Below are 268,930 nucleotides of genomic sequence, written 5' to 3'. Positions count from 1 at the left end.
ACGAAGCGTGCACAGATTTCACAGCAACTGCTTACAACAGGCTCAGCAAGTCGTATCATAAGTGGGAATATGTTACGTGCAGAACGGATGTTGTGGTCTTTCTGAATAACACCATCGTCCTAATGACAGGTCTGCGGAATAAGTTGTCAGCAAACTTGGAAAATGACAGTCATAAAACGGGTAGAGAAACAAGGGCGCGCAACGAAAACAAGAATAGGGATGTCGACAGGTCTACTATCGATGAAGCATGAATTAGCATTAATGATGACATGTTGAAACTCAGCACCATCATTATGTCGACGGTAATAGACTCCCTCGGCAAACTCGGGTCTCCCAGCTCAGGGTCCTTGAATGCAACAGCGGTTCCCAAAAACTCTGTAGGTGGTTGCACCCAAGTTAACAGAGCTAAAAAGAACCAGCCGTCACCATCTAAGCTGAACATCCCAAGCGTTGTACGGAAAACATCTGGTGATTTGATCACACAATCTACGCCCAAGAATGTCCGTCCGGTCGCCAAAGAGCCTAGGATTCAGAAATGTGCTTCGGCCTCCAAACAACAAGGTGCTGAACCTAAACGCACCGGAAAAACCGGGAAAACAACAGTGGTTCGTGATGACTCTCTCATAATCATGAACCTCATAGACAACCCTGACCTTCCTCTCAGTTTGCAGGACAAAAATGACAGGATGATCTAGGGTGAATTGAACAAGAAGCTTGAACTTCCTATAATGGAGCCTTTGACGGTCACATGGCTCACGCGGGGAGAGAAATCTAAGCATCAGAATCACCCGAGGCTACTTCGTGTAACACTTAAGAATGCTACCGACGTAGAGGATGTCCTGCTAGCTAGTCATTTACTGAAATCCGGTGTGAACGTAAGAATACTACCCGACATACCGTATTCTGAGCGCAATCTCATCCGGAACATCCCTAGAGAATCTCGCGAGGAATTTTTCGCGGAAGAAATTTAATTGTGCAAGGTGTACCGGAGAACACGGATCCTAGTCAAGCAAACTCTGATATTAGGGAATAGAAATTCATCAAACAGTTCTTGAGGCTCAAAAACATACTGGCTCAACATGTGACGATACTAGCCAAGAAGGACGGTGATTCTAGACCCCGGCTAATGAGGATAACTTCCCCATCCTCCAATATGGCGGCTACAACTCTGGGAGCATTTCGTGCCAACAGACGTCGGTTGCCAACTGGAATCCACATGCACCCGGACAGGCCATATGAAGCCAGGACCAAGCACAAAGGCAAGTCGGAACTGATCATTCCACTCGTGGACTGTCTTGATGACAAAAAAGTGTAAAGGACAGGGCCTACCAAATCGGCAAACTTTATGTAGGTAAGCTAAATGTCCATTCACGTAAGGCTCATACAAACAAACAGGAAGAAGCTCACGCGTTTCAAATTGAAAGCATAAACTGCTTATACATGAACGCCGCGAGTCTACCAAACAAAATGGATGAGCTATGTGAACTTAGCAATGCGGATAAGGTTCATCTGGTAGGAATATCTGAATCTTGAATATCTTCTCAGTTCTCGGACCAGGAGCTAGCAATACCTGGGATGTCTTTGTTTCTCAACGACAGAAAAACAGGAATTGGGGGTGGAGTAGCCGTATACATACGATCTTGCTTGGAGGTACACCAAGTTCACAACCTCGCGGTTAACAATCTTGAGGAATTCACAAGGTGTTCTTTAAGATTGTCTACTACTTCGAGGTGCCTAGTCGGAGTCATATATAGGAAGCCCACTGCTGACATCGAGTATGACAGTCGTATGCTGGAAGAACTATCCCGCTCTATGCGTTTCGGTTTCACTCATATCCTGATTCTTGGGGACTTCAATCTCCCTAGAGTCAATTTCGCGGAACATACGTATATTGGAGGTGAAACATCAACTGAAGCTCGGTTCTTCAACCTCATTGAGGATTTGGGATTATACGAAAATGTGAAGTCGGCAACTCTTTGGAAAAACAGTCAGACTCCGTCGCGCTTAGACTGTGTATTTACAAACGAAGAATTTCTAGTTGACAACCTCTCAATCCTGGCTCCCTGGGGAAAAGCGATCACGCCGTTACAGCTCTCAAATGTGTCAGCAAAACGGAGCTAGGATATCCCACCAACAAAATACACTGGAATTTCAAACGGTTGAATGTGTTAGCTCTACAGGACTATCTACAACAGGTGGATTGGGATGTTCACCCTCAACTCGATGTGGATACTCATTGGGACTTCTTACTGCACACGCTCATATGTGCTACAAATCATTCAGTTCCTCAAACGGTCCCCAAAAGCTACAAGCAACCTACAATCATCAAGAACCGCGCTCTTCGCCTGCTAAGCCGCAAAAGGCACTGTTGGGCAGAATACAAACGAACTGACAACAGTGGAGAGTACAGGCAATACAAATATATAACGAACATATGCACGAAGGCAAGGCCGCTTAGCGTGATATTCTCACACTCGCTAAGCAAGGCAAACTACCGGAAAATTGGAAGCTGGCTTACATCACACCAATTTTCAAAGGAGGTCGACGCAGCGAATCTTCAAGTTACCGACCGATGGCTCTTCTCTCTATACCTTCAAAAATCATGGAGTCCCTGATATGCGATGGTATATATGACTATTTACTGACCTTAAACTTCTTCTCACTCCAACAGCATAGTTTCAGGAAAGGTGTATAACCAACCTGCTGACTGCGGTGGACAGATGGACAAGCATCCTCGATCGCAAGAAGAAGGTTGATATCATTTTCCTTGATTTCTCAAAAGCTTTTGATATGGTTAACCATATATTTCTTATCAGTAAGCTCAAACGATTGGGTATCAGACCACCTCGAATTGATTGGCTCATTCCATATCTGAAAAATTGACATTTTAAGATCATGGTTAACTTAACTTTATCTCAGGCTATGGAATGTCCTAGTGGGGTCGCCAGGGCTCAGTACTAGAATTTGATTTATATAAATGATCTTCCTCAACAGGTATTCTCAGACTCGTTACTTTTTGCCAATGACGTGAAACTTTGGAGAGAGATACGCAACCAAGACGATATACAGGCACTTCAGGAGGATCTGACTCGACTTCAAAGTTGGGCAGACGATAACAGACTTACCTTTAACACTTCAAAGTGTAAAGTAGTTCATCTGAGACGTGTCTCAGACTATAGTTACAACTTAGGAAACTCCTCTCTATTAGTATTCCGAGTCGAAAAAGATTTAGGAGGCCTGGTGCCCTACGATTTAGAGTCTTACGCTAACCGTGACGAAAATGCCTTTCGAGCAAACCTTACACTGGTAACATTGAAGCGCATTTATGGCCAGTATGACGGGAGAATTTTCCATATAACCTCCAACGGTTTTATTCGTCCCCATTTAGAGTACGGAAACACGGTATTTCCCCCTCACTCCAAAAGGATAAGGACACTCTGGAGCGCATCCAACGGCAAGCCACGAAGTCAGTCCGGGGACTCAAATTTAAACCTAATGGAGAGCGCCTCCAATCACTTAACCTTTACCTATTAGAGTATAGGCGTCTTAGAGGTGACCTTTTAGTGGCCGACAGTATCCTTAACACTTCTGGACATCCTCTTAAACGCCTAATTAAGCTTGGTCCCACTACCAACCTAAGGGGTAACAACCAGAAATCGGAGACACAACATAGCAAAACGGACTGCAGGTACAACTTCTACTCCTTAAGAAATGTCAAATGCTGGAATTCGCTGCCGGCAGAGCTAGTCCAAGCGACTTCCCAGGAGTTCTTTATGAGGCAACTTGATCTATTCTTAAGGTCTAAGGATAGTATCATACCATGATTTACCAATTTCTTTTTCTCTCTTATTGTTAACATACCTAGGTTCCTGCCTTGAGACATTCGTGATCCCCTGCTGCTAGACACGGAAGCCCGATGAGCGAAAGGATCTTCTATTCCGTCCACAATCATTAGGACCATTTGTATGGCTTGTTGGCCACGCAGGCGTGGTCCCTGCTGAATGTTACCTTATATCTTTTATTTATATTGAATATATTGTTCTATCTCTAGCCTAAGTTTGTTCTCTATCATGCATTGGTAATTGTTACGATGATGTGACTTCCACGTAAGATCTTATAGATTAGGCAGTTATATCATGACAACCCTGCACTTATAGGATAAGGTCTATTATTAAGGCAGTAATAATATCATAGTAGACCATAATTCTACAGACGAATGGTTAAGCTCATGTTATACACTGTAAAACTCGGCGTATCTTGTATACCTTTACGCTTATATGTATAAGCTTTTCCACATGATACCATATTCATTTTATATTTTGCCAGTATTTTGTATAAGCTCACGGACGAGCTTGAAGCCAGATACACAGTAAATGTTAATAGACACATCATTTTCATTCCAATGATGTATAAGCAGATACCTTCAAACGGTTGTAATTACTCCATTCAGTCTTCTGTTCTTAGTGCAACACAGATATTTCAAACATATCTTTGTTGGAGGTGTGGATTTATTATGGCAACTATACTACAACCAATTTCGATTAACGTTAATTTTGCTTGAGCTTTTTATTAACTTGCTTAACTGACCACGTTATTCGAATAGTAACAATTCGCATATTTCTTTGTACCATTATGATCATGACCATATCTGTATAAACGTGTACGCTTGATCACATGACAGACTCTAGCGATAATCCCAATAGCTTGAATATCGCTCGATGATCCATCCTCTTCCCCATGTATGCATATACGCGAATGCTATTATTAGGCTCTGTCTCGCCTTGCTGTGCTTTGATTCGATTTGACTATAAATTTGCCTCTGTATTCGCTCGCACACACACGTTCGCCTCCCTGCTTCAATTCCGCTCGATGTGCTTATTGCTCTGATATCCATGCTATCCGCTGATAATCTGTAGTTGCCGCTTCTCATTGCCTTATGATTTCAAACATTGTTGGAATGTGTATGATAACGGTTACAAAGGTGATGGATTAACGAGGCAAATCTACCACAGTATGATCACAGATGAACAAACCGAATCACAATCAACCGAATATTTTCATTTCTCTGGACTTGGTATTCAGTTACCTTGATAATCAACTCTCAATTACTGATGAAGTTTGAATTGTTCATATCTTCTTTGTGTATTGTACGTTGCTGTGATCTTAGTACTTAATCGTTGTCCAGTGGTTTCGTTACATTTCTGCCGAGTACTTGCATTCAAACGACCCGTGTTAGTCTTTTGCACTTACTGGCTCATAGACTGAACATATGATGTGACTCATCTCGTCAGTAGTCGTCTATATTTCGTTGTTGTGCTATATTTTTTTGTTACGAGCGAGATTTCAATCTTATCATTACGTTTTTGCTATATCTCGGCAATTCTGACCTTTGGACTTTCACTTGCAATGGCAGTGTTTACAAAGCTTTTCGTTATTTCATTTTAAATTTTGATCTTTTTTTCGTTCGATACTTTAATTTATCACTAGTTTAGATGAATGATATCAAACTGTAACTATCCTGCGTCACTGGTCCTAGAAATAAGTTTGTTCATCGGTGGGTTTTTAATCTAGTTGTAAACTTTTCAAGAAACATTTTTATGCTAATATTAACAATATGACTATTTGTAATATTCATGAGTATTTGAATTATGGTATGAACTAAGAATCCCAGTAATAACGTAATCGGATCAAGAAGTACTAAATAACGACAAACGAACGTACTGTATTTAGAATTCGAAATCAAGCATTCAACAAGTACAAAGGTATCATTAGTTCATTCAAAGACCACACTATTCCTTACTATCAGTACGTTTACTGTCATCTTATGCAGTACACACTTGTAACCTCCAAATTAATCGCCAACATTGTTGACCTGCAAACTCAACACATAATTTGTTAGGGTGTAGTGATCTTTCACTAGACCTAGTATTGTTCTTAAATCACCACTTCTCAAATGCAGGGTCGAATTAACCCTTGAAAACTTGTAAGTCATGACATGATATTAGGTACATTACTCAGTGCATCAGCTGCTACTGGGTTTTACTTGTTTTGTAAACGAAGTGGCATTTTGTAGTGCTTTGAGAATATGTATGGATAAATGATGTAAAAATTTCGTTTACTGACCGAGGTTTACTCCATTTAAACTGAAATGATGTGACCACCTAGCTTATGTCGACGTCACGCGGAATTAATATCGAAAGTATATTACCCTTTCGTGATCTCCCAGTCCTGTAGCTATTTTGACGGAAATGTAGAACGAATATGGTCACAATAAAGAAAAGGATTGTAAGAAAACGTCACTGCCGCATGCGCCAGTTCATGGTGTCAAGTTAGTTAATTCACGCTAATCATCGTTCACCGTCACGACGTCCAACAAACTGTCCAACTCCAAGTGATCTGTTGTGTAACTTAGGAGAGGTTCAGCTTCATGACTAATTAGGCTGGGGTTCAGTGACATTTCATTGGACCTACGTGTAATTTACATTTTAAACCTCATCTATATGTGACCTAAAGTAGGATTCCCCGGGACCGTCCAATTCGCAGACCAGTTGTCACAAATAGATCATTATTTGAACTAAAGAGAGAGCGCTGGCCATACTTGAGGGAATCGTGATGTTAATTCCAATCATATACGAAATGACGTGTAATGAAATTCTTAATTAGCACAAACACTACGCTTGTTCTATAATGATGGATACAGACAGCTACTACATGTCTTAATAAGGATACCAACACAGTCAGAAGTATTCAATGCGTAGACCTGAGGTTAATGAAAGATCCGTTTGCAAGAAGCAAATAAGATACCCCAATGATTTCTCTTTATCTGTTCGTAGAACGCAAGATAACCTTATATTCGTGTTGCAGCTGACCAAATATATCGTAACCAAAATAGTGAAATTGTTATCTGTAATAATAGTTCGAGTGCTATCATTAGCCATTGTTTTCTTCTCTCTGAAGCTGATCAACTCCAATGCCATCAGAAGCCCTGATTTAATAATCGCAAAGTGTAATTCTATTTTACGTATTAATTGGTGAAAGACGGAATGTTTCCTGTGAAAAATTGTTCTACAGTTTCAAAAGAACACAGGACCTTCACATTATCACTTGCAGAGGAGAAAAACGCCGGTCAGTCGATCCACTGTCGTAAATACCGAGGATTTCATCAGATCATTTTCCGGTCAAATGTTCAACCTTGAATGGACTCAAGATTGGCCCGCGCATTCAACACTCTATTGGGAGGCTCACATCGATCTTGTGTGGATTCACTATGAGGTGTCTCTCAAAACTTCTGGTTCCAATTGGGATTGAAGTTATAAAGATAGTTGTTTATGCTTATGAGTATCTAACGTGGCCACTGTACTACTTATTCAGCAAAACATTGAGATATATGCCGCTGCCCAACTCTCCTGTTGACAGCGACTGGACATATAATGAAGAAGAAAGTCGGACTTTGGCACTTCCTGTACGTGAAGGTGATCCCGGTTCGCCATGGAGAGCAGTTGAAGCCCTCGATGGTCTGACGAGTTCACTTCCTGGATGTAAAGATTTGGTTGATGTTTGGCTCCGCACAGTTAAGCTGTGGCCTGATTTGCCTGCGTTTGGAACAAGAGCTGTCCTACGCACGGACTACCGAGTGAGTTTCATACAGGACGTTTTGACCACACTATTTAAGTAACTTCTCCAGATGAAGTAATGAAGCCCATATGAGTGTTGATATACGTAGTGGACGATTTTTGTTTACATGATTCTTTGGTCGGTTATTCAGTCGAAGAAGTAACTGAAAAAAACTTCTCCTTCATTCCTACTGGAATGAGCTTCGAATTGCTGGATGATGGATTATACTAGTAATTTCAGACTACCAACACCAAGAATACCAAGTGTCATCAGAACGGAAGACATAACTGCGTAACTTGTCACTCGATAAACTGGTTCGTTACATTATTATCCACTGAAGTTGGTTCCGGAGACAGTATGATCTGTTAATTCTAAGTAACATTTGTAAAGGCCGAAAATAGTTATTGAAGCATGGACACATTCACTGTGTGTCCCCGACGATTTTGAGTTACAGCATTATTTGATACGTTTTATACTACTATTTCATTCCCTTTAGGACCCTACCATCCATTTTTAGACTACCATCATTTGTACTATGGCTTACAATTCTTTCCTATTCAAGTTTTACCTTCATTTTGCCATGTTGAAGTTGTGTGGGAGATCAGATTACCAGCCTGCTATTAACGTTACCCGTGAAAGTTTCCAGCGACTTGATCACTCAGAATCAGTCACTCATCAATGTACAGGTCCTCACCAGTCACACCTCACTAAACTTTATGTGTTTGGTGAAATTGCACAGCAACATCCACATTATTCTCACCGTTCCAAGCTAGTTTTATATTTTTCTGTCTAATTAAATTGTTTTTGGAATGTCCCCACATATTCAGTGAAATAACAGTTTACACCTGTTGACGAATATCTTGATATGAACCTTCTCAAGTACGTGCCACGAACGTTTGTCTGATTATTCCTTTCATTGGTTTAAAAGCTGGATGTTCTATGTGTACTTCCAGTCATCCATGGTTGTATAAATGAAATAAAATGCCTGGTACTTGCTAGAATTGTATATTCCATCTAATGGAAAGGTCATGAAGTGATATTGTTGCGAAACTATCATCTCGTTCCCATATTAATGTAAACCAAGCAATTCATATGGTGTTCAGGGAATATGGATTCCTTAAACGCTTCTGTGTCAAGTAATTCTCACTTCTAAGTCTTAGTGTGTTTTCGTTTTTTTGGTGAGTATAGTGGTAAGTAGGTACTTCCCCATAAGAAACGATTCATGTATTGTGTTTATTATATATTCTAATTTCGTGTGATTTTGTTCTACACTAGCTGAGTCCTGACGGACGACAAATGATTGAGCTCACTTTGGGTGAGTACTCTTGGGAGACATTTTGGGACGCTGAACGTCGAGTATCTCATCTAGCAGCTGGTTTGTATTCAATGTTGGGGTCCGTTAAGGAACATAATCAGCCCATTGCCCTATTTAGTGAAACAAGAGCTGAGTGGATGTTTGCTGCTCAGGCCTGCTTTCGTCTCAACCGACCTGTTGCTACTTTGTACGCTACTCTCGGTGACGATGCATTGGTACATGGATTTAATGAAACTGAAGTCAGTAAATTGTTACACTTGTCAAATACATTTTTCACTGATTGCATTCATTTTACCTAGTTTATTGGCTCGTCTGACAATGTTTACATATCTCTGAGTTTACTTAATATTTTTGTCCACATTTTTAAAGATTAGTCTAAATTTACTATCAGATCCAACTATAGAGTATTCTCTTTGAAATGACGTAAATCAAGTTGTTCAATCCATCATCTAGATTGAGCTTCAGTGGTTGGTGTTGAATCCTGGCTCAGAAAATGTCAGGTGTATCTTTTGAATGTAGCTTTTAGCTATTTGATAGTTCGATAATGTGTCACTTAGTTAACTATGACACGTTAGTAGTTCAAGGTGCTTTAGACTAGATATAAGCTGGTAATAACCAAGCTTAGTTAATTGTAATATAAGCAAGAACTGTTAAAAAATCACTTACATTTTCATTTATTAACTTTGGTTTTTAACGTCAGGTTCTGGAGAATATATCCGGTGGGTTACGGTGAAAGTAACCAGTAAATATGACCAACCAAAGCTGTGGTTAGGAAAAACCGGTTAAATAATTGTTAATAGCTAGTGGCGGCAATCGACACAGTTTGATTGTAATAGCTAATAAATCTAAGGTGTTCTTATTAGTTGAATGTTGACTACTCAGCTACTGTTTTACGGTCCATGTAATTATCAAGGGAAGGGGAGTTGGATGTCTTGGTAATATAACTACAAAATTCTTAATCAGTACGTTCATCCCTGTAAATGTTGTTTTTGTCTCTAATATATTTTACACATTTAACGCTCCATTATGGAGTTATTTCTTCAGTACACTTATCTTGATCTTCGAACTATATATATGTAGTTTAATGTAGCACATTTTCCGATGCATCATTGTTCCAAGTGTTTCGTCAAGCTATATGTCCAAAACATTTGTTGATTACGACGAGAAGTAACAAATGGAGTTCCAAATGATCCAAAGGAGTAACATGGTACAAAAGGTCTTTCGTCACAGTTACTATGTGACATAAAACATACTAAGGTTACGTGAGAATGTTCGTTAGCAATTTAAGCTCTTTTGGTGCTGTCTTAGTCCGACCTGTTGGTTACTTTCTCACTTACTCATAGCTTCGTGAACTGCAAGTAGTTTCTGTTCTAATTTAGTTTCACTCACAATATAAGTTGATGTATCCTCTTTCTACGTGACAATAGTTGAATGGTCAAGTTTGGAGGCAACACATGATGGAAGTACGGTAAATAGGAGAATCGTTGTTTACGGGATTCAGCGAGTGGGTTGCTGGTTTGGAACCCACTATACTTCAGCTTTACAACCTAACAGTGTCACTAACGTTCACATTGTCAATGTGAAGTACTTTAACTTGTCTGTACTTCATAAATAAGTAACCTAATTGTATCAGCTCTCTGAGCAGGCTAAGAGAGTGTAGCTGGAACCATCGTGTAATGCGTTACATTAGCTGGAATTGTCTAACAACGATAATATTTCAGCTCAGCTGTTCAATGATTATCATTGCGTTCTTACCTAATAACTTGACGATCGTTTTTATTGCTTGTTAGTGATTCTAATCAACCATCATCTATTTTTTGCTTGTAACTTCAGTTTGTTTAAACATGTTTTTGCATATTCAATAAGAAACTTTATGTGTGGACTTTATTTTAATCTCAGGCTGTGGTCGTGTTTACAAGCGATGAGCTCTTATCAAAAGTAATTAAAATTGTTCAACGATGTCCTTCAATTCAACGTATTATCTACTTCACAAATGGAGTTTTTAATCGAGAACTTTATACAGAAGTTGACAACCTCGCTGTTCCTTCTGAAAGTGCTACCGCTAGTGTTGCAGAAGCTCTGACAAAATGTCCGTCAAATTTACATCTACACAATATAGTCGAAGTCGAACGTTTGGGAGCTGCAGTAATCATGAAAGATAGAGAAAAGCGGAAAATGGGTGGTTCCACACCAATTACAGGGAATAATAATCACTCATCGAACGGTTATGAGGGTTTATGGATGCCTCCTGCATCAGAACGTGCCAGTCCCTCGGATTTAGCTGTGATTATGTACACAAGTGGATCAACAGGTATAATTTGTACACTGTTTCTTGGCGATTTCAGTGTTTTTACTTATCCATCGATTTTAATGAACTATTATAATTTTCTTTATAGCTTATTTGTACCTATCGAATTCTTCAGTTTATTATTTTTTGACTATGCATATAAATATATGGACCTTGGAAATGTACCAACAAGCTGTTTACCTGTATTCTAAAAGTTGAATTGTACGTAGAAAAGTGATTTATTCCCTGTACCTGAAAAGTATTAGTGACAAATGTTACTCTGATATTAATCCTGAAAGTTGCATATATAAGAACCAATTATCTTATTATGTTCTGTGCATTTATCATGTATATGATGACATTTTATACAACAAGCTTAGGTAATTACTTTGTTTAGAAGACTATATTTCAGTATTTTGAACAATTAAATCTCTATCACCCGAATCATTTATTAGACACATTCCCACATATTTAAACGTTAAACTATGTGGATCGGAAGTTTTGATTAATATATACCCAATTGCTCTTCAATATTTGAAGACCCCCGACCAGCCTTTGTTACATAAAATGTGTAGTTTCGAGTTTAGCTAAGACTTTTACTTGGCAGCAAGCCAAGTGTCTTAGACTGGTAGTATATATCAAGCAACCTATCATCACAATAATGCTTATTTCTCTGTTTACGTAATTTTCTGAATTTCCTTATTCACCGTATCGTTCATGTGTTACTACCTAAAGTAGTCTCTACGTCGTCTGTTTCTTGTAAATTACTATACTACTCATCTGTCAACACAAAACGAAACTATTTCTTTCATGGTACTAACTTTTCAACACATTTATTTTTTTACATTTCTGCTCTCAATGGCACTATTAGTTAATTGGTGATAAAACTTCTGAAATAACTGTGAATGTGTGACCAAAATTGTATTTTATGTATTTATTTGTGATATAACCACCTAAAAAGTTTCGTGCTACCTTTTTGAAACATAACAAGAACTATAGTAGGCTTGTCACTGCCCTGTATTCTGACCGAAATTGAATAATGTTTCAAGCTAATTAGTCGCTTAATCTCCAGAACCGCACCCACGAGGTTGTGACAGCCCAACATATTTTAGTTCTATATAGGCTCTTTGTACCCACTAGACCAGTTGAAAAATTGAACACCCCTCGGTTCTTTTTATGATTCTATCCTACCTATTTTTGTAATCTACACTGTGATATAATTTGTTACTTGTCAGATAACTGACAAAAATAGCAAACATTCCAATTAATTTACCACTCCTTATTTTTCGGATATTACTCCCTATTTCTGCATCATTTCCTCGTTTTGAATGAACAAAACCTATTATAGTAAGATTATTACTGTTCATCAATTCAAGTTTGTATAAACACTGGTAAAAGTGAAGTATAAAAATTAGTTTCACAGTTTTATCAGCAATGAATTTATTGATTTCATTTTGTTTAAGCGAATAAGCGATCAAACGTTCATACAACAATGAAAAATGTTACCAATATTCGTATTGTTAAGTATGTATATATGATTGATTTAGTGTAAGTAGTAAACTTTCTCTTATTTCCCACAATGAGGAGAATGCAAAATCTTGAGTATAGTTGTGCTACATACTGGATTACTATAGTAAAATTAAACCTCCGATTTATGTCTTTTAGGATCAGATGTTAGGACGTTAAGTAAATTTATTCATGAATCAAGTGGTCATGCTTGTTCAATAAGTTATTATCTGAGTCTAATGAAAGCCATACTAAAAGATACTTCATTTTTCGTGGGCATGTTTTTTTAGATTGTGTGTGTTCATCTCAATATGTGACTCATGTGAATGTATTTTATTTCGCTGTGCAAGTATATTCATTTGTTTGTGGCTGCACTGTAGTTGTTTTTGATCGACTTAGAGTTTGTAGTGAACTTATCATAATCGATTTCATCAGAAAGGGGGTTTTGTGGAGATTGTGGTAATTTAATATTTGAATTCATGAGTCTAGACCACTACGGAAAACCTAGAAACTTCAAGAGGTATTTCTTGGAGTTCTAGTGAGAAGCCGTGACCAGTGGAGTTCAACTGTGTCTATTGTGAGGCAGTAACTCACTGAAGATAATAGTGGACGGTGGCTCAATTTCGTAGATCGGTTGATGTTAGACATTAACACCATTGGTTGCCGGAACAGTGGTCTAGGGATTGGGCGTTCGCACACGAGACCGAAGGCCCTGGGTTCAAATTCCACGAGCGGGATCGTGGATTTACTACACTGCTGAGGAGTTCCATATTAGGATGAAATGGCCGTTCAGTGATTCTAAGTTTTCCATGATGATCTAGCTTCAATCGACTCATGAATTCAACTATAATCGATATCATCAAGTGATGTTTGTTAGGGTTGTCCGCTTTCCTTATTTTCGTTTAATTTATTCGTATATATTCCTTTGGAGATAAAGTTTTCTTCTAATCTTTCACAAGTTGATGCGTCAGGCGATCCACTTTCGAAGTTAAAATACGCAGATGATGAAAATACCAGTGGAATTTAGTCTTCTAATCGCCTTGAGCGGCAACACTTACTCGTTTAAGATATGATTCTCCCCATCTAAATGCAAAATATTGCTTCAGGACTGGTATGCGTCAACGCTTAGACTAATAATAAAAAGTGATGTAATTAGGCGTGTCGACCATTTGCAAGTCTTATTAGCCTTGGTAGGTTTCTGAATAATGAAATGTTGATTATCTTTTGCGTCACTTGCGGCTTAGACAAGTGGTCCGTCTACCAACCAAAGGGCATCTATACTGCACAAAAGTCCGTTCTGTTATACTTTATTTCTGTGAAATGTGACTTCTAGATATGGAGATATGTATGTTACTGGTTTTCGATCATAAATCCCCTCGAATTATTCAGTCAGTCAGTCAGTCACATTGTAGAACTTTGTACGTTCGTACATCAGTTCTGGTTGCCATACCATATTAGCACAGAGATGCAGTTGTCGATTCAAATCGCATAGTGGTAGAGGTAGTAAAAGTATAAGCAGTGATCAGAAAAACTAGGGTTTGAAGATGTTATTCAAGGAGTATAATCCAGTGAAATAAATTCGGAAATAGAAAAAAAGGAGACAAGGAGAAGTCAGATTAGAATTTGGGAGAACACAAAGAGTGGATGCACCTGCACCATTGCAAACGATTTTGAGCCATGTCATTCAAGGTCTCTAACCATCGGTTGCTATCACCTCGCGGTACCCAAACAGGTGGTCTACACCTACCAACATGGCTCAGTCCACTTGTCAATGACTTCGTGGATTTGTGCCATGTTTTGGTCTGGCCGCCCCTAGCTCTCTTCCGACCTACTCCTACACCACAAAACATCGAGGTAGTCGGTGGTTGGGCGTACGTAACACGTGTCCCAGCCATCTCGACTGATGGAGTTCGATTACGTCATCAATTGATTTGCCATCCTTACCTAGTGCCTGTTTTCTAACAACTGCATTACTTACTCGATGGTCCCAGGATATACGAGCAATCCTTCGAAGACACCTATGATCAAATGCTAGTAACCTGCGAATTATTGCTCGTGTATGTTGGGATCACCGAGTGTAGAATGTTCAAATTAAGCTTACGATGTTATGTTAAGATGGAAAATCAGCTGATTATGCAGTCCATTTTCGTCAACTGGCATAGTCAGTCAGCTACAACGTAGGACCAGGCACATTTATGCATCGGTCCAAGTTGCCATACCTCATTAAAACAACAAGATGGACACCGGATTCATAAAAGTAGTTAATTCAGAGGTGGTAATATATAAAAGAAAGATTGCATATAAGGATATAGTACAGGAAGAAAGATTTACTACGAAGAAAGAAAGATATGAAGCGATTTTAATCTCTTAGTTCAAGGGAAGACAGAGAGTGTATACACCGACGCCATTGTGATCGATTCTGAGCCATGTCACCAAGAGTCTCCAACCATTGGTTACGACAGTCACGCGGACTCCAACCAAGTAGTCTGCATCTACCAACACGGCTCAGACTACAAGTTAGTGACTTCAAGCACTGATGCCACGTTTTGGTTTGGCCGCCCCTAATTCTCTTCCAACCATCTCCAATACCGGTTAGCATTGCACGTCGTGGTAATCGGTGTTCGGGCATACGTAACACGTGGCCTAACCATCTCAGTCGATGAAAATTCACAACCTCATCGACTGATTTACCATCCTTCCCTAATACCCTGCGTCTAACCTCACTATTACTTATCCGGTGATCCCAGCAGACGCCAGCAATATTTCTGAGGCATCTGTGGTCAAATACTGGCATAAGATATTACGCATCCCCAACCACCATTACGCCGATAGGTGATGTTGGGCGGCATAGGAGTAGGTTGAGTAAAATGTATGAGTGACCAAACCAATGCGTAACATCAGTCCTTAAAATCATTGACTGGGGACCAGCCATGTAGGTAGGTTCAGACTGCTCTAACCCTAGCAAGTTCGCACCATTCTCTCAACTAGTGTTTGGAAACGTCGGTTGATACGGCTCAGGGACCCAGACATATTCACTCATTTTCTACCACTAGATCCTGTGTCCAAGTCTTTATTTTTCTATACTTGACTTTTACTACTAATACTACTACTGTTATTGTTACTACTCTGCTATTTGCCTTGATAGTTTCATATCGCTGTGTTAATACGGTGTGGGAACTTGAGCCTAGATTGTACGTTACATATGACTGACTGTCTGGGATATATCCATGCTTTTTTTCACCCTTAACGGCTCTATCTATAGTCTGTTTTTTTTAATACGCCAATTTACTTAAAATATTTGTATGCAAAAGTTGTGTACCGGTTATCTGTTGGATCTAAAAAATCTTTTGGCGGTTACCCTCTACCTTCAGATTAGTTGAATCTGGAAGAAAAAATGAAGATTGTCTTTCATTGATCTATAGCAGTCAATATTTGGCAGTAATTCATTTAGTATCAGTTGTTTGACATAGGATCAATAAAAGACATCGGATTTTTTTACATATAAATATAGAACTGAACAAACGGTGCAACTGACAAGATTTACTATTCATCATGGAGTTTATCAGATCAATCGTGTTGTTAATTGCTGTCTTCTTGTTCTTCCTTTCTTTGATCCTGTCTAGTAGTTCTATAGAGATCTATTCCTTATGATGATGCTTCTTGAGGCCCAGAACCTCTTGACACGTTGGAGTTAATGCTTCTTTGATACCTTTCCAGTTGTCCTCCATAGTAGTTTCTTCTTCCTTCAGTAGATCGTGTAAGGCTTGGAACCTGTTGTTGAGAGCTATCTTGAATTCATTGAGTTTGTCAGTATCTCGAAGGAAGTCTGTATTGAACCTTTGTAGTTCTGTTTGTCCAGTTCTTCTTTAACTTCAGATTTAAATTGGCCACAACTAGGTGGTGATCTGAAGCTATGTCAACTCCTCTCCTAGTTATCACATCTTCCATTGTCCTTCGGAACTTTTTAGTGATGCAAATATGATCTATCTGGTTCTCTGTGGTGTGGTCCGGTGAGGTCCATGTAGCTTTGTGTATACGTTTGTGTGGAAATATTGTGCCTCCTATGACCAATTTGTAGAATGCACACAGATTTGCAAATCTTTCCCCATCTTCGTTTCTCTCTCCCAGTCAGTCCATTTCGTCCCATGATATCTTCATATCCGGTGTTGTCTATTCCGATTTTGGCGTTTAGATCTCCCATCAGAATGGTGAGGTCGTTTCTTGGGCATTTCTCTATGATTGACTGCAGCCGCTCGTAGAATTGATCTTTAATATCGTCGTTGCTATCACTGGTTGGTGCATAACACTGGATAACATTCATTGTCATTTCCTCCTTTGTTTTGATTGGTGCTTTGATGGTTCTGGATCCGTGAGACTCCTATCCCACAAGTGCATTTCGTGCTACTTTGGACAGCATTAGAGCAACTCCCTGAGTGTGTGGAGTAGTTTCCTCTTCGTGACCGGAGTATAGCAGTATCTCTCCCGTATTGAGCCTTTGTTGTCCAGCTAGGGTCCAATGGGTTTCGCTGATTCCCAGTACTGCCAAGTTGTATCTCCTGATTTCCGTTTCTATTTGACTGGTCTTCCCGGTCTCCCACATTGTTCGGACGTTCCATGTACCTATAAAGGTTGTTGCTATGGTTGTTAGAAGGGGCATCGGCCTCGTGGCTTCCGAAGGAACTCGGCTTTCACCATGAGGCGTCACAGTTCTTCACGCGGGCTTGGGACCGGCAGTAACTCTAGAAGAGCTACAGGCGGAGTTAAATTTTACTTCATACAAACTAAAAATTGTTTACTCTACGCATTAGTTTATAAACGAACAGCATATATACTAGATGTGAACATGTATTTTGTGCATTGGGTGTGGTCGTCATAACAACATTATTGTTCACCTAAAATTTATTGTTGAAATAATACATATACAGATTAGTCACGATTGTATACATGATTCACTGTTATATTAGTATACTAGAGTAAAGCCTGATGAGGATCTAATCGAAAGCAATATTATTCGTTTATATATATTGTTCTATATTAGTTAGCTTCGACAATAATATCTAACAAAGATTGGAAATTCTCTTATAATTTTTCAGTTCGGGAAATGTTGTTGACATTAAAACAACCAAAAATAACAATTTTATATTTCAACTGAGTTACTCTTAACTTTCATTGCAATTTTTATTCTGATTAATTAGTCAAAATATTTTTAAAGTTATTTATGGAATTTATATTTTCGTTAATTCCTAAAGCATATTACAAACTTTTCAGTGTTGTGTCGTTTTCATTAATTTTATGGTCACAAAATGGTTTAGTGCATTTTTGGCGATAGCTATATAAAAATGACTAAATCTAATTTCTGGTAGTTTATTTACTATACATTTTCTAACTCCACTTCAGGTAACCCAGTTTTGCCACTAGCAACTCATGTGAAAGTTTGAACTGAACACATAGAACAGTATTTGATTATAAAGTTACGTTAATCCTGTTACTAATTAGTTTGGTCATAAGTGGCTAGTATTTTCTTTTTCTTCACCTATTCTTATTGAGTTGGAACACAAAAAAGCTTGGTACATTGATGTACCAAAATCACCTACCGTACATTGATTTCCTTTATTTGGAATAAACGAACAACTTTCAACCACCTTAATCTCAACTTATTTGATAGTTTGTTATTGTTGCTTTTGTAAGTTTTGACCCGGTTAAACACATGTTCCTTGGACTAAATGTGTATTTTGTTCTAACGTATCAGCTTGATAATGAAAATATATTTAATTCAAATTTCAAGTTGTGTTCATTTTTTATGTTGTATAGGTCAACCTAAAGGCGTTGAAATGACCCATGAAAATTTAGTAAGTGCCATAGCTGGTCATTTACAACGTTTACCGAAACTTCGTAGTAATTACGACATATATGTCGGATATCTACCACTAGCTCATGTTTTAGAGCTTACCTGTGAATTATCCTGTGTCATTATGGGTGTACGAGTAAGTTTCATGACAACTTTCTTCATACTTTTTTTGTTACAATATTCTTGTTTAAAATAGTCAGTTTAAATTACAGTAAAGAGAAACAATTGTACTTGCTTACGCCTGTTGCCTCTCGTGGAGGAGCAAAGGCCACCTATCAGCGTTCTCCATCGAACTCTGTCATGGGCAATCCTTTTCAGTTGCTATTCATCCTTTACATGTCTGTTTCTAATTCCCGGTGTAGTGTGTTCTTCTACCTTCCTTTTTCCGTTTCTTTTTAGGATTCCAAGTTAGTGCTTACCTCGTGATGTATTTTGGTGGTTTCCGTAATGTATGTCCTATTCGTATACAACGCCTTTTCCTAATTTCCTCTTCAAATAGAAGCCGATTCTTTTCTCTCCCACAGTAGGCTGTTGCTAATGGTATCCGATCAACGGACGTTGAGTATCTTGTGTGGACAATTGTTTATAAGTACCTGTACCTTTTTGATTATGGTTGTAGTAGTTCTCTAAGTTTCAGCTCTGCTCAGTAGAACTGTCTTGACGTTCGTATTTAAGATTCTGACTTTGTTGGTTGACAGTTGTTTTGAGTTCTATATGTCCTTCAACGGTAGGAATACCGCCCTTGCTTTAGCAATCCTTGCCGTCACATCTGCATCGAATCCTCCATATTCATCAATGGTGCTGTCCAGGTTTGTGAAGGTTTCCACCTCTCACAGTGCTCCTCCATCAAATGTGATTGGGTTGGTATTCTCCGTGTTGTATTTGAGGATCTTGCTTTTTCCTTTGTATATGTTGAGGCCTACTGATGCTGATGCGGCATCTGTTGCTACATTGGTTTTCACATGCATTTGTTGGTGTGTATGGGATAGAAGGACCAGGTCATCTGAAAAGTTCAAATCGTCTAGTTGTGCGTCCAAGCTGTCCATTGTGTCCGGTGCATCCCCTGAGATGTGGACTTCATAATTCAGTCAACCATCAAAAGAAAGAGAAAGAGCAAGTGTAAACAGCCTTGTCTGACTCCGATTCTCCCTTGAAATGCATCTATCAGCTGTCCTCCATGCACCACTTTGCAGTGTAGTCCATCATATGAATTCCGTATGATGTTGACGATTGAATTGACTGTCCAACAATGATCCATATTATCGCGATTCGGTCTGTACACGACCGATCCTTACGGAATCCAGCCTGTTGATCTCGAAGCTGGTCATTCAGTGAATCTTTCATTCGGTTCGGCAACACTGTTGGAAACTTTTCGTGGTACCGACAGTGTGACGCCTCTTTAGTTCTCACACTTACTGAAATCTTTTTTTGATATCCAGATAAGGTACCCTTCTTTCCAGTATGTTGGCACTTGTTCTTTCCCCAAATCTTCATTAATATAGTGTGGAGCATGTTTGCAGTTACTCCTATGCCTGACTTCGGTGCTACAGGTGGTATGTTGCTTTCTCACTCTTGATTTGTATGATGCCCGTGGTGATTTCTTCCATCATTCGTAAAGTGACAGCTATAGAAAGGACTGTGTGTGCTGTTTCTTTGTCTGGTAGGTTCAGTGGAGCTGGTCTATCCAAGAGTTCTTCAAAGTGCTCTACTTAACTGTTCCGCTGTTCGTGAATTTCAGTGATTGGCTTGCTTTATCTATCCTTGACTTATCGCTTTGGTTCACTGTATTTTCTTGCTAGTTTCTTCGTTGTTTTATATAGTTGTTCCATATTTCCTTCTCTTGCAGCTTCTTCCGCTGCCGCTGTTAAGTCTTCTACGTATTTCTGCTTGTTAGCTCTAATGCTCTTCTTCACTTGCTTGTTCGCTTCTGTATATTCGGCCTGTGCCTTAACTTTCTCTGTTCTTGTCCGACTGTTGTTAACTGCTATCTTTTTTTGAATCCTGTTTTCGATAGAGATCCATGCCTCCTGCGGTCCAGCACTTCCCGACATGCTGAAGTTAATGCTTCTTTGATCCCTTCCCAATTGTCCTCCATAGTAGTTTCCTCTTCTCTGAGTAGATCTTGTAAGGCTTGAAAGCTATCTTGAATTCGTTGATTTTATCAGTATCTCGAAGAAAGGCTGCACTAAACCCTTATAATGCTGTTTCTCCAGTTGTTCATAGCTTCTTTAGCTTCAGTTTCATCTTGGAAACCATCAGGTTGTGATCTGAAGCTATGTCAGCTCCTCTCCCTGTTCTCACGTCTTCCATTGACCTTCTAAATTTTTTAGTGATGCAAATATGATATATCTGGTTCTGCGTAGTGTGATTCGGTGAAACCCATGTAACTAGTGTATGCGTTTGTGGGGGAATATTGTACCACCTATAACTATTTTGTTGAATGCACATAGATTTGCAAATTTGTCACTATCCTCGTTTCTTTCTCCCAGTTCATGTCGTACCATGCTATCTTCATACTCGGTGTTGTCCATTCCGACTTCGGCATTTAGGTCTCCGATCAGGATGGTCAGATTCTTTCCTGGACACTTCTCTATGATCGATTTCGATCTCGTAAAACTAATCTTTATCGTCGTCGTTGCTATCACTGGTAGGTGCATATCACTGGATAACATCCATTGTGATCCCCTTGTTCTTTGTACTCTTTGATGATTCTTGATCCATGAGATTCGCATTCTATAAGTGTATGTCGTGCTTCTTTGGACAACATCAGGGTAACTCCCTGAATATGTGGAGCATTTTCTTCTTCGTGGCCAAAGTACAACAGTATCTCCCGAATCTAACCGTTTCTGTCCAGCTTGAATTCAGTGCGTTCCACTGATTCCGAGCACTGCCAATTTGTATCTCATTTCGTGGCTATTTGATTAGTCCCTCTGGTCTCATACATTGCCTGGACATTCCATGTACCCTCATTAATTGTCACTCTGGTTGTTAGAAGGGGTATATCGTCCTCGTGAATTCTGAATAATATCGGCTTTCACTAGGAATCGTCATGATTCTCCTAGATGAAGATCCTCCAACTCCCAGGGCAAAGTTTAAATGGTATAAAGGTTTTTTTCTGGTTAGCGTTTCTTAACAAGGTTGTTTTGTACGGGAAGTGGTTGTTGAGCCCATACCCAACCCCCCTCCTTTATCCAGGATTAAAATCGACAATAACCGTAGAAGTTCTACATGCGGAGTGATATGAATTTCTTTTATTTCATAAATTCTTTCCAGTTGCTTACAATTTAGAAACTAGTTTTAATTATTAAAATCAAAATAAGTCTTGGTTAATGTTAATATTGATATGGATGTAGAATAGTATTCAAAAGACAATTATTATAAAAGGATTAAATGGTTTGTATACAGTTGTTGACTGGAAAAAAGAGTTCAGGAAATAGTTGGTTGGAGAATCCTGGCCTATGCTCCACAAGGGGTAATAGGCGTAAGTAAGTATAAGATGAATATACGGATATCTTAGCAGAGTAAACTGAGAAAAGCATGAAAACAGGATTCTAGTAATAGAAGATCAATTTCAGAGGTTATATGATACTAAATGCCACGGAGTTAACTGAGTCAAGTTTAGCTTAGGAAACGAAAAGAAAAGGAAAAGAATTAAGGGTGTGAGAAAATCAGTGTCACGTAGCCAATTCTTAAAACTATGGTCATCAAGGCAAAGAACAATCGACAACGTTGTTCTTCTAAGCTCAAATTTGGTTTAAATCTTTGTATATTAACGGCTTTGCTAAAGCATAAACTTCAGATAAAAGTTTATACTTTATGTCTTATAATACAGATGTCAATCAGTCAGTCACAACATGGAACCTGGTACATATGTACATCGGTTCAAGGTGCCATACTCCATTAGCACAAAGCAACGAAGTTCTCAGGTCAAACCCTAGAATAGTAGAGGTAGTAACTATCAGTGGTAATAGAAGAGATTAGATACGATTCAAGGAGAAAACATAAATTAGTGGAATTAAGACCAAAAAAATTTGAGGAATTCAGGAGCTACCTATGCCTTTTTACATGGCTAAGAAAATTGTCAGTGGTTCCATAGACTGATACCATGTTTTTAGTTTGGCCTCCCCTATTTTTCTTCCAGCCTACTTCACCAGAAAACACCACCCATCGAGCTAGGGGGTGGTTGGACATACGTAACGCATGTCCCAACCACCTCATTTGATGAAGATTTACTAACTCGTCAATCGATTTCTTGTTCTTACCCAGTATCCTACTCATAATCCTGGCATTGCTTACTCCGTGATCCCAAAATATATAAGCGATGCTTTGTAGACATATTTAATCAAATACCAGTAACTTACAGATATCTTCTACTCTCGATGACCATGCTTCACATCCATCCTTTGTGCAGTAAACTCGTTCTTTAGTTGGAAGACATCATGATTTTGTCGTTATGTACAGTCAAAGTGAACTTGATGCACATCTATATATGATTGCTAAGCTTTATTATATTGTCATAAATTTTTCACAGATTGGTTACTCGAATCCACAGACATTAACAGACACTTCATCCCGTATTAAACGAGATCACTGCTTGGGTGATGTCAGTCTTCTTCGACCAACTCTTTTTGCCAGTGTGCCTACTGTATTAGAACGTATTTCTAAGGCTGTTTGGGAAAAAGTAAACGCTGGCGGTGAATTTCTTCAAGCTGTAAGTTTGCATCAAAATGTTTCTAATTGATATACTCTACGTTAAAGATTCTGATTTCATTATTAAGTCTTTCTAGCGTCACCATCGTTAATAAGTAATGTAATAAGCTTTCGTTTATTGTTTCATTTATTATAGATAAAAAGTAGTGATATTCATCTCTGTGGTAAACAGTAGTTAACTTATTGTATTGATTGATCTTTATGAAATTCCTTACATATTACGGGTTGGAAGTGTATACCACGATCAACCTCACAGTTATCCGGTTATTGGTATTCTGGAAAAGTACTGAGTATCTTTTTGTTAGGGCTTGACAAGAGGTATTTTTATTTATCAGTAAGCTCATTCTTTATGCAAGAATTTAATTTACATCTGTCAATACTGAAATTAAAAACACTAATCTCAAACTTTTTGAACGGCGACTGGTAGTTTTGTAGCATAATGTGCATTTGTTCACTTTAGTTGTTAACCTTCGTGATCTAGTTCTCAATATTTTTAAACTTTATGAAATAGCGTTGTTGAGTGTAGTTGATTTCTTACTGGGTAATGTCCTTTCTTCCACAATGTCTAAAACAGAGTATGATGCACTGTGATGACGTATCATATGGCGAATCTTTTTCCACGGAATTCAAAAAGTACCATGGTCTAGAATTTGTTCATCATTTAAATGTCTAAATAATAAGCTTTTCGTCCAAAGATGTCGTTTTGTTGTGAACGAGAAAACAGGTGGGGATAACCAGTTGTATTTGAATATCAAATCTCTTGATAAAATATAAGAATCATACATCGAGTACTTCATTTGCAAAATTCCATCATTTGTCCTTCAGATTATATATGATTCTTCTAAGTCACAATTACTTTCTATTTCCCTTTCTGTATTCTTCAACTTGATCTTCTCAGTCTCCTGCTGCCTGGTTTTCCACTTCTGATTAGTGCTACATACTGTTTATGTCTGTCGACATAAGTAGCATGCACCACAGTTTGAATAACGTAACGTAAAATTGCATATAATATTTAATTTGCGTAGCACTATTCGAAGCACCAGTACCATTATCATCAGATCATATATAAACATGGTTCGTACAAATATATGCACATTAATCGCTCACGTCACAATCACTTATCGTCCCAATATATAAGAGAGGGTTAAAATCATCCTGTGACAACCATAGAGGGATTAGTTTAACTAATATAGTATCTAAAATACTAGCCTCGATAATTATCAGATGCCTAACTAAGACTCGTGAACTGCAAACACGAGAGAATCAAGCTGGCTTCAGACCTGGTCGTGGCTGCATCGACCACATATTCACCATTCGTCAGGTTCTAGAACACAGACATACTTATCGGCGTCCAAGAATGGCGGTCTTTCTTGACTTAAAAGTAGCATTTGACTCCGTAGACCGCGGGATTCTGTGGCAGTGTCTGTCATTGAAAGGCGTACCTCAGAAGTACATAAACCTTGTGAAGACTTTACTTGAACACTACCAGTCGAGTCAGAGCTTATGGCGAACTGTCATCTGCTTTTGCAACCTAACCTCAAGTGGTGTCCGTCAAGGCTGTCCACTTTCTCCATTTTTGTCTAACTTCATCATAGACCTACTGATGGGAATAACATTCTCGTCGACTGAATTCTCGGGTATTGATCTCCTTCCAGGAGGTCCACTTATCGACATAGAATACGCTGATGACTGTACTATATCGTTATACACAATCTTTCTTTCATATATTACCACCTCTGAATTAACTACTTTTATGAATCCGGTGTCCATCTTGTTGTGTTAATGAGGTATGGCAACTTGGACCGATGCATATATGTGTCTGGTCCTACGTTGTAGCTGACTGACTAATCGCTCACTGACACATAGCTATTTACTTTTTGGTGCCGTTAAATTCTGTCTAACAAGTGTCCAATGTGACCACTATTATTAGCAACTGGATATCGCAATGCTCTGCATTTGATTTATAATTTTTAGAGGTATTCTATCGAAAACCATGAATACGCGTTGCTGTAATCGACCGGTAACACACAATTTATGTTGAACTATCGCGGTGATTTTCGGATTATTGTTAACGCTCAGTTAAATTCAGAAAATTATGTGCTTATAAGTTAAGTCAGTCGACCTCTAAGCATTGGATCTCAGTTTGAAACCTTACTGCCAGCATCCATTTTGGCTTGGCTGCATGGGTAGTGTCATACAGATCATGGATTATCGGTTTACATCAAACCTGATTAATGAATGAGTCATGTGTGGATGAGTTATCATCCATTTTAAGATTTCCGCTACAGACATTACTTTCATTTGTGAAACCACCTTATATATCTTATGTCAATATAATGTTTACTGTCAATTGTGTGGCAAATTGTGGAATGTTTTCGTTTACCTCAAGAATCTAAACAGTTAACTGGTTTATGTCTCACTAGAATAAATAACTAAGCACATATTATTAATAGAAAAGGTCATCATAAACAGTGATTTTTACTACATTGAATCACTTCTCAAAATCTGATTTTATTAAAATCTAAATAGAAACTTTATATTGAGATTCTTGTATTTTATAGTTCACATTAATAAATTGATTAACTGTAAATAACGTTGATATAACCCAGTTGTTGTGAAATGTTGACAGCTTTACTGTTTAACGAATAAAAATTAGAGGTAGTAATTTAGCATAAGGTCATGTTTACTTTATAGTAAATAAAACACTGTTATTATCATTAACTATACACGTGTGTCATCGTGGCTGATTTTGTATTGAAGTTCATCTACATCATTTTGTGTCCTCCAGTCTTATCTACAATTAATCTGCATGCATTGATAACTATTGATTGACTTAATCAATTGTATTAAATTATACCCGTTTTAAACATGTTACCAAGTTGACTCATTATTTTTCTTTCTTTTTTTTTAATTGTTACATAATCGCAATTAATATGTTCAATCTTATATTTATAACCAAAGATTATGATGATAATCATTGACCTATTAGCTCATATTGTCTTTGTTGTAGCATTTTGTTTAAAAAAAAATGGTTATCTTATTGATAGAAATATCAAATCATATCAACTTTTATGAATTATTTTTATGGTGGTCATTCAGTAATAATGAGAATATTGTAATATGAAATGCTAATTGAAAAATGAGCAGTAATATAATTTTGTACCTGTGTGTATTTGCAATTGTCTGGATAAAAAAACTTGACGTAAATCTTTGTAAAACATCGTAATTTTATGACACTTATTTTTCAGTTCAATCTATATCTATACCAAGCTAGCCCTACTTTGATATGATGTAAACTGGAATGGCTAACGGTTGACTGTAAAAGATGTCAATAAAAAAAAGCTAGACTGAAAATTTTTGAGTTTTTTAAACATGCAAGATATAAAAAATTACTTTAAAAATCATGCTAAATCATTTTGACAATCTTAAAAATGTGTATAACAGTGAATTGAAAATAGCTCATATAAATTATCATTTCTGTTCATTCGAATTCATTCTCAGCTTAGCTAGCCTAAAAGCTTTAAAAAATATAGAAAACTAGCAAAGGTTTTATCAAATGGTTTTAATGACTTTTGATGCTAGCTAGTGCATAATGAATCGTAGTACACGTCTTACAAGTATAATTGATGTTCTGGATTCCTCTGCTACCACCCCGTCAATGATATTCGTGTGTATATTTTGTAGGTATATTATCCGACTGTGTTGTGTAATATATTTTTATGTATTATAGACTTCTCAGATTCAGTAGATTGCTAAGTCTCTCCAGTGAATTGACAAACACAGTCTCGTTTGAAATTATCTTTTCAGATATAATATCGTTAACAGTAAAAATGGATAATCCTAGAATAACAAATAATTTGAACTAGTTTTGATATTTAAATAAAGTAACACTGTTTGCCATTTCTTTTCTTTTTCTTACCATAAAAATGTTTGTTAGTATTACCTTGTTCATGTTATCTTTTTTCATATAGCTCTTCAAATTTGCATATGCCTACAAATGTCGACGAATTCACGGTGGTTTTCCAAGTTTCCTTGTGGATCGATTGGTTTTCCGTAAGGTTAGATCGCTCATGGGTGGGCGAATTCGTTATATTGTTTGTGGTGGCGCACCGTTATCAGAAGATTCACAATTATTCACAAATATATGCATCGCACCTATTATACAAGGGTAAGGATTCTATTCCGCGACTATACAGGGAGATAAATTTATCGACTAAAAATGTACTCCGTGAAGGTTTTTCTAACATATCTTATGGCAAACAGACTAAATATGATGTCACATGTCAATATCACTATTTCATCAGGTTCTCACTAAGCAGGGAAGTCAAAGGTCATTGGTTTGAGCACTTCACATTTAGCATATATCCAGACCTCACTCCATTTGTTTTTCTTGAATAATAAAATTAGTTTCTTCACACTTGCACGATAACATATGGCTTAACCTACACTTACTAAGTTTCTTTCTTCATTATTTTGTAGTGAGCGAGAACACAAGCGGGGACAACCAGATGTATTTTAATACAACACTACAGACTATCGTGGTCAGATCTGAGAGCCATGCAGTGATACTTCATTTACAAAATATCCATCAATTGTCTCAGATTTTGTTGTTCCTTTGTTTCCGTACCAATCACCCTCTTCTCGTTCTCTTCTGTTTTCTCTACCTCCTGCCTCCAGGCATTCCACTTTCTGTCAATATCAGTAGCATACACCACAATTTAACTAACTACTAGTCACTAATTAACATGGTTTTCAATCAAGGTTTTATTTAAGACAGCAACTATCGATCCAAAGTACTCTAAACATTAGAATTATTTATCTCTTTTCTACAATAACAATTTATCAATGATTGTGGAAGGGTTAATTTAATTCTTCTCAGTTTCTGTCGGTTTAATCATGATGTCATGTGCACTGTATTTTATTAAACAACACATTCAATTTAGTTCAACAAATATATTTAACTACAGACCTCAGCGTTCTGGTAGGGTTTTGCTGTGTGTAGAAATCGCTATTTATCAATTTCATCGAATGATGTGTATATTCGAATATGCATTACTTGGGAACAGTTGAACTTTCCTCAGATGTCAATTCATAATCAAAGGTTTCTGAGTATATTAGTTCCATGTATTTTTTTAAAAAAATTGTATCTAATAAAAGATGAACAATAGTTTCTAATTAACTACGACGATATTTTACTTACACCTGTTTCCCCTTGTGAAGCATAAGCTGCCGACCAGGGATCTCTAAATAAATGTTTCAGGCTTTCCTTCCCAATTGTTGTCAACTTCTGTTCATAATTTTGCTATCTGCTCTAATTCTCTATCCCATATGTTCTTTGGTCTGTGATGCGGTTTAATGGATTCTTCAGACTGTGTCCTACCTATCTCCAACGTCGTTCCTTAATTTCCTCTTCAGCTGTAAGCTGGTTTAATCTCTACCACAGTAGGCTTTTGCTGATGGTGTCCGGCCTACGGGTCTTGAGTATAGTACACAGACAATATGCAGCAGTTTGGAAGACTCTACCGGTCTCACATTGTACGAGCATTCCATGTACTTAAGTAAATGGTTGCTCTGGTTGTTAGAAGGGGCATCGACCTCGTGGCTTCCGAAAGAACTCGGCTTTTACCATGAGGCGTCATAGTTCTTCTAAATGAAGACCTTCTAACTCCCAGGGCAGAGTTTGAATGGTTTGAATTATTTTTTCTGGTTAGCGTCTTTTATAGTGACTTAGTTTTCTATGGGATGGGGTCGCCAACCTTTCTCCTTTATCCGGCTTGGGACCGGCAGTAGCCCCAGAGGGGCTCCAGACGAAGTTATGGTACACAGATAGTTGTTTATAAATAATTGATACTTTTTGATGATGGTTGCAGTAGTTCTCTGTTTTTGACTTCGTACATTAGAACCGTCTCGGCATTTGTAAATATATTACTTCCTCGTAATAAACACTAATCATATGTTTTATGCCGAGTACTTAGCTATTTTTCATATCGTTGTTATTCATGTAATGGAGTCTCTCTCTAGTTAATTTGTCAAATGAGAATTTTCAGTTTTTGTATGTTTTGTCTCCTAGAATTGTTTATCGAGAGTTATACAGTAGTGATGAACTTTAGTTCATAAATATTTTTACCAATAGTTTCATTTAATATCGTATTATTTCAGTCATACATTGTTAGTTTTTAATATATATATATATATATATATATATATATATATATATATATATATATAAGAGAGAGAGAGAGAGAGAGAGATTTGATATAATTCCGTGCACTTTTCATAGATGTGATTGCAATAGTTACTAAACTTTACTTTTTTCATTTCAGTAGTTTTTTGTAAAAAGTTGACTATAACACACATTTAGTTTGCTTGGGCAATTAAGTTTAATTAGGAGGCCTGTTAACATGTATCAGGATATGGTTTACAGTGTCTTTCATGGGCTCAGATTTTGTTTTGTGGGGTTAGCTTAAAGGGTAGGACAGTGGTATTTAGTGTTACATATCATTAGTACATAAAAGCGTGTTTATTCTTAGAATTATTTTACTTAATCGTTAAAAGCATTAAAGTAACTTGATGAACGATGTCTCGAACTAAATATAAAATTTCAACTGCTTTACTGGCAAATTTCTTTTACAGTTATGGTCTTACTGAGTCATGTTCTACTGGCACTTTGATGGAATGTGGGGATCTGCGATGTAATCATTCTGGAGCACCTGCTTCTACTCTACAAATTCGTCTACGAGCATGGCCTGAAGGTGGGTATTCTCCCTATGATACACCGTCTCCACGTGGGGAGATTCTTTTATCTGGTAAACCGGTTTCTCGAGGCTATTACAAACAGCCTGAATTGACAGCTAGAGATTTCATAACCGATCAAGACGGCACACGTTGGTTTTGTACTGGTACGTTTCGCTTAGTTAACTGTTCCTATCATGTTGATAAGTAAAGTTTGTTTTGCTATGTTTTGACTTGAGATTATTTCAAATACGCAAGATATTTCTTGACAGTTATCATCAATCACTTGATGGTAATGATGTTAGCATGTATGTAATAAATGGGACTTCTGCGATTTGAGCCTTCCTTCCAAGTGCACGCTCTACGAGCAGATTTAATTCCTCTGTCAACCTACCGTTTTAGATTGTTGTGATTTTCAAAAGTCAATATTATGTTCTGTTTTCCCTGTGTACGCGAAAGGGACGCTAATTTGCCTTAGACGAATATCTATACTACATACCCTCTCAGTGTATATTCTATAGGACTTCAACACAACTCGGATCAAGAACACGTGACTAGAATGTAAGTATATTTCCACATCAAAAACCGACAACAATCACAATAATAATAAGGGTAAGAGAATATATAATTCATCCAGTATCTGTCAGACTATCTACTAGTCTGACTAAACAAGCAACCAATCATCTTCCTTGCCCACATGTCACATGGACAATTTTATGAATTATTTCAAAACTTATATGAGGATATCCTGATATGGAATTAACTTCGGTTTCATCGCTCATTTATATCTTCATATTCAATACATTCTGTAAATTATAGTGTTAATTAGTTTTTATACACAAATGTTTTTGTATGTTACATTTTATTCTTATTAATCTATTTTTCAGGGGATATTGGTCTGATGCATACAGATGGAAGTCTATCAATTATTGACCGTAAAAAAGATCTTGTTAAACTACAAGCTGGGGAATATGTTTCCCTTAGCAAAGTTGAAATGGCTCTTGGTCAATCAGTCTATGTTGAACAAATTTGTGTTTATGTGGACCCGATGCAAAATTATCCAATCTGTTTCGTGTCGCCGAAATTAAAATCGCTTACTGACTTAGCAGAATCTTTGAACTTAGTTCACTTACTTCATGAAGCTCGTTCAAAGCTTCCTATAGAATCAATGAAAGATCCCATTGCTATCGAACATGTAGAACGGGCTGTTCTCTGTAAACATCCTCAAGTGAGTCTTATTCATTTAGAAAAAATATGGTTGTAATAAGCAATTGAATTCGGCCATAATATGTCATCTTATGATATAATGTTTCTATATTTACTTCGTGTTAAGGCCATTGTCTGTTTACCTTATGATCTTTTAATTCAAGGTCAGTTCATTTCGCCCTATTACTACATTTAGGCTGGTTATAAAAGTCACACCATATGGCGTGATATGAATGTCCTTTTTAAGGTCTCTCACATCTCTGCTAATCTTATTGGCCAATAAGCGTGTGTCAGGTATAAGTAAAGACACACCTGCAATTGATTCACTTTTATATAACATTATGTAATTGATGGATTAATGTCATGATAAAATTGTTTACTAACTGTTTGTCTAAAGTTGTATAACCAAGTACCTTTCGGATCTAATCTATTTCTCTATTAATTTTATAGTCTTGTGTATTGTATTACTGGATAAAATAAACTTTCATTTCCTTGCCTGACTACTACTAAATCTCCCCAATTACCATTGTAAAACGGGGTGAATTTAAATTCATTTGTATTGGTTGCTTGATGTTATGGGCTGCATGCAGTTGATCCATCTCTTTTGGCTTTATATTGCCATTGAGTCACAAGCCAGTGTCTATCTGAACTCAGCAGCTAAATGAATGACACGGTGGGTGTTTGAGGTAAAAGTCACTCGGTTCGGGTCCCGGTGCGAGTATCAGCACGGATGTACGTACATCCTCCTGATGAGTTCTAAATGTGACGAAACGCTTGACCTGGATTCCACGGTTAACCACCATCTATTTCTGCTTAGGATACTTGTGACTTACTGGGAATACCAAAGGGATCCTCAAAAGTTGCACATATCCCTAAAAGAGACTGATCAATCTCATGCGGTCTATAACATCATCAGGAAGATTCAAAAAACTAATAGAAATGAGGAAATAATTATCTGTTTTTGTGATGTATGGCACCAATTAATATTTGATTAGGTTAATAATAAAATACCTCATTGATATTATTGTCTAATTAGCTGATGTAAAAGTAAAGTGACTACACGTAATCTGATGTATATTATAATCTAGCTATCGTAACTAAAAGTTGTCTGTGTGATCATTTCAAACGAAATTTTAGTTTTGTTTAACTGTCGTTTCAACGTTTGTTTTTTTTTAAAATTTGACCATCTATTTTAATCATACAAACTTGTGATACAACCATAGTTAAAATAAGCACTACACACTATTTGTCAAGCGGGTGGTGATTACGATCGACAACTTTGAAGCGTTCCAATTTCAGTGAGAATGAGTTCAGTCACTTTTATCTATGACTAAATTCTATCAGGAGATTTTTTCACAACATTCATTTGTAGTCTTATTCTTTTGTCTCAATGTTGTTATAAGTGTTCTATTTTCAGATGGTGATTAATTCAATATACTATATGCCCAGTGTAGTACCTATCGTTAATAAATTTACCATTCCTATTTTTGTGATTTGAGATGTCTGTTATCCTCAGCTAATGGGCTTGTTTGTGACTTAAAATCATTCGGAGACTTAATTCATTGGTCTGGTCTGGTAAGCAGGCATCACTCGATCACAATTTGTATCACTATTTATCATCTATTGACCAGCATTCTTCACGTTCGTTTTAACAATCGAACATTTCGTTTACCATTGTCTCATTATTCTAAATTATTTTATTGAAAATAAATTTTGCAGATAAAATTATAAAATCATATAACTTTAGAATAATGTCACACTAACATGTGATTTTTATCAACCTTTACCCAGTTCTGATATGTATTAGTTAATTGTCAAATGTCTTAGTGGTATATATTTACTTATAAATCACTTGTTCAACTCATCCTTTTATATTTAAATTTAAATTAAAATGCTTCTCTGTATTTTTTCTCTTCATTATTCTAGATTATACAAGCTGTATTAAAAGATTTACAACGAGTTGCTAGAGAAAAACGTTTAAGTACATTTGAAATACCACAAAAAGTTGCTTTAGATACTATAGCTTGGACACCAGACACTGGTCTTGTAACGGATGCATTAAAATTAAAACGTTTCAACTTACAAACTCGTTTTCAACATGAAATTGAAGAACTTTATCAGAAGGATACACGAGCGTAATTATTAAATTAATAATAAATATCCTTCACCAAATGAAATATTGAAATGTATGCAGTACATTCCGTCTTCATCATTAGTATTTAATATATATGTGAATGGGTATAATATCAACAGCTTATTTGTATTAAACCTTTGAAATAGACTCAAACAGTTATCAATTAAATCATATAAACCAACAATATATATATATATATATATATATATATATATATATATATATATATATATATATATATATATATAATATAATGATTCATTTATGTTTAGTTTTACCAGTCAGTTGTATACAAGTCATTGAACATATTCATTATGGTCGTCAAAAAACGTTGTATGCATATGATATATACATACATGATAAATGGTACTTGAATGGTTTACGTTTTTCTTCTCTGTCTTCATATCAACCACATTCGTTTGTGACTTCCTTAAATTTCTCTGTGGTATACTTCTCTCGCTCATTCTGATTTGTCAGCTTTCGTAGAGTTGTATCTGTCATCAATTCATATGTCTTCTTCCTGTTTATCTTGGTAACAGTAGTAATATTAATACCAATGATAATTATCGTACCATTGACGATCATACTAGTGTATTTAAAATGGTTATCTCCAGAGGTACACGTCTTTTTCATTCTGTTTTGTTCGATCTTTATTTTCACTCGTTAATATGATTAATACTATACATGTTTCATATATATTATTTACTTGCTTTTATTCTGTTTCTTGTCTAAATATTTACCGTCTCACCTATTGATTTTTTCTTTGTAGTTTAATGTATTTCTATTTGTCTTGAAGACATTTGTGTATGTTTTATAATCTTAGTTCGATGTTCAATTATTTTATTGTTTTTTTTTTTGGTATTAAATGTAACAAATGGTGTAACTCATTCATCTCATAAGTTTATTATTGACACTTCGTTATCAATTTAATTTATTGGATTATTCGATGTAGTTTATGTGTATCTGCATCTATATTTACAAACATCTAAGAAAGATTATGGAAAAAAATTAGTATCTTCAGTACATTCACCTTATTTCCACGTATACACATTTACTCTTTCATTCATTTTTCACCAATCTTTGGAAAATACACATCGTTGCTTTATATACAGGCAACATTAGTTGATAACGTGTCTTTGTGTCTGTATTGATTTCACTTACTATTTACTTCATCTTTTTGTAAATTTTCATAATTGTTTCCTATAAAGTAAAAATTATTCGCGGAATGTTTTTCTTAGCATTCCCCTCCTTAATTACCAAGAGTTTTGCATTACTAAGTCTAGCCAACTGTTGTTACCTTTCCCATACTATTTGGTTGAGAGAAATTAATTCAGTCGGTAACAACGTAGAACTTCGTACGTACGTACATCAGTCCGAGTTGCCACACCACATTAGCACAGAGATACAGTGGTCGATTCAAATCCCGTAGCGCTAGATGTAGTAAAATTATAAGCTGTAATCAGAAAAATTAGGGTTTGAAGATGTTATTCAAGGAGTATAATCCAGTGAAATAAATTTGGAAGAAAAGATAAGGGACACGAAGAATTCAGAAGATTAGAATTTGGGAGAACACAAAGAGTGGATGCACCTGCACCATTGCAAACGATTTTGAGCCATGTCATTCAAGGTCTCTAACCATCGGTTGCTATCACCTCGTGGTACCCAAACAGGTGGTCTACACCTACCAACATGGCTCAGTCCACTTGTCAATGACTTCGTGGATTTGTGCCATGTTTTGGTCTGGCCGCCCCTAGCTCTCTTCCGACCTACTCCTACACCACAAAACATCGCACATCGAGGTAGTCGGTGGTTGGGCGTACGTAACACGTGTCCCAGCCATCTCGACTGATGGAGTTCGATTACTTCATCAACTGACTTGCCATCCTTACCTAGTACCCGTTTCCCAACAACTGCATTACTTACTCGATGGTCCCAGGATATACGAGCAATATTTCGAAGACACATATGATCGAATACTAGTAACCTACGGATATCCTATACTCTTACCGGCCGTGTTTCACAGCCATAAAGTAGGACGGAACGAACTGTTGCGCAGTAAACACTTCCTTCGGTTGATAGACGGATATCTCGCCTTCTCTAATTTTATTTCATATTCCCAAAGTGTTTTCCTTATTTCATTTCTCTACCTTCAAGACACTCATGGACTTGGAGTATACGAACAACGGTTCCGTTTTCTGATTTTTGATAAATTTCTAGGGTGCTTCAGGACAGGTTTGTCTTCACCCTCAATTATTCACTGAGGAGTCAGGGAATTGACTGTTTCAGTTATCATTGGAGTCTTGCACTCACTAGGTCGGTGTCTGACAAAATATGCTTTCTCCTATCAATCACTTTATCTTTGCCACAGGCGAGATGTACGTCTGTCTACTAATAAACGAATTTCCTCTGTTTTACTGATTTTTAAAAATAGAAAGCGTGTGCAAACCGTAAATATTTGCAACAATGATTACTATGAAATACGCGAAGATTGTAAACGTGTGTACGTCGAAAATTTCTTATGGTATTTATTATTTATTTATTTGAACACATAAATACTCGTACAAGGGGGAACCAAATACATATGCGCCACACAAATCTCATTTCATTTGTGTGAGGGCTGTAATACTGCCCGGGTGCCCAAACCAAAGCAGGTGGTTTTCTTAGGGAGCCACACCCGGAGCCTTCGACCTAAAGGTCTGGTCCACAAGGCAGTGGAGCATTGTAAGGAGATGCAGTCCCATGGTGGCCAGTGACCAACAATTGGTTCATACGCCATTTGTTCTGTCAGGATACTGGAGCCCATGGGCACCATTGGTTTGGAATCAGGGTATTCCAACTTCCCTAGGTGGACTCTCCGTGTCCACCAACCCGGTTAATGCTCCGGAATTCTCTTTTCGTCCTCTCAATTTCGTAAACAACACCCACGCCGCGAGAAGGCAGTGAGTAGGACTTCCCTGGCAGAGGCTATATACGTGTAGCAATGTGAGTGCATTTCGAGAGGGAGAGCGTACTCTCCCCACTGTCGGCCGTACCAGGGCATTTGGGGGCTCATGGTAGTTCGTCTCAAAAGATAAAAGTTATGTTGGGAAGGGTTTCCACGCATTTCTACTTCACAGTGCTTTGTCTGATCTGATCTTGTATTTTGTCGTAGGTTATATTTCGGTATTCCTATGCAATTCGCCATTGGACCTTGGAAGTGTAACAAATAGTGTACTAGCTTGAAGTTTAGTGTAAGATTGAAATTATTGAGCCTTTTCTAGAAAGAGGCCAAGCCTAAAGTAATTCTAACTACAATCCACTCCCGAATTTTTTTCCCGTAAGTATCGCTTTGTTCCTTTGACTTTAAGTTCGTCGCATGCGTAACTTCTGTGTATGAGCAAGCATTATTTAACGAATGAGATGATACAGACTACGTGCCTTCGAATCAACGGACGTATCTCCAGAGTATGTTGCGTCATTAGAGTATCTTTAGTCAAGGTCTAAGATTGATTGTTCATATTTAAGGGAACTGGTAAGAGAGGGAGTTTGATTTGTGCGTAGTATTCGGTGGCTGGAGGTAGTCGACAGGAAACCCTGGACCCGGGTTTCGTGTTACCATCTAATCTCAACATAGTGCACGGAGTGTCGAGTCACCTAGACTGGTGACCACATTGCAACATGATCGATAGCATTCGATCTGCACTAGTAAGGAATTGACACACATGACATTGATCACCACCCCGTGATCAATCAATTGTGATTACATCTCAGTCCTACAGCAGGTCGGTCGCTGCCCAGACAGCTCAGTGGTAACGTCTCTGACTGAAGGTGGGTGACACGGGGTCGAATCCGTCAGGGAGCACCAGTTCCCTCAAGATTACAGGTACACCTTGTTGACAAGTGCCAAGTAGCACGAAACCCTGGTCCAGTGTTTCCTGTCGACTACCTCCAACCACCGTCTAACTTTTTTTATTTATTTCTGACTACTGCTCACGTGATGCGCTACAGTAACTGGCGTAGATGTTAGCTGAGTAAGGGTTTGTGACTAAACAATGGCTTTGTGCCTGCGTGTATCATTTTTTGGGTTAGTTTTGTCTAAAGGAGGTGACGTGTATGATAGTATTAATCAATGGTTTGGGGATTTGAGTTATGTATGTGTAAATTGGTTACAATATTGGACGTAGTGTTGTTCCACACTCCCACCCCTAGTTTCTCTTCACTGTTGCATTTTACTTCTGTGCTCTTACTGTTCTAATTTTAAGCGTAGTCACTTAGGTTTAGATTTGCACCAAGCCCTGTGTTTATTATATATGCCTGTTTGTGAAATTGTTCATTATCTTCTCTAGCCCAATTTGACTTGAAATTCATGATCCAACCGTCCGGAACCACACTACACTTTTACTATTAGTAAATAAAAATAGAAGTGTTAAATCATATTTGATTTGATATTGATTCCATTTAACAATGGTTTTTATTTTAAACATCTGTACTGAGAATAAAACAAACAAGCGAATATGTAATCATTTGTACTAAGCTGGGTTACATACTTTCCACCTATCAATAAAACTTGAAAATACCTTAGATCTTTTAGATTTTTCTTTAGACATAAGACATTCTATATAAGTTCCTATTTCTTGGGGTCTAAACGCTTTTAAGGATTTCATCTAATAGTTAATCTTGGATCCAAGCTTTCAGGTAATCTTTCGACCTGTGGTTCTTTTATTTTTTTTTACAAACTAAATATAAGTTATAAACATTGATTTTAATCAACTATTACATATTTTAATCTACTGAAAGGTAATCTGTTCATATATGTTAGTCTTATTTTTATTATATCATAAGTTTGTTTTTAATATTGTCAAAATAAAAAGTACCAAAATTAGCTCCAAAAAATTAAAAAAAAAACATTTTAATTTGAATTACTTCTTATTTTACTCTGTGTACTTTGGCTTTATAGTTTTACTATTCAGTAATCAACTAATCTTGATCATCTGATACTATAACATTCTATACTGTATTCACTAAATTTGACTAGTTAATTGATAGAAGCAAAATATCATTCATAAATTTAGTTTAGTACTTTTCTTATATGGTGCATATAACTTTTAATGAAACTATAATTAATATAGTGGAAACAATGTCGAAATTTTAATTCTGTTTGCTGCTTTTATGAAAAATTAAAAAAAATTATTATATTGCTTAGTTACTAGTAATTTTTATTTTATTTTAAGAAGAAACCTAACTTAAGTGGATGTGTGATATGACCTTAAAAAAAATGAAATCAATAAACATAAATTATTTTCCAGAACTGTTTGACGTTATGAATAACTTCAGTGTTCGATATCCAGCATTTTTAAGCTTTTTGTCGGTTGGTTTTTTTTTTAAAGTGCTGCACATAAGAGTGTAATTTTCACTGGAGATTTCAAGTTATCTATCTTTGCTATGAGCATATCAGTGTAGCTTATCCCAGAATGAAAAACAAAAATAATAGGGAGTTAGGACTTGAACTGAAATTGCCAGTGGAGAATCGACATTCATCTATCAAATTAATGGAAAGATGTTGAATACCTCTCACCTGCTGAATACTCCCTTTCCAGAACTCAAATGGTATTTTTAATAGTATATAATAATTCATGTGAACAGTTAACGTCTAATCCGACATCAAACATCAGTTCCTTCAAGGTCACAAGCATACCTTGCTGACAGGCGCTAAATAGCTCGAAACCTAGGTCCACAATATCCTGTCGACTACCTTCAATCACCACTTTACATTTTAACATGGTACACGGCACGTCGACTCACTTAGACTAGTATCCACATTTCAACTTTCTCAATAGAACCCAATTAATTATAAACACCCCAGTTCTATAAACGTTGTCAGTCGCGGTCCGAATAGCTTAGTGACAAGGACTCAGATTGTGAAGCTAAGTGACACTGAGTCAGATCTGTAAGGCAGCACCAGTTTACTCAAGACTACAGGTACGTTGTAATGACGTGTCAACTAGCACAGAATCTAGGTCAACCAGAGTCATCTGATAACTACCTTCAACAGGAAAGATATTTTTCTCAAATAAAGGTACAAGTTAATTGAATTTTTCGTTAGAATGCAACAAAAAGTTTAAGTGTCTTCATTTATCGGCTTATGTAGAAAGATGTCATTGAAAAAAATATGCAATTCGACATTTTTCTCTATCATGTCGATTCCATATGAAAAATACCAAACAGATATGTACAAAAAATGTATTAAGACAAAAATTTATGTTCTCCGATTAATTTTCATCATTAAACATGATATGATTTGAGTTGATATATAAATTGCCCCAATAGTATCTTACATATGTTTCATATTTTAACTGGAATTCTTGGATTTATCTTGAAACAATTTACCAGAGCGTAGAAGAAATTAACTTATAAAGCATTTTTGGTTAGTAGATTTTATGGAATCTCGTATAAAATTCTCTGTAGACACCCAACCACAGTTGTTATTTAGTGAATGTTGTAATATTCGGTACATTTTATCCGGAATAAAACCTATGAATTAAATAGATAACTACATCCTAAATAGTGGATATATTAATACTTTTTATTAATATTTGGATTTATCACTGATATAGCTTTGTTTTGTAGGTATCATTATTATTTTCATCTTCTAGCACAAATGTTACTTTGACATTCAATCAACCTACTACATTCTGTTCAAATTTTGATAAAATTGCTTGTGTTAGTCCTATTTTCCGATTCTATGCCGGTTTATTTATTATAGCTTATGTTTTTAAAGTTTAATTATTGCTGGTAAATCAATCCATTAACTTTTCGTTGTTTATTTTTTACAATACTCTCTACTGCTATGTGAATTTAAGAAATCTTAAACCGATGACTTATTTTTGCTCTATTCTGTCTCGAATACACTAAAGATGATATTTCATACAACTCCATATGATAATTTGTATCCAGTGAATATTATTTCAATGAATGTTAAGCAGAGATAGATGATGGATAGCAGTGAAATGTAGGGCGCTCCTTTCGTCCTATTTGAAATTCGTCTGGTGAATGCACCTGCAACTTAGAGGTGATGTTCTTTTCAAACAACCAATATATGTGAATTAAAGTTAGTATGCACCTCATTGTATAAACTAGATGTTATGTGGACTCGGTAGCTAATTAATGACGTGGTGGGTGTTGAATGTGAATACTGTCATAGGCAGGGGCCTAATCAACTAATATCAACCATAAAAGCTATTGGATTCCAGGTAGCCTTGAATGAATGAAAAAGGACTTATATAAACCGGGTAGTTCGTTTTTCAGATACGTTAGGGGTATTCAACACTACTGATAGTTCTTAGACTGGGACGAAGTAAGTTTCAAGTCATCTCTTCTCTAGATGAATCGGAATTGTTGCAACACCCATGCGCCTTAAAGCTTATTACGATGAGACTATAATTTATGGATGATCTTTTAGCGATATAAAAGTTACCGCGAGAAACTTAAATTATTAGGTTCAGAATAGTGTCATGAGTTAGTATGAGGAATTAGGATTAAGAGTTAGGATTGTCATCACGACATCATCTCTAATGACAGGATGGTATTTAGCCATATGGATGATTGAGTTTCGTCAAAATCCAATAGCCTTTATTTGAAATCTGCTTAAAGTGAAAGGTACTTGGTTCACGTCTCACTGTGAGCATCAAAACCGAAATGCACGAGTCCTGAAAGGGATGAAGCCTTCGTTCTGAATTCCCTTACTAGTCACTAATCAGTTTCAATAAAAAATTCCAATAACATTCTGTTTGAAAATCAAACAAGACCTATTATTTACGCTTCTGTACAACGATGTTTTTCGATTTTCCCGACTACAGTTTTATCTTGGTTATTTCACTATTTCATTCTTCATATGCACCATTCTTTCTTATCCTTGAATATATATATATATATATATATATATATATATAACAGTGAGTAGTTATTTTATCTTAAAGATTGCTTAGTAGCGTGCACACAAGACCTTACAAATGACTGAACTCAAAATCTGGTAGTTGTCATTTAAAAGATATTCAAGTGCTGTCATATCAGTTTAGTGTTAATTAATCGTTAATAATTTTTATATTTTCCAAATCAACATAGTGATGTTTCAATCTTTTTCTCAAAACGTGCATCACCACTTCACAAATAAAAATTAATCAATAAAACAACGATGTTATCATAGATGACCTGAAGCAATTAACACATTATACACTTGATAGCTTAAAGAAGAATTCACAGGTCTTTAACTCATAGCTTAATCGTACATTGGTTAATTATACTGACCACCTTTTATAGTTTGATCCTCAAACATCAGATATTAACAAGGGCAACAAATACATCTATCTGTTAGATATGTGGTTTTTGAGCAATAAAAATGTGAAAATCACTGTTTGAGAAGGTATGTTGAAACTTTATATAAAGTTATTTCTCTATGCCCTCAGTAAAGTGCAATTTAATAGAATTCATCTTTGTCAAGATGATAGATGGATGCTAGATCGGAATTCATAGGAATGTGTATCAAAACCATGAATGTTATTCCTTTGCTTATTACAATAATTCATGGATGCATAAACTGACCAAATCAGATTTCGATATCGTAAATCCTCTACTGGTTTCGGGCACCACTGAGTACAACGTCATAGATCTTGTATACTTCATTTCACAAGCAACTAATTTCATAAGATGATTTTAACAAAGCGTTTTCAAAGTCTAACCTTCCAAATAAATGGTTTGTACACTCTATTACTTTAACTATAGTTGACTGACAAACTAAAAAGTCTGATAATTTCACCTGGTACAGAATGAACGTATCGAATGAATGAAGATAATGATTCAGTTTATTTTTCTTTGCATCCTGTGATCAACTTAACTCTGTCTAATCATTTCTTACATGTTGTTGGTTTAGATAGGACTTACAAAACTAGTAATCATAATCGTTTCCTGTATCAAATAATAATCTTAGATTTCAATTTTATGATAACACCAATTTGTTTCAATTACATCAAGCAAGAAGCTTCGGAATTAATAACTGAATTTCGGCAGTTTTTCAACCAGTACTTTCTTGTCAATAAACCACTCAAATATAAACATATTTTTAGTGAAATTTTTCCTAATTTGGTCGACGAAAATTCTAGTTCTACCATTTTATATAGGATGATCTTAATTTGCCCTTAAACTTACTGATAATTAATCTACACAACAAGATTTAGACACAAAAAAAAGACTTTAAAGGCAAACACAAAACTTGTCTTTGTCGTTTTTTTCGTGTGAGTGAAATCTTATCCCATTCAATCCTTGCTTAAAAACTACCAATCAGAATAAGCTGGTGTAATAAAACATTAGTCCTTTTGTGCAACAAAATCCTAACCTAAAGTTGAAATTTTCACTGTTTTGTTTCATGATACTTACTAACTATCTTCTTTATTTTTTTTGGAATTATTATGTTACAAGCTCATTAGGCAATATTTTGAAACTATCAGTCATTTTACCTATGTGAAAATAAACAGTAAAAACTGTGGACTTTCTAACTAGTTATTACAATTAAATTTCGTTCTTTTTTGTTTATTTTTTTTGGATTGATAATTGGGTATGTTTTTGATTATACTTTCCAGCTTTAACTTTTTTTACTTACTTACACCTGTTACTCCTCGTGAAGGAGCATAGGTCGCTCACCAGCATTCTCCATCCAACCCTGTCCTGGGCAATCCTTTCCAGCTCCTTCCAGTTGTAATTCATCCTTTTCATATCTGCTTCTATTATCCGACGTAACGTGTTCTTTGGCCTTCCTCTTTTCCGCTTCCCTTCAGGATTCCAAGTTAGAGCTTGCCTCGTGATGCAGTTTGACGATTTGCGTAATGTATGTCCTATCCATTTCCATCGTCTTTTCCTAATTTCCTCTTCAGCTGGAAGTTGGTTTGTTCTCTCCCACAGAAGGCTATTGCTGATGGTATCCGGCCAATGGATGTTGAGTATCTTGCGTAGACAGCTATTTATAAATACTTGTACTTTCTTGATTGTGGTTGTTGTAGTTCTCCAAGTTTCAGCTCCATACAGTAGAATTGCCTTGACGTTCGTATTGAAGATTCTCACTTTGATATTGGTTGAAAGTTGTTTTGAGTTCCATATGTTCTTCAATTGTAGGAATGCGGCCCTTGCTTTGCCAATCCTCGCCTTTACGTCTGCATCTGAACCTCCATGTCTATCGACGATGCTTCCCAGATATGTGAAGGATTCTACATCTTCCAGAGTTTCGCCATCAAGGGTGATTGGATTGCTGTTCTCCGCTTTGAATTTGAGGACCTTGGTTTTCCCTTTGTGTATACTGAGGCCTACTGATGCAGAGGCCTCAGTATGTATGTAACTATTTTAGGTTAGTCCCCAAAATAAAACTTCAACATGTAATCATCTCATAGTTAAAATACACCTGTAAGCTGATACAAATCTCTCTTGTAAATTTTGAACTGATGATTATGTTTAATTGCTTTATGAAATATTGTTCTTTATCAAAAAGTAACATTGATTAATAACTTCAGAATTTTTTTTAATGTCTTGGTACTAAGATAAGAATCAAGAGTGTAGTTCCATATTCCAAGGAAATAAATAACAGTAAAGTATATGTCTGTCTTGTAAGAGATTTTGATTGGTGGGAACTAACTAGTGTGAATGAAACAGATATCACTAACATTATTAGATTATGGTTGATTAATATAGAATTTAGAAAATATAGACCAGAGAATTCTGAGTAATTGATTTAGAAGAAATCCTCTTACCACAAGACCTGAAGATTTCTAGTCCCGGGTAGTGTCACAGGTGTTCACTTTTGGTGAGTTGCAAGCTAAAACTAAAGCGATATTCAGTCAAAGCTCGTTACCATTGGTTGTCAAGATAAAGTTAGTTGGTAACATAAAATACCCTCAAATATCGATTTGTTGTAAAACATTACCACATTATGATATAATATACAGAAGAGGAGGATCATTGATTGTTTTGTGGTATTCATTTTAAATTTGATTATTAACTTATCTGATAAATCCCGAAATCTCGGTTGAATATTTCATATTTGAATAGTAATATATTCAACCAGTTGACCAGCGGCTATTTCTTTCGGAATTGGTTCTATATAGATTTCATGACGTACTCCACATGATTATCCTCCATCCCGTCATTATCATTATGTAATTATATTTCACCCCATCCCTATAAATACCATTTTAACATTCGGAAGGTATATATATAATGGTTACCAAGGTTCTTAATAGTGCCATTATATATACAACTGTTTCAATATTTATTGAGTAGAAGAAATTTTCAAATGTTGAAAGTAGTTATAAGTCAACCAAAACAAACATCTGAAAATGATTCTCATAAAAAAACAGTAAAAACTAAACTGTAAACGAAACAAATAAAAAAAATGTAAATCATATACCAAATGTATCAGATACTTTATAAAGATTAGATAACTTCATCTATTTTATACTAAACATACTATTCATTTCATTTATATAATTGATTCCCTTCATTGTATTCCTTTAAGGTTCCCTTCACTGAAATAAAAGCTAACCTGTTTAATTACTTCCAACTGACAATATAATATTGAAAAACCGAATTGTTAATCAATATAATTAGTAAGTTTTGTGTAGTGTAAAAGAAGTTAAGGATTCAATTGTAAAAAAGCGGGTCTTTTTATAACTGCTCAAGATAATAGTTCTAGATTGTTAATATAAATTTATTAATTAATATAACAAAATGTTTTTGGAAGTTTAAAAAAGAAATAGTGGTTGTGAAAAGGTCAACTCACTCAAAGTTATATTAAAGTAGTTAAAGGTTAACTAATGAATCATTCTATTTACAAAGGTCATGTTTAAGCCTTCTAATTGTTATAGCTTCTATGAATTTTAATAATGTGAAATTCGATTATTTATGATAACTTTGAATGAATTTATTTCACTTATGTTTTACCCTGTGTTTCATAGGTGGCGTCCTCTTGAACTATGTAAACTATTTTTTCCTCGAGAGTATTGTCGTGTATACAATGATCAATTTCATATTAGGGAATGGGGTTTTTAAAGCTTTTGGTGGAGTTTTGTTCTCTGAGCTGGATGGTTTGATCGTGGAGCTTTCATCGTTATTCTGAACGACGTCATCAGCACAAATTTCTAGTAGAGGTGAAGTGTTCGAATTTCTCCACATATGACTTATAGCTTGTCCTGTAGCTCCACGACCAAACCATCCAGCTCAGAGAACAAAACTGCACTAGAATAATCAACCTAAGCTACAAATCTTATCCGCCATCTCAGGTTTTTAAAGCTTTTTTTAATATTTAAATAATTATACTCATTATCTGATTACCTTTAGACGATAAGTGAATAAAAACATTCGGCGAGACTATAATTTATGGACGAGCTAATCGGAAGCGTTTGAGGGATTTCAGGGTCGCGACGCCAATCTCAATACCTAGTGCTCACTTACGATCGGTTTACAACGAATTTTAGAGAAAACGTGATAACTGAGGGGGCACAACAAATGGGATTACTAAGAAGTCCTTTTATTTGTGACTGCTGTACCGTGTGCAGACTACCATTATGAGATTGTCTTTCGATGTTATTTGTGGTGGAGGAAAAAGTCTGTTCGAACAGGAACTTTCTTCGCTTCAGCTGTTCAGTGGTATGAGTATTGTAGAGCTATATGTGCAATAAAAATCATAAGTTTACACGAGTCGTTTGGAGGAGTTGAGAGAATCGTTCAAGTAGACGAAACAGTAGTCAGGAAGAGAATATTTAGCAGAGGACGTAGTATTAAGGAAGATTGGGTAAGTAGCACTTCCATAAATATACCTCATAGGTCCTTAGAAGTTACAACAGGTCAACCTAAAAGGGACACTTTTAAGGAGTCAAAGATCTACAGGCAACGACAATAATACGAATTATACAGGAATATGTGCAACCAGGAACTACAATATATATAGATGATTGGAGAGCGTACAGATGCCTGCATAGGCTTTAATTCTTTGGTTTCGTATAACATATTTTTACTTTATACCAACTGTCTTCTGATTGGCTAATATTTCTCAGGGTCATTTAAGATTAGTTCAAAGGTCGTCCATAAATTATAGTCTCGCCATTCTTCTTTTTAGGTCTGTATTCATCCATATTCGATATTCATCACTACATTTATTTATAATTCGATGAGGGCATCCATCTTCTCGAAGTTTTCTGGCGAACATAAATTTCTGGCTCTTTGGGACAGCATTCTTACCAACCCATATTTATAATCTGACACACATGACATATTTATATCACCGAGATCATGAGCCGATCAATGTTGCATCACCATTGAAAACCTGGAAGCACTGGATGGGAGTTTCCTCTTAGTATGAGACTCCTCAACGGTGCATGTCCACGGTTCCTCTTGCAAGACTCAAACCCAGGACTTCTCTCTCTCTCTCTCTCTCTATATATATATATATATATATATACAACTTACCATGTGATCAAACAAGCGCACAGAAAAATTGTTCTGACTTTTTTATACCATTTCGGAATAAATATAATGAGGATCGATGATCGTGGTACAAAAATCACCATTTTAACCACAATTATAATTAACTTTAACGATAAAGTTTCTTGCTTATTTGTATCCGTCTGTTTATTAGTAGTCTGGAGGGTAATGTCAAGGTCCATCTTGCGAGTGAGATGCCATTAGATGATCGACAGTTCCACCTCAGTCACATCATATATTCCACTGTTATAATTTTATAACCTAAGTTCATGAGTAGCCCTAAAGGCTTGAGAATTAGTATACAGCTCTTTGATCTGAAACCGAAATTAAGACATAAGGTTAATATTTTTTTTAACATTAAAATATGAGGAATGCTATTATGGGTTTACAGTTACGATGCAATATAATCTGCGTACGTTTACAAAGTAAAAATGATTCCTGAAAGTGTTTATTACAATATGAAGTGGTATTTGCATAGGAAATGTATAAATAATGAGAATAAACAACAAATCGGTGTATGTTTCAAAATTTTCATGAGGCACTTAATAGACGGTGTAAAATTTAAATTGTTTACAGTCATAGTATATTTTAAGCATATTTGCTAAAACATTTATATCATTCAAAGTAAATAAACAAATTCTCAGAATACTTTTGATTTTCCAGTCAATTTTAGCAATTGACTTATGTGACTAAATGAACAGCAGTTTTATATCGATAATTATTGTTTTTTTAGCTGTTAGGATCGACTGAATTTAGACATAAACGCCGTTGGACGGCGGCTCAGTGGTCTAGAGTTTAAGTGGTCACACTCAAGACTGAAGGTTTTGGGTTTGAGTCCCCTGTGAGAGATCGTGGATGCGCACCGCTAGGGAGTCTTGTACTAGGACGAAACGGCCGTACAGTGCTTCCAGAATTTCAACGGTCATCTAACTTAGGTCGACTCATGAATTCAACTATTTAAATTATTACAATCTCCACAAATCCCTGTTCTGAAAATTGTTATTGTGAATTCCGATATAAGTCGAATCCTACTACCTATAAGGCAACCTTTGAGCTTAGCGATTTTATCTCTAAGAGACTTGATTAAGTGAAAAGCAAATGATAAAATCCAAGTATCCATGCTATTTAGTATATCGAATAAGTGAGATTTGCGTGTTTATCTCATGCTTTAACTAGCAGTCATAGAATAAACTTTGATTAACATATAGATTTGTGATTAAAATTTTTTTATTGTTACATCATTTCATTTCTGTATTTCTCAACTTATTTTGATCGTATAAGTTTCCTTGAATATCTAACTTCACCACAAAGCATTACTTTGAATACATTTCTCAATCTGACTTAGACAAATCAGTAGGTTGTTTATTATTATTGGTTTGGTTAAGTAATTAACTTAAACATAATTTACCTTAATCGTTTAAAATGTTAAAAATTCCCATATTATGAATCAGAATAACATATATAAGCGAACAATATTTTTTCGATTGAATCCTCATTAGGTTTTACTCTAAGATACAGTAATATTTATATGCATATCACGAAATCAAGGCAATTTATGAGTTGGCGATAACAGTGGAATAGATTACATAAATAAACATAATATAAGTAGGGAGTACAAATTGATGGTGTGATGACAGATGTACTAATTGTGATGTGAACAATAAAGGATTGAATCCATGTTCCATAATGGGAAATAGGTCAATGGTTTGAAAAAAATATAGATGTTGAAATAACATTCATAAAAACCATAAGATTATGTAATAAGCAGTGTTCAGAAAATTAGACAATGAAGCGTATAATTGGAAAAAGGTAGGTGGAAGGGGGTGAAGAAAAGTAAACGAAACAAAGAGTATGGAAAATAATAATAGATAAATAAAATCATTTATTAAAGCTCAAGGGAGAGATAAAAATCTTACAAATTTCTTGTGAATACAAAGACTTGAATTGTTAACTCGAATTCCTATAGCTTCTGTTATGTGTATGAGACGAGATCGAACACCACAAGGAAAACTAGTAAGAATACAATAAATCACTTTAAACGACCTATTTCTGTCAACTACATGATCAAAATAGATTAAGTGTGATAGAACAGAGCTGTGTATTGTTTTGACGGTACCCTTCCCTAACCACAAAGAGAGGTGTTCACTAACTCATTGGCTCAGTTTTCTGGTAGTGCGCCCAACATAACTTTCTCTACAGAAGCATCTGAATTCGTAGATACACATAGATGTGGCAGAACCAGGCAACTTATCCTTTAGTTGCGGAGTCACCATAATCGTTTAAGTAACTTTGTTTTTTTATTTATTCTGTTTACTACCAATTAAATGTGTTATGAAACAATAAATATAAAATAAAATTATTTATGTCATTTGATCCTTTATATTATTTAATTTTCACTGTAAATAAACAACGAAGTTTTAAAGTTGAATACAAAGTTTATATTATTTGCCAATTATATTCTCTATGATATACAATTATAAAGTGATTGAAAAATATTCACATGTATAGCTAATGAACAATCATAATTATACCCTAATGGTTTGTAATCATTGTTAAAGGATAAGTGTATATGTGGTAGACGTTCTGAAGGTGATTAGCAGAAAAGCATAAACTATGGTTTGTATTTTATAAATGATTAGTAATACACTATTAAGAGTTTGTAATTTCCCGTTGTTGGTATTTATCATTTTTATTAATTCCTCTTAGAGTATGCTCATTGGCGTTGCCTGCTAACTATATTTGAATTGTGGTTAGTAGTGAAATCAAGGATGAAAGTTTTATCCTATTTAAGACTTGTCATCTATATGTATGTACCTGAATCCCGGTGAGAAATTCAAAGAATCTTACAAAACATTTGAGGCTGGAACATAAATGATATAGTTAATTTGTACAATTAACACACAGATTAAAAATAAATAACATTCATTATAAGCAGAGACGGACGAAACGTGAGTTATAAGTTCCATCGTTTAGAATGCCTGTGACTTAAGGCAATATCAAAGTAATAGGCACAGGATGCACATATGACAATAAGGGACTGATTAATTGCAGTCCTAAAGATCATTGGGAAGGTCCAAACAACCAATACAAGATGAATTAAATAACTCTCATTTTAGCAATTTCTATGCATAATGTACTGGTTAGTGTTATGTTTTGAATTTGACCTAATCACTGGTATTCATGTGAACGTAAACAGATTAAAACATTTTGTTTTTTTATTTTATAGTCACCTGAACTATCCACTAAATCAATGGATTTCACAACCCATAAAGTACCAAAGGTCATAAAACGTGACGAAGACCTTGAACTAATACAATTTAAATTGATCAATACGATAATCACAAAAATATCTCAGTTGAGAATGAATATTGTTTCCTGTCCGTTTATATTATGGCTTATATGGTCACGCGATCGTAGAATAATTTGTTTTAGAAGCTTATAATGGTATCTTTGCTTTTCTCCTATTTACATTATCCGATCTCTGCGTTAGTAGGGTTCGCTAAATCCTATCAGGTTTTGTTTCAAACTATACGAATCCTGATTTAATATATATTTCCTTTAACCATCTGCCTTTAATGCTTTACCTTATAACAGTAGGACTATTTTATTATCTACTTGTTGTTATATTTGTAGGATTTTAAACTGGATCAGAAAGTATTGGACATAATATATAGAGAATAACACACTCACTATTATCAGTGTTTCAAACTGGTTTTTTTAAACAATCACTCCACAATTAACGAACTGACAGCTTTTTCACTAATACAGTCTGTGTGTGTTAGCCTACCAAAGAATTCTAGAAGAAAAAATATTGATAATTTTCATTGTAGAAAGTACATGATATTTATTTTAGGTATTCTTAGTCAACATTTTTTATGATACCAAATGTAAAGCTGGAAGTAAAAAGAGATCAATAAGTTACTTTTATTGACTTAATTATATGTGTTTACTGACTCAGCTATTAGTGCACTCTGGCGTAATGTTCACAGTTTTATTAACTAACTAAAACTATGAATGGCAACCATTTAGGTCATTACAAACTGAGGTGATCAACTATCTTTCATAAGGATATACTTTTAATTTGTCCATTAACTTACTATTTACAGGAAGTTGGAAACTATGATAATAGGTTCGAGTACCAATTATGTGCTATTTATTTGTTGTTAAAAGTTCCTGAATGATATAGATCTTCTAAAGCCATTAATTAGTTAGTTCTTTTAGTGACTATTAATCTTTAAACTTCATCATGAACAAATGTTAGAACTAAAATTCCACTCTAAATCACATAGAACTCATTAATAAAATCAATAGTAACATTTATTCTCATGTCGATCTTCGATTATTGTACAATTATTTATTGATGAACTGGTAAAATTCTATTAGTAACGCATTAGTATCTATCCTCAAAGTTTTGGATAGCTCAAATGATATAAGAATCAGAATTACATGATAGTATCTTTATCATTTTCTTTTTCTACCTAATATTTTGATACGAAGAAGGAATTTCAACGAAATATCATCATATCTAGTCGATCGGCATACAGTGTTTACATTTGAATCCTAACTAATCCGACTACATCGAGTACAAAAAATATTGTTGGGTAATATCATAATTTCCTAACAATAATAATAATAATAATCAAATCTGTTAACCCAGCACATATAATGAAGAAATATTTCATCATAATTTATTCATCAATATAATTTATCTCGCTTTCACCTCATACTCTATTTTCATAATCTTTTTTAAGTTAACTGAAACGTATATAAGCTCTTAACAACTTCAATAATTATCACATAATTCAGTTAATCAACTTCCGGACTTCATTTAATTACTGGCTCACCTCATTCTAATTCTTCACGTCATCAATGTAGATTGCTTCAAATTACATTACCTCTCAATGTTACATTTCAATACATATATGGTTTTCAGGAGTTGATGAGAAACCACGAGATATAATTAAGTCATATTATTCTGCTTCAGTGACTTTATTCTAGAATGATTAGACTTCATAGTTGTTATAGTTATTTCATATAATTTATTCAGTCATTATACGTGTATTACAAATGTCATGTTTCTTACAAAACTCTTTAACACCTGTCGCCTTGATTTAGAGTTTGATTTGTTTCTGCCCTTTGACTGATGATTTTGTGAACTTTGAAGACCAATTTATTGTGCATGTTAAACGATAAATGTAGGTTTGCGTGAAATTATTATAACGGTGACACAATATAAAACTTTAGAAGATATCAGTTTTTAAATACTGATTTATGGTTAGAGGGATTGTTCATTCCTAATTCCTAAGATACGAATATGTTACATGATAATCTCAACTAATCTTAAGAGAATATTTTTTCTCACTTTACTACACCATTACAGCCTTCTCGCTGTGGTGTTATATAACAAATTGGGAGGACGAAAAGCGAATGTCCGGCGCCTTAACCGGGTTAGTGGGTACGGAAGATCCATCTAGGGGAGTTGAAAAATTCCGATTCCAAGCTAATGATACACATTGGCTACAGGATCCTGAGGGAACAAATGATGTATGAACCCATTGTTGGTTATCGACTACCATGGGACCGCATCTCGTAAGGTTGCTCCACTGCCTTGTGGATTAGACCTCTAGATCAAAGGCTAGGGGAGTGGCTTCCTAGGAGAACCACCTGCTTCGGTTCGGGCACCCGGACGGTGTTCCAGACCAGCTCACACATATCGAATGACGAAGTATGGTGAGAATATATTTGGTGTCTGCTTGTGCCAATGTTTATGTGTTTAAATAAATAAATAAGATACACTATCATTAGTGATCTATTGTAGCAGCAATTTCTGTTACTATGCCAAATTATCTGGATTGTATTCTAAATGTTTACTTGATAAAACTAATTAATTCAATATAGATTTCTAGGTGAACACACTACAAGCATTTCACAAGAAAAATATCATTAGAATAACAGTTGAGAACCGATTCCCATAAATACTATCTAATAACAGCTAATGTAATATCAGAAAATTGTTTCATTCTATACTGAGACATTCAATAGTGAACATTCTCAATTTCTACTAAATTAAATGTATATATCAGTTTAGGGGTTGTGGAGATTGTTAAGTTTTTTATTGAGATCATGAACCGATTGATGTCAGACCACCACCGAAAACCTGGAAGCACTGGACGACTGTTTCGTCCTATTGTGGGACTACTCAGAAGTACGCATTCACGATCCCGCTCACGGGATTCCAACCAAAAGCCTTCAGTCTCGCGCGCGAATGCCTAACCAACTAGACCACTGAACCGGCATCCAATGGTGTTAATGTCTAACATCAACCAATCCACAAAATTGCGCGACCATCTTCCATTGTATTTAGGTAGACATCTGTCTCTACCCGACACGGATTAGCTCCACTGGTCATGGCTTCTCACTAGAACTCCGAGAATTTTCTCACGAAGCTAGTCCCCAATGAGCATCATCAATCGGTTCATGATCTCAATCAAATACTTAATAATCTCCACAACCCCTATACTGATAATTAACATGTGCTCACTGGTGACTAGCTTTGTGAGGGAATTCTCGGAGTTCTAGTGAGAAGCCATGACCAGTGGAACTAATCCATGTCGGGTTTATAGACTATCAAATTTAGTATTACATTTACAATTGTCAAACTATTTGAAATTTCAAGAGATTCAGTATATTGGTATTCTCATTTTTCAAACTTATGAATAAAAATAAAATTATAAAGTATATTATCAATATGAGTGAGCACTTGGTAATTATCAGTTTAGGGGTTGTGGAGATTGTTAAATTTTTGATTGAGATCATGAACGCAATAGGACGAAACAGCCGTCCAGTTCTTCCAGGTTTTCAACGGTGGTCTAACATCAATCGATTCAAGATCTCAATCATAATTGTATATAATTAAAATTTCATGGTATGTACCTATTTACTTTAAAATAAAATGTAAATTCTATTTCCTTTCCATTTTATTACATCCTTTCAAATCAGAAAAGAATATTAATCTAATCTAAATGAATATTTCTTAAACTCAATATATTATAATTGTGCTGTTATCGATGTCTATCTTGTTTTTTCATTCACAGTTCTTTCTTCATCTCTTTTATTATCATCACTTCTATTATTATTATTATTATTATTACTGTTATTATTATTATTATTATTATTATTAATATTATTATTATGATGATTTCATGGTGTAAACCAGACGTCTAAAATAAAAAAGTGGAGTGAATACATTACAGGAATAAGTACATTAACGCAATTTAAAGTGATATAATTTTTTTTATTGTAAGTGCAAAATATATTTGTTGTTGTTGTTGATTTATTGGTTTATTTTTACAGAATTATAAATCAAACCATTTTAATATATTCAGTCATTAACATTAAAGAGATGAAATTTCTGTAATATAATTTATTAATATCAGATGGATTTTGTGGAGATTGTAGTAATTTCAATGATTAAGATCACGAGTCAGTTGAAGCTAGACCACCATGGAAAACCTGGAAGCATTGGACGGGCGTTCGTTCTAGTATAAGGGATTCCTCGGCAGTGCACATCTGCGACCCAGTACTTGAGAATCATTCCCAGGAACTTCTGTACCATGCGCAAACACTCAACCTCCAGACTACTGAGCTAGCATCCTGCGTCCGAGATTGTGGATACGGAATGTCGATGAGTTGTATACTAGGACAAAACAGCCGTTCAGGGATTCCAGGTTTTCAATGGTAGTCTAATTTAGATTGTTTCATAACTTCAATGAAATCTAACAATCACTACAATGCTATATTGAACATGTACCTTCAGCTAGATTCTGGTGCATCATTCTGAAGAATTTCATTTATGAATAGTGATGTCTCTTGGTTTTCACTTTTTTCTAATTGTTAAGTATACCTAAATGTAACTCAAAACAGTTTTCCGTATGAAACTAAAACTACATTTTGATCACCTAGTACTGACCAATAAAGTTTGATTAGGACTAAGGACAATACAACTATGAAATTAGTTCGAATATCAAGTAGAAAACTTAACAAGTATTCTGTAGTCCATCAGTTTAAATGAATAAAGTTTATAAATTGAATAGTTCTCCTGATTGATTACAAAACTTACATTTCAATTATAATAATACCAATGAATAAGAAAAATTGCTGTTAAATTATCAAAGTTTTTTAAATTTGTTTTTATATGTGGTGCACACTATTTATGTCTGTCGATATAAGTAGTGTGAAAAACCAATCGGAAGTGAAAAACCTGACAGCAGAAGGCTATGAAAATTGACTCGAAGAAAACAAAATCGGAATTAGAAAGGAATTGTGAATAGGAAGAATCATACAGAAGGTGAAAGATAAATGATGGAAATTTACAAATGAAGTATTCAATGTACGGTCCTCCTATTTTACTAAGTTTGTATTGGAAATGCATTGGTTGTCCCCACATGAGTCTCTGTTCAACATTATATATATATATATATATATATATATATATATATATATATATATATATATATATACTTCATGTCAACATAACTATAGCTTATCATATTTGATTTTCTTCGACTTTCAAATCTTTCCGGTATTATTACACTTAATCCGCTTAATATTATATTTTCTTAGTGGACATAAGAAAAAAAACATTTATTTTAATTAATTTATATTATTCACCTTATTATAAATATTGTCAGGAATTTGTTTTATAATGTTTAATTATATTTGCTTTCATTAAAATTCTTAATTATAAATGTGCACTTCATTTGTATACTTGTTATTTATAGATAATGGTTGCATTTATATTGATTACTTATTAGTTACAACTACAGATCAAATGTTATTTTCTAATATTTTTATAGTTCAGTGAGATATTCATAAAAGGCGGCCTGCTTGAGTATCTGGGATACCTGTTCCTGCCATCTAGATATTTAAACAAGTTATCTATTTTTGTTTGTTTTAATATATCATTATGTTTATTAATCGCATGACTTATTCTGCTACGTTTCTGTAAAGTGTACAACCTTTCGTTGTCAAAGTTACAAAAAACTCAATAAGAGACAATGTGGTTGCTGGCAATATAGAACGAAAAGAATGCACATTATTCAGATGTTCATTTACTGAACTGCTAATATCTAACTGGCGATCACTCGATATTTATCTCCAGGACCGACCAAGAAAGAAACGGAAACTTGTTGAAATACTTTACGCTGAGAATTCTATATTGTACCAAAAATATAATATTGAATAAAGCTGATGATAATAATAATATTTGATACATTTGAGTGATACAATATACCTCTCTTGTTATATAGTATACAAGTTCATTTGGTAACTTTGATATAGATTCCATTCATTTAAAGTCAATCATCGGAATTGTTACATTTAAAAAAAAGTTCGTAAGAGCCAAGTTCTAGTTAATGAGTATCATTCACATGCAGGCATAAAGCATAAGTATACTTTGTAGAATAAAATATCTACATTCTTCACACCATTATCCCATCTCTGATCTGTTTGTTTATTTACTTAAGCCCTTGACATTTATAGGGCTGAGGGCCACTAACCAGGGATCTTCAATCAACTCTATCCTGGGATATCCTTTCCAGTTATTCGCAAATTCTATTCATCTTTTTTTAACTCGATTTCGATTTCCCGGCCAAATGTTTTTTTTGGTCTACCTCTCCTTTTGCCTTAATAATTCCAGGTCAGGGATTTTTTTGTGATCCAGTTTAACAGTTCCTATAAAATTTATTCTATCCACCTCCAGCGTCTTTTCTTGATTCCCATCTCAACTACTGAAAAAACTATTGGATCTTCTTAGTTTGGTATCATTTACTTGTGCATTTAATCACCTAGTCGGCATTTGTTTTAGTATTTCAGTCTTTGTTTTACAATTATATGAAGCGTTAATCAGAAGTAGCCTGATGAAAAGGTCAATCAATAGCAATCAGAAGTGATATAAAGGTCAAGTGCATTTGATTGAGGTCCAAATGGGTCAACGACCTAAGGACAGACTGTTATATATTTGGATGAGTATTTGTGTATTTTATTCGATAGTCCAATACACTTTCTCGCTCACTCTTGTGTTCTCTCAAGCAGTCAACTGGGGGGGGGTTAGCGCATAGCACACCATGTTTTTGTATCAGATTTCGGACACCGCACATCACAACAGTTAACTTGAATATAAACTATTTTTATTGAAAAGAAAAAAATCTTTAAACTCTCTTCATTTTTAAGCTGTTAATTTACCATAGTTGAAATATTTATGCAATGAAATTTCGATATTTGCATGTCAGCGCTTTTATACATAACAGGCAGAGAAGATGTACTTTTTGATGGACTTTTGTTCTCTGAGTTGGAGAGAACAAAACTCCATCAAAATCATCCACCTGAGCTACAAATCTTCTCCACCATCTCAGAGAAAATACACTTCATTTTAAATTGTTATCACTTCGAAAATTATAGTGGTAATAACAGAGAAATAAAATGAGAATAATAGTAATACGTTTTACAGTTAATCTCAGTGTAGTATTTAGTATATATTTCTTTTTATAGAAGCACTGGTTAAGAAATGTGAACCTCCGTATGTACATGTTTATGGCTTTAACGAATTCAAAAATAATTCTTTACACACAGAGTGTGAAGTTGAAAGAAACAAACGAAAAATATTTCTCGATTAGTTTATTTTTTCCAGGAAAACGTATAGATCTATGTATTCAATCGTTTATGCACAAACAGGTCAATACAATAATCTGATCGACTAATAATTATACAATAGAAAATTAAACAAAAATTCCCTTTTAGGTTGAAGGGGGAATAAGGAAAAAAATCTTGGAGATGGACAGGTTATACATTGTGGAAATCATCAAATTGCATCACGAGATACTTGCCAACTTGGAATCTTGGATGAAAAAGAAAAAGGGAAAAATCAAAGAATATATTGTCATGGAAATTGGAAAGAGATATGAAAAGAATGAATAGTAACTGGAAAGTATTGCCCAAGAGAGAGAGAGAGAGAGAGAGAGTGAGTGAGAGTTCGATGGAGAATGCTGATGGGTGGCCTATGCTCCTCTACAAGGAGTAACAGGCGTAACTAACTAAAGTAAGAAAGTCTCTTTTAAATTAATTCTGAAAGTTGAACTATTTGCAAACTCGTTCCGATATAATAGGTTTCATTAAAACAATCTTAAAATGTATTATTTCAGTTGAAAATGACAAACTTCTAATCGTACTCAATGATAAATAAGTGCTTTTAACGAAGATTTCAGTTCCACTGGTTGAAACCATGAGACAATTGAAGCTAGACCACCATGGAAAATCTGGAAGCACTGGACGGCCGTTTCGTCCTAGTACGGGACTTCTCGGCAGTGCGCATTCACGATCCCGCCCACTGCGAGATTCGAACCCAGGACCTATCAGTCTCGTGCCAGGCGCTTAACCGACTAGACCACTGAGCCGGCATCCAACGAGTTCGAATCTCGCGAGGGGCGGGATCGTGGATGCGCACCGCTGAGAAGTCCCATACTAGGATGAAACGGCCGTCCAGTGCTTCCAGATTTTCCATGGTGGTCTAGCTTCAATTGTCTCATGATTTCAACCAGTGAAATTTCTAAAATTCTCCACAAAACCCATTCTGAAGATTTGAGTGTTTAACTTAAATCGTAGATTATTTTTAATTTATCTAAACTTCCAATTTTGTATTTAAAACTTTGTGCTTACAAATTAAAATATCCTGTTAGTAAAATTACTATATATCCATCATATATTGTGATATACTTAAATTGATTTACATCATTCTGTATTCCTTAACTAAATTTCTTGATTACAGATTATCAGAATATATGGCCTGATTAATCAAGTGACAGAGTATACCAACCACATGATTTTCATTAGGTATAGCATAATTAAATTATCATATGTATAATAAACATTTAGTGAATATGTATATCAATTTATAGTGCAGTTTAGCTGTGAACTTAATACGACAATTCGAAAACATCTTAAATACTTGAAAACAAAAATAGTATATACAGTTAACTTGCATTTAAATACCGTAATCTTACGACTTTAAAATAAATCGCGTAAAACTATTTGGAGAGATATATAATATGACCGCCATTATAACTATTTATGATATCATGGAAAGTAGAATATATTGACGATTCATCAATTTCTATAGACTGCTACAAATGGGTAATGAATGGAGGGTAGTATGAATTATTTATAAAAGGTTTTGCATTGATTTCGTACAATTTGAAGTTAATCGTTATCAAGCATTGACATCTGCCAGAAAACCATAGAAATTTCGTTTGTAATTCAGGGCCCTTTTTTGAACATTTAGATTATTCATCAATACGCACCAATAAGTTCATACACGATCATACCTAGAAACTTCACCTTTCGCTGTAAAAGAATTTTAAAATGACCAAATTGGATTATGATCATTTGTATGTTTTGCTTCAGTCAGTTTATGATTTAGAGCAATCTTTATCTACAATCGTTAATGAGTCATTGTTCCTACTACAGGGGAATTTATACAGGACGTTAGATTACTGTAGTTCACACCACCAACTGATCTTAGATAACCGCTAAAAAACTATGAAGTACTCAACATATATTCCCTCCTTGCATCGAACTCTTTTCAAGAGTGCATAACCAAGACCCTACGAAGACTCAAGACCTTTATGTATCGTGACCAGGGCCTCATCTTTAAACATTGAGTCAGTATCCAATGGTTTACATATCCTTCTCCTGGGATGGGTGATTATAGAGGTCAAAATCTCAGCATATGACTTTGTAAAATTTATCACAAAGCTAGGCATTAAAAGTTGGGATATAAGTTCATGAATTTGTAACGCATTCATTTTCCAATGTTCGATATGTGTGGGGTATCAAAATTTTCGTACATTTCCCGTTCATTTATTTAGTGAATACTGCATAAAAGAGCATAATTCTTATTCCGACTTTCATTTGAAGCTCCAAATTTCACCATATTTCCTTTCTCATTTGATAATCTGAGATGCGTTACAGTACTGCGTTCTTAAAAGACATTCATAGACAGCTTTAGATTACTGATATGAAATCCCTAGTGAGAATTACACCCTTATACGTAACATTCGCCTACTAATTGATCAGAAAAATGATTGAAAATGTTAGATATTGCTTGCTCACTGAAAAATGAAGAAAGGATGACTAAACCTAAAAGTCGCTGGAGAGTATAGGATTATTATTACTTTGTTAAACAGCTTTGTAGATTCTCGTAAATATAAACGTGTCAAGAAAATATAGTTCTTTCATGAATGGTAAAACTAAACGAAAACGATTAGAAAATAGTTATTACTTGAAATTTTAGGCTATCTGGAAAATAATTTAAAGTCATAGCCTACTAAATCCAATTGTTTCCCCACCAATTCATGTCTATGATGCTATACTGGATCGAACACAAAACCTTTTGATTTTAATTATAAAGTGGACGAGATTTAGTTAGATTCTAAACATACGGTCTTCATAGTCTAATTTCAGTCAACTAGTAAGATAACACTGACTAGGACAAAATAGATGTCTTATTTGAAGGTTACACAGTTGATATTCCTCATACAGACTGGTTTCAATCTCAGCAGAAATATTAATCCGACAACTGTTCTGAATGTTTTTTGATGCAAAGACAAAGTGGCGAAAATCTATTGAATAAAGAGGAAGTCATAGTTTACATATCATTTAGATGAGAGGTTAAATAAGTTGTGATTTATACGTTTCGTTAACGGCTTTGACAATTATTCTTCCATAATAACTTGTAAGTATTCTGAATTACTAAGAAGCAGTATCTACTATTAAAATCAAGATTACAGTTTGCCTTTTATTTTGTTCTAAAGAAATGAGTAATCATACCAAATTTCTCTACATCAGAATGGGAAAGAAATGCGCGCGGTTTATACACCATTTTTAGTGTGTTTATATTTCAACCGGTAATAATACAAAATATTATTTTCATGTTGAGAACAGTAGAAAACCACAGAGTACGGGACAAAGGTTAATCTTCGTCTAGGTAGGACTTTCCAGAGGTATGAATCCATGAACGATAAAAAATAAATCTCCACTTCTCGATGCAACAGTTAACAAGATCATACATATCATAATTTACGACGGGATTTATTGATTTCTATGCGAACTTCGAAATACACAAATTATTTACCCACATTCTTAAAATAAATTCCATGAAATTTGTGACTAGAAAAAAAGATATGGTTAGTCACTAACTTGTTAGATAAAAAAACATCTTTAACTTACCGAAAATGTTTTATAGCTTGACGAATAATTTACATGAATAAAGTAGTTGTAGTCAGGTAGTTCAGATTCAAGTTTTACATCCAGAATTACAGCATTAATTAAATCCTCTCGCTCAACTGTTTCGAGTTTTATTAACATATTTAAACAATTTAAGGTCTTTTTTCTGTTTGGATTCACTGTCATTTCTTTTTATTTAGTTAGTTAGAACTCTGTTCGCCTTAGTTCGACGGCTAGTATGGTTCTTTTATTTTGTTTTGTGATATCAATTTGTCATTTTTATCGAAAACCTATTCAGTCATTTTATAAAATAGATCATCATCGTCATCATGTTAAGAATTTTGTATGTTTTAAATTAATTCTATCAATTCTTAAGACATGCTGTAGGAAAGTTTATTCTTGGTCACTTTATGGACATGCATAAATATTTACTTACGCCTGTTACTCCTTGTAGAGGAGCATAGGCCACCCATCAGCATTCTCCATCGAACTCTCACTCACTCACTCTCTCTCTCTCTTGGGCAATACTTTCCAGTTACTATTCATTCTTTTCATATCTCTTTCCAATTTCCATGACAATATATTCTTTGATTTTTCTCTTTTCCTTTTCCATTCAAGATTCCAAGTTGGCAAGTATCTCGTGATGCAATTTGATGATTTCCACAATGTATAACCTATCCACTTCCATCATCTTTATCTGGAAGTTGGTTTGTGCATTTATGCATACATAAATATATGACATATGTATATTGATAATAAAAATGGATTTATATTATTATAAGCAAAAATCTAAAACCTTTGTTTATCTCAACTATATCCGTCATAAATAATATAAACATACTATTGTCTTTAATGTAGAAATTGTTTCATAATTTCAAATAAATATACACTTAAACATATATAAACACATCATCGTATGATAGTTATACTTATCGAAAATGGTTTAATATTAATAATCGTAATAAGGATTTCAATGAGTTATATCAACTATTTATACAGTTTATAATTGAAAGTCATGAAATAATTCATTAATGAATTATGAAGAAAATACTAAACTAGCATTATACTTTAAATGAAATGAGAATTCATTTTAACGAAAAATTGTTATTAATAATTTTGATTGATGGAAATGTTAACATGAATGTATGTTCAATGTCTTGTTGAATTCATATATTTAAAAAAAAATCAAATGAAAAGTAGTTACTATCGATAATTTAATATGAATGGAGGTAGTCGACAGGAAACCATGGACCCGGGTTTCGTGTTACCATCTAATCTCAACATAGTGCACGGAGTGTCGAGTCACCTAGACTGGTGACCACATTGCAACATGATCGATAGCATTCGATCTGCACTAATAAGGAATTGACACACATGACATTGATCACCACCCCGTGATCAATCAATTGTGATTACATCTCAGTCCTACAGCAGGTCGGTCGCTGCCCAGACAGCTCAGTGGTAACGTCTCTGACTGAAGGTGGGTGACACGGGATCGAATCCGTCAGGCAGCACCAGTTCCCTCAAGATTGCAGGTAAACTTTGCTGGCGAGTGTCAAGTAGCATGAAACCCTGGTCCAGTGTTTCCTGTCGACTACCTCCAATCACCATCTAATACCGTATTTACGTTTTACGTCATAAATATCATTTAATTAGTAATATGGAACGTACTTTAGTTATTTCTTAGTAATTTCTATACTGTAACAAGTGATAGGATTTAGTGTCTTTTTAGAAATAAACAATGTCCATCATCATATTTAGCTATTTATTAAGATGTTTTTGTTTCTAATGGTTTTTCATTTTATTTCGTATACTACTTGAAACTTTGTTATTCCTGGACAATATTTATCTTCTTAAAAATATAGACATATTTAATTTCCGTTAACTACTAATATTAGTACTTGGTACATCTGTGTATATTATTTTCATCTTGATAATATACTTTATAATTTTATTTTTATTCATAAGTTTGAAAAATGAGAATACCAATATACTGAATCTCTTGAAATTTCAAATAGTTTGACAATTGTAAATGTAATACTAAATTTGATAGTCTATAAACCCGACATGGATTAGTTCCACTGGTCATGGCTTCTCACTAGAACTCCGAGAATTCCCTCACAAAGCTAGTCACCAGTGAGCACATGTTAATTATCAGTATAGGGGTTGTGGAGATTATTAAGTATTTGATTGAGATCATGAACCGATTGATGATGCTCATTGGGGACTAGCTTCGTGAGAAAATTCTCGGAGTTCTAGTGAGAAGCCATGACCAGTGGAGCTAATCCGTGTCGGGTAGAGACAGATGTCTACCTAAATACAATGGAAGATGGTCGCGCAATTTTGTGGATTGGTTGATGTTAGACATTAACACCATTGGATGCCGGTTCAGTGGTCTAGTTGGTTAGGCATTCGCGCGCGAGACTGAAGGCTTTTGGTTGGAATCCCGTGAGCGGGATCGTGAATGCGTACTTCTGAGTAGTCCCACAATAGGACGAAACAGTCGTCCAGTGCTTCCAGGTTTTCGGTGGTGGTCTGACATCAATCGGTTCATGATCTCAATCAAAAACTTAATGATTTTCACAACACTTATACTGACTCTATAAACCACCTGTACTACTAATATTAATGTGCTCACTAATGACTGTTTTTTAGAGGTTATTTTGAGAGTTTTAATAAAAACCATAACTAGTGGAGTTCGACCATGTTGGATAACAGGCAGTCGTATAATGCGGATAATGGAAGACTGTTGCGCAGTATCGTAGGTTAATTAAAGGGAGAAATGTACAACATTTAATACTAGCACAGTGGTCTAGATGTTAAGCATTCGCCATAGGGATGGGGGACCCGGTTTTGACCCATAGTGTGGTGATGAACGTGCACTGTTACGTCTCAAACTAGGAGGAAACAGTTATCTAGTGCTTCTTGGTTTTCAATGGTTATTTAAATATGATCAGTTGGTAATGTAAATTGCAAAAGTACTATAATTTAAGACAAATTATTGATTGTGATGTAGAATTTTCTTTAGTGAACTAAATTGTTATTACAGATTCAGTAGTACTTGGTTCATGGAAAAGTGTTTCAGGTTTTGAAATACATAATAAGTCTGAGGAAAAAAAATAGTAATAGCTATTGTAAACATATATATTCAACTTGAAAATTATTGTTATTTCCCACTTTAGGTGGACTCTTCACGTACATTTTCAATGACCTTTTCTAAATATTACAAAAATAATAATAAAGACAGAAATGTTGTTTTTTTAAAATAACAACTCATTCTTAGGTCGAAACTAGATTGATGATTATCAGTCATTAAATGAAATACAAAATGGTATAGAATTACAAAATAGAACATTATTCAGTTCATCTATAGCTTTTAGGAACAAACTTCAAATTCAGAAAGCTTGATGGTAATGTCGAATGAAATTAAACAAGATTGTCAGTCATGTTTTAGATATTATTCTAAACATAATTAAAATATCATTAATACGTCTAGTAGCAGTAGTTCCATAAGTAAATAACTGGAAATCATTTATTCTAAGATTCTTTGGATTCTGTTCAACAAATTGTAAGAATGTTGCTCTGTCTGAATTACTCTTACTGTGACAAATTTATCTGTAGATAATATGTGGTAGGTAATTGTATATAACTGATTAAAATACCTCACACATATTGTAACTTAGTGGTGTCAGTTTATAAAAAAAACCCATTACATTGTGTTCACGTACTCTTCACAATTATGTTTCTTCCATTACTCTAGTTTCGAACCATTAATTTCTTCAAAAAATTCATGCTTGAACAGTAAATCATGTTTCTTTCTTTGCTACGAGAGTTGGAATTCACTGTGATGACATTGGTTGGATATTAACTTACAAATAGACTAAAACCCTTACATAGGACGATGGTTTACTCAAAATATAAGCAATTTTCACAAGACTGGTTGCCGATTCAAATCGCTAAGTAATTAAGCTTATACCTTATTTATTAGTTAAAAGATACGTCCTATGCCAGTCTACATTTTTTATTTGGAAGGAAAACGGGAACTGTCAGTGTCTATCCAACATATACTTCTTTAAGATCTGAATTATTTCTGTAATGCTAAGAATCATTTCGCATGACGACCATCTAAGCTTATATGTTACACAACAAGAAGTTGGACATTCATATAAGTCAATTGTAGTTTTCAATAATTACTTCCAGAAACTAACATGAACAAATCACTGGAATTTCCCTATTCTATAAATGTAACATACTACGTTTTTCCAGTACAATACAATTAAGTTTATAAAGTATGTATATTAGTCGACATGTCGTTGATGTGTTAATGCTCTCATCAATTGAACGTCGTGAATTATCTCTAGAAATTATTCATTAGTGGAAACACGGTTTCAATGGCTATCTAAGGTCATTCTGTAATACAACCTATAAAAAATAAATATATTGTCTGGTGTAATTCATTTATTCAACTTATAAGATACTACACTGGCATGAATTAGTTTTCGGTTTTGGATATATAAAGTGTTAATAATTTACAGGACGTTACACTACCAATTTGTGCGTAAGTAATTATTTGCCTAGTCTTTTCAGTACTAAAAAATATATATATAGTTTTATATTACTTATTAGTAGGCTACGTTAAAATCCATATTTGAGAAAACCAGTCGGAACACTATTTTCAATATAGGATTACGTGTACATAAGTTTGTGGAGATTACTGGATTTTCATAATGTAAATCCCTAACTGATCTTAGTTGAATAAGCACTGAAAATCAGTTTAATCTGGACAGTTGTTTGGTTCTAGTATGAGACTCCTCAACAGTGTGCATTCATAACTCCGTTAGGGAACAGGCTCAAGACCTTTAGGATTCTCAGCTAACGCTAAACCACTAGACTGGAGGTTCTAGGTTCACACTCCGGTGGAATCGTAGATACATACTGCTGAGAAGTCCCATATTGGGGTGAATTAGCTGTCTAGTCCTTATTGGATTGCAATATTTGTCTACCTAAACTCAGTTCATTATATAAACTATGAAAATACAGGATTAATTTATTGTATTTCATTGGTTTCCTATCTGTTGCTGCTATCCAGAATAAACGAGTAAACAAATTCAGTGTTGTTGCCATAGCTATCACTAAGCATTAAAAATAGATTTTTTTTACATGTTGAAAATTTTCAGCAACAACAAGCACTTCATCGTTAGATATTGAATAAAATCATGGTAGAACGTGTACGCTTTATCAACCGATCATTTAGACTTATTTGCTGTAATGTACTCTCCATCACTTAAAAATCCATTGTTTGCATGATTATCACTTTCCTACTGTTGTATCTGTTTGATATGCATTTTATTTTCTTCTACGAATCACTGATATTATTGCAGAAACATTGCAACTTGGTCGATAAAATTCGATCTGCACTAGAAAGGACATAACACACATGACATTAGTTGCTACCCAGTGATCAATCAATTGTGAATACATCTCAGTCCTACAGGACTTTACGATTTACCGTATGATTTGTCGCTAACACACTTCATAAATAGACTGGAAAGTGATGATTTAATTAATCACTCTATACTTCCATAATCCCACCCGGAGCCCTTCAAGGGCTACTGCCAGTCCCAAGCCAGGATAAAGGAAGAGGTTTGACATAGGGTTAACAACCCCATCCCGTAGAAAGTAATGTTAACGAGGAAGCATTAACCATAAAAATTCATTTTTTATATTTGGACCGTGTCCTAGGATTTGAAGGATAGTCAGTTAGAAGAGCTATGAAGCCTCATGGTGATAATTGAGATTCTTCAGCAATCACGAGGTCGGTATCTCTTTTGACAGACAAAGCAACAACTAGTATAGGGACATGGAATATTTGGACAATTTGTGAGACCTGGGGGTAGCATTCAAATAGCTACAGAAATGCGAAGATACAACTTGGTCAATCTTGGAATGAATGGAATGCGCTAGATGCACACTGGACAGAAAAAACTGAGTAGAGGTGGATGTGTTACATTCTGATCATGAAGAAGGGAATGTCTCACACACACGGATTTACACTGGTAATCTTCCAAGAAGTACAGAGAGCACCTACAGGATGATGAACCCACAACCCAAGGATAATCAAAGCATCCTTCAAAACAAAGAATGGAAGGATTACAGTGAACTTCATCCACAGATACGTATCCACCAATGATAAACATAAATTTTATGAGGCTACAGTCCATTCTCGAGAAATGCCTAAGAAAACATATAACCATCCTGATGAGGGACCTAGACGCCAAAGTCGAAACGGATAACATCGGGTACGAATGCACCATGGAGTGAGATGGACTAAGAGAAACAAGCGAGAATGGTGAGAGATTGTTTGGTCCGTTCTAGGCGATAACATATACAGAATTTCATCATACCACACTATAGAGAACTAAATGGATCACATCTTTAAAAAAATCAGAAGGCAGATGGAAGATATAAGGACAAACAGAGGAGCTGATATACCTTCACATCACCATCTGGTTACGGTCAAGATGCATAAGAAAATTGGATAAGAAGCACTAAAAATGTTTGATACAGTTTTCATTTGAGATGATAAAAAACTAAGTGGATTCAAGCTGGATCTCAGTAATAAGTTCCAAGCCTTACAAAATCTATTAAAATTTAAAACAACCATTATGGAGAACAACTGCAAAAGGATTACAGAAAAGACAAATTCAGTATATCAGAAAATTCTGATCAGCATTAAGAATGTATCTCTATAGATATCCTGGGGAAGATTCAAGAAAAAACAGAATTCATCATTAACAACTAAATAAGAGCACACAAAGCCAATACCAGGCCAAATATACAGAAGAGAATAGACGACTGAGGAAGAGTATTGCAGCTGTTGAGTGGAAATATGCAGAGAATCTAGCAATAAGAGCAGAAGAAGATGCATGAGAAGGATATATTGGGCAGCTATTTGATACAACTAAGAAGCTTGCAACAAAACTTGGTAAATCACAACGACTAGTTAAGAACAAAGGAGGCAAACTAATCACTGAAGTTCGAGAAAGGCGGAATAGATGGGTAGAACACCTTGAAGGGCTCTAGAATATAGCAGCCCCACTGAACCTATCGGATGTAGAATCAACACACACAGACTTTCCTATACATGTTACCTCACTAACAATACAAAAATTAGGAAGGTTATTGGACAAGTCAAGAGTAGCAAAACAGCAAAAACAGACAGCTGAAGTACTGTAATCAGATATAGAACCAAAAGCAAAATTGTTCCATGTTCACTTCATAAAGATTTAGGACAACAAGTACTAACCGACTAAGAAGAGGGACACCCCAAAAAGATACCATAATTTGCGTGAAAACTACAGTCATTAAACTGCTGTCAACCCAAGACAATGTTTTCAGGAGAGTGTAGCTGAACTAAATGAAAGATTCAGTAGACACAGAACTTGGAGGTTGAAAGGCTGAATTTCGTAAGGATCGACTAAATCGCAACAATTTGGACTATTGTTGAACAATTAATCGAATGAACTCGCCACTATACATCAGCTTTCTTGATCAGGAAACGCTCGAGGGCATGAATAGAACGGTGTGGTATCTTCTTCGGCATTATGGAGTACCTGAGGAGCTTGTCACTATCATGAAGATCTCCTATAAAGGATTGAACTGTAAGTTTTCCATAAAAGCAAACTCACAGAGTAGCTTAAGCAGATATGAACATTTTAAACTGTTTGAGCCATAAAATAGTGGTTCATTTACACCTAATTTTGATTCATTCTGTTAAAATTGTGTATAGAGTTATTTTTACTAGATAAACCTTTACAACCATAGATCATATATTATATAGGTCTATGTTCAGTAAAACTTGAAGAAGCAAATCTATAGTTATTCATTGGTATTACATAATCCAATCTACTGCAAATTACTGTAATGAACGAAAACTCAGATACGGAAAACCAAATAATAGTTTTGTGGGAAATCAAGAAGTAGATTTGTAAAGTATACAAATAATATATTAAATATATCATTCGCATGTCTTCCTCCATTTGTTCTTTACATACTTTATCATTCTTTCGATCCTATTGTCATTCCGATTGCTCTTCATTTCTTTCCCTTTTTTCTTTATTTCACTCTTCTACTAGTCAGTATTCTACTTCCAATCCCAGCCACATACTACTTATGTCTGTCCGCATCAGTAGTGCACACCGCATTACTATCACCTTCATTGTTTGTAATGTTTAACATCCAATAAAGAAATATCCCTAATTTAAGTTGTTTGGAAAATTTATTATTCTCGATTGAGTTAATCGTCAAGTAGATCTTTTCGTAAGATTTAGATTTAACTCTAATGGACATTTTTTCTCAACATGAAACTGATATCTAATTTTATGAGTCATAACTGAAAATTCTTAAATTCATTTCCCAGCAACATACTCAGTCACAACCGTAGGTGAATGTAGTTTTAAGTTCGTCTTATAAACTATGGTTATATACTAAGCATCTTTATCATACTTATAATGAGCCTTTTTTTTATCAATTTCTTTTAATTAATGATATACGCAGTGGGCTACCCGTTATTTTACGTGATAGTTTGTAATGCAACTAAAATTACAGAAAAGATATAATATACAACGTTGAAAAAATATAGCCAATCATACTCCGTTATCTTTGGCGTCATCCATATGACTAGAATTGTAGCTCTTCAATGAACCTTTACGAGAAATGGTATTAAGTCGAGTGTATTCTTATTAAAACTAAAAGTGATAATCATTATATCCATAATACATGTTTTTGCAATATTTCGAAAACACGACTACATTCTTGCTGTGCTGCGTACATGCATACAAAATTTCCAGTCATAAATGGTTTCTGTTATTTATGTTCAATATCGATTTAATAAATACCAAAGAACCGTTTTCTAATTAACTGATTCTCATAATCCATTCAAATGTAATTATTGGTTAATTTATATAACTACTTATTACAAAATCTATTGGCTAAAACCAATAGCTTAGTAGTATAAGAAATAATGCATTTACAAATCATTTTATTTTGATAATAATATTCGACCATATATAATAGTTTATGTTGGCACAGAGAAATAGTCTGTATCCACTTGAATGACCCATATTCATTTAAGCATAGTTTTTATATAGAAATAAAGCTCAATAAAATAATACCTATTAAATGTAACATGAAATTGATTATTTTCAAATTTATTGTAGGATCACATCTAACAAAGTGTATTTAGAAATACTGAATTTTGTATAGTAATGACATAAACTGGATAAGATTTTGATTGTTCGAAGTTCAATCCCTCTTTCCATCTTTATTTCTCTGATTAAAAGGTAAATAATTGTATAATTCATTTATCGACTGTAGAAATATCGTTTAAATCCTACATAAAATTGATAAGATAAAAAGACAAAATTCCATTCTTAACTTATTGTAATTCTTTTTAATAGTTGAGATCATGAATCAATTGAATCTAAACCATCATGGAAAATCTGGAAGCACTGGACGGCTGTTTCGTCCTAGTATGGAACTCTTTAGAAGTGCACATCCACGACCCCGCCTTGCGAGATTCGAACCCAGGACCTATGGTTCTCGCGCGCGAATGCTTAATCACTATTGTCTTCAGTCAGTTACTATCTCACAACAAACTCCGTTGAACGCCACTGGTCACTGCTTCCCACTAGAACTCATGATCTCAACTATTAAAGTTATCATAATTCTTGTTCAACATTACTTTCGTTTTTAATTCAATATGATAATTATTCACTGTAATGTTTAGTTTGCGCTTTATTCAAGATAATGATATTCTTTGTGTTGAATCAACGTGAACTATATTCAGCTTGATAAGCAATATGTGATAATTCTGGGTATTTTTCATATATGTAACTAGACAATAATCAAATAAGTGTATAAATCTAAACATAAATGAATGTATTTTCTACTACAGTTATCGTTGTGTTCTTTGGAGTGAATGAATCTCAATTTGTACCAGTCTTAATGCTCTTACTTCACACATCTTGGGAATTGTGGTGGTTCCTTGTTACAAGAATAAGTAATAAGCGACGTGAATAAAACAAAATCTTCACCAACAATGATCATCTTATATCTATAAATGTTATATACCAATCACTAACGAAAATAGGTATGAGTAACCAATGTTGTCAAATTTTCTATTCTCTGACTGTTTAATAACATCGCTAACAATATTCTGTAAAAAGTAGAGGAATTAATACATACGATTAATTCTAGTCTAAATATCTATATTTAAACATGTTGGATGAAAATGTCATGATATTTCATACTACTCAAATTCCATCATTTCGACTGAATCATAATGCTTTATTGTACTAAGAAAAATAAATCAGATTTTTAGTTCTGAATAAAATTATGATAATCATTAGAGTTCCTGAAATGAATAGTGCAACTAATCGAAAGTGGAATGAAATAGGATTTAGTTTCACAAAGAATCTTTGTGCATTTCTATCTTATAGACGCTATTCACTCTTAACGCAAAGCAAAACTTACTGAAAGCATAACTTATCAACCGAAAACTTAACAATAAAGTATCACTTGAAATATGGGCTATTAGAAAGAAATATCTATAGGATAAGCCTGTATTTGAAAAAAAAAACACAATACAGTGCAATAAAGGTGGATGTGCGTAAGTGAAATGCTTAGATACAATGGACAAATGAAGATATTCATTCCCAATTGAGACAAACGGTTTAAAATCACTACAACATTCCATAGTACACAACGTCTGTTTACAAAATTTAGTGAATTGTCAACACTAAGCATAAAAAAATTGTAAGGTGTGTGTGTGGAAATTTTCGTTTAGTTCTGCGTGGTAAAATTTCACTTTCTTGAAAAAAAATATTAACAATTAGTAGTTTATTTAAGACAAAGAAACTGTCAGATAAAATAGACTACAATTACAACTCTTTAATATCATAGTTGGCATACAAAAAACGTATCAAGGACAGGCATTCAATATTAATAGCTGGTAAATCATTCACTCGCGCACAAAAAAGCATTTGTTGGAATAAAGTCATGGGTACGGCGAAGTGTATGAATAACTTTTTATCAATACAAAAGCATGTAGTGTTTTAGGGAAGTGAAATTACGAAACAGTGAATATAGTAATAATAATATAATAACAATAATGATAGTGTGATAATAATAACAATAATAATAACATAAAAATACAGAACCTCAGTCCACAAAATTAAGACTATAAAGATTCACAAATACAAATGAGAAGACAAAAGGCATTAGGAAAAATAGGAGATTAGTACCTTTTTTACCATTCATCATTTTAGACGTGGCTAGTTATTATTAATAACACTGATAACACGGAAAAAGAAAACAAAACACAAGTGCATAAGAGAGTATCGGTTACGCCAAACAACTCTTCTCAAAGAGAAGTGGCCATAAAAAGAAGTGGAGTTGGAGAGGGGATAGGAAGAAAGAGCAACACACAAGTTTACATTGGTTTGACAGGGAACTGTCGATTAGTTAAGTAAATTTGATTCGGATACATTCTTTGACCCTGGTGGAGTTACTGTTAAAAAAAACAGAGAGATAATAATATTAGGCATTCTACAAGCAGAAATTCAGTTTGATAAATATGAAGACGAACAATAATTTAAATTATTTGTTTAGAAAAGAAACATTATCAAAAGTTAAGCACTGTAGAAACAAATAGAAATAATATCCTAAATACCATTAATGGTTAAGATTCAAAATTATTATACGTATCTAGAAACGCTGTACTAATCGGAAATTTTGGTTCTTTATTTGACTAAAAGATAACGATAAGATCAAGGCTGGCTACTGTCCCAGTATAACAGTGAAATATAAGGACTACACCATAGATCTTAATTGCTTCTGATTGTGATAAGTTGTAAGTATATCATTGGGTGACCAATATCTGTGTAAAGCATACCGTTATTTGGCAAGGTAAAAGGTTAGATAGGTGTTTGTACAGTTAACTAAACACTTTCTGACCACCCAAAAGTTCTATTACTAGAATTCTGATTATGCTTCGAATCAAGCTAATATGCACTCAAGTATGACCATTTACAGAAAAAAGTCAATTGATTGTTGAATAATCTAATCAACAGTAACCCAGAGAGTAATTTTAGGGAAGAATACCAATCTTGAGTGAAGATATATAGCTTTTGAATAGATAATTGCTAGTCAATATATTTTAATTGGTACCAATATTTCAGGATGTGTATCTAGTACGAATGCTTTATGTATTGAATTCAGAGATAAATGGAGGAAACTTGGACGAAGAAAAGAGGCCACATGCTGAATCTCAATTATCAGACAAACGAGGTGTGAGAACACGGATAGTAGTTAACAATGTTATCAATAACACGGTAACGGTCCAGTTCTACGAAAAACAACACGAACATTTGGCTTGTGAAGTCAACTTTGGTATTTAATAAAATGTGCTACGTTTCCATGCCAATGCTCTGTTGAATTTTATAATTTGTTCAAAGGTCCAAGGAAAATACGAAGGACAATTGACATAGAAAGCATAAGATCATTTGTCATTGAATACATCAGACCGAATAAAGGCCTAAGCTAGGCTAGATACTCAAATAAAGCGTAAATAACCAAGTATCATATTGTTTGAATGACATCAAATTATGACCATTCAAATGACTAATAAAGGCTGTAATCATCTATTTTCAACAATAAACTAATATTTTAATGGCAAAGGAAAACAGGTAGAGTTTAGCCAGCCACAAGTTTATACCGAAAAAACTTAGAATAAAGGTATATTCCGAGACTGCTTCTTATTCTTAAAAATTTAAAGCATCAAACATATATTTTCTGAATAAATCAATGAAAAAATAACACACCTGAATTAGCTCCGATTCAAATTTCGATATGATTGTTGTTCTGTCATCAGTAGAAATTCCATTACTAGTTAAAATTAAATTCTGATTAATTAAACTAGGATCAGTTGTTAATGCTGTTTTTTTTGGCCTGGATGAAACAGCAGTGGAGGCGGATGAAAAAGAACAATCGGACTTAGTAATAAACGGACTAGTGCCCATAACAGATGCCGTACTCTTTCCATTAGTTAAGCATTTTTCACTTGTGGTATTTTCTGTCAACATTGACGAGTTTTTACTCTTATTTACTTTATCGTCAGTTTCATGTAATTTTTTTGAAGATGGTGCATTTATAGAGACAGGTGAATGAGGACGTTTACGATCGTAGACAGGACCATTTGCAACTGATAACTTTAAAGTTGATGATAGATCTAATGGCTGAAACACAATACCTTTACGTGAAGCCATTGAATCAATCACATCATTTAAGCGTCGTGCTCTCCGTGGTCGAGTCAATAAAATTGATGGATCGTGTATACGTGCTATTATCGGCTGGGCTAAAGTTAGAAAAATGTATAAAAAGTGAAAGCTTAGTGATGATTCACATGTTGTAAGGTAACAATGAAAGATTAATCTTCTAAAAAGTATATTCCGGACGTCACGTGTTAGAGAACAATCAGTAAAGTGAGAACTATCCAGTAGATGATATGCTATATAAAGACTTAGTAGCCATATCAATAAGATCTTAATCTTTCTAGCGAAGATAATTTTACTGTATTAGACACGCACGAAAGTGATTGATTTGTAACATAAGGATTAAAAATACTTTGTTAAGTACAACGTGGGAGGTAATTAAAATACATAGGCACTATTTAACTACTAATAAGTAGGTAAACACGACAAATAAAAAATAAGGACTACAAAAAAGTGATGATCCTAAACAATTTCTTTCAACTTTTATTACAAAAATAGAAGTTAGGACGATCTACGTGATAAACAAAAGAAGTCCTTGCCGACTAATTTTTTTCAAAACAATGAATTCAGGACAAATGTGATAAATAAAAATAAGCACAAAGTATTGTGACTTAGCAGAAATTTCAACAGTAAACCGCACGGGAACCTAACATATATTATGTAACTAATTGATTTACAAATATCATACTGGTAATAGGAAGATAAGTGCCGGGCGATGAATAGATTTCAGCGATATTTTAGATTATGAGCAGACACGTTTGAAAAAATATGACCAGGAAAAGTTTTCAACAGTGTTGAAGTACCGGATGAAAGATTAAGAAGACACCCAACTTCGAGATCAAAAGGCCGGATTCCGTAAGGATAGGTCATGTACGGGCCAAATTGTGACACTGTGGATCATTGCTGAACAATAAAATGAATGGAATTCGCCACTATAAATCAACTAAGATGTATAGAGGACAACTGTCATATACATTACAAGTGAGGACCGGAGTCAGACAAGGCTGCTTTCGGTCGTCCTTTCTTTTTCTTCTGGTGGTTGACTGAATTATGAAGACCTGCACATCTGGCGGGATTTACGGAATACAGTTGACAGCATGCATGCAACTAGACAATTCGAACTTGTCAGGTGACCTAGTTCTTCTACCACACACACACCAAGAGATGTAGGTCAAGACAACCAGTGTGGCAGCAGCCTCGATATACACAAGGCGAAAAGCAAGATCCTCAAGTACAACGCGAAGAACACCTAACCAATCACATTTGATCGAGAAACTCTGGAAGGCGGTGGGAACTTTCACGTTGATAAACAAGGAGGATCTGATGCAGATGTAAAGGCAAGGATTCGCAAAGGCAGCTATCCTACATTTAAAGAATATGTGAAACTTAGAACAACTATCAACCAACAGCGAAGTCAGAATCTTCAATACGAACGTCCAAACATTCCTACTGAACGGAGCTGAAACTTAATGAACTATTACAAACATTATCAAAAAAGGTGCAGATATTTATAAACAATTATCTACACAAGGTACTCTATGTCCGTTGGCCGGATAACATACCAACAACCTGCTGGGATAGAGGAAAAATCAGCTTCCAGATGAAGAGGAAATTAGGAAAAGACGTTGGAGTTGGTTACGACAATCGTTGCGAAAACCATTAAACTGCATTATGAGGCATACCCTAACATGCTTGGAATCGTGGAGTCAAAAGGAAAAGAGGACGAAAGAACACTTTGAATCGGGTATTGGATGAATGAATAGCTCTTGGAAAAAACTGGAAGAGCCCAGGACAGAGTTGGGTGGGGAATCCTGGTGGGTGGACTATGCTCCTCCACGATGAGTAACAGGAATAAGTAAGATCTTGAGTTGATTAACATGGACACATACAAACAGATGCTGAAGTCTTATCAAAGTATGCTGCTATGAGTACAAATATTTAGTACAAATGACAGTAAAGTACAGAGACTGAAAAAAATATCATTTGATTATTAGTAATATTACGATTATCATCACAATTACTGACCAGCAGCCTTCAGTGTTGCGTACATCAACATCATATTAGATTCAGACAAATTATCCATCCCTGTTAGATTAGATTCATTGCATTCGCTTTCATGTTGGACTTGTTGCTTAGATGAGAAAATTTCTGGTACTCCACCAGGATGTCGAGCTAAACGTAGAGGTTGAACAAGATTTGGACAAAGTATGCGTGCTAGACGTATAATGGACGGAGTTCTAAAGCATTGCGTTCCTCTTGGGGTACCGATTAAAGTACCGAAGAATCCAGATCCATCAATTAATTTACTATTAGCAGCGGAAAGATTAGCATTATTAGTCATGTTTGTAGCAGACGTATTATTATGATGATGGTCATTTGTATATGTATCAATGTCACCACCATCTAAAGCCTGAAATAGTAGCAAAAGTGTAGAAAAAACAACTCATAAGAAATGAAGAAGTGAGGCAATAATTTAAAACTATGACAGTTAAGTGAAGACTAGTGAAAATAAGTGTCTAAGTTTTGATGAATATTCATGTACACAAGTACTTTCGCGACATGAGACTTGGTACTTATGGAAGTTCAAACTGATAATTCTGCTGACGACACTGGAGAAAAATTATAGATATATAAACAGACAGACAAGCACACAAACACGGACACATACATATAGATACACATACATATAAATTGAGTGTGACTGACAGGTATGATAACACTACTGGCCACATAAGAATTGAATGTACATGAATAACTATGTATATATGTGTTAAAGAGAAAGAGGGGGTTTCATATTAATCACTCATGTGATGATGACTGTGATAACAAATTGTTAAAAGCGATAGGGGTACGAAAAAAAGAGATAAGTTAAAGAGCTTAAATAGGTATCATACATTAATTAAGTAGTTTAGTTCAGTAGGTGGATAGATTGTAGCTGCAAATTCTGTTTACCTCTGTTTCGATTCTCATAAATAAACGAGAAGTTTACATATAAAGTTGTTTGAGTGCATAAGTGAAGTATCGTGAAGTGAAATAAAACAACTGATTTTCTCTACGATTACGACAGATTCATTGTCTTGTTTTCTCCGTAATACAATAAAATACAGATGACTTTTTCAAACTTATGTATAATAGACGATTTTCGTTCAAATGAGAATAATTTGTTTACTTTTAACTAGAAATCTTTATTAACCATTTGAATATTTTTGCTATGAAAATATAAGTAATAGATGACATGGCTCAGAATCGATCACAATGGCGTCGGTGTATACACGCTTTGTCTTCCCTTAAACTGTGAGATTAAAATTACTTTATACGTTTATTTCTATGAACTATTTATTTCTTCCATATACACAATCTTTCTTTTATATATTACTAACATTGAAGTAAATGCTTCTATGAATTAGGTGTTCATCTTGTTGTGCTAATGAGGTGTGGCAACTTGGACCGATGCATATATGTGCCTGGTCCTACGTTGTAGCTGACTATATATATCGAAAAGAGTAACAATGAAAACATAAATCAATGGTGACTAACAACAGAAATGCTTTGAATAAATATAACACCATTTGATAAGAATCTAACTTCAGATATACAACTCACAAAGCAAACTACATTTTAATAGTATTAGTTTGACATGGAGGGTTTTGTTCAGTGCTTTTCAAGACTGATGGTTTGTGATAGTTGAATAAAGTCACTATTTTTATATTATCCCAAAATATGCAAAGTTTACAGCTCAATAAATGTAGCTATTAAAAGCAAATAGTCTCTTTTATAAATTTCAATAGAACAATGAGAAGACGACGTTGATCTGAAAAATGTGACGTATTTGCGCTATACATTTCGAACAATCTGGTCACACATATACTTGTCAAGACAATTTGTATGGAAATTAATACAGGGCAATTAGGTAAAGGTTCAAGTAAACAAATTAATAATTATCAGTAAAGGGTTGTGGAGATTGTTGAGCTTAGACTGATATCATGAATGGATCAATGTTAAAGAAGTCCCATACTAGGACGAAACGGCCATCCAGAGCATCCAGATTTTCAATGGTGGTCTAACATTGATCCATTTATTAAATTAATAATTGTAAATAAATGGTAAAAGAAAATTACTATATTACTAAAAAATGGCTATATTCACGTAGTTATTTAGTTATAACTCATCAGAATACTTATTATAATTCTCTCAGTAGTACAATTACAAACTATTATTGAATAAAATTAATTGATTACAAAGTATGTCAGGATAATTTTTTAAATGTTTAACAAAAAGCCTATATCACTCACTCCACTTGATAAGCCAATAGAATGAGATTTGAATTGATGATTCACTGATCCGGTAATGTTAATAGGACCACCAGATTTTGAATTAGTTTCAACTGTTGAATTGTTTAACTGTTGCTGAGTGCGTAAGGTTGTAGTAGGACGCTCTAAAAATAGAATAATGTCAGAGAAAAGTTAGGAAATGATATTTACGATTATTATTAGACGATTTGTTTGGGAATGTTAGGAGTGGTCAAATCAAAACATTACATCAGTCCATGAAGCCGCTGACTCTTAGACTGAGATATGTTGGTAGGTGTAAACTACCTTATTGAAATCCTTGTGACTATCGCAACCGATGGTTAGAGGTTTTGGGTGACATGGTTCAGGATAGTTCACAATAGCCCTCCTAGTGCATTCAGCTTTCGTCTTCCCTTAGATCCTAAGTTGCTAAAGTACCATTTTATTTTTATTTCATGAATCCATATTTTCTTCTTCAATCATATCTTCTACGTCTAATATTTCATATTACCGCTAATACTGTTACTACATTTACTACTCTGAGATATGCTTTGATCATTTCATTTAGCTGCGCTAATGTAGTTTGTCAGCTTGGATCGATGCATATACGTACCAGGTTCTCTGTTGTGCATGACTGAATTTCTCTACAGTATAATACAGTAAAGAACTCTATATTGGATGTCAGAAAACAAAGCGAAAGTCATCCAAAAATATACAGTTCACACTATAGGTCACAATTTGTTTCATTAAAATAAACAACTTGGATGATATAATCAAAAGGATGGTAAACTTTTTAGGAAAAAAAAGATCTAAGTAAAAAAGAACTTTTCCTGGAAATATTGATACATCAACCTTGAAACACAAAAATTATCGTAGTCAAACGGATCAAGTCATATCAGTATCTACAAGACACATGTAGCCTCAAAACAGCTATAAAGAGCCCCGATTTAACGAATGATAAAAAGTAGATTTTGAAAAGAAACAAGAAATGTGTTTGTGTTATAATTGGATAGGATGTGAGTGCTGAAAGTGTATAATTCAGATGAATATCTTATTGTAATTTCAAATACTTCACAATATTTCAAAGCCAAAAACAACAACGGATACTACGGCATTGTTGAAACACGACAAGAATCATTTCCGGAATATCGATCGTATTATATATATATATATATATATATATATATATATATATATATATATATATATGTTGCCAAGACAATTCTGTCTTTATTTTCTGTGATACGATTACGATAGTAATGCTTCATAGACATGGTTCATATTTTGTTCAATTAAGCTTTTGATATGCACTTAGTATGTTAAATGATTTCAGTAACCTAGTGAATTTGGTACATTATTATTTTTGAGTATCAGTAGGACAACTGCAAAAAATCATAATCATTTGATATTACAGTGACACTGAACGGTTTCTATGTCTAATACTGAATTAAATATTAAACATTTATTCTTTTTAACATATTTAGTAAAACAAAAGTGCAAAGCAGTATCCATGTTTCCATCTACTTTTCATTAAACAAAGATTCACAATTTGGACCTAGTACTTAAATCCCGAATTCCAGTACTTAAATCATTTTCTCAGTAGATCGAGTATAAACGGATACGATTCGAAGGTATCAGTGATTGAATACTCACGATTTTAAACTTTCCTCTGGTACTGATAATCGTCACACACTTGTATAGTAAACTAGGGTGGATAATTGCTTCTACTTGTATCGTACCGATCGACTACATAAGTGACATAAATATCGCAACATTCTAGTGAGTAGTGATATTTATGTACAAAAAGACTGCTATTTGATGACAGTCTATGATCAATTCAGTTCAACTGATTAATAAAGAATAAATTACCAAATCGTATTAAAGGACTTTATCATTATTGACATTTTGATGGGTAACAAACATTAAAACACTATAAACAGATGCTATACAGAGAAAGACAGGGAGAGAAAGGAATAAAAACAGGCAATAACTAATTAAATAATGACGAGTTATTAGAACAAACAAAATATAATGAATACAGGATATTAGTAATGAAAATTCATTCGTAAGAAGTGTGATACACTAAGAAAAAAGTTACGGTGATTGAATACGAGTGAGATATGGAACAATATGGAACAATATATATATATATATATTGTTTTGACAAAATCAATATATATATATGCATATGCATACAAACTTATTGATTATAAAAATCTGACACAAATATGGCCGCAAATGTCAAACAGATTTTGCTATCATTGTATTTATCGATTAGCTATGCAAACATAAAATACTACAAGAATGGCTAATTTCAGTGAGACTCCGACTGCATAAGATGTATGTATAAGTTGTTGAAGGATCGCAATAATAATAATAATGACCAGTAACCAACAGCAAAAATAGACATATGATAGTTTTATACTTGACAAGAAAATGTTCTAGACGATCAAGGTGCCAATCATCATATGAATAAGAATTATTTTGAACTACTTGAATAAGGACCAACAGAATATCAAATGTCCTGATACGTTTGAGGTTGAGGAGGGTCCAAGGAAGTACTACTCAGAGCCTTCTCGCTGTGGCGTTATATAACAAATTGGGAGGACGAAAAGCGAATGTCCAGCGCCTTAATCGGGTTAGTGGGTACGGAAGATCCATCTAGGGGAGTTGAAAAATTCCGATTCCAAACTAATGATACACATTGGCTACAGGATCCTGAGGGAACAAATGATGTATGAACCCATTGTTGGTTATCGACTACCATGGGACCGCATCTCGTAAGGTTGCTCCACTGCCTTGTGGATTAGACCTCTAGATCAAAGGCTCGGAGTGGCTTCCTAGGAGAACCACCTGCTTCGGTTCGAGCACCCGGACGGTGTTCCAGACCAGCTCGCACATATCGAATGACGAAGTATGGTGAGAATATATTTGGTGTCTGCTTGTGCCAATGTTTATGTGTTTAAATAAATTAATTGATAAACAATTATTATTGTTTATTATTATTTATCAGTACTAAGCATTTTACAACTGAATAGCTATTCAAGACTTTAAGCGGTTAGTAAACCACACAAACAACTTGAAGCATGAGTATAAACTGTGATAATGAAAGAGGAAATCGATTCAGTTTATTCAGTTATAAACAATGTAGAATCTAGGGCATAAATATAAATCAATCCGAGTTGCCACATAAATTCTGCACAAATAAATGAAATTACCAGCACAAATGGCAAGACAGTAGATGTAATAACAGTATTAGTTGTTGTAGAAAATATTAGGGATAGAAAATATGATTCGAAAATAAGGGAAAAATTTGTGGAATACAGAGAAATCATAAGATAGTTCCGAAACTAAAGCTTTAAAAGAAATTGACAAGATGAAAGGTAAACGTGTGTAAATTAATCAGATATCCGGTGGTAGTGGATAAAGTGTATCAATTAAGTATACAGTTGAAATGGAATGAATGATGTCTAGCAATATAAATAACAAAATCACTAGTAATAGAAGTAATATTAATAAAAACAATTGTGAGAGAGAACAGTCGAAAAGACAAAAGAAAAATAACAAAATTCTCAATTTTGAGAAAACCTAATGGAATTTTCGCTTCATCTTGATAATACACATTCACTTGTAATAAGCTTCGTTTCCTTAGGTATGCTAACTTCTATGATAAATTTGATTTTAAAATATTCCAGATTGAAAGCGGCTGATGAGAATCTTATGAAATGGAGTGAATTTATACGTAGACTATTCAGATTTTTATTTCTGCTCTCTTCAAGATCATAGATGGAATGATATTTATATAAAAAATACATGATAGTTGACTCATTTTAGTTTTACTCCATAAAGAAGAGAAGTAAATAACTTAGGCAAAAAAATCACAATAAGGAAAGTAAATAATAGTCAATAAACAGCTGAAAATTAGAGGCTACTTGGCGATTTCGGCTTAGTTTAATACTAACAAAAAGTATAAACCATTTACAACATACACTTTGAAGTTCTTTGGAACGGATCAATATCCCTTCTCTAATCTCTTAAGATGAATCCAAGATGCCAGACCTATCCGTCAAATAATAAGTGCACCTGATTGATTAGCCAAGAGATGACTCGGATTTTTACGGAATGAAACATACACAATCAGTGGCTTAATTTTCTAACGGACATATGTATGAATACATATATACACATTTCCGACTGGTTTAGTCAATAGACTTGCTTTTCCCTTTCAACCTTTTCCTTCGTCCAGCCGATCGGGCTCATATATAAGTAGATTCTATATTAATATCAAAATTGGACACCGTACATCACAGGGCAAAAACGATTACAAATCCACTAACCATTAATTTTTTGACTTTGGATAAAGAGAAATGAAACAACATCTCAATGACTTTTTACACTTAGTTGTTATGTAGCCGATGATATGTGTTCGTAATGATAGTAGTGGCAACTTATAAGGTAAATCGTCATATTTTTAAGAGAAAAATACAACATACATGAAGTTAAGACAATATTACATCAATATATGTAACCTTTCGATAAACACTAAATATCTGCTTCAAATAAGACAACACGTATAACGAATAAATGGATAGTCAAATGAAGTTAATATTGTATCATGTGATGATGCTGATGATAATTCTCCTTTGTCACGTTCTTTAAAAAATAATAAGATAAACAAATAAATCAATATCTATGATAACCCGCAACATGATTATATAACGTATTATATATATATCAAATTAAATAAATTACCTTTAGATTCGATACTTTTCAAACCACCATAACGTTTCCAATAAGACCAACAATCAGTACATAGACGAGAGTTAGCATTCGATGGACCCCATGCATACCATTGAGGGGAATTTAATGCTTTAGTTAATAAATGAAAACAAATGCTCTCATAAGACAACTATGGATATAAACAAACATATCAAGTAGTTAGTTACTTTACGAATATGAAATTCTCGATAAAATGATGAATTTATTCTTAAAATGAAGAGATTTTCATAAAGCGATTTGAAAATATATGAAAACTTAATGTTAAGTAATTTTTTGGTGCAGTATAAAAAAACCACTTCAATTTCTCAGCGAATAAAAGTGGAAATATATCTAAAAGATGGGATCGTGATTAGACAATTGTTAGTCAGTTTATCTATCTATATACAAATAATCAAATCATGTCAATCAATTTACAACCCAGTGAGATTATATTCACTCGCTTGCAGAAGAAAATGATGGACATCGGAACTTTATAAAAATCTTAAGCAAAATGCAATAGTTAACAAGTTGAACCACATGTCTAAGTAGACAATATACAAGAAATGTGAGCCTCAAAAGTCAAGAAAACCAAAACAGTTAATACAATGAGAAAAAATCTAAGAAAGATGTGTAGGCTTTTGCTTTGCACATACAACTTGAGGAAGTTACTGGAAAGAACAAACTTTATCACTGTGTAAAAATAGAACCAATTGGCATACTCAGCATCTGAAGCGAAAAGATATGCTGCCCATTTATCTTAAGGTAAGTATGTAGAACAATGGTGTGGTTGGTTATTTAAATCTGTTAGGAATTGGTAGTCTATGCAATCACAGAATCAGTTAAAACCAATCAAACTAATGGGATCAAAATGTCAGTATCGTATGAAGTACCCAGCATTTGAAATAGAAGACATCATCTAAAAATTTAGAAATGGTATACATGTTTTAATATTGAACATAAGTGACTGAGGTGAATTTAGATTTAGAACTCAATCGATTGAAACTTCCTAATACAGTAGTTACACACTGAGATTTGTGTATTTTGTGTATACATAACGGATACATAATCCACGTGTTTATGGTAATAAGACAGAAATCACCTAATATGAAGACACCAAGGAAGTAAGAAAATATAATACCGATACTATTTTAAATTACGTCACACATGTGAAAAATAAAAAGAACCACTAAAAGCAGGAAATATGTCACAATATGAACCTCGAATACCAAATCAGAAAAGTATTTATCTAGTAGTGAAAATTGTTTGCACAAGATGATCATCTAATTATAAGAAGTTCGGTAAAGAAACTGATGGTTACTGAAACTAGAATTTTAAAGGTTTCTTCTAAAACTGACAAACATATAACAAGAAAAAATACGTATATGCAATAAAGTGGAGTTTATAGTAAATAAGAACAACAGAGACAGTAGATAACTTCAACAAATAACCTATCAAACTCACTGAAATCTCATAACTCAGTATGATGGAAATATGAAGGACAAAGAACTAACGATATGACGAAGACTTAGATCATTAAACAAATGTAGCGCAGACAACCTTTAGTAAGTACATTTCATGGAATATAATTAGTCCTGACAACTAAACGATTATCGATTTAGTTTAATTCTTTTTTCATAGATATTTTCCCTATTTTTATGTGTATATCTCAAGAAAATGAATCACTTTAAAACTCTAATCGTATAATACTAGAAATACAACATCAAATTAAATTAATTGATAAATGTATTCTACTAAGAGATATGAATGAAATAAAAATAGATTTATACGAATATTCATCAATATTAGAACGAATAGTTTGACAGAAATTGGGTGCCGAGTATAGAGAAGCCATTATATGTGAAAATTATACTTGAAATAATTTCAGCGATTGAAATCTAAATAATTCCAACGTTTCATACAACAAATTTGTCTAGACTTCTTCAGGATAATAATCAAATTCAAAATTATCAAGGAAATAGCGAGTGTTTTTCTTTTTTTGAGGAAAAGGAAGAAAAAATAGCGAATTAACTTACATTCACATCCTTCACATGGTCGATTAATTGTTTTATCCGTATTATGATATAATACAGCTGGATTAGGTTTATTATAATTTGGAATATAAACTTGTTTTAATTTATGTTCCTGAGCAGCTAATTTAGTTCGACGTTGTCTAACATAACGATCTGTAGTTTTCCAAAAATAATAAAGTTCAACTATTGATTTATGAGTTTTCCATGGTAAGCAATTAGAAAGTATATCTGTGAATACTTTCGAATATTTATCTAATGCTTCTTCAAATATATTTGTTTCATTTGCAGACCAATCTTCTAATTGATCACGATAAATAATAGGTTGACCACCTGAAATTAAATATTAATTAAAATTTTCTTTAATAATAAAGATTATAAGAGAAGTGGCGGCTTAACGAGAACTTGGTAACTTGACAACCTCATTTTATTCCATTAATAAAAAAGTCATGTCAAAATATACAAACTTCTAGGTTTGGGCTGGTGGAATAGATATCATTTGTAGTTGAAGTTATTTTCTATCCTCCTCTAAATCTTAAATTCTGTGTCACCGAATTCTCTTCATTCTTCGATTAGTTTCGCTATTTATATGTATTACTTATATCTGATTTCGAATGTCAGTGATGCATAGTATGCTGTGGTAAGGTCTAACAACTTGGACCGATATACACCAGTCCTAGGTGTCACCTCAACTATAAGTGCCTAACAACTTGCAAAAAAAGGATTTCATTTAACATACTAATTGTGTACATGTTACTGGGATATGATTACTCTTGAAGAGACAAAGGCACTAGAAGCATTATCCATCCTTTAGTTCATATTCATCTTTTAACAAAGCTATTTAAATTTATCAGCTACCAGAAAGTAGTCAATATCAGTTTGATCTATAATTAGCGCCTGCCAAATTGTATCGGGTCAGTTAGCTATAGTCGATAATGCTGAAAGATACCCACAGGTAATAATAATAACAATGTAGCATGTCAAAACTAAGTTATGAGTCACACTTGTACAACCTTTAAACATCCTAGGTAACTCTGCTATAAGGAATCTAGATTAAAAGTTTGAATCTATAGTCAAATAGTTGGAAGTTGAGTGTTAATGCTATTCAGCTAGAGAGCTTTATAATATCTACAATCTCAATCAAAGTTGTATCACTTAAAATAAAAACACTACTACTAACGACCTAATCAGATGACTGACTTGTAGAAATACATAAAACTACGCTGCATCAGTAATTAGAAAGTAAAAAGAAATATGTCAACTGAAAAATGCTAGATAATAAATATAAACGTCTAGTTTATCAAAGACAATGTAGTCATAATGAAACTTGAGTACTTTGATAGTGATTGGGTGTATGTTAATTACAGTATGTACATTATTGCTAAGATATTAGTAATTCTTCTAATTGTTAGCAGCATTGAATGCAAACTATCCTCAAACTTGGTCTCGAATTAAATACTTAGCATCAGTTTGAAAATTCACTGATGAAAGTATCCTAATCATACATTAAATAATAAACAGCTATATACACTTTCGTTTACATTAAATATCTATCATACGTACTTATTCCATTTTGAGAATCGTTCCTCGAATTGTCAAGCTTATAAATCTGTAATGTATTTTATTCATGTAATTCTTAATGAGCATTCATCTTTTTTTATTCAACAACAATATACATATATAAGCATAGAATTCCATTCTCCACAGGATGCTAGACACCTTAGCTCGATCGATTTTTCTTTGTCAGTATAGAATCTAAACACATATACATATGCACAGATAAATATAAGAATATATATATATATATATATATATAGAGAGAGAGAGAGAGAGAAAGAAAGAAAGAAAGAAAAGAAAGAGAGAAGTCCTAATGAACTTTGCATCGGGTCACGAAAACAAGCCAAAATAGGAAGGAAAAAACAAAAACCCTTTCGAGGTAGCTGTTGCAAGGCCCAAATAGAAGGTAATGAAATAATATTTATTACAAGAAATAAATAAAATTAAACTAACCAGGTAATAGAAGATTTATGGCTTTATTCAAGTCGTAGTTGGCTTCATGAAGTATATCATGCGCATGTTGACGAGTTATATCACGTGCAGCTGAAGCTGTAGCACTCAGTAGAAGTGGTTGTCTAGTAGATGATGAAGTATCATGTGCACGACCGTATGTGCCAACGGCTTTGGCTAATAAACAAAACATATCGATCTCTTGAACTGTTAATGAATGGGAAGGGGACCAAACTAACTCCTCATGTACTTCAGTCAATCGTACATCTTCTGATTCTACAATCAACATAAAAATGAATTTGAATTTAGGATTTAATAAAAGAATTCTTAGTGATGAATACAATTTTCAAGCACTTTTCTAAGACATGGTTGTACATTGATTACAGAATAAAGTCAATCTGAAGGAAATAAATATGCTAGAGTGATGTATAAGTTCTTTTTCCGAGTTTATTATTTCAGAATACTTAGTTTTTTTTCTTTAGTGACTTTCTGGACTACACACAACTAAGTTGACAGTTATATCAATTTCCAATGACGTCTTACACAGAACCATTCAAATCAAGCCTTTTCTCAACACTGAAAACGTCATCATTTGTTATTGTTATATAATTTCAAGATTATTTGAAAAATTGAATTTTTGTTTCAAAGGTACGTGACAAAAGACGTACACTGTAGGGTATCCCATAAGGTTCCATATAATAGCAACCTATATCGCTGAAAACAACAAAAATAATCAGGACTGAACGACTGAACTCGACTTCATTTCAATCAAATTTCAAGTAGTGTTAACATTTTAATACATTAAATGAGGAAAAAAACAGTAGATAAGAGATTAGTGAGTTAGTAGTCGAGATTTCTTATCACTTTAACGTTTTTACCACTGAAATTGATATCATCAGAAATAGCGCGGTAGCTAGTAGGGAGAAATTTAGCTGTTAATAAATAGATTTGAGAAGTCAGCTGATACAGTATACTAGCAACAACGTAGGAGTCGGTAATTTGAATTGAACAACAATAAGCATAGTCCTCGAATATCAGTCATTATTCACGGCAATCGGAGGAGGTAACAACGGGATATATATATATATATATATATATAACTTAAGCATCAAATTTTAATATTTGCAAACATAATAAGAATGTTACTCATCATTTTAAGAAGTGAAATAACAATAATGTGAAAGTTATGCTGGATTATGAAAACAACGAAACTATAAGTGAATGAAAAGCTGCAATAAATAAACCAATCAATAAGCAACCAATATAGTTGGAAAGCAATTTACTTGATTTTAGTAAGCATTGTATCTCAGACTGATAATCTGATCCAATTCTCATTGAACCTCTATCTTCTTGAAGAGTCTTTAAATTAGGATCATATATAAGTTTATAATAAAATGCCTCATCTCTGGCTAGGTAATTTGTCAATGGTTCTGCATCATTGTGTAGTGTAACCGAGCATTTGCCTGGATAAAATATAAATAATAAGTTTATGAGGAGCATTAAACTAGACCTAATATGATCTATTAATCAAAACACTGTCATATAAATAAACTTGAAGACCCCCAAACAATGTATTTCCTGGTGTTCAATTTAATAAATTAAAAGATGAAAGGACAGTAATAAAACAGATATATAAACTCTTCATAATCATAGATCAACAAGAATATCCCGTTGAATTTCATCTTACTAAAAGTGTTTTCACGTTTCACATTCTTACATAATATCAATAGACGATCAGATTAATTCGATGATAATAATAATATAGGAGTTTTGACTTGAAAAGTTAGAAATTTTACAGGAAAAATTGAGATTCGTCAAGATTATTGATAAATTTTGATGAGCACAAAAGTTCATCTAAATATACAACATACAATAAATTGAGCTGAAGAACATGTTACAAGCTACTGAGTAATAAAGTATACCTAATACAAATGAATAGTAATACGAATTATATCCTATGTGTTAGAATATATTGGTGACTGTTTGAATCATCTAATATGTGGTAGTAATTCAATGGTAAGTTTCAAAATCCTAACACACTTGAAGAAAGAATGAAACTGACAAGAAAGAAATTTTTATACTGAATAACAAACAGAAAAAGAAAACAATGGATATATTAAAAAAATGCAAATATAATTAAAATACTCCAATAATATGTTACCCCTAATATGCGTAGCTGGTAGACATTCAACTTGTCGTGAAAGAAACAATTCTCGATGTTTTAACTGATGCTTTTGTTGTTCGGTGATTACAGTATTAGAGCGTTTTAAGCCTTCTTTGGAGTTATTATCATTATTATTTGAATTGACTATTTCATTTGTACATTCTTCATCATAATCATCATCACTGCCATCTATATTAGAAAATATAAGATGAAATGACAATACAAAGCTAAACTGTATACATATACATGTACAAGCAGTGAACATAAAAAGATATTTTTCACATTACTGTCATTACTATCATTGATAGAAATAAACAGCCAAATGATTTCAAAAGTGTAATTCAATCTACGCTCAATATCTCTAAACAATAAATCTGGAATGTCTGTACGTAGGGGAAACAACTTAACTTTTAAACTTGATACAACACTATTTGTGTGCCTTGAGGCAATTTACCAATGCAGAAATGTTGGATATCTGTTTTATGGAATTGGGTTTTTATCACTCGTTTTCCCTTTTCAAGAAATATATCTGAAAATTTTACTCAACACTACAACTAATGTTTTCCTACTGTTTTATACGATAAAGACGAACCATCTCTCAGTTACTCACAAATTATAGTTACGGTTTATGCATGGTACAAAATAATAGAATTACGTTAATTAAAGATTACCTCCCTGTAAATTTTTATCGGATATGTGCCCAAAGGAATGAGAACAAGATATATATGAGGCAGTAAACAAGACATATCAACAGACATACAATTATAGTATACACATGTATGGTCGTCACATATAGACAAGTAGTAAAATCGAACAGACAAACAAACAACAGGATGGACCAGTGTTAAGTAAATATACAGACATGACCTTAAGACTAAAAAACCAAGATGGTTGACTTGGGTAACCAACATGGCGTCACCCAATTTAGTGCATATGCGCGCAGCCATTGTGATTTATCAATTTTAATTTAAGAGAAGTCCAGTGGGTTCGAATGGAAAGAATATGACATCGTTTGGTGCTAACAATAACCAATTAAGATAGTGTAGTTTAAAACTTTACAGTGCTTGAAATCAAAGTACTACTGTGAATAACGACTGTGTAAAATATTCAAAGAAATTTCTTCCATCTAAATATAAACTAAAAGCAATCTAACATATATCAGCAAACAGACAATCAACCGGTTAGTAAGAAATGCAGGTCAACCATATGCACAACAAAAGGGTACTTTGATTCAAATCTCAATAAGACTTTCATTCCATGAAGCGAATTGCACATAAATCACTTTGTCTGCAAAACAGTATAGATAAATCTAATGCTTGATTTCTTTTGTTGTACAGAAGAAAATTGATCATTAGAATTCAATTAAACAGTCATACTAACAAGGAGAAATCTATATACATGTCCATTTTTGTATTTGTTTTCACTTTATTTCTTTATCTCTACATTCAAAAGTCATTATTATATATAACAAAGTAATCATTAATGGTCATTGACTTGTAAGAATATAGTATCAAAAGGATTGATTACTTGTGAATCGTACAGTAGGTATTTTCAAATAATAAAGAAGGTAAGAGCTTCAATCAAATTACCTTGCCAATACAATAAAGTACAAATATAACTATTAGCGTTTACCACCATTTAGGCGTTTATACTACACTTGCAAGTGAGTAAGAATATGAAACGATTTTAAAATGTTAGTGTAAACCTTCTTTAAAGTAGAATATAACTGTATTTTCACATTGAATATTAACCATAACTATTTACTCTATTCTATACTGACATATAGTCGTTGACGGTGTATAGTTTTTAGCATTAAATACCGAACACAAACAGTAAATTATCGGTTTTAAAAGAACATGAAAACAGAATAGCGTGTTATATAGAATAATCAATCCAATCTCTCTCTCTCTCTCTCTCTCTCTATATATATATATATATATATATATATATATATATATATATATATATATATATATATATATACACGACAAATTCAATGAGAACCTACAATATTTCTCTGCCTGGTTAATCAAAGCACTGGATACATCACGTCTACGGTAGTAACAGGCAACTTTAGCTTCAACAGCACCAGTAGGAGTCTACAGATTTAAAAGAAAAGAAGTGACACTATCGTTTAATGACGTAGCTAAATTGTAAGGTAGTCCAATTAATTAGTTGTAAATTTTCGCGATTTTACACTTTAGAAAATGATGAAACTCAAACTGTAATTCTAAAATACATATTGCGTCAGTAATAGAAAGATAAAACCTTGTAGTAAATGATATATATCTGTATAGTACCGGAGATTAAATATGTATAACAAGAAATTTACAATCAATAAAAAAATCAATAGACCTGAAAAATAACGAGTAACTTGACCATCAATAAAAGCAAGAAAAAAGCGATCAATAAGTAGGTTGCGGATGTAAAAGGTGGGACACTAGCAACAATAAGAATAAGGACATGAATGAAAAAAAATAATTAGTTAGCTAATCGAAAATGTGTATATCAACACATAAATGCAGAATTTGTCTAACACGAAATATAACCGATTTTGATCACTAAGCCAGTAGCAAGAAACTACAATGGGTTCCAGTTTTGATGAAATATTTGAACAGAAAGTATTTCAGTATTAATGAGGCTTTCCAGGGTATTATGTATCATTTGTATTGTCATAATATAATCAAAAAATGTGTTCTAATAAAACCAGAGGTGTAAGTTATTCATCAGATACCAATGAGTCCCATTAATAAGTTAGTGACGGATACTACCTAAATGATCTGAAGTTTCACTATATTCTGATTTTGAATACTTTTGATTTGTTGCGAACTTGAATATCACAAATAACGAATTATGCCAAAGTAATTTGCTATTTCAATAGACTTTCGACAGAAATACACTAGATACATTAAAAGTAAAAGGCAACAACAATTAAATGAACTAAAGAACTCTTCACATTCTAATGAAACGATGATGAATGTCTTAATTACATTATATTGTCATAATGTACAAAGAAATTATCTATGGAAATAATCTAAATAAGTCAGTCACATGTAACGTAGAATCTGACTCATACATGCATCGATTTAAGTACCTACCCATAATCAAAGTGAGATAAAATTATCATGACAAATCACAGAGTAGTGGAAGTAATAATGGTATCAGTAGTATTAGAAAATAATAGGTGTGGAAAAGAAATGAAAAAGTATGAAGAGATTTTGAGACTCAGGTTCCAAGGGAAGACACAGTGAATTTACCTGAGCAATGGCGAACTATTCTGAGTTATGTCACTCAAATTCTCTAACAGTTGGTCACGATAATCTCGTGGACCCCAATCAAGTAATCTACACCAATTAATGTGGCTTAGTCCAATTGTCAACGACTTCATGAACTGATGTTATGTTTTGGTTTGGCCGCCACTAGCTTATCTCCAGCCTACTCCAACACCAGATAATATCGCTCGTCGAGGTAGACGGTGGTTGAAGATACATAACACACGTCCAGACTACATCAGTTGATGAAGACTCACTACCCCGTTAGAATCAATTCATTAAATGCATAACTACGGTCTTTACAGACAGATATGGATATGTTGTTTATTTAACAAGAAATTAGATGTATTATATATATATATTATAATCACTGAACGGTGTCAGCTAAGAGGCAAAGTTACATATAAGTAGAGCAGGGTAATATACAAACTGAACACTAAAAATTCCATTGGTTGATGGATGTTACAAATGCAAATTACAGAAACTAGCGAAATTTCCAACGGTTTGCTACGAAGCGTCACTGCAAAAACAGATTTTTACTAATCTTTCAAAATTATGTTGTGGTTGAGCCAAGTATTGAACTTATGAACGCTAACAGCTCAGTTATTACCAGTCTTTTGTATCCTATATGTCATCACGCAATTAATCATAGAATCTCCGTTGAGAAACACGACGATTGTTGGTCTGCAACACGTATGATAACTAACAAACATATAGAGAATAAAGACTTTATCACAAATAACATATGTTCTAACCACTTCAGTTAATAAAGGTTTACTACCTGCCTTGTCGAACGATTAACTATTCTTACCAAGTATCCTACACCTAACCCCAACATTTGTCATTCAGTGGTCCCAAAATACATGAACTATGCTTCGAAGACACCCGTGACTGAAAACTAGTAGCCTACGAATATCTTCTATTCTTAATGGTAATGTTTTATAGTATAACTCAAAAACAGTTAATTGATAGATACATTGTGCTTACTTTATTAAGTTCATCTATTCGACGGATTTGATATGGAGCAGTGGCTGATGATTCAAAATAAACGAAATCTACAACAAAAAAGTAATTATCAATGATCAGAGAAAGAAAATATATTAATTATAACCCCATAGTTAATTTTATTTATTATCCAAGCTTTCTTGAGTAATCTGATACAACGAATAATTAACATGTTGATGCCATCCATTACATGTTAATCGAGTATTGTATGAGTGCTTGTAATAACAATATCTAGCTATCCAGAAAATTAGGTAACCACAAAAAAAACAAGTGCTCAAACTTACGATACTACAAGTTTTGAATGGCTATTTACTGAAGTTAACTCTCACATACATTATCAGTTCATTTTAATAGTCATTAACAAATTCAGATTGTTAAGAGTTTGTAAAAAGAAATAATAGAGTAGGCTAAGATTATAATTTTGACTACATTTTAGTGATTCCACACTTGACCAAATCTTCCACTCCAACCAAAGTATGATAGTTTCTTTTTCAAACTCTTAGGCAGACATAACTGATTTTGCAAGTAAAATTTTATAGTGGAACACATTCAATGAATGAAGGCTGATGATATTCATTCGGGTGTTCAAATCGAAATATGTGAAATAAGATGGCCTAATTTCTGAGAGCCAAGTGTCTACGTTATATAAGTTATAGCTCTAATAGTCCAAATTTACTATTAAATGAAAAACATAGAATACCAGTTTTCTGCATAGAAATGCTTAGACAAAATACTACGAAACGGAATTACCCAACCAATATCACAACGTATGATAATCTCTTTGCGTAGGTATTGTTAAAGTGGAACACACTCATGAACAAAACAGACTGAAGTAAGAGTTAAGGCCTGGTTGTAACATATCAAATTGGTGGCTCGTTTATCGATAATGGCATACTGAAAATAACCACATCAAACATTAACGACTAAACGTAAGAAACGCGCTGCCAGTGTTTAAAACAACCCCAGTAACATACTCCATAATACATAATTTTTACTGATGCTAAGTCATATAAGATATTGCTAAAATACAATTGAAAGCTTTGGAACATTCTTTAAATCTATCTTGATAAGCGAAACATAAGATAGAGTCCGGAAACATGTAATGCTGCAAACTAATAATTAAAAAATAGCGTGACTTTTATAGATTGGTTGTTATTCTGAGAAAAAGTGGAAATAAACAACGCCCCTTCCTTTTTTCGATAACACAAATTCACATCCGACTACATCGTGTAGATATTATACAGAAAAACTTTTGGTCTTTTCTTAATATAAACGTTTTAAAATAGGAGTAGGAATCTGATGCCAAAATATACGAAATCTACTCAATATAAGCCACCAATGGATTCTTGTATACTTTACAAACTGAACATTAGATTGTATATTGATTTAAGTGCATGACCATATTGACAATTATATATAAATATGATAGCAGGTAGAATCAATACATATGTGAAAGTTCTACGAACAAATTGATTTTTTCCAATAAAAAGATGGAGGAATTTATTTGCAAGGTCGAGTGTCGAAATTAATTGATTAGTTAGTTCGCTTTTGTATCAGTCAAGAATGAAAATGATATGACAATTTGTGAATATATGTAACGATATAAATAGAAAACCAAGTTGCAATATCTCTGAAGGTGATTGACTAAAAGATAAGAACAGGCTATGATATGAAATTATTTCCTTGTAAATGTAGAAAAATATGCGTAATAAGATGATAAGAAAACAATAACGCCTGAAATTTAGAAAGTCCTTTCAGTCCGTGTTAGTGCTGCTTGTTGCTATTACTGATGATAGTCAGTCAGTCAGCTACAACGTAGGACCAGGCACATATATGCATCGGTCCAAGTTGCCACACCTCATTAGCACAACAAGATGAACACCAGATTCATAGTAGTCACTTCAATGGTTGTAATATATAAAAGAAAGATTGTGTATAAGGATATAGTACAGTAAGAAAGAATTATTTTGCAGAAATAAACGTATAAAGTAATTTTAATCTCACGGTTTAAGGGAACATAGAGAGTGTATACACCGACGCCATTGTGATCGATTCTGAGCCATGCTATTGATGATAAAATCGTTGGAGACATATACATCCATTCGTATCAAAAATATTTATTCTAATGACAATCAAAATTATACCCAGGTTTTAAATCAACATTTATCAAGTACGACAATTACGCATAGTTTTTACTATGGTTGATACTACTAGTACTATGATTTTATTTATGTCATTTGTTATTTCTAACTAGTTGTGCAGACGTAGTATGACAATGCGGTTTAACACAAATCTATGCCAGGCTATTTGTTTGTTACGACTGGTCTTCATATATTTTGAAATCAGTAAGTGATTTTTAATGCTAGATTGTTGGATGCAACATTAATAAAGCCATAAATCCCGATTGTCTTGCTTATTGGCATTCACAATCAATAAGTGATTACAACTGCATGAGAATATATATTGTTCGACTGATTATTAGGAGATGCCAATATACAAGTATACAAATGTGGGATAATCGACCTTACTCTTATTACACAATTACGGATGTAAAATAAAAACCCAACGTAAAATACTGTTATAATCATCTTGAAAATAAGTCAACTGGTCTAGGGTAACAGGATATCATCAGAAAATAATGGGCACCTAGCTCGTCGTTTGGCTAGATTTTCAATGTCATAATGAAGTAAAGACACGTATCCCATAATTTAATAAAATGTAATTTCACAATGGCTCGTATTTAGAGACCTTTAAATACACAACCTTAAGTGTGAGCATAAGTAACAGAATACAGATACTTGTAATATGTTTTCTATAGATTCAGTGACAAGAAAATTTCTTGGAGAATTTCTTAGAGAATTAATATCTTATTTGAAAACATTCCATATGATTAAGAGTACAGAGAACAGTAATGTAAAAGAAATGACACCAATTACGGTCTTCAGAGCTTAATTCAGAGCATTGGAACACTTAGAATTCATTCTTATCCATAGGACAATAAGATAATGCCTTCAAATGCCCTAGTACGGTCGAAGGTGGAGAGAGTCTGCTCTCCTTCTCAAAATGATCGTACATGGCTACGCGTATATAGACACTACCAGAGAAATACTAATATGTTACGTAGAAATTCAAATTAAACTTAACAGAGTATTTTTGCTGACTTCACTACACTACCGCTGCCTTCTCGCGGTTGAGGTGTTGTTTACGGAATCTAGAGGATGAAAAGCGAATGTTCGGCACCTTAACCGGGTTGGTGGGTACCGAAGATCCATCTAGGGGAGTTGGAAAATTCCGATTTCAAACTAATGGTGCACATTGGCTCCAGGATCCTGAGGGAACAAATGTATGGACCTATCGGCTACCATATGACTAAATCTCATAACGTTTCTCTATTGTTTTGTGGATTAGACGTCTAGACTAAAGGCTCGGGGAGTGGCTCCCGAAGAAAACCACCTGCTTCGGTTTGGGTACCCCAGAAATATCCTATCTCACATGCAAATCAACTAATTACTACTGGAGAAACTACTCTTGCTTCAACGCCCATACAGACAAATCATATTCACAATCATTTGATAACATTCATTTTTATATCTTTCATGCTACGTCACTTATATATTTCCCTTTATTCTCATTCTGTGTATTTTGTTTTTCAACTTATACAGCAGCTTGTCTATGGTCGAGACTGTGTTTCATTTAAACGATCTCAAGTCACTGACTGGTCGAGAGTTGAATTCCACTACTGAATACGAATAATGAAAGTCTTTCTGAAACCACATATCCATTCAAACTGGACTCCTTCAACGTTTGCACACTAATGCAGATCCAACAACAGATAGGGTTGGTTATGTCTTTAAAAAGTCTCAACATAGATGTCTGTTGTCTATCCGAGACCTGTATTCAAGGCTACAGTGAAGTATTACATGTTCTCTCCATCTTTCGCTTCGGAAAGCTTGTTTCGCGTGAGTCTATCCGGGAACCCTAAGACATCTTCGTCTGGTTTTGCTAGAGTTGGTGTCACACTAAGCGCTAGAGCTAAGGCAGCACTGTTCAGTTGGATCCCCATTAACAGTCGGTTATGTGCTGTTAGATTAGGAAACTCCATAACAGTGCTAAGGAATCGGTGTTTCTGGATAGCACTAACTGCTGGCAGTCATCGCCGATGTGCTACCTGGCGTCCTCCTTCTGCATCTCAAACTTGGGCTCAGATTGATCACATCGCGATCAGCCACTGCTAGTGTGGTTGTGTACGAGACTGCCACTCCTAGCTAGCTACCAGCCGAGTATAGATGTGCATTGGCTGCAGTTGCATGACGCCATGAAAACAGCGAGTAGAGTCGCTTGCAAGTTCGCGAAACGTCCCCCTTATAAGGCACTGTTTTTTCAGGCTCCTTTCAACCTATTGAAGCCCATTGAACTACTATGGGTGACCGTGCGTTAGACCACAAACGACGACTGTTACGTAATAAAACTGGCTAAAGCCTGCGTAAGGACCAAGAGGCTTGGTGGTCGGAGCGTGCTAACGAGTTGGAAGCAGCAGCTGCATTCAGTAATTGCCGAAAGCTCTTTTAAATCATCCGAGTGATTGGCAGCGACAAGTCTGAAGTGAGTAAAACAATCTATGCAGATGACCGGATGCCAATCAATAACATCAACCGACGTCTAGGGCAGTGTGCAGCTTTCCGAGGAACAGTTCGACTGGCCTGCTGCCCCGGCAATATCGATTAGACTGTCCTATCCTCTATGGCCCGTGGCGACTGACCTACCCGAGGTAGAAGTCCGCAAGGGAATCCAACTCTTGAAGCGTCACAAATCACCAGGCCCAGATGACTTACCTCTGACCCTTTTTAAAGATGGAGACTTTCTGAGTAAGGAACTGACTGAGTTACTTGCAAAGGTTTGTCAATTAGAGAATGTTCCGACATCGTGGAATGAGTCTATAAATTCCCCTATCTTCAAAACGGTTCACTTCGATTCCGCAACAACTATCGAGGAGTAAGTCTACTTCCGATCGCGTCCAAACTATCGGCTTCTATCATACTTCGTAGATTGTTCAAAATTAGAGAAAGAGATTGATTCGCGAGGAGCAGGCTGGTTTTCGCTCTGGTCCAGGATCCACTGATCATATATTCACCCTCCGTCAAATGTTAGAACACCGTCATACTTATTAAAGGACAACAATCGTAGTGTTTCTTGACATTAGGGTCGCTTTCGATTCTTTGGACAGGACTGTTCTCTGAGATTATCTACTGAAGAAGGGTGTGACTGAGAAGTTTATTCACATCTTGAAAGTCCTATATATAAACACCTGAGACAGTGGAGACACATTACCACCTCTCTCCACTGTACCATTCACGCAATGGTGTTAGGCAAGGTTGCCCGATCTCACCATAACTCTTCTGAAAACAGCCCGACCGTTGTTGCTACCTTGACGTGGTGGTCGGGCTTGCCCATCGTGATGAAGCAACCGAGCTATACTGGCTGGAACAACTGTTCCTCAAGGTCCTACCATGTCAGATAGGTCGGTTGATGGGCGGTAAGACTAAAAGCAACAAACCCAAGGTCCGAAGGCGAAGTCGTACTGCTGACTGTACAGAGGTGTGACAGCAGTAAGGTGTTTCCCTCAGACAACCAGCGTGACAGCGATGCTGCCTTCCCACAAGGAGGGGTGGGGTTAGAAAAGCTCGACCCTAAAAATGCACACCTCGCCTTATCCCACGGATATCCGTCTCCGGCGGTAAGGTCTCAACAAGTACGGAGCTAACACAAAAATTACCGATAAAAAGGTCGTGTGTGACCGACCTCAAGCAGTTGTCCCTTGGGCACTGCAGTCACGCTCCCAGGTCACTAAGACCACCTCTAATCCAATTTCCTTCTCAGGTACCTCCAGAACAACCCTTTCACGGTGTGGGCAACCGGGAAGTGATAACCGCCCTCATACCTCTAACAGCACTCAAGACCACTGTATTCATAATCAACCTCCGTCTTCACTTTCTATTATTCCTCCTACATCGACTTTCACCTCTAAACTTCCTTTTTCGGCTTCCTCCTCAAATGTCACCATAGCCAACGATTCTAGTGCTCAAAACTCTGTCCCAGGTCTACTGAAACCTCGCTCCACACTACACATTGGAGCCTTCAACGTACGCACCCTATGTCAAATCGGTCAACAAGCTTCCTTGGCTAGAACCCTAGAATCTCGTACCATTGATGTATTCTGTGTCTCTGAAACACACATACAGGATCCCAGTGTGGTCATTCACTTGACCTCACCTCGACAAAACGGAGAGCCAACGAGATACACGTTCCGTGTATCTGGTGACCCGACGGCCAGCTCTCGTGGACTGGCAGGAGTAGGCATAGCACTAAGCATGAGGGCGGAACAAGCACTGTTAGAGTGGATCCCCGTTAACAGTCGTTCTGAAAACAGCTCTGATGCATGTACGTAATGATAGTGTGGGTCTGCTACCCGAAGAAAGACATTTCAACCTCGGTTGTGCCGGTGATATTGTGTGATGATACCAAGTTATGCAATCCACATTTAATCAGTTGTCAATCAGTGTCCGTAGGTATGACATGTGATTTGCACCTTCCAAGTGCAAAGTACTTCTACAGGACTAACAATCTGATTCTGCACTTACCATGGGTTGTGAGCAGATAGAAGTAATCGAGAAGTTCGTGTATTTGCATAAGTGCTGATGGTGGCGTGAGTAATTAGATCAAGTCACGTATATTGAAAGCTAGAGAGGCTTATGCCAATCTGGGTCATCTTTGGGGCCTTCGTGATGTTAGTCTGGCTGTAAAAGGTCGGATCTACAACCCGTTGGTGAGAGCAGTTTTTCTCCATACTTGTGAGACCTGGTCTATTCGAGGTTGAAGATGTTAGACGACTCTTTGTGCTTGATCATCATTGTCGCTGAAGGATTGCTGATATTCAGTGGCAACTCCATATCAGTAACGCAGGGGTTCGGGATCGTGTGTTCAGCACAGTGACGATGATTCACTTGGTGTCACTGTCTTGAGACATCGACTTCAGTGGTTTGGACATGTAGTAAGAATGCCTTCCTAGTGAATTCCACATCGCATTGTTTGCCGGCGGTGGGACCGGTTGGGAAAAGCAAATAGGTGGTCAATGTTTGACATGGCCACGATACCATGTACTTTGCACTTGGAGTCAGTCAGTTACAACGCAGGACCAAGCACATATATGCATCGGTCCAAGTTGCCATACCTCATTGCACTTGGAAGGTGTAAATCACATGCCATACCTACGGACATTGACTGACAATTGATTAAATGTGGATTGCATAACTTGGTATCATCGTACAGTAATACAATATCATCGGCATAATCGAAGTCGAAAAGTTTTCACCTTTTGCCTTATGATTAATCTCAACATTGCTAAGAAGGTCGGTTAGTGATACATTAATACTGCCTGTGGTCAAAGACGTGCAGGCTATACATATCTCCTACCTTCATAGACCACGTATCACAGACATAGAGTATTACAGGGCTATAATGAACAGTATACTTGCCCTTCAGTTGATAGACGAACCCCTTTCCTGAGCCATGTGACGCAATTTGTCGGGAGTCAGGGAGACCCTCAAAACTTGTATCGAGATTTTTTCAGACATCAAACACGGCTAATCAGAATTCCAAGATATGCGACGTGGCTAACGGTCCTCATTGTTCTACTCTCGATAGAAAGTTGAATTAATGATTGACGCAGAACAGTCATGAAAGTGAATTTTAAAGAGTGCATTGTAAGCACGCTTAAAACGGCAGTGTATCGTAATGTGGTTTCTATAAAAGGGTTTCGAGTACTCTGGTTGTTTCTTAGAACTACTACTACAAGGGTATGGCTAAAATATCATATCCAACTGACATTTAAGTAACCAATCCATGCTGCAAAAAAGCCGGACCTCTTTAGAAAATCTAAAGGACAAGTAATGGTTCAGAAACTATTGTTTGCCGTGATTTTGTTTGCTCAAGGATTGGTTATTACAGAACGCATAAAAAATGGCTTGAAGATCAAAGGTCCTGTTCTCTCACCAACTGATTAATCACCATAAATTCCCCCAAAATATATAGTATATATACCAACGACGAATGCATTCCTTCTAGCAGGAATTAAATCCTTAAAGAGATGTTTACTGCAAAGGTCAACATAAACCAATTTATCAACAGTTTTCCTTCTTTGAGGTTTCCAAACAAAGAATCCAAAGATAACTATACCTAGACTCACTAAAGCATTGTATAAAATTATCAACAACTGACTGCCATCTAAGAGGCATACGGGAAAACCCAGTATTCAGTCGGTTTAAAATAAATATGAAGCAGCAATGTGTAATTCACAAGCGCATTTCGAAGCCCACAATGTACATGTTGAAATCAAACAATCTAGGGATCTATAAAAAGTACCAAGAAATCACCTACATTATTGGAGGGTGAATTTATTTTATCCCGCATGTAATGAGAGCAAGGAGTTACAGTATTTTCTTAAATGCATATTCATAGTAAGAGATCTGGACAAAGTCTGTAGAAAATGAGAAACCCATTAGTATAATCTATGATCTTGGAAAGGCCTTGAAATAAGGTCCCATCCACCAAGCTTTAACCAAAATTGGATACATTTGAAATAGCTAGCAATCGGCTCAAATGGATCACGGATTCTTTGTTGGCCGGGTACATAGTAAGAATCAGTTATAAAGCCTTATATTCGGAGACGGTACACAGCGAGTTTTTGCTGACCTCATTATTGAGCCACTTTGTACTGAAGACGTAAAAATATAACGAGAAGTAGGAAATAATGAGTCCTCAAAGCCGATCTCAGTATCCTGACTAACCGATGTGTGACATAATTATTGCCAATGAAGATATATAACCGTATCCACATGAACATCAGAAATAAAGCGGTGTTATGCCACCTTGCCTTTCATTTTTAGAGATCTTGATGTGATATTTGTACCAAACAGATCAGTCAACTTGGTCAGTTAGATTTCGAGAAAAAACACGCTTCACTGAAAACATCTAAGGCATATGGAAATTCAAAAGCTGGAAAAAAATGTACGGAAGTATTTAACACTATTTAATGAATGAATTGTTTCCTTCGTCTGCTATATTATTAAACGTTGCTTCAGTAGTACAGTGTGCTTTATTTGATCGTTTTGAGATCACTTTATAGAAACTGCCGAGCTATTTCATTAGGACAGACTAGATATGTTGTTTTTTACGAGTATTTCATGTATTCAGTAATGTACTGCATATTTTTTCGCTACATGAGCCTCCACAATGTACAACTGCTGACGTGGCTGGAAAAGCCTTTAAATATACCATTCTAGATGTAAGCTGCTTAAAATACACCAGTAGAAGTAAAAAAGAGTAGTCATGGGAGAAACGTTAGAGCTGTACAAGTTCAGCGAAGGGATATTTTTGGAGGCTCATGTAGAGGTACTTAGCCGTGGTAAAGACAAGACGCCATACAACCTGATTCGTTGGTTTAAATACATGGATTTGTGTACAATGACAACACAATGTGCGTTCCAAGTCGTTGCTCAAGAACTGTAAACTTAGTCAGAAAGTTATCTAAACTTTCAAAATCTTTATAGTAGTCGGCCATCTTGAACAATTATCGTATATATCAACTGGACTTACCCCCGACTCTGTACATATTATTGGATGCCATTGGGATTCCGTCAGTCGTGTAAATGACAGCTATTTACAAGTACTCCGCGAAGGATTCGAATAAACCGTGGAATTCAGAGGGATGCCAGATTCAAAAGTTGATAATCCAGTGCGCGAACGAACAGTTGATCCCTAATCCGCGTCTGTGTGAGAGCTGTGCGTATGCACGTGCGTGTGCGGATGTATGTGTGTCGTGCGTACGTATATGCGCGTCTGTCACTAAGTCTATTGAGCTTTTTGGAGGGGTCGGTGTGTACGTTTGTTTTTGAATTTAGGTGCGTTAATTGTGCCCAATTCTCAGGCAAGCATCGTTTTATGAATTAACAACCCGTTCTAGACTTAACATCAACTGGAACTTCGGTTTTTTCTGAGGAAATTCTACGTAGATGAATGATTGTTGTTTTAGATGCAAGCCAAGTAACCTCAATGATATTTTCGGATCCAAAATATTAAGGTATGATTCATTTTTGAAAGGGTATCAAAATGGATATCGTTTTGAAGTAAAAATTCTGATCTGCTTGATTATCATATTCGATTTTAATATTTTTAAGGTGTTGATGAGATTTTATTCAAAACAAAAGCTCTTATGACTTATTTAGTGAAAAAATGTGTGTATGGAGGCCGATTAGGAAAAATAACTTGATTTCTATCATTGTCGTACTGATTAATTTTTGTTGCTAAACTGAACTTACGTCTTTTTAAGGTGGTGGACTATATAGGATTCATTCTCATAGGCATAAACGACCTTGTCCTGTCATCAATTGTATACGGCTCATTCGTACCTTACACTCATATTATGCAGTTAGATGAAGCTCTGAAGTATATTGCGTAAGATAGTTTATTGTCTTTAGTATTCTTTCATGTTAGATTATAAATCTCAATGAATATTTTCGACCAGAAATATTATTTGTTTCAGGCTCCTAATATTGTTTTCGTTTAACTTCATTCATGCATCTAGTAATAAGACTATTCGGTTTTCTTGTTCGCAGTACAAGGTAACCGAAAGTAATGTTTGCTTTCCGATAGCTTCAGGGTACACAGTTCCACATACTACTCACTACTCATTTGATATACTACTTATATTGTGAAGAAAACAATACAATGTAGACGGGCAAACTGTTCTATTCATGTCTATACATTAAACCAGTATTCTAGACAATATATTAACAGTTTCCTTTATCGGTGGTCGGAAAAATACCAATGACCAGAGAGATTTAAAAAGCATCCTATGTTTAACACCGAACAACTCAGTATTAGACATCGCTAATTCCGTTTGATATTAAAGATATAATGTTTACGTCACACTATGTCTACAATTTCAAGTACAGACTAGAGGGAGAATGAATCTATTCATAAAAATATATTAGCTAATTGAAAGCATGAAAACTTTATTCATCCCTAAATTTAAATCTTTTCACATGAATAGTAATATCAGCAAGTGATACATAACCTTGACTAAGTTTCTATTATTAACTATCCGACTTTCTATTTGTTTGTTACAGAGAACATGGAATTATCGCGTATTTTATTTGGATGTAAGTAATTAATAAACGAAGATCAGGTGAATAATCTAGAGATTAGTACTACTATGGATACCATACTCTTAACCCAGTAACGACAAGCAGCATTCATTGTCTCTCTTAGTTTAGCTACTCATGAGTAGCTACATTTTATTGATAAGTTTTTTTTTCGTAGTACCGCTATGAACGGATCGTTAATACTGCAATTCTACTATGAATAATACAAAAATAAAATATTTAAAGAATTTTTAAAAACTATGTTGAAAATTTTCAAATGATAATTCGAAATTTCTATTACTATTTCAATTTCATATTTCAACTCTCAGTGATATAAGTACCGTCACCGAATAACGACAATTTTGATTTGAAAAGATTGACTACACAACTTTCGTTTATAAAATAAATGCTGCTTTGAAATAAGGTCCAAGCTTCTTTGATTAATAAAATAATGAATTAATTTTGATTTATCATGTAGGTTATGTCATGTTTTCGAAATAATCGAACCTAAAGATATGAATAAATAAGTTCATACCAATTTAAACTAATATTTGGTTCAAATCGTAATATCTCTAAATGGTACAAGAAAATTTAATCAATTAAGGGAATATTTTTTGACCAATCTAATTGGCTTTTAAGACTAAAAATCTTCCAGTTGTATTATTTTTGGGCTAACACCTAACATCAAGTTTATGTTTCCTTGCAAAAAATTGATTAGCAGCTAACAGCCTCAAAAAGTTTATCACATATCTTATTCTGATGCCGCTGAAATTTCATTCTACCAGATAACAATAGATATTTAGGTAAGTGGAATAAATCTTTTAATCTCTTCAGTATATCTACAGATACATTCATTTAATTGTAACACTATTTATATTCATTTCATATATTTGTTTATGGATCAGCAAAATAAAATCTGTCAAGCATACGCATATGCCAATAAGAGACTGTTCAATTGCAGCTCAAAACATTAATCGGTAGATCCAAACAACCAATGCGAAATTGATCATAAATTTTACTTTGAATTAACATAGAATAATAATGTAAATATGCATCATCTTAATTTATTCCATAAATTCCAGGTTCAATAATATTTTTGTGTTTTTTGATGATTTCTATCCAGATACGCTTAAACAATTTTTATTGAAATGTTGTTATTAATGTGGTCAACTACGTTGTGATTAGAGCAGATACCTTTATTGACATCAAGTAATTGTCCCATTGCATTTAATTTGGAAAATGAGGTTGAATGAGTTGCGGTATAATATCCTACTTATCTCAAGAGCTAATTTATTTTTATATAAGGTGGTAAATGAACATTATCACTTAGTTGTTGTTATATCTAGGACTTGGATTTTTGCTATACTGCGTACAATTTGAGCTCTCGAACACTAAAACCCTCCAAGTCGCAAGTTCGAAGACAGAAGAGTAGGAAAGAATCTTATTCCAAACAGTGTCAAATATAGTACAAAACACTCAAGTATTCATAGTTTTTAGTAAAAACGAAGTCATCGTTACAGTCATCCAATCCGTATTCAGTGGCTTTTGGCATTTGTCCAGTCGGGAAGCTACACATCGAGATTCTGGAATATTCTCCCAAAGGATGATTAGATGGAATGTCTTCGGCTCTTTCTGTGCTTCTTAGAGCTTCCTTGAGTTCACCTCCAGCTGTCTCCACAATTGTAAATAACAATGAAATATTTGTGAAATTCCACTTGTTTCAGTAACTTCCAAGTAAATATCAATTCTTTATTAAAAACTATCTTTATTGTACTAGAATGATTTCTAAGAAAAAAGTAATAAACGCTGAAATTGAACTTATAAGGTTAGTTGTTTTAATGTATCTGTATGATCATGTAAAATTTTGCACAATTATACATTGTATCGAAATTCAAATGAATATGTTTAGAAGTCACATTTAATCATTTACATACTCAAAAATTAATCACAATTAAGATCCTTCATTACATTTTTACTTATTCAATTACATTGGATTTATTTGAATAAGATGATATTTGTTGTTTTAGAAATAACAATTAAACATGAATAATCAATTTATCAAGAGTAAAATTTATTTCTTTTACATTTATTCATTTACTTATGTGCTATTCCGGTAATGTGATGAAATATTAGATAATATTTCTGTTCTAACATTCTGTAGATAAGATTTTAATACTAAAATACAATATGAAATTGTAAAATGGTATAGTTCCCACGTGAAAACAAGAATCACTAAAAAAATTCAAATAATTAAAATTTAGTAAAACGTTTCACAATGAAAAGATGAACATTGAATAGGTTAATGTTTATTCCATATTTTTGAAAAATTCACAGAAGTTTCCAACGATTACTTTTAAACAAATCTCTGTATACCACAGCATGATGATTGAGAAATTTGTTAATAACTTTAACTGAAAACATGAATACACATATGACCAGAAATCCAAGGTAGTTTTTAAAAAAAATATCATTTGTGACTGACTTATACTCTGATGGATTTAAAAATAATTTTATTAATTGGTATAGATTGCTGTTTTATTTTAGCCTATCGTAGGCTTCAGTCTAGTTTGAAGGTAAGTGATGAATAGATGAATTGTGATGAGCAGAGTGTATGAGAGTCTGAAAGATGAAAGAACAGCAGAAAAGTTGAACCTACGACTCAGTAGACACATAGGATGCACTTACATTTAATAATGAAAGGGATCAACAACAATTAGTAATAACACAGGGATGAGGTTAAAACAGTCGGATAATCGAAAATGGGAGTTGAACATATGTGATTTCAAACCCGTTACTGTCTTAATTGTGACATCTAGTTAATTAAGCGAAAATTTGAACTCAACACAATAGTCACAAAATTGTTTGCCATATATACCGAATTAAATATTAAAATAATATATATTAGTTAAGGCTAGAATTAATAAACTCATGACCAACTGATTGAGAGTTATACTGTTAATCACTAGTCAAAAGTAAAGTATTTGAAATTACACACGCTGAATATTAATAGAATATATTGATTTAATAAGTTAAATATATATGAATCATTTTATATTGGTTGAAAATCTAATAAAAATGAAAACTAGAACTGAACAGCCATTTATTACTTCCTGGTTTTCAGTAATCATTATGTTATTTATATCAGATTCATCTACATCATCTAAATAAATTATAAGCAACTACTTATTAATAGTATGATCTGACAAGGAGTTTATTAGATTTTAGTTTAAGAGTGCTGATCATGATGTTAACCAAGTGAGAGAATTCAAACAGATAAATACCAATAATAACGAATTATGGTTGTATTGTATTTTGAAGTGAATGAATTCAAAACATAGGAGTTATTTTAAATAAATAATATATTTGTAACATCCCAATGAGTAGGAAAATTAGATTCTCTGACGTTTCGTGACTCAACAGAAGCCACTTCTTCAGAGAATAAATAACTAAACTTACCCAATGTTCAATTTGTCCTTATATCCTCAAATGTAAACCATCGTCTTCTGTTATCTTGTCGATACTGTGTACGCGTGTATTTGCAATACTTTTTATAATAAGTTAATCTCTAAACCTTCTATTAAGTGTCTAGTTTTTACTAACTGACAGATAAAGTCTACATTACCACGTAAAGTTTATTCTAGGTGATATGAATATCAGACTTTTATTGATTTTCCTGAGACCTTACAAACTCCTCGGTTTGAAATCCTTCATTGCTTCTAAACCAATTTGTTTATGGTTGTCAACACACAGCCATAATAATGACAAAATTTCGTATCATTTTACTGTAACATGTGTTATCGAAACTCCGCCTGTAGCTTTTCTAGAGTTACTGCCGGTCGCAAGCCCGCATAAAGGAGAAGGGTTTGGCATGGGGTTAGAGACCCCATCCCATAGAAAACTATCTCGCTAAAATAACGCTAACCAGAAAAAATAATTCAAACCATTTTAACTCTGTCCTGGGAGTTAGAAGGTCCTCATTTAGAAGAACTGTGACGCCTCATGGTGAAAGCCGAGTTCCTTCGGAAGCCATGAGGCTGATTCCCCTTCTAACAACTAGAGCAACAATTTTTATAGGTACATGGAACGTACGGACAATGTGGGAGACCGGGAAGACCAGTCAAATAGAAACGGAAATCAGGAGATACAACTTGGCAGTACTGGGAATCAGCGAAACCCATTGGACCCTAGCTGGACAACAAAGGCTCAATATGGGAGAGATGCTGCTATACTCCGGTCACGAAGAGGAAACTACTCCACACACTCAGGGAGTTGCTCTAATGCTGTCCAAAGTAGCACGAAATGCACTTGTAGGATGGGAATCTCACGGATCCAGAATCATCAAAGCATCATTCAAAACAAAGAAGGAGGGGATCACAATGAATATCATCCCATGTTATGCACCAACCAGTGATAGCAACGACGATATTAAAGATCAATTCTATGAGAGGCTGCAATCAATCATAGAGAAATCCCCAAGAAAGGACCTCACCATTCTGATGGGAGATCTAAACGCCAAAATCGGAATAGACAACACTGGATATGAAGATATCATGGGACGAAATGGACTGACTGGGAGAGAGAAACGAAAATAGGGAAAGATTTGCAAATCTGTGTGCATTCTACAAATTGGTCATAGGAGGCACAATATTTCCACACAAACGTATATACAAAGCTACATGGATCTCACCGGACCACACCACAGAGAACCAGATAGATCATATTTGCATCAATAAAAAATTCCGAGGGACAATGGAAGATGTGATAACTAGGAGAGGAGTTGACATAGCTTCAGATCACCACCTAGTTGTGGCCAATTTAAATCTGAAGTTAAAGAAGAACTGGACAACTGGACAAACAGCACTACAAAGGTTCAATACAGACTTCCTTCGAGATACTGACAAACTCAATGAATTCAAGATAGCTCTCAACAACAGGTTCCAAGCCTTACACAATCTACTGAAGGAAGAAGAAACTACTATGGAGGACAACTGGAAAGGTATCAAGGAAGCATTAACTCCAACGTGTCAAGAGGTTCTGGGCCTCAAGAAGCATCATCATAAGGAATAGATCTCTATAGAACTACTAGACAAGATCAAAGAAAGGAATAACAAGAAGACAGCAATTAACAACAGTCGAACACGAGCAGAGAGAGTTCAAGCACAAGCTGAGTACATAGAAGCAAACGAGCAAGTGAAGAAGAGCATTAGAGCCGACAAGAAGAAATACGTGGAAGAACTAGCAACGATGGCGGGAAAAGCTGCAAGAGAAGGAAATATGAAACAGCTTTACGATACAATGAAGTAACTAGCTGGGAAATATAGTAAACCAGAGAGACCGGTCAAAGACAAAGAAGGCAGGCCAATCACTGAAACTCAAGAACAACGGAACAGGTTGGTAGAGTACTTTGAGGAACTCTCGAACAGGCCGGCTCCAACGAATCCACCAGACATCGAAGCAGCACACACAGATCTTGCTATGGATGTCAGTCCACCAACGATGGAAGAAATCAGATTAGCCATCAGACAAATCAATAGTGGGAAAGCAGCAGGACCTGACAATATATCAGTTGAAGTACTGAAGTCAGACATCGAAGTAACTCAAAACATACTTTACCTTCTATTCAAAAAGATTTGGGAGTAGGAACAAGTGCCGATGAACTGGAAAGAAGAACACGTCATCAAGATTCCAAAAAAAGGAGACCCGAGCAAGTGTGGAAACTACAGAGGCATTACACTACTGTCAATACCAGGGAAAGTCTTCAACAGAGTGTTGCTGAACAGGATGAAAGACGCAGTAGACGCCCAACTTCGAGATCATCAATCTGGATTCCGTAAGGATCGGTCGTGCACAAACCAAATTGCGACACTACGGATAATCATCGAACAATCAATTGAGTGGAACTCGTCACTGTACATCAACTTCATTGATTATGAAAAGGCATTTGACCGTGTAGATAGGAGGACATTATGGAAACTTCTTCGACACTACGGAGTTCCTGAGAAGATTGTCAACATTATCCGGAACTCATACGACGGACTACAGTGCAAAGTAGCGCATGGAGGACAGCTGACAGACGCATTCCAAGTAAGGACCGGAGTCAGACAAGGCTGTCTACTTTCTCCCTTCCTCTTCTGGTGGTCGACTGGATTATGAAGACCTCGACATCTGAGGGAAAACACGGCATCCAATGGACAGCTCAGAACCAATTAGACGATGTGGACTTCGCAGATGACCTAGCCCTCCTATCGCATACACACGAACAAATGCAGATAAAGACAGCCAGTGTAGCAACAGTCTCTGCATCGGTAGGCTTCAACATACACGAGGGGAAAACCAAGGTCCTCAAATTCAAAACGGAGAACAGCAATCCAATCACTCTTGATGGCGAAACTCTGGAAGATGTAGAATCCTTCACATACCTGGGAAGCATCATCGATGAACAAGGAGGTTCAGATGCAGACGTAAAAACGAGGATTGGCAAAGCAAGGGCCGCATTCCTACAGTCGAAGAACATATCGAACTCAAAACGACTGTCTGTCAACTAATATCAAAGTGAGAATCTTCAATACGAACGTCAAGGTAGTTCTACTGTACGAAGCGGAAACTTGGAAAACTACAATAACCACCATCAAGAAGGTACAGGAATTTATAAATGGTTATCTACGCAAGATACTCAACATCCATTGACCGGATACCACCAGCAACAGTCTTCTGTGGGAGAGAACAAACCGTGTTCCAGCTAAAGAAGGAATTAGTAAAAGACGATGGAAATGGATAGGACATACATTACGCAAATCATCAAACTACATCACGAGGCAAGCTTTGACTTGGAATCCTGAAGGGAAGCGGAGAAGTGGAAGGCGAAAGAACATATTACGTCGGGAAATAGAATCAGATATGAAAAGGATGAATAACAACTGAAAGGAGCTGGAGAGGATTGCTTGGGACAGGGTTGGATGGAGAATGCTGGTGAGTGGCCTATGTCTCTTCACGAGGAGTAACAGGCGTAAGCGAGTAAGTACGTGTTATCGGCGTTTATTGGGAAGCAGAAGAGATCTAAAACAACAGCACGAAAATCGGGATCAGTGAGTGTCTGATAACCAAGAACACAAAGAGCTTGCACGACGGACATATATTTCAAGAATCGAATAACGCGGTTCGAGTACGAAAGGGGAAATCATTGCAAAATAATCTCATCCATCATTTCGTAGATCCAGTTTACATAGGGCTTGTTCCTCTTTACATCACGTTAACCCTTTATCGCCGTGAAATATGGAAGAAACAGATTCTAAATAATAACGTTACATGTAATGATTTTTATTACTGTCACATTACTACCAATTGATTTCCATTCCTCGAAACACGTGAAATATTCAGCTGGCTCAGTATGGTGCTGACTTTATTTGTCGAAAATTTTTCTGTTATTAGGATGAAAAAAAGTACTAGGCTTTCAACCATTGCTAAGGAGATTTCCACGTAATTCCATTTTTACATCTTAGCCTCAGGAAATTGTACGACTATATGTTCAGCACACGAACCCGGATTAACACTAATATTTCAAGCTACTGGTGAGACATTGTAGTGACTCACTTTTATCACAAGAACACGATTGGTTTAATGAAAACAATCATTATTATAACCAATTGTACCAGTGACTGTTTAATGTGCTTTTTGTTTAACTGTGCTGAAAACATCCATTATATTCACTTTCATTGTGACCTCGCGCGAATTCGGTTACGTTCTGTAACCAAGTTTGTATTCTGGCACGATCTCGGTATCCTTTCGATACCACGAGATCGCCAGCGAATATATCTCGATTTGGTCCATTGACTGCCTTCTGATATTTCGCTTCCGGGGGATTTTATGGATTTGTTTGGCATGTGTTTCTCTATAGCGGTGTTCATAGTCAATTTCGACTCGACGCCACACTACAATATTTTCAACAATTCTGTAACAAACTAATTTGGCGCAAATTATAAGAGTGTACTAAGATGAATTGTTAGCTATTCTAGTTGACGACATTCTCAGGTCGATTCTGTTTCATGTTTGTTAGCTGTGATAATTCCGTCTTACAGTCAGTTATTTAGATTTGATATATACTTTATGATGACAAACATACGATAGACAGTGAATAAATCTCTTGTTAAATCTCATATCAATATTTACGACCTCTCTCTCCTCTCTTAGTAATTTGAAAGTACTCTCTAAATCATTTCCAGATCATCAGTTGTATGTTAAAGTCCCCAGGATACATTGCTATGTTCTGACTGTTACCTTAATTTGCAAATTAACTGAGCATGGTTATGAAAAATGTATAGAAAAGAATGTGAAGCGATAGAGCAATAAGAATGGTTGAACCTGTCTCACTTGTCACACTACATAACTTCACAGACCAGTTTCTTACCAAAACATTAAACATTCTCTAGATCCTAGCAATATGTTGAACGACTAAAACTAAGACTTAAATCCTTATCAGTTTGTTTAGAGATGTTGAGCCTCTATAAGAAAGAAGCCCAAATCCAGTCTGTAATTATATGAACAAGCCTCAGTTGTGACTACATTTATTGAGACACAGGTTTTCGGAAGACTGTTTCAGTAAAGCTCTGATGATCCACATGAATCATAAATTTTTATCAGGATTTCGTCAACAGAAAACTAAACTAGAATTCGAAAAAGACATGGATTAAGAAAGTATCATCAAAGTGGTGTGAGACGGCACTCTGAGTCTCTATAGAAGTTACCTAAACCAATCAATCCAGTAAGGAATTCTCAGACTTCCCGCTGGTAAGAAGTTCAAGGAACACTGCGCGAACCTCCACTTCTAACTTTTGAACATTCGATCAAGGGTGAGTGTGGTGTTTGAATTAACTAATGATTCTTTTGTACTTGTTGAATGCTCGATTTCGAATTCTAAATACAATACATTCGTTTGTGCCTGTGTCTTCTTAATTCACTTGCGTTAATCCTGGAATTCCTAGTTCATACGATAATTCGAATACTATATTGGCATCGCGATGGAGCCTGCAATGGAAAAGTTAGATATTCATTCAACTTCGGAAGCTTTTGAAGATTACTTTGAAAGGTTCGAAATCTGGGCTATGACCAAGGAAGATGATGAGGATGTTAATATTGTGGCACACTTCTTCACATTCATTGGAAAAGAAGCATACAGCTTATTAAGAACTCTGGCTATGCCGGAAAAGCCCATTTCGCTTTCTTATACAGCTCTCAAGGATCTACTGCTAGACTATGCTCAGTATACAAATTTCGAATGTCGTAAAGGAGGAAGATTTCGTAAAATGAATCATGAGGATATAAAAAAGTCCACTACATTACTACGTCACCCCAACCCAGTGCATACTCAAGATTATGCAGACAATTCGTTGAGTTTGGATGCAGTTCACGAGGATTGGGACAAGTTTGATCAGTGTTTGTCCTGTTGCAAGTTCCACTCTTCTAATTCATGTAAATTTCGTAATTCTAAGTGCTTCAAATGTCGTGATATTGGACAAGTTCAGTCAGTTTGTAGTGCTAATGTTCATCTTACTGCAACTAATATTAAGTCCTGTAATTCTGATTCTACTGAGTCGAGTATTCATGATGATCATTTATCTTTATCAACGATTTCAAAAGACAGTGCAGAGTCATATGGCAGTTCAGAGTTAAATGAAATCCAGAATTCTTGTGAGACAACAGTTCCTAATCAACCGATTTATCAGAATTCTCATGCTATTGTACCAGGTATGACTTTTCCTAATGATTCACATATTTCTAATGAAATTACTTGCAATTCTGAGGAAAATATGTTAAATGAACCTAATCATAATCGAAAACCTGATGTGGTTTGGATAGATGCTGATTTTTCTAACGATCCTACGCTCTGCAATGACAGTCCTAATGAATTTCATGAGAATATTTCAGAAGAATCAAATCCTGATGTCATGTCATATATTACCTATCCTCATAATGCATTTGATCCTTGTGAAAAACCTGCTCAATGCGAAGCACGAGTACTAAGTGACCTCGAGTTTGATTGTATTTCGGATGATTTCATATCAACTGCTGTTTATCCTTATCACAAAAACAATTCTAATGTTTACTCTAAACAATGTGAGAAATATGTTTTAAATGAAGCCACATTATTCATAACTTGGGGATATAAAGATCCAACATTATTTCGTGGGGGAGGATAGTGTTGAAAAATCTATGGTTCGAATTCTAGATATTATTGATTTCATTACAAAATCGACATGCTGGTTGTATACAATTCCAGGTGAGTCTGTTCCGATTTCGTTTGTTAATTCCAATACTAATGAGCACTTTCTAGATACTACAAAGTTTTTATCTTATACAATGTCGGACAGACTCAGGATGAACTCAACAAGAAGACGTACAACCGATTACAAACACTTATACTTCTATTTAAGCTGTGGCGGATGTGGTGTTTGAATTAACTAATGATTCTTTTGTACTTGTTGAATGCTCGATTTCGAATTCTAAATACAATACACTCGTTTGTGCCTGTGTCTTCTTAATTCAATTGCGTTAATCCTGGAATTCCTAGTTCATACGATAATTCGAATACTATAGTGAGTGTAGGAGCTGTAATTATATAAGCACTCCAAAGGATGTCCACGGTCTTCATGTTGTTGTAAATAGTTATGAAGTTGACTCTACGCCTCTTATTCTCTATGGTGTGCAAACTCATCATTTTTAGTGGCACTTAGAAAGACAAACTCATGAACAGTGATTTTATAGCTAATTTTTAAATACACTTTAGAACATCTTTATTTGTTTAAAGTAGAAGAAGAAACATTACGGTTTCAAACTTTAAAGAAATTAAACAAACATTTGAAAAAATGGCGGAAAGTCGTACCTTCAAAATGGCCAGAAATGCCCCTTAGAGTCACTTACACACGCCCTGATCTAAAGGTATTTTTGTCAGTGGTCACGTGACATTAGAGAATAAGGAACCAGATACTCCCAAATCATTTTAAATGACAAAACTTTTTGATGTTTGTCCCATACTGATGTGGATGGTAACTTTGGATTCTAAGTCGGGCTCGACTTTAATCACTGAACGGTTGCGGCTTTGTGTTAGCTGACTTTGGCTATCTTAGGACTGAATGGGGAGCAATATAGATATTTACGACTGATGGTCTTTGAGGAGAGTTTTGATGCAAAGTTTGGGGGTGTGGCTTGTAAGCGGCTGTATCCTGCTGGCTGGTAACTGGTTGTTGATCGAAACTCGTATTCGACTGACTGTGTTTACTGGACCTAATTGTAACTTTTGGTTACTGCGTACATGAGGGATTCTTTAATTGGGACTCATTCTTACTTTTACTTGATTTTCGTGAGAAAACTGTTACAGATATGGTAAGCCTACCAGAGTTGCACTAGTTGCTGCAAAAGACCATTCAGTTCAATAGGATCAACAAGTGTGAAACAGTCTTCGGCTCCAGTGTCGGATGATGGCCTGTGAAATATTCATGTAACTCCAGGATTAGTAAAAAGAGAACTAAAATCCCTGTGCTCCGGTAAGTCCCTTTGAAGTGGCAACACCAAAACTATAATCCTGAAATAGTTCACGCAATTCAGTACATAGATATATGACCTGTTCAAGTTTTCACTAGAGTTACAGCAACTTCCAAAAGAATGGGAACTGACTACTATCGCTGATCTTCATCATGGGGGATAAGAAAGATCTAGCCTGCTACAGATCAAAAGGATTACTTTCAGTACTATCAAAGTGATGGAAGGACTGGTGAATGACCGAATGAAGGGATAAATTGAAAAAACCCAGCGTCCTCCATGAAGCTGAGTAGCAGTTTAGAAGGAACAGATCCCGTACATTCAACCTCCTTACAGCATGGAACAGCTGGACGAATTGCTGAGACTAAAAGTCATCGGTTCATAGGACATTTATTGATTCCTCAGAAGCATTTGACACAGTAATGCACTTAGTCTCCATTGTCCTGCTCTATGCTGGCTCTGAAGTTATCTGAAGCACTGACTACTTCACACCAGTGAATACAGGTTGATCTAGAACTAGAAAGTTTCGACGTAGGGAATCTCACAAAAAACATTTTAGGTCCAGCTCTTTTTATTTTGATCAATAATCTCCTAGACAAAACCAACTCACCGACTGCCGCATACGTTGGTGATGTCAAGATGTGGAGATCTACAAGAAACGAAAAAGATCCATTTGAGTTCCAGAAAGATCTCTCAACAATGAGTAAATGGACAGTGGGAGCCTGTTTAAATTTAGTTTGTCAAAATATCGTGCTATAAACATTCAGCCCGATGGGACACAAACAACCTACATTGTCAATGAAAATCCGCTCCCAACTGTGCCCTCAAAGAGTGATCTAGGGCAGTTAACTACAGGGACGTTGGACACTAGCTCAAATTGCATTGTACGTGCGGCCAAAGGAAATGAAGCCCTTCACCCTAAGAAAAGATTATTTGACGCAATCAGCCCAGAATTGGTTTTGGCCCTTTTTAAAGCATATTCAAGTACCAACTTTAAAGTTCACAAAGTTATTGAACCTCACCTCTAAAAAAAGACACAAATCTCTTGAACGAAGTATAGAGATAGGAAACTAAGTTGGTGATAGGGCTGAGGGATAAACCTTACAAAGGTAGACACCTAAACTTCAGATTGTGTTCACTGAGCTAAAGAGGAATAAGAGGTGATCTGGTGGTGGTACGCATAACACTAAGTATGACAAGTCGCCTCAACACAAATATCCTATCAGAACACCATTATCACACTCTACGAGATGATCTCCAGAAAATTGCACGTCAAAAAGAAAAGAATTGGGTACTCTTCCGATTTTCTTCATTAATAGTTGCTTCTGTTTGGGAGGTTCTTCCAGGTGAAGTGACCATAGCCTATTCAGTGGACGGCTTCAAGAGGAGATATGACAAACACGTACTCACGTCTGGACCAACTGCCTCGCAACCTATCTTCCGTTAACAACTTCATATATGACTAACTTATTCCTGTCCTCTTATTATGATATCCGTTCACCTTTTATTCTTATCTATCGGTCTGCTCATACCATCTACATCACTAATTATTTGGCTTATTTACTCCTTGAAGCAATCGTCTATATTAGCATTCAACTTTTCCTTCCATTATTTTCCACATTACAATCAACCGACCAGAGTCCGATGGTCTGATATTTGTGAGTTCCGGAAACCCTTATGTCCTAAGACAAACTCGCTAAAATTATGAGATAAACAAACCAACAAATAGCTAACAAACTGACTCGAACGAGTGTGGTCGTGCCACTAGACTACCTCTCACTGGAGATTAACAAGGAAATGAAACCGTAACAAAAAGAAGTGAGAGTAAAGTTATTTGATTTAAGTAAGCTCATAATAGAGATACTAGATATTGAAATCAGTCGACCTTCCTAGAGATTACGCTGACAGCGTAAAATACTGAAAAGTAAACCGTCATAATACTTCGTCCGTTATCTTACTGCAGGTTAGGGGTGATCTAATATTGGCTTATCGTAAACTGAACGATGACCCTGGTATTAATATGTCCTATCTTTTCCTTCCCTCTAGAACTGATCATTTGAGAGGACACTCTAGGAAAGTTCAAAAACCGAGTTCAAATCGTCTACGTCTTCATTTCGTTTCTCGTACCGAGTAGTGAACTACTGGAATTCTCTACCGGAACACGTAATATTATCACCTTCTGTTGATATATTATAAATGAGACTGGACCTCCACAGTGTTACAAAATGCAAGGATTAATATAGGTTGATAGACCTCCTATCCTTAATACTGAGGACTGAAAGTTGCGGCTATTGTAAAATGAAGGTCAAATTGAAAAAGAAAAGTGCGAAAAATGAGGTTGTTCAGTCTTGCGAATAATACTTACTGCCGATTTAGGAAGAAAACGAGGAAATGTATGTCAGATTAGGAGATGTACCTCTGGACATATTACGGTATAATATATCGATGCAATCAGGAGTGGAACGAAAGGAAACTCGCAAATCCCTACTTCTCAAAATGGGCGCTAAGAAACCGAAAAACCCATACATTAATTACAAAGAACTCATGCAGAATAAGGCAAAGGCCGAGGCTGAAGCGTTTGCTTTCGATGTAAGTCTTACTAATTCGGTACTGAGTATGCGGTAATTGTAATAGCGCAGTGCTAGTTTCGTCAACAAAAAGCTCCCTTTAAAGCAGGCAAAAAAGAAACGGAAAAACCAACAGAAAGACAGACCAAGAAAAAAGTTAGTTTGCGATGTATTATATGTTCATAATTTAGAGTATCCAAGCCACGGAAGCATCGCTAACACCTGGTATTATGTAAACGTATTTCAATCATCAGATTTGTATATAGTCTTATCGAAAATTCGCTCTTTGGAAGGCCTAAATAAATGCTTCTCGGTAGTGTTTAGAGTTTTTGAGCCATTCAGTTCGGGATCCCAAGTTTCATAATAAACCTTTCTGCACCCTCGTAACATGACTGTTTCTAATGTTAGGTTTTATTTGGATTTTTAGCTGGCTAAAACCTACTATAGACTTACTGTGGTCACATGGTATTGGCACAACCCGTAAATAGAAGTGTAGGCTTTTAGTCCTGGAATACCTCCATTACTGGTATATACATCTTATGACTTGCTTTTTTTTACATGAACTTGACTAGTTTCTCCATTAGCGCCAGAGCTTACTTTTGCCAAGTTTTATCTTCATAGTTACATCGCATTGTGTCTGGAAGCTGCTATTGCTTGAACCGTTTTTTTAAAAAAACGAAGCATTACAGTTGCTCTAAATAGTTTTATCAAGCGTTTTTGCGTTCGGGTTTATATCATATAAATAACCTATTTGTTCTACTTTGAATCGCTAATATTCCTGAAACTTTTTTAGTGTTCATCGGTCCACGACGGTAAAACTGGTCAGTTTTTAGAAAATCTAATCTGTACCTGTGTGAGGTGGTTAATTAGATTTAATGTACTGATATCACACGCTTGAAAGAGCGTACTATGTCACCTGTTTTTTTTTTTTTTGCCGTAAAGCCTACTGACGTAATAAACCAAGTTAATGCAGTATAGATTTACGGGTTGAGTACAGATCATAAGAAACAAGCTGGTATGTATTTCCCATAAATGATGGTTAACTTGCTATTGTGCTTACAAGAACGTCTTAGTGATTTTCGCGAGATACCTTGTCTGTTGAGACATTCCAGTATCTGTATTGTAGTTTACACCTAAATGTTTTTTTCTTCAGTCTAGTATCGTAAAAGCGGTTCTATTCATTTTTATAAAATCCGTGGCTTAAATTTATGTTGTAGCTGTCAGGATTCACTTGTCTTGCATTAATTAGGACGTATATTTTTTAATTTGTGTGCTTTGTTGCCGAAATTCTACATCAATTTTCTTGTTTATTACATTTTCACCATTTGGGTGAGAACGAAACCACATGGAAGTTCTAAGGTGGTAAATAAATAAATATAACACATGGGCTGGATTCTTCAAATCCTTTTTTACTTTCCAGAACTGGTGATTATGATTTCCTATGGCAAATGCTTTGGACCACTGTCCGTTAAGTTTGACTACGCACTTATAATTTTCAACTAATAAACTCGAAGCTTCTTACAACACGAATAAGATCGGGAAATCGGAGGATTTGCATGTAGAAAGTAAAAAAGTTAATCAGTATGGTAATTTTCCTTAAGATACTAGTCGTGAGACGAAATTTCATCTCCCACTGACTGGCTACTAGGTTTTTTAATGCAAAGGTAATTGTTGACGGTATTAATAGTTCTCAAAAGAGTTAGGCCATAACTAGGACTTTTGAAATCTTGTTTGCCAGTTCCAGAAAATCAGTCTTATTTGTTGAGATCTTATTATCTTCTGTTGCCCTGATGCTAATTCTAAGCTCGACTTAAAAATTTATATTCTCACACGCTTAATAGATTTACCCCATTTATTTATCAAAATTAGCATTAGGGGATTTAATTTTATTTCTAACTAGCCCATCAACGAACAAACGAACTCGGCTTGTAGTAAAAAAGTTATTATTTCTTCCATAAACTTTTTATCTTCCTGTCGATGTGTATTTTGTGATATCATGGGTAATAATGAAACTGCCGGGTTCTGAGTCTGATAATTGATGCCTTTCAGCTTGTGTATTGGCAGTTGAGGCGAGTGACCATATCACTATTCCATAGCTAATAATGAATTCACTAAAAAAACAACTCAATCGAGTTGTGTGAAGAGTGTGTAATCTGGCTAAATGAGGTTTTCAGGAACTTAGTAATTTTAATGATGAAGCGTTAAATAGTCTTTAAGTAGGCGAACATTTTACATTGATATGGTAATACTACTGCAATCTAAACAAACTCATCACCTTTGTATAACCAGAATGTATTCGGATGCTCGACGTTTTACATGAAGTTATTTGCAACAGATTTAAATCCTAGTTCGTTACAAGGATGGTTTGTAATTAAATGTGAATGAGAATGTCTTGAAGTGTAGTGACTCTTGTTTGGTAATCGAATATTTAAAAAAAACAAGATTTGATCAAACGATTTTGTGTTTTAATGAATTTTCAAAACAAATTCCAAATAATGACTAGGCAAATATTAGAAAAAGCTCTAAACAAATAGGTATCGTACAACGATTTTTCAGTAATCGTAATTTCACATTTGTACACGTTCGTGTAGCGGATATGAGCTGAACTCAGTTCGTGTTCCACAAGAAGAAGAGGAATTGGAGAATTAAGGGCGAAAACACAGGACATAGGAGGGGGGCCAACTGGATATTGTGTAGTTATTCTTCCCGTATAGGGGTAACATTTTTTACTTGCATATTGATAATCAGACTAGAATAATTTATGATTTACTAGAAGTGAAAGTATGAATATAAGAGAATTTATTAGGACAGGATTGGATCAGCTGATTAAGGTATATTACAAAGTGATGTGATTTAATATGGTTTACAATTTACTAAATTTATTCACACTGATGTAAGCAATGTGTGCATAAACGTGTGTCGTAATAGTGAAATATACTTTTCGTAGATTAACAGTAATAACAGAAGTAATAATTATTATATTTGCACTATTACTTCCTCTTTGAGTTTATATTTGTCAAAAACGATATCAATTTAGCTTTAAAAGGTGAAAAGATGTTAGTAAAATTAATGGTAGTAGTACTGATGGGATAAAAAGGGTTTTAGTGCACATTATAGTGATTGTTTCATAATGATTAAATTAGTTAAAAGACATAGTAGGGATACTTAACAATTAATTTCACATATCGTATTCGGGCCAATTTAATATAGGAAATTGATTTGTTTTTTTCTTCAAATAATGATAATTTATAGGCTCAAAATATTACAGATACTACTACTCTTAGTTGTCACCTTTTGATTTATCTTCTCTTGGACGTATTGTAGAATCACTTGTACTCCGGTTTATTGTAGCTGTACTATCTCTTGACTCATGCCATGTAGAACGACTAGCAGCAATCGGTGTTCTAGGTAGGGAAGATTGCTCCAACGGACTAATATCTGTATTTGTTGTGATGTTTTCTTCAGGACGTTGTCTATTTCTTTCATCACTATGATATTGGGTCGAGGGGTTTGTTTTATCTATTTTTGTCGTTGATTGATATGGTCTTGATTCAATAAATGATCTTCTTGGTTTTATTAATAAATTTGATCCCGTTGATCGGTTCAGTCTAGCAGGTATTGAGCCTGTTAGTTGGTAGTAGTATGGGTCATATCTAGATGGTGCAGTAGTTGGCTTGTACAGTCCCACCAAGAATGAATCCTATGAATTATAAAAGTATAATTTAGTATTGAATGTGATCACGTGTGAAATGAATTTATACTTTACAGTTTCATTTTCTCCTCAGTACCATTAATTAATTTAAAAATGTAATTATCGAAATCTTAGTTTTGGTAGAGTTCTTGTACGTGAATTTGAACTTGAGGCTTTTTAACAATGCTTATCTCTGGTGATTGTACGTCTACATTGGTCTTAGTTTCGTCCAGGATGAGACGGATAAGTTCTTGCCCTCAGATTCCCTTTGTGTCTACGCTAATTTAATATTTATGTTCGCTTCTTTAAACTGGAACGTCTTTTTTATTATTCATTTAACTAAATGTTATTCTCCACAAGTTTGTGGAACTTAAAATTTTGAATGCTATCGACTATACAGTAGCCTGGGAATTACGTTTTTCTGAGTGATATTATTTGTTAGAATGATTGTTTAACAACAGTTACATTCCTTTTTATCTAATTACGTTAACTTGGAAGTTGTAAGCTATTTACAGCTGACTGAAATCCTTAACTGTATGGATGACCTTACCAATTTAAAAACGTCTTAAAGTATATCTAGATCATTTTAATTGATTCATAGTCTCAATAATTGTTCGTTCATATGCATGATTAATATAATATAGATTTTTCTGTTTTCCTCTTACCTGTTGACGATTATTATCTATTGAAGATTTCATTTCAGTATAATCATATCCTGTTGTAGTTACTGAAGTTCCATAACTTGTTAAACTTGGCTGACTTTGGTTAACAGAAGATGGATTCTTTAAGTAAAGTAATTGACGTTTACTTGTTTCATGAGTTAGTTGATCTTTGAGTTGTTGAATCTGTTATGAACACAAAGAAAGATAGGTAGAAAGTGAATTTAATAATGTATTCCTTTATAGTACTTAGTAATATGAAGTTTTAATGATAAAACAAATGTATCAAGGGGTCGGCTAGGGTAATACTACCATTGTATCTTGAATTTTCGTTGTAACGGTTTTTAGTTTATATATATATATATATATATATATATATATATATATATATATACGCCCACACTACATTACCATATTTTCTCATATAATGTATTTCAGTAAAACAATCAACGATATCTTGAGTTGAAATTATTTAAAATACATAATGAAGCCGGTTGTAAGCCAATAACTTTTCAGTTTGTATATTCAATATTGGGTTAGCACATTTACAGTGTAATACTGGGAAAGTTATTATTACCTTAAAATATTTTAGTAATCACCATAAATTAATAGTTTTACGATCTTAAAAGATTAGATATTTATTTCTTAATTTTGTTGATTATCCAAACGGATTTGAATTTTTGAATGGTTCTTGCGTAGTATGTCTGTTGCAGTGATAAAAATCAAGGTCAATCCCTTATGGCTTGTGTACCTGACAAAAAGTACTAATCTTCCTACGAGTATACATACAAATATCAATTAAGTTGTAACAGAAGCAAAACAACACATCGAATAAGCAACTGAATTAATGTGAAATATAATAACTCAATGTTGCTCACGAATTAAATCGGCTGGTTAGTAAAATTAAACTTATAATTAACAGAATTGTAATCAAGGTATTAGACATGTTGTAAAGTTGTTCTTTGTCGGAACAATTGAAATATAAGAGTGTTTATAGGTTGTTAACATAATAATGTGGTCCAATATCTACTGTCAGGCTTAATTATGTTGTTGTTGTTGTTGTATCAAAGTGATCTACTCATATTCAGTTGATTTATAAGAAGCTCTTAGGATCTTAGTCGTTATAGTCATTCGTATAGTTCTACAAGTATTTTGTTAAACTGTGAATTTTGATTAGCTATTTTTCATTATTGATTATTGCTATGATGTGTAGTCTAATTTTAATTGAGGTTATCACACTGAATAGGTTTATTAACTACTTGTATGGCATTCCTATGTTTCTACGATAGAGAAGTTTCTCAAAACGTCTGCAATTATTGTACGTAAAAAATGAATTACAGATTTACAAAACCCCTAAGTTCTTAAGTAGTTTCTGACAATACATAAAAACATAGTGCGACGCGGGTTCAACTCCTATAGAGAGCATCAGGCCTTCACAATTCTAGGTATGCCTTGCTGATGAGTTTCAACTAGCATGAAACCCAGGTTCAGTGTTATCTGCCGACTGCCTTCGATCACCTAACATAAGTGAAGTCTAGCGAAACAGAAAAATACGAGGTTTCAAGTTGGCAGAAATTAGCTTTTCAATTTTTCTTGAAAAACAAGGTCCAATGAGTTCATGCATGTGAAACATGATTGATTTAAAAATCCATCTGGTTCATTTGTCAATTTTTTTCCTAGATTACTTTATTTCCATCATGTTCAATAAATTGTTAGAAATAAAAAGCAAAATTGATTGATGATACTATTAATCTGAATTTCACATGATGTATCGTAATAGGTTATACATGATAGGTAGTTTTCGAAACGTTAAAAATATTTTTCGAAAGATCACTTTAAGCTAAATGCCTATTTTCAGCAATTATCTCATTAAACTTTGTTTTTTTTTTAGTTTGGGTAATCAGTTTCGTACTTTTAGTTTATGAAGCTGCAATTCTGTCCCTAGAAGCTGAGAACCCTAATGGGGTCGATCACCCTATTTGTGGTTCTTAAATACCATAACGTCACACCGATCTTAGCAAACCTACACACACTTCTCTCATTTGCTCAAAATAATAATTAGTTTCATGTATTAGGAACTTGAGTTTGTTAATATTTAAAATTATGACTTTATATGGAAACGTAAATTCTACAGTTAAGATCTATTTATCGCAATACGGGCACACCCAAGGAGTTTTCAGTTTGCCATTTATGTAACACGATGTTTGGATAGCTAATAATAACCTAGCGACCAGATCTTTGTAATGAAAGCCATTTAACCGTAAATAGTTAGGTATTTAAGGCCAACTAACATTTGTTTGTAGGCTATCCATACATGGATAAATGTCAACAGCTCTATCATTAATTTTGTTTGTTCATCTTTAACCCTATTTTACGCTTGGAATAGTTTTATTGTCAAAATAAAACGGTGAAAAAGCTTATGAGAGTGGAGTTATATTTGTTATAAATTTATTCTATTGGAAGAGCGGTAGGGAGGATGTGAATGTCATCATTTATTCGTCATACTTTTTTGTAGTAAAATTTACAAATTAGAAAGTATATCATTTAGCGGTGATTAACACTTATATCTTACTACCGTCTACATCTTTTTTTCTCATGTACAACTCGTGCTTTTATGTTTATATGTAGCTGAATAATAAAGACATAGTTACAACGAACAGATAGTGCTCATGTGATCGTCTAGGTGGAATGGAGCTCAAAGTTATGATCCTTTTAATTTATCTGCTAGACATGCTAAAAATTCATCTGTTACTTGAGTAGTGTATTATGCAAGTGATGGCAGTACGAGAGTTGATTACACTATGAATCAAGCTTCGTCGTTGAAGATGTTTATACCCTGATACTACTTATTAATTTAAAGTAGCGTAGAAGAACAACAACAAATGAAGTAAATGATTAATATGTAGAACCTGGTCTTCAAGTCCACGTATACGTTGTTTATAGCTACGTTCTTTGAGTTGTAATGTTTTTTGTGTATCATTTAGAGCGTTTCTTTGTCGATCTAACTCATTTTCTAATTCTTGACGCTGTTTTGTATTGACTTCGATTAATTGAGCTGCATACTGTTCGTCTTGTTGAGCCATATGTACCTAAATATTAGATAAAAGATTGTGTTTTAATTACTTTCTGTAAGACAATTTCGTGTGTATAAACGCAAAATTGGCAGAAAAAATCATTGTTCAATTTTCAAAACATCAAGGTTTTGTTTAAAAAAGAAGTTTATAGAGTAATTAGTAAAACTGCTATTGGTTATTGTTTTATCTTAGCAAGGTGCAGATGTCGTACAAATCGAACGGTTAGTTGTCTTTATAAATGTTTCTAGGATTGTGGCACTATTTTTCTTTTGAAGTAAGGATATCATCTTTAAAAATGGTTACTGAATAAAAATAACTTGACTTTTGCCGGAAATATGACATAATTACAACTCGGATTTATTGTGGACTGATGATAAAACTAACGAAGTACAGATTCATGTAATTGGCTTTGATTAATACTTTATATTTGAGGGGTAGTGATACTACGTTGTTACGCAAACCGAAGTATATAGAAGAAGATTTGAATCTGCTGCGCAGTGGTTGAAAGTCGAACGACCTAACCACTAAGCTACGGCACCACGGAGACTAGTGAGGAGGATGAAATAATTTATTTATTCACTTACTTCGAATACGTAAGTTATGTCCGCCAACTTTTTTTAAAAAAATGGATGAAACAAATATTTAATTTAAAGTAATCTTTTAGATCGAATTCAATTTTTATAATCTATAGCGCGATTCTACTAAATCTTTTTAGATAAGAAGACAGAGTCAACATCAACTCTGAGATGCAGATACATCCAGCTGACGAGTCCCAAATGGGACGAAACGCACATCTGGGATTTCACTGCTAGCCACTATCCATCGTTTGTCATACACCTGTATTATCTATAAAATAAAAGTAACTATTACTTATCTACAAAACACTACTATGTAAAATATTCTCAGTAGTAATAATTTTATTGTAAACTTAAGGAATAACTTTACATTCAAAATGTTTTTTATAAGAGTTCTAAAAATAATAACGATATTAGAGTATTTATGGTTTTTCGGCACACTTGAGTTAGCCTCCTAGTACTTTATAGGGTCTTGATAACTTAACGAACAGAAAGTGAATTCAAGTGTGAATTTTTCCTGCTAATAGGCTGAACTACTACAAGTTCACAAAAAAGACGTTTTCCATATGGTATTACTTTGGCGATATGAAACGAAATCCATCGCAGTAGTGGAATTACATTCATCATCGGAATCTTAAATTAAGTATGATTTCTAACTTTTCATATTTTCACCTCATTCCTTGTGAACTGTATTTCTCACGCTTAAATTTCGGTTGTAGTTGGAATTATATTCTTCTTTTCGCCTCTCACCTTGTTACTTTCTTACTTCAATGAACCAATGTAAGGCGTAACAATGTGGATCGGTATAGATTCGTATCAAATCCTATGCTGATAACAACTGACTGACTTTTGATACTATCAACGTAAGTAAAACCAATCCAGCATATTAGTATGTTTACTATAAAATGACATAAAAGTTCCGTGTTTATTTTGCCTCACTTATGACAAGATAGTTTTCAGTTAACAATCAATGAATTATGTTACTATTCAACGTATAATCACATGTTTATTATATATCTGGCATAACTTTTTTTAAGGCAAATGATTAAATAGTAAATCATATTGAATGGATAAATAAACATTAAAACTATCTCTCTTTTTAATTTACTTGAAGTTTTTGTATTTCTCGACGTAAATTTAATGTTTCTTCTTCAAGTCCACGAATAGTTGTCATCAATACGGAATTTTCATTACGTAATGTATTATTTAATTCTTGTTCTTTTGTACGTTCTCTTTCCATCTAAATTTGTTAACAGAAAAAAAAGAGACTAATTATAGAACTAGTTCTAATATTATTTAAATAAAATTCTCTAGAAATATTTATGCGTGAATACTTTTCTTGGTTTTAGTAAATTAATTTGATGATCCCTAAAATATAAGAAAGGACAAAAATAACTGATATCCGTCTAATCAATACTGATTCTAGGTTTTATTGGAACCTTAACTTCATAAGCAAAAGTCCTGAATTTCAACAAATAGTATCGTAAATAAATACTACTCAGGGAACTTTATCAGATATCAGATCGTTATTGACGAATAATATACTGATTCATTTTGTATTGTTTGCTTGAATCTTCTCATTGACGTTTAGGACTGCAATCGATCAGTCTGGTTAGCGCTTAGCATTTAAGGAATTCTTTTCATGTATAATAACATTAATTATTGATATCAAATAACAAGGAACTCGGGTAAATGTTCACAAAACAGGATTAATAAATCATTTCTCTGATGTACTAAAAAAAGTGAACTTTATTAGGTGGCTGATTTGAATAAATGCGTTTTTGAAGATCAGTCTATTGAAGAAGAGAAAATTCTATGATTAGAGACTGGGAGATGAAGAAGATAAACGAAATTCTACATCTATGTCAATAGTGTTGATCATTGATTGGAAGTAGTATATATATATATGTTTTAGTACAAAAGAGACGTTTCTAGCTCGGTTTTAACTTTTGAAATCTGACATGAATGGAGAGACTAAGTTTAGTTCAGGTTTAAATTCTAACTAAGAAATCAAATCTAAACTTCGCTCTAGCAGTGCATGTTAGTAATATAATATTTGATACTGTAATTCAAAAATGTCTCACTAAGCTGTTCAACTAAAGTTAATTTTTCTAATTTTTTATCTACAGCACTTACAACAATAATAAGGATGTTAGACTACAGTTTAGTATTAAATAATATAAACGACAAAGTTCTCCATTGCATCAATTGAACTTCACGTAGATGAAAGTTATTTTTGACTAAACTGTTGACTTATATGTATATATACTATATTTGAAGTAATCTCAGCGATTGAAATTTAAGGAATTTCAACGTTTCATCCAGCAATTTTGTTTGGAATTTTTCAGGGTATTTATCAAAATTATCAAAGAACAAATCTGCACTAAAAGCTTATTTAGGAAATTATAAGTCAGTTAGACGTATATAATGCAATAAGTCCACAATGTGAACATAATAAATGTGTATGTATGTGTACTTTTATGTTATTAGTAATTACAACTACGTGAATAAATGCAGTCTCTTTCTACTATCATAAACATTTTAACCATTCTATTTATGATTAATAATAATAGTACAATGGAAAAGTTTTCTAAAACGTCGAAGTGTATGTACAATGAGAAACGTGATTTTAAAACATTCGAATTAATTTCTTTTTGTTGGAATAAAGCTACAGGTGATATAAACAGGGTAGATAGAGATAAAGTATGGATTACATGTCATTAAGCATTTTCCAAAGGGTGGCTAGTTGCATTCCATATTTTCTGTTCAGGCTGTTCTGATTAGCCCATATATACAGCGTTTCTGTTGTCAACCTTGCTTTGCGCGCGCCGAACCCTTTCTGAAGTGGTTTCTGTTAAATTATTCGTTCAAATATTGACGAATATTCATATAGACTTGATTATTATAGGGTAATTAACTCAAGTAATATTTACAGTATGAACAAATATTTCAGAAAATGTTTCAAGAACATAAAAAACACTGTATAGATTTAATAGCATCTGAAATAAACATTGATTATTTTAAAACTCACTTTTTCTGCCATTTTCTTCCATTGAATTTGTTCTTTTCTTACTCGTGTTAATTCACAATCGATTTCATGTTTTTGTATTCCTGCATCATTCATACTTCTTAATAAGTTGGCATTTTTTTCAGTTAGATTAGCATTTTCAACTGAAATATATACATATACATATATATTAAAAATAAGTAAGTTGGTTAACTTCTAAATCAAATAAAGTCATCATTCAAAAGATTAGTTGTATGCATAAGAATCAGTATTTGTTTCTAATTGTTGTATACAAAGTATGTTTTAATCTCAATTTCAGATTAATAACAGATACTTACATTCAGCCATATTTTTTTTAGATTCAAATGTTTGTATACATTTAATTACTTCCAGCTTATTTAACAGCAGTGATTTCTATTACAATTTAAGTATGGTTATTCTTATGGATAAGTTATATAATACATGTTTTGAAAGTGTATATGTAATTGCTTTCTTTCTTTCTTTGAACCAGAGTGATATTTATCTATTTTGATTATTTAGGCAGAGTATACTTATTCGTTTATGAGAGCCAATACATAATGTAAATAGCATTGTAAAATACTTTTATAGGCTTCTTAGCATGCTCATAATTAGTCAGAAATTTTTTTATCATCATAGGTAAGAAACGACAGTGTAATATATGATCATCCTACTTCGTGATTGATTTGCTGAATAGTAAGAGAAGTAGGAACATAGGAATGTTAAAATACGTCATTATTTCCATGAATAGCTTCCCCTATATCGTTGTTCCATAACTTTTCAGTGAATTTCTTAGTAGCGTTTTTGTATTAGAATTTTATATAAAACTATCTATGACCATGAAAAAGATTCAAAAAGTAACCCGTTTACTCTCAAATAATTAAGATTCTTTAGCGACGTTTTTATAATAATAATAATAATAATAATAATCGGATTGAACTTTAAATCTTTAAAGAATAATAGATTTTTTAAGACTATCATACTGCTAACGGTTTGATTGGTTCTCTAGCAAATTGTTTTTGATTTTTACAAACTTCCTCATCATTTTGACTGAAAAACAGCTTCAAAATTACACATTCTTTTTTAACACCATAGCTGACTCGAACCTATAGTGTAATTATATCCTTTTCAATTATTGTATAAATGTAGTTTTAAAAGTTTTACTTTCTCTCACCCTGTATATTATTGATCTTCATTTGCAATTCATTATTAGTATGTTGACATTCTGTTGACAATCTTTCTAATTGTTTTAGCTGTATTTCTACTTCAGAACGTTTAGCAGCTGCATCTGTCGTTTCCATTTGTAGTTTTTGTACACGTTCCATCATTTCATGTAATTGAACTTTAGTATCATTTAACAAGTTCTTATTGTTATCTAAACGTTCCTAAATTAAATAGGCAAAGTAATAAACGTACTTATTGGTACGGTTTGCATTGAAGTAAGTGTAGATAAAAGGGAAAACAGTTTAGATTTTGAGTTGTTCTTTTAAAAAAATATCATTTTGTTGTCATAATTCATCGTTAAATATATTCAAGTGTTTCGTCCACAAAGTGGTACGGCAATCGTGTTTGTTTTCGAATTTTATGTAGATTCTGCTTCTTTCCAAGCTTCATTTTTCTTGATCAATTATTGTCGTTCATTTCGATGTAATTTATAGAATATCGTTACTGAATACGATTCTGTGCTGATATGAACATTCCTATCAGTACAGAAAGGTGTTCTCACGCATCGTTGTTTAATAATGGTGAGAATTTTTTAAAATAATTAAAATATTGTGGGCGACCTATTTCATCAAAAGTTCTCGATAAATTGCTGATGTATAAAATCATTGTGGAATTGATAATATGAATCAGGTCACCATCTAAAATTGTTTTGGTAATCACTGAGTTGTAATGAAGTAGTCTATCAGGAAAACATTAAATCGTTAATTATTCAACTAGACTTACTCGTTTCATTCTGATATTAAAAAGATGAAGATGAATACTTATTTGTAAAAAAATTTGTTAATGAATTAGCGGATGACTTCGAAGTCTCACTTGTGAACTACATTACATGGATTACTAACCATAGGACAAACCGAAAACCTGTGCAATTATTAAAAGAGCCAGAAAATCTAACAGCTAAAGTTCACAGATCTTCCTGTTAATTAAAATCTGTTTACGTTTTGGTTAATCAAATTTAGTTATCAAAAAAATTTTCAACCACCAGCTAATTTCAACCTTAAGTCACTCAGAGTATCAGTCTTGAGTGGTTATTAAGTTTCAGTAGTCATCGAACGGAGAACGACAATATGCCATTGAATAGGTAATAACATCGATTTATAATTAATAGCAGTATCCTCACTTGTGTATGAGAAACAGAAATTGCAACCGTAACTGAACAAGTTTACCTAGTGATATAATCCGAAACGAGAAATTATATACTCTAATAGTAGTTAATATCTATTGTAAGTCAATGACCAAACTGACATCGTGATTGTGACTGTGAAATAATAGATACTGGCTTTATGTATCCTCTCTGCAATAGGAACAGAGTGGTCGTGAGCGGTTCTAGGTCTCATTTACCAAATACTAACATAAGTTTGGTAGTGTCAAGGTATTTAAAATGAAAAGTCTGTCCAAATCTTCCGGATAAGCACTGGTGATTTGAATTTATTAGGTTTAACAAACTATTTTTAGTTAGCTAAACCGAAGTGTTATAGTTTGTTCAGAACGGAAAGCTATTGTTTCATGTTGAAGTCATCTGTCACTACTGTAAACGAACTCTTTAAATACTACTCATTCGGTATGCGCGCATTATTGTGGGTCTTAAACATGATTACATCCATCAGTAAAGTGTCTCTAGAAAACTCAGGAAACACTTCATAATTCTACAAAGTTTCATGGGTTTGAGTAGTGATCGTAAGTGCTGTTGAAATAAGTGACGGTTTGTATGATCGGATGTTTTCAAATGCTAATTATAATGTTATTTTTCCATTTTTTTGATTGATATTAGCACGCTCAAATAAACTAAAAAACTGTATTGTTATACCTGTAATAAGCGTTTTTCTTGTTCTGCATTCAGTTCGCGTTTCTGTGATGCTTCCATGTGTTCTTGTGTTCTAGTTAATTCTTGTTGTAAATTTGCATAAGCCAGTTTTTCGCGTGTTAGCTGATCACGTAACTCAGCTACACACAAAGTTGTTTGATCTAAGGCATTTGTAGCTCTTTCTAATTCGATTTGAAGATTGTATATTTTCATTTCCATTTCGGTACCTTGACGTCCACTCACATTTAAACGGGATTGTAAATTCTGGTGTAAGATGAATCGAAAAAAATTCAAGTGTTTCAGCATTTAGATTTAGTGGAAGTGACTGTGAATGACTGAAAATATTATTTATGTGCACGGTCAACAAAGATTGACTGTAAGATTAACCACTGACACATATCTACAAACAAATCACTGGTCACGTATATTCATTACATCGTACTGCTATTCGATCCTGATACTGATTATACATGCTACCTATAAGCAACCTTAATCTAGTGAATGGTAAGACTAAAAATGACTGAGTGGCTAACCAAATCATTTATATACTCGACCCATTGGTATATGCATATATTTGTCCAAACTAAGTCCTAACGAGTTGGTTTTTACCAGTAGCTCACTTCCGCTAACGTCTCACCTAACATTTGGTCTTAAGCTATTATGTGCTCACAAACACATATTATATCTAAGTTCATCCAGAGAGCTTCCACTGTACATGAAATCTCTCGTATTAAGACTGAGGTTGGTTTTTATTTACTCAGATAAAATTAAGTAGTATGGGTCTCAAACAAGTTAACTAAACAGCTAAAAGGTGATCCAAGTCATGAACCTACTATTTAATATTATTTATCCATTCGAAAATGCATTTCTAAATTTTTCTATCAATACAAGTTTCTATACTTCTATAGGTTTTTTGTATTAGTACATTCGTTTACCATTGTTTAATAGTTAGATTTGTTCCATAATATTTTAATGATGAACATAACTGGTAAATATCAGGTTTATATGAGTAAAATTTGGTGTAGAATTTCATTATAATATAGACTTTGATTATAAATGTTTATTTTATGTTTCGGCGAAAGTTTGAATTAAAATTCAAACTAGTGATTTGAAATATATTGAAAATCAGAAAGCTGAAAATACAGTATCACTACAGATTTTCTTAAGAATAAACCTACAAACTCATCTATGTATCTCACATATATGTGCATTTTATACAAATAAAAAGACTAGAGAAAATTAATTTACAATGGATTTAGGTTTTTAATATTTAATTTTAAGTACACCATTTAGAATTTAAGTTTCATATCACAGACTGGTTTTTCTTGGATAATCACTGAAAACCGGGACAGTTGTCTGATTTCATTATCGTACTCTCCAGGAGTGCGTAAACAGGACCCCTTGATTGGTCTTCAGGCCTCGTGTCGACAGCTTAATTTTTAGATTACTATGTTGATATCCAGTAATTGACATTTCAATCAACTTGTTATGTCCTTCAGTCATCATCCATTGCCATTTGTGGTATTTATTTCACATCTGACATAATTGAACTAAACTGGTTATGACTTCTCAGTAGAACTTCGGGAATTACTTCGCGAAATCAGTTACTGGTAATCACACGATGATTGTTATGACCAGGTGTTGAGAAGATTGTTAACTTTGAAGTTTCACATTGCAGATTGACTTTGGTTAGACTGTATCTCTAAATAGCGACAGCCAATAGTTAATAACCGTCGGTTTGGGTTATATAGGAAACGGCAGGGTCGCTAAATTGTTAAATGAGGACTGCAAGCGAATTTCGAGATAGGAATACAGCAAGTCTTATACTTACAGACTTCAATATTTTTTCTGAAGCTTTGTAGTTATTTAAACGATTCGACGATAACTGTTTGTTTTACGGCAAAATCATTGTTCATAGATTATTCGAAGTACTCACCTCTTTATCACTTTCTAATTCACTTAGTATAGTTTGACACCGTTGAAGTTCACCTTCCAGTTGACGTCGAACGATTTCAGCTTGTGTATAACGTGTTTCTGCTTCCTCTAGTGAATGCAATAATTCTCGTCTATTTTCTTCTAACTTAATTTCTGCAGCTCTAGACTTTTCTAGACGTATCTAAAAATTATAAAAAGATAACTAGATTTCTAAAAATGGATTTGTTGTGATCAATTTTAGGTGAAATAGTCCTAGATTATTGATTTTGAAGTGTTCTAACTTTCGTTAGACGCCTGGTTACTAACTGGATTTCAATTCTACTTAATTTATCGAATATGAAGATGTTAGACACTTAATAGATGTCATGGGTAGTGCTTTTAAAACTTATTATGGCCTAAATAAGACTGAGAGCATTGTAAAAACATTTTATTTGGCGAATGGACAAAGATAATATTCAGATGTTCTAGGTTTTTTCCAAAAAGCATATTGACTGACTTATTGATCTGTAGTAGTATAGTTTTATTTGTACTAATAATAGCAAATAAAGTAATCCCTTTATACTGATTAAATATATTTTTTGGGAAACAAATGCAGCAAAATTCAAATCATATCCACTACTTATAATATCATACTGATTAAAAGGAGTAGGTGGGATCTACTCCAAAAGTTAAGAGGAAGCTGTCAGAAATGTTTACGCTTGACTAAAGTTCTTCAGTAGGCTATACCTTAAGGTTCTAAGAAATATATTTTGAAATTGCAGTATTGTAGCTTAAGGTTATGACTGATCCTATCAAAGATAAAAGTGTATATCAGTCATTTACTAATAACTCGTATCTTGTTCTAAACCTCAGTCACGAATCAGAGTTTTACCTTTATGCCCTACTACGCAATATAAAGAAGGCCGTTAAAACATATTCATTTTAGCTCAGTCATTCAAAACAAACAGAAAGTAAGGCTACTTTCTCACTTAACGCCATAGTTTAGTCATCATTCAAACTTTATATCATTATAATACACAATAAATGTTATTTAGTTATATCCTTTGTCAGTATACAGGTGAATTTGTATTATGCGTCGACATAATTAGGCCATAAAAATATTATTTGTCTCGTATAATTTCTCAAAACTAGCAATATAGAAAATTTTTTAAGGATATTGTACAAACAACAGTGATACTATATCAAGTTATCGAAGCATCATGTACCGATTTGTGTGTTCAAGGAAAACATATATATATCGCTTTGACAGAGGCACAAATGTACATAGACTATGAATTTTAGCCAACCACAAGTTAGACTTAGCGACAGTAATAAGAAATTGCTGTCAGTATCTTGATCTAGGCAGATTCAAGAGTTATTCAGTGAATTTCAGATGCAATATCTGAAGAATGAGGATCTACTGATCGAGAATGGAGAGTGAACGATTAAAAAATCGATTGTAGATACTACACAAACACTGAAGTAAGCACTATTAATAAGATACTTCATGAAAGAGTATGAATATTTCTAAGTTAACTGCTAGTAAATTTAATAATAGTTCTGCCACGGAAATTCATTGATGTTGTTCGAATCAATCTCCTGGGTCTCAAACCCGATACCGTTCACTTAAAACTTCAGTCAAAATATCAACAACAGGTTATTCCAATCCATCTCCAAATGGATTTACATTCACAGAATTGTGTAGAACATAAGGTCACTTATGTCATCAAGGATAAATTAGAAATTGTAACCTCTATTACAGTTATCAGATAATCTTTTTTATACATCTATGAATTTAGGAGGATTTTTTCCTGCCAAGAAACAATGATTTTCTGTATGATAATTCCTTTAATTTTCAAGTATAATACTCAGCATCCAGAAACTGCCTAGGAAAACACTACTCTGTAAAGTAAACTCATTATTTATATTGAAAGTACTATTTTTCATTGATTTCGATAGAATAATGGTGAAAGTATGCTAATCCGCTAATTATCAGAATTGTAGTAATTTTAACAGCTGAATTCATGAGTCAATCTAAGCTAAAACTACCACTGAAAACCTAGAAGCACTGGACGTCCGTTTCGTCCTAGTATGGGACTCCTCAGCAGTGCGTATCCACGATCCCGCACGTGTCCAGTGCTTCCAGGTCTTCAATGGTGGTCTAGCTTAAATTGACTTATGAATTCAGCTGTAAAAATCCAATAATTATTTATTGTTAAAGTTATATCAATAAACAATTTCTATTCTTACCTGTAATTGATTTTTCTCAGCTTCACATGTACTTAATTGTTGTTCTAAACATTTGATTTGATTATGCAATGTTGTATATTGATATTCACGTTTGGACATTTCATTTTCATGTTCTGTAATTGTATTTTTCATTTTATTCAACTGTTCCATAATTTCTAATTTTCCTACATACATTTTTTTCCAAAAAAAATATTCATTGACGAAACATTGAGAGAGAGAAATGAAGATTAGATTTCCTTAATAACTGGTACAAAAATACCTGTTTTGAAGTAACATTGATGTGTAAACTCTAGTCGCAAATATAATATTTTTTACAGTGAATCTGTTACTTTAAATTTGGGTCATAGCTAATATTTCGGTAGTACTGATAATAATATTTGGTATAACACTGAAAGTTTTGTCAACTAATAGTTTTGAAAAAGTATATGTTGGAAAGCACTACGTTGGGAAATTGGGTAGTTGGAAGGAAAATGCTCAAATAACTTGTTGATGACGTCTCAGACTAAAAATTTGGGTGAAACGCGTTCAGATCCCACACGAACCATTAGATCCTTCAAGATTGCAGGTACGGCTTACTGATGAGTGTCAACAAGCACGAAACTTAGGTTAAGGGTTTCCTGTTAACTACTTGCAACCACCTAACACCTCAATATTGTGCACGTGATATCGAGCCATTTGGGCTAGTAACCACATTTTAATTTGATCGATATGATTCAATCAGGACCAAAGGACTAAAAAAATATAATGCCATTTATTACTCAATCATCAATCAATTATTAGAGAGCGTCAAAACAAAAATGTAAGAAAATTCAGAGGTGGAAAAATTAACGTGTACTAATAATGCATGTGTGATGAAGTAACATTAGACGTGAATAAAATTACAGTCAGATACTAACTAATATAAAGTCCGAATGTTTACTGGCAATCAAATGTGTGGTGATAGGATTGACACGTCAATGCACTGTAGATTAAGGTATTTAACTGAAACTAACGGAAATCAAGTAAATTCAAATTATGGCGTCAGTTTTCATCAAGGATGAAGATACTGCTTTCTGGTGATTATTATTAAAAAAACGTCTCTCACGAGGTTAGTCACTAGTGAGCACATGGTAATTATCAGTATAGGGTTGTGGAGATTATTAAGTTATTGATTGAGATCTTGAATCGATTGATGTTAGACCACCATCGAAAACCTGGAAGCACTGGACGGCCGTTTCGTCCTATTGTGGGACTCCCCAGTAGTGCGATTCTAGGTTTTCAATGGCGGTCCAACATCAATCGGTTTAAGATCTCAATCAATTGTTTTATTCACGTGCTATAGATCAACACCAGATTTTTACAAGAAATAATGTATCTAGCTGGTAACATAAATTTAATTGGATTGGTTAAGATAAGAGAAAGGGAATGTAGTTATTATCTGATTTGAAAATCTATAAAATTATATATGTGAATATTAGTTCTTAGTTAAACCCGATTTCAACAATTAAATTTTATACCAGGAAGTAATAATCTAAGAAAAATAGTTTTTAGTTTACTTTGTAGTGTCGGTTGCTACGTCAAGCCCACATAGCTTATTCTAGCTTTCGGTCAGACTAATTTATTCATTTTCCTTGAATCATATTTTGACCTTGTTAATTATTCGCTTATCAATCTTGACTGTTTTTATGTAAGCGTGTGTATGTGCATTTCTTATCTTATCACATGGCTGTAACTCATTTTTATCTGACTACAGGCTCACATGCCTTCTCCGGTTTGTTTCACTTTGCTCTCTGCACTCTCACACTCGCTTTCCTGTGTGATTGCTACCTGCGTTGCTTGAGAATTTTTATTAATCATTAACAATATATACTACCTCTACAACTGGTATTCTGGATTTTGAACAATCTCGAGTAAATTCATGATACTACAAGGAGATTTGACCTTCATAAATACTCAGTTAACGGGATATTATTTATTGGAGTCAGATATAGGAAAATTAACCTCTACAACTTATGTGAAATTTGTCTAATTAAATCAGCGACTAATTTGGTATTTTATTTAAACATACCTTTTTCCATATCATTAACATTTGTTTTCATTTCATTCAGTTGTTCTTCACGTTCATTTAATTGTCGACTGTATTCTACAACTTTTTCTTCATTCAATTTTGCTTTTATATCAAAATCATCTCGTTCACGTTCAATTTTTACAAGATGACGTAAAAATCGTCTTAATGCTAAACGTACAGCACCTGGATCTAAATTGGAGCCTGGCAAAGCATGTGTTCTATAACTGTTCATATGATAACGTATAGTATCTAACCATTTGTAAGACCAATCAGATAAATGTGTTAGATAATCAGGATGGAATAATAATCCATTTTCATCACCTGAATAAAATGTACTATCAATTAATCTCTGTTGATCAGCTCTTTCAGTAGATGTTGATCGTAGGGCGAATCCGTCGTACCTGTTTACTGTAACGGAAGACACATGACCCATGTTTTATTAAGCAGTTAGTACAAATCAAAATATAGATAGTTTCTCTTCACTTTAGAATATCCCAGTAAATAAAGTTATTTTACCACAACAGCGTGTGTCAACCAGTAGACAAATGAGAAAGTTACGTTTCTTCCTATTTGAATATATATATCAAAGGCATTATTTGTAAACAAGGATATTGTGAGATAATTGGACAAAATAATAAAATTTCCCTCTATCTTAACTTTTATCGACTGTAATCTGATTTCGAATAAGATTACTTTGTTAAATTAATATAAAATAAATTACTTTTAAGAAATGAGACTTCTCTATCTGTTAAGCGTTTCAGCTTTTTAATGGTTATGTGATTTTACTACATCTATTTACAGACTTTGTTTTCATGTAAAGCAATATATCCTAATCTATATGATCCATACCTTGAATGATATATCAGTTGGATCACAAACAACTGAAAGTAACTTGCAATATGATGTTGACTCAGATAACTTAGTAGCCGCCTGATCTGCTGAATTTGATCAGCATTTAGGATCAGGGTATATAATATTGATTACAACTCATTGGGGAATCATAAAGAAAACTCATTCATTTCGGGGGGATGTGCAACTAGGATATCTTACTATTAGTGTCACTAAATTACACGAGTCTGAATATATGAAGAAACTTCAGTTTCTCCATGATTGAAGGCTACCTCTGCCGATAAGTATCAGCCAACGCAAATAGTTGGTCAAGGACTCCCAGCTAATCGTATCAAACGATCCACAGAATATATTCTTTGACTGGTTAAGGTAACGATAGTCCACAAACCTTAACTATAATTATGTCAGAACAGAAAAGACTTCGTAAAAATCTGACAATTCTATCAATAAAACAGCTACATATAAAATACGTCACAGATTATACATAAAAATGAATTGTTCTAAATTTAGACAATTGTGAATGTAAAGAGATTAAATTATGCTGACTGACAAATTATCTGAGACTTAAAGCATTCTGTCACACTTCTTATCGTTATGTCACAGTGCATCTAATCTATACTTGTTTTGTTGGTTATATAATTGTGTTGCTTAAAGGGTAGTTTTCAAAAGTTTGTTTAATTTATGAAAATGATTGTAATGTAGTTACCAAATGAGACTTATTAAAGTTGCATGTGTTCAATACTTAATATTTAAGACTTCAGGGCAGTCATAAACTCCTAAGCCAATAATTAAGTTTTGGACTGTTAAGTAAGTAAATTTATTTTCAATGAAGCATACCTCTTGTTGGTGAAGCCGATTTAGCGCGTCTTTGTCGGGTGTATTCTGGATCGGAATTAGTATAAGCTTCATATCGGCGTCGACCACGGACACGTGGTTTTGGGAATTGTTCACTTCTAAATGTATACAATACTTCAGGTTTTATGTCTTGTTGACTACTTAATACTTTTTCAGCCATCATTTTTAATTTTTTAGAATCTGAATCATTAAAACCATCGATTTGCTGTTCAAATGAATCTATTCCAGAAGTATTCTTCATATAACCATCATAATCCCATTGTGAATTAACATCATGTGATTTGTCCAGTTCATCTATGTGTTCAGCTAAACTAGAGTCGAAATTATCATTCAATTGTTGTCTTTGTTGTTGCTTATTCACATTTTGTAATTGAGTAGTATATTGAGATTGACGGAAACCAATTAAACGTCTTAATATACTATGTATTGCTGATAAACGTGCCTCAGCTTCTTGACGTGTAGTCAATGTTTCATTCAATTCTGATTCTAATCCTTTGATACAAGTTTGTGATTCAGCTAATAATGTTCGAAGTTCACTGATGACTATATTTGAATTGTCCAACTGAAATAGTAACGAGTACAATAAAATCAACCTAAAATTTACATATTATCGCATAAGATTTTAAATACATGCAGTGTACATAAACTTGGTAGGCTATACTAAGTTAGTAAATGATCAGTTCTTCTTATGTGACGTGAATTTATGTAACTTTTATGGGTTTCCGTTTAAGAAGCTTAGTTCTACCTTTATTTATAAGACCAATATCCTTAAGAACTCTGTTGGATGCAACGTAGGATAACTGACTTAATGTATGACTATCGTCATCTGGAAAATCAATGAGTTTTTAAAGGGTCCATTTGATGGTGTCACTTTGTGATAAAATTTGTCTTCAAATATATAAAAGTCTCCGAGATACCGTCTTACTGAATTTTGTATTTATTATTTTATAGAATAGCTAACCGATGAATTAACCGATTAGAGTTTTTATCAATAAATAGAGTAGAATATCAAATGAATTATACAAGAGGTTTTATTCCATTCCCTGGAAAAAACAGTTGGTGTTATTTACTATGAGAATTTAATTAAACTATATAAATTTGTAGTGTTTTTGATTATCCTGTTGTTGATATTTTGACTGCATGCTGATCAGTCTTAGTTAGGATGTGTATCCTGTAGGAATCGCCTTGATATAGTGATTATTTCACAAGTTTATATCCGATAAGTGAAAAGTGGCTGGTAATAGATAACACGTTGGTGTTTAGAGCTAAAAGTATTAAATTTTAATCCTGGAGCGAATAACTTTGTGATGCAAGTACGCCCAACTGACGAGTCCCAAATAGAGTGGAATGCGCATTCTGAATTCCAATGCTAGCCACATTTTATATGTTATATATATTTGTTGTTATCTTGTTTTACAATGGTGAACGATCTAGACTAAAATTAAACAACCACTATACGTTCCTCAATTTAAAAAAATAAACATTACTAGTAACTACTAAAAAATCCGAAACCATCCATGAAGATTTCATGTTGATCAACCGTATCTTAATCCTATTTATTTTAATTTATCTAATTAATAAATTAACCATAGAAATATCAAATTTAACCATGATATACTTTCGACTGTAAACTCTTCCTTGATTCAACTAAACGTTGATAATCTTTTTGCCAATCTTCTGCAGCTTGATTTGCTGTTCTTTCTCTTGAACGAAGTATTTCTTCTAGTTCAGACATTTGATGATTTAAATCAGTTAATTCAGATTGCAATGTCGATTTCGCTGATTCAATTTCCATTAATTTTTGTTTTAGTGAAACTTTCTCACTGTTATATGAAAGAAAATAAAAGTAGTTCCAAAAAGCTTATTGATATGATTCGCGAGTATATCTTTTATTTGCGTAAAATAGGATCAAATAATATAATCACTTATCATTGTGATTTTATTAATTATTTTTATCATCATGAAACAGAAATTGACGTAAATAATACATTGAACACATTTGAAAATATCTTCCTTCAATTATCCTTTACATACTTTATTCTTTCAATATTATTATTCCGATTGCTCTTCGTTTTCCTTAGTCTTCTCTTTATTTCACTCATCTGCCGGTAAACATTCTACTACGAATTCCTGATACATACTACTTATGTCTGTCTACATAAGTAGTACACATCACAATACTATTCGTTTGCCTAAACCGAATTAGATCTAGTAGGATTTGAACTTTTGATTTACAAATGGGAACAAAATCTTTTAAACACTAAATTACAGAACGTGATGTTAGATTTATTCGTTCATTTACTAAAATTTTAATTTAGACCATTGAAATATGTTATTTTATACTAATTAATTTACAGAATGCTCAAAATTGAGCAACGGTGACGATTTCTAGAATAATCTGGATAAACGGACTGACATTTTATAACCTTGTGAGTTTATAATGTTTTAAGTCAAATTATTTAAACAAAAGTAAACTGTCACGAACTGTCACGAGAAGAAGCGAACAAAAATAATTGTTGGATGGGTTTAATAAATAACTCATATTACCAAGATGTATCTATAAAAATCATATTTTAGTGGTAAAATCTATATTGTTTACTTTGCCTTACATAATAGAGATTTCTAGAAAATTTTCTTCACTTAATATAATTCAGACAGCTAGATGAAGTATCTTTTAACAAACTGGGCTGAACACTATTTTTGCTTTCGATCTCTGAATTATACTAATTTGTGGTCACATGTAACTACGTGATGAGACGCAGTATACTGTTGTATGCATAATATTAACTATTAATCGATAATTAAGTAAATATAAGTAGAAACAGAAAATAAAAATCAGCTTAACTACTACCACTCTCTCTCCCTCTTCGCAATTCAACCAGGTATGCATGTAGAAGAACCCCTAAAGTTTCGTACATCTCTTAGTTAATGTTAAATTTAATAAGATAACAATTTAGAGATATAAGTCTTGTGTTTTGGTAGTATATCTATAGTACATGAAGATGCTTTTAAACTGTTTAGATAATATTTGCATATGAAGAAAATGATTTTTCGACCAGAAGCTTAGTTTGATTTCCACTGATTTCATTCAGATTTAAAAACTTAATGTTTAGTTATTGCATTAGATAACATATATTAGTTAATAGCAGAGATAATCGATAATAGAGCTACGTTTATTAAAAAGTAGGCACTATGACTTCCGCTGTTTGTAGTTGGAGCAGTCTGATAACATTTTTCAAATTTGATGTGATTCAGTGTACAGTTTCCGATGGTACATTTACATTGATAACACTACTTATTTTTCTTCTCTGTGAATTGCTGAACTATGAAGTGTGGTCCTTCGAAATGCGATAAATAAACTCACCTTGGTGTACCCACAATGTGTTTTTAAGTATATTGTTTACTCATCTAGTGCTAAATAAAATTTTCAAATGAAAATATTTGAAGCATACTTCCTTAATTGGTTAAAACAAGAAGAAAAGCTTTGATTTTATGCAATTAAGTTTGTTAGTTAATCTTATTATGCATCATTTTGCTCTAAATTGAATATTGATGAATGAATCAGTCACATTTATGCTTAAAAACAAAACAACAAACCGTTTTAAACTTTCTTCTTGATTCACGCTTTCTCTTAATCGAGCTTTCAACTCTTCGATTTCTTCAGTTAATTTCACATTTTCGGATTCAACTCTTTGTAATTTACCGCGTAATTCCACAATTTCACGTTTACTTTCATTTGCTAAACTTGTAGCTTCTTTCAAACCAACTTGTAGGTCAGCTACACGTTTCTCTGAACTTGTTCGATCCATTTCAGTGCCTTGTAGTTTAGATTTTAGTGAATTAGTCATACGAACTAAATCGACACGTTCTAATTCAATACATTTCAATTGTTTTCTTAATTCTTCATTAGAACGATTTATAGCATTTTTCTCACGTTCCAATTCACCAAGTTTTTGACTTAGTTCACTGCATTCTCTTCTTGAAGAATCATTTATTTCTTCCACTGATAAAAACAGAAGAAAATATTAATTAGCATATTAATTAAGTAAACAGAAATGGAATTGGCATTTTGAATTACTACTGTAAAAATGTTTGCAAAGAGATAAGTCTCTTATGTTTAAAGTTAATATCTATAAAGCAATCTTCATGATCGTTTAACTCATACTACTAAAATGTGATTCATTTCACTTTATTTGTAAAAGTATTGTAAATAAAAGTACAGATAATCGAAGTCAGGTAACATAAGAGAAATTTCCAAATTTCTTTTTTAATCTCTTAGTAACTCTTTATATTTGATATAGTCAAATAATAAGTTTTATGTTTAATTTTCGTAGCACTTTGATATCAGTCGTTTAACAAGAAAAACGTCAAACAATATTCTATAGATAATACTTTCTACATTAAAATACCTTGTATCTACTTAACTGACCTTTTACTCCCAACCAGATTATTTCTGTTTCCATGCTCTTTCTGATGATTACATTTCATCTCAACTTCAAAACTTTATCTTACTATGTTACGCAATCTTTTTTCACAATTATTAATCTTTACATATTCTCTTGATGAATATACAGGCTTTTAACACTCACATTTTTAGTCACTTGATAAAAATAACATTTTTTTCTCTTGTTTATTTTACCCCTTATCTGCTACTATGTTTGGAAAATTATAATTATCATTAGCAAGAATCATTATTAGTATAGAGGATCTGTGGAGATTTTAGAATTTTTACAGAATAAATTACGAAATGACGTTGACTAGATCACCATCGAAAACATGGGAGGACTAACTGGCTGTTTCACCTTAGTATAGGACTCCTAAGCAGTGATCACTCATGATCTCACACTCGGAAATCGAACTTAGAACCTTCAGTGTCGTGCATGGACGCTTAATCTCTACATCACTGAGGTGGCATTCTAGCTTCAATCAAATCATGGTATTGAGTAACCGTTATTCATTTCCTGCGGTAGAAAACTACCTCACACCCGACACGAATTTAACTTCACTGGCTACGGCTTCTCACTAACAATCGAGGAGTTATATCCTGAGGCTAGTGACTAGTGAATACATAAATATTATTAATATTGCCGGATTTGTGGAGATTGCAGAATTATTACATATCGTTTTGGAAATAAAGTATACATTTTCAACTTTAAAACTTTGGAAATGAATTCACCGAAGAAGGAACTCTTCACTGGACCAATCTTTCGCATTTTTATGTCACAATCAGTATATTTTAATATATTTAAAATAGTTAACTTATTGGAAAAAAGTGTCACCAAAATCATTTTAAAATTAAAAAAAAGCAATTTCGAAGCAAATAACTTAAAGTTATTATCATGTAATATCAAATAAATCATTGTATATTAAAATGGATTATTATATACTTACAAGCACGAATACGGTATGTACTATCTACTAATTCTGTATGATTAGTATCTCGAACCTCTTCAGCCAAACGAATTTTTATTTGAAGTTCACTTACTTCTTTTCTCCACTGATCTTTTTGACTTTCAAGACTGTGTATACGCATTCGTAATTCCCGGTTTTCTCTTTCATGTTCAGAACTATTCACAAATAAAACGATTAATCTTAAAATACAGCATATTATAAATAGGCATAAATTATTAAATGGAACAGAACAGTTCATTTTTATAACTCTATATTGATTGTAAATTGTTATTTAGTATATTTTGAATGAGCGACATGAATGCCACTTCTATGTAGTTCTTTGAATAGCATCTAAGATATTGTTTCATTTCAGTTTCTTAAAAAAATAAATTTCATTAACGAATCATGGTCCAAGTACATAATGAAGAAGAAAAATAAGTGAATCTAGTTAGTTAGATAAAGCAGATTGGTTCGGTTTAAAGATATATTTACTAACCATACTGACTGTTCAAAGAAGTGTTGACAACTGAGAAGCGCTACATAGGTGCTTTGTTATGGTATGTGCACTCACAAACTGACAACCTGACTAAATTTGAAAATATAAAGCAGTGAATTTCAACTGGCCTTAAAAACCTAAAGATCTTGATTTTGACCTTGTATAGGGTTATGATTATACATTGATAAATAGTTTTAAGCCGGGTTTTTTAACGGTTTCCCGGTTGATTTTAGTTCGTGACGAAAGTTCTTAACAAACAATGAGTTTCTAAATTTCAATCCTGTTTGAAAAATACTAGGAATTATAAACTAAGACATAAATAAACATTTAAAAAGACACAGGGAAGCAATCAAAATAAATTAGAAATGAGTAAAGATCGTTTTCAAGCAACTAATTACCTTTAAAAACCTTTTCTGAAGCTAGAACAATAAATTATGAATCAAACTCATTTCATATTGTTTACACAAAACCTTTTAAAATATTCATAAATTCCATAAACTAAATGTGCTTACACAAATGTTGCTTTTTAATGAAGCTATTATAAAATAATCAAGTTCAGTAATGAAAAAAACAACAACAGTGCTTTCCATAACTATACAAATCTGATCTTTTTGATCACAGAATAAAAAAGAGCGATCACAAATTAATTAACATTATGATCTAAACAAAAAAAATACTCAATGGATTGACTGGAATATCAACGATAACTTGTATTTTGGTTAGAAACTTCGTATCATTTGACGTGATGCTCACAATATTGTACATAAGTATTTAACGGGTACGAGTAGAAAATTATAAAAGTTTGTAAAGATAAGGTAACTTTATAAAAACGTTCTGTTCAGAAACAAAAGATTTAACATTGAACAATCACACATAGGAGTGTCAAGTAACTATGATTAGTCAAGCTTATTGTTTTTGGTGAAGATAAAGCCATGCTAACACATAAATTTTATAACCGGATTGACAAATTCAGAATATACCACTTTTTTACCTGCTCATATGTGTTTATAGACAGTTGTATATAAGGAAGAGTAGACGATACTTTAATAGATCATTTATTTAAATAAAAATGAATATACGCTAAAGTGTTTACTGATAATATTGAAGTGACTGTAGAAAACTTTAAATTAAGTAGTACTTGTAGACAAACTTTACTTTGATGGCATTTATTTTGACGAAAGGAAAGAAAAATATGGGTCAAAAGTTCAGTGTATTTCATTTTGTGAAAGTTTCCAGACGTTTAGCAACTTTACTTCGACACAAGACCTTAATCTCCAGTAAAATAATATATCTATCAACCTGATTTACTTAAGCGAATTTTTTTCTTTATGTGTTAACATTTGAGTAGAGATTTTTAGTTACTGATACGTATTACAAGTCTCAGTAAAATTTAAGGGAACAACTTGATGTTTAAGTAATACAAAAGTGAGATAAAATAATGTGAAATGAAAAAACTAACCATGCTTCTTGCAATTGGTTTCTAAAGCTCTTAACCTCTTCAGTAGCTTTTCTCAATGCCGACGTCTCGCGATCTTCTCGAACACTTGCATCCTTCTGTGTTCTCTCTAGTGTGATCTGTAATTCAGTAATCTGTTAAGAATTAAAAAAAAACGATTATCTCAGTTAGGGTGAGATCAAAAACCAGGGAACCTTGGATACATGTTTTTTTTAATATAGTATTCCGTGTTAACCAGGTGTACTATTGGGAAGGTATTTACTGTTCGCTTCTGTGGTACAGCATAAATATATAAATCAGAATTTTAATTATTGTAAAAATTAGTTTTCAAATACATCAGTAATTTATGGAAAGCTAATTATCGAAAGAATACTGACAGCAGCTAAATCTTCATAATTTACACATCGTATAACGGTGTCAGATGGAAAGTAATATCATGTCTATACCGCATCCTGTTTCATATTATTTTGTTCAGATATTCAGTTAAAAATTATGTTTTTGTTCAAAGTAGGCTAAATAAATACAATGAAAAATTCCACGATCAATTATATGCACGTTCACAGAATAACGTACAGTTTCTTGTAAAGCATTAACTTTCTCTTGAAGGCCAACTTTTTCTTCTGTTGCTCTGGATAGTTCACGTTGGCGTTCTCGTTCTCCAAGTAAACGAGCTTCATCTCTTTCCCTTATAATAAATGAGGAAATGTTTAAGATAGGTTAATTCAAAGTTATAAAAAAATTGACCACAGACGACTTCATCAAAAAATGAAGTTATTAACTAAACATATGTTCTACTTCATCAGATTCAATTGTATTCTAAAGCATTGCAATATTTAAATAACATGATTATTCTTACATTACTGATTTTCAGATATTAGAATAAATAAAATTGTGGTAGTGTACAGCGTACTAATTGAAATCTCGATATCTTAAACATTGTTGGTCAATTTATGTAGTGACAAGATCAATAGTAAGAAGATAGGTCTGTTACACACCAATTGTTTCCTATTTGTTCGACCTATTGCTTTGAATTTTTGTGTACTTAACTTTTAATTATACTGTTTGTGAAAGATCTAATTATACTGTAAGGTTGTTAAAGCGTAGTTGGCCTAAGCAAGCTTTTTACCTGAGACCCACTGACTGAAGTCGAAGTTTTCAAGCTACCAAGTAACATACTCACAATTTTTATACATTTAAGTTTATTATGTACTATGTACAATGTGTTTAATCTTGGATGACTAGATGCAATCGGTAAAATGCTCTACATTTAGATAGTGCGTTTACTGGAACTTGGTACTAAATTTCTTAGCTGAAAGATTACCTTGTTTGAAGAATCATGTGCTATTTGAAGATCCTAAATACATAATACTAGTACAAACTGACATGAACGAACCTTAGTTACATAAGGCTTGCAGTTGGTTAGGATCATCCACAATTTTCCACATAAAATGATATAAGCGAGGATATATCAATGCATGTGGACAACTGTGGACACATAATCAACTGGAAAAATGTTGAGATCTTGGGCAGAAGCAATTATAAGAACATCAGAGAATTTTTAGAAGCCTGGCACTCAGGTTACTCAGCAATCAACAAACACATTGAAATTGATCCAATTTACCAACCAATCAGAAAAATTATGGACAAATGTAGGACGAAAAATCAAATCAATGGGAGATACAACCAAAATAAAGAAGTAAACAGTGACAGGTTAAAGGTCAACAATAACCAATCGAGATCGAGGTCTACAGGACAAGCTGTGAGCTATATGTGGAGAAATTCGAACACTCAACTTCTACCTGATATTTGTATTGATGATTTCGCTCAGAATAACGATGAAAGCTCCATGAACAAACCATCCAGCTCGGAGAACGAAATTCCACCAAAATCAGCTGAAAAAGGATTGTTGATTCTGTATTGTACATAACTAGAGTAGATCATAGGAACATATCTAATTAAAGTCAATTCCAAAAAACAATACTTCGTTATATCTATAATGTATGATAAGCAAATCAACTGTTTATCAAAAGGAGAACAATGTTTCTCCCTTTTCTCGTAAAGTCATTTTATGAGGACCAATCTTATGTAGTCAGTCAGTCGCAACGTAGGACCTGGTACACATGTAAATCAGTTCAAGTTGTCACACACCGTAAGGACAGAGAGGTGAAATCAGTAGGTCAAATTTTAGAATAATGGAGGTAGTAATAGTATCAGTGGTAGTAGAAAAATTCGGGAAAATCATAAGATTCGAGAAGAAAATATAAATTAGTGAAATAAAAACAAAAGACGTTATGAGAAATTTAGAAGCTCAACATTTGGGGGAAGACAAAGAATGAATGCATCTGCCCCATTGCAAACGATTTTCAGTTGTGTCAGCTAGTCTCCAACCATTGGTTACGATAATCACACAGATCCTAACAGGTAGTCTGCACTTACTTCACAGACCAATGCTATGAATCTCATGTAGCATGCTCATCATTACAATATAACAATGCTTACCTTTGAGCAGTTAATAATTCTTTAGTAAGTCTATTCATTTCTTCAGCAGAACTACGTAATTCATATTCTCTATTAACTAATTGTTCCACATCCACATGCTGTTGTTTATCAATAAGATTTACAGCTTGATCTGCTCTTTCCACAGCTTGTAAACATGCCTTTTCAGCTTCTTCAGCACGTTTTTCAGCATTTATTAATGCTATACGTAAATCTTCTAATTCATTTGTCAGTTGATCACCTACTTTTTTACTATTACGTTCAGATTTTTCTAGTTCAATTTGAAAATTACTATGAGCACGACATAGTTCAGCTAAAATAAAAACACAATTTATTTCGATAAATAATTAGCATACCAATCATTAAAAGAATTCAGGCAGTCAATGAAAGGTAGAAACATTAGTACAATCTATTCAAATAAATAAGATCAAACTAACAAAAAAGAAGGTTTACTCAATCACTAAGTGTTAAGCAATAAGAAATTCAAATTGGGTTGAACTATGTGTTATACATATTCTTATAGTCAGTCAGTCAGTAACAACGTAGAACTTCGTACGTGCGTACATCAGTTTGAGCCGTCATACCACATTAGCACAGAGATGCAGTTGTCGATTCAAATCCCGTAGTGGTAAAGATAGTAAGAGTATAAGCAGTATTAACAATCTAAGATCATAATAGACATTCATTTAATCTACCTATTCGAAGAAATTACTTCGTAAGATAGAAACTAATGATAACTTATTAACTAACCACCATTTCATTTATGTGAAGCTTTTTCTCTTTCAATTAGATAAAATTTAACAATTATTTAGGCTTATAGTGAGTATAGATTAAATCGATGAATGATCTGCATATAATAGACTATGGACCTAAAAAAATGACGATAGCTGTTTTTTATGGATCCTGTAATGTTTTATTCATTAAAATATGACTCCAGCACAACCTATCACAGTATCTGAATCAAGTCATCTAGACCGGACTAGGCTGTAATCTATGATCGAAACAAAGATTTTCATGTAAGGTCTTTGAAAAATAAACATTGATTAGTATCAAATAAGATTCTTTACAGTAGTATTCAATTACTTTAGCATAAATTTTACACAAAATTATAAAATAGAAAATATATAATTTTTAAAAGATATAAACGTTCTAATACCTTGTAATTCATCTCGACGATTTTTTAAATCTGATACATCTCTTTCTAATTGAGATTGTTTATAATATAATTGTTCAATTGTTTGTTGCATATCAAATAAACTAGATTCTAAGTTTTCTTTCTCTGATTTCAATGTATTAATTATTTCTGTAAGATGTCGATTATCTCGTTCAATAATTGATAACTTGGAATTAATGAAGATTAGAAATACAAAACAGTCAAGAAATATAATAACAATCAAATAAGTGTAACAAGTGAATAAGAAAAAAAAGCAACTGGCTTTTTGAAAAGTTAGTAACAAATAGGTGAGAAATATTTTTATGTAATTGAGCAAGAGGTTCTCCTATTTCAAAATCAATATAAATTTATTATAAGCAGAGATGAATGGTGGCTAGCAGTGGAATCTGGGACACGAGTTTTTTCCTACTTGTGACGTGTCAACTGGATATACCTGCATCTCAGATTTGATGTTCAATCCGGAACTGCCGTCGTGTTATCTACTTAGCTACTGAGTTCAAATAGCCACTAGTTTGTGCAGTGCTGTGAAGTTTTAATTCACTTTTGTGTTGTTTATTTAGGTTATCCCATTAATGTTTAGGTCTGCAATTGATTATGATATGAAACTGATCAATTACAGTCTTAAACATTAATGGGAAGACGAAAATGAATCAATGTGAATTTAGTTACATTAGGTCTTTATAGGTTTTTATTTGTTCATTTCTTTACAACTAAGCTAATGTCAATACTATTAATACTAGTTATTTAAATATATGATCAGAAAAATATCTTTAGGCTTTAACATAGAATTGTAAGTGATAAGGACAGATTAACTTGATTTATAAGAATATTTTGGATTTATATGATAGATGTTTGAATTGTCCATTAATTTTGACAATATTTCCTTCATTATTTACCTATGTAATGTCTGGATATGAAAATTTATATTGAGATCATGAACCGATTAATGTTAGATCACCATTGAAAACCTGGGATCATTGGAGGGCCGTTTCGTCCTATTGTGGGACACCACAGCAGTGCGCATCCACGATCCACTCCATACTGATGAAAATTAATAATTTTATATTTTGATCAAAGAAACTTTAATGAAACTTATAAAGTTAAAATTGAGCAGAAAAACTCATTGAAATGTGGAATATTCCGAATGTACAATATTTAACCATGATAGTAAACACTTTCTTACACTACAACATATAAAATATCATATGAATACATAATATAAGTGTGTTGATATGTAAAAGATTCGGAATAAACATTTTTTAAAATATATTGGTTAACATTTGTATGTATTAGTGTAGTGAACGAAAACACAAGTGGGGAGAACCAAATCTTGGTAAAATCTGAAAACTATACTGTGAATACTTCATTTGGAAAATATCAGTTAATCGTCTAAGACTTTATTGTTTCTTCATTTTCACACCAATCATTCTCTGTTCTCATTTTCTTTTCTTCGATATTCTTAACCTTCTGCCTCCAGGTATTTGACTTTCGATTGATGCTACATACTACTAATATCTGTCGATATCAGTAGCACACACCACATTATTACTGTACTAAAATAAAAATTATTTTCGCTTATTTGTACTGCATTACAATAATACTCCCAAGTAACAATCTTTTATGCATCATGTGAATCGCTGTTATTTTTGTCTATTATGTTGTTATTTGCTGGTGCAGAATATCAAAATAATCGTATGTTTGTCATTAAGTGAACTTTTACACTTGGAAAATGGTCAGATGTATGAAGAAACATTATTTATTAAAACGGTATGATATAATAACCATTTGGTCAAACATTTTACAGTTTAACTTTCAATTAGCTCCGTTCCGCTGATAGTAATTTTCAGTCATTAAAATGTAGATAAAAAATGATATCAGTATACTTACATTTGATTTTTTGTACTGTAACAACCATCCAGCTCAGAGAACAAAACTCCATCAAAATCATCCACCTGAGCTACAAATCATCTCCACCATCTCACAACTCATTCAAGTTAGTTTACTCAATTTCTAGATATGTATGCACTAACATATCTCTGCTTAATGGAAGCTAATCGATATTTAATAAATAATGCATGGTAATTTATGACAATTTTGATAATTGGGATCTTTATTATGTACCTTATATTTAAATTTCGGTGTTTCAGTATATTAATATAGTTCAAACAATTAAGTTCTTTATGGTAGTTTGACGAAAGTACACTGTTCATCAGATGGAGCGAATATGACAGCGGCCGTATCGTGATAAAATTCCCTCATGTTTAACGCACTAGTACTGCTTATTGATGTATAAATATTTTTCGAATACTTATGACACCGCCATTTTTGAGATTTTTATCTGCTATCAAAAGATTCAACCAAATTCCCCAAATGGTTTCTTTGATTTGCGCCAATATTATCTCGATTCGTTAATCTTGATATTTACTTTAAATATAATTGGGAGCAACATAGGGTGATGAACAGAGTAATAAACGTGATGTCAGGTAATTCAAACAGTTATTTCATTACGAAAATAACAACACACCTTTTCAAGGACTTTCAAAAGAGTTCTTCGATTGTACGAAATAAAAATTTTATTCTCAGTTAATCAAATCTGTTCTACTAGTGGTTAGAAAAAACCATGTTTACATCTATGTCAAATTTCAATTTTTAAATAGCATCAAAATGTTGTCTATTAAAGTATATAATGTTCGATAGTCACTTATCTTACCTGAAGAAGTAATTCTGCTTTATGTCTTGATATAGCTTCTTTTTCGTTTGTTAGTCTCATGATTAAGGCTTCCTGACGTTCAGAATCTCTGCGGAATGTTGATACGTCTTCCATTAAAGATGCCTTTTGTCTCTGAGCCTCAGATAATGATTCTGTAAGTGTCATCCTTTCTCGAGCCAAGTCACCCAATTCAGCTTCTAGTCGTGATCTAGCTGTCTCGGCGCGCATTGTAGATTCTCGTGCTTGTTCTAATTCAGATTGTGTTAAGGATTTTTCAGAATATAATTTTTCTATTTTATCTCTTTGTTCTTGTAATTCTACCCGAAGATTGGCTCTTTCTTCGGCTAAACGAGATTCTTTAGCATGTGTTAAAGAGATTTGATGGGTTAATTGCTCAGCATCATGCTCTTGTGACTCAAGGACTGTTTCTAGTCTAGCGATTCTTGATTTATACTGGTTTTCTCTATTATGCGCCTTAAATAAATAAACAATATATATATAGAAACGAAGTATGTATTATAAATTAATGTATAATATAAGCTTGGAACTTAGATGTAATTAAGAATCAAGTATTGTTCATGCAAACGTTGTAAAGTTATAATGTCAATGAAACCGATCCCATCTTCGTCAAAGATTAGAGACTAGTGTATTCTTAGAAGAAAATTTAGATTCACTGGTTTCGAATATGTTTGATGAAAGAAACATAATATAACAAATGTTAATAAGATCTTATATGAGATTTTTAATCACATCCAGTTGTTTACGTTAAGTGAGTCAATATGTTGCAGCAAACACTATCAAAATCTAATAATCAAAAGTTAAATCAATTTGACAGTGCTATCAGAATGTGTTCTTTATCACTTTGAAATTACTCAACTATGAAAGTATTAACAAACCATTTTTTCAAATGATCATAACTAATGGTTTATCATTTGTTCTAGTCATTATGAAATTCGTGTACATTAATGATCCATTTCTTCACAGTGACTAAAATAAATAATTTGATAATATATTCTTCTTTTAAATAGTTGAGATCATGATTCAATTGAAGCTGCTGAAGAGTCCTCTTCTGATTTTAATATAATCTTTGTTGACAAAAATGCTTTGAATTTTATTCGTTCACACTATTTTCGTAATTTAATTATTTACTGTTCTACATAAAAACTGAAGGTTTATTACTTATATGATCGATCGAATGCTGAAGATTTTCAAATCATTAGAAAAAAGACTATGAGCATTACATTCTGATTCACAGGAATTTTTCAACTAATATCAATTCATGAAATGAAAAAACTTTCACAGTATAAGATGGTGGTTGGAGGTAGTCAACAGGAAACCCTGGACCCGGGCATCGTCTTATTTGGCACTCGTCAGCAAGGTGTACCTGCAATCTTGAGGGAACTGTTGCTCCCTGACGGAATCAATGCTGTGTCACCCAGCTTCACAGTCAAAGACATTACTACTAGGCTATCCGGGCCGCGACTGACCTCCTGTAGGACTGAGATGCATTTACGATTGATTGATCACTGTGTAATGATCGAATGCTATCGACCAAGTTGCACTAAGAAAGACCTAACACACATGACATTGATCACCACCCAATGATCAATCAATTTTGAAATTTCACAGTGATTAGACAGGGAAAGTACTGATTATAGTTATTTTACAAATTAAAGACCAGATATACTAGTGAAAAATATTTTCCCTTTAAGAACTAGAACATCTAAAATATTAAATCAATGAGAACGATTTTGTCTAGTTATTAAAATGGTTATTTCTATTATTAATACTGATGAAAAGATCAATTGTTAGAAGACAGAATAGTACAACGGACAAATAACTCGAAATTTATTGTTATTTAGTAGTCAGTGAACGAACATATATTCAGCTGGAGCTCATAAGAAGATAAATTGAGTATATTTGAGTAATCTTCTGTACTTGAAAATTTTGAGGATCTGTATACCGATGATGTGTAAATGATAACTTGAGTTAAATAGAAAAATAGGTTTAGGTAGGCGTCAACGTATTAATAATCATTTTACTTATCTAGTACTTCGCATATTCAAAATACTCGCTTATTTATATTTTCTCAACCAACAAAGACTCTGGGATTAGATACTATTTATAAATCTATAAAATAGATTCAATGTGAGATTTAGTAGATTTATCTATATAAAAAACTTACGTGGAATTCCGCATATTATTTAACATCAGTGTCGTATTTTACAAACATAGGATAATACCCAAGTAACAGTGAAGTTCATTGTTAATGCTGCTACCATCCCTTATGTTCGAGTAAAAGATCGTAAGACCAAAACTGACAGATCATTATTATTATAGTATTGACTGACTTTCACAAATTTATATATTACTATATATTTAGTCTGAGTGCCAACTGAAATCTGTTTGCCAAAACTTTACATTTAGCAGATAGATGTGTGTTATTGATTGTTTATCAAGTTTTTGTAATTAATTTGATGAAATAAATCATCAATTGGACTCATGATTAAAACGTTATATTACATCATCCATGTTCAGTTTACTTTGAATGACAAATGTTGAAATATTTCATATGAGTTTCCTTTTGATTACTTTTTACCATTTGATAGAAATTTCTGTCTATACTATACTATCCTTTAAGAGATCCACATTCTAACACATATTGTTACTTAATCTCTCGAAAAAATATTGATCCGAGTGGCATGCATTCATCTGACACTTTATAAAGTTGTGTTTAATTAATTTAAGAAAACGAATGTAGAAATCAAAGCTCGGTTTAAAACTATACATTGTTTTACTGAGTTGACTTTTAGATACATCGATTATATCTGTACTTAATCAGAGAGTTAGTAAATAACTTATTAGTTTTCAAGTTTTTCAACAATATACGTATGTTTGAATATGCTTTACATTTTCATTGATAATATAGCGTGATAGCAACTTCAACAAGTAGTCTACAAACACAAACTTCGAATGTATGATCAAGTTAAATAACTTTTAATAAAGAAAATAATTAAGTTTATTTGGTTACTTGGTTGAGGTCTTCATTTAATTCGTCAATTTTAGCTTGAATTTTACCAGCCGCTGTAATTGCGTCATTTTTCTCCTGGTCTAATATTTCTTTTTCTAATTCAACACGTCTTAACTGTTCACGGATTGTAGCCAATTCTTCTCGAAAGTTTACAACACGTTGTTCTGTACTACCTAATGTTTTTTGTATAGCATCTAATTCACGAAGCTTGATTAAGATTAAAAATTAAATACGAAACATTGATTAAAACAACCGTGATATTCTGTAGGAGTATTGATAAATAAAATTTATTAAGAACGCAATCTATCAAACCAATATTAAAAAGTAGTAGAATTACTAAAAAACGTTTTTCCTATTGCAAATAAAGGGAAGTGGCTGGAGTTTTTCATATATTATCAAACTCTATCGCACTCAGGTGTAAGGTTATCCATCCTTTTCTTAACATTCAACAAAAGTGCTATATCTAGTATTACCAAGTATTTTTCCCTCTTATTTAGTGGGTAAGTGCTGCATATTGAAATGTGATTTTCACTGAGAGTTCCATTTTAAACATCCAAATCTGTCTACATCTATCCTCTATGAACACGCCGAATAAAATAAACAAATACGGGGAAAGTTAGAGCTTGAAAAGAAGTCCACTGTGAAAGGAGTGCCCTTATATGCAGCGATTACTCACTAAATGAATGGGAAAATGACCAAGAATTCTTGATACTTCAGATGCAATGAACATTAAAAAACAGATGCGTTATAAATTCATGTTCATGTATCCTATTTCCTGCTCAGTAGAAAACGGAGCCCTAGTTATTTATCTAACATGGTTCATTTGTAAAAATATTCACAAACTTAACTCTGTTCACATCTTGCATCATTAACAAATATACAAATATTTTAACTATGCTCTTCTATATTACAGATATTAAATTTCCCTAAGTCGCATATACGGAAATACATACAAGTAAGTCTCTACAGAACCGTCTTGACCTAAATGACATGATATTATTATGATCAGATCTTTTGATAGTGCCAAAAATATTCTACATTATTTCCTTCTTACTATTTAAGTTTGTATTAATTTAATTTGGTGATTTATTTTCTGAAGAAGCAACTTATACTAAGTTGCGAAACACCAGAAATTCAGTTTTCTACTAATTGAGATTTTACAAAAATATCATTAATTCTGTTATTTGTCATAAGTTTTATGTTTTATTTGAAATTAACCCTTAAATCGTTTCGATAATGGTTATGTATCATCTATTCATGAAGGATAAACACATCGCTTATAAGTCAAAAGGTTTGTTTTGAATATTTTCAAATTTTCATTCAAACAAATCACTGATAATTGCATAACAATAAACTTTTAGTAAGTGAATATTTTGTTAAAAGTAAGCGACTGAGTGTTTACTAAGTTGATTGAATTGAGTTCAGTGATTCTGTCAACATGGTTTAAATACTGCACATTTATCTGGTATTCGAATTACTTACATAATACAACATTTGGAAGGATATCCAAACAAATTTATCGTTGTTGAATTACCTTAGTAATTGTACAGATGGTTAATTTTACTTTAAAACATGTTTGTTTGGAGCTGTTATTATTAAACTTGATGAACTGCCCCTAATTCATTTAAAGTTGCAGAGATAGGACAGGATAGACGATTTCAGACTGAACATTGAAAGGGAACTCGTTTAATTAAATAGTTGGTGACTACACATTGTCGATAAACTAATAGTTAAAGTAAACTATAATGGTTTGGTTAAAGATATCACTCATAAATATTATGTGGGAACTTGAAATCGATGACTTGAATGCCTCCTCATAGATTGTGTTGAATAAACAAAATCCATCGTATATTACATGCTTGAAGTTGGTTGATGCAAATTGGAAAGTTTGAAAAACTCATCATTCAAAAAAATTATATATATGATGAGATTTGTCAATGATTGATGGTGATGGCAACACTTATATCGAAGGCCATCATTATTATTGAACATTAATCCTGATTTCTTAAGTTATTGATTTATGTAGATGTTTGACAGCTCAGTGGATAACGCGTTGGGAGCTTGAAGCGAAAGTGACTGGGTTCAAATCTCAGCGTGAACATCAACATACCAAGATATCCATCCGACGAGTCTCAAACAGAACAAAATGCTCGTTCTATATTGCACTGCTAGCCATTACCAATATATTCTAAATTATCTAAACTAAATTTTCATTACAATTTTGGGAAGGAAAATACACCTAATCAAGTAACTATACATTGATTCAAACTGATAACCAAAATCCATCTGTTCTAAATAACTCGTGACATAGTGTGGCTATCGAGGCAATCGACATAAGATGTACGTGTATCAACAAAGACTGATCGAAACTCAGTTTCCGGACAACCGAAACCCTTCCTAATAATGATGTAATTTTGATGCATTTTATTACTCCTTCTTCACTTAAGAAAATCTGACATTTTAAGCATTTTTTAAAAAGTAATACAGTGAATATCTAGTCTCTTGTATCAGTCCATTGCACTGATTGCTTTCCATTTATTTAGTAGAAAAATATACAAACAGCTTCTTATATGTGAATATTACAGTGTACTTGATAAAGATATTTGAAATATTTCCTTAATTCTTTTCCGAAACTATAATTTGAAATGAGTGCAAGAAAACTGTTTTAAAAAGGAATTAACAAACTTACTGTACGACCTTGTTCAGTTTGTAAATTATCACGTTCTGAGATTGCTTCATCGCGTTGTTTTCGCATATCATGCAAAGATGTTTTAAGGCGATCTAATTCACTTTCAATTTCCCGTACATGTTCATTTAGATTTTGTCTTGCTGATTCACTCATTTCATGCTCCTCTTTGGTTAAACTAAAGGAAAGAAATCCTAAATGTCATGTTCAAAATCCAATTTACTAAAAATACATTTTCAAAATTGAAATAATTTGCAACATTGATAATAGTTTGATTAGTTTCTATATAAATATACATTGACCTATTCTAATATTTAAAAAGATATGTGTTCCAGAGGGGTATATTTTATTGAGATCATGAACCGATTGATGTTAGACCACCATAGAAAACCTGGAATCCGTCCATGATCCCAATCTAAAACTTAAGAATCTCCACAACCCCATACTGATAATTGCCACGTGTTCACTAGTGTCTAGCTTCCTTGGGAAATTCTCAAATTTCTAGTGAGACACCGTGACCAGTGGAGCTAATCCATGTCAGGTAAAGACAGATATCTACCTCTGTAAAATAGAAAATGGTCGTGCAATATCGTGGGTTGATTGAGGTTAGACATTAATACCGTTGGACGCTGGCTCAGTGGTCTAGAGCTTAAGCGTCCACGCGTTAGGCTAAATTCCCTGGGTTCGATTCCTGCGAGTGGAATCGTGGATGCGCACTGCTGAGGAGTTCTACAATAGGACGAGATGGCCGTACAGTGCTTCCAGGTTTTCAATAGTGGTCTAACACTAATCGGTTCATGATCTCAATCAAAAACTTAAAAATCTCCACAATCCTATACTGATAGTATATTTCAGCAGAAAAAATTTTATAATCCTATATAAGTTATTGAATTCCAGAATCAAAGATATAGAAAATTATTATATGAAGTTTAAAAAAATCAAGTAACACCGAATGTCATTATACAATAGGTTATTTTAAAAGTAGGTAAGTAGTAGTGTACACAATCTATTCTACATAGAATTATAGACACAGAGGATGAGTATTTTGTAGAACCATGTTGATAATTAAGGGCAATGAAATAAACAGCGTTTAAATGTGATGCAGATTTTTTTTGTCGGTGTTTAACAACTCTCTTATTGAATTCATATTTCGGGGACTTGTTTCATCTAAACCATACAATAACAAATGATTTATTGTTATGAAAAGGGCAACTTTCATTTAAGATGTTGAATGTTGAATGAATTAACAGAAATTTACATTAATTACATTGAATTATTATTGAATTTCTAGTATCTATTTGACAAATCTGTTGCATAGACAGATATTTCGTTACTAATCTTATCAAAATACTCTATAAATCATGCTATAACACAAGTAACTGTGATTTACAACAGCAAAAGTAACTATATGTTCACTAATGACTGAATAAAGTAAGGAATTCCCCGAAGTTCTAGTATAAAATTGTAAAGTCAGTCATATGACGACTGGAGCGACGATTCACCCTTGTGATTGGATGATCAGCATGCTATATCGAAAATGGAGCAAATTTGGAACATGGGTAATTGAATGATATCTAGGAAGTTCATCGATATCTTAGTCACTTTGACGTAAGAACGTCCCGAGTTAGATACCATGTGTGGTTGTATGTCTGCAGAATGATGAAAACTTCAAGGTAGAGTAATGCCACTGATTAGTTGTACTTGGTTTCCAATAGCTATTGAGGTGACAATATTTCATGATGAAAATTAATTTCAAATTCATTATGAGTATTGTTTAAGGTATACATTATTACTAGTATTTGTAGTATAGATAGGGAAGGAAAGAAAATTTGGTTAATTATCATGTTACCTTAAACTTTGTTTAATTCTATCTCTTTCCCTAGATAATTTATCCACTTCCAAACTTTGTACTTCTAATTCTTCTCTTAACCGTGCCAACTGTTCAGACAGACGTTTTCTTTCCACATCTGACTCTTCGCCGCGACGTGTAAGATTATTTAATTGCTCTTTCAGTCCAGAACTTCGAAGTCTAAGACGATGAACCTATAAAAGTGGATTCAAGAAGTAAAAGATGAAATAAATGTCATCAGAAAATTGTTGCATATCATCCAAATAAGTTATTCATTCAACCCTTACTTAATTGTTCTGGAACTCAGTGTATATGAGCATGTCCTTTACGTAGATTTACGATAAATACAATGTGCAAATTCGTTGCTTTAGCTGTAAAGAATATGGAACAAAGTATGTGGTGAACTGTGCACTCGCTAACTAAAGAGCATGGATAAAATTCTCAGAGTTATTCCAATTTTCATGTATCAGTTCCCGAATAAGAAGGTAACTAGTCATTTACACAGTACTATTTACAGTCACAATAATGGTGAGGCGAGTGATGGTAGTTTAATTATGAAATTACGTTTATAATCCTAAGACATTTACTACTAAATTCATTTTTCAAAAACTCTTTGAAATCGTAAGCGAGTCCTGTTTACCATAGTGTATGTATATAAATCTTTAGGTAATGCAATATCTGTCAAGATTTTCTGTGTTATCAAGTACAATGAACACTTCCGTAATTCTTTACTCTTCTGCCTTTAGTCGTTTTTGTTATTTCACTGTCAGTGATTTTTCAGTATTGGTTTCAGAGATGTATTTCTAGACTAACTATAAACAAAATCGGATTCTGGCAAGTAGCTAAATAAAAAGATGATAACTAGAAGGCCTGAATACAACGTATTTGGCTTCATCAAACACATGGAGTATACTCTGCCTAGAATTTTAAAGCACATTCATTGCCCAAAAGGATTCAGCTGTGTTTTAAACTCATGCGAGTGTTTTTTAATCCTCTTGTAGTTTTGTTTGATTCGCTAGAGAATATTGCTCCAACGTACATAGTGTTTCATCACTTATTTACGTCAACTTTCCTCAACTGGATTTTAATTACAGCGTTAGAACTTTAACATTACTGACTACTAGGAGCTATTGAAATATTTGATGGGTATTTAAGAAACCATATAAAAATGCGGTTTACTTAGAGTTTTAAAGGTAATTACATTCGACCCCAATGATTGCTGTGGTAAGCGATTTTAAGAACAGATGTTATGCGAATGTAATGATTAATGAGAGTTTTGCAAATCTTAAATTATAATAAACCGGTTGTTACTATTCTCATATGGTTTGAATTATTATCTAAAACTTTCCACTTACTTATATTATGTAAAGTAGTAAAAGTCGTATTATAGAAATGTTGAAAATTTCTAACATGGTTTACATGCTTGGAATTTTGGTTTACAGACTTGACATAAACATTTAAATGCAGGCTTTCAGATTATTAAACAGGCACATAGCATATGTAGTTAGATTTAAAATTTATGGTGTCTCAATATGTTTTCAGCCTTAAACTCTGATCCATGAAATAAATGGATTATGAAACAGAGGAGACGAACTCAGAACATCACGATGAGAATAGTTTCTTAAGGAAACAAATTTATCCTGAGTTCATGCTTAAACGATTAATTTTAAATCTTATAGTAGGTAATGAATTAATAACTAATCAAGATAGAAAAATAAAATGTAGGACACTTATTGTTATGACTTGTGAACCTGCGTGCCCTGTGTATTGAATAACGCAACGACACCTTCTATTAGAGAGCAGCGAATTATCGATCGGACCAAAGACGCGTAAAACACGTGAGAACAACCGAGAGTCCTGAATGGTCCTGCTTTCCTGTTTAGCCCAGAACGCAAATCTCTGAGATATGAATCATTTATTTCAAACATATGGGGTTTATATACCAATCAAAGAGACCACACTGTACCATAAAATAGAAAATAACAGTTGTACAATATTTGGCCAACAGGAAAATGACACGTGAAATAAATATTGCCCAATAGGAAAATGATACCATCTGAGGTCCAAGGATAGCATTAGACTTAACAGAATAATTTTTGGGATATTTTTCTGAATATCTCAACACTTCTTGATAATAGGAAGATTAGATGTTGATTGGCATTATAAATAAAAAAAGAATTTATCACACTATCAGTGCCTTAATATTTCGACTATTTGTATCTTCTAATTTAGGTCAGTCTGTGTCGACAGAATTAATTAGGATGCTTCGAGTTGCACTAAAAACTGGCATTCAGATTTAACACATTTTACAACGCCCGTATTTCAAGGGAGTAAAAACTCCTAGTCGTGTATATTCACAACATGCTAAAAACTTCAAAACATCAAGCAGATATCTTGATATCCTTTCAAATCGACTAAGCAAGTGAGCACAACTTATATAAAGTTACCTATGGCTATCGCTTGCGAATACATAAAACGTCATTAATCACTCGAAAGAAAACATTTATAAGTAGTCCAAAAACTTACTGTAAGACAAAGTGTTACCCTGTTTTTATTATTTGTTAGCTTTATAAGCTTCAAGTATAAGTATAATGTCTATCTTTTACAATATATATATATATATATATATATATATATATATATATATATATATATATATATATTTCAATCGTTTCTGTAGTCGAGTTAGATTTGATAAATAATGAAAAACTACAAATTTTAACCGGACAGATTTATTGAAGTTTACTGACAAATGTTTATATATAGTAGTTGAGCTATATTGTGTATTAAGTTTAGTTAAATTAAATGATAAATTTTAACCTTGTATATGAACATTACTGTATCCATTTCGAACTCTAAAAGCCTAGAATACTATGCAGTAATTAGTTGAATTTACATCTTAGAGCATTATATTGATACCATGTTCCCTCCTTCATGGTTTCCAAAACATGTTAACTGATAATAAAATCTATTTTAGTATCCATACTCCACTTCATTGAACAAATAAATAATTATTCATGTCAAGAATTTGTTTAGTTTAAATGTGTTGACGTATTCTGTAGTCACTAATTTTGAGAGGTAATTCAAGGAGTTCTAATGAGAAGCTGTAATTAGTGGAGTTGAATGAAGTTAGGGGCGGCCAAACCAAAACATGGCATCAGTCCTTGAAGTCAGTGACTTCTAGTCTGAGCCATGTTGGAAGATGCAGATTACTTGGTTGGGGTCCGTGTGACTATCGTGACCAATGGTTGGAGACTCTAGGTGACATGTCTCAGAATCGATTACAATGGTGTAGGTACATACACTCTCTGTCTTCCCTTAAACTATGAGATTAAAATTGCCTTAGATCTTTCTTTCTACGAACTAATTCTTTCTTCCTGTACTGTATCCCTATAAGCAATCCTTCTTTTATATATTCAGTCAGTCAGTAACAACGTAGAACTTCGTACGTACGTACATCAGTTCGAGTTGCCACACCGCCTTAGCACAGAGATGCAGTTGTCGATTCAAATCCCGTAGTGGTAGAGGTAGCTAGAGTATAAGCAGTAATCGGGAAGATTAGGGTTTGGAGGTGTTATTTAAAGAGTATAATCCAGTAAAATAAATTTGGAAAGAGGAAAAAGAAAGGGACATGAAGAATTCAGAAGATTAGAATTTGGGAGAACACAAAGAGTGGATGCACCTGAGCCATTGCAAATGATTTTGAACCATGTCATTCAAGGTCTCTAATCATCGGTTGCTATCGTCTCGCGGTTCCTAACCAGGTAGTCTACACCTACCAATATGACTCAGTCTACTTGTCAGTGACTTCATGGACTTGTGCCATATTTTGGTCTGGCCGCCCCTAGCTTTCTTCCAATCTACTCCTGTACAACAAAACATCGCGCATCGAGGCAGTCGGTGGTTGGGCATACGTAACACATGTCCCAGCCATCTCAACTGATGAAGTTTCACTACGTCATCAATTGATTCGCCATCCTTACCTAGTACCCGTTTCCTAACAACTGCATTACTTACTCGATGGTCCCAGGATATACGAGCAATATTTCGAAGACACCTTTGATCAAATGCTAGTAACCTACGGATATCCTCCACTCTTACCGGCCATGTTTCACAGCCATAAAATAGGACGGAACGAACTGCTGCGCAGTAAACACGTCCTTTGGTTGATAGACGGATATCTTGCCTACGCCATAAATGACGCAAGTTGGTAAAAGCTAGTCGAGCCTTCTGTATCTGTGCTTAGATTTCGTCACACACTAAACCACAAGGGCTGATGAGACTTCCAAGATAAGTGAAGCGATCGACACGCTCAATTACTTCACTCCCTATCATTGGTTCGGGTGTCAATGCAACCCAATCCTGAAGCAACATTTTGCATTTTGAGGGGGAGAATCGCATCCCGAACATGCCTGCATTGTTGCTTAGAGTGGTCAGAAGACTCTGCATTTTGTCAGCGTCTTCACCAAATAAAACTATGTCATCGGCATATTCTAAGTCAACATGTGAACCTCCCGGTAGAAGTTCAACCCCTGTAAATTTAGACGAGGAAAGTGTTATCTCTAAAAGTACGTCGACGACAAAGTTGAACAAGAATGGAGAGAGTGGGCAGCCCTGACGAACACTACTTGAGGTAATCAATTCTGATGACAGTTCGCCATAAGCTCTTACTCTACCAGTTGTGTTCGAGTAGAGAGCCTTTATAAGGTTAATGTACTTCTTTGGTACTCCTTTCAGTGACAAACACTGCCATAGAACCTCACGATCAACAGAGTCGAATGCCGCCTTAAGGTCGAGAAATACTACCATTGTGGGGCGTCTTTTATATATTACCACCACTGAATTAACTACTTCTATGAGTCCGGTGTTCATCTTGTTGTGCTAATGAGGTATGGCAACTTGGACCGATGCATATATGTGCCTGGTCCTACGTTGTAACTAACTAACTGACTAGAGTTGAATAATATCCAACGTCAAACTAATTTCACCAACGGCAGTAAACGATGGTTGCAATATATCACAACTTGATCAAAGTTAAAACAGTCAGTCAATGGTAAGTGACTCAGTTATCAAAAGTATAATCACTCGTCACGAGATCTGAAGATTCTAAGTTCAAATCTCAACAGATTCAATGAAAAGCACTGCTGATGAATCTGATAATGGAACAAAATAAATAATGTGAAAACAATTGGCATAAATGAGTGTAAATCACTGGATTACAATAATAACTATGTATATATATATATATATATATATATATATATATATATATATATATATGCTAGAAACAGGTCAGAGGTCAAAAAAGGGAGGTTAATTCAGGTTGGGCGGTGTAATAATTTAGTGAAGTTCATAAATTGTGTGATAATTGTAGAGATTAATGGAATTAAATAATGATAAGGTAGATTACGTAATAATAATTAAATAGAATTTGAAAAAATAATTTAAGAGGATCAGGTGATGAAAATGTGTGAATAAAATTTTGTTTAATAATTAGGTAATAGGGGGGGAGTATAAAATATCTTAAAATAAGTAAATGAATAAAATAACCAAATAACCAAAACACAAAACAAACAGAAACAAAAAGGTTACCAGGGTAGTGATAAGTTTATTAAACTGTTTATTGCTTACTTTTTTTTTCAACAGTTGTTAAACTAAGTTTATTTCATAAGTTAACTTAATGAAATAAGTAACTAACTCTAACCAATGAAAATAAAATGAAATAAAAAAAATTTCCATCAATTAGAATATGAATTATGTAAATTCTATTGTGTTATTTACATGTGAACTAACCGCCAAAAATTTAATCTAAATAAGAGCTTAATTAATTTATTTATTTATGCATTTCAATTTCATATCAGTAACTATATACATATAGATGACTCTTAGATCACTTTTGGTTTTTAATTTGGTCATATATTAAATACTCAAATTTACTGATTTGTAAAAACACTTCCTTTTTCAGTGTTTATTTGTTTGTTCTTCTTTGTATTTACTCATTTTAAATGTTTACGTTTTTCAAAAAATGAGTATACTTTAAACTGTATAATTAGTGTTGTTTACTTCTGCTGAATATTTATAATTTTTTTTCAAAATTAATTATTTTGTTTAAAATAAACAACAAACAAATGGTTATCAGATTTCAATGTAGCGGTAAAAATGAATGAAACTATCAACATAACAATAAATCATTACATTTACAATATTCTGTTTAAATACAACTTATGTATGTATCAATAGACTTCTGTATTTGTTTTTCTTAAATAATCTTTTAAATTTAGGAAATTAGAATAATAAACATTTTTCAGAGCATAACCATAGTAACATCAATAAGTGACTCATAACTAGTGTTCAGTATGGAATTTTTAATTGATGATATAAAAATGACTACATTAAGATTAGAAGATAAAATTGTATTAGGAAAGTTATTGAGACCTATTTTGATAAACGAATAGTATGAATTACATTGTGAAATTCTGATTATTGGTTATAATGGACAGGTTGAAAAAGTCGTTAGCATGGGATTTTGTAGATCCTAGAAGTCATATACCAATCAATTGAATGGAATTCGTCACTCTACATCAACTTCATTGACTACGAAAAAGCATTTGATAGCGTGGACAGAACAACACTGTGGAAGCTTCTTCGATACTACGGCGTCACTCAGAAGATAGTCAATATCATACAGAATTCCTATGATGGATTAAACTGCAAAATTGTGCATGGAGGACAATTGACAGACTCGTTCGAGGTAAAGACCGGTGTCAGGCAAGGTTGCTTACTCTCACCCTTTCTCTTTCTCCTGGTGATCGACTGGATTATGAAGACGCCAATATCTGGGGAGAAGCACGGGATACAGTGGACATCTAGGATGCAGTTGAACGATCTAGACTTCGCAGGTGATCTGGCCCTCCTATCTCAAATGCAACAGCAAACGCAGAAGACGACCAGTGTAGCAGCAGAATCAGCAGCACTAGGTCTCAATATACATAAAGGGAAGAGCAAGATTCTCCGATACAACACATCATGCACCAATCCAATCACACATTACGCCGGGAAATGGAGACAGACATGAGAAAAATGAACAAGAATTGCATGGAACTAGAAAAGAAGACCCAGGACAGAGTGGGTTGGAGAATACTGGTCGGTGGCCTATGCTCCATTAGGAGTAACAAGCGTAAGTAAGTAAGAAGCCATATACAAATAAATATATGAGGATACGAAGCTAATGAATTCAAGTGTCGCTTTTTAGTGTTCACAAGTGGGCCAAGTTGTTGACAGTTAAAGCGATTTCGCTATTAAAGTTGATTGATCTCATTAAGATGTTTATCATAACGGATTATAGTCTGTTGCATTCAACGGGGAATGTTGCGCTACTTTCGTAACTTTGGCAGTATCCAACACTTGCAATCAAATCCTTATAATGTTTGCACTATTGAAGTGAATTAGAATCTAATAACATACAATCAATTCTAATTAAATCCAGCCACTACGACGATTGTTACGGATTATCTACAAAGTTCAAAGTATTCGTTTGAAGATCGTTTGAATCCAAGTTTACACGCAGCTTAATCTACAATAAACCATTAATTCACATCTAATCCATACGAGTTATATTGAATTTTATATTCTACCATAGTCTTGGAACCCCTTTCAATTTTACAGATCATTAGTATTAATTATAATTTTATTTCTCGCTTTCTTTATATCCGTGCAGTAGACAACTATCTTCTACATTTTTTCTACTCATTAGTAATTCTTATTACCTCTAAGACAAATATATAACGTATATTCAATGTTGGATAATTTTTTATTATCTTGTTGGATGATCCAGTACCTGTGCATTTTATTTAAGATTTTTATATTGGATACTCGAAAACTAAAGATTAATTTTAATAATTTAATTAAATCATACAATATTACTCTGTTTTCACAAATGGTCTAACATATTTAAACGAATTACACATAAAATTGTATAGTTTAAGTAATTGACATCGTTAATAAAAACATTCACTTAGTATTGTTAGTTTGAATCTATCCATTGATGTTTAGGACTGCAATTGATCAGTCTCTTATTGGTATATGTGCATACTGTGCGTATTGCCTCGGTATAGCCATAATCCACAAGCATTATATGCAAAGATGGATAGTGGCTAGCAGTGGAATTCAGGACGCGCATTTCGTCCTATTCGGAACTCGTCATCTGGATTCGCCAGCATCTCAGAGTTGACGTTCACTCTGGGACTCAGTAGCTAAGTGGATAACGCGATGGCCTTTGAAGTGAATGGTACCTGAGTTCGAGTCCCACAGTGAACATCAACTCTGAGATGCTGATACACCCATCTGAGAAGTCCCAAATAGGACGAAACGTGCGTCCTGGATTCCATTGCTAGCCACTATCCATCTTTGCATATTGGTGAGAACAATTTCTCCCTTGAAACATTTACATTTTGCTTAAAATTAGTTTTATATAGTTTTTCATCAACTAAATAGTTCTAATATAAAGTTTTCTAGTTATCTATAAGAAAGTAATCTCGTTATACCTGTAATCTAACTCAAGAAGTTGAGTGAATAAAGTTACTTTTTAAAAAACCGAAGGTTTATCTAGTAAACAGGCAAAATAAATTAAAACAGGTCATGAAAGTTGAAACTAATTATGTCATTATAAGACAAGGAAAAGAAGTAATGTATTGATTACCTATTAAAATTGATCACTTCATTATATGAATAGCAGATGTACATATAAATAGAACAGGAAGAGTTATTTCGAACTCGGTTCGTACAGATCGTTTAGCTGTGTAAATGATCAGAATATTGAGATAAATTGTAAAATCCTTACATGATCATAGATCAGATTTATAAGTGTCACTTCCGAAAACTACCACTATTTGTAAGTGATATTACTTTAAACAAAATGGTACATTGTATGATATTTTATTAATACTATTTAAAGGTACATTCGCATGAGTAATGTACAAGGATAGAGATTTTAACGTTATTGTTTGTCTCTCACCCATTCATGATAAATAATGCTCAGAAATACGATGATTAACTTGATTCGTTGTACACACATTGTAACTGGCTCCTCGAGAGTAGTTAAATATAAATACTCATCTTTCTTTCGTCTAAATATTTTCGGTTGGCTAGAAAACGAAGCATGTAATCTTTATGAATTGGATTGTCTCCCGACAACACTTTCAAACTCGTGTCATACTTTTAATAGGGATATTAACCTTAAATTTCTGATTCAACAGCATTGTTTTTTATATATTGTCATTATTTTTGTTTTCTTAAAAATTTATGTCAAGTGTTTCGTTAAAAATTCTGATGTGTTATCATTCTTTTGAATTGACCAAGAATAATCCCAGAAATCTCTTAGAACGTGTCATTCGGGCAAATAACCTTAGCTCTGTGAACTAGTCATTTCAATTTAATCTCACTTATATATTACTATAACAAAATTCAGTAAACTTATTAGTTTAGTTATTTTCTAGGTGTATGGATATATTTAATACAAGTTTACAAGTACATGAGTTGTATAGGGTTGACAGTTTATTCATTTAAGTCAGGTCAAAACACAAAAATATTTAGTGTTTCTACTATGCAGTTTTATAATTTTGGTCATTAGTTACAGTTTAGATGATAACTTCAGAGACAACTGTCAAATTTAATTTCTATAAAACTAACAACTATTGGATATACTTCAAAAGAAATGTAAAAATATGAGTGTATATATTGGCTTACATGAGTAGCACGTCTATTTAAGGCACTTTGCACAGCATTAACTGTTGATTCAGCTAAATGTAAACTTGAACCAGCTTGATATTTTGAATGTGCAAGCCGGCGTAATGATGAAATATCTTCTGGTTTAATGTAATAAATTTTATTTCCTTGTTGATTTATATCACTTTCTTCATTTTGTACTTTACTGTTTGGTGACAAATCAGAAACTGGTTGTTTTGATTCTATTGAATATGGAATGATACGTGTAGAAGACCAGTCAGGATTTTGTAGATTGAGAATAGGTTCTTGTGCTTCATCTGTATCAGCAATCGTCGCATCCCAAATGATTAACTGAAATAATATAAAAGTTATTTAGTATATCAATCATTTCACTATTATTATTACATCATAATTTGTATTAAACATTTTTCTTAACTCTTTCTACGTCTAAAGTTAAAGTTATATGAACTGGAAATTTTGCATTTAGTTATATGTCAGTTTTAGGAAATGAGAACCGAATAATTAATTTAGGTGTAATAGTAAATTAATGAAACGATAATTACACATCTTGTTAAATAAGATCTGACATAAAGCAATATCAGCATGAGTCCAAATTAGGTAGAGGAAAATTTTCATTTATTTTTCAGATCAGTTTAATTTATTATATTAAAAGAAAATACTGGTCATTTTAAATTTTAACACAAGTTGGTCAGTGAATTAGATGAAATTGATTTTTTATTGATTTATAAAGTTTATTGCTCTAAGGGGATTCAGGTAACAGTGGTAAAACTAGTAATTTAGATAACCAGTTAAAAATGTCACCAAGTAGCGACAGTATACATCATTTATTTTTGTGAATTTAATGAGCAGGAGCCTTCAATTTGTATGTTGTTATCAAAGTAACTGTTGCTTAGTTATTGTGTTGTGTATTTTTGGAGCTACACAGTAATTGGTGACTTAATGTCAGTGAGATTTTTTTTAAAAAAATTGACGTATATCACTCATAATGTACTCAAGGAAATATCAAAATGATATTTGATTTGGCTCAAGAGCTTGTATGGACCTAAGTTTGTGACTCTTTAAAACTAATATATCACTCTTTCTTAATGATAACTGAGTATCGTCATCTGATTAATAAAACTGAATAGAGTTTATTCAACCCTTACTTTGAATTACAGATGTTAGAGTAAGTAGACTATCTAGATTTGTGAATATACTGAACACAGAAGGTTGAAAGAAAATAACAACACTTTCTAAATACCTAACTTATTAATCAATTTCTTAGCTTCAACACTTATCATTCAAGTACCACCAAACAATTTACAAACCAAATTGTAACTTCAATATATATATATATATATATATTTATATATATATATATATATATTTCACTAGTTATAATCATAATTCAATTGAAGCTAGACCACCATGGAAAGCCTGAATGCACTGGACGGCCGTTTCGTCCTAGTATAGGACTCCTCAGCAGTGCGCACTCAAGATCCCGCCCCCGCGAAATCCGAACCCAGGACCTATCAGTCTCGCGCCAGGCGCTTAACCATCTAGACCACTGAGCCGGCATCCGACGGTGTTAATGTCTAACTTCAGCCAATCCACGAAGTTGCGCCACCGTACACCATCGTCTTCAGTGAGTTCCTATCTCACAACAGACCTGGTTGAACTCTACTGGCAACGACTTCTCACTAGAACTCCAGGAGTATCTCCTGAAGTGAGTCATTAGTGAGCAGGTGATTATTATTATCAGAATGGGTTTTGTGGAGATTTTTAGAAATTTTACTGGTTGAAATCATGAGTCAATTGAAGATAGACCAACATGAAAAACCTGGAAGCACTGGACACCCGTTTCGTCCACAAAACCCATTCTGATATATATATATATATATTCAGTGATTATGTTCAATATATTCAAAAGAAAATAGATTTTATAAAATCCAAATATTACCTGGGCTATTTGACTTAATGCATGATGCATAACATGGGTATGTTCAATTAAACGTTTAGTTGCTTTCAAATGATCATCTTCGTCTTCGAATTCTAATAAATCATCATTATGTTTATTAATATCAGCTGTTGTACTATCCAGCACATCATGCAAACGTTTACCACGTTTATAGGATTTGGAATTTTTAATTAATGATGAATCTATGTCAAAATTTGAATGTAATTGTTTCATTGTAGTGAGTATTCGATCTCTTTCAGCAAGCTTTTTAATATGAGTAAGTGTAGGAATATTCAAAACAAAAAGGAAAATAAAATAAGAGAAAATATAGATTAATTACAAGTTAATGTATCGAAGATTTCTGCTAGCTTCGTAAAAGTGATTAATTATTAGTTTGGATATAATAAATTATTATTTTTATTTAGTTGCTAAGTGATTTATATAGATTGTAAAAAAGAATACCTCTGGTAAATCTTAAAATATAGCAAATATTAATCATTACTTAGATTTAAAAACTTCAATCGACTCGATTTATATTATGATAAAATGGCTCACTAACATGTACTTTTCAACAAAAGTACCAATAAGTCAATATTTCGGGGATACATAATCTTAGATTGAAAATATGAATAAGAATTAAGAGTTAGCAATGATGATATGTAGATTTCCAACTTTTTCTCCACTAAATAAAAAACAATCTTTTGCGAGCCGAAGTACAGTATAGTACAGTGTAATACAGTTACTTTACTTGTTGTTATTAATATTTAGAATAATTGGTACGTTTGAAGTTTAAAACGAGTCCTTAAAACGATATAGATAAACATTTTGTAACTGATTATCTGTTTATACATATAGTATGAGTCATAGACAATGAAAGATGACTAGATTTCACAGTTACCATAGAACGAATAGAGACTACTATGAATTTTGATATGTTTATCAATTACTGATAGAACGCACATTTTATCTTGGTATTTATCATAGTTGAGTTATTTTAATATCCATCCGCTGGTGATTGTAGTCAAATTTCATTTGAACACTTACCAGACAAAATTACATGTAGAATTTAGGCTTCGAAGTATAATACATTAATACTTTATACGTTTAAAGCAAAAATAGTTGTACACTATGCACACTAAATATAAGGCTTTGCACATAATATTTTTGCCGTCTAAACTTGAAAAATTAGTAATATTTCACGGTATAAACGTTTTCGTTTTAATTTTGAATGCTTTGTTTACATTTTGATTTATTTCATTATTCTTAAAACTTTAGGTGCGTACCTGAGTGGCAAGCCGTTCTTTCGCAGTCATAACATCAGTAAGCTTCGTTTCTGTTTCGGCCAAACGTGCTTGACTACGTGCCAAAGATTCAGTCAAACCTTGTATACGATTTGCCATATCTGCTTCAATGAAGCTAGATGTTTTTACTTGACTAGCTTGATTCTGTGCTTCAGCTGTGCGTATATTTGCTTCCAAATTATTACATGCTGATTGAATGTTCCCTATGTATCGAGTAAATTCTGTACGGGTCTATACAAGAATTATGAATAGAATTATAGAGAAAACGTGAATTAAACACATTATAGGATATGGTTCTGAGATAATCAAGCCCGTATATGAAGGATTATTTAATCATTCTTTTGTTACTGAACAGTTCTGATATCACAAATTAAAAGGTTCTGTAGTATGCTGCTATTTCCCAAAAATTTGTCGTTTTAAGTCTGTTAAAGGACAACAATACCCAGAGCTACATTGTAGACAACAATTATTTTGTAGAACAATTTTGTTAGTCGTCAAATGTCTCATGGAGGTGATGATTATTTTGGTGTTTGTATGATTTCAAATTTCACTTTACTATTTTAAGTCAGTAAGTAGATAGTTTAGTGATAAATAGGTAAAATTTTCAGTGTTTTAAAATTTTTTTTAGTTCCTAGAGAATTTAAAACGTACTTATTACTACAACATCTCTTGTAACATAGAAGTCTAATACTGTTAATGCTTTAATCGGAAAAAATATTTAAAGTGATACTTAGAGTGCGGATTTACGTAAAACTCATATGAGTTTAAAAATGACCACGTTGTAAGTTGGTCTTGATGACTTTTTAAGTAAAGTTTGTGCTATGTTCGAGAGATTGAGATATCATCTTGGACCGACGAGCGGAACGTAAACCAACAATGTGATAACAGGACAATGTTAGGCTATTTCTCTGCGCCCCAACCCTGCTAATTAGATCAAGAAGACCAGATTCAGCCGATAAAATACATAATTTTACAAGAAACCCGGAAGAATGAACAAGCACTCAGCTCACGAGTAATATATACAATAAAAAGACATCCTTGAAAAGTGTCACAAAATAGCTTACTAAAAGAGGAAACAAATCAATGGTGTTTAAAGTCCTTCCAAATGTAAAACATAGACTGAAGGTAATAATGAGTGCTTTTGGCCTCAAAATGAGAAATTTAAATTTCCACAATTAAATTGCAAAAATAAGAGGTTTATCAGGCGAATTCAGAGAATCTAGCATCCCCAAAAGCCTGACAAGCTATACATTACTTATTTTTATCTATCTGTGAACAATTAACCATATCAATCCCAGTTTAGTTTTTAAACTATAATTGCTGTTAATAAAATACATAAATTTTAGAGTTTAAACCAATTAATTTGTATTGTCTAGTTTCAAAATAATGAATTGAATAATGTACAAGGTTCAAAGCATTGATTTATGGTTAAAAGTCGAAAAATTTCTTCCAACTAACTAGTCAGCAGATCATCTCATGTATTAAGTTTCTGTACATATCGAATAATATCAGTCAACTTTTGGTTACATATTCATTTCCCTGTAAATCTTCATATATGACATTGTGTTCCGATTTTGATTTAACAATGGAAGAAAATCCATATAAAATATCTTAGTGAAATAATCGCTTAATTTATATATAACTTACATTTGTTAAATCTTTATCAGTTTGTTGTCTTAAATCAGCAAATTGACGTCGAAGGGCAACAACAGCTCTCCATAAAGATAATAAACGACTATGTTCAGCAGCAAAATAATCATTAAATGCGCTTTCTTCTTCACGCCATTCTGATTCACGTTTATCTAATTGTTGAGCTGCATGTCTCCAGGCTAATGTTAAACGTGCAACATCTTGACTTAAACCTTGATTAGCTTGTATTGCTTGTTCTAATTGATCACGTAATAATTCATTTTCTCTAGATAATTCGTTAGATCTTATAAAAAGGGAATTAGATTTAATTATAGTAAAATTAGAATTTATTTATAATTTTTACAATCATTTATAATATGAAAAGTGTCAATTCAATATTATCATTTTCTTTATTATAACTGAGGTAATATTAAAATTAAAAACAAATGGAAATTTTGTTATGTTATTTAGTATGTTGATATATTCATCCATTACACAATAGCATATCTTTTACTTTCAACAAGACTAAAAATCCATATAACAGATTGTAATATGACAATATACTGTTGAATGAACTATAACAAAACCGAGGTTGATTGTACTTAAATGACAAGGAAAATCTATTAAGTTATTAGTCGAGTGAAAAACAAATGAAACCTTTTGCAGTGTTTTTTTAACAGTTGAATTCACGAGTCGATTTAAGTTAGACCACCATTGACAGCCTTGAAACACTGGGCGGCAGTTTCGTCTTAGTATGGGACTCCTCAGCAAAGCGTATCCACGATCCCGCACGCGGGACCCGAGCCCAGGACCTGCGGTCTTGCGATCGAACGGTTAACCTCTATTTACCTCAGTCAATGGATGAAGGGTTGCGGAAGATCATTGATCGATTGAAGTTAGACATTAACACCGTCAGATACCGGTTCAGTAGTCTAGAGGTGAGGCGTTCACACACAAGACCGGAATTCTTAGTTCTGAGCCCCACGTGCGGGGTCATGGATATGCACTGCCGAGGAGTTCCATACTAGGACGAAACCGCCGTCCAATGCTTCCAGGTCTTCAACGGTGATCCAGGTTTTATTGACTCATGAATCCAACTGTTAAAATACTACTATCTCCACAAATCCCCGTACTGATATTATTGTAACGTAACAATAAAATTTATCAGTTAGTCTGCTTCTCTAACGAAGATAAAACGTCGTAAAGAAATTTTATTATTGATACTATTGACTACTTGAATACCTGTGTTTAAATGTAGCCTTACGGTACTTTATATCTGTTATAACTTTTTGAATTAGTTATAACAATGTAGGAACAAATTTGAAAATTTCAAACAATCAGATCTTACTTGGTGATTTTATTCATCTTGAATTGATTCTTTTGAAATCTTTAACTGATATTTTTCATTATTGTTTTGTTTCAAGATTATTCCATATATTTGTAAAGTTCAAGTTTTACTATTTCCTCATTTTAAATCAATGAACTATACTATTAACAAGTGGCATAATTCAGTTTGTTGAAAACAACTTGTTTTAAATAAGTAATTGGTTGAATAATAACGTCGTTTAAATTGTAATTTAACAGAATGAAAGTATTTTCTCCAACTTACCTTTGTTGTTCTTCATGTAATTTATTTACAGTATTTTCCATATCATAAGAACGTTCTTGTTCAAGAGCTCTTGCTCTTGTCTCAGCTACATCAATACGAGAATTTAAAGTTTCTGTGGTGGTTTGAAGCTGTTAGCCAAAATGAAAAAGAGAGCACAGTTTTATTGTGATAAAAAACGAGTCAAATAGTAGATGTATGAAACTATCTGAGTGTTGTTGCCATGTAAAAAGATCTTTTGAAAATTATTGATATGAACACATACATTAAACATTTTCAAATAGATATTCTAAATTCTCATCAATAAATAAATAGTTAACTAAAACGTTTACATAACTTATGATAAAATTTTCAAAAATTGGAAGCAGTACAGAAGGAAACTATTGACGTTAGTATATAAAAATTATTCAAACTGATTGTAAATTAGGCTTCTTGAAGTAAAACAGTACGAGTCTATTATTTTCTAGGCGATTTTTATAAAAACTATAATGTAATAACATCAAACATATGACTATACATAATTTAATTCATGTGAGCGGTCCGGTAACATCTTAGACTGTGAAGTTGAGTAATACAGGTTCCAAACAAAGATCAATTGGGTGCAGCCGAGTATCAAGTAGTACGAAATTTACATGCAGACATTTCTGAAAATTACCTGTAACCATTTAGTATAATAATTTAAGAGAAAGTCATATGTAGCAAATGGATAGAAATTTTTAAAAGTCAGTATATACGTATGAAGATTGCATTTTTTTTTTTGTATTCTGTTTAATCAGTTTCGTCTAAATCCGATGACAATCCTTTATTCTGTTGGTGAAAAGTAAATACCACCAAGACTAAATTTTTAAACTTTAACATCAGAAAGACTGAGAAACCAGATTTTTGCTCTGAGTAATATTTTTAGCTATAGGTTTGGATTGATTATGATGTGTAATTATCACGACGAAATATAAGCCAAATTGATTAACCTACTGATTTCGAATTAAGATTAGTGTATTTGGTAGTTTAAACAGATTTATTCAAGTGCATTTAAAAGGAATGAAATTTGAAAAAATGATGAAAAGACAAATATTTCAAACTAGTTTATACTCATGTGACATTGAAAAAAAGAAACAACAACTACGCAACGATTGTTAATAAGTACAGTTTTACAACATTGAACAACATCTATTTTGAAGATATAACAACCTTGAGGAATGAGTAAGCAAGCTCACCACTTTATTTGATGTTTCAAGTTCAGCTTTTAGTTGTTCAACCTCAAGTTCCAAATCTGAGCTGCTTTTTTTATACTGCATTACCTATTATATACAGATATAAGGAGAGTGGTAATAGAGATTTAAGTTTATTGGAAAATATTTTTGACTACACATAATGGACTAATTTTGATTACAAAGCTAATTGAAATCAGGAAAAACTGGGCAGTTGTTTGGTCCCACTGTGGAACTCACCAGCATTGTACATCCTCGACTCCACATCGGATCGGACCTGAGACTTTCAATTACATAATTTACATGGTTTAATTAATTTGCGACAAATCCTGAGCAGTTTTTTAATGTTAATTATTTCAACAACTAAGTAACAATTCTATTTTGTGTCATTTTTAAATAACAATTGAAATTCAGAAATAATGTAGTGAACTAGGATACAAGTGGGGAAAAGCAGATCCAATTTAATACAATACTACGGAATATCTTGGTAAAATCTGAGAACTATATAGTAATACTTCATTTCCAAAATATTCATCAATTGTCTCGGATTTTGTTGTTCCTTCGTTTCCATACCGATCATGCTCTGTTCTCGTTCTCTTCTCTTTGATTTTCCCAACATTCTGACTCTATGTATTCAACTTTTGATTGATGATACATACTACTTATATCTGTCGATATCAGTAACACACACCATACTAAAGGTATTCAGAAGCTTTTAAGAAAATTTCGAATAAAAGCCTTTAAATATGTTTAATTATTCTCGTAATACCGGGATTATTTATATAAAAAACTTACTTTACTTGTCATTAGGGTTCTAAGGATTTAGAAATATGATCAGAATTATTATGTAGATCGTAATATACTGGACTGTCGGTTTTATACTTAAGGTGACAAAGTATATATAGGGCCCCATATCACTGACTAAATATTATCTCAAGTTTAATGAAAAACCTATAACCAAATAATTGAGAACTTTACGTCAGAATATAATATTTACATTGTGTAAACATGTCAAATTAAGATTTTTCACGAGTGATATTGTAAGAACTATGGTTAGATAATTTATCAGTAATGATAGTATGAATACATAGGTATAATTTTTTTTCAAAAGTAACTGATTTTGATATATTCTCCCACTGTCGGATGTTTTATCGACAAAAAAAGAGCAACTGACTTGTTCACTACAATAAATGAAGCAATTCACTCAAGTTGTATAAATATGATAATTTTACTGATTAGATTCATTTTCTTATTAAAAAGTACTATTCAGTTGTATTTTACATAGCAAGTAATTACCAAACATGAATGTTTAATTAATTACTTAACTAGATATTCATTTCTCAATTTATTGAGTTGTAATTTCATGCGGATATTAAATAAACATAGAAATTCACCATTTTCCAGTACTTTACATTTTATTATTATCATTATTTACGTTATTAATAGTGCTCATTTTATTTGTTTCTTTCTAGGAACTTTTGACTAGTTAATTCTATATTGTGACTAAGATCTAGACGATTGGCTATCTGAAATGAGTAGCCAAGAGGACAACGTTATGACGTTCGAAGCGAAGAGTAGTGGGTTCGAGTCCCGGAGGGAATATCAATCATGGGATGCAGGCACATCCTATTGACTGGTCAAAGATAGGACGAAACGTAAGTCCTGGATTCCAATGCTAGCCACCATCCATTTAGACCATCTTAGTCTCACAAATACCTTCAGTAAAACGTTTTTGAGTTATTTACATTTTTAGTTACGTAGAAATTAATATTTTTGCCTTTTCTATTATTTAGTATCAATAAAAATAAAAACTTACTTTTGCTTGTAATTTTTGTATAAGCTGAGCTTGCTTTTGTTGTCCATCTTGATAACTGGATAATTTTTTTTTATAATTTGCTATTTCTGCTTCATAACGTGCTTTTATATGATTAATTGTTTCTTCTGTATCAGTTAATTGAATTTGATGCGTAAATGGAGAATTCTTCTCAGCCAAAGAAATATGTACATCATCTGGTGTACATGCTGGTGTTGATGATATTGGGCAACATAATGCTTCTAATTGAGATGAATCCATTCCAGCCATTTGAAAAAAACTATCAAGACTTATTTCTTCATCTGGATTCATTGCGGATAAGAGTTTTTTTTAGTGTTCTGAAATTTATTATTGAAATAATCAGTAGATTATTCTTATTTAAGATGATCATTTTAGATTACGGGGTACTAAGTATTAACATGTTATAAATTTCATCTGTTTACAAGTCATGTTGTACTTGATATTTATTGTTTTTCTTATAAAAAAAGTTATTACCGTTTAGTGGTTTTCTTCAAGTGGTTCATAGGTTATTAATTAGTTTATGAAACTCAAGACCTTCACGATTATATTGTTCTCAATCCATATTGTATTATACTTTTGGGTTATATATGTATCATACTATCCAGTTAAGCAGTAAATACTTCATAGGAATATTTATTCCGAATATGTGGATGATTAAAAAAATCTCTCGTTAAGCTGATAAAAAGAAAATCGCTTTACGAGTTAAGAGTAGTTATTTCTATAGTATCGTTGGAAACAAAATCTAGATTGAAAGCCAGTGATATTTAAATGTTGACTGGTAGCTATTTCGCTTAATTATAGATGAATTTTTAACAATCCATGACTATACATTTCTATATTATTTATTGATGTTAAAAAAGATGAATAAAGCTCAGGACTGAAGGATCTGGAATTGGAAAAATAGACCATTTAGCTATTCATAATGTGTATCTAAATATCAAACAGTATCTTTCAGTACATCAACTTAGAGAAAATTGATGAGGTCATAGATGGTCACTGTTCAGTAGTTTCAATCTAAAGGTATTTCATATATTTTAAATTGTACTAACAAGCTGTCCAATCGTATTAAAAACAAAACACAACGAACTCATTATCATATCATTTAATTATCTTTAATCAGTAAATAAAAAGATGTATCACAGTACAAGTCGCGGTTGTTAAAATATTCATGTCACAATGAAGGTTATCATTAAAACTTATTGATCTACCGTTTGATGAATATTTTATAATGCACTTGTCAAATAACTTTGTTTTAGAAAAATATTGTTAAACATTAAACAGATAGATGTAAATAAATTATACACTAAAAGTAGCTTTGTTATTTAAAAAAAAAAAGAAATTGCATTTTATTTATCTATCCTACCAATAATTCTAAAATCTGATATACAAGTACCAATGTTACCATAGTAACAAGAAGTGTAATTGATGGATTCTGTGAAGTATAAATTATAATTCTATCGGGTTCTACAAATCATATATATATGTATGATAACGATGCATCTCACAACTTTTGTATAAATATTTGCTTACCATAATTATCAGTTGTTTTTTATTTGGGGAACAGCAGAGCTGATATTTCCGATGTTATTATAGACTATAGAAGTGATTTATTAGATAAAACTTTATGAATAATATCCGATAATACAAAAAAATAGTTAATGATTTGAAATATAGTAAAATGTGATAGGGTTTCTATTGTGACATTTTTTTAAAGTATTTGAACAGTACCTTAGTCTATCCAACTATTAATTTATTTAATTCCCAAGAGAAAGTGATAGTACATTTTAAAACTAATTGATAGAACTGAAATATTATTGCATATTACAACTGGATAATCAGTTAAAATACAGAGATCATAGATGTACTAACCCAGTATTTGATAACATTATGATAATCAATGAACATAGTTTGTATATACAACTAATACTTTCAAAGTTGAAAGCTGTTCTGTTGAAAGACATCTGTTGAGAGTTTGAAACATGTAAACAATAGTGTTATTTATGACAGATTTTTTTAAAGTCATAAGAGAGATAAAAAAATATCTTGTTTAAGCGAGATAATATGCATTATTTGCAGGGGAACAATTAGCAGGCAGTTAATATACTACGTAGTAGATGATATCACGTTTGTAGCCAACAAACAATTAAGTAATTCAGGAGGAAGCAATCAATATTCTTTTCATTCATTTGATATTATCTAAGAAATTAGATTAAGTAATATTTACTGATTCAGAAATTTGATGAAAAACGTTTTTCTTGCCACCCTACTTTAGATAATATAAAACATTATGTATCATAATTTTGCAGTCATTCAACTTACGTGTATGGGAGGTAACTTTGAAAGACACCTTGTCAATTTAGAAAAGAGATGAATTTTTCCTGTTAGAATGTTAGAGATTCTAGGTATTTATGCAACTAGTAAACTGTTTGTATTCAATTAATAATATCGATGTTCATGCACTAGTTTTCAGACGTTTTCTTAATATGGGACACTTGTCGATCAACATCCGTATATATATACGGATGTTGATCGACAGGTATTCCATAGTCTAGTAGTTTACAACCTAACTCAGTCTGGTAGTGCAAACTAATATTAATTATTGAAAAGTTTTCAGTTCTTGTATCAGTATTCTATTGAAAGCATTAAGTTTCATTAGTTTAAAATTAAAAAAGCACAAAATAAATAACTTTCAGTAAAATGAAGACAGAGTGTATTAGTTCACTATGAATAACAATGTTTGGTCGGTCAGGAAGCATTTTAATGTACATTATGATAAGGAAAGCTTTTGACATTAGATGAAAAAGTATATTTATCTACAAAATAAGATTTAATTGATTCTCGGAATTAGTTAAATATTTTCATAATCTTAGCAAAGAATATTGATATTAAATATTTAAAGTGACTGGGTGGGATTTAAAATGAAGTGCTTTTATGGAGATTACTTAAATAGAGTGATGTAATACAATAGAAACCATTGAAACCTTAATTTTGAGCATATGCAGAAACCAAAGACGTTTATAAGTTTGAAATGTATTCATTTACTTATAAGAAAAGCTTTACAAACTTGAGTACATTTTAAACATTGAGTTATATAGATTGTCTGATAGTCTTTAATATGATAAAATCTATGATAAAACAACAGTGCATACAGAGATATTTGTTGTTGTAAGAAGTCAGTATGATATGTTTACTATTGTCTACTGATTAAAATGAACAATAAAATGAATTAATAAATTATTTACAAAGTGTATATCTAAAACGTATTCGTATATTTTAAAGATATAGTAATTATATTTATTATTTTAATTTAGTTATATGAAATTTACTTTGCGTAACTGATTTCATTAATATGGGGTTAGTTAATTGATTGCACTACTAAGTTCAAGGTCATTCTAACGGTTTAATGATAAACATAATCTTGAGTAATTTCTATCAATACTGCTATATAAGGTAATAGTTACACAACTGAGAAAAAGACTGAAACAATTTGTTTGAATAATAATGATAATAATAATAACAGAATGGGTTTTGTGGAGATTTTTAGAAATTTCATTGGTTGAAATCATGAGTCAATTGAAGCTAGACCACCATGACGCGACACTGACAGGCCCTGGGTTCGAAACTCGCGGGGTGCAGGGTCATGGATGCGCACTGCTGAGGAGTCCCATACTAGGACGAAACGGCCGTCCAGTGCTTCCAGGTTTTCCATGGTGGTCTAGCTTCAATTGACTCATGATTTCAACCAATGAAGTAATAATAACAGTTTTATTCCCCATTCTTTATAGTTATCACCAGTTTAATTACATAACTATCAATTTTCATCTTGAATTCATTTCTTCTAAATAAAATAGTTGAGGAAAAGTTTTATCGTTGGATTTGTTAAACAGAATTTAGGGTTTCATTTGCGACGATTATGACCTATTCATCAATGCACGAAAATTGGAACTATTCGCATTTTCTCGACTTCACTTATTTCACACAAATAAGCTAGTTTTTGTTATGAATTCATATCAACTGAATTACCACAAAAGATCAGGTAGAAATGTACAAGTGTTTTCTCTTAATTTTAATGATTTTTGTATACTCTCCATTTTTAACCTAACAAAAAATACAATTCGAATTGTTCTATTTGATGTGGTATGACGGAAGGGATATTTAACTGAGGGGATTAATTTAATTTATAGGTTATATTCGTCACAAATTGATCTTGTTTGGGTTACTTCTAATAACAAGTGAGTACTGGAATGTTGTTTAATTTCCACATGAAACTCCTCAGCGTTTTGTACCCATGAATCCGCGAGGGACTGAACCCCAAACTTCTAGGTCTAGACCTTCGGAACTAATGAGACTTAATGATCATGTTATGTCACGAATTGATTGAAGTTACAAATTTATTACTGGACGCTGGCCCAGTCGTTCTAGTAGTCAAGCATTAGTCGGGAGACCTGAAGGTCCTAGGTTCAATCTCTCATATGTCTATGAACACTCCATACTAGGACGCAACAGTTGTCCGGTGCTTCCTGGTTTTTAATGGTACCTTTAATGAGAAACCTTTTGCTTTTTAAAAACAGAAGCATTTTGCACCTACTTATATGACTCATAAATTACCATCGTTAAAATAGATCAAGCATATAAGTTGAAAATTCACGATCAATCAGGTTATTTCGATAAGTGCGAGCGACTCATAATAGAATATTTACATGTAAGTTCACATTGTGTACATACCCATACAACTAATTTGTATTAGTGATGACAATTTCAATAAGTAATCGAATTAAGAGCAAGAAAAAAAACTGATCGGATTGGAGAACAGTAGAATTATGTCAACAGATCGATTAGACTTAGAAGGTTTTATCCAAATGATTTGAAGCCACTGGATCAGCAATTAATAATGAATTTAATTGTTTCCATGATCACTTACACAAAATATTGATTAGCTAAGACTAAATAAGGCTTTTGTTCAATGGCACTTTTATCGTACGAAGTTTGTTCATTAAAGTTACTTTAAAATATGATCTAAACATTAACTTTAATAATTTTGTAGGAAGAATAAATCGTAGCTTTCAGTGGAATCTAGGACGTGCATTTTTTTTTCCTATTTGGGACTCGTCAACTGGATACTTCTGGATCCCTGTGTTGATGTTCACATTGGAACTAGTTCTGTTTTTTTTTCATTTAACATGTAAGGGGTATAAAAATATTGGTCATCTATATAGACTGCTCAATAGCATAGAGACATTTTAATGTATAATAAATAACTGCTTACTTTAATTACATTCGCGTAACTTTATCCTCTGAATGTTGATAAGAAAAAAGATATATATAATGTATATTCATAGAAATTTACGTCACAATTAATAAGGTTTTTCATTGTTCATCATATGATAGTTCTGTTTATTTACTCGTTATATATTTTTTTTGTTAACTGACCTATTATATCAAAAGGATAGTAATAAGAAAACACCGACAGATCAACTGAAATGGTATAAGGACAAATTTTAATTTTATTTCCTTTCTCTCTCTCTCTTTCTGTGTTTCTCTCGCCTATTTTAATCTAAAATAAAATTGCATTAATTGTAACACAGCCAAAAAATAATTAACAAGCGTAAATAAATTAAATGGCTGATTAGTTTGTATCAAACTATTATTTGAAAAAAAAACACTGTTGTTACTGAACGAGAGACAGAAAGGGTACTAGAAAAATACTAAAGGTACCCTAAAGGGAAATGGGTGTAACCTAAGTGTATGTGTGCTTTTTTTTGCTCATTTGTCCATTGAAATAGTAAAGAAATACTATGATGTTTACTAGTAAGTATGAATGGATCAAAAACAAAATTACCTACTGCAATTTTTTTTCATAGAAACAACAAGAAAACATTCTATCAATTTCTTAATGACCTTAATAAAAATTTACTCTTTTATAGAATAATAGTCATTGTACTGTGAGTAATATTTTGTACGGTTAATGTGTAATCATTTGCAGTAATTTTTTGTCAAGCAAAAATTGTTGGATTAAATTATGGTGAAAATAACTAACATTAACAGAATAATTGAAGGGAGTAAAAAGCGTAAAACAAAATGGACTAGTACATTTTAATACAGAATGACCTTATTTGTTTTTGTTTTTTTTGTGTATTTAGTTTCGCACGAAATCAAAATCAGAATTGACACTTCATCTTAACAAATAGACTTGCGGTTCGACTTATCATAATGTTTTATAGTCGTTAATGTTAGATAGTTAAAGGTTATCAATAGAAAACTTCGTAAGTAGATTTTGTGCAGGTTATGACCTATTACGAATGCGTATATGAAATTTTAAAGAAACCAGTGTTACTTTGGAAGCTGAATTGTTCAGTGTCATGATCAAAAACTGTCGTATTAGGTTACTTGAACTACAACCAACTGCCTGTTGAATTGAGACGTTTAAATGAAATGAATAAGGCAAACAATTAAAACCACCAAAAAAAACTGATGTCTATTAGAGCAACGCATTTTAAGATTAAATTTCTTTAAAGTGAAAAAAATATCATAGAAGACAAGACAATTCAAGGGGATAAACTAAAGTATTTACTTTCAAGTATAGAAATAGAGGTTCAAACACGAAATTATTTACTTCAACAAATAAGTTTAGAGCTATATTATGAAATTTTATACTATACCCTTAAATAAATAGTGAAATAACCTTTTGTAGTAGTTAGTAAGTAACTTTATAAATCTTAATCTTGAATTAAATCTAAGTTATAGTGCCTGTTACTTATAACATTTTCGTCATAAACTGATTCGCATGGGTCACTGGTTGAATACTAACAGAATATTGAACGTATTTTTTTTAAACTTAGTTTAGAAACTTTCACAAGTTTCCACTTTTGACCTGGCATTAAACAGCTAGATATATTCAACTGTACTGAAAGACTAAAACCTAGGTCACAATTTAAACTAGAGACAATCAAGTATGTAATACTCAAAAAAGAAAGTTAATAAACAATTTTTGAACAGAAGAATCTAAATCAATTTATAATGCTACACTGTTATAAATCATGCTGACATTTAATTTGAATATAACCATTATTTTAAAAAGATTATGGTACAACTGACTTCACGTTTTCATTCATACACATAGTCATTAGTGAATTATTCTTATCTGATATTTTACCACTTAATCTATCATTTACAATGGATAATAACCGTGATATAATTTGATAACAACTATTACAAATTTCTTCTAGAATATCACACCGAAAATGTTGGTTTCTAATTTAAATCAATAAAGTAACTGAAGTCAAATTCCTGTAGTAATATTAAAATTGAAACTCGATGGATACCATTCATTTGACTTGATAGATCTGAGTATTACTAGCGATAGAAAAAATGCTATTTTAACTAAATATTAAAAACATCATACCCTTCAAAAGGTTGTGCATATTGATATAGAATAAATTACTTTCTGATGTCAATAGTCAACAAACAAAACTGTAAAGAAATTCGAATACACAATTGTTAAAAGACACAAAAAAAGGTTGTAAATATTGAAAAATTTGATTAAATGTTTGTTAGCCAAATCCCTTATTTATTTTACCTCGTTTTCTTTTAATTTGTTCATGTGATTTGATGTATATTATCAAAAAAAACAAAAATATATTTCCTTGAGATTTGTTACTATGGTTTTAATGGTTCACCAAAATAACTCACCGTAAGGACTACCATATCACTTATATACATTATCATTTTATAATAGTGAAACCCTAATCTTCCCTATTACTGCTTATACTCTTGCTACCTCTACCACTACGGGATTTGAATCGACAACTGCATCTCTGTGCTAATGTGGTATGGCAACTCGAACTGATGTACGTACGTACGAAGTTCTGCGTTGTTACTGACTGAGTGAAAAACTATTTTTTTTAAGAAAAATTCTTAATTTTATTTCCTTTATACTTATAGCTAAACTAATCGACTAAATTAATCAAACTGCACCAATCTTTGTTCTTATTCTCTTTAAGATAATAAAGGGAACTATGTATATGAAATAATTGAATTCAGTTTCAAACTTAAAAGAATAGTTAAATGATATAATCTATTTGATTTATTATCCATTTTAAATTGAGTCATTTTTCTATAATAACTAATGAAAAACCGTGTAATGAAATTAATCAATAAAGAAACGCCCATAAATTTCATATGTTGAGATATTTATGTATCAATATTGTTACCTTGGTGTCATTGTAGTGTGGTATGTATGGAGAGAAAAAAATCTGATGAAATGATTCATTGCATTAATTTCATCTTATTAATCCAATTGATTAAATTGAAATATTTGTTAGTTTAGACGTTAATTAAGGGGAAATAAATGGAGTTAAACAACTTGAATGTTGATTAACAGATGAGTATATGTTCAAAATAAAATGTCTAGAATACGTTTAATTGTTATTTACCAACGCATATTTCAGTTTATTGTAAACAACAAATTTTTAAATGTATTTATGATTTTTAAAATTTGTGATTTAATAAAAGAAGACGTTTCAACATCAATCATTAGATAACTGAGTTTTCTGATTTTATCCCGATAGGTCCTGGGTTCGAATCTCACGTGGCGGGATCGATGATGCGCACTGCTGAGGACTCTCATATTAGGGTGAAACGCCCGTTCAATGCTTCCAGGTTACCCATAGGGGTCAATTGACTCATGAATTCAACTATTAAGTTACTACAGTCTCCACAAAACCCTTCTCTGAATGTAGTCTATTTTAGACAACTTGAAATACTTAAAAAAACATATATGTATAGGGATTAGTTGTGTTGTATGTAAATAATAGTTGATGATGAAACTTAGCATCCAGTGATACAAACCACAATCAAAGAACTAACTGATAAGTATGTATTATTAAGCATCTATTGTTGATACACATCAGCATCAGGCAATTATCACAGTTTTGATAGAATTAAATGTAATACCTTCAAACTCCTCAAAAGTGACTGCCAGCTTTGAGCTTATTAGCGTGCTTCTTACTATTCAATTATACGATAAAATAGTGTAATTTTAGACCTATTCCAATGATTCAAAGACCAAAGTATTTGATATAGGCTTGAGACTAATGAATTCAATATGGATTAAACTTCTTCAATCATCAACAAATTTGTATTTTCTCTTAGTTTAATACCTTAAAAATCATTGCATTATCAAAACTAGTTGTAAGTAGTCCATAGAAAATTCTGCACTTAGGTTTTATTCTGGCTGAAATTTGTCAACAATAAATGTGTGAGACCGTGAACGAACTAATTCTCCCTGCAGGATTCAAATCTACATCACATAGCTTCCCAGGCTGAAATATAACAACTGCATAAAACTTAAGATAGTACACGCAATGTCAAGTCACTTAGACTAATGACCACATCGTAACTTGTTCCATAAAATTTAGTCAGGGCTGTAGAATCAAGCAAGTGTGACACTAGTTATTGTCCAATCATCAATCGGTTGTAAATTGTTATTTTTTTATTGATTTAGGGATAACTCATGAACAGGTCAATATTCAACACATTTGAAAATAGTTTTAAAAGCGGCTCGGATAGCTCAGTGGTAACGTCTCTGACTGTGAAGCTGGGTGACACGAGATCGAATCCGCCAGGGAGCACCAGTTCCCTCAAGATTACAGGTACACCTTGCCGACGAGTGCCAAGTAGCACGAAACCCGGGTTCAGGGTTTCCTGTTGACTACCTCCAACCACCATCTAATCTCAATACATAGTGCCCGCAGTGTCGAGTCACCTAGACTGGTGGCCACATTGCAACATGATCGATAGCATTCGATCTGCACTAATAAGGACTAGACAAGCATGACATTGATCACCACCCAGCGATCAATCAACTGTGATTAGTTTTAAATGTTTATTTATAATCAAATGATAATTCATGGGAAGTAAATAGAACAGATGTGATTCTACATTATTATCGTTCTATTTAATAAACCAAAAAATATTAGTCAATTTCTAATGACTTTTGTAACTCCGCCTGTAGCTCTTCTAGAGTTACTGCCGCTCTCAAGCCCGGGTAAAGGAAAAGGGTTGGGCATGGGGTTAGCGACCCCATCCCGTAGAAAACTAACTCGCTAAAAAAACGCTAACCAGAAAAAAATAGTTCAAACCATTTAAACTCTGCCCTGTGAGTCAGAAGGTCTTTATTTAGAAGAAATATGACGTCTCGTGGTGAAAGCCGAGTTCCTTCGAAAGCCATGAGGCTGATGCCCCTTCTAACAACCATAGCAACAATTTCTATAGGCACATGGAACGTCCGAACAATGTGGGAGACCGGGAAGACCAGTCAAATAGAAACGGAAATGAGAAGATACAACTTGGCAGTACTGGGAATCAGCGAAACTCATTGGACCCAAGCTGGATGACAAAGGCTCAATACGGGAGAGGTGCTGCTATACTCCAGTCGCGAAGAGGAAAATACTCCACACACTCAGGGAGTTGCTCTAATGCTGTCCAAAGTAGCACGAAATGCACTTGTAGGATGGGAATCTCACGGATCCAGAATCATCAAAGCATCAATCAAAACAAAGAAGGAGGGGATCACAATGAATATTATCCAATGTTATTCACCCACCAATGATACCAACGACGACATTAAAGATCAGTTCACCGATAGGCTGCATTCAATCATAGAGAAGTGCCCAAGAAAGGACCTCACCATTCTGATGGGAGATCTAAACGCCAAAGTCGGAATAGACAACACCGAATATGAAGATATCATGGGACGACATGGACTGGGAGAGAGGAACGAAAATAGGGAAAGATTTGCAAATCTGTGTGCATTCTACAAATTGGTCATAGGCGGCACAATATTTCCACACAAACGTATATACAAAGCTACATGGATCTCACCGGACCACACCACAGAGAACCAGATAGATCATATTTGCATCAATAAAAAATTCCGAAGGACAATGGAAGATGTGATAACTAGGAGAGGAGTTGACATAGCTTCAGATCACCACCTAGTTGTGGCCAATTTAAATCTGAAGTTAAAGAAGAACTGGACAACTGGACAAACAGCACTACAAAGGTTCAATACAGACTTCCTTCGAGATACTGACAAACTCAATGAATTCAAGATAGCTCTCAACAACAGGTTCCAAGCCTTACACAATCTACTGAAGGAAGAAGAAACTACTATGGAGGACAACTGGAAAGGTATCAAAGAAGCATTAACTCCAACGTGTCAAGAGGTTCTGGGCCTCAAGAAGCATCATCATAAGGAATAGATCTCTATAGAACTACTAGACAGGATCAAAGAAAGGAAGAACAAGAAGACAGCAATTAACAACAGCCGAACACGAGCAGAGAGAGTTCAAGCACAAGCTGAGTACATAGAAGCAAACGAGCAAGTGAAGAAGAGCATTAGAGCCGACAAGAAGAAATACGTGGAAGAACTAGCAACGATGGCGGGAAAAAGCTGCAAGAGAAGGAAATATGAAACAGCTTTACGATACAATGAAGTAACTAGCTGGGAAACATAGTATACCAGAGAGACCGGTCAAAGACAAAGAAGGCAGGCCAATCACTGAAATTCAAGAACAACGGAACAGGTTGGTAGAGTACTTTGAGGAACTCTTGAACAGGCAGGCTCCAACGAATCCACCAGACATCGAAGCAGCACACACAGATCTTGCTATGGATGTCAGTCCACCAACGATGGAAGAAATCGGATTAGCCATCAGACAAATCAATAGTGGGAAAGCAGCAGGACCTGACAATATATCAGTTGAAGTACTGAAGTCAGACATCGAAGTAACTCAAAACATACTTTACCTTCTATTTAAAAAGATTTGGGAGTAGGAACAAGTGCCGATGAACTGGAAAGAAGGACACCTCGTCAAGATTCCAAAGAAAGGAGACCTGAGCAAATGTGGAAACTACAGAGGCATTACACTACTGTCAATACCAGGGAAAGTCTTTAACAGAGTGTTGCTGAACAGGATGAAAGACGCAGTAGACGCCCAACTTTGAGATCATCAAGCTGGATTCCGTAAGGATCGGTCGTGCACAAACCAAATTGCGACACTACGAATCATCGTCGAACAATCAATTGAGTGGAACTCGTCACTGTACATCAACTTCATTGATTATGAAAAGGCATTTGACCGTGTAGATAGGAGGACATTATGGAAACTTCTTCGACACTACGGAGTTCCTGAGAAGATTGTCAACATTATCCGGAACTCATACGACGGACTACAGTGCAAAGTAGCGCATGGAGGACAGCTGACAGACGCATTCCAAGTAAGGACCGGAGTCAGACAAGGCTGTCTACTTTCTCCCTTCCTCTTCTGGTGGTCGACTGGATTATGAAGACCTCGACATCTGAGGGAAAACACGGCATCCAATGGACAGCTCAGAACCAATTAGACGATGTGGACTTCGCAGATGACCTAGCCCTCCTATCGCATACACACGAACAAATGCAGATAAAGACAGCCAGTGTAGCAGCAGTCTCTGCATCGGTAGGGGAAAACCAAGGTCCTCAAATTCAAAACGGAGAACAGCAATCCGATCACTCTTGATGGCGAAACTCTGGAAGATGTAGAATCCTTCACATACCTGGGAAGCATCATCGATGAACAAGGAGGTTCAGGTGCAGACGTAAAAACGAGGATTGGCAAAGCAAGGGCCGCATTCCTACAGTCGAAGAACATATCGAACTCAAAACGACTGTCTGTCAACCAATATCAAAGTGAGAATCTTCAATACGAACGTCAAGGTAGTTCTACTGTACGAAGCTGAAACTTGGAAAACTACAATAACCACCATCAAGAAGGCACAGGAATTTATAAATGGTTATCTACGCAAGATACTCAACATCCATTGACCGGATACCACCAGCAACAGTCTTCTGTGGGAGAGAACAAACCGTGTTCCAGCTAAAGAAGGAATTAGTAAAAGACGATGGAAATGGATAGGACATACATTACGCAAATCATCAAACTACATCACGAGGCAAGCTTTGACTTGGAATCCTGAAGGGAAGCGGAGAAGTGGAAGGCGAAAGAACATATTACGTCGGGAAATAGAATCAGATATGAAAAGGATGAATAACAACTGGAAGGAGCTGGAGAGGATTGCTTGGGACAGGATTGGATGGAGAATGCTGGTGATCGGCCTATGCTCCTTCACGAGGAGTAACAGGTGTAAGCAAGTAACTAAGTAATGATTTTTCTCTTTATAACTATTTATTTTTCCTTTTTATATAAGATTTAATGGATTTTAATATTTGGTTATTACTTGCAACGTAATATGTAGTTTTTAGTTTGTTTCTTTTTTAGCTAATTTCTATCTCTTTCCAATTCTAATTGTAATAAATGCAAATTAGGCTTCAAAATGAGGTAAAACATTAAGTGTATCAGGTTGCCATAGTTTTTATTATTATTATTATTATTATTATTATTATATGGATATTTTAAGTGTATTTTCTTGTTTAATAACATAATTATTGTTGAATAAACCATTAACAAGGACTCATTCAAACGAACAGAATTAAAAACCATTTCTTTCTCTTCTTTTTAGTAAACGATGTAAATTAATAAATTTTGGTATTATATCTAATTAATTTCTAGTTTTAATGCGTACTGGATTAATTATATTGTAAGAACTAATTGAGACAAGCGAACAAACAAACAAGAGTTAATTGTCAATGAATATTCAATAAATAATTTGTTTATTAAAATGATTGACTTAATCCTTATTTGTATTAAATAGATAAGTGATTCTATCAGACTACATTGTTGAATGTAAACACTAAAGTAATTTTGATTAAAAACTTTTTATAATAGATTAATGTTAAATGAAGAACATATGAAATGAATATAATAATAAATGTAATCTAATATATGAAATCATGATAAAGGTAAGTTGATTTATTTGAGGTTCAGGTACAGTCAGTCAGCTACAACGTAGGACCAGACACATGTATGCATCGGTCCAAGTTGCCATACCTCATTAACACATCAAGATGGACACCGGATTCATAAAAGTAGTTAATTCAGAGGTGGTAATATATAAAAGAAAGATTGCAATAAGGATATAGTACAGGAAGAAAGAACTGGTTCGTAGAAAGAAAAATCTAAGGCAATTTTAATCCCTCAGTTTAAGGGAAGATAGAGAGTGTATTCACCGACGCCATTGTGATCGATTCTAAACCATGTCACCAAGAGTCTCCAACCATTGGTTACGATTGTCACGCGGACCCCAGCCAAGTAATCTGCATCTACCAACATGGCTCAGACTAGAAGTTAGTGACTTCAAGCACTGATGCCACGTTTCAGATTGACCGTCCCTAACTTTCTTCCAGATGTTTCCAACAACATTCAGCGTTACGCGTTGTGGTAATCGGTGTTCAGGCATACGTAACACGTGGCCTAACCATCTCAGTCGATGAAGATTCACAACCTCATCGACTGATTTACCATCATTCACTAATACCCTGCGTCTAACCTCAGTATTACTTACCCGGTGATCCCAGCAGATGCCAGCAATATTTCTAAGGCATCTGTGGCCAAATACTAGTAGCTTACGAGTGTCTTCTACTCTTAATGGCCATGTTTCGCAGCCGTCAATTAAAACAGAACGGACTGCCGTGCAGTAAAATATGAAAATAATGCATCTTTCTTGAATTTTCCTTTATAAACTAAATCGTTCTTTTATTCCCGTTGTTATTTTAATTACTTTTTGTTTTAATTTCTATTCTCTTGATTTTATTCCACTGTTTGTAAGAATTCTACTTATAATTTTTGATACATACTACTTATATCTATCAGCACAAGTAGTACATACGGTAGTGATAACAATAATAATAGTAGTAAGAACAGCAATGACTATCAGCTTCATGTATATGAACGATGAACCTCAGAAGCAGACAGCTTACTTTTGAGCTAATTAGTTATTTTATCATATGTAATACAATGTTACATCATTTATTCCATTTACTATAAACTTAAAAAAATTCCTCTAAAATTACTGAATATTTTATTATATTCGCGCTATAAATATAACTCCAGTTATGTAACATGTTTCGTTCTTAATGTTTACAACTAAGCTACGATCAGTTTTTGATGGAGATTGAAATGAAAGTTATTAGGTTCCAGTCCCAATCTAAACATCATTATTAGCATGCACGCGTATGCAAACTATGACTCTCGAATGGGGTTAAGCGTGTTTCTTCGATTATATTGTTAACTAAAATCCATCTATTCTAGTCATGTGTTATTTGAATGATTACATATTTGTGAGAAGCACCGTAATCTCTTACCATCAAAGTTTATCGATGTAACTTGATGGCTTAAAAAATCTCATGTAAAATTCGCTTTTGACAATAATTAAATGATTGATAAAAGTACTCAAGATAAAGATACATATATTATAGCACTTAAATAACAACATTGACATCTAGACATATTCTTTGTTTAAATCATAGAGGTATATTGTACAGATTCCAAAAATCTATTCGTTAATAGTCATGGGAAAAATTATTCCTCAAATTACTTCTAAAAATAAATATAAACTGAATATTACTAAATAAATGAATTCAATTGATCCATTCATTTATCAGAGATTTATTTTCATTTAACGATATCCAATAGTGGATTTTCCTTAGATTTATTTCAATTTTAACAATTTAATGAATAATATGAAGTTAACCACTGTTCTTATAGTATTTTCAGTTTATCAAGCTTTCTTTAATATTTTCTTCTAACTAGTACTAATCATGACTTAATGACTATTGTCAATACGATTATTTATAACAATAAAAATTCAAACAGATCTATCTGACAATTATCGGATGCCCAACTAAGACTCGTGAACTGCAAACAGGAGGAGACCAGGCTGACTTCAGACTTGGTCGTGGCTGCATCGGCCACACATTCACTATTCGTCAGGTTCTAGAACATAGGCATACTTATCGGCGTCCGACAATGGTGGTCTTTCTTGACTTGAAAGCAGCATTTGACTCCATAGACCGCGAGATTCTGTGGCATTGTCTGTCATTGAAAGGCGTACCTCTGAAGTACATAAACCTTGTTAAAGCTCTTTACTCGAACACTACTAGTCAAGTCAGAGCTTACGGCGAACTTTCATCTGCTTTTGTAACCTTAATTATTGTCCGGGAAGGCTGTTCACTTTCTCCATTTTTGTTTAATTTCATCATAGACCTACTGATGGAAATACCGCTCTCGCCGACTGAATTTTCGGGCATTAATTTCCTACCAGGGGGTTCACTTATCGACATAGAATACTCAGATGATATAGTCCTGGTTGGTGAAGACTCTGATAAAATGCAAAGTGTTTTGGTAGCACTGAGCAAAACAATGCCAGGATGTTTGGGATGCGTTTCTGTCCCTCTAAATGCAAGTTGTTGCTTCAGGACTAGCCTGCGTCAACACCTGAACCAAGGGATAGGGAGTGAAGTAGTCGAACGCGTTGACAACTTCACTTATCTTGGAAGTCTGATCAGCCCTAATGTGTTGGTGTCTGACGAAATCTCAGCACGGATTCGAAAAGCTCGCTTGGCTTTTGCCAACTTACGTCACTTATGGAGAAGGCGAGATATCCGTATATCAATTAAAGGGCGAGTATACTGCACTGCAGTTCGTTCTGTTCTACTTTACGGCTGCAAAACGTGGCCGTTAAGAGTATAAAATACTCGGAAGTTACTAGTATTTGACCACAGATGCCTTAGAAATATTGCTGGCATCTGCTAGGATCACCGGGTAAGTAATACTGAGGTTAGACGCAGGGTATTAGTGAATGATGGTAAATCAGTCGATGAGGTTGTGAATCTTCATCGACTGAGATGGTTGGGCCACGTGTTACGTATGCCTGAACACCGATTACCACGACGTACAATGCTGACTAGTGTTGTGATGGTTGGAAGAAAGGGGCAGCCAAACCAAAACGTGGCATCAGTGCTTGAAGTCACTAACTTCTAGTCTGAGCCATGTTGGTAGATGCAGATTACTTGGCTGGGGTCCGCGTGACAATCGTAACCAATGGTTGGAGACTCTTGGTGACATGGTTTAGAATCGATCACAATGGCGTCGGTGAATACACTCTCTATCTTCCCTTAAACTGAGGGATTAAAATTGCCTTAGATTTTTCTTTCTACGAACCAGTTCTTTCTTCCTGTACTATATCCTTATTGCAATCTTTCTTTTATATATTACCACCTCTGAATTAACTACTTTTATGAATCCGGTGTCCATCTTGATGTGTTAATGAGGTATGGCAACTTGGACCGATGCATACATGTGTCTGGTCCTACGTTGTAGCTGACTAATTGACTGGCCTAACAAACAAATTATTTACTAATGTAGTTTCGTACGAATAACTTCCTAAATTTCTTTAATGAAATTAGAGTTATTTAAATAGAATTAATCATAATAACAATATGAAAGAAACTAATTTTTTTAAAATAAATTTACTGTTGATCATTATGCAATATTCAAATTCGACTAGTTAAATAAAGAGATTGACCACTTATTCTACAGCGACTAATATTCTCAAATGACAATTAACCAAAAGCACTGATGATAGAAGGTGAAATTCACCAAATTCCTATGAATATAAACATAAACGATTGTAAAAAGTATTGTAATTATGTCATATATAATCATCCTTCATCAACATTTACAAAATTAGAAAAACAAACATTGTCCCAATTATCTGATAAACATGATTATTCACAAATAAATAACTGATGAAAATAAATTAAGTTGAAAGTAAGAAACTAGATAATCATATTGTTTCATGTTATAAAATCTAATTGAAAACCTATTAATGAATATCATTTAAATAGTTGAGATCATGAGTCAGTTGAAGCTAGACCAAGATAGAAAACCTGGAAGCACTGGACGACTGTTTCGTCCCGTTGTGAGACTCCTCAGCACTGTGCATTCCTTCTGATATTAATCAACATATGCTCACTAGTGACTGGCTTCAAGAGGCATAACCTGCAGTTCTAGTGAGAAGCAGTGACCAGTGGAGTTCAACTGGGTCTGATGTGAGATCGTAACTCACTGAAGACAATGGTGGATGCGTCGCTCAATTTCATGGATTAGTTGAAGTTAGACATTTACACCATTGGATGCCGGCTCAGTGATCTGGTGGTTAAGCGCTCGCGCGCAAGAGTGATAGTTTTTTAGTTCGAATCCCGCGAGGCGGGGTGGTGGATGCGCATTGCTGAGAAGTCCCACAATGAGACGAAACAGCCGTCCAGTGCTTCCAGGTTTTCCATGGTGGTCTAGCTTCAATTGACTCATGACCTCAACTATTAAAACCACTACAATCTCCACAAAATCCCTTCTGATATTATTCATATCTCTAAACTATTTGGTAGAATATCCAAATTATGTTAAGTACTTGGACTGCAGTCTCGGCAAGTCGGGTTTTTTGTGTATGAGAATGCTTAGCAGTCATTATTTTAGAGTTATTTGATTCATTTGGTAAAATAACTCGGTAGCATAACTTATATCGTGTAATAAGCAATTTGTCAGGTTAACTAATTATTATTATTTAAACAAAAGTACTTTCATGTATTTTGTAAGGAGGTAAACTTAGACATACAAAAAAGGCTTTTGTTTAATAAATTAATAGTAACTTTTGTACATAATGAATTGCTTTTGAATGTTTCCCACGGTAATTCAAATTCATTGTTTTGTATGACTAAAATACAATGTTATTTTAGCAAAGATGTCTTAAGGTTATATGGGGACAAGAGTATTGGAGTTTAAACAACAAGAATTATCACAGAACTTAGTGAAGATCACTTCAACGTTATTTACCTTTACGTAAAATTTCATTACAATCGCGCTTATGTAAACATGCTTTTTTATGTTATAATTTTTTATTAGATGAAAAGATGAAACGAGCATTCGTCAACTTTAAAAATTACTACGGTGTCTTGGGAAAATGTAGTTTGTCTCTTTAAAATGAGGATTACGTAGCCACCTTAAATGTATCTAAATTTAAACTTCATCAAAGTATTTTAATCTTATGTTTAGAAACATCAGTATCCGATGCAACGGGCAAGAATCAGGCCCAACAGTCAGCTTTTAATCGATTGAAGAGTGAGTGACCTACAAAGTCATTTCTTTCAATCGCCTATGGCAAATTATCATGTTTATTTTGTGTTAACATTTTATGTATAAACATATCATTTTATTACACTGAAAAAAAACTTATTCCTATGATTAGTGGTGTTTTCTTTGATTCTAAATCGTTTTCAAGATTAAATCAATAAGTGGGCTCATGGATAGTCGTAACTTGACCACATTATAACACTTCATATCATCTATTGATGAACAATTTTCCCAAACAATTGAAAAGTTGTTCGTTAAATCAGAAAATTCTAGTTCATAAAATTATTTAACTTAGATGTAGTCACAGTATAGAACGTTTTCACTTTTGTATAAATTCCTAAAACAAAAAACCATCTTTCATAGGAATCTATAACCTATGAAGCCAAACAAGTCGAGTAGGATGTAGTAATTCGCTGATGACAAGAGAGAAAAAAACTGCGTTACGCCATAAATTGATTAGAGTTGGAAGTTCGGATCATCAGATACCATTCCAACGATTGAAGGATGTTTTTTGCTACTCGTAACATCTGGAATTCTCGTATATGTAGTGTACACTTTAAGGATGTAAGGTTTGTCAACAAAAAACCTATCAACTGAATTTTTTTATTTAAACAGATTGTAATCAGATATTTTCAGGAAACCAAACAGTTTGAATGCTGAGACTCTAATAATCTTGAGATGGTAGAGAAGATTTGTAGCTCAGGTTGATGATCTGCTGGTGATGTCATTCAGAAGAACGATTAAAGCTCCATGACCAAACCGTCCAGCTCAGAGAACGAAACTCCATCAAAAGCTCTAATAATCACAACAGTTTCGTTCTATTTTCATTCAATTATGAATTGGTAGGTAAAACTCAAGTTTATTACCATGAAATAGTAAATAGTTAAGATTTCTGGAACAAAAAATATTATACCATCAAATACAATTCAAATTTTCATAACTAAAGGATACTTAATAATTTAATGAGTACAACTATTATAATATAAATAAAATTTAATTAAATAGGTGTCAATAAACGACTTGGGTTTCTTTTTATCATTTCGTTAACAATCATATGTAAACATTGCAATTAATTTAGACGTTTCAGCACTGTTTATTACCAACAATGTGTAATATTGTGTGCTTTAGTGGGGAAAAAAAGGGATCACTTCAGAAATTTTAAATGATCAATGTTATGAATAATTTATATATATATAAACCTTTTTGACATATAAACATCATATACATATTATACAGAGATATCAAAAAGTAAATATGATATATGGAGAAGTTATTTTATTAAAATTACCTTCACATAGTTTGTATTGGTTGATTATTATGATTATTAATAAGGTATAAAATATCATAATGATACCCTATTTAACTTTATGTAAATTATGAATGAAATATACAAATTATCTTATGCTAATTAACTATGAGTATTATTTTAATGAAGTGGGAAGATTGACCTATAATAAATCGTAAATGATTTTTACAATGTGAGAGAAAGATAACAAATCTGATTCTAAGAGAAGAATTGGTTTTTTGTTAAATCAAATATGTAATAAGTAGGAAGTTGTAGTTTCACGATGGTTTTGAAAAAAAACGACTTTCTGGAAGATCTCACAATTATAGGTCGTGTACTCTGAAATTCAAATAGAATATATGATAGAAAATATAGTATGTTTGACTTAGAGACTAATAAGAAATCTTGATGAGGCTATAATTTACGAACAACCTTTTAGGGACGCTTAGAAGACCTTGAGAATGTTCACCTACATACTACGGCTAAATGAGGGTTATAAACCAGCGTGAGGAATTGGGATTTATATTTATAGTTGATAGTTAGGGTTAGGAATTAGATTTAGGGTTTTCATCACGAACTGACACCAGCTGTAATGCCAAAACTCTATTTAGCTAAATGAATAAATTTATTCCGCGCCAAAATCCAAGACTTGTTATACTAAATCTGATCGGTTCGTCCATAAATTATAGTCTCGCCGAAATCTCTTTTATACTAAGGATTAGTGATCCTTAGACTTGATGATTACAACTAATTTAATCTCTTTTTTAAAATCATAAAACAGTACTGATTAGACTACATGTTAAAAGGTGGGTTTTTGTTGTAAAGGGACAAAAAAGGTTTAAAAAGCTATAGCCAGTGAAACTAGGATACAGAATAACGATATCGTTGGTTGGCTATTAGGCACTAAATTTCATGAGTAAGATATTTTTTTCACTATAATCCCTTTAAAATAAAAACGAACTCAACGCAAATCGTGCTTCAAATATAACTATTTCTGACAAATAGTTGAATGCTTTCTGTGAATACCTAGACTCAACCTGTTCTGTAGAAACACTGATGTTTTTGTGCAATAAAACTAGAAGAATACAGTCACTAATTCAAATTCTGAAAAGGGAGAATGACTAATCTCTAGAAATAATTATAGGTGGAAATTATTTTAAATGGATGCACTAATCATAAAACCAATGTGTTATAAAATAAAATGCCAAGTTTTCTGGCTGACTGAGCCAAAGTAGTTAAAATTTCAATTAACCTAGCTAAAAATAACCCGGTTTATCAGAATTTTAATATTCATAAGAAGTTGTTTAGTTTCACAAAAGCTTACCAATGAATTTTTTAAGACATTTAGCTGTGTGATACGGAATTTTTCATAATTTAATTAAAAATAGGTTTTGAAGTGGTCAGTCTTATTTGGTAAGTCAATAAATACACACCCAATGTACTCTTTCTAGCTATTTCGTGACTAAACGTGAGTCTTCAATTTTAATGAGGAGCTCTAGTAGAGTTCATTTATCCGACTCTTATCTAAGCTGATGAAGGTTTATTATATACCCTAACTCAAGACAATTGAACTCCTAGTTTAAATCTTCCATATATCTCTATCGAATTTATAAACCTCAACTCACCTTAAGTTTCAATCTGGCTTTTAATTTCTAAACGCAAAGGGGAAAGTATTTTTGAATTTCTTAAACATACAGGTTTCAATTGGGAATTACTTGAACTTAACATTTTTGTAAGAATCATTCTACAGTCATCAATGTCGTCATAAACTGACAACACTTTAAAATATCAAATGAACAGTATTGACCATCTACTGACTTGAAATACCTAGGCGTTTAGCTTTGAAGGAACGAGAAACAAGCAAAAATTACAGATGGTCTTGGGGTAGATTATGTTCATTGCTTTTGTGAACCTTTTGGGGGTACATTATCTCTACTAGATGTATTGATTTGTGGAATTAAACTATATCAGGTGCGAAGCAACCACGTATTAATGGGATTAGTAGTAGTTTATGCTCTCTACTCCGTTCTGGTGAATGAAACTTGCTCACTTATGTTTTTCGTTAAAGTTTTATATGACTGAACATTTTATCATCAAATTTGTACTTAACAAAGAAATCATAGAAAAGACGTGAACTTGTGAGTTACTGGGTGTTGCAAGAACGTTTTTGAGATACAGACCAGGTTATTACACATTTCACACTTTAAATCGTCTTTATGGAAATAGAGGTTTCCGAGAAATAAACTTAGGAAAGTGAGTGGCTTAAAACGCTTTTGGAAACAGAGTCAACTTAATCTGTCATCGGATAATGATTAGCCACCCCATAAATGGGGTGACCATTTAAATATCAGCGCTAGTCATGCGGAAGAAAATTTTTGTGATGAGATTAGATAAATGCAAATAATGAATATTCACGGCAAAAATGCAGAGGCAATTTGAAGTTAGAAACGGTTATAAACCGTGTAGTGACAGACAAGATAGATTTAAGCCAAGCTGCATCTAAGGAAATTGTATCGAATGGCTAAGTAGAAGGTCCTAGAAAATGAAAATCTGTGAATATAGAAAGCTCCTCTTTGTTACCAACTTCAATAGCGTGCCTGAACTCACTGAAATTTCATGCTAACGTTTTTCGGCAGTTAGTTACTAATACTAAGCGACAGTCATCCGACAGCATGCAGAGATCTGTACTCTTTTTGAGAGCTGATACCAAAGAAGAGAATATGACATAATGACAAACGTTCCGATTTCATTTTTACTGGTTTGAAGTGCATCTTAGTTTCGCATCATCAATAATGTAAATCAAGTTTTAATCACCATGACTTGATAACCTTATTTCTAATCCCCTTCATTTTCTAAGTAGTATATCATTCTCAAGCACATATCGTAGGAAATGTACTTTGATGAAATCATCCCACACACTCGTGTCTTGAAAGCGATCGAGTGAGATATACGTCTTTGTCTATAATAATCGAGAAATAATGCGTTAATATAAATCCACAAACGTGAGCAGAAAAGGACTGTTATCATATACAACTAAAGATTTATGCTGGTTTAAGTTACTAGGGGATAGCCATCACACAAAACGAACAAATGTCGCTTCTTAATATTTTGAGCGTGACATGTAATGTTGTCTTAGTATAAAAAATTCTGGACAATAAATAATAATCTATGTTGTTCCCCAGAAATTACTCGTCCTGAAAAAACCACACACCTTGTGGTTTCTGTGATATACACAAACATTCAAAATCCGGAAATAAGGCACTTTATACCTACATACCCAAAATTATGGGATCTATCATAGGGCTATTTTATTGATGTTGGGACGTGTTTTTATTTACAGGTAGATTGCTCGGCTTACTTTGCTTAAATAAATAGAATTCGTGTTAATTTAACAGACTTATTGAAATCCTTTTATAATTTTTGACTACTTATATATGATTTATGACACAGAGTACTTATGTGAACCTAAATATTGTTGTCATAAGAAAACTTTCTTACTTTCAGTGATTCCCTAACGTCCTGTTTGTGATCAAACGCAGACAATTTTAAGAGAGACTCATTTGTATGTCAACTATATAAACTTTGCATCCTATCGAAAATTATATGCAACTTACTCTATGTTGTCATTAAGAGAACTTTTGACGAGCAACCTTGATATTGAAATTGTACAAGTTTGGTTACTCTTGATAGTTCATTGATTATAACACTTTCACTATGCAGTCCTAATTCTTTGTCACGAACTTGTATAAACAGATTGATTTCTCTTTATTCGCTTCTGGTTGTTTTTTTATACGGTTTAAATTGTTGAGTAATGTCCAGTTAGTCATTTTCTAAATACTCGACTGCACTAGTTCTAGTCAGTTCGGTAGTTAGTTTCAGTTTCAGTTTGGGAAAGACAGGAGGCCTGATGGCCTGTGTTAGTCCTGGCAATGGTGGTCCCTCAGTTGATCCAACTTTCTTTTGAAAGAATCGACCGATGGAGCCTCAACCACGTGCTGAGGTAATGAGTTCCACTCGTTAATGATTCGATGGGAAAGTCGATAGTCAGCTGACAAGTAATTTGTTCTTGGCTCGTGAACTTTTTTGGGTTATCCTCGTAAATTCTCTGTTTTGGAAGGCGAGAAAAATGAGGGCATATAAGGTGCAAATTTGGCACTAAGCAATTTGAAAACTGTAATCAAGTCGCCTCTAGTTCTGCTATATGACAACGGGAAAAGGTTCAGCTTGGCCAGTCGAGCTTCATACGGAAGCTTCGCTTTTCCGGGAATCAGCTTAGTTGCCGTTCTCTGAACCTTTTCCAGAAGCTCACCGTCATTTTTTAAGCAGGGGCTGGCCGCTTGTATGCAGTACTCAAGTTGAGGATGTACGAACACTGCATACAAAGTCAAAAACGTCTTAGCGTCGACATGACTAAAAGCCCTACGTATTGACCATAACGTTCTAAAACCTTTGGCGGCTATTGCACGGCAGTGTGCAGTAGTCTTTGAGTCTTGGCTAACGATGACTCCGAAGTCATTATATGTCTGGACGACAGGTAGCTCAGTGTTATTCATCGTGTATGTATCTGTACCTTGATGACGATATGCATCACAACACACTTGGAAGTATTTATCGGCAACTGCCAGGTTTGAGACCATTCATATAATTTCTCCAGGTCATTTTGGGGTTCTAAGCTATCACTCCCACATCGTATCGTTCTCCATATCTTGACATCGTCAGCATATAGCAAGACCGATGATGATAGAAGACGAGGAAGGTCATTTACATACAAGAGGAATAGCACTGGTCCCAAAACTGTACCATGGGGCACTCCACTAAGCACAGTTCCCCAGCTAGATAACTTTGAGTTCACCTGTACTCTTTGTTGACGCCCAACTAAGAAGTCTTCTATCCACATAAATAGAGTGCCTCCAATCCCGACATTTCTTAACTTATATAACAGCCGGTTGTGCGGATCCTTGTCAAAAGCTTTGCTGAAATCAACGAAGGCTACGTCTACAGGTAACTTTTGGTCCTTAAGAGCGCACCAGCTTTCACGAGCCACTAATAAGTTAGTGAGACAAGAGTAACCTATTCTGAAACCGTGCTGCTTCTCCGAAAGGATCCGGTTTTTATCGAGATACTTAAACAGCTCCTTCCGAATAATATTTTCTAAGATTTTAACAACCACACTAGTTAGGCTAACGGGGCGGTAATTCGCAGGTTTATGTTTCGTACCTGTTTTGAAGACAGGACTTACCATGGCGTTTTTCCAGTCTTTGGGTAAACGACTCTGTGTTACGGATAGGTTAAAGCATATACTTAAAGGGTTCGCAACGAAGTTAGATAATTCCTTCGGTAGCCTAGGATGTAATTCATCGGGCTCCGTGGATTTACCTATGTCAAGATCATTTAGTAGACCAAAGACATCGAGTTCTTTAATGGTCACGCTATCCAGTGTATGTGTGGGGGATCTGTATGCGCTGATGGGAAGGGTGCTTCTATGGTGTATGCATTGCTAAAGTAGTTTGAGAACACTTGAGCCTTACCAAAGTCTTCCTCCACTAGTGACGCGGCAGTACTGTCTCCCCATAGAGCAGGAATATTTCCTCTTCTCTTTGTCCTTTGGTTTATATAAGAATACAAGCGTTTAGGACATTCTATGGATTCCTTAACAATCTTTTCTTCGTACAACTTTCTAGACTTACGGAGGGTCGAGGCACAGGTATTCCGGACTTTTCTATACTGGGATTTAGTTTCATCAGTCCCCAGTAACCTAAATCTATCCCACATTTTTCTTCTCTTACGGAGAAGGACGCGGACCTCCCCACTGAACCATGGTGGGGAGTTTCTCAGCCCCCTTGGTATAGTCCAAGGGATGTGGGGTGTGGTAACTTTTAAGTATGAATTTCGAAATGCTTCCCATGCCGTCCCAACTGAGGACTCTGGGTCTATTGTCCAATCTACTAACGATGCTGAGTGCATGATATCTGGTATATTTGCTTTCCAGCCGTTAGGTCTGGATTGGGCTGACGCGTGCTCGTGACTGACAGTTATATGGAAGTCGAAAATTAAAACTGTGTGATCACTTTTACCTAGGGGTGGCATATAATGAAGGTTCGCAACGTCATCCACATAGTGAGTGAGTATCAGATCTGGTAAGGATGATTCAGTGTCCGGGTCGTACCTAGTCGCTTCTTTCACATGTTGTACTAGAGCACATGTGATAACCGCATCACCTAGTTCCTGCTTGAAGGAATTTTCTGACGATTCAGTTCGCAGATTTTCCCAGTCTACCATGGGTGCATTAAATTCCCCTAGGATTAGACATCGACCACTTTGTGACCAAGTATTGAGACTGCTTAGCAGGACTTCATTTACCTCACAGCTTGGACTGCGATAGACCAAACCAATCAGCAGCTCTTGTCCCTTGCATTTCAAGCGGAGACTAACTAATTCACACGTCCCACTCTCATGGGATACACTATCGATAATGGCAGATGGGATAGCATTCCTAATGAATAGAACTACTCACCTTCCTTTATGTTTTTGTATTCTGTCGACCCTTACTAACGTAAAACCCTCGAAATCAAGGTCCATACTATCTATAAACTGTGTCAGCCAGGTTTTTGTGACTGCGATTATGTCTGGCTTTGTAGAGTCAATCTGTATACCTAGTTCCGATCGCTTATTGGGTAAGCTTCGGGCATTAGTGTAACAGATCCGAAGCCTATTTAAGTGGCTTCGTGCTTCACCCAGAGTGGCTTCGGCATCATTCTCTGTCGAAGCCTTACAACCCGAAAATTTACAATTTTCAGGTCCTTTTCTCCAGCGTCTAACCTAAGTTGTAGTTCTTTCTCGGCTTCCCGTCTTTTAACACGGTCTGCCAACGGTAGGTCCTTTCGGACAAAGACTCCTGAACCCTTTAATTTGTGTCCATTCTGTAAAATTAGGTCACGTTCGTTCGAAGAGTTGAATACTACTTTAAGCAGTCTGGAATGATTTGGTTTCGAGTCCGCTAGACTCCCTAGTCGGTACACCTTTGGCATGGTGACTCCGGTCATATTTTGAGGCATGAATTGATTAAGCAGCTGCCTAATCAGTACAATGTCATGCTCAAAACGAGCTTTAGGTTCAAAGCTCTCGCTCTCCTTGATTCTATGAAAAATAGCTGATCTGTCGCTATGATCAGCTTTCGATTTTTCAACTACTTTTACGGGGGCAGGGTTCCCTTTTATATCCCTACTTTTCTTCCTTACAACCCGTACCCATTCGTCAACGGTGCTGGTAGAAGCAATAACAGTTGCGTCAAACCTAGTGTTGGATTCTGGAGGGTTGTCGACGACCTGAGAGGTCAGGTTATGTTTACCGCTTGAAACCGATCGAGCCTTGCGATTGCGGCTTCTATGTGTTTCCTGTGGGATCCCATCTGGGAGACGGGGAACAGGAGAACCTACTTTCCTCGAGCTTTTGTTTAAGGCAGGCCCCTTTGGAGACTACTTTTCCTTCGTTGACCGGCGTGAGTCATCTACTATAGAACTAACCTTAGTTTGCCTCATGTCGATTTGTGTGTCGACAGACCGAGTGCTGTTTGACGTGTTCCGACTGCGCTTGCTAAAACACTTCTTTCCAGCATCAACCAGTGAGATGGCCTCGGTTAACAGGCTGTTTGCATCCGAACAGCACTGTTGACAAGGCCATACGCACCCTTTCTTACTGAACCGTTTGAAAGCCGCAGGCGTTAAGTTCGTGCAAACTTCGTGGTACCAGCTTTTGCACTCGTCGCACTGCATGCCGCTTTCAACGGGATAACGACAACCCGGACGTTGCCAACTGCTTTTTTTACACTGTCCAGTCATTTAAAAGGAGTCCTTTTCAAAAAGGAACGAGATGCGATGATACTCAGAAACAAAAAAATAATAAATGACTAAAAAGTGAAGAAGTGTAGATTGTTAGGACCAAAACTACTAACAGATACGATTGAAAATGAGGTACTCAAGAGTACCAACGACAAAACTAATTGAGAGAACGGTAAAAACGGTACTCTAGTCGAATACTTTAACTGAAATGAATTCAATTAAAGTGAAAACAGTAGTCTTGATACGTAATAAACGATCAAAACAATGAAACTTACTCAGCGAGGAAAAATACTACTGTCCTAGGTTTATATATCTTATGATAGTAAGGTTTCTGAATATAAGCAGGTATTAAATTCCTCTGCTGACGAGCTAGCTTGAATAATAATTTTCCCTATACGAAATCGCTAGTGATGGTATCAATGATGATATCAGTGATGATATCAATCACCCGTTTTCTATTATTTGGCAGGACAGAATTACTCACGGGCTTTCTGGCCAGTACAAACCAGTCAATTTCTTGGCACTAACCCCTTGATCTTAGGTAAGGGTTGAAGGTTCATAAATTATATTTAGTGAAGTTTCAATAGTCATTCGATTATAGTAGACTTACTAATATAGGTTGGTTCTGTGATTCTTACTTGACATCTTTTCCTTCATTATTTCTAGATTTTCGACTTTAGTTTTAGTTTCTTCAACTATACAGAGAGGTTTCTACAGTCAATGGCTATTTTGTCACTAGATAAATGTTTGGTTGTCCATCATAAACCAGAGTAGTAGGATGTTAGAAGTGAATTGAAATGATAGTGAAGACGAAATATCTGAAGAGGTGCTGTTGTACTCTGGTCATGAAGAAAAAGATAACTCGCATGCGTGAGGAGTCACACTGACGCTATACAAAGAAACACGCGAATCACTTATAAGATGAAAATCTCATTAATTCAAAATAATCGAACCGTCCTTCAAAACAAATGACAGAAACTACGACAGTAACGATCAGTTGTATGAGACTGCAGTCAATCATAGAGAAATGCGCAAAAAGGTCTTGAGAATCTCAACTTGAGACTAAAACGCCACAGTCAGAATGACCGAAGCTAGTATGAAAAAATGGGACAACATGGACTTGGGGGGGGGAGGAACGAGAATGGTGAGAGACATGGAAATTGAAGTACTAACTTCAACGTGTGAGGAAGTTGTGAGTCGCAAGAAGCATCATGATGAGGAATGAATCTATATGGAAACCCTGGACAAGGTTCAGGAAAGGAAGAGGAAGAAAACAGCAATTAACGGTCGAACAAGAACAGAGAACGTCAAGGCACAAGCTGAATACACAGAAGCAAACGAGCAAGCGAAGAGAAACATTATAACTGACAAGAAAAAAATATATGGAAGACCTAGCAACGACAGTGAGAAAAGCTGCAAGAGAAGGAAATTTGAAACAATGAAGAAGCTAGCAGGGAAATATGGTAGACCAGAGAGACCGATCAAGGACAGAGATGGCAAGACAGTCACTGAAATTCAAGAACAGAGGAACAGGTAGGTAGAAAACGTTGAAGAAACTGTCGGACAGACCAGCCCTACTGAACCCACTACAAACCGAAGCAACACACTTAGACATTCTTATGGGTGTCACTCCACCAACGATGTAAGAAATCAGGATGGCCATCAGAAAAATCAAGGGTGGAGAAGCAGTGGGATCAGACAACATACCAGCTGAAGCATTTAAGTCGGACGTAGAGATAATTGCAAAGACACTCCACATTCTCTTCAGAAGGCTTTGCGAGGGAGGTTAATCGCCGACAGACTGGAAAGAAGGATACCTCATCAAGATACCAAATAAAGGATATCTGAACAAATGTGAGAATTACAGAGGTATCACACTACTGTCAGTACCATAAAATATTTTTAACAATGTTGTTGAATCAAATGAGAGTTCCATTAGTTGCGATTCCGATGTTAACTGACTGGATTTTTTAAGGATCAGTGGTGTACAGACAAAATTACGAAACTACGGATAATTGCTGAATAATCACCTGAATGGAATTGGTCACTATGCCTCGAATCCCTTGACTGTGAGGGAGCTTCAAACAGTGTGGATGGGAGAATTTTATGGGACCTTCTTCGATGCTGTGGAGTGCCTGAAGGGATCCTCACCATCACACTGAACTCCTACGACATTTTGAACTGTAGTCATGCTTAGAGACCAGGCCAAAGACGAATACCGAGTAATGACTGATGTCAGATAAGTTTGACTACTCTGGTGTGTGACTGTAGAGGGAAGCCTGACACAGAGCTGTTTGGAGATTGCTGGTCGTTGGCCAATGGTCCACTAGAGGAAGCAGATTCAATCATGTAAGTATTAGAAACAAGAAAGGAAGAAAAAAGAAAAAATCAACTGTATTTGTGGGTAACACTGCGAATATCTGGTTACAGTAGTCTCGTTCCTTTCCTCAGATGATCTTTTCAAGCACTGTGCCTCAAACTGACAAGCCCTCCTTTTCCATAACCGTCTCGAAAGATTTCCTTCTGGAAGAGGATAACTTTGTCTTCATGGATTTTGGCGTGGGGCAGTGTATTTTCCTTGAAAGTTTAAAGATTATTTAGGGTTACGGCATTCTTACCTGTCAATGAATGAAATAGATAGTTTCGTCGAATTTAGCTGGCACTAGTTTCTATGTTTTCTGTGAACAGTAAGCTTAAGTTGTGCTGAGTAGAGACACTTTTGTGAAGGTGGTCACAGGATACGTAAGTTGTCTGTCATATCGTTTCTTATTATATAGTCATTATTTAACATTTATGTGAGTTGAAGTTCAGTCCGTCTACTTCATACCAATTCTTAAATGATATGACATCGATTTAGGACTCCCATGGGCTCTACGAATTTCGACATCTGCGTTAATGAACGATGACAAAGCAGGATAATTTCCAAGTGGTTTATGCAAATTATAATGAGGAAAGGTCTAGGAATGGTATCTTATTCAGATCAGAATGTTGATCACCTCCATTTCGCATGTACTTCGTTGGCCTTCGTACAAGGCTTCTATTCTCCAAGTTATCACGAAGCCAGGATACTGGTGGATCAGTGAGACTCATCTTAGTAACCTCCGTTATAAGGAATGTGTGTGAAAGAGTACCCAATTCCAGCAAGTAGTTCAGTATCAATAATATCCTATTTTTCACCACTCTCATGTCGTTTACTTTTTATCCAGACTCTCGCTTTTCATAGCAGCTGTGAGTTGTGTGTCAAATCACCGTGTTGGCGAAGCAGCTTCACTCCTGGCTTTTAGCGATGCAGTGTAGAAGTCACGGATATGTTTCAGAACAAACATCAAGCGCGGTACTGTTGTTATTTTCTTATGTACCTGCCTTTTATGTTGTGTCACTCATAAGATGACAATATATTCTTCCTACCAAACATTTTGTGTTACTTATACAGAAATAGAAGCAACTAAAATCCGGAGGTCCCGTAAGTATGAGGTACGTGGATATTCACCCCTGAAGGCTGACTAATCTCCATCAACATTCTACCCCTCTTTACCTTTTCTTAAATAATGTCATGTCGTGGGCACCTCATTCAGTATCTGTTACAAAAAAGGAAAGTCGTTTCACATACACACGTTTTGATGTTATTTTCTTTCAAGTACTCTTATAATTCTGTAATGTCATTTGGTTGATTTCCTCAATTCATAGGGTTCCTACATGACAAGTTATGTCAGTAACACTTTGGTTGGAAGTACATTATATCGGGTCGTTAGTAACCGGACAAGATGAGATGTTGGTAGGTAACAAGATTAAGTGGTAGGTCGCTGAAGAAGCTATACTGGATGTCATCTGTGTGATCAGTAAACAGAAGCTCAAGGTACCGAATATCCAAGTAAACATTGTGATATCCCAAATGCTTGAGAATTTGAACTCACAATCTTTATAACATGCAAGTCATCCAGTGACGTGCTTGTCTACAGGGAGAAGTCAGAACACAATGTTTTGGTGATAGTGGTGGTTCTACGTTAACACAAGCATAAGTATAAAAATACATATACAGTAAATATTCTATCGGCAAATTACGAGATAAGTCATTCAGTTCAAGTGGAAAAAATCTGACACGATGAGTTAAAATGGCAGCGACTAAAATATCGTATCGAATAAAATAAAATTGAACATTCAGTGAAATACTATGAAATAGAAACGACATAATGAGAAGCCTAGAACTATCAGTAATAGTGAATAATAGCACTTTTGTCTTTAGCCAGAAATAAACACGCTACACATGAATGATGAGAATTAACGTTGCGTGGATGTAGGGGCAAACGATTACTATCATGCAGTATATACATAAATATGGTATTTTCCCTCTCTTACACACACAGGAATATTGTAAGCCGATTTTAACGTACTGCTAAAGCGGTATAAGAAATGGCTATTGCCGTTCAATCTGAATGTGTCTTTAAGTACATAAGGTGCACATAAAAAAATTATGAAATCAGAGAAGCACCGCTGGTATCACTCCTCATTTACAATGAACTTTCAGCTATAGTAATATGTGACTATAGAATCGTATTTTACTGACTTTTATTCTGGATTTAAAGTACGAGATGGGTATCAAGAAGGAATTACAAAAGATTTCATGAAACGTATTCACTATGAGTTACGAAACCCTAGTGAGATCGAAGTTAGCAGGTCGTATTGAGGTCACTGAATTTCTATTAATTTGGCGATTGATAACGACATTAAATTGACTAAGTTTAGACAATAAGCTTATAAGAAAGATTGGTTTAGCGAAGAGTTCTCTTTTTGGCTAATTCATTTTTAAAGCTGTACAATAGCGGATATATATACTTATTTTTACAGGATTGTTAATAGTTTAAATATTCATCAAAAGATAGACAGGGAAATTATCATTTTGAAAAAAATGCCTCAGCATGAAAAGATAGTGTTGAAATTAAAATTAAATGTAATCAGGAGGATCATAGAAACAGAAATAAACCAGTTGGGGGTTAAAGGTTTAAGGATAAGATGGAAAGGGAAGTAGATAGCTACAAAAGAAGAAGAGTATGAAAAAAAATCCGAAGACACAAAGACCATCATTCTGGTTTCCTCAGATGTATGGCTATTGCTTCGGTAATGCTAAGAAGACACAATATAGTTGCCTTTGGAAGACTTCTGCTTACCTTGTATATGACTTTGAACGCAGAGTCTGTCTTCAGTGAGTGATTTGTGTTATGGTAATTAAACATAACAAGTCTTAGATTTCATTACAAACCAGTACAGCTATTATGAGTTACAAATATATATATTCAAGGAGTATATTTACTAGAAAACATCGACTAACAAAATTAAGTGGAGAAATACCAAGAAATAGTACATTTTAACGATTTACATTCTCGTTTCTTACTCTGTTAAGTTGGAACATGATTTATGATATATTCAATGTTCAATATCACTACATAAAAATATAATTTTAAAAAAAAGAAACGGGGGAGATATCCAGAATGAAAGACAAACAAATGAACAACAATAACATATTTTGAATTCATTTTTATTTAATATTCTTCAGTTAATATCATTTGTTTATCTAAGTAATAGATTATTGTTATCATTATCATTTATATTAGTTACTTGTGATAATATGTGGGAAAATGTAAACAAATGGCGTTTATATCTGCTGATTAGATATTTTGAAATCTCTTCCCTTTATTTAGAAAAACTATAATAAGTTAAAATACTCTAAAATTGAATGAATGAATGAACGTAGGATGACAAAAATAAAGTAGAATTAATTCTGTAATACAATGACCTAAACAGTCTATTTGTTTTTCTTATATTGATGAATTATATTTTACGCTAGAACAATATGAGATATTTACATTCAGCAGTTAGACATATATATATACTTTATTATCATATCTAAATATAATCATATAAGGGTTAAAGATTAAGAGCTGTTCTTGTTTCCACTTCATAATTTATATTTGGGAATATGTGTATCGCACCATTATTATTCAAATAAAATAATTATTTGTATTCGATTTTTATGTAGAATGTTTGTTAACGAACAGTTGACTGATGCATACATATATATATAGAGAGAGAGAGACTACTCACACTAACCCGTGTTCTATTTCTTTCGAGAATGTGTGAAGTTATTCACTTTACGTCAGCTGGACTAATCTATAAACTGTCATCTGGTATATATTATTGTTATTGTGTTTTTTTTTTATAAATATTCTGAGAGAACCTGTCATGAAAATGAACATAAACATTAAAATATATAATTTTTTTGATTCTGAAAGATATTTTTACAAGTTGGTTTTTCTTATTCTCTGCTCTTCACGAAGTAACGATGTGTATTTTTCTTTCTGTTGTTTTTTTTTGTTTTCGTTCATTTCTGACAGATATATTTTATTTCTATTTGTGCGTGTGTAACAATTTTGGGGTATCTCTGACATATATATATATATATATATATATATATATATATATATATATATGATACACCATAAGAACATATAAAATGTATACATATGTATGGTAATTATTAAGCTGTTAAATACAGTTGAATTTATTTAAGTTAATCATATGAATATAAACTTAGGCGGTTGTTGTGAATTACTGCTGTACCAGACCCTCTCTCTCTCTCCACCCTATAAACATAACTTACTCATGATATATATATATATATATATATATATATATACACATTACGAATATTTATTTAAATAATAATGAATATTAATATAAGTTGAATTAAAAATATGCGAATTATTTAATGAACTAAAAATAAGAAAAAAAGAATAGGAATTTATTACAATTAGTACAATAAATTTGCCCATAGTAACCCAATACTAATTTACATTAAATATATAAATATAATTATTGGATAAAATGTATTTCTATATTATTCCTAAGCTTTGTATACTATAATAATAAATAAATTCTCGATTGAAATCATTAGTCAATTGAAGCTATACCACCATGGAAAGCCTGGAAGCGTTGGACGGCCGTCTCGTCCTAGTATGGGACTCCTCAGCAGTGCGCATCCATGATCCCGCACCCCGCGAGATTTGAATCCAGGATCTATCAGTCTCGCACCAGGCGCCTAACCAACTAGATCACTGAGCCGGTATCCAACAGTGTTAATGTCTAACTTCAACTTTTTAGCTTTCTGTTACAGTTTCCCTTTCATGAAAAAATGTTATTTAAATGTTGAATATTAGATAGTAATTAGTAGAACGTTGAAAAGTTGAACATCACTTATGTCTAACATTTTCAGTAATGTATATTCAAAGATTAGAATTGTTCAAATTCGCTCTAAAAGGTTGATTACAATTTAAACCAAAGACTGTTGAGTCTTGTCGATTATGTACAAGTATTTTAAACATCTATTTCACTAGGCAGTGGTCGCCTTGCTATTTATGTTTGTAAGCGGTCCTATTAATAGAGATTTTCTTCAAATAAACATCATTGATCTTTTTATATAGTCATAAAAGTTTGAGAATTGAATTTACCATAAGTTCACTGTTATTTCAAATAATAATAACTGATCGTTACCAAACCTCTTCTAAAGTTTAACTCCATTTAATATAATTTTGCAATGTATACATTATCATGACAACCATCTAAGTGGATTGAAATTCACTTTTCAATGAATATACTAAAAAGGAAGAATAATTAGATATATTATACTTTTAGGTTATGACCTGTGGAGTGAATATTTTAGATGTATACTGGAATCTAACTTATGAATTGTTTGAAGTCTATACACGCCAATATTTAAGTCTGAAATGAGTGATTTATTATCAACACCGTAATATGCAAACATTGATACATTAATCTACATTCTAATCTCCTGAGATCATCACATGTATTGGTTGATAATCTCTTTGCAATTCTCACACAACAGAATACTTTATTTTATTATAGGTATACGTGTTCATCTGTCACTAATGGACTTTCGTCAATTGCCTTCAGAGTTATGTTAGTAATAGTTGAAAACAGAAATGTATAATGTATTGAAAATATAGCGACCTTCCTATAAGTTATATATATGTTTATATAATTAAATGAGATATTTTCATTTTTCAGAATCAAGAATTATTAAATAGTCTGTTGAATAGAAACCCTGTCAACAAACTCTTGTTTATTGAATAAAATGAAAACGTAGATGAAGATAACAGTCTTATTAGCGAATAAGTAAGCATTTAAATAGTTATCTTGGTAGTATGTTATATTCTAAAACTGAGATGGCCTAAACAAACGAAGGAATTATGAAGGAGATAAGTTTAAATTTTTAGACAAATTGTCTATACACTACATAACTTCTATAGCTACTTGTTGTAGCTCAATATAGTCCTACCATCCTACATTATGTAAACAGTATTTTCTTGCTTAATCTTTAGTAGTAATCATAAGCCGTGTGATCTCTTACATATAGTGTTATAAATCTAACGTATGTAGCCGTTAATGATATTAGACTATGTAAACTCTTGTAGCCTCATTCGAATGGCACCAATAATAAGTAGCCATTCCATATATATTTGAGTAGATAACTTTTTTCCAAGGGAATGTGAACGATTTCCGATACACTATACTAATCATAGTATTATAAGTAGATAATATATTTAAAAATAAATTTGTTCCGGTTATCTGTTGATTCCCCTCATAGTAGATAAGTTGAATGATTTAAAAAAAGATACTAAATTTCAGTAGAATTTATTCAAACTAAATTTCGAGAAAGGCCACAAAATTTAAGAAGCTCTGTTAACTTCCTTCAATCACTTTATATCAAGATCTAGTACTGGAGCTGTTAAGTCACTCTAATAGCGAAATAGTAGTTTGACCAGTATTAACTATTAGCTAAAAACAAGACACTAATTACTTACTAAACATCGATTATTCACTATAAGTAGTAAATTGCTAATCTACTGTAGTGTCAGTTACTATTTTATGCTCACATAACTTGTTCTACCTTCTCGACAGGTCAATTTATCCATTGTTCTTGAGTCACGTTTTAACCTTGTTAATTATTCACTTATCAGCCTTGAGTGTTTTTATTTAAACGTATGTGTGTTGATTTCCTATCTTACTCATCACATGTCTGTAGCTTATTTTTGTTCGGTTATATATATCGATTAACGCTTGGTTAAATCGAGTTGGCTCACACTCCTCCACTGCGCGCCGTCTTGTTACTCTCTCTCTCTTCTTCCCTTCCTTCGCTACATCTCCCTGATTTTCTGTTCCGACCAACGATTATACAAAGCATACGCATTTGAAATCCATTCTCGTATTTGACTTATTTAATTCTGTTATACATTACCGCTATTTAAGTAAATAATAATACACAAGAATGGTCAGGATGTATATTTCGACAGCAATCATTCAATAATGATCATTTATTCGATCTAACTGAAATGAGATCTCAGGCCACTAATGTTTCCAAGAATATCATCTTTATAATTTTTTATAACTAGTTTAATCTACTTATAATTTTAAGAGTTATGTATAAAATAAAACATCTTTTAAATTGTCTTATGCAAAGATTTTATTCTATCAATTTTGTATATTACTTAAACATCCTTTTATCTACTCACTTATTTTTATTTTATCTTTATTACAATTATAATTAGAATCATTGTTCATTTGAACAAAACAAACTTCAATTACTATTCATTGTCAATGTAAGAGAAATAATGGAAAATAAATATTTTATTTTATTTTGATCTTTTATCTATGACACATCATAATTACTTAGAATTGTTGAAGACTTTTCCCTTGACACCAAAAAAAAAGAAGAAAATAAGAAAAAGAAAAATATTTTAATAACCTTCGCGACTTTCGACTTTCTCACTGTACATCCATACAAATCTATAAATGTATTTTTTTAAATAACACAAAAAAGAGAAAGATGTGACATTCCGTTACTCAACTATTTTCTACTAGATAAATTAAGTAGTTTTTATGTCTTGATAAAAATAATGGCAGTTATGAAAGAGAAAAGAAAGAAAAAACACACAAAATAAGTTAGTTAAAAGAATATTCTGTTTTCTTTTTTAAATAGAATGAATCCAGAGAAACAAAAAACCAAAGGAATAATGATTTGCGTTCTCATGAGTTATATATATATATATATATATATTGGCTAATATTCACAAAACTGGCATAGAAATGGTAAACAAACATTTTAGAAAAAGAAAATGACTTTAAAATTCATTCATAAAGGGGGGGGGAAAGGGGAAATTCTCCTTATTTTTAATCGTTTATTTACAATTTTTGAAAGGAGAAAGTAATTAGATAGTTAAATGAAAGGCAATGTTCTGTTTGACAATTTTTTTTTAGTAATCATAAATATAACCCTTGATTTTATCTTACAATCAATGAAATCATCTTTGTTAAAGAATATAATATGGTTTTATCTAGTAAAATGAATGTCATTTAAGTAATACTATTTTAAATGGTTTTTATTCTCTAGAGAATAAGAATTTGCTTTTGTTTAAATTCAGAAGTATGAGTATTTACTAAAAAACTGTATAGACATATAAGGGAAGAACAAAAAACTATTATTAATGGTTCTTGGAACTATTACGCTCAGTTTCATTAAATGATAGTCAATAGTATGAACAAATTACTAAAAAGTTTTTTTTAAGTTTTCTCAGTAAGTTACATTTTTCTTATTTGAATTTAGAGAAAATATTTTTTTTAAAAACTATATGATACAAATGTGTTTGTTTCATTTTCATTTAATTAACTCGATTATCTTAGTTTATGAACATTGTGACATTGTGATATAATAGTTGAATTCATCTGTCGATTTAAGCTATTGATAACCTGGAAGCGCTAGACATTAACATCGTTGAATGTTGGCTCAGGTGTCTAAAAGTTGAGCATTCACATACCTATGATTCTGGGTTATAGTCCCATGTTCAGGATCATGGATGAGCACGAGTCTCATACTACTAAGGTGAAATAACTGTTCAGTGCTTCCAGGTTTTCATTGGTGGTCTAATTTAATTCCATTCATGAATTCAACTATTAAATTACTACAATCTCCACATTAAACAAAATGAAGGTAAAATGTGCCACAATTTGGTCTTTAAAATAAAATTTTAATTATTACTGACCATAAGTTCTCACCTTAAAAGGCAAATACACGTATATATATATATATATATATATATATATATATATATATATATATATATATATATATATATATATATATATATATATATATATATATATATAGACTCCTCATATCATAGTTATGCTCAACATCCTATCCTCTTGACACTCTGAAATAAACTATTCTCTGAATTTTAAAGATAAAAGTACATAACACCCGTTGAAATTTACTGATATTACGAATTACATTTCTTATGACATTCTACCTATTAAAAAGTCAAACAAGGAGATAATTTTATCATTTAGATAACGTTTAAACAATTTTAATACTTCAAATTCGACACTCCATAATTAACTCCAAGTGACTAAAACTACATTCAGTTAGTTGACTTTATATGTTATCTGGACATCGGATATACAGTGACACGATTTTCATAGAGTAATTTTAGTAGAGAATGATTGATGCAACAATATTGAATTCTTATCAGTAATCACATATGATATTACTATAGTGTCTAGTTTTCATTATAACACACTTGACAGTAATACATTTCCATTTATTATCATGGTTGAATTCTGTTATAACTTGTGGCCTTGTGCCCCATTATTATGCATAACGTAATAATACCGCCAATTAGAAAACAGTGATCTATCGACCGAGCTAATGACGCATAAAACCGTTCGAGTAGCATAGAGTCCTTATCGGTCCTTTTTCCTGGCTAGTCCTGCCTATTAAGTCCAGAACACCAATCTCAGCCTGTGCGATACGAATTATTTATTTCAAGCATACTGGTTTTATATCGAAACCAAACAGACCACAATGTACCATAAAATAGAAAACAACATTTGTACAAGATCTAGCCAAAAGTGGTTGTAAATGTAGGAGACTGTAATTGATAGACTGGGCAGAACTCAAGAACGGTAAGTCGTATAATAGTAATCTATGAATCAAAATAAAGCTTTTAATAAGAGGAACATGAATATGCATACTATAGTTACTTAAAGATTATACAACAAAAATATATGTATCATATTGATCCATAAATAGTTCTCAAAAGTTACCATTCAGAATTCTCGTCGGGATATAACAAATTCATTTACATACTACACTTATCATAAACAAAATATCATGGATTATACAATTTCAGTTCTCCATATGTTTTTCCGTAATTCTTGACATTTCAGTTATAATAATTCGATGGTTTAATCGCGGTATACATTTCTTGAAAAATAACTATAAACTAGATCTTATTCACTTATGAACGTAGAATAAAAACTGAATTCATCTTTAAAGAGGAAGGATGTATTTGTAGAATCTCAATGAAAGAATTTGAAGTAAATCCAACGTTTTGTCTGGTAATCTAGTCCAAGCTTTTTCCAGGAAAACGAAAGTTCCTATTTATTATTCTAGAATTCATCTTCGTTTTTTTTTGTTCTATAATCATAACCTATGAACTCAGACAAATTTGAACAAATCATAAATCCAGTTTTTCTTCTACAAAATCTCCTTGAAAAATAATTTGAAAAATCTTGTAAAAAAAACCAAAAAAATATCGATGATTGTTTCTTTTTCAATAAAACAATCAAGAGAGAAATTAACAACGGAAGTTTGTTAAAACTAAATAAATAAATAATTTATTAAAACAAAATGACCGAATTCAAAGTAAAATATGATTGTAACAATGAAAATGTCTAATTACACATTTTAACAACAAGCAAACAACAACAACAAAAAGAAGAAGAAGAGGAAGAAGAGGAAAAGTTAAAACAAGATAATTTGTAAAATCAAACCGAAGAAAGATGTGCGTGTTAGAGATCATTATTTTCACGGGGAAAAAAATTACTGTTATGAGATAAAATTCGAACTCAACTACTGTAAAACGAAAATGTATAGATGTAGAAACTTTCTTCTTATACTATTTATATTTAATATGACTGGTTATATATTTTATAATTATTGAATTTTCACAGATTGAAATCATGAGTCAATTGAAGCTAGACCACTATGGAAAACCTGGAAGCACTGGACAGCCGTTTCGTCCTGGTATGTGACTCCTCAGCAGTGCGCATCCACGATCCTGTACCCCGCGAGATTCGAACCCAGGACTTATTGGTGCTCCCGGGTTTTTCCATGGTGGTTTAGCTTCAATTGACTCATGATTTCGATCTGGGAAATTTCTAAAATCTCCACAAACCCCTTCTGATAACTATTGAATTTACAAACTAAAGTAAAACATAGATAAATTTCAGTACAATTAAAGTATTACTAAACAAACAAACAAACAAAAATAACGGAAGCCTATTCGAAACACACATTAGTTAAGATTATGATAAAACCGGAAACGATTAGTTATGTAGGTAAAAGGTAAAAAGGAAAGCGAAACAATTGTCTGTTATTAGACATTTACAACATTAACACGCATATAGACAACAACAAAATGTTAATGAGTGACAATGGTCAATGGAATTATATCATGTATATGTATATGTTTTTGGAGGGTTAGGGAGAAAGTTACTGGGAGAAGATTTAAATCTTACTTCGATTAATTATTTTATTGTGTCACTTAGTTTAAAGTATTCTTATGTTGTTTGTTTTGTTTTCATGCGGATTGCATGCACCGATTCATTCACTCAAAGTTAAATATTTGATTGTTTTCAAGTAGAAATAAAAGTAAACTTTAACAATCATGAAATTAAAAAGGAAATCCGTAAACTTTTCTGTTTTTCATAATCTTTTTCTTTAAAAAAAACAAACATTTTCAATTATTATTATTATTATTATTATTATTACTGTTTTGTTTAATGAGAATGGGATATAAGTAGTATAATTGAAAGTAAAATAATGAAATAAGAAGATTATGTTTGATATTATTGCTCTTCTATATATATTTCTTTATGGTTATTCATTGACCTATGAAACATAAATTTTTTTTCCACCGAATTATTTTATTCAATTAATTAATAATAATAGAGAAATGATTGTTGGTCCAGGGACTGAAATAAAACATAGGACCTTTAGATTTGCTAAATAACCTTCGAGAAGAATGTATTTCAAAATTCTGATCTATAACATTTTGTATTTTTCCTTTGTTGATATTAAGAGCTGTAATTGATCAGTCTCTATTGATACATATTCATCCTAAGAAGATTGTGCTGATATAATAATTTAGTTACATTTTCTTAATATCACCGATAGGAAAACATAAATCATCTGGATTCAGTAGTTTAGTGGAAAACGCTTAGTGCATGAAGAGAAAGACACAGGGTTTGTGTTTCAATATAGACATCAACATTGATATGTAGATATAATCGGTTGAGGAAACTCAAATAAGACGATACAAAGATCCTTGATTCTAGTGTTAACCATCATTCAACTCTGTCTAATATGCTCGTGATTTATTGTCATTATTGCAACAATCTGTCCAGAATACTCCTAAAGGAGACCAATCGATTCTAATCCTTAAAATCAACCTGTATAAATAAATTAGTGCTGATTTTGTTATGATGACTAATAGTGAATCTTTATTTTATGTGTTATTCTACTCAAAAGTTATTAGTTACTTAAATAAGACAAAGGAGAATTACCTTACAATATCACTTTTTCTTAATGTCGGTTTTGATCAATTTCTAAACTAATGATAACTCTGTTATTTTTCCTTAATTCACTTCGACGTATCTAACTTCTGAACTTAATCCTATTTTCCTGTTTCTTTCAATTTTAGCATTCCAGGATAATTAACTAAATCCCTAATGATAATCAAACATTGATATATGGCATATATCTACCAAAAAAATGGAAAACTGACCAAACGTACTAGATATAACACAATTATTGAACATTGAAAACATTACGGATGACCTCAACACTCGACCGCCAGAATTGTTTTGAAAATAATGAGCTAAACCTTATGTAAAACAGTAGATTCCGATTATTTGAATAATGACTTATTGAAGTCTTTTAAAATTTTAGCAAACTCACTGCTATATCATATCTCATTGAAAACTACATGAAACTTATTAACCACTTAAATATAGACCAGTAGATTTACTAATCAGATTTTTATGTTTACATCATTTTCATTGTGATATATGAAAAAAAAAAACGAGACTTAACATAACAAGAATGTATGGTTGGTCAGGTAATTTCATTTCGACGTAAATAATGTAACAATAATAGAATCTAATAGAAATGATCTATCTCTTTTATTCCCCTTCATTTATTCTCCACTTCCAGTAGTTTTGTTTTTGTTATTTTCCTTTTTTTACATCTTTTCTCATATCATCATTCATTTTATATTCTATAACAATGGTATACAAATAAAATTCTCCTTTCTGATATATATATATATATATGTTCATCCTTCAGGCTAAAAATCCTGTTACTTCCAGTTGATTAAACTGTAAAGGAATTATTATTGTTGATGATGTGGAAATAAATTAAACTTATTTCTTTTCCTTTTCTGTTTATGTATGTACTTTTTTTTTAATAGATTAATTTAATTTAACGTTTATTTTTATAAATTTCATAATACTTTTATTGTCAAGTTTCCTCATTTTTGTTGTTGTCGTTGTTGTTGTAACCCATTATGCGAAATACTTAGAAAGGTATAGTATACAATGTTAGATAGTTATGAATGAGTTCCTTATATGAATTATGTATTGTTACTAAAAACTAGATTAGATTTTAAGACAGTTTGGTAGTCATAATTACCATAAATAACTTTCTTAGTTAAAGTCAATGAAATATTCTACAAGAATCGTTAGACTTTTAAAAAGTCTAGTTAAATAAAGTGATATGTTGATAGAAGAATAGTTGGAAGTATAAATCATTATATGTGAGGCGTGTCTGTATGATATATATATATATATATATATATATATATATACCGCAGTACAATGGAAGATGGTCGCGCAATTTAGTGGGTTCGTTGAGGTTAGACATTAACACCATTGAATGCCGTCTCAGTGGTCCAGTAGGTTAAGTGTTCACGCGCGAGACTGAAGGCCCTGGGTCTGAGTCTTGCGAGTGGGATCGTGGATGCGCACTGCTGAGGAGTCCCACAATAGGATGAAACGGCCGTTCAGTGTTTCCAGGTTTTCAGTGGTGGTCTAACATCAATCAGTTTATGATCTCAATCAAAAACTTAACAAACTCCATAACCCTTAAACTGATAATGAGTTATTAAATAGAAAAGTATTCAAATAGTATCAATCATTCTAAAATCGGATATTTAGGTTTTAGTCATTTTAAAAGTATTCAAAAACCAAGATTATTTGAAAGTAGAATTGTTTCCGATTATGTCACTAACAGAATCTACATTTATTTATCTGTAACTGTTATATTACAATGACTAGATAAGTGAAGTAAACAGCAATAATGAGCTTTTGCTTTGTTTGTCGCTTAAAGACATCCAACATGTATTACTTGTAAATTTGGAAAGTTCTTCAAGAATAAGATAAGGAATTCCTTTGTGATGTGTCAGGTCTCAATTAATATGATAAAATAAATCACATCAATAATAAGAAAAATTCTATATTGGGTTTTTTAACGAGATAATAGTAATGATAACGTCATAATAATGTTGTGTGAATACAATACTTAATAAGAGAAATGTTGTCTAGATAGTTGTGACAAAAAGATTCATGTGAATTGAGTAAAATGATTGTACAAATTAAGAATAATGTCGATCAGAGAAAAACATGAAAGTTTTATGATGGTAGTTAGTTGTTTAGAATATATAGATTACGTATAGAGTGATTTTTGGCCTTAATTTTGACAGTTGAAAACAATAATTGCAAATCAATTAGTCGCTTAAATATATTTAGGTTTCTTCATGTTTTGATTCAAATCTTGTTACTGAACCCTAATGTTTTGTGATCCATAGTATTTTGTAATTGAAGTATTAATGAGTTCGGTTAAAGTTAAATGCTAAATATTGCAAGAACAATTGAAATATAATCAGAGAAACCCATGTACTTGTATATGAGTAGTATGAACTATATCAAGTCAACTCTTATTTGTCAATTATACTTTTATAATAAAGAATAAAATGAACTGATAAAAAGAATTAGTAATTACTATAAGCAAACTATGCACGAATCAACGCAGTATCATGAATATAATGGACTTTTACATTCTCTCCCTCTTGAGAATAGATAAAAAGAAAATGTGATTAGATATATGGAACAAGAACATGAATACATACCAGTAATTAATCGCATCTATAAAATATAATAATATGGATAGAGACTAAATTTTCAGTTTTTCTACCCTTAAAAACCAATTGATTGGACAATGTAAATAAGTAGACAAATAAATACCATATCAGTTATAATGAAATGAAAGAGTAAATCAGTCTCTGATACTGTATACACACACACACACTCAGTGAATGCTAACATCATACAGGTATTCATATCCGTATTTGTACATATCTGACAATTCGTGAATGAATATATACCTCTTATCAATGGAAAATAACATAAACCTATGGTTTAATCATTAAGAATAAGCAATCAAAACTCATTCCTTTTTATTTTCTATCCAACAAAAGAATTATTCTTTATAAGAGAGAAGAGATATATTTGGTACAGAAATAATCAGTTTACCATTTCATTTGTATATTTAGAAAGACAAATTTCAATTGTGACTACTATTAGAATTCTAACTATTAATGTATGTAAATGTTCTAGTTGTTGTACAAACATAATATTAAGGAATACTAGACGGATTATATGAAAGTGGGGATAGAAATGAAACAAATAGAGTAGTAATAAAAATTTAAAAGTATTCTCATTTTCATTTGTAGAATTTCACGATTTCTATGTTTCTTCAAGTTCATATGACTTGATAGTGTAAAGTATTAAAAAAAAGAAGAGGGAAAGACCATTAGTCGAAAACATAAATAGACATACAATACTATAACACTTTTCTAAAGGGAAGTTGAACATATTTCTCGTTTATTCAGTCCGGTATATAAGATTAACTATTCCACTGTCTAGTTACACACTACTATTAAGTAAATAACTAGAGAGTTCAACCAACAACAACAACAAAAAAACACACCAGGGAAATGCAATTGTATCACTCATATTTTGTTACTCTGAGTTTTAGAACATAAAAAATATATACATAGAGAGAGAAATACACTGAACTGATTACCTCTTAACAGATTAACTTATTGACCAACATAATTAATCCTGTAATTCTTGATCTATTGACTTCTTTCTATCTGATCTTTTCTTTCCTTCAAATTGAAATAGTTCAACTGAGCACATTCAAATAGGCAAGTTGATATATATAATTAAAAGAGAGAAAAAAGATGTTAGACAAATTAACTCATTTTAAAAATTTACTCAATACAGAAGATAACCGATCATCAGATATAATGGATTTATCAAGTAAAATCTCATCGAAAGATTCATGGAATTTTGATAATCTATTAACATTGAAATTACAACAGTCTAGTTATCATTCATCATCATCATCGTCATCATCATCATTTCTCAATAATAATAATAATAGTAATAATGATCATACAAATATAAATGAAAGTAATCAATTATTATCATCAGCTAAATCACTAGCTTATTGTACACCGAATCCAGTTCCAAATTTACCAAAGAATAATCAAGTACATTTTTTAGAATATCGTGGTGCTCATTTAGCAACATTTACAGTGAATGGACGTGATTTAATTTGTTTACCACAAGCATTTGAATTATTTTTAAAACATTTAGTTGGTGGATTACATACAGTTTATACAAAATTGAAACGTTTAGATATTATTCCAGTTGTATGTAATGTTGAACAAGTACGTATACTAAGAGGTTTAGGTGCAATACAACCAGGTGTTAATCGATGTAAATTAATTGCACCACAAGAATTTGATATACTTTATGCTGATTGCACAAATTCAAGGTAATATAAATTGATTTTTGTAGTGAGTACATTTTTCATCCCATATATGTGTACATTATATTTTATTAGAGCATACATATGATACCTTTTTATATACTGATAGCTATTGTTTCATTATATTTTATCAAATTATCCCCTACTCTATATATCGAGATATGCATCATTACTTTAATGAATTTGCAAGTAGGTTTTTGGCGCGAAATTTTAAGATCAGATTTTAATAATTTTATTAATAACTCATGGATATCATTATATGGATAATATTTATTATTCTGTTTTAGCAATTAAATTAGTTGAAGTTAGACATTAATACCGTTGGATGCCGGCTCAATGGTGTAGTGGTTAAGTGTTCGCCAGCGAGATCGATAGGTTCTGAGTTCGAATCTAGAGGAGTGGAATCGTGGATGGGCATTGCTGAGGAGTCCCACAGTAGGACGAAATGGCCGTCCAATTCTTCCAGGTTTTTCATAGTGGTCTAGCTTTAATTGACTTATGGACTCAACTATAATATCCACAAAAAACCCTTCTGATAATAATTAAAGATTGAATTTTAACATCCCATTCTTTGCATAATTTATTATTTGAGAACAGTGAAAAATAAATTTCCTGTTTGAGAGTAATTAGATTCTTTTCAGAATAAGATCAATCGTTGTATAACCATTGCGTAAACTTCGTTTATTATAAGAGAACATTGTTTTTGGTTTGGTGAATATTAGTCAAAGACAATTTAGGGAAATTATATCATATAAGTCATGACCAACATGGGATGAGATATCATCAGAAATATAATTTATTTTTCGTCATCTAGTATTCATTGTTCAATGATGTAACTATTGTTAAGTGTCATCACAATACATTCTTTAATCCTTCCTGATTTTCAGTAGTTCCTCTATTAATAATGAAAGCAATCTTTATGCTGTCGGATTTATATTACATTAAGTATATGGAAAAAATCTCATCTCATATATCGTTCATCATACTACAGGCAGTTTTATCTAAGTACAGATTCCAGGTAAAGTAACATTATGGGAATGATAGATGTTGATGTAGAGTGTATAATAATTACATATGTTATTAAATTGCTAGCTATATTTATACCAGAAGTGTTTAGAACTAAGAAGTCACTAAAGAGAAAGATTTCTATCGTTGTAACATCATTTAAACAGAATAAAAGAGACTAGACTAGGTGTGTTGTAAAAAGTCATACTTACATAAGAGAGTGCTAGATGAAAGAGTAGCATAGACTATCAGGTGTGTACTGTATGTACTGTTTGATAGATTCATTAAGTTCTCATATAGAATGCATTGGTTTTCAGTTACAAGATGTATTGCTAAATAGATTTTATTGATTAAGAAAACTGATAACGCTTGATAATAATCAATATCTGTTTATAGTTATATCTTCTTAATACAAAGTAAAAGATTCTTTTCAAGATCAACGATGATTTATTCCAGTTTCTCTAATCTTTTTTCTACATATTTTTGTTGTTAGTTATTTAGTTAGTCGAATGTTGGTTGTATATAGTATTTGATAAATTAAAGTTTTTTTAGTGACAAATTTGAAATTACTAACTAGTTTTATGTAGACCACTATTCAAAAGCTGGAAGCACTGGTTGGCCATTTCGTCCTAGTAAAGGATTTCTCAGAAATACGAATCAACTACCTCGTAAGTCAGAATCAAACCCAAGAATATCAGTCTCGCGTGAAAACGCCTAACTTCTAGATCATTGAGTCAGTATCCAACAAGAAATGTATTATAATACTGACGTTATCACTAATTTAACATCTTCAATTCACTACAGAATCAAGTATTGTTGTTCAATTTATTAACATTAAGATTTTGCCATACTTAGTAAATTGATAGTTTATACTAATGAATGTAGTTACTGCAGGTCAGAACGACAGTGGTTGCTTTTAAATTTAATGGTCTAAATCAAAGAGGTATCATTAAAAACATCTAGGTTAAAAATCTTTATTATATCTGTTTGGCTGTCCAGTGCTTCCAAGTTTTCCAAGGTGGTCTAGCTTCAATCGATTCATGAATTCAACTGTTAAATATCTATTTGGATTAGAATCTTTGAAGTTTTAAACCTAAAATTTTTATCTTGTGCCTATATGGTTAGGCACTGTGGTTTTAATTGTTTTACAAACTACGTATAATTTCAATCCATGAATTCTGATGGTATATAGGAAAAGGGGAAATGAACAGTTATATGTTCTGTAGTCTCTGTTACTGATTTATTTTCATTACGTAATGTACTTATCTTAATAATTTGTTTAATACAAACAGTTTGTAACAGTCTAGAAATATTATGTGAAATTCACTTTTAAAACTGACACTTAACTACCCTATTATTGACTAACGAAGATCGATTCACTATCATCTCTGACTTCTCTTAAGTATCTTTTTTTCGGTTATACACATTTGATCAAAAACTAGAATGAAAATTAAGCAAAACTTATCATCTAACTGATGAAAAAGATAAACTTTGGTACTGTCATGTAAGATATTTTACAGTGATATTGATCTATTGTTGAAACCAAGTTGAGTATTGATATACCATAGTAGTGCCTATATACGATATCTATTTTCAATAGATTAGTTGAGACATTTCACAGAAAGTTTAAACATGTTATAACTTGTGACCGCCGATTAGAGAGCAGTGACTTATCGATCGGGTCAATGACGCGTAAACCCGTATGAGGAGCCTGGAGTTTAGATTGGCCCTGCTTTTCGCCTACCCCAGCCAGTTAAGTTCAGAAAGCCAATCTCAGCCTCTGCAATATGAATCATTTATTTCAAGCATACTGGGTTTATATACCAACCAAACAGACCACAACGTATCAATAAAATATGAAACAACATTTGTACAAGAATTAGCCAGATGTGGCTGTGAATGAGGGAGGCAGTGACTAATAGACAAGGAGTAATTCAAGAATGGAAAATCGTATAATAACAGTTTATAGATTAAAATAAAGCTCATCATAAGAGAGACATGAGTATGAATAGTTTAGTTAATTAACAATTATGCGGTAAAAATATACATATAGTATCGGTTCACAAATGGATCCCCAAAATTACCACTCATTATTCTTATCGGGGCATAACAAAACATCAACAAGAATGAATAAGCTTTGTATGAAGTTGACAATATATTTTTTTACAATAGGTATAATTTGCAAGAAATATAGACTTTCGTCTAGTTATTTATTTATTATGTTTCATTATGATGTAACTTCATAGTTCATAACAACTGTTGAAATAAGATTTGAAATTTTGAGTTGATGTTTCAACGGTATTTGCTGATATCACTTTTTAACTAAATAACGAAGACATATTCACGGAACCTAAAATAATGTGGATTTGGACTTTTAGCTCGAATCATTGTTCCATTTTATTGAAAGTATATTTTCATTAAACTTCTATATAATATGGATGGATAATATAATAGATTTAAAGGTAATGATGTGCTGTTTTTGATCAGCTTTGTCTAAGTTAACAGCCATTCTCATTAGAGTTAATCAAATCACTATTCAAATATTAACTCACTGATCACTTCAGATAGTGATTCTACTATACTATAAACAGATTATAATTATCAATATAGATTCCAACTAAGTAGCTCTGTATTGTTAATTTCGTTTTAAAATCTGATTGTCGTGATTTTAATTTCATCTGTGGTGTTGACAGAATACTTTTTAATAGTCTCTAAATAAGAACAAAACAACTATTCAAGAGTATCTGGTTTTCAACTGTTCTCTGGCTGATAATCTTTCAGATTGAAATTTATTCTGAAGAAATATCGTAACTATGAAAATTAACCAACGAATCAAAACAAAGTGATGTGCATCAGTTATCCTTTTTTCTTCTAAAGTTAACTATGAATATACATCAGTTACTTATATCATTCATACACAACATCGGCGAGTCTATAATTTATGAACGAACCAATCAGGTATAAGATAACAAGTCTCGGATTTTGACGCGAAATTCACTCATTCATTTAGCTGAATTGAGTTTTGGCATTATAGTTGATGTCAGTTTATTATGAAAACCTTAAATCTAATCATCAATTGTAAATCATAATTTTTGATTCCTCACACAGGTTTATAACCCTCATGTAGTCCTAGTTATTAAGTGAACACTCTCAAGATCAGTCTAGAGTCACTCAAATGTCTTCCATAAATTGTAGTCTCACTTAAAACATCTATTACTTTTGTGAAATTACACATTCAAAACAGAACTTCATTATTTACAATAAGTTATACTTCTTAACAAATAGATTTTTAATGTACTATCCTATAGTTCGCAAAACAATTTTAAATGACTATTAAACATAGAAAAACATTTTTCAAAACTGCTGATTGATATATTTTATATCAGAATTGTTTTTGTGGATATTATAGTAATTTCAATGGTTAAGATCATCAGCCAATCGAAACTAGACCATCGTAGAAAACCTGGAAGAACTGGACGACTGTTTCGTCCTATTGTAGGACTCCTCATCAACGCGTATTCACGATCCTGCCTCACGAGATTTGAACCCTAGAACCTATTAGTCTGGCGCGCGAGCGCTTAACCGCTAGACCACTGGGATGACCGGCATCCAATGGTGTTAATATCTAACCTCAATCAATCCACGAAGTCGCGCGACCATCTTCCATTGTACTGAGGTAGACACCTGTTTCTACCCGACATGGATTAGCTCCACTGGTCATAGCTTCTCATCAGAACTCCGAGAATTTTCTCACGAAGCTAGTCACTAGTGAGCACATGTTAATTATCAGCTTAGGGGTTGTGGAGATTGTCAAATTTTTGATTGAGATCATGAACCGATTGATGTTAGACCACCATTGAAACCTGAAAGCACTGGACGGACGTTTCGCCCTATGGTGGAATTCCCCAGCAGTGTGCATCCACGATCCCGCTCGTGGGATTCGAACCCAGGGCCTTCAGCCTCGCGCGCGAGGCTGACATCCAATGGTGTCAATATCTAACTTAAACCAATCCATGAAATTGAACAACACATCCATCATCGTCTTCATTGAATTACTATCTCACAACATATATATATATATATATATATATATATATATATGATATATTTTAAACAAAAATTATCCCATAGAATAGCTGTTATCATGAAATAATAAATGAGATAAATAAATAATAAAACTATGTGCATCTATATCATTAATAACTTTTCTACAATTCTGTTCATAGTTATTATTTTTCATTCATTTCTACAGTTTGAATCATAATATATTTTTTGTAAGTGTTAAGGTCATATATATAAAAGTTATATTATTTAATTTCCTGTTTTGTTCGTGTCTTTTTTTGTTTGTTGCTCCTTTTTTTCTATTGTATTCTAACACATACAAACATATTTACTGTTTATTTAAACACACATATTTTTCTTCTCTTTTTCTTTTTTTCTTTTTTCTTTCTCTTTTTTTCAATGTTGGATTTATTGTTTCTTTTCATGCGTAAAGAGATGAAATAGGATTACAAGAAGAAGAAGAAGAGAACGAAGAAGAAGTGAACAATGATACTTACAAAATTAAATGTGTTGCAATATTATTAAAAAATGATTAAAATAATTTTTCAAAATAGAAATATTTTTTTCTTTAATAAAAGAAAAACAGTAAATAAATTGAAAAAATGGATTAATCTTATTAAAACGTTTTCTTTTTAGTTTTTTTCTTTTTTGTTTGTTTGCTTTCAAAAAGAAAATTATTTATGATTACAAAAATGAATAAAACATTAATGTAAACAAGTAGGTGAAATTTATTCTTTTATTCAAATGATCTTATTACATAACTTTATATATAAATCTTTTAACCAATTAATCATTGTCAAACTGATCATTCTGTTCTTAATGTATTTAACCATGAATATATATATATATATCATTTATTGTCACTGTATGGTTATGAATGAATTAAAGCTAGACCACCATGGAAAACGTGGAAGTACCAGATGGCCATTTCATCCTAGTATGAGAGTTTTCAGAAGTGCGCATCCATGATCTGGCTTCAAGAGGTATTTCCTAGAGTTCTAGTGAGAAGCAGTGACTAGTGGAGTTCAACCGCGCCTGTTGTGAGATAGTAACTCACTGAAGACAATGGTGGATGTGTTGTTCAATTTCATGGATTAGTTGGATGCCGACTCAGTAGTCTATGAGTTAAGCATTACCGCGCGAGACCGATAAATCCTGGGCTCGAATCTAGCAAGGTAGGATCATGGATGCACACTGCTGTAGAGTCCTACAATAGGACGAAACAGTCGTTCATTGTTTCGAGGTTTTTCATTGTGGTCTAACTTCAATTGACTAATGATCTCAACTATTGAAATGAAATAATACTCATCGGGTAGATACGTTACGTAATAATTATATAATGACACATCGATTATAAACTAACATTGAGTTATTGGAAGAAAGAGGATTAATAATAATAAACAAAGTGATTATTCGAAAATCAAGAATTTGCTACGTTGTATAATGTATAAGAAGAGAATAAGGAACTAACAAAATATTTTGATGGATCGTTAGTAGCATAATAGTTGTATAAGAAACAAAAGACGAATGTTGAGAATAAGTAAAATATAAAAAAAATGGAAGAAATACGGAAATAGTTTATCAGTGTTCTGCTACAAACTCCCGTATACCGATGTTAAGGTAGCGGAAGTGGTTGTACAAACTTGTTTTGGATGCAGAGGTTAAGTTTGTAGACATGGATTGCAATGGCTTGAACAATGTGCAAAAGATGCAGCTGTAAACCATGTGGCAAATTTGGTGGAACATAATAGATAACCTTAAAAGCTTTATTCAGTTCAAGTTGATGATCTGTGTCCACCAAGTGAGCGAGAATAGAACTCTTAAACTCTCTTACCTGTCCTTTGCTAAACCACGACAGATGGTGTTCTGTTACACGATGACGTAACGTATCTACTTGATGAGTATTGTTTCATTATTGTATTCATTATATATACATATATTAGTGTAGAATCATGATGAAAAACTAATTGAAAAGAAATTTCTTCATTCGATTCGTTCACTCTTTCTAAACAATTATAATTAATAATTATGCATTCCGTTTTGCACACACAAGAAATACTTAATAAATTAGTAAACTTATAAAAATGTCCATCACAATTGATTGGTTACTGGGTGGTGATCAATGTCATGCGTTTCAAGTCCTCCTTAGTGCAGATCGAATCCTATCGACCAAGTTGCAATGTGGCCACTAGTCTACGTGACTCGAGACCCGTGTCCAGGGTTTCCTGTTGACTAACTCTAATCACCATCTAATTATCAAAATGTCCCGTTGTATGGTTTTCACACTAAATCTTATATTTATTGAGAATAACCCTAGAAAAAATTAATTGAACCACAAGTATACTAATATGCTTAGTATTATCTAGTATACGAGGGATATCGTTAATTGTATTTTAAACATTTTTATTTTTCTATCAATGACTGATGAGTAAAACGTTCATTTCGTTAAGATGTTAGATGAATGAAGCTGATGGATAGGAAATCTTGGATTTATGTTTTGTGCTAGTTAGCATCCGTCAGTAAGGCGTACCTATAAACTTCAAGGAACTGATATTTCATATGGAATTTAAATCATCGCCATCTAACTTCTAAATAATACCACTGATCTGTTAGGAACATGACTGACCTTCTATAGAATTGTAATGTTTACAATTGATCATGTTTATTCAGGTATCAATCAATTGTGGAACTCATGCTTAAATATTATGTAATTATTAAAATATCTGTATAAAATGGTTCATGTTACTTGTACGTTTTACAAGATTAAAAAAAACATTTATAAATAAGAACTTTCATCTAAATTTGAACGAATAGTTTCACAATATTTGGGCGCCGAGTTAATGTGAGACATTAAAGAGGAAGAATTTATTTGTAAAATCTCAGCGATCTGGTTCAACCTTTTTCAAGGAAAATATAATCAAACAACAAAATTATCAAATATAAATAAGTACATGTTTCTCTGGTTTACTGTATACTGAATAAGTCATCCAATCAACGTTAATAATGTTTAAAAAACATTTAGTTGGTGCTGTCTCTCTCTCTCACACATTCAGTCCGATGGAAACATTTAGTTGACGCTGTCTCTATTTATGCCACTCATTACGATGGAAACATTAAACTATCACATTAGTTTAATTATTCATCACTTATTAAACGGTTAATTTATTATTATTATTTTTCTTTCAAAAATGCATCCTATTCAATCTGTAACCATATAGAATAAATAATGATTTTCATTTCATAGATAATATATATTTGAAAAAAATAATAATAAAAGAAAAGATTAATATTTACAAAATGGATGAGAATTTCATCAGCTGTTTCATACTATTACGTTTGTATCCATGTGTGTATGTATGTATGTATGTGTGTGTATGTATGTATGTATGTATGTATGTATATATATACATATGTGTGTGTGTATTAGGTAATCTTTATGCGTTTACAAATAAGTAAACGGATAGGTTGAATAGATAAAATTAATGAAGTTTTTATTCCACAGTTTCATTTATTTGTTTATTTATTTTATCTTCAGAAGTAAAAATTGGGAAAAAAAAGCAGAAAAAAAGTAGAAAAAAAAGAAAATTCGTATTTTATGGCATGAAATGTGAATATAATTTTGTTGTTTTTTTTTGACAGGATTTAACCGTTTTTGTTAAGCAAAACGAAAAAAAAATGTTATACCTATTAACAGAGAGAAGATATATATATATGAAAAGGAATCCTTTGTTATACATTTTATTATTGTTGTTTCCCTATCATCTATTTATAAACTTGTATCCTTGTTTATTTTCAATTGATGAATACATTTATATAAGTTTGAAGAAGAGAACATCAGTGATAAATAATATAGTTTAGTTTTGATCATATATATTTATATATATGAAGATGGACATTAAGAAATTTGACTTTTCCATGGGAAAATTAGAATGATAAAACAAGAAAGAGTGAGTAAGTAAATAATAGGTGTATGGATATGATAATTGAATACAATGAAATCGAGAACAAAATGAAATAAGTTGACGTGAAGGAATGAAATGTTGTAATTGTCAATTGTTTAATAACTTAATAATAATAATAATAATAATAAGGAAAACAAACAATAATTGAATAGTCATAGTTGAAGAGAAATATGAATATAAAAGTTGGAATAAGTTAAATGATAGAAGGTTAAAATTATCTAAAGAGAAATGAATGAAATAAAAATTAAGCTTAAGTCTCATCGATAAGAATTTTTCATTGATCAATAATTTCCCACTGACATAATATTTACCTAATGAACTATTATAGCTAACTAAAATAAAGAATGTGTCGCTCAATTTCGTGGATTAGTTGAATTTAGACATTAACACTGTTGGATGCCGACTCAGTGGTCTAGTGTTTAAGTGCTCGCGTGTGAAACCAGTAGGTCCTGGGTTCGAATCTCGCAGGGGGCGAGGTCGTGGATGCGCACTGCTGAGGAGTCCCGCAATAGGACGAAACGGCCGTCCAGTGCTTCCAGGTTTTCCATGGTGGTCTAGCCTCAACTGACTCATGATCTTAACCATTGAAATTACTACAATCTTCACAAAACCCATCTGATATTAAAATAAAGAATTTGGTATTATTTTGCTTGTCTCTTCCCATTGTTGTTTACGACTGCGATTGATCAGTCTTTTGTTGGAATATGTGCACCCTATGAGAACTGCCTTGATATTACCGTTAAGTCATAAGTTTTATAAACAAAGATGGATAGTGGCTAGCAGTGGAATTCAGGACACAAGTTTTGTCCTACTCGCGACTCGTCAGCTGGATGTGCCTGCATCTCAGGGTTAATGTTCATTCGGGGACTCAAATCCAGTACCTATCGCTTCCAACGTCATTGCGTTATTCACTTAGCTACAAAGAATATTTTTTTAATTTTCGAAAAAAAAATTGTATTTTGTCAATAAACAATTACTCAGACTGAATTTTATTTAAAGCAGCAACGAATAAAACATCGACATAATAATTGTTATAATGAAATTGATTTCAATATATACTTGCTTACTTACGCCTGTTACTCCTCGTGAAGGAGCATAGGCCGCTCACCAGTATTCTCCATCCAACTCTATCCTGAGCAATCCTTTCCAGTTCTTTCTAGTTGTTATTCATCCTTTTCACATCTGATTCTATTTCCCGACGTAATCTGTTCTTTGGCCTTCCTCTTTTCCGCTTCCCTTCAGGATTCCAAGTCAAAGCTTGCCTCGTGATGTAGTTTGATGATTTGCATGAAGTATGTCCTATCCGTTTCTATCACCTTTTCCTAAATTCCTCCTCAGCTGGAAGCTGGTTTGTTCTCTCTCACAGAAGGCTATTGCTGATGGTATCCGGCCGATGGATGTCGAGTACCTTGCATCGACAATCATTTATAAATACTTGTACCTTCTTGATTTCAATATATATATATATATATATATATATATATATATATATAAATTACAATGGAAATATTAATCATATACTTCATGTATTACTAATATATATTAAAACGTAACTGAAGTTATGAAACATTCAACTAGACGAATATCATAATATTTCGATAATGAATGATTGATCAGCTGCTGTAATTCACCTTCATTATTTATTCATGCGAAATATTAAGTTTAATAATATTGGATAAAATTATCGTAATCAAGTTATCTAGAAGTGTATAATTGTAGTAGCCTCAATTTGCCCATGATCTCAACTATTAAAATTGCTATAATATCCACAAAACCCCTTTTGATATTAATTGTAGTATACTCGAAAATTAGTGATTAATACTGGTACTAGAATATTCATAACCTAATCCCGTAAGTTCATGAGCAGAGTTTATTATAAACTAGATTTGTTGCAGGTTTCAAATGATATATTTATTATAAAAACAATATATATAAAGAGTCTTTGTGTTATCTCCCATTACCTTCATATCAGTGTTGGATAACCTAAATCACTATAGAAATAGACTACCTTATTTTATTTTTACTGAGAATTTATGTGACAGTATATGCGTTAATGTACGAGATTAACACGTCGTTATCATTATTGTATAATGTGTGGTATCTTGTAGAACAACAGAACTGTATTATACGTGTTATTCTAAATAAATTCTTTATAAAAGGGATATTTATCAGAAACAGTTTTCAGTTAAATAATTACTAGAGATCAGTTAGCATGTGACAGTTATTTTTTCCTTTGAAACTTCTCAGAAGTGTGAATTCGTAGAAGTTGGCTGGAGTCGAGCAGAAGACCTTCAAATCTCATTGTTTATATTGTATCACTTGTTCGTTACGGTGAAATCTAACGATTTGTGTTCTAACATCCAATCAATTTTGGCTAGATTCCTAACTGTCTGCTCAGATTTATATTGTGATAACTCTGGATAGTTTGCTTAAATTATTTGTAGCGTAGAAAAAGATAATCTGATCAATTATTAAACTTTCATTTTCTCATTTCTGTAATATTATATATATAATATCTGATTACGCTTCTCTACATTGAAGTTCTAGACCTGGACGTCCATCAAAACGTTTATCTGGAGTTGAAACACCTGTTCTATCATCTGTACTTGGATCCCGTCAGTCACATACATGTCATAACAATGATTCAGGTGAATCCACTCCCAAACAATCACGTAGTTGTACAAGCGATGATGACAACAGTGGAAATAATCAGTCTCAAGTCGAACAAACTTTATGGCCCAACTCTCAAAATAATATTTCCGCTTATCCATTAATGAATTCATATGAATTGATTTTACCTCAACTATTGAAAGCAAAAGTTTTTGAACACTTGGAAACAGTTTATTCGTCTTTTATGAAATATGCACTTTCAAATCACCAAAATAAATTAGAATACGAACAAAGTTCTTCTGGATCAACCGAGTTTAAATCCATCTATGACGGTGTAGAAAACATAGCCTTTCCATCTAATGATTTACCACGGATCTTTTCAAACAATATAACGACTCATTCTGATCGGCTTTCCACTGAAACTTTTTTGGAAGAAGAAGGAGTGAATTCATTTAACGAATCAAAAACGATAGAAAATTCTGATCAGACATTAAGTAAGTTCAATTGTTTCTTTATATTTTCGGAAATAAATGGTACTTACTTAAGCGAAATAAGATTCCCCTTTAAACAAGCATTATTGCCATGAATAATAATAATAATAATAATAATAATAATAATAATAATGATAATCTAAGTTTTAGTCATAAATGGCGTTAAGTTTTTCAATATATTAAATGTGAAGCATCAAATAAAACTCCTAATCATGTAATTTATATTCTCATTAGAGAGTATACTAGGGTGAGACAATAAGAATTGTGTATGAATAAATAAAATGTAACTCAAACTGGCCCATTAATATGATATTCAGAGTAAGTTGTAGTATGATTAAGTTGTTTAAGAAATAATTATTTCGATTATAGTAATGGAAATATCTTATAACATTATATTTCAATCAGGCTTCTTTGATAAGACTGATTTTAATGAGGACATAAGAGTGACTGAATGTTTACCAGGTAGATCACATGTACTAGTGGTCTTAATAATTTTGTGACTGACTATTCTGATACACATCCCCTCAATATAAAATCAAATTTCATACGCTAAGTTGTTCTATACTCTAGGTTTGAGAATAGCTATTTTAATCTAACAAGAGCAGAATTAGTTAAAGACTACTTTGTGAATAGTAATAAAATGTTAAAACTAATTCTTCATATGAAATTCCATTTAAGTTTTCTCTAAAAATAACAGGGATCCCTTGGAAAATTTACTTACAAATCTTGAAGTTTAAGACATAATATCTCATTTGAATGTACATTTTAACACCTGACACAATAATATAGCTATATTCTTCTGTTAACTATTTTCTGTATTAATGAGATACCTTGATGGATGACACTTTTGGTATTATTTTGGTATTTATTTCATAGTTTCCTACATATTACTGACACAAAATATAAGTTAATGAAAATTAACTAGATTATTTTTTATGGTTAAATTCATGAGTTAATTGAAGGTAGATCAACATGGAAAACCTGGAAGAACTGGATGGCCGGTTTATCCTAGTGTGGGACTCCTCAGCAGTGCGTGTCTGTCGTGAGATAGTAATTCACTGAAGACAATAATGAATGTGTCGTTCAATTTTGTGGATCAGTTGAAGTTAGACATTAACACCGTTGGATGCCGGCTCAGTGGTCTAGAGGTTAAGTGTTCGCGCGCGAGTTCGATAGGCCCTGGGTTTGAGTCTCACTTGCGGAATCATAGATGCGCACTCCCGAGGAGTCACATTTTAGGACGAACTGGCCGTCCAGTTCTTCCAGGTTTTCCATTATGGTCTAGCTTAAATCAACTAACGAATTCAATTGTTAAAATATAATTATCCTCGGTACTAATTTCCGGTTATTTCTTAAAAAATGCAATAAAATTCTATATTGGCTTAAAAGAACAAGTACTTAGGGTCAAAATTAGTCGTTTATATCCCTAACTATTCGAACTAACATTAAATCTAGGTCTTTTGAACCAACTGATAATTAATTAGATTATTTGAATATTGCCATAACCCACTATTCAACAGTAGTGTTAATAATAAGGTTAAATAAAAATAGTCCAGATTTTAATATAAATTAGGTAGTCAGACTCTTATTACAATGAAAGAGTTAACTGATATTTCGGTAGTGAGGGTTGAAATGATTCTCAATTCGCCACTAATGATTACTTAAGTGTTGCAAGTAAAAACTATAAAGAGACATAATTACTGGCCAAGTTATGTCCCCGTCTGTGTAAAACGTACGATTATTGTTCCTTCTGATTTACTCCAGATGAACACATTGGGAGCTCTCCCTGTATTCAAGGTGTTTATTAATTTTAAATTCATATGCAATTTATCTAGTCACTGCAAAACATTACAGTATAGTTGATTGGTGTATATCTCGTTGCCTTCAGCTGAATAATTTGATAGAATAAGACATACACCGACCAAGTTTTTTCTATATCTCAAAGTTTTACTTTAGTCTAAATGATAATAAGTTAACGATGTGTGAAATTTCTTTATTCGTGTCAATAGAGTACCAACAGTTATTTGATTCAAAACTGCAGTACTTTTTAAATCAGTTCATTGGGATGAATTATCCCTGGAAATCTGTTTATCACCCAATGGATTCACCTGGACCAACATTAAATGCTTTTGATTCACAAATTAAACCCCAGGTAAATGATCATTTTGATCGGCATCCGCATCATCCCTACCCCTCGTTGAACATGAATACATCGGAGTCTTTAAAATGTGATAAATCCAATCTACCAGTTCAAACATTATTTTCACAAGATTTAATCAAGGAAACAGTTCGAAATGCTAGACCATCAACATCTACAAATGATTGTTACAACAATGATGAAGAATCCTTTGATGAATCTCTGTGTCCTAATGGTTTCACTTCATTAGGATATTTTAAAAACATGAAATTAAATAAACCAACAATTCTGAATTTCTCAGTAGAACAAATAAAAATGGTGAGTTTTCTGCGTAATATCCATTTCGTTTACAGAGCTACTGAATTAGATTTTTCTCAATATCTATGGTATGGTAATACATAACTTGATACAATGACTGATTTTCCCAATTTCCGATCCTTTTTCATCATTGTGTATAAGACATAAATATCTTTGATGAACAGTGAAACATTCATTTGACTTGTAGTGAACAGGACGCGAGTGGGGACAATCGAATGTATTTAACACACAATTACAGGACTTCTTACTAAAATCTAACAATCATAATAATAATCATAGCTTAATTTGCAAAATGTCCATCAATTGTCTCAAAATGACTCAGACTTCATTGTTCTTGCATTTTCACACAAATTGCATTCTGTTTCCATTCTTTACTGTTCGATCCTCTTGTCTCTCTGCTGCCAGACCTTCTGTTCACGACTAACATCATATACTACTTATGTCAATATAAGTAGCACACACCACAGAGTGATCTAATTAAAAACAAGATTAATACAAATACAAATGATCTATAATGTTAAAAGCTATACAACTAATTGGTTATATGTTGATTAACTGTTTTAGCTATCTAAAATTACTTTAAAAAAGTTACTTACACTAATTTGTACTTCCAAAAGCTTTCCAAAATAGAATTATTTGGTGAAAACTATTTCCAAGGAGCTAAAGGATATGACATTAGTCATTACTCAGTTATTAATTACTGAAAAATATTTCGATCTTTTGAAGATGAATTAGGTCCCGAACGATTGATGAATTGTTCGTTGCTAATTTTTATCCCATAAAGGACATCGATTCACTTAGGATTTAAGACGGGTTTTGGTGATGAGTGCTAATGAGCACCAAACTCAGATCTACAAAGGATTTTTTATTGACTGAAATGAACCACTAAATGTAAGAGAAATACTGTTCTATCGTGCTCCAGTTTGTCGTGTTTAATTGTGTGATTTTTTATGAAGGTTAGTCAGTATACGCCGAACAAGTTATGGTATAACTAATTGTTTAAATGACTCAATAACATTACAAAGTAGGGAGCTAAATGTTTTTCATAATTCAATGATTGTTCCCTTTAGTTGATCAAGTTCTAAAGAGGATTGATTTTAACGTAAATCACTAAAAATATTTATCCTTTCTGAAAATACCCCTTGCTAATGAATACAAATAAACTTACTCCTTGGACTTCTTGTTGGTTCTGTATAGTTATGGAAAATCTTGAAACGCTCTCAAATTAAAAAAAATGGAATAATTCGGTTTATATTGTATTTTTTTATAGTAAAATGTTGGTAATATACTTTGATATCAGAAGGGGTTTTGTGGAGATTTTAGAAATTTCACAGACTGAAATCAATGAGTCCATGGTGGTCTAGCTTCAATTGACTCATGATTTCAATCTGTGAAATATACTTTGATCACAAATTTTTTCTCACCCATTTTTAAACCTTTCCAAATGATTTGTTGTAAAACAATTATACGCAATAAATATTCAGAAACATATTATGTGATCATAAAAGGACAATTTTCCTAGGCTTAAACAATATAGCTCAATTACAATGAGTTCTGAACGTCTCTTTTACATTTTCTACGTGATTGTATCTCTTTTAGGATTCAGAAAGTTCTACAATGCATGAGTCTAACAATAATGAAACTAATACAAAGAAAAAATACACTGACACTTCGAAACGTCGTTTAACTGATTTCAAAAGGAAAGAAACAATACTGGAAAAAATCATGGTGATTGTGATGATATCGATTATCCTGATCATGATGAAAATGACGATGCTGATGAAGAGGATGTTGTTGACGATAACGGTGACAATAATGAAGCAATTAAAATCAATCAGAATACAGACATGTCTAGAACGTTAACCGCATTAAATTATTACTATTGGTGGTTACAATATATGTCAAATGAACTTCCCCATGTAAAGCAGTCAGTCGTTAGTGAAGCGAAAGTATCAATGTTTAATAACTTTTCTTCACATGGTTGTTATACCAAGTAAGTTAACCGTTGGATTATGTAATAACAACAAAATGGACATGTTTTGAACAGTAAACCTTCATTTTTTGATACTTCATTAGAATTGATGAAATACTATAATTATTAAGATATAAATAGTTTTTTCCAAGAGGGAAAGTCAATAAGCTTCATTAGAATCTATCATTTGATATTTATTCAGAGTAGAGGTTGACTAGTACGCATATACAGAACTAAAATTGTCAATAATTATTTGTACCATAAATGGCTGCTTTGTTGTATCTTCAACACTAAATTTAAACTACATTAAGTCATTTCTTATTATTAAAATAAAGTATTATCGTTTTCTCATCTATCAATAATTCATTGTTGCTATTTTTTTCTTTTTAATCCTTTAGCAATGGTTCATTAAAGTAGTAAGCAATGACTTCGAAAGTGAACACACTGATTCTACTGTTTAGTCAGAAAACCAGTGGTAATTTTAAATGTGATCAATCAAGCCGATACAACTCCACATTGCAAAGATGTTAATCAAATGCTTAAAATACATGTGTCGATGTAATACGGAAATATTTTTCAGTGATATATATATGTCCTATATACAATAATTTATTTAATCTTGAATATTTCCACTCTTACAGGAATAATAATCAAGTATAGTATGAAAGCTGATTTCTACTTGACATATATATTCTTTAATTAGACATAAAATTTCTTTAAATGTACAGTTTGTTTCATTATTCTATAAATACATGTAATATTTAATCAATATTAAGACTAACAGAATTTCAATGGGTAGATTTTATGTAAACAACATGAGTAACTTGACAATACAATCTTTGGATTCTATAAGCGAATAAAAACTTATAACTTGGTGTTGATGTTTTATGTTTGTAGAACTTTATAACTTGCATTTTTCATAAATAGAGTGTTCGAAGTTAATCTGAATATGATCTTCAGAATGACTGTATGCGATAAACTTAAGTTGATGTAAAAATTGTAAGAATGAAAAATTAGCTTTTGAAAAGGTATTAAAACTACAAAGATATTTTAAACCTCATTTGTAGATAAGCAAAGATGGATAGTGGCTAACTGTGAAATTTTGGATGCGCATTTCGTCCTATTTGGGACTCGTCAGCTGGACGTACCTGTACTTCAGAGTTGTTGTTCACTCTGGTACTCAAACCCAGTACTGTTGGCTTTAAACGCCATCGGGTTATCCACTTAGCTACTGAGTCCTGATAGCCACTTGCTTTTGCAATGGGGTACAGGCACATCCAGCTGATGAGTCCAAAATAGAACGAAACACGAGTCCTGGATTTCACTGCTAGGCACTATCCCTTTTTTCATATAATGCTTATGAATTAAGGCAATATCGAGGCAATATGCACAATATGAACATATACCAATAAGAGATTAATCAATTGCAGTATTAAACATCAATAGGAAGATTCAAGTAAATAATATCAAATGAACTCATTTATAGATGTTTAAAATAATAACATAGATATTCTTACATTGCATGAAAATGAAGAAAACTTATTTTACTCATGAATGATATTTAGTGGATAGTTTTTAATCATTGAGTGATATAGTCTTTTAGGAGATTAATGAAGATTATCTAAGATGGTATATAGTCTTGTATGATATATGTGTTATAGTTTCATAAAAGATATTTAAATCAACACCTTAATATGAATGTGTTATTATCACTTTATAACATGGATTGATTGAATTTTAACATTATTTCTGTTGCAACAAAATAATAATTTCGGATTTCTAATTGTAAATCCAGATGTAGACGTTATCGTTGAAGAAAAATTATGGTACGCTCTTGATTCTTAAATATTCTATAGGAGTTTTTAAATTATAATGTATTGATTTGTCTGAATAATTCAATGAACTGATCAGAGATCCTACTGAAGTGAAGTATTTCATTAACTATTCTCATTTATAAAAAAATTTTCACAAAATGAAGATCAATGATGAAAACTTAAAGCAATTAGTCCCTTTGATAAATTTCGATAATGTAATAAGAGGACAAAAATTATCAGAACTATGTGGTGATATATTACCGTAGTATATTTCGAACAATCTGATCACACATATATTTGTTAAGAACATTTATATATAAAAAATATAAAAGGTCAACTAGACTGGAAATGGGGTAAGAGGAGACAAGGATACTAATAAGAGTAATAATAATAATGTGAACACAATTTAATACCTTATCACTTTGGATAATAAGTCAATATTACCAGGGTAGGTTTAAGGTGAGAACAAACTGTTTTTGAATACACAAAGGGGGTTTGAATTTTCGTATGGCTAAGGCTTCAGTAAACTTTAGTATACGCTCATTTCAACTTTTATACAACATCGCAAAAGCCGAGTTATGATCAGTCTTATGGCCTGTTTCGATTATATGGTCATTTGATTCTATTTGTTTCTGCAATGTAATTCTGAAATGTATTACGTTAATATATCACATAGTTCTGATAATCTTTCTTTTCTTATTACATTATCGAGATAATGAAAACATTCAAGTAAAAGAATGATTTTGAAAAGCACTAAATAAAATTAACAAATGGGTTCAATTTCTTGAATTAGTTTTACAAGTTAATAATGATGACATGAATATCTCATAATAAACTTGATGGTAGAGTTTTAAGCTGAAAGTTTTGATAAAATTCAAGTATTTTAAAATGATTCATTTGTTATAGTACTGAATCCATTCAGGAAGTTTGATATGAGCTTACGATATTTCAGTATACGAAATATGAATCAAATCTAAAGCGTACTTATAAGCGGTGGATTAATTTTGGTCGATCACTAGTAGCTGTTAATGGGATGGCAGGAAGCTTAATAACTAGACAATAATATTATGATCCAGTAATCAAAACACTTGTTTATCTATGAAACACTTGACATGAAAGAAACCTAATTATAAGCTTATGTCACTATTAGTAATGATTTTAGTTATCTGTTTACTATTATTCACGATGAAATTTCGATCAATCTTCGTTGGCATATTTACATCTAGTGCAACTACCTTGATAATAATGAATTTAGTGTCACCAGTTATTTAGAATGAATGACTTGTGTGTACCAGTGGAATTCAGGATGTTTTCTTGTCTTAATCAGGACTCGTTAACTGAGTGTGCATCCATCCAGGTGGAGATGTTTAGATTCAGATCTTCAACTTCAAACTCCTAATACGTTATCCACTGAACTACTAAGTTCAAACAGCTACTAATTTATTCAAAAGTATGATATTTATATCATTATTAGTAAGGTTTTGAATTATTCCGTTATTGATATTAAGGACTGAATTTTTGATCACTCATAGTTTGAATATGTGTTGGAATATGAACGTCAAAACTGGGATACTGGTACGTCCAGCTGATGAGTCCTGAATTGAGTGAAACACGTGACCATGATTACACTGCTAGCTATATTTCATCTATTCAAAGAAGTTAAAAGTCATTTTTGTATATATATATATATATATATATATATATATATATATATATATATATATATATATATATATATATGCCAATGGCCATGAACATTCCTTTTAATGTTGTTTTAAAAACATGATTGTGCTTTATTTAAGTGAATTACTAACTTACATTTCATAATCGTTAGGACAACTCAAAACTCCTAAAGAAAATAAATCCTTCTGAATAAAATATCGTAAGTATTTTGCACTGAAAATATAGGTAACTTCAATGATGTATTTGAAATTATTTTCACTGTCGGTGGAATTCGGCGTTTAAGTGAACATAATCAGTATTTATTTAAATCTATCAAATTCAACAAGCATTATAAGCAAAGATGAATAGTGACTAGCAGTAGAATCCAGGACACGCCTTTCTTACTATTTAAGACTCGTCAGTTGGATGAACCTACATTCACTGCTAGCCACTATTCATCTTTGCTTATAATGCTTGTGGATTAAGGAAATATCGAGGCAATACGCACAGTATGCACATATGCCAATAAGAGACTGAGCAACTGCAGTCCTAAATATTAGTGAGAAAATTCAAGTAAGCATTATCAAGTGAATTTGTCAAGTTTGACCTTCTTATTAATATCTATAATCAGTATTGTCAATATCTACAATCTCCTTTAAAATCTAATCTATAACTATCTTGTTTAAAATTCAGGACATAGGCAATCATATGAAATCTAAATAGATAAATCAGTTAAGTAGAACTTCTTATTTCTTAATATTTATTGAATTACATAATGACATTTCGATTATAAATTAACATTGAGTAATTAGAAGAAAGAGGATTAATAATAATGATAATCAAAGTAATTATTCGAAAATCAAGCAGTTGCTACGTTGTATAATGTATGAAAAAGAGAAGGAACAGAATATTTTGATGAATGGTCAGTAGAATAGTAGTTATGTGAGAATCAAGAGATGAATGTTGAGAATAAGTGAAATACAAAGTTCAAAAAACAAAAATGGAAGAAATACGAAAATAGTTTGTTCAATTTCTGCTACAAACTCCCGTATACCAATGTCAGGGTAGCGAAAATTGTTGTACAAACTTCTTTTAGATGCAAAGGTTAGGTTTGTGAACATGAATTGCAATGGATTCAGCATATTTTGTACATTGTTGAAACCATTGCAATCTATGTTCACAGACCTAACCTTTGCATCCAAAAGAAGTCTGTACAATCACTCTCACTACCTTGGCCATTAGTATACGGGAGTTCGTAGCAGAAATTTAACAAACTATTTTCGTATTTCTTCCATTTTTTGTATTTTACTTATTCTCAACATTCGTCTCTTGATTCTTAAATAGCTAATATACTGCTGACCATTCATCAAAATATTTTGTTAGTTCCTTCTCTTTTTTCAAATATTATGCAACATAACAACTGCTTAATTTTCAAATAATTACTTTATTATCAGAAGGGGTTTCGTGGAAATTTTTAGAAATTTCACTGATTGAAATGTTGAGTCAATTGAAGCTAGACCACCATGGAAAACCTGGAAGCACTGGACGGCCGTTTCGACTGATAGGTCCTAGGTTCGAATTTCGCGGGGTGCGGGATCGTGGATACGCACTGTCGAGGAGTCCCATACTAGGACGAAACAGCCGTCCAGTGCTTCCAGGTTTTCCATGGTGGTCTAGCTTCAATTGACTCATGATTTCAATCAGTGAAATTACTTTATTATTAATCCTCTTTCTTCCAATTACTCAATGTTAATTTATAATCGAAATGTCATTATATAATTATTACATAACGTATCTACTCGATGAGTATTATTCATTGAATTAATTTTATATATAACAACTATTTTCCTTATTAAATATGAGTATAATGTCTACTAGAATGAAGCTTATCAAAGTGTGATCGCATATTTTAGTAACAATATTATGTAATAGATACCAATTATTCTCTCCTTCTTTCTTTTTTTCTGTTATATGACCAGTAATTCATTTTTTCGTTCACTTTTAATCTATTAGAAAAATCAAAAGAGAAATTCATTCAATGTTCAATTTTTGTTCCTACCTTAATATTTCCTGTTTTTCATTCGATTATGTATGTAACTCATTCTATTTTATATTTATTCTTGGTTCTTTTTTCACCTCTATTATGTTTAACTTCTTTTTTTTCTTCACTCTTTCATAATGTATGTCTACATTGTTTTTTTTAATGACAAAACAGAAGCATTACACATTTGTTCATTGTATGTTTTCATCTCTTACTTATAAAGAATAAATAAATAATTTTAAAAGTTTTTTCTATATTACTTAAAAAGATTGAAAACAATACTTATAAGCAATATGTATGTAAATGTATGAACATGTCTTAATACACGTATGACAAATATGAAACAATGCTGTTTACAAGTTAGTTCATGTTTCATTGTGATGTTAAGATGTAGACAATAATAACAACATGCATAGATAAAAGAATAACAAGAGAAATAATATATCCCGAAAAAAAATATTTTTCATGGCTTATCAAGATTTTTAATAGTTGAATTGATGAATTGGTTAAAACTGGACCACTATGGAAAATTTGGAAACAGTGAATGGCTATTTCGTCCTAGTATAGGACTCCTAGGTAGTGTGCATCTACGATCCCGCGCACAGGACTCGAATCCAGAACCTTTGGTCTAGAACGAAACAGTCGTTCAGTGTTTCGAGGTTTTTCATGGTGGTCTTGTTTTATTTGACTCATGAATTCAACTATTAAAAATTATTATAACATTCACAAACCCGCATTCTGATAATTATTGAGATTTTTTTGAAAATGCTTTGGAAATCAAAAAGAATGAATCTGATCGAAATACCAGTAATTTTATTTAACTACTCATGTTCTATCATATATTTATTTTCAAGTTACTGTCTGAGTAATATATATTTCAAGAAAATAATATTTCTTTAATAATCTGAATATTATGTTGTATGTGTTACATAGTGAGTGGAAAGTAATCTAATATGTATTATACACAACATATATGATACAAGTTTCTACAAAAATGTTTCGACTTGCACTTGTAATCAGTTTTTAACTGTACCGAAATGGAAACAATCGTTAATTCATGTTTTTGGATCATTTTTCTCCATCTATTCATGAAATGTGTTGCATAACTGAAAGCATTACGAGATTTAATTAAGGCTGACTGTTAGTCTGTTTACACATCGTCTAACTCTCTGCTTATTTGTCCCTTTACATTTATACCTGTCTGACAATATGTAGTTCATTACTAGAACTAAACAACTTTCCAGTGCTTCCAGGTTTAATGGTTTTATTACTTAAACTAGTTCATGATCTCAATAAAATTCGACAATCTGCACAACGTCATACTGATATTTATCCTAAAAGATCTGAAACGGCACTACCGATTAAACAAAATGATCATTACTAGTTCATATCAGTTAGTTTGTAAATGTTCCTTTATTAATTACATTACTGTTATAACTTGTGGTCTGTGTGCCCTGTCAATGTATAACGCAATGATACCGCCAATTAGAGAGCAGTGAATTATCGATCGGACCAATAGCGCCTCAAACCCGTGCTAGCAGTCTAGAGTACTTATCGGTCCTGCTTACCGCCTAGCCCAGCCAGTTAAGTTCAGAACACCAATCTCAGCCTCTGCAATATGAATCATTTGTTTCAAGCATACTGGGTTTATATACCAACCAGACAGATCATATTATACCATAAAATAGGAAACAACATTTGTACAAGATTTGGCCGAATGTGACTGTGAACGTGGGAGGTAGTAATTAATAGACGGGGCATAATTCAAGAATGGTAAATTGTATAATAATAGTTCATGGGTCAAAATAAGCCTCATAATAAGAAGGATGTGAATATGAATAGTTTAGTTACATAACAATTATACGATAAAAACATATGTATAGTACTGTTCCATAAATGGATCCCAAAAGTTACCATTCATTATGTTTATCGGGACATAACAATTACTAAATACTATACTCTGTATTCACTACTAGTAACTAAATCAACATTTAAAATAACATACAAATGTAACATGAAACTTAGAAATAACATTAATTTAACGTACTATGAACTGAACTATATTCAATAACATAAATCAAGACTAATCAATTAACATAATCTAAAATAGAGTAATGTTCATTATCGATTTTAGTATACTTTGAAGTACTTAGAAACTTGATCATTAGACTTTTTAAAATGAACAAAATCTTCATTAAGCATCAATTTTAAAATGTACCATTTTAATTGTTAAATTGACATAAGCTTGATATAATACTACTATGTGTTATTTATATTACCATCATTTAATCCTTGTTTTATTTATTATTATTCTATTCTAAAAAAGTAAATACTGTTTTCTTTAATATACAGAAATTATCCTAATACTTAACTAACGTTGGAGATTTGTTCGTAATCTAATCTATATATATATGCATATATACATCACATATGTCTTTACAAATAAAGAATAACAGCGGTAGAATTTAATCAACTGTAAAATGAGTTCACTTAAGCGTTTATTTATCTCTTGTAAGAATAAATATTAACAATAATAAATATAATGTAATACTTAATGTCTTCTATTTTGTATACAAGCAAAATAAGAAAGAAAAAAAAAAGAAGAAGAAGAAGAAGAAAATAACATCACTTCATTTATGATAGTTAATATTAAGAAATTCAACTCAGATATGATAATTCTTTCTTCCAAAAAAAAAAAAGAAACTTAACTAGAAAAATATAAAATGACAAATGATCATTCATGCTTAATTAACTCTATATGATGATGGTGATGATGATGATGAAGTAGCATTACCTACAACTTCCTTAATCGTTTGTTCATTTATGTAAATAATAATAATAACAATAATAGTGATAAAGATAATAATGTTCGTTTATTATCGACATTTCGTTAATAATTGTAGTTATCTTAAAATGTCTCAACAATTATTTCATCATTATTTCAATCGGATTATTATTAGGTGATTGACAATTTCAACTTTATTAGTTTAATAAACTACTTATTACTACTGAAATTCCAAGAATCTATTTTTACTAATCAATACAATTTGAACTGTTCGATTATTTGTTTATTTATTAGAGAAAATGAAAAAAAAGACTTGGAGATTAAATATTGAAACTTTATTGCTTGAGAATAATTAGAAACTAGGAATTAGTCAGTACCTTGTCTTTATTTATGTTGGGGACGTTAGATCCCCAGAACTCACTTGGAAACAGACCTAATTTTGTACTTTTGTTTAGAAAACTTGAATTTGTTTGTTTTCGCGCCAAAAGTGCTCTTTTCACCTTCATGTTGTATTTTCCACTTGGAAGAATCTTAAATGTCATTGGTTCGTTGTGTCTTTTAGTATGCTGTTTTGTATATATATAATCCTTATCTACTCTTACCCCATTTCCAGTCTAGTTAACCTTTTATTTTTATATATAAATGCTCTTAACAAGTATATGTGTGGTCAGATTGTTCGAAATATATTGCGCTAATATATCACATAATTCTGATAATCTGCGTCTTCTTATTACGTGATAGATAATCACTTATAACCAACCAATCTTTAACTTTATCAAGTTAATTATGTAAAATAATTACCATAACTATAATTTTTGGTATATGATCATATTCATTTACGTTTATTTTTCATGTAGGGAAGTATAAAATATGACAGTATTTTTCACTATACTATCTTCTTACTCAACTGTACTATTCTTGATCGATTTTTACATATAATGCTATTGAACATATTAAATATAAGCTTAAACCTATTCAAACGAGTTTATTTTCTAATGAAATTAGGTTAATACTGTTTTTAATATTTTAATAAGGCATAAGTGATCTGGATTATTATTATTATTATTATTATCATGTTGTATTGTGATGGTAGTTATGATATATTTTCTTTCGTTATAGGTTGCTGTCTGAGCATGTACCTAGAAAATCAGTCATGTATAAATCCTCTAGAAAGTAATCACTCCCTCTAAATTTCTAATATGACCGTTATTTCAAAGAGGGTGATAGCGAACATGGAGGTTAGTGAATACTACGACTAGAACTACCGGTCCATTTGTATGTTTGGGATAAGTAGTTAGTTACCAAGGTCAGTAAGCTAGTAATCAATGGAAACACTGATGTCTATGAATCCATATAAAGCAACACCCCACTAATAATGTACTGCTGAGAAATTAACAAGTTATTCATTTGAAGCACACAAAGCTCATGAAGCTTACAACACTTTATTTAACAAATTTATGAAATATTAATTAATTAATTAAACAGAAAAAACACATTACATACTAATGTTCAGATAGCTACAAATCCTTACAACTACAATTCATACCTGTCTCATAAGCTGACGGCTGTCTGGATCCTATAGTACAATACATAACACATTAAGCGTTTGAAGTAAGAGGTACTGGTTTCTATTTTTGGTGTCAGCATCAATATTCAGATGAAGAAACATCAAGCTGACTAGTTCCTTATAGGATGAAATGCACGACCTGATTGATTTAATTATATTTCTATGTTTTGATTTTTATTATTGGAGAGTAATGTTGATAAATGTTACTCCTTTTCTTGTAAAAAGTACTTGAGATAAAACTGCTTATCTAAATTACTTTTTTTAATTTACAGGATCATTTGTTTGATGAATGAATTAAATTACTCGAAACTATTTTTAAAAAATTATCAACTAGAGATAATACTACTTAATATTTAATGATAGTTCAATTAGACACAGAAATAAAGTCATAAGTAGTATACAAAAGTTAGTCAATCTAGTTTGTATACATGTTTCTTAGTTTCGGAAACATAAAAAAAGTGAAAAGGATTAGCATAGGCTTTCCATAATCTTCTATCATTTGAATTGTCATTTCTACTAAAAACAAAATATGTCTATGTTAGAAAACATTCAGTAAACAATGGAAAAAAATAAGAAGAACCATGGTGAACAACACATATCATAAATGGCGGAATAAAAGGAACAAATAACATTACAAGAATAAAGGTGGTGGATTAAAAGATTCATTAGTTTAAACAAATCCAGAATAATAGGATAGCACGAATAAACCACCACCATATGAATATTAATTAAATTCTATCTCTTATATGTAACTTAAAAATAAATGTAACATAGATCAGTGATTGTGTATCTAATGTTCATATATATATATATATATATATATATATATATATATATATATATATATATATATATATATATATATATGTTAGTGTGCATGGGCCACAAGAAGACGCTTATGTACGAGTTCAAAAGTCATCTTTTTCTAGAAAACATGAAACAGATTAAAATAAGTTATATCAATGAAAGATATTTAAGATATTGTCCTTTATCTAATAATCCATCTATTCTGTATAACAAAATGAAGGAAAGAAAACTGTTCAGCTTGTCTAAATATTGTTTGTATTCCTTTCTTTGTATACATGTATAGTATAATTTTGATGATGATGATGATGATGATAAGTAAAAATAGGACATAAATAAAGCAAATAAATCATATTCGTTAAATAAATGATATTTCTAATAGTGAGAAGATTAGCAGAGAAAACTTAGTTGTTCAACAAACTAAGCAATAACTAACTATTGAACAAAAAAAATCATATGAGAAATTATTTCACATTAAACTATCATTTAAAAGTTATTTTTATCTGAAGATTATGTCTTAATTCTTTTGTTAGTTAACGCTTATACTTATTTATTATTAGTTATTACAATGGTTAAGTTCATGAGTAAGACCACCATGGTGGTCTAGCTTCAACTGACTCATGATCTTTACTATTGAAATTACTATATAATATCCACAAAACCCAACTGATATTAATAGTTATTAGTTGATAACATATGTTTTAATAGTAATTTTGTATTGGATTCAATCTGTCAATTTTGTAGTTATAACCACTCAGTACTTAAATTCCTCGTGATACATATGCGTCAATTTCAAAATCTCGGCGTGAAAATGCGTGATTAGCATTTTATCAAACAAATGGTTTTAATAGTTGAGATCATGAGTTAATTGGCGCTAGACCACCATGGCAAACCTGAAACCATTGGACAACCGTTTCGTTTCATTGTGAGACTCTTCGACAATGCGCATCCACGAATCTACCCCACGAGATTCGTCCAGTGCTTCTAGGTGTTCCATGGTGGTCTAGTTTAAACTGACTCATTATCTCAACTATTAAAATTACTATGATATGCAGGAAACCACTTTTGAAACAAATAAGTCTTTAGGATGCAGTAGTGTGAATGAATGTGATACTTGAATATATGCTTAGACTTTTTAAAATTATGTATCTGTAGGTCACCAACGTAAAGTATCTATGTCGAATGATTGGAGGCTTACTCGAGTTTGACGGGAATGGTGTGGCCAACTTCGAATTCACACTTCGCGGTCAGCACCTAATGTAGATTACCCCTTCATCGTATCAAGGTACTATGACTACTCTGAAGACCGTATAACACAAAGGATGTTATTACAGAAATGTATTTGTAAAGGTAGGTACAAGGGAGAAGTTGCGACCACTACCACATGGGCCAGTCCATGGCGTGCAATTAATGCCGTGCGTTGGTTGTCCTTGACGTTAACAGGGATCGATGAACTGTTCGATATTCAGTGACCCAACTAACTAGGGCTCACTGATATTTCACTGGCCATACATATCTTATGTTTGTGCATTCTATAGTTGACTGGTGACCTTCTATACAGTTCTTTCAATTTCCGTACTTTCGGGTATCGCTTCAAATTCGATCGTCTGCTAAGCTGTCGCTGAGATAAGTGTTTCCACTAATTTTCCGTGAGACAGTAAATTGGTTTTTCCCACCTGAGTCATCTTTACCTACACATCATTGAGGTCTTCCTGGCAAATATGATCCACTTTCCATCCTCGACCTCGTCTGAGGTATTTACCCTTTACAGACACTCTCATCAGTTTCTTACTTACTGCAGTGCACAAATACGCAAATTAACGACCTCGAAATTCAAATTTTGAGATTGTTAAGCCAAATTTAGGTTGGGACAATTAAAGTCTAGTAATGTTTTAGCTGTGCTACCACTAATGATACACATATTTGCCTTTTGTTGCAGATGGTGAGTTTTCGAAAATAAAACTGTGCCTCTTGCATCTATGGAATTTTTCATGATCAATAGCTATACTGTACAAAATTTAACTGACCACACATAGTGCTTGATTTTAATATTAAGACATATTTCATATATGTTAGTCAATCAGAATTACAATAGTGCCTCATGTATTTTCATGATCATAAACTTTGATAGAATTTTTTGCCAACTTATATATTTCACCATGATAACTAAGATCACATGTAAGCGACCTTGATGGCATTTTGCTGTCACATATGGTATGCAGTGTGACAAATGAAAACGTTGGTTCTATGAAACGTGTACAGACCTTACAGCAACTTCTCACAACAGATGTAGTAAGTCAGACTACAAGTGGACAGGTGGCATATGTAACATGAATGCTGGGGATTTGATGAGCAATATCATCATTATTCTGACAGATCTACTGAATAAACCGTCAGTAACCCTGAAAAAGACAGTCCTGAAACAGATAAATAAACAAAGTTACCTAACGGGGTAAAATAGGTGTGCGGAAACGTTAGTATTGATGGAAAAACCACCAACACTGATGAGGATATGCTGACTCTTAGCTCCACCATCGACGGCGTTAGACTCTCTCTGCAAACTTGTATCTCCTAGCACGAACCTCTGCTGTAGGTGGCTGGACCTCCACCAACAGAGTGACAGGGAACCGGAGGTCACTGTGAAAAATCCTCAAGAACCTAGGTCTTGTAAAATATCAGTTAATAAATTGGCAAGGTTGTCCAACCAACCAATAAAAAGCATGGGGACCAGGACTCTATCCAACTGCCAAACAAAAAACCTCGGACCCCAAAATATTCGAAACCTTGAGAAAATGATCGCTGTACACGATGATTCCCTTTTAATTAAGAACCTTATGGGGAAGTTCTGACCTTCCTCTCAGAGCAGCATCAGAGGGCCAGGGTACTCTAGAAAGAGTTAACCAGAAAGCTTGAACCTTCTAAAATTGACCCACCATTGGTTACATGGTTTACTCGGGGGAGAGATACCAAACACCAAAATCATCCAAGACTCCTCCGTGTAAGGTATGGAGAATGTTCTGCTGGTCAGTCACCTGCCGAAATCAGAAGGGGGTGCGAGTATGTAGTGGCATTGGGCCCTAACCACACAATCCTCAAAGGTGAGCACGAGACAACTGGGAAAATAGATACTTAATATTTAACGTGGAGAGAAACTCAACGATGGAGAGGGCGGGAACAATGAATTGAATTAGTTCGAATCCATCGGATGGCATGGCTCGGCCGTGCAGACGTGGTCATTATTGAGTGTTAACATATACCTTTGATTCATATTAAATATACTGTTCTGTCTCTTCATCCTATATTGATGATTGTTACGACGCAATGAGTTGGTGTAGATAATAATATGATTCCCACGTAAGATCTTATAGATTAGGCATTTACATCATGACAAATCTACAAGCTAAGGATTAGGCCTATTATCAGAGTGGTACTAATATCATAGTAGACCATAATTCCACAAGTATACTGCTTGATATACCGTGTTCTGAGCTCAATCTTATCAGGAGAATATGAAGTAATAAGCTCGACAGTGAAGAAGTCGAATGCCGTCAGACCTAGATTGCATATTTAAAAACGAAGAATTCCTAATTGACAACCTCTTAATCCCCGATCCCCTGTGTAAAAACGGTCGCGACATTAAAGCCTTCAACTTTATCATCAACACTAAGCTAAAATATCCTACTAACAACAGGAATTGCAAATGGTTGGATGTGTCAGCTTAACAGGACTATCTACAGCAGGTGGAGTAGGAAGCCAAACCTTAACTTGATGTGAACGCTCGATGGAATTTTTACTGCGCTCGAATTCATGTGCTACAAAACAGTTTGTCCTGCAAGTGGTCTTCAAATATTACAAAGAGTCACACTCCTGGAATGCTAAGAAGCGAAAAGCATCACTAGACGGGAAATAATCGAACTAGTGACAACAGCTCATGTAGGCAGTTCATACAGGCAAGAAACCAGTGCACATAGGTCATAAGAGAAGACGGTCTTTAATATCAGATAAAGTCGATTGGTAAATTTATCGTCAATCCCAAAAGCTTATTCCCCTTATTCAGTCTCCCTTCGACAAGCCAAAACCGGAGTTTCTAATCGGTAGGTCCTATGCAACTACCTGTTATCTATAGAAGTTTTTCCTTCCAACAGAAAAGTCTCAGGAAGGGTCACTCCTGTATAGATAACAAGCTGACCATGGTGGACTAATGGACAAGAAGGTTAGTGTTGTACACCTTGGCTTCTTAATAACTTTAGATAGGGTCAGTAATATATGTCTTATCAATAATCTCAGACTGTTAAGTATCAAGTCACTGGTACCTGGTTGGGTAACTTCACATCTAAGTGATAGAAGTTTTAGGACCAGAGTAAACTTCGACTTTTTTAGGCAGCGGAATGTCCTAGTGAGGTCCTACAAAGTTCAGCACTGGGACCTCTTCGCATTTTCGGTGATGTGAATATACTTCCTCAACAAGTATTGTCAGAGCTATTAATCGTAGTTGACGATGTGAGGCTCTTGATAGAAGTCTGAATCTAAGATGATAAGCCAACTCGACTTTAAATATGAGCAAACAACAACGAACTTAGTCCATTTGAGACGTGTTGCAGACTATGAATGCTACACAGATAACTGCTCTCTTGACTTATCCCGAGTTGGAAACGGTTAAGGAGTTATAGTATCCTATGATCAAAAGTCTTACGCTGTGAAAAATACCTTTCGAGAAAGCCTTGCACTTGTAACTTTGAAGCGCATTTTTGGCCAGTTTGACGGTAAAAATTTCGTCTGATGTTTAACAATGTTATGCGACCTCATTTAGAGTAAGGAAATATTGTGCTTCCTCCCTGATTCTAAAAGGATAAAAATGCACTGGAACGTATCCAACGGCGAGCCAGGAAATCATTTAGATGATTCGAACTTAGATCTTACGAAGATCGATTAAAGTCACTGACTTTTCATCCATTAAAGTGTAGGCGTCTTATGGCATCTCAAACACTTCTGCATACCCTCTTAAACACACACTTAGGCCCAGTCGCTGCACGAATATCAGGGGTAACATACTAAAATGCAGACGCAACATAGCAGAATGAGCTGTACTCACATCTTTTACTCTTCATGAGCAGTCGAATTCCGAGATTCGCTGCCGGTCAAGGTTAAAGGAGTCCTTCAAAAGAAAACTTAACCTGTTCTTAGAGACCCAGAAAAGCAGTGCACTATATTTTACCAATGATTCTCTTTTGATTATTAGATATACCTAGGTTCTTACCTGGAAGCGTCGGTGATCCATTGCTACTAGATAAGGGGTCTCGATAAGCGAAAGCTTGTAATCTGTCCAGAACCATTTTAAACATTTGAATTTGTACCCCTTCATACTCTGACCCTAGATCTCCAACTTAAGTTCGTTAAGTTTATGAGAGGGAAGGTTGCAAAGTATTGCATTAAGTTGATGTCAGTTCATGTTGAAAACCCTGACCCTATTTCATAGAACTTACTAAAAACTACAGTTTAACACTCGCTTCCGAAATATGATCTTTCTTTATCATAACTAATGTCGGTTGGTGACGAAAGCTTTATGTAGTTATACCCCTAAACCACAATATCTGTGCAGTCACTAAAATGGACGTATATCTATAAATTTTCCGTGCCTGTGAGTACCCCTCGTACTACCGATAGAAGAAACCATACAAGCAGTGAACGGGTTTTTAATTTTAAATCTTGGAAGGTAGTGTCGAGCACGAGGTCACCTTATCAAACACACAAAGCTTTTCAACATTCAATATAAAATAACAGGAAATGTGATCCCTATAGAAAACAAGGAAATGAGTGAATACTTGGGCTTTAATATTCTGACATATACTTAGATATTCGCGGCCAGTTCCTAACCAATTAACCTAAGTTGTTACAAACCCTCTCTTTTTTATTACGTGGGTTAGTTCGACTTTTGAACGTTAATCATTACGATCAAAGTTATTATTCCTCTGTTATTTCATTGCTGGGTTTGGTTGGATTATAAGTAGCTAAGGTCATCGGTCCATCATGCCTTTACCAAAGCATTCATAAAAACGTTATTGTGCCACATTTACCTATTTAATAAATAAACAAGTACGGAGGCCCTGTATAGTTATTTAACTATATCCGTCCCATAATACTAAATCAGCGTTAAGGACCATCTGTATCTCGGTGTTGAACCTCTTTGAGAACCCGATAACCTCCAAAATGGTATGGGAACATTTTTAATCCGATTTTTTAATGAAAGAAACACCATCAAGTTCCAGTGTGCCAACAAATTGGACACATAAAATTAGTGTGATGTTTCCAGAATGGTCAAGTAGTTCTTGCAATATTTTTCATTTCCGTGTTCTATGCATACCGAAGTTATGCAGATACTTTCTACTTGATGAATCAGACACAGGTTTGGAGTTTCATATAAGGCTTGTTGGAATATCACAGTTATTTGATGGCTAAAACAGGCGGTCTATTGTAGTGTCGGTTTATGACCATACGATCTTCGAGGGTGAACACAAGATAAAAGAAAATTCGCATTCACCATCTAACACGGAGAGGTCAGTAATTGTGAACGCGGGATAATCAATGGGAATATCTCGGCCATACAGGCATGCTCATTCTATATGACCTCTAACTTTTTGTATTGGATACGCTACTTTCTTCCCAGTCCAAATGTCATATTCAGAAGTGCTGGATGCCATAGTGCTAATTGTCGCGATAGGACTAGCCAGTGTAAACTGTGGTATGACTTCCACATAAGATCTGATAGACTAGGTAGCCACAGCATGACAAATTCACAACTTTGGGATTAGGTCTATTGTTATGGTGTTAAAGATAAATGTACTACTATCGAACTAGATCGTAATTCCATAGGTCTGTAGACCCCCTATCTATAAACCTTTAGAATTTATGTGATTAGCATAAGGTATACCACGAGATATCAATTGTCGTCGTTTCTTGTCTTTCCACATTAGCTAGGATAATTCATTAAGGGTGAGAAAAGTAGTACAAAGCAACACACCAGTTAAACAGATTATTTACGAGAGGGAGGAAAGGCTGAATGGATCGCTGCCAGATTTATCTTTGATTCGGATTATCACAAAAAGACACAAGGGTAAATAAATGGCTAACAATAACACACAGAGAATTAGAAAGATATGATCATATCCGAACCAGCAATTTTCGTGGAAAAATGGAATACGGACGAATACGTTTTAATTGCAACAATTTTGAAGTAGAAAAAACTGTGGCAGTGGGTCATACATAAAACGAAATCTTAGGATTTATAGAATAAACCAGTTACGGAACTGAATACTAACATTTTGAAGACTTTGGAACAAGTGAAACAGTGTTCCCAAAATTAGCTTTTGATGCTCGTCAAGGCTTTTTTAATTTCTTTATTCACGTAACGTTTGGTCCAAAAATGCGTCCATTCAAGGGCTTTCATTCAGCTCACTGAAACCACTTCGTTTTTCCCACATAACATGTCTAACTGTACCTTATACGATGAAGAAGGAGGCAATACGCAATTATTTCAAAATCATTTATTGACTTAATAGTCACTCTCATTGAATAAGGCAATATAGAGTGTTAATCACGCAAATTGGTAGTTTGAAACAACCTAATTTTGTACACCCTTGTATTTCGGGGTGACTAGGGAGTAGATTGATTTAGTTTGCAGGTAATCCCCCCCTACTCCAGTGCCGTACTTAAACGATAGAGCCTTTGCTGACATTTCATAAAATTGGTTATAAAATGAAGTCAAACTATACAAAAATATCACGTATTTAATGTCCTAATAAAATTGTTCTCTCTAACAGCTTTTTAAAGGAGGATCTTAAAGCTAGTAGAAATAAACGTCAAGAACAAAAGGGTTTGATATTATCTTTAGATAGTGTCCAATACGTTGAAATATATAAAGCTTGAGCTGTATGGTTCTTGAAAGAGATGAACATCACAAAGTGTCTAAACATGATCTGGTGAGGTTACCTGACTAAGCGCCTTGAGCTAGAATGTATCTAGTAGAATTAATGAGGTCAATATCCACATCGCAAACTTAGAGAGCTGTTTATCTTGAATATTTATCAATAACTATGCGAGAACCCCTGGATAAAATTTTGGATCAGGTTGGCAATATTTCTGACTGGTGTGGACTCTAAAAGATGGTGGCTTGTGAAAAGACAAGTAGATGAGCCTCAGGTAACTAATTTTACCACTTGCGCTGACACAGCTTGACTTCAAGGTTACAAATAGACTATCTAGAGTTTAATTTGACCGCCAAGCGCCGAAAATCAACATTCACTCATAGTCCCCACACACCTCTGAAGTCCTGTCAGGAGCCATTTATTTGTCATCAGATCCTCCATCCAATTAGTCTTGTGTGAAGAACTAGCTCCTATACAAACTGTGCTAAATAAATCTGTAGAGACGGTGAAGTTCATTCAGCTTAAGAGATTTTACATTAGACGAGTGATCACTGAACGTTGAACTGTTTGCCGATTATCAACAGGGTCTCAGGTGGCAGCGTAGGCTAATCTGTGACTCGTTATGAACTGATCATACTGCAGCGGTTCCATTCTATGCTACTCTGACTTGTCCTAATTAACAAATGCTGTTGTTTCAGTACAATCGTTTGTCCTTGTCAGTCATCATGGTGGCCAATTCACATAGTTATCACAATAGGATGAACCTAGTTAAGTATTAACCACGAGGCGCAGCTTCGAGGAAAGCTAGAATGTTCCACCATCCCTTTCCAACTTAAGTAAAACGCCCATCCATACAGTTTATTAAATTGGAGATTTACAGATCTCTCAACGCAGAAGATTGACCGTAGAAAATACCAGATGTGTTCGGTCTGAAAAAATCCAACAGAGAAGCGATGGTTCAACCCAGTTAAACTCTGTGAATTTTTCGCTATCAATTACTAAGCCGTTGAGCTGTGAATCCAATAACAAACACGACGTAGATTGGAATAGTCGAACTCTAAAAACCCAGTGCCAATAACTATAGGTTGCCCTCACTTACCGAATTAAAATGTCTTCTTTAAGTTACGACCGATTCATGTTGACTTTTGAAAGTGCTTTTCATTTAACCTGGATTTTCCGTCTCGTGGTGTGAGCTTACTGTTATTCAAAGTATTTAACAGGTTTCTGCAATCACTCATGTTTCCTAAAAGCAACGTTAATCAATTTTCACCGTCCGAATGGAAGAGCAGATTTAACTTCAGGCTTTTCCATGTCTTTTCAATATCCGTTGTTGACACCTAAACTATCAGAAACCTTATGTGTGATAAGGTTCCGGACCTGATAAATGTGCTATTCTTGTTACACTATTAAGTATCAGAACAATTAAACCAGTTTTTTCAATAGCAAACGGGTGATAAATAGAGCTGAAATCTACGAAGCGAGTTTCCTATTATAAGGGCCCCTTCAACTAGAGGTATGTAAAACCCAGAGTCGATGTCCATTGCGGGATTCGAACACAACTCCACTTCCAACGATGTCGCGTGCCTGAGGTCTTTTTACATCACGAGACAACGAGATTGAAGATAAGGTGTAGGAAGTCAGGTCCATTAACTAACAAAATGGCTTACACCGATACATCTATTTATCTTCGACATCTGAAAATAACATAGGTAAATGGCTGATAAGGCGAAAAAACATTTTAATCATCAGTTGACGATACGATACTCTGAAATGGAAGCAAATCTGGCAATGAATAAAACTTTGTTAATGAAAGCTTTTAGGAACTAGTTTACTATACTTCATATGTTGGAGTTTGAAATTTATTGAATGATTGATTCCGCCTGAGTTTTGGCGGTCAGTCTACTGCGCGTGTTATCAAAAAGATGGCATGTAGAGTTTTGCGTTTGTCATTTTAATTTGTAGGCTAAAAGAACGAAGAAAGTTGGCATAGTTGGAAAGTATGGTGTTCGTTACGGTGCTTCTCTCAGGAAGACCATCAAGAAAATCGAAATCAGCCAACATGCTAAATACAACTGCAATTTCTGTGGAAAGGTAAACTAAGAAAGCCCTTTTGCCTATTCATCCTTTAGGATTCGTTAAAGAGGAAAGCAGCAGGCATATGGGAATGCAAGGCGTGCAAAAAGGTAGTAGCTGGGGGCGCTTATGTCTGCAGGTATGTAATTTCACCTCCTTAACCATTCTGTAGCACTACTGCCGCGACTACAATCCGAGCTGCTATTAGGCGCTTGCGTGATGCTCACGAGTCATGAACTATGTTTTTTTTTAAATATAGCTGGTGCACTTCCTGAATATATTTCTGATTTAAAGTCTACGGTTGAGTGCTTTCAGGGTTATTCATATCTATATGGAAAGGTGGTTGGTAATTTTGTCAGCCAACAGGCGTATATAATAGTGTGTTAGTCATTTGAAATACACAATTACATGGTCCTTTTACTATAATGGTCATGGTTGTTTCTTGGAGTCGCGCGGTTCTGATCGTGTCTTAAGTTATTGTATGATGTTAAAATGCAAGAATTAGGTACCGCTTTACTAAGTTGCTTGCAAGTGAGTCGACTTAATTACAAAGTCAGTATGTGCATTTGATTCCTGATGGCAAGCTAAACATAAAATCATCTAGTATACGCTATTGCCCATTGAAGATCACCGCCGTATTCTCAGTAATTTGATTACCAAGTATATATCTTTTTCACGAATCTACTTATTGTTAACTACTATGGTTAGTTTAAAAACAGTTATACTCTTGTGGCCTGCCGGTATTTTGTTGTTTGTAAACTACTCGATGTTATGGGTTTTCCATTGAGAATTACTGAATGAATAGTCACCTAAGTTTTGTAAGGTGGATGTTTTCGAGTTAATCCTGTGTTAACCCGCTTTGTAAAGCAAGACTGCAGCTCCTTGCTCTCATCCAAAATAGTTTGATCCACGTTAATATGTTATACGTTGGAGATATTTTTATAACAGAATTTGACATGCGCTTTACAAGATATAAGGATTGAGTCGAACTCCCATGATTTTGTACTTTTTGCAGAGCACTGAAAGGGGGTTCGGTGTTTTCGTTTTCAGTGGACTCAGTCGCTACAATTACTCGACCGTTGATATGAAGTCTTCTATAAGTAGCCAATAGTTGTTTGAAAGGATTGCTGGTTTCTGTAATCGTATAATACACGGCAGCGATTCAGGACATTCCCATGATCACTTTTAGGCTACACATAACCAATGTAATATTAGGTTGTTGATTATATGTGGTCGTACAATACTGTCCGTTCCACCATTCGCCTACTTAGGTTGTATCGCAAGTGGAAGGGTGAACTGGTCAGACTAGTTACTACCAAAAACACCACTAAAAAGTTACACATTGTAATACATTAGGTCGATCTAACCCCACAAGTATTCCGTTTATGATAGTGAATCCGCTAGCCAACTGTATACACTTTCTATGTGTAAGACGATGGATGCAAAAGAATTCAGTCTAACGATATTTAGACGTCTAGATTCACACAGATGGAGGCTTTAGGTCATACGGAATCTAGAGGGCTACACGCTGGTTAAAAAATTAGATTGATAGTGCGAGGACGAGTAACTGTTTGCTTATCTGACCACTAAGAACCCACAAAATGTAGCTCACCAATCTCAGTTTTAGCGAAAATCACGTATTTCCATATAACGGGACAACCCCGAGCTCCAAAGGTTGAGTCTCTACAGGCCATGCTAACCGTCGATACAACATAGTTTGAGTTATTACCAACTGAAAGTAAGCTGGATTGTTTTGGCTCTGACTGTTGTGATTTGTGACAATAATGATCCCCGTGAGCAGTTTCACTAGCGTGCTGAAGTCAGTAAACATTGGGTAGTCACATGGACTTGAAGGACGACAAAACAGGTCTTCATCTTTTGCAATATACATGATGATATTTTACAATAGACCACTGTTTTGACCCAAGAGTAACATTTGACAGCAGCGATCGAACAGACATGTCGGTGTCCTGAGATTTCAGGAAATTCGTATTGTGCTATCAAACGCATTTTATGCAAACTCAGTTGTATAGTATTGTTGTAGGCTATCAAGGTGACTAAAGAGCTATGTAGACTGTTGACTTTAAGCACAGAAAGAGTATTAGTGTGACTTGGATTTTTCTTCCCTCTCTGAATTCTCTGATCTACTTAAATTATACAGATGCAGGGTTTGATTGATTCCTTGGACGAGAACCTGTGTATAGGTGCTTTCCGCATTTATCAAGTACCAGGTGATGCTCAACGATCACTATGAATAACAGCAGATCAAGAAGTAGGTCGCTAGAACAAGATATCGCATCACCCAACCAACTTGTATGTATGTATGCAAATGTCCTGGTTAAGACCACTAAGATAATAGGAACCGGGGGTTGGTGATGGGAAATAAAGAGAGATGGAAACGGAGTATATTTCCCACCAGTTTTATCCCTTTGTAAATCACTCATACACAGATAGAGATTATTCTTATGAACATCTGTGGCTGCTTTTACGTCGACTTGTATATTTTCCATGGTCCTTTCTCGGTATATGCGAGTTAATACTTGCCAAAGGCCAGTAAAATGATAGTTAACTTAGTTTGCATCCGTCTATAATTTAGAACATTAGTATTATTTTGGTGTAGATGTATATAAGTTGCCAG

General features: G+C 33.4%; 5 protein-coding genes across 6 annotated transcripts; 3 read left to right on the top strand and 2 right to left on the bottom strand.

The window, feature by feature from the left end:
- Positions 1–7,168: 7,168 nt before the first annotated feature.
- On the top strand, positions 7,169–33,357 carry ACSL4_1 (Long-chain-fatty-acid--CoA ligase 4; the record flags this gene model as incomplete). Of its 2 annotated transcripts, XM_012938202.3 has the most annotated exons (9): positions 7,169–7,633; positions 8,890–9,168; positions 10,829–11,240; positions 18,534–18,706; positions 23,102–23,281; positions 27,252–27,448; positions 29,914–30,179; positions 30,900–31,240; positions 33,145–33,357. In XM_012938202.3, exons 1-9 carry the CDS (start codon positions 7,268–7,270, stop codon positions 33,355–33,357), a joined length of 2,427 nt encoding a protein of 808 aa, XP_012793656.3. In that variant the 5' UTR covers positions 7,169–7,267. The 2 variants fall into 2 exon arrangements, with proteins under 2 accessions (XP_012793656.3, XP_051073281.1); XM_051211745.1 differs by lacking the exons at positions 29,914–30,179; positions 30,900–31,240; positions 33,145–33,357 and having other exon boundaries at positions 7,169–9,168; positions 10,829–29,431.
- A 38,332-nt stretch (positions 33,358–71,689) lies between these two features.
- MTA2_4 (Metastasis-associated protein mta2) lies at positions 71,690–103,807 on the bottom strand. Its single transcript, XM_012938206.2, has 12 exons — positions 103,631–103,807; positions 93,962–94,029; positions 91,711–91,801; positions 89,700–89,891; positions 88,822–89,001; positions 87,542–87,814; positions 85,538–85,864; positions 83,499–83,615; positions 78,750–78,892; positions 76,483–76,867; positions 74,008–74,540; positions 71,690–72,695 (listed from the first exon to the last, which is right to left on the bottom strand). The coding sequence occupies exons 1-12, from the start codon at positions 103,659–103,661 to the stop codon at positions 72,693–72,695; spliced, it is 2,343 nt and encodes a 780-aa protein (XP_012793660.2). The 5' UTR covers positions 103,662–103,807; the 3' UTR covers positions 71,690–72,692.
- A 5,033-nt stretch (positions 103,808–108,840) lies between these two features.
- MS3_00003857 (uncharacterized protein) lies at positions 108,841–110,293 on the top strand. The gene has a single exon (XM_051211720.1). It carries the CDS (start codon positions 109,256–109,258, stop codon positions 109,586–109,588), a length of 333 nt encoding a protein of 110 aa, XP_051073280.1. The 5' UTR covers positions 108,841–109,255; the 3' UTR covers positions 109,589–110,293.
- Positions 110,294–119,666: 9,373 nt separating this feature from the next.
- Positions 119,667–188,324, bottom strand: MS3_00003835 (uncharacterized protein). Its single transcript, XM_051211695.1, has 30 exons — positions 187,057–188,324; positions 181,773–182,107; positions 179,963–180,046; positions 178,752–178,879; positions 177,161–177,446; positions 175,496–175,744; positions 174,216–174,476; positions 172,277–172,606; positions 162,533–162,726; positions 160,687–160,861; positions 157,998–158,204; positions 154,967–155,440; positions 152,239–152,422; positions 151,086–151,395; positions 149,160–149,271; positions 148,590–148,720; positions 146,635–146,810; positions 144,841–145,246; positions 142,862–143,066; positions 141,226–141,805; positions 139,540–139,947; positions 137,493–137,656; positions 135,265–135,444; positions 133,332–133,592; positions 131,475–131,685; positions 130,307–130,446; positions 128,384–128,515; positions 126,536–126,715; positions 123,633–123,812; positions 119,667–122,976 (listed from the first exon to the last, which is right to left on the bottom strand). The coding sequence occupies exons 2-30, from the start codon at positions 182,079–182,081 to the stop codon at positions 122,557–122,559; spliced, it is 7,077 nt and encodes a 2,358-aa protein (XP_051073279.1). The 5' UTR covers positions 182,082–182,107; positions 187,057–188,324; the 3' UTR covers positions 119,667–122,556.
- A 39,803-nt stretch (positions 188,325–228,127) lies between these two features.
- On the top strand, positions 228,128–246,535 carry HSPBAP1_1 (HSPB (Heat shock 27kDa) associated protein 1). The gene is made up of 5 exons (XM_035733224.2): positions 228,128–229,073; positions 240,638–241,200; positions 243,207–243,652; positions 245,252–245,645; positions 246,023–246,535. The coding sequence occupies exons 1-4, from the start codon at positions 228,475–228,477 to the stop codon at positions 245,513–245,515; spliced, it is 1,872 nt and encodes a 623-aa protein (XP_035588401.2). The 5' UTR covers positions 228,128–228,474; the 3' UTR covers positions 245,516–245,645; positions 246,023–246,535.
- Positions 246,536–268,930: the final 22,395 nt, after the last annotated feature.

The sequence above is a fragment of the Schistosoma haematobium genome, chromosome 1 (genome assembly GCF_000699445.3).
Source record: "Schistosoma haematobium chromosome 1, whole genome shotgun sequence".
NCBI lineage: Eukaryota > Metazoa > Platyhelminthes > Trematoda > Strigeidida > Schistosomatidae > Schistosoma > Schistosoma haematobium.
This window is presented reverse-complemented; position numbering and strand designations above follow the sequence as displayed.

Coding starts and splice junctions, on each gene's coding strand:
- MS3_00003835 (XM_051211695.1), bottom strand. CDS start 182,081: ATGAATCCAGATGAAGAAATAAGTCTTGATAGTTTTTTTCAAATGGCT. Junction 175,745..177,160: donor CTGATAAAGATTTAACAAAT/GTAAGTTATATA, acceptor ATTCTTGTATAG/ACCCGTACAGAATTTACTCG. Junction 172,607..174,215: donor CATTAAGTCAAATAGCCCAG/GTAATATTTGGA, acceptor ATATTATTTCAG/TTAATCATTTGGGATGCGAC.
- MTA2_4 (XM_012938206.2), bottom strand. CDS start 103,661: ATGGCATCCAATAATATGTACAGAGTCGGGG. Junction 78,893..83,498: donor GAAAAGTATCGAATCTAAAG/GTAATTTATTTA, acceptor TTCTATTTTTAG/AGCGTCCTACTACAACCTTA. Junction 74,541..76,482: donor CGCAACACTGAAGGCTGCTG/GTCAGTAATTGT, acceptor TTCTAACTTTAG/CCCAGCCGATAATAGCACGT.
- MS3_00003857 (XM_051211720.1), top strand. CDS start 109,256: ATGGAACGTACGGACAATGTGGGAGACCGGGAAGACCAGTCAAATAGA.
- HSPBAP1_1 (XM_035733224.2), top strand. CDS start 228,475: ATGTTAGACAAATTAACTCATTTTAAAAATTTACTCAATACAGAAGAT. Junction 241,201..243,206: donor AAATTCTGATCAGACATTAA/GTAAGTTCAATT, acceptor TCGTGTCAATAG/AGTACCAACAGTTATTTGAT. Junction 243,653..245,251: donor CAGTAGAACAAATAAAAATG/GTGAGTTTTCTG, acceptor TATCTCTTTTAG/GATTCAGAAAGTTCTACAAT.